Below are 272,774 nucleotides of genomic sequence, written 5' to 3'. Positions count from 1 at the left end.
CCCTCTTGCTCCGGAAAACAAGCTTGCCGTCTTAGCAAAGCAGCCAGGAGCCCCCCTGTACTTCTGAACGGTTTCAAAGAAAACCAGCCTCAAACCAGGAAAGACAATAACTGAGGAGACAAAGGCAGGACTGCAAATGGTTTTTCTTAACCGGGTCAGTGGCGGGCAGCTTGGTTATCAGCCAAGCCTGATAACCAACCTACCAAGGTTGGTATAAGCCAACCTTACTCATCTGCAGGGAAGTCCTGGGTCCTAGGTACCCCCCATCCCAGCTCTATCTGCTCCCAACGACCTTTTCTTCCCCAGCAGAGATTTTTTTCCCTGGAAGGTGCAGATTATCTTCAACAAAGTGGACATCTCCTACCACCAGACTTCTGGTGTATGCTGGCATCCCTCCCCCAAGAAATCACCTAGTCAAGATTGGTGTGAAAGGACCAAGAAAGGATCCTGCTTCTTGTCTTTGGGATAGTAAAACATTTTGGCCCTGTTCTGCTCCAGACACCCATGGCATCTGCACTCTTCCAGCAGGGCAGAGAAAACAGGGAGACTTACCATTGCACATTTTTCTAGTGGCATCTGCCAGACACTTCCCTGCAGAGCATGAGAAGGTTCAGTATTTGTCAGGGTTCAATTGCAAGTATGCCAAAAAAGGGACTGGGAAAAGCGGTCTCCTTCCATGCCGTATTCTGTTGCTCTGCCAGGGAAAATTTCATTGTGGGGTCTAGCAGTGACCCCATGGTGATTGATAGGACAAGGTGCAAGGGACTGGTCACCTGGTCAGTCCCTGTGCACAAACAGGCAGCAGTAGGAAAGATCCCGAACACATTCAAGTAAGTGAAAGGTCAGATAGGCATACGCCTACATATGAAGGCAGTAATTGACCCTAGGAATTGTAACCAGGGAAAAAAAGAGGTGAAATGGAAATTAGAAAGATAGAGGCAAGTGCCCGCAGCACTCAGGGGACCATGCAAACACAGAAGAGTGGTTTTATATTGCACTTGCATTCAAAGGGATAACCACAGGTGGATAAATTGATGCAGGTCTGATATTAAATGACATAGAGGCCTGTATGGGGATATAGGAGACAAAAAAAGATTGGCATCCATTATCCTTTCAGCAGTACAGTCATGCTGATCAAACAAAATTCCTTGCTTTATAAGGGTACATTTGATTTACTGCTTCGTGACATTGAGAGGATTAAAACTGGTTAACTGATAGACTTTAGAAAGTCATTGTAGGGGCATATCATTACCAGCTCAGTGTCCTGAGATTGCCTGCAAAGTTTTCACGTGGTAGATGTGGTGGGTGGTGAATAATGAGTGTAAAAGCAGCCTGTCTCACTCTGTCCTTGGTGTTAATGGGCCTAAATGCAACATCGTGCACTAGGGAAGAAAACTGAAGATCACACTTATGAAATGCTGGACTGCCCCTTCGGAGAGGGGCTCCTGGGTGATGATATGTAGCAGCTCCATCAGCAGCCTCCCAGGCTAACCCATGGTCAGGGTGCAAACCAGGTCCTCCGCTCCATAGGCAGAGGGATCGCAGCTGGAGGCAGCACTGCTTCCCTCCAGCATCATGTGGGAGAGCATCCATGGGGCAGTCCCGGGGGGGCTCAGTTCAAGATTCAGCCACCCAAAGGCAGGTGTCTACCTGTGGGTGGGGTGTGCAGTCACTGAGGGTACCCGAGACATCCTAAAGCATCCTGCCTGCCCTCGCTGATCCCTAAAGGTCTTTCATACCTCCCATGTCATCCCTGCCAGCCACACATCTCGGCCCTCCTGGAGCCTCTCAGATGGCACCAATGTCCGCATTTAGGCAACTGAGTCAAGCCATCCGATATGAGAGAGACAGACCCGCGTCTGGATATCTAAATGTGTTGCCATTATCTCAAATCGAAGCCACTCACTGTGCCCAGTCCCGGCAGCAAAGAGTTGAAATGGTGTTGACAACGTGGGAGCAGTTCAGAAGACAGCCCAAGGGCAGACTAGAGGCTTAAAAGCCTGCCCTGGAGCAAGACACTGGAGAAAGCTGTCCTATTCAGTGCTACCGAGAGAAAGCTGAGGAGCGACTAGATAACCACCCTGACCAAGTGCTGCTGTAATCAACCGATGGGGAAAAAAAAGGCATAAAATCTTACAGCTTTGAACAGTAACCAGAACATGGGTTTCAGAAAGGAAATAATTGTCATCAGTGGTAATTATGCACTGAACCAGCTTTCCTGGGGACACGGTAGATTCCTCAATTCCCAGTCATGATTTCAAGACTTCATGTGACAGTTTTATTCAGTCACATTATGATTTGCTCAGCAGTTACTGGCAAGTTTCGCTGAGGGTAAAAGGATTAGGACAGATTATTTTATTAGTCCTTTTGTCTGGCATTCATCAAGATGCTCTTTCATTGCACAGCAAGCTCAAGGGCACACCAGGAGCTTAGTTCCCCCCAGCTGTGCCTGTTGGCACACCCAACTGAAGAAAGGGAGGAAAAAAATCTTCAAGATAAAGTTTTAACAATGAAAACATCAATAAATCAATCACTGACATTTTATTTCAGCAGAACAAGCTGGTTTCATGTAACTTCAGCAGAAAAAAAAATAAAACAGGAGACAATTCTTAGCCAACAGAGACCCACTGTACCTGCTCTACCACATATTGCCACATCTCCCATTTGGGGGTTCAGTGACCTCTAACATTTTCAGTGAAGCTGAGACACAAATAATTCCTTTAAAGGATACAGCATTTCCCATACTCTCTTCCTTCTAAAACCCTTAAACAGATCCACTCTCTCCTCCTTTCCCACACCAGTCCTTGGGGAAGAAGAGGGATTATTTTGTTTTGTTAACAAATACGTTTCTGGAGCTGAATTACTACTGGTGAGTAGTAGTTGGGAGGAGTTGGGAAAGCTTCCACTATGTAAGCATCCTAGATCAATCACATGGATACAGCAAGGCATTATATGACCATTCTTTGCCTACACTGCATTACAGAATTGCACCTCCTCTACAGTTTTCTACAATAGTTGCCTTCCCTGGCTGTCCCCATCTCTTCTCTATTTTTTTCTGCTGTTTTTCAGTGTTAGTTTTAAGTTCCCATCTATTCCCTTTTCTCCAGTGCTGCCACGTGAATTCCTCCCTCCACAAGGCAACTTGCACCCTCTTCCCTCTGGGATCCTGCCCCCTCCTCACCTTGGTCCTGGGGCTCACGTCTGAGCTGGTCCCGCTGAGCACCAGGGTCCCTCAGCTGCTTCCAGCCTCATTTTCCACAATTGCCCCAGATTCAGAGCCCAGTGCCTCAGCTCCCATTCCATCACAGATCCCAGCTCAAAAGCAGCTTTGAAAAGTGGCATGTAACCCATGCATGACACATCCCTTCCCTGGCCATAATCCTGACAGACCAGGTACGCAACCCTTATCATAAGACCTGATGTCTCCAGCTCCATACAGTCAGGACACAGGTACATGACAGCCTGGGCTTGAAGTGGTTTCCTAAGGTCACAGTCAAGAAAAGGGATGAGACTGCTCCACAACTACTAGCCTGTCTATCATCTCTTCTCTGCAGAGCTCAGAAATGTTCAGCTGCAAAGCTAATAAGCACAGGCACAGACCTCAGAGCAGCAATGCTGCACGGGGAAGAGGAGAGAGGGTGCAGAGGATCTGCGCTGTTTGGACTTCGTAATCCAGTCTAATAAAGCCATAATACTTCTTGGCAATCTCTGAGCATTGTCTGGAGGGGGAACAAGACTTCACATGGGTTAGCAGACCAGACATGCACGAGGTGGGGAGCGGGAGTAGAAGAGACCAGAGCACAGGGATCAGACACTTTGCCAGAGGGCAGCAAGGACAGGCAGCAATCACAGCCCCGGGTCTCAGCTCAGGGCTCTGGGGAGTCCAGGGTAATGTCCTGGGGGATGCACGGATGAAGGCATTTTAGTCTTCCAGGTCCCAGACACCACGTGCAGTAACTGCTCTTTTAGCAAGCAAAACAACCCAGAAATGTTTCTCCTGGTTCAGATCATCCATTTTTAAACTCAGCCACCTGGACACGGTATAAAAAGCCAGAAATGAAAGAGCAGCATAAGACAGAGGGCTGGAACACCTCTCCGATGAGGAAAGGCTGAGGGAGTTGGGGTTGTTCAGCCTGGAGAAGAGAAGGCTCCAGGAAGACCTTATAGCAGCCTTTCAGTATATAAAGGGGACTTGGGAGAAAGATGGAGAGAGACTTTTTACCAGGGCCTGTAGTGAGAGGACAAGGGGCAATGGTTTTGAACTGGAAGAGGGTAGGTTTAGATTGGACAAAAGGAAGAAATTCTTTACGATGAGTGTGGTGAGACATTTGAATGGGTTGCCCAGAGAGGTTGTGGATGCCCCATCCCTGGAAGTGTTCAAGGCCAGGCTGGATGGGGCTCTGAGCAACCTGATCTAGTAGAAGGTGTCCCTGCCCGTGGCAGGAGGGTTGGACTAGATGATCTTTAAAGGTCCCTTCCAATCCAAACCATTCTATGATTTTATGGCAGACACAAGTGTTCCCCAGGAGGTTTCCAGCACTCCTGCAGGGACATGTGTGTGGGAAGAGCGGTCCCCCCGTGCCTGTCCTTGGAGCGGGGACCCACCAGGCAGGACGGGAGAGGGAGTTTGCCGGCTTCCGACCGTATTCACCGTGGAGAAGGCGCCCAGGGAGGCTGTCACCCCTCACCCCTCCGTGGCAGCCTGGTGTCTGGGACATGGCTGCCCACGCAGGAGGGGGTGGGTGGGTCACGCGTGGCCCTGGGAGGAGACAGGTAAACACTCCCTGCACGTCCCCGCGTCGTCCAGGAGAGGATGCTGCAGACCCCTCGGAGTCCCCGCAGGCATCAGCAGCGCCAACATCAGCATCAGGCTTGAATATCTCTGCTGCAGCCCCGCTGCCGAGGACACAGAGTCTCAAGAAGCAGAGACGGTATTTTGCTTATCACTCCAAGCCCCTCCTAAGCAGCAGAAAAGCTCTCCAGAGCTCAGTGTCAGTGGCTTTGCAGGCTGCTTGCAGCTGCCTCGGACCACCGCTGGTGGATGAACATATGCGTGCGTACACACAGACAGCTCCAGTGAAGATTTACACAGCCCATGGCAGGGTTTTGTAAGGGCTGTTGTCCAGTTACATAGTACAGAGAGAAAGGAAAAGCAAATAATTAAAAATCCTTCATCCCCTAGAGACAAAAAAAAAAAAAAAATTTTTGCCCAGGGTTATAAGAGTTCCTCTCCTTTCTTCTGGTCTCCCTGAAATTCATGCACCCTAGTCCCTTTTTATAGAAATAATACTAAAATGGCCCAAGCTCCTGCCAGCAGCTGCCCTGGCCCTGAGCAGAACGCACTCTCCCCATCTTGTGCTGGCAATTATTAAAACATTTTGCAAAGGAAATACTCGAGATGGAGATAAGCGCTGGGTTAAATTCACAGACCCCTACACTCAGGTCTCCATTCTCCATGTCACCTCCTCCCCTTTCCCCAGCTGATGGGCCAAAGGGGTGCAAGCTGCAGCCTTGCTAGCCAAGTTGAGTTGACTTCAGCCACACCAGCTGTGAGCAGGCACTATACGGCTGCTCCTGTTGCAGCCCTTCCTTCCCCTCTGGAACATCAGAATACTAATATATATTACAACATGGTAGTCTGGAGTTTCTCAGCTGATTCCTTCACAGGTAACATCATTTGCAGCTGCTGGGAGAGAGGAAATATTTCAGATCACAGTAAGACACCAAACAGAATTCTCTACTGACAGCTCTGCCTTTTCCACCTCCTGCAAGACCAGCCTGTCTCCTGTGTCTTCACAGAGGACCACTGCTAGGGTTTTGCTCTTCTGACCATGTTTTGAGTCCTTTCCTGCAGTCCTAACCCTTATTTTCCTCAACCAAATCATGGCCTGCAATACTGCAGACGGGTGCTTGCCGGGGCACCTAGGAGAGCGTCTGCCAGCAGGTTCTGGGAGAGGCTATGGGACAGGGTGACATGTGGGAGCAGGGCTGGGGATCAGTAGCTTCATTACCAAGCAATTCCCTGTTATCACACTTATTGCTATGATGTGGGAGGTAATAAGATGGTGAAGAAAAGCAAGAAACTGGTAATACAGCTAAAATATCCCAGGAGCCAAAGCTCAGCCACTTCCCTTGTAGGGCTGAACCACCAGGGAGAAGGGTCCTGCATCAGCGAGGCCGGAGCGAGCGTGGGGATGCACACCCTTCACAGCTCCTGGAGGTCGGATACAGGGCATGGGACTGCTGAGGGTGAGGGTCCCTCCATCCCACCCCTGCCCTGGGCCTGCCATGATGCTGTACCTCAGCACAAGCACTCGCCACCCACTCTGAGCCTGGGTATATCTTGTATATTCGAAGCCATTCACTTGGCACATGTGGAGAACAAGGCGCTGGTCGTGCGCTGTGTGTCCCATCACACTGCTTCTACAAAACACCTTTTGATACCCTGTAAATAATCTATAGCAATAACCTCACAGCCCAGGGAAAGATGTGCCGTGGGAAGAAAGCAGAAGGAATTAAGGCCATCACCAGTTTCCCAGGTCCCTGCCATCACAAGGAATTAGTTAACCATCGAACAAATGCATATTCACACAGGCGTTTAAATGCTGAGAGGAATGGTCCTCGCCAGATGAGAGCAAAGAGCAGGCCCTTCTTGTCTCCCACAGTAGTGCTAGTGATTAGGGAAAATATACATTAACTTCTGGCCGAGCATTTCCTGCTCCCACCACTGCTGGGAGGAAAACATGCCTTTTCCTAATGTGCTCACGCTGCTTTCATATGGAAGCTCTAATAAAAACACAATGTCAGTCCAGTGTGTCCTTTCTTGCAATGCTAGAGGGGAATCAGCTTTTCTTGTCCAACTATTTGGCGACTCAGACGTCTGCGCTCTGCTCCTGGAAGCAGAGCTTGGGGTTGTGCCGGTGGCAGCAGCTCTTTGACGATACACATCTGCACAGCAGCCTGCACCGGTGGGCTTTCAGAGGTGGCTCACGTCAGCTGGCAGCAGTCTGCTGCTGAGTCTCTTCTCAGCCTATATTTGTCAGTTGGCTCAACATTAAAAAAGACATCTTCAATTTGCATCACCCAAAATTGCATCAAGCCAGCATCTTCTCCAGTGCGTTACCTCCAGGGGAAGTCAGGGATCGTGAGGAACATAGTCCATAATTTTGGAGGGCCCACAACTGCTTCATTTTTCAAGTCAGTCCAACTGGCTGCAGCCACAAATCATGCAAAGTTTTGTTAAATCAGGAAGAAAGCTGTATTGAGCTTGCCTGGCAAGCACAGGGGGAGCAACCACAGCTCAGAAGTTTATTACCTTTCTCAGTGGTGCTAAGCTGGCCCTGCTCCCATTTACCACAGAGAGAGGTGAACAGCTATCTGCCTCTGATGAGGCAGAACAGCAATATAGCAAACCCAGACATATTTAGCAGCTGGGCATTTATACAAGTACCTGACGATGTAAAGAGTAACCACCATCCTGCTCTCACATCAAAAAAAGCATTTGGCTGCCTGCCTTGACCGTGGTCCAGGCCTCGAGGAGCACAGCACAGCCATTGACACCTCCCTCCACCAGCTGTTACTCAGCCTCCAGAGTCAGCTGGGGCTTTTGATTCTAATTTCATGGGGTGAGCCCAGATTTCAGCAGGCAACTTGCAGTCCCCCTGCAAGCTACAGCTCGGCAAGTTAAGGTGAGAGCCGGGAACAAAGCATCACTAACTTCCAGAGGCAATGAGGTGAATGTGGTCGTGTCTAGAAAATGCTGCAAAGCATTTTCAGGGCTCTTTGAAAAGCCTCCCACAGTAGCAGAACCTCAAACCGATGGGGGATAAAAAAAACCCTTGGTACAGCACAGCGTCCAAGGGCAGGAGAGCAAAGAAACCTCCCCCGTCAGGTATTCCTGAGATGGTTTTTACTCTTTGTCCTCTTCTACCTCTGTGAAGTGGCAGGAGTGCCATAAACCCACTAAGGACTTAGCTGCCACTATCGCTGCTACGTGGGGGTGTTACACCCAGCCCAGTGGGATTCTGGAGAACCAACATCTCCTAGCGGGTATCTCAGTCCCTTATTCCTCATGAGAGCTCCTGCAGGCTCACCTATGTGCTTGCAGAGACGTGAGGGACATCGTGCCCCTGCAAAAGCCAGGCAGCGCCGGTGCAAGCGCTCGGCCAAACACTGGCCTCTCACCTCTGGTTTCACGGAGATGGCTTTATTTGAACAAGGACCTCTGGACTCAGCTAGAGCCTGCTCGCAACCCCTGGAAAGCCTTTCACAGCTGTTGTGAGATGTGAGTACATTACCCACCGGGCTATTAGTTACTCTGTGCCAGCTAAATTTAGGGCAGGGGCTAAAATCAGCCCTGGCTGTTGCTGCTGAGGCAGGAGGAGACACGTCCCCACTGCATCGGGCATACAGCGATGCTCTGCTTGCACAGAGCGTGTGTGTGCACACAACAAAACCCACGCTGGGAGCAGCTGCTTCTGAAGTCTCAGGCAACGGCATGTCCCGTGAGCAGGGGATTTTGTACCCAGCGCAGAGGTGGTGGCCGTCCCCTCGGGGCGCTGGCACAGCCCTCCAGCTGGCAGAGCTGGTGAAGGACCTTGCAAGCTGAAAGCCTGATCCTCCATCTCCTGCCACTTCCCGGGCTGCAGTCACAGCATCCTCGAGGGGTTACAAGAAGCACAGGGGGGGACAGCCTTCAAAACTGGGTGGCCACAGCCAAACCACCCAAAAAAAAGCAGTCAGCAGTGGTGTTAACTCCCAGGGGACCAAGACCTGGCAGGGAGGGCAGAGTCATGCAAAACGAAATGAGGTGCTGCTGAGCTGGGCATCCCTCTCCATCCCTTCTTTGGAGCTCCTGGGTCGGATCCAGGCTCTGTGTCAGGGACAGTGCTGGGCAACAGCCACCCTGGGTACCACCAGTGACATGTCCTGGTGGTAAATACAGGGTTTCCCAGACATGCACTGCTGTTACAATCAGGTGTTCACGCTTCCTCGGTGCCTGACATTGGCTGAAGCAGTAGCTGATTTCCACGTACATCTGTATTTCAAACTGTGTAGTGTCAGAGATGAAAGCACTGATGGCTGCACCCCTGGGGTCTACTCCTGACTCCAAAAAGTAACACACTTTAGATGTTCACTGTTTAAGAGGTGCTCATAAAAGTCACCATATACTGAGGTGACAGAAAACAGTGATTTCTGTCACCAAATTGGACAAACGTTTCCCTGTTCTGTGTTATCTCCTTTTCACAGGCTTCCAGCAGTGACATTTTATGAGCATATTTTTAGATAGCTTCTTCTCACTGTTTGCTCAAGCCAGTTCAATCTGTTGTAACATTGTACAGCCGGTTATGGTTGATTTACATTTAGCATTGTAGAAAAAAAGACTCTTGACAGTTTGGGTTTAGAGAGAGAAAAAACATGGTGAACTTGGAGGTTTTTTGTTAGGTTTTTTTGGACCTAAAGCCAAATTAGCCTCTAGGCAGTGAGCTAGAAAAAATCAAGTTTCTTATCCAGAAAAGCTCACTGGTCTCTATTAAGCATTAAATGGATATGTTTTATTCACCAGGGGGAGGGTGGAGGGTCTTCCACTCACAGTCCTTTCAAGATGATTATTCTTCTACTTAAAATGCCTTCAGAAGTCTGCTTTTGAGTCTAATCCATGTTAAACGAGCTGGGGAAAAGCTTTGTCTGGTGAGCTAACAGAAGCCTCGTTTCAAACTTAAATGACCTCTTTATGGGAAGTTCTTCTGGAAACAGTGTAAAAACAAACTCTGGAGGAAAAAAAAGAAAGAAAGAGAAGAAGAAATCATATCCTCCTTCTTCCCAAAGCAGATCTCTGCTGCTACGGTTACCCTCCATGTTGTGAAGAGTCCTTCTTTGTAATCCCCCTTAGCTCGGACCATGTGCAAATCCCAAGTCTACGTGCATTTATTAGCAGACTCAGGTCTTTAAGGGTTAAAAGGTTCATTTATGATAAGATGAAAATTAAGTACACTGAGACTCCAAGAGAGCAACAACTTTCTTACAGATGCCTGTACCCAATATTCAAAACTAAAAGGAATAATCCATCATACAACTTTTCTAAAAGACCAGACTTTTCCTTTTGTTTTCCCATTTTTTAAAAAAAGCTAGATGCAAAGCAGTAGAAATCTTCAGTAAGATGCCTGTCAATACCAGCTTGTGTTTGTAGCACAATGTAGATTCCTATGACATTTTTTCAGTATGATTAAAAAGGGTTTAAAATAAAGCCTATGAAATAGCCATGTCTGAAATTCATATAGAAATCTGAATACTACAAAAAAGCTAAAGAAAGCAATGTAGTTAAGTAACAAATCAAAGCACTGAGAAGTTCTCATGTCTCTCCAGATGATATACATTTATTTCTCCTTTATAAAAGGTTATTGAATCTAACCTTAAAAAGGGCTTTGTTCCCCTGATATCTTAAAATGACAATTTAAGGATACACCTGTAACAGCAGCACACTCTAAACGTCATTGCATCATTCTTGTAGCTAATAAAATCACGGTAACTTTCGTGTAATATTAAAGCAGTCATTGTTAATGGATTACAGGATTTGTAAGCAATCCTGCTGCAGAGGCACCCAAAGCACTGCAGGAATGCGGTGCCCAGCATGGCCCTGCGGTCTCGGTCTAGGACTCCTCCATCTCAGGAGGTGGTAGATCATTCAGATTATGGCCTCATTTGGTTTGCTCTTGCAATGGAGAGCTAGAAACACTGCAAAAAGCAGGCAGAGACAGCTGCTGAGGCTATAAGCATATCTCTTAGCCCAAGCATCCAGCTGCTGTGCTGGCGCAGGGCACTCCATGCCAGTCACACCACATAGTAACCCAGGGATGAGAAAATTACTCTCAGATGGGTGGAGGAGGCATCACCACTCGGACACATAGGGATGGACACAAGCGCACAGCAGGGCTCGGTGCTTGGCATATTCTGCCTGTACTTTGGGCAGCATGGTCTAGCACGTGTGCATCCCGCAGGCACCAACGTCAGGGTGTGGACATTTCTCAGATCACTGTGTGACCAAGAGCTGCACAGCTCAAGCCACGTCTTCAGTGGGCACAGCAGGACCCACTCTGCTGCTGTACACGGAGCATGTACCTGAAAGAAAGAAAGATAAATTCGGTCACAGAGCAGGTCAACAGCAGAATGAAGAATAAAACCTGATCTTCTCACCCCAAGGCCAGAGACCTGCCACCAGTGGCTTCCACTGCCTGTTTTCTGTAGACCCCGAGAGTCTTCGTACTGTTTCAACAGGTCTTCAAACGTCAACTAAACCTACTGCCACAACAGGCTGAGGCTCACACCTCTAAGATAAACATCCTTTGGGGACCCCTCAGATCAAAAGGGAGCATGAAGATGTGCTGCATCCCACCAAACAGCTTCTGAATCGCTGCCAAATGTTGTGCAAAGGCTTTTGCTGGTGCTGTGGATTGACTCAGCTAAAAGCAGCATGGCATTAGACTGCCGTATGGGAAATGAGCCACCGTCAGCACAAAGTGAGTCCACGCACAAAATTTTATAGCACACAATTTATTATTTCCATCCTTATTACACCAAGGTGTCAAACGAGATCCTGAAGATGAAACAGCAACAGTTAGCATGCTAATAGCTATACTCATTTTCAGCCCCGCACCCTACTCCACAGCATACAAACCACTCAGACCTGGAAAAAAATTGCAATCTGGCTCAACATTAGCACTTTGCAATTAAATCCTCACCTTTCCATCTCTTGCTTGGAGCACTGTGTTGCTAGAAATAGTGCAGCCCTGCCCTGGCTGCCCACTTTTCTCACATTTTTATTCTTTCAGCAGACTGAGACCACTTGGTTTGTGAGGGCCAGTGATTAATAAATCCTTGCCTTGCTCTATGGGAAGCCATATCATGATAGCACAAAAACCACATTGACGCCGCTCTGTTATACACAGGCTTTGAAAGCTTTGCAGTTAAATCCATTAACCGTGTGCGTTTAGAGAAGACAGAATCACTCTGCCTGTAACTACACCTAAGTGAGAGATTCTGCAGAAATGCTGTGGACATTCACTAACAACCACCGCTCTAGACCTTCGTAAAGCAAGAACTTGCTATCTAGTCATTAATTTGTACAGCACGTGGCCAGCTAAGGGAAGTGAAGGCAGCCCCTTCTACAGCCTTTGTAACTGTGATTTTAAAGGAAGAAAACACAAAACTTTTAATTAAATAAATCTATGCTTACTTCAAAACCAAAACCTACCCACATTATCAGGAGATTTAGCATTAAGTTCTTCTGGGGATGTGGGAAGCATTTATACCAGCCAACGAACCACCTCTGCGCTCTCTGTTTTGCCCTTTGCAGAGCCAAGGTAACCACATCCACGCCAACAGGGGCAGGGAAGCTTAATTAACTGACGGTTACACAACGCTTTTGCAGGGAAACCATGTGTTTACAGTTTCATTTTGTAATAGTTAGTGTCACATACTACAGCAATGTCTCCAGGACTTTAATACCCAATCAGTGTAAGGGGCATTTCACAAAGCTCAGCAAAAAAATCCTTGTTATTAAGCAACCTATTATTCCCACGTAAGTATGCTCTGCTCTTATAGATGCCCTGACATGTCTCAGAAGAAGCAGGTAGTAGGCAAAAGTTTGACTTGCTCATGACTCAGTGACATTAAATCAACTTGCTTTAACTAACTGTCTCTGATGCAGTGAGCACTATTTACCCCACTATTAAAAAAAAAAAAAAAAGATGTTCTACCTTCATTGCAAACAAGCCTGGTTCAGATGGCTATCTGAACACAGGAGTGGAGGAAAGACAAAAGATTTGGTGCCTTCTGGGCTAAAACTGATACATTTTTCGGGACTGGTCAATAGAGACGTCCAAAGCCATGTTGTTCATTGTGAGACCTGAGTTACAACTGCAATTCTCTTTCATTGCAATGCCTCACTGACCCCAGGTCTAGGCATTGGCCTCTCTTGGGCTCAAGGCAACTGATGAAAAGAGCAGATGTGACAACGAGTTTCCATATGGTCTGCTAATGAAGATCACTAGAGGCCTTCAGCAGCTATATCTTTTGATATCTCCTGGACAAAACCATGTTTCCTTTTGATCACTGTCAGATGTCATTTGAGTACTAAACCCTAGAAATACCTGAGGCACTTGACCTCCTTCTTCTGGGAACCTCTCCCCGTGTTTTGGAAACACAGACTTGACTGCAAGCACTACTGAAATGTTGCTGACATTTCCTACCATCCTGGAGCTGGCTAAACAGGGACAAGAGCCCTAGAGGAAGAAAAGGAAGGATTTTTGCAGAGATGATGTCCAGGTGGTATTGTACACGGATTTTTAAAATCAAGGGCATAGAGGGTCATTTAAGGTCATGCCTGGCATCATGGTAATAAACAGTTCAGGCCTCTAGAAAAGCAGAGTAGTGGTAGAAGAAAATCACATGTAAGATTAAAGGTAATGAGTACATAATGTGACAGATCCCATAGTTTTGTCTGAAATTACTTTTCTATGCAGAGCATCTTTGCTCCCTGGGGTCTGCCCCCATACAGTACTCCCATCTCCCCGATTCTTCTGCTCAGGTTTTCAATCTTCAGCCACACATAGGTGACAAATCCACTAAGACTACCATTTACACACATCTATATCTACCCCCAGCTTTCCATCAGCTCCAGAGAAGACTCAGAGGGTCCATCTGTGCTAGTAAACAAAGCTAGATGGGGCTTGTCCATGACCAGAGGCCACCTGACACAGCCTGGCCACCCCTCTACAGCTCCAATCTCTTCACGCTAGTCTCCAGGCTGAGAGGTGTGGGTGTAAAGCGGACCCTCCCAGCGCTGGTGGAGGCCAAGGGAAGGCTGGAGCTGCAGGGAGTGTGGGTACGGGGCTGCCCTGAGCCGAGCACTGGGGGAGGTGTGGATGGGAGGAGGGAGGGTGAGCTGAATGGATGAATTCAGAGGAAACATTTCCCAGATTTTTCCCAAGTCCCAAGACCCATCCCAGAGCACACAGCTGCCTCCACAGCTCAACACCAGGGACACGAGTTTTGCCTGGACTCACCAGGCACTGGTGGGGGGACAGACAGGGATGACGTTCAGGCTTGTCCCCCTGTGCTGAGACAGGCACAGGCTCCCAAGAAGCAGTGGGGCTGCAGCAGAGTGACCTGAAAGACCCCTTCCCCAAAGCCTCCTGGACCCCATGCCCAGGCTGATGGACCTGCACGGGGCTGGTCCAGGCCACGGGTGGGCACTCTGGGGGCCAGGGACGCATAGCAGTGGCCTCCTCCTCCTCTTGCTCCTCCTCCTCCTTCTCCCAACAGGAAGGTCTTTGCCACCAAGACCTGGCAGCTTTGTGTCCTGCAGCTGATACAACACCCTGGCAAACCCAATACAGGGTCACAGGAAGATTTAGGTGGAAAGAGCCTTGTGGTGGTTGCCTGCTCCAGGCCCACGGCTGCCACTGTGCAGGAAATCAGGCTTTGGTGCTCTCCTCCTATTGCCCTCTCACTCCCACTCCAGCCATTTATTTGCCACCCTGACTTACTTGCCCAGTCTTACATCCCAGCAGGCAGCCTGGGCGTGGGGTCCTGTGCTCCTTAGGTACACACTAACCCAGCCGGCTTCGGGGCTGGGGATCACAATCTGCTCCTCGCCTTTCTTCAGCAACACTGCTAGGTCATGGCTTCAGCGTGTCCATGAACACGTCACATGGACATTTTGAGAGAACTAATAACTGGTGGTCACACAAATGAGTATTGGGAATAATCCTGAGCAAAGAACCTGAGGGTTTCAGTAGCCCACTTGTGGGAAAGGTATAAAAGCAAGCATTATCATTTAGTTCAGTTGTTTCCACAGGTCAGAAGCTGGGCCATGTGTTGTTCTTCCTCCCTGCGCAGACAGGCTGCGTGCACATTAGCAAAAATACACCATCCTCCCTGAGGTGGAATTTGATTGCCCAAACATAGGCTGGTGTCAGTGCTCTACTCAGTCACATCCATGACTCTCCTCAGAGGAGCTCAGCAACAGGACAAGAGGCAACAGCCACACACTGGAACAAGGGAAATGAGTTTTTACCATGAAGGTGGTCAAGCACTGGAGCAAGTTTCCCAGAGAGGATGTGGAGTCTCCATCTTTGGAGATACTCAAAACTGGACAAGACCCTGAGCAGCCTGATCTAGCTGGCCCTGCATTGAGCAGAGAGTTGGACTAGAGACCCTTCCAGGTGGGACATCTCTAGGGTGTCTATCCTGGTTTCGGCTGGGATAGAGTTAACTCTCTTCTTAGTAGCTGGTACAGTGCTGTGTTTTGGATTTAGTGTGAGAATGATGTTGATAACACGCTGATGTTTTAGTTGTTGCTAAGTAGCGCTTATCTTAAGCCAAGGACTTTTCAGTTTCCCATGCTCTGCCAGCAAGCAGGTGTGCAAGAAGCTGGGAGGGAGCAGAGCCGGGGCAGCTGACCTGAACTAGCCAAAGGGGTATTCCATACCACAGAATGTCATGCTCAGTAAATAAACTGGGGGGAGTTGGCCAGGAGGGGTGGATTGCTGCTCGGGCATTGGTCAGCGGGTGGTGAGCAATTGCATTGTGCATCACTTGTCTTTTCTTGGGTTTTATTCCTACCTGGAGTCTCTGGCAGAAAGCACCTGGGGAGACCCGAGGTCGACCCTTGGGGTTTTGGACCCAGGGATCACCTTCATGCTTCGCTAAGCGAGCGGGGTTTTTTGAGTATTTGTTCTGTACAGGGACGACTGATACCGGCATGGGTTGGTTCTCTGGTTCAGCTGCAGTGCCTGTCACGGGGGTTGGAGTAACCACAGTGCCTGTCGCTGGGGTTGGAGTGGCTGCCTTTGACTGTACCAGCTACTAAGAAGAAAATTAAGTCTATCCCAGCTGAAACCAGGACAGCATCTAAAATGGTTCTATGCTCCCATGTGGAGATTCAGTTTGCTGGAGCCTCTTGCTCCTCTGTGAGCTGGAAAAGCAAAAATCTTCCTTGCCAGCAGTACCGATTTGCTCATCTCTGTTCCCAGTCAAGCTACTCTGTGTTTCCAGATTTGCCTCTCAGAGAAGATGCAGCCACTGAGTTTACAAGAGCCAAACCCTTGGACCTGTGACCCATATTTTGGGGGAGATCAGGGGAGCAATCCTGGCTCTCCTCCTTCCCTTTTGTAACTTCCCAGCAGCACAGAGGTGAAGGCAATGCCAATCCCTGTGCTCCCAAACCTCAGGCCTGCCTTCTGGAATAGCACAGCTTGACATCATTAACTACACACTGAAAGGTGTATTGTACATTAGCGACATGCTGTACGGGTCAACTTTTTTATAAAGGAAATGCTTTTAAAAACTTCCCTGCCATTAGTCTCTTCAAATGTGAAATACTAAAAATTGTACCAGTTCTTTCAACTAGAAGAATGCGAAGGCTTCCCCTAGAGGTAAAGGCACATGATTTTGCACATTAAAGCCAGGGTAGATGAAAGGAAGGTCTCTTCACAACTGCTACTGCCAGCACAAGTGATCTGATCCCGTTCATACCACCCTTTGCAGATAAAGCCCTGGAAGGTCCTGCCCTGCCTCTTCCTAGGCCACCTGGCTCATGGTCCCTCCTCCACCCCACCCGGGAGATGGATATGCTCTATCATGGACCAGCTTCAGAGATCTTTGTTACAAACCTGCCTCATCTCTGGGGCTCGTTAGGAGACACAGGTTTGCTAGCACCAGGATAGGTGATGCATACCATGAAGGGACCAGGCAGGATCCCGTTACAGCCGCTCAGCAAGTTGTTCCATGGCCTGAGCCATAAAACCTGACATTACCCAAGTGCGTGCTTTTAAACCGGCTCATCTGTAAGACGTGGACTGAGCTCAAGCCTGAAGTGGGCTAAGGGCACAGAGGGACAGTTAGCACGGCCCTGCTGCCAGGGGATAACCCTGTCACCTCCTACAACTCAGATGTGTGTCTGAATACCAGGTCAGTTTTATTGCTTGCTGGTAAGACATTAACCTCGGCTACTTTCTTCCTCTGTGCAAGTTAAACCAGTCCGATTGCATCTATATTTGGTGGTCTCTATCAGGCTTCCCTGCACAAACAGGGCTTGGCCCTGGCTCTGTAGAGCTGAATAGCAGAATATTTATTTAACAACAGCAGTCCCAGTTTGCTGGTGATAAAGGGCGCAGGGCTGGAGGGCAACAAACCTAACAGTGTCTCAGGTCACAGTAGTTTACATTTGCCCTTGATCCCCCATCGCCTCATTTGCCGGGCTCCAGGCTATCAGACTGGGACAGAAAGCAGAGGTGGAGGTGTAAGAGGAGAGACGTGCCTGGTCAGAGACATTTGCAATAGCTCAGCTTGGTGAAGGGGACCAACAGCAATCCCTGATGTCACTGCTGCCTTTTGCTCTCTGGACAAAGCATCACCAGGCTGCAGCACATCTGCGCTGAGCAGGCAGCCGAGGAAGCGCCTCTGCAGCCCGTTGCCTTCTCCCTGGCTGGGACAGGGCAAAAGCCACAGGAGAATTGGGTACTGCCCAGGCAGCAAAGCGGCTTCTGCCATAGGAAGCAAGGCCTGGTGTCACCTGCCTGCTCACCTACACCCTGCCTGGTGTCACCCCAGGCTTGTGCAAGTCTGCTGAGGTCCAAGCCCAGCACATTTGACTCCACTGAAGTCTGGGACATAGTGCCTTGCTTAGCTGAAATCCCGGAGCCTGCCGGACACTGGGGATGTCAGGCTTTCTGAGGTCAGCCAGACTTCATAGATTTCAATCTTGTCCACACTGAGGATGAGAAAAAATCTCACAAAACTGGAACAAGAACAAAGTTTCTGCTGGGAAGGGGAGGTTCATCTCTTGCCGATTAGCTTCAGACACCCACAACATCTCTGCAGAGCTCTTCTGCTTCCCTACACCCTTGTGTTTACCCAACAGAGTTAGAAGCAACCATCTCTAAAGGCCACCCACAAAGTCCTACCTCAAGTACCAGGGCAAAGAGAGGAGAAGGACGTGGCCGGGGAGCCGCAGCAGGAAGCCCAGCAGGGCTCTGCAGAAGGACAGCCCACCCAGGATGGGGCAGGGGTGGAAGGTCCACGGGGCATCCCTGTTTGGAGAGACGGCAGGGTTGGGAGTCATGGTGGGAAGGGCCAGGGGAAGCCAGGCTTGAAACAAGGAAGCTGGGCCAAACTCAAAGGAGCCGAGTGGGGCTAGGGGGGGCATTTGTGCTACCGATGAGGCACGAACACCACGCAGACAGCTTGAATCATCCCCCCACCTTGGTAACTACATCCATACTGTGGTCACTGACTTGAAGTTATAGTCTGAGTTGTAAGTCACTGCTGGGAATGCAGCACTACCAGGTGGACACCAACTCATCTGCACGGTGCTGTGCCTCACCTGCAGGATGCCTGAGAGCATTCCTCCCCTACCACAGGTAACAGTGGGGTTTTGGCCTTTTTCCTCATCTGGCCGTAGTTTGAGCCTCGCACAGGGACTTGACAGAAAGGGCTTGTCTTGTCAGCACGCAAGCTACTCGTACGGGACATACCGTCATACTCCAGCCGTGTCACAGCTGCCTCTCCAGTGCGCAGAGGTGCTCGGGCAGGAGCCAGCTGCAGCTGCTGCTGCTGGTGGAAGCGCTCCCACAGTGCGAGCCCTCCACACTCCCAAAGGAAAGACTGCAGAAAGACAGCGTGGTGAGACACACAAAACGTAACTCTTCGCTGGGCTGGGTCTTTGTTCTCGTGTTTTTGAACAAAGCAGAGCCCTTCCCTTAAAATGTGGGAAGCAGGGAGAAAAAAAGTGTTTACTGACAATGCTTAGGGTGCAGTAAAATCCAAGATGTGTTGAAAGGACACTCCTAAAAAAGATGCTTTTATATTTAAACATCTGTTCTCAGCAGTTTTTTTGCAAATTAGATGAGTCAAACTCCAGCCCTGGGCCAAAGCCCAGCTCTGCTAATTACATAGGGGCAACCTCCATCCCTCCTCTAGCTGTGGTTTCCCCGCTACGTCCTGGCCCTGTTCTGCTGTAGGATGGCTCTTCAGCAAGGGAACCGGTCTCCCCTGCTGTGAAGCACCCCTTCCAGCTCATCTCAGCTGGTGAAAGGGATGCTTAGCATGCAGCAGCACCTTGAGCAGCAACAGAGATGGAGCAGGCTTAGGAACATTAACTCCTAACCATCACCTTCCAACTCAGCCTCTTGGACCTTTCCTCTCTGTGTCTCACTGGCCTCTCTCTTGCAGTTATTTTTCTCTGGACAGCTTGTGGCAGCAAAGCCAGTTCCCTCCTCCCACTCCCCCTTTGGGTCCCCAAGCAGACAACGTTGGCTCTGTGCTCTGTTCTCAAGCCCAGCTTTTTCCATGTGCTGTATTTCACAGCACATCAGGTCAGGACATGGCTCAGACTCACAGGACATGAGGTCTCTGCATCAAAGCAAAGGCCTGAAGAACTGTCAAAATTAGAAATAAATTTTGCAGGAGGTTTTGGATCAGAACTGTAGACAAACCCAAGTGAAGAAGATATCTGGGAAAAGTTTTGGAAAGCCAGGTCACAGAGGCTGGCTCTGCTTTGAGCAATGTACACATTGCCTTTGCTACACACAAGTTAATGCTAGAAAGGCAGATTAATAAATAAACCTGTTCACTGAAGGGTAACGCCAGTCCAGCATTTTTCAGTGGGAAGGATGAAGGTTTTCCTGCTTGCTCCATGGAGACCAAATCTTATTATTTTCTTCTCAGAGCGTGGCAAAAGCTGCCTAAGCTAGTTTGAAATCTAAACAAACTTCTAATGGACATTCACTGGGCTGCTTCTGACAAATCCACAGTAAAAATCTGTACCAAGATCTCCAGGCTCGCTCCAGACTTGCCAGCGTGTCCTCACGGTGCAAGGCAGGAGCATCCAGGTCCTGGCAGTGGTCAGCCAGCGACCGTGCCACGGTGGGGGACAGCCGGGAAGATGCAGCATCTCTCCATGCCTCATCCCAGGGAAGTGGGTACCCCGCAGGGGGACCTTGGGATGCCTGGACAGCACAGGAGAAACCACCCTTTTAGTCAGTGAGCAAGAGGGAGAGATTCATCCTGACTTGATTTATTTTAACTTTGAATTTTAATCCTTTTTGTGGTTAATATAGATGACCACAAAAAACCCCATCGTTTTCCAGAGCTCTTATGCCAAAGGACCGTATCTGTCTCTATTGAAGACTTGCTGAAAATACAGCAAGTATTAGAAAAGAAGACAAAACCTAAACACATGTGGTGTGATATTTATTGTTACAAGATCAGCTCCTTCAATGAACTAACTGCAAATGGCCTAGAAAATTTCTGGTGGGAATAAAAACCTGAAAAAACAGAGCTCCCCAGGTTCTATTTTGGTTATTATATCCGAGGGAGCCTGTTATTTTACCCAGCAAGGAAACTCCTCATATGTTTGCTCTCTGGTGCTCCCGTAATAACTACTGGTAGTGCCGCAGCTGCCCATCAGGCCTTGCCAGGCTGAACAGCAATACAGCCCAGCCACAATACCCCCTCCCAAACGCTGGTGCTGGGACCTTCTCGGGGTGTTGTTCCTGCCAGGGGAACCTGTCTATAGGGCAGAGGGTGTGTTGGTATCTGTCTTCCATCCTCCCCATCCCCTCCTTGCATTAATGCTGCTGAGTGCGACGGATGGGCTGTGCTGGTCCTTGCACCGGCTAAAGCCATGAAGATTTGTCCTGTGGCCAGGGGGTTGCTTCAGGGGTTGGAGCCAGAGAGCAAAGACCTGAGGAAGCCAAAAGCTCAGGCTCTGGATCACAGAGGAACAACAAGCCTCCCAGGCTTCCACAGAAAGAAAGCCTGGGACTATGGGGTCTCACTTTGAGGCTGAGATGAGGTGTGGGATAAGGTCTGTGAGACCATCCCACAGTGACCAGGGGCTGGAGACAAGGCAGGGAACAAGCAACTTGGCTGGAGCTGGCTGCAATTTTTCATGTGCCCTGTCCCTTCACAGATGAAAGACTGTCAGAAGAGAGAAGAGTAACAGTCCTACCTGTAGTCTGGGGATAGGAGGAGACATGGGATGAGACAGAGTTGATCTGGTTTATTCTCATACTCGGGGAATGAGCAATCTGAACATAAGATCTGAAAGTCACATTTTGTCCAGGCAATTGCATGTCTCGACTCCACTTTGGGCTTTGCTCTTGGAAGTCCAGTCAAATACTACAGCAGGACAAATCAGGGTTAGTGGCTTCAATGGATTATAGCAATCTTAAAATAATCCCATGTTTCTCAAATAAACATGATGGTTTGGCAAAGACTTGCATGTTAATATGTATAAGTACGGGGGGGGGGGTATGCATGCGCATATATATATCCATAATTAATTCTTTTATTAGAAGAAATGATTGCCAGGTTTGAAGAGTGCTGTCTAACAGAGGTAGGCAACCTTTCACATACAGCATACATCCTTTTCTTTCCCAGAGCAGAGGCTGAGGGTGCCAGCACAGCAGGAGTCAGAAGAGGCCACCTACCATGTAACTCCAGCATTGCCCTCCAGAAGAGCTCCTGGGCTCCCACAGGACTCGGGAGAAGCCGGGAGCCGGCGCTGTTGGCTCTCTCAACACTGTGCTTTGGATGCGAAGGCTCCTGGCTTCTTGCCAGCCTGGCTGGGTGCCATCCAAAATTGATCCACGTGCCATACTTGGCACTTGCACTACACACTTCCAACCCGTGCTCTTGAAGATCAGCCAGGATATTATCCACTAGCCCTGCTGGGAAATGGTGTTAAAAGCCACCAGTCCATCGTAAAGAGGAATTTGATAGCTGAGTTTCATTAATTTTCCTAAGAAATCATGTGCTTATCAGGCCCTTAGCTTTTGGAAAATCTTCTCTTTAATTCTCAGCAGTTCTAAAGTTTTTGCAGCAGGGAAATTTTGCTGAACGGCCTCAGAGTCCTTCAGTGTCGCTACTTAACCACAGCAGCATTTGGGGTCACCACTGCTCAAACACTTTCCAGGCTCCAGCAGCGAGCTGCTTCAAAACACAAGGCGTTTGGCTCGTTTTGACAGCAAGTTTGTGGAGCCAGCATCACTGTCAAGCAAATCTGAGGGACTGCCCTGGAATGAACTGTTTCCGTGGGGGCAGCCAGGAAACTTTCCAGGAGGCTCCAGTCCTTCAGAGACAGCCCACAGGGCTGGAGGAGGAGGAGGAATTTGCTCACTTCTTGTTGGGAGTGCTCTTGTCCCTGATGCCCGCAGAGCCTTTCCCCTTGGGGAGGGATGTCCCACTCATGGTGAACCTCAACCCGCAGCCCCCCAGGAGCCCACGCTGGGGAGAGCTCAGGAACACTGCCTCTCATAGACCAAGAACACAGGCCAGGAAAAGGCGGCAGAGCCCCGTGTCCCGGTGAGCCCCGAGGAACAGCCCCGCCGCAGCCCACGGGGGCTGACGACACCTCTGCTCCCACCCAGCCCAAAGCCCCAGCTGCCTCCTTCGCTTTCAGAGCTGCTTACATCTTATCCAAAAAGCAATATGACTACAGGAATGTTCTTTCCTGGGATGAAACGATGTAGGTTGGGTTAATTCAAGGAAGCAGCTTGAGTTAAAGCTTGGGACTGAACTGCCTTGGTGTAGTTAGCAGGGCCAAGGTCAAAAGTCCTCTCCTGTCCCTCCCCTCTCCTCCAGCTGGAACAGCCCATCACACCAATGCACATGAGATGTGCCAGTGCCTGGAGCCACACGGCGCATGGGGAGAGATGGGACTGCCTTTAACCGCTCAGTAAATATGACCATGTGGCCACTGAGAGTGCCTTGGCCTCCCTGCCAAGAGGAAGGTCTTCATAAAGCATGTGCTGCCAGGTCAGAGCAGAATGATGGCAGTTCCTCGCCTTGCATCCTTCAGCCATTTCATATGTTGAGCATTTTGTTTGGGGCTATATAATTCCACATTCAGCTCCACTATCTTCTCCTCAACAACCAGGGCGCATCTCTTCTCCTTTCTCCAAGACTTGCCTCAGATCCAAAGTATCTTCTCTGTCACCCCCCCTGCCCTAGAGCCAGGCCCTGCATGTGACACCGCACCCCAAGACTCCCAGCTGATCTCCTCTTCCCGCAGGACATCCTTCATAGAATCATAGAATAGTTTGGGTTGGAAGGGACCTTTAAAGGCCATCTAGTCCAACCCCCCTGCAATGAGCAGGGACATCTTCAACTAGATCAGGTTGCTCAGAGCCCCATCCAACCTGACCTTGACTGCTTCCAGGGATGGGGCATCCACAACCTCTCTGGGTGACCTGTTCCAGTATTTCACCACCCTCATCGTAAAAATTTTCTTCCTTATATCTAGTCTGAATGTACCTTCTTTTAGTTAAAACCATTACTCTTTGTCCTATTGCTACAGGCCCTACTAAAAAGTCCGTCCCCATCTTTCTTATAAGCCCCCATTCTTATAAGCCCATCCTTCTGGCAATGATCTGACTGTTCATTGCCTTCCCTCCTCTAGCCCCTCAGTTACAAACTCTTGGGCTTTAGCTTGGTGGTTTAGGAAGAACCAGCAGAATGAATGATTGGTAGATGCAATCATTGCAATGGGTGATGAGGAGGGGCAAGAGGAGTCACACCTCTGCCCCTCCTGCTTTTATCAGCCTCTGGTTTGGAAGGAGGGGAGCAGCAGCGCTGTGGGACATGCTCTCCCTCCCACCCATGTGCTGCAGATACAGGCTGGAAACCAAACAGCCGCTTTACCCCTCTGCTCTCCTCCCCAGGGGGGAATGACAGCCTTGCCTTTAACAGGTACTTTTTAATTTGAGCGATACCTTCCAGAGTGTCCAACAATTGCAGCAATATTTTATTGTCGGAAGCAAAGACAGAAAGAAGCAGTCAAGGATGGTTAGGGGATCTCTCCACAGGCTCGACAGGCTGCCGGGAAGCAGAGAGTGACTCCATCCATGGGGACAGGCTGAGGAGGTGCCCAGCTGTCCCATTCTTTGCATGGGGGCTTCCCCGAAACTCCACTCCTTTCACTCGTTAGTCCAAGGGCAGAAAATTTCCCTGGCCCAGGAACACTGCCAGAACCGCCACTCAGTGCCCAAAACCTGCCCCAAATGACATCCTCCGGGCTGCGTTATTCTCCAAAGGTCTGCAAGACCCTGCTGAGTGAGGTGTGCTTGGATTTAGCCCAGGATTGCTGTTCCTGCTGCATGGTCCCTGAAGATGACAGTGTTCCCCCCCCCAGCTCCAGGAGATGTATGTAAGGAACGGGAGGCTCAGGAGGCCTGAGATAACAGGCTGGGTTTGAACGTTTTTGAGATAACGGGTTGTTTTTGAAGGTTTTGGAAGGATTAAGTGGAGCGAGGCAGTCTGCCCGCGCTCTGGGCTCAAAAAGCGTGGTTAGAAACGTCTGTGCATCCCTCCCCTGCATCACCGGTTCCTTCCCTTGGCCTTTGGGGCACTTCTGGGTGGGATTCTCCCCCCTAAAAAACGGGTTTGGGAGACCCAGGCCCCGGGCAGCCTCCAAGAACCGCGCCCGCGCCCGCCCCGGCCGGGAGAGGCGGCGGGGCCCGTCAGCGCTTCCCGCCGCCCCCCCGCCGGCACAGCCCCTTGGCTCCGCCACCGGCGCGGCGGCCATGGGCAGCGGCAGCAGCCGGCGGCGGGGCGCGGCGGCGGCGGCGGCGGCGGCGGCGGGGGGGAGCGCAGCGGTGCCCGCGGGCAGAGCGGCGGCGGCGGAGAACCGGGAGCTGCTGGAGACGGTGCTGGCCGAGTGCGAGGAGGCGGCGGCGCTGCCCGCCCCCGCCCGCCGAGCCCCCGCCGCCGGCGGCATCCCCCCGCCCCGGGACGCCGGGCGCTGCGGGGAAGCGGCAGCGGGAGGCGGCGGCGGCGGTGGGCCCCCGCCCCAGCAGGCGGTAAGTGCCCGCCTCGGCCCCGGCCGGGAGCTCGCCACCGGCCGGGCCCTCCCGGCGGCGACCCCGGGACCCCCCCCCCCCCCATCCCCTGGGGGGTCCCCGCTGGACTGGGGAGCCCCGCCACAGCCGACGCTAGCTGCTGCAGCCATGGCTTCCTCAAAATATAAATGGCATTAAATTCTTTTTTATCTTTGCTGGCAAACCATGCTCGATCGCATTTGCTGCTCTCTTTGCCTTTTCTCTCTCTGGTGCAAGGGAAACATCGTCCCGAGAAGCGCCATCCCGTTCTCCAGTTTCCCTGTGCTACTGAAAGTTTCTTTTCCTGCCTTGTGGAAATAGCTCGACTGTATAAAGCTCGTGCTTTTCCCTGGGTCGGGCTTGTAAACAGAAGTTTAAAAATGTGGACATAAAGCTGCCGTTTAATGTTTGCCAATCCGCTGCAATTGCAGTCTGGCTCTTCCTAAAGAAGCATTTCAGTCTCTTTCTGTTTAACAAATAATGGATTTGCCTCTGAGGGAATTGAGATTTATCTTTTCTTTTTTTTTTCCCTATCCAAAAATAACAGCAGCATCTCTATCATCTGGTGATGAGGCCAAAAATCACCGGCTTCTTTCATCTTAGCTTGGCTTTGGTAGTTGCGTGTTGTTTGTTGGATAAACGCTGCTCTCCGCAGATGCACAAAAGTCATCAGACTAAAGTAATAAATTTAAAAATAGAAACGAATATTTAGGACCCAGGAACTTTCTGCCTTGCATGCCTCAGTTTTGCTCTTTAGAAGTGTATCGTTTCTATTGCTGAACTGCATGTCCATGGGGTAAGGATGACTTTAATACAGAATAATTTGGCCATTAGGAAACTTGGCAGGGTTCAGTATGAGAACCCTTTTTTTTAGACAAGTTTTACATAAAAGCCTCAAAGAAAGTAAGATTTGGAAATGGAAAAAAAATAGAGATCTTGTATTGTCATATTTGTTCCTTGCTCTTTTAACTCCAAACCCGCCTGCGGTACGAACTGGAGCTCAGTCCAACACCGCTTTCTCCTCTGAGGGACTCGCATTTATGAGCAATGCTGCTGACTTCTCCCATTCATCTTTACTTACGGGAATAGAGGCTGCTGGTGTCCATTTTCCCTCTGTTTCCACATGTGAATATTGTGGCTGGATCTTTAAAAATAGTAATTATATCAGTTGTGAATTTTCCTGTGCATAAAGTGGTGTTTTAGCTCTATTCTGAAGTGATGTATATTCTGGGTAATTACATACCAGAAAGGCAACGGAGCTGCCCCCATCTTTCTTTAAAAAAATCAGTAGAGAGACAGTATACCATGGCAGTAGATACTAGTGAACTAATGGCGAGGAGGAAACCAGAAAGGCTGAAGAATTTAAGACGTGGCTTCTGGGGTGGTGTAGGGGGGGTCACCGTGCCCAGCTCCCTGCTGCAGACCTCCTCCTCTGGCAAAAATGATGATGAGGAACTCGTAGCATCACCTCGGCCACCCCGGGTTGTGGTCACACCTGGTGCAAACCCAGGGTGGGAACACCGTCAAGCCTTGCAGCACAGAGATGTCCGTGAGGGCCCTCAAAATTCAGCCTGAAGCAGGCATGTGGGGCCTCGGTCGCCCAGTGTGTCCAAGTGGGTGCAGCACACAGCTATGCCACCCGCGAGGCGATGGTGATGCCGAGCATCTTGTGTGTCTCCTCGTCCAGCTGCTGCTGATGCCTCTTGTTTGGGAAGGAAGTTCACATCTCTGGTTGCACTCAAGACAGGTTGTTTGAAAGACAGCAAAGAATTACCAGTGTTTTTCAAAGATATAAAAGACATACAAGAGAAGTCTTAGATATTTTCAGGGCAAACTTGAAGCTCTTCTTGGTAGCACTTTCTTTACCTGAACCTGAGGTGGCCATGGTACAGACAGCAGTCAATGGGCTTACTGTTCTGACTCCTTGAGGCCTAAAAAGTCACTAGCCTAAGAGAAGGAGGGAGGAAACTGTTTGCAGCACCAAGTTTTGATTGTTTACTGGATGCAATTTAGTCTTTTAGGTTGTTGTGCAAACTGCAGTCCCACCCTTCCCATGAGGCTGGTGAAGGAGGTTTCTGGAAAGGGATACCAGCTTCGTTGCGTCACTAGTTCCTTGCTAGAAATTTTGAGGGCAATTTCTCTTGGTCTTGCCAGCTTCTCAACCAGTCATTTACAATTTCCATCTTGTGATGGGAACTTGCTTGCTTTGCCCTGTTCAGCTGTGAAAACTGGAGAATGAGCAAAGAAATTTCAGAGAAGAAAGGATGAGTTGATTCAACAGAGCTAATGGGGAAAAGATGAGGGAGGAGGAGGAAAGGCAATGAGGAGATATTACAGTAGAAAAGTCTGATGAGAAATAGCCCGTGGAGGAGCAGATTCTGGCCAGTGGGAGGAGAGGAGAGGTTTGCCACCAGCCAGAAGAGAGCTGTTGCCTGCAAGCAGGACTCAGCTCTCTGCTGTCATGGTTGGGTTTCTCCTGGGCATGACGTGCATCAACGTTGTGCTGCACACCTGAACCCCGATGCACTTTTTCATCCAGCAGCAAGCTGGCAGCGCTGATGGGCGGTCAGGCCAGGTGGCAAGGGCTGGTGGAGAGGCATGCGGCTGCATTTAAAGGCTTGAGCCACCTCTGTTGCATTCAAATAGTGCTTGGGAGTGAGAAGGGTGAAAGCACATCACAGCAGCAGGCTGGGAACCAAATCCTGATGGGGAACCTGAACCCAACTCAGAGCAGACCCCAACACCTCCTTATCAATCAGCATCAAACGTCCATTTTCAGGTTTGCCCTCAATTCCAGGTGGTTGTACGTGCTTTTTCCTTGTTTCTTTGTGCAAGATAGATAGAAAAAGTATTTGTGGTTTTGCAGGTGCTACCGCAGCACGGAGCAGGGTGGCAGCTTTTGGTGGAAACCAGGGGAGAGGCCACGGCCTCAGGCATTTCCCCACTGGTTTCCTGAAATGGAAGAATCACGCAGACATGTTAGGGTCTTGCTTTTAACAGCTTTTTCCATGGCGCCGTCAATCCTCCTGACTAGAGACGGGATGTGATTACAGTAAGCCGATCACCCCAGCCGCAGCGCGGGAATAACACAGGTAGAGGGTGTATTAACCAACTTCTAGAGGGACTATCATACACTTTCAAAACACACAGGTCTTCAAAGCTTTGCCTGATTTTTTTAAGCCAGATAAATGCACTTTCTGCAGATTGATGTGGCGCAGCGTCATCTCGTGGCTGACTGGTCCCAGCTGCAAACACGTAGGGGTCCTGTGGGGACATTTAGTGTCATGCCCCATTAGTTTATTACAGGAACTCAGATAGGTTTATTTTTCTACTCTTGTTCAGATGTGCTTCCCCCAAACAGAAATGTCATCTTTCTAATTCAGTGCTGTTAGCAATTTATTATTTCAGCATTTTCTTCTTGGTTGTATTAATGGTCAAAAATGCCCTTGAGTCAAGGTGTTCTCCTACAGTTGTGTAGGGAGCCATGCTCCACTGGCCAGGGTGCTTCAGAAAAGGTCTTTTCCAGCTGAACATCTGGGACTCCTTGAACTCCAAACTAGGGAAGCAGCTAAGTGAATAGTCCAAAGTCAGATTATTTCAGATTCTGCAGTTAATGTCCAGGTGTGGATCTGGCGGTTGCTGAGCAAAAGGTCTCCCTCTCTCTCACGTTATGTTCCTTGTCTTTTTAAAAGCACCTGAAACTTCACCGGAGCCCAGCAAGCAGTGAGCCGTGCCGTCCCCTCAGCCAGTGTCACCCTTCCAGCACAGCTGTGTTGCAGCTAGACTTGGAAAACTGCTGACTAGGTATTTTTCCCCCCCCACATCACTTGGCAGAGCATGGGTCACTTTTGCCCTGAAACCATTCCTAATCTAAAAACTAAGCGCAGGGCGTGCGCAGAATAGCTGGGAGCTGGTGTTTTAGTTGGCAGGAGAGTTGAAGCGTGGGAACTCCCCACATTCCTGCCCATTTCCCATCCACCGCCTGTTCCTAATTCCTTCGCTGGCCAGAGGATGTTGCTGCAGACCGGAGCAAGGCTGGGAGTGCTTTGCCTGGGATGCAGCTGGGGCTAGACATCCTGTTTGGTACCTACTGGCACGTTAGGTAAGCTAGATTTTTTTGCCAGCAGTAACTCCGGCTGCGGGTTCATGAGAGGCTGGTTTTGGCAGTGGTGACTGGTTTAGCCACCCACATCATTTGCTGGCGTCGCTGGAGGGTGCTGCCCTTCTGCTGTACCAGCTCAGCCATCTGCGGCCGAGCTGCAAACTGCATCTGCGATGTGCTCTGGCTGACATCGCCTCCCTCCTCTCCAAGGGGGGGGATTTTCATTTCAGCTCAGACCAGTCCCCTGGTCCAGTTCACAGGATGTTTGTGAAGGGGGATTTGGGAGGAGCAGAGGCAGGGAAGGAGGCACTAGCTTACATTCTGCAGAAAAGCCACACTATGAAACCACAGCCCAGCAGACCAGCGCTGGCAGGGGACCACACTGCTCCCCTGTAGGTGTTTTAGGTGGCTCAGCCACTCTCTGGACTCCCTTGTATACGATGGGACCACTCAAGGTCTATATCTCTACTCTATGATATCTCAAGGCTATATCTGTACTGGTAAACTATACCATAGCAGCTGCCTGGCATGGGACCGTGATGGTCTGCCCCACTGCGCTGGCATGGTTTGGGCCAGGACCAACTCGCAGTCTCCCAAATAACACTTGGGCATGGTTCAGGGGCCAGCACAAGGACCATCCCTAAGAGGCAGCTTGAATTTGGCCACTCAGTTTTGGAGATGATGTGATTTTAATAGTCGAGACTGTAGTTGACTGGTTTCAACACAGCTCGGAGGCGGCTCAGAGCCTCCGAAGGTGCACGGCTCCAGATTGCCCTGCGGGTCCCAGGGGAGGGTGTTCTCACCCAGCTCACCCGCAGCTGCCAGAGCTGACAGAGGGAGAAGGGAGGGAGTGGGGGGGTAAGGGCTGGCAGGACTGTGAGGAACACCAGCCGCAGCTTGCACCAGGTTGGGGGGAGTGGGAAGCTGCACCCCGGGGGTGCTGGTTCATGCACACAGTAGAGAGAAATAGCTCCTGCTTCCAGCTCTGTGCTCTGCCTTGCTCCCAGGAGCTGCTGCCCTAACGTAAAGGACAGCTGAACTGTGTGTGCAATGGCGGTCAAAGCACTTCACCTCACATCTCATTACATTAAATTAAACCTGCGTACATGCTGGGTGAGCTTAATATCCAAGCCTTTAAACTTGGAGGAGGTGGCGATGTGGGGCGATGTGGGGCTTTGTAGCACAACGCACTGCAGCACGAGATGCCTACGCTGGGAACAGGATGGAAAACAAGGAGACACGCTGCGGTCTGGATGAGTAATAAAAAGATGACTGCAAGCTGCAGAAAGGAGAAGCTGACTTCATTTATCTCTTAACAGGGCATAGGCTAACCAGGCCAGCAATTACTTATTTAGCTGTAGGATAGGAACCCATAATATTAAAGTGTCGTGACGTGCGCATCATCTTAACCCACATAAAGGGCTAATACTAATTATCTGCTGAACTTGCAACATATACATTACAGCAATCCTGAGCGGGCTGGGTGGGGTCAGTTTTTATTATGTCTCACTGCCTGCGACAGCCGGTGCTCCGCATCCTGCCTGCTGCCCGGCGCATGGTGTCACTCGGGCATCGTGGAGCCACGCGTCGTTCGCCCGGATGAGTTAGGAGCAGCTCCCGAAGCACGGAGGCTCTGGCGGCGGTGGAAAGGCAGAGGCTGGAGGTGCCTTTTGTTTTCACTCGCCACCGTTTTTTCCTCATGCACCAGATTAAATGTTGGTAGAGATCCACCTGTGCCAATGCCGAATTCTCTTGGGAAATAAGCATTGTTGCTGACAGATCCCTTGGAGAAGGTGGGAGCTGATTTTGCACAGAGAAGCAGATTTTGCTAACCAGAGCTGCTCCATCCTGATGACTAATTAATTCTGTCTTCCACCCACACAACACGTACAGCTCGTAATATAGAGGAGTCAGCCACAAGGGAAGAAAAAAAGACAACCTACTGTACAATTCAAACCCCTCCCTAAAATGATCCAAACCCATCCTTTGCCCAGAAGTGTTGGAAGCTGGGTTCTCGCTGTGGGAAGAGCAGCATCAAAGCACTCCTGGAGAACTGTATTCCCTTTGGTGCTGAGGATGAATAATGTTCTTCGCCTGGTGGAAGGAAACCGGGGTGGCAGCAGTAGCCCAGTGAGTGATGGTGATAACAAGGATGAGGGGCTGCATTGTGGGGTGAACTCCTGGGAGAAGTCAGCCCTCGGAGCTCAGCATAGCGTCCTCCTGCCACTTGCTCTTGTCGCTTGTGGGAGATATTGCCAAGAAACAATGCTAAATAACCAGGCGGGAACTCTCTTCCCTCACCATCAACTTTCTCATATAGCCTTGTCTCCGCTTGGCCCCAGGAGCTGTTTCTAGAATGGTTCAGGCTCTTCCAGAGAAAACAAAGTGCCGCCAAAGAGCGGGGGCTCTTCTGAAAGGAAGTGGAGTGCCTTTTGACAGGTATCAAAAGATGTTACAAGTCTTTCACAGAGATTTAGTTCGTAATTTTAAGCAAGCAGCTAGGACATGAAAGACAGTGGATAGCAGACACCTTTCCCAGCTCCAGAAATGGAAGCTACTTAGGGCCCGCCTGGAAGAGGTGTTCACCCAGTGCCATGAGAGGGGTGTCTTTGCTGCAGCCGCCCTCACCTGCTCAAGCATGGGAGCCAAAGGTGACCACAGCAGCACAAAGCCCACCCAAGAAGCAGGGAAGAGCTGAACAGTTTGCTGCCAAGCACCTACCTGCCTAGCAGTGTCTGAGACCGCTGTGTCTAAACCTCAACTCCCGTCCATCCGCATGAGAAGCAGCTAAGGAAGGAGTGTAATGAAAACATCTCCTCTCAAATTAAAAACAGGTGCCATGCAACAACAGCAGACACCCAGGTGGACATTTCTATCCAGGGGATGGCACATACAAGCCTGACCAATACCAACTGATTTAAACCAGCGCAAAACTGTGCATAAAGCCATCATTGCTGTACCGGCGCTGCCTATAGAGGGGTATCTCCCCTCCATAGCTCCCACACTTACCAGCACCAGTCCCGTGCACTGCTGGACCTTGAGGCAGCACAGGTTTGAGCTATTTCAAGAGCAGATACATGATCTTACTGAGGAATCGCTTGATCCCATCCAGCCCTGCGGAAACACTGCACAGCAGATGTATGGGCAATGGCTCTGAACTGCAAGCTTTTCTACACCGCTCCCTGGTTCCTTTGCTTCCCTTTTTTCTTGTACAGAAAAATCTTTTTCTCTTTTCCATGCTGATGGAACTACTTTTCATTTCTGTTTTCTGGAAGCCAAGTCCTCACTTTGGTTCAGTGTGCTACCCATGTAACATCTGTTAGTGTCATCACGAGATTCAGGGTAACTTGTATGAAGGAGGCCCACCAGCTTTAGGACTGCAGCTCAGAAAAAATAATGGCAAGCCAAAATGGGTCTAGTTTTGTGCAAAGCCACAGCCCTTGTCCCTGTCCCCTTCCCTTTCCCCATGAAAGTGCAGTGAAGAAGTAGAAAAAGATGAAAGTTATATTCTTCTCAGTAGCATGTGGCTGCAGCGGCTTCATTTTATTACTGGTCCAGCTGGGGACTCAGACACAGGGTCCCATCATCTTCTCATTTTAAATGCCGTTATGTTTGGCTTTGGTTACCCCCCCTGGTGTCCCATTGGAAACCTGTGGGCTTCCAGCATAGGGAAGGTGGATGTTTCACTCCAGATGGATCATTTCAGGGAAACGGCTTTGTTAGGTGAAAAGAACTGGGTCCGTGTTGCCATAACTTCCTTCCTTAGCAGGTATTTTCATACTGTTACCTGTCAGTCGGCGGGGCAGTGCGTATTCATGGGCAAACTGAGAGGTTTAACGAGTTAACGTTCAGTGATTTCAGTTCTGTAGCCTGCAGCCACCCAGCTGCCCTGAACACTGAAACAGAGCTAGCAGAACGGTGGTTAGTAAAGAGGGCTCTCTCGTATCTGTATTGTCTCCACAGAGGTTGTTTGGGGGTTTAAACCAGGGCAGACATAGCCCACTATAGACGGAGATAGGTTTCATAGAAATAAATAATGGTTTGGGTTGGAAGGGACCTTTGAAGGCCATTCAGTCCAACCCCCCTGCCATGGGCAGGGACATCTTTCACTAGACCAGGTTGCTCAAAGCCCTGTCCAACCTGGCCTTGAATACTTCCAATGATGGGGCATCCACAGCTTCTCTGGTCAACCTGTTCCAGTGTCTCACCACCCTCATCGTAAAGAATTTCTTCCTTACGTCCAATCTAAATCTACCCTCTTTCAGTTTAAAACCGTTGCCCCTAGTCCTGTCACTACAGGTCCTGGTAAAAAGCCTCTCTCCGTCTTTCTTATAAGCCCCCTTTAAGTATTGAAAGGCCACAATAAGGTCTCCCTGGAGCCTTCTCTTGTCCAGGCTGAACAACCCCAGCTCTCTCAGCCTGTCCTCATAGGAGAGGTGCTCCAGCCCTCTGATCATTTTTGTGGCCCTCCTCCAGACCCGCTCCAACAGGCCCATGTCTTTCCTGTGCTGAGGATCCCAGAGCTGGACGCAGTACTCCAGGTGGGGTCTCACGAGGGCGGAACAGAGGAGGAGAATCACCTCCCTTGACTTTAAAGTGTTGTAACTGAAATACGTGACTTCTCTTCTTTCCCAGGCTTTGTCAACCAGAAGCCCACCAGGCCCAGAGAACAACGCCGACCATCAGTGAGTACCCCGCGCTTTTGTTATATCTTCAGGGGGAGAAAGCAGCTGGAACAAAGGGATTATAAAGGGGAAAGCTATTCTTGCATGCCTCCCACTATGCAAAAGAGAGGTGGGAATGGTGTGAAATGGTTTATAGCCCAGAATATTCTGTCCTCTACCTATTTGCCAATTTAAAAAAATCCAGGAGCTATGCTGCCTGAAAAGATCCAGGCTCCAGCTCAAGTACCGTATAGACATTCATTCCTGGTCATGAGCAATGCAGAATTTAGGATGTCCACACGTCAGAGAGGCACCTTGAAGGAGCTTGTGAAAAGCTGGGGAGGATTGCTCCAGTGAGTAGCTCAGGCCCCAGTTCAGCCACAAGTCATCTGTGGGCTCTGCAGCGTGTAGGAAAGGAGAATAACATCTCTTTGCTCCCCAGGAATCATAAGAGAAAACCCATGAGACACTCCTGTGCTACACCAGTTAGAGACATGAGTGTCCCTTTTTTTGGGTGCCAAACAAAAGAAATCTGAAATCTTCCACAAGCAAAAGCTACCAAGCAGACTGCGCCTCCGAGTCTGCCTGCACCAAAAGCAACGGGAACAGTTTGACGCACGTGTTAAAGAAACGCAAATGAAATGGAAAGGCTTGAAAAACCATCTTAAAATATCTCCTTACACTAAAGAGCGACTCTCTTCAACGTCAAGCTCTGTCATCCAGCCCCTCTGCTCCTGCAGCACTCAAGAGCAGTCTAATCTGCAGATCCTGGCCATTGGGCTGTGTGACCTACTAACGCCGAGCAGCGCTGGTGGATGTGACACGAGAGCCCAGGCACCGGCCGCCGTCTTCCCTCCTCCTCTCCCTCCCAGCTGGCAAGTGGGTCACCTGGCAAGGCTGCTGGTTTCAGGAGCACTCGGAAAACATGGCTGCCCTTAGCTTTCCCAACAGTACAGGCGCTCTCGTGGGGACCTTAACCTCTCTTGGGCTCTCCAGCATCCTCAGTGGGCTTTGGGCTACGATGGCAACTGAGCAGTCTCCTCTGGGGGTGCACACCCAGCCCTGCCACTGAGCCCCCAGGCCAAGGCTCCCACTGGCCCCTCACCCCCTGCCAAGGCTTTCCTTCTCCCTCCCTCTTTGACATGCGAAGGGAAGACTTGAGACAGCAGAAACTGGTTTCTGATCTGGGATGATGGAGCAGGAACTTATTTTCATTTAGATAACAATTCCTTTACACCCACTGCAGAGCCCCATAGCGCAGCTCACGTGTGAAGTGCCTGTACCGCTCATGATAACCAGGGCTGCAATTTCTGCTGGCAAGAACTGCATGCAAACATTTTTTTGGAAATGGTCCAGCACCCAGCAAAACTGCATTTTGAAGAAATCAAATCAAATCAAGTCCCAGAAACAGCAGTTAATGTGCGTAGGTGTCTCATCCTTCACATTTCTGCGGCTAGAATTATTCTAGATAAACACTCACATTACAAGCGGCAAAAATCAGCCTTGTCGTGATAGAGTTGCTGACTGAAGAAATTCCCATAAAGCCAATTAAAGAAGAAATAAATGTCAAGCAAGGAGAAGAAAAACTAGATACGGAGACTTAATACTATCTGCCAAGAGATCAGTCACGCGAGATAGATGCTGTAGGTGTGCACCTCCTGTACTGCAAACATGCCTGTGTGACACCATGTAAGCATCTAAACCAGGCCCTAATAAATACCTTTGATGCGCATGGAAACACAGCTGGATGTATTCCTGATCGTGCTGTGTTACCTCTCTTTCCCCCTGCAGTTCTTTTGGGAACTGCTCTCTAGCATCTGGTAGTGTACGGGTGGGATGACACAGCCCGGGAACGCTGTAATGATCTTATAATTGCTGCCAAGGCTCATGTCACTGGCAGAGTTACTGGGGCGTTGTTTTGACCCATTTTTCAGCTCCAAGGTCTTGCAGAAGGCATTGTAATGATTAACCCTGGACTTTCCCATCCTCAGCAAAATGATAAAAAACACTGGCCTAGATTCACCCCAACCTAGTTTTTAGTCACTTAACTCAGGTTTCTGCCTCAGAGCTTGTCACCCTAGCCACTCATCAGGGACATTGTCACCAGAGCCCACGGCAGCTCTCCCCCACACCAGGCAGCTGCCTGACACCAGGGATGCGGCACTGCCAGCCATCCCCACCGCTGCGGAGGTTGGCACACCGTGCCCGGCATCTTGCTCAAAGGTGGTTTTTGCTCACTTTTGGTCTAATTTTGCCCTTTGCATTTCCTTCTCTTCATTACATAGTTCATTGTCTTTCCCTTAAAAAAAATAAACAAATTCCTCCTTCCTTTAATAATCTTTAAACACAGAGAGGCCTTTAGCTGAAGTGGAGCGCACTTCTTGCTTTCCTCTTTCGTAAATTGCTTTGCTCTAGTCCCTTAAATCACTTTTATTGCTGCTTTCTAAACTCCCTCCAAGCTGTTAATAACTTTTTAGTAATGAGATACGCAGAAGTCTGCACAGTAATCTTGATGGAGTTGCATCGGCCTTTCTTTCATTGCTGTCCTGCCATGCTGCGAATTCCCCCCTCATACGCTTTTCAGCTAGCTCTTTCCCTCTCAGCATTGCTCCTTTCCAGGTTTCTCTCTTCCCCCAGAACATCTAGGGTTTGGAAAATTTTCCCCTCAACTTACTGACCTGTTATTTTCCAAATCGGAAAGTCTAACAGCCCTCAGCTGGATTCAACGTGATTGCAAGCCCTGCTCTGCAGCCCTGGCTGTGTGTTGACGAGAGCAGCAAGGGGCCTCCTCTCCTGCTGGAGCAGCTGGAGGAGCGCAGGAGCCGGCTTACGGCCCACCAGCTCCTGTCCTGCCCACGTCCTGCGCGCAGGATTTCCCTGCCACAGCCTCTCACTTAATTCCAGGATGAGCAGAAACAGCTGGCAGTGGAGCTGCACCAACGTGCCTTCAGATCAAGGTTCAGGTTGGGTGGGCCTCTGAAGGTCTCTAAGTAGAGCCTCCTGCTCCAAGATGGATCAGGCCAGACTTCTCAGGGCTTTGTCCCATGCTCCATCCCCACAGGATGGAGCCTGTGCAACCACAGCCTGTTCCTCTGCTTGCTCTCCTCAGGGTGCAGAAGTTTCTCCTTTTATGCAGATTGAACCTCTCATTTTTTAATTTATTTCGTTTTTTCCATATTAAATGATACAGAACTTTGCCACAACAATAGAGAGAGAACATGAGCAGCAACGCGGTTTTACTTTGCTCCTGGAATAAACACAGCCCCCTCTATTCCTCTCAACTCTGGGATGGACATGGCAGAGGCGGGGGAGGAGCTGCTTTTGTTTTTATAAAAGCACATCTGTGTTTCAATGAGTTTGAATTTTACCTGGAGATTTTCTCCCATGCTTGGAGGTCACCATGCAAGCCAAAGCATCAACAATAATTAACAGTGGGAAATTATGTAACCGCTAAGAGAAACAATGACTCTTCTGTGGGCCTGCAAGCAAGCTGCCAAGAGCTCTGCCTCTAATTCATCATGTCATATAAAATTAGTTTAAGGATTGTCACAGTGCAGAGTTTAAATCAATAAATTGTGTCTTTAAGTCAGATTTCTACATGTCCTTTTCCCCATTCTTACAAAGAATTTGCTTTGTAGCTACTGGTGTACGGTTCGAGTTCTTGGACTTTTAGCTTTCCTCGCAGCTCTTATTTACTGCGGTGGAAACCTGATTGCTCACAGTCCACCAGAAGAAGGAAAATGAATAAAAGGACTAAGCAGAAGAGTCCACTTGCTAAAACCAATTTGCTGCCATCTTGCTGCCAGTAGAACTTGCCATCAAGAGCATGGTGCAGCGTAAATAAGTGTAGGACACCCACATGACCCAGCTGCCACGCCAGCTGGTCATCAGGTGGCTCCAGGAAAAACACCAAACTATTTCTGACACGCAGGGGGCACGGCGTTAACACAGCTAGGTCAGAGCAGCAGCCTTTCTGACCTGGACAGATAAGAGCAGAGGAGAGGTTGCATTGCTGCTGTTTGCTCCCCAACAATAGCAGCAGGACACTGGCTGCTGCCTGTTTTGAGGAACGTTACAGATGCTCCCTTGCCCAAGGAGAGCAGTTCTTGGCTGTCAAAGGCAGTTGAGGGTTTATGAAAGCACGTCCTCTATATGATAAAGTTTCCCTAGAAAAGCATTTCAGGGCTCTTCGATTCTGATTCTACATTTACTTACCTGCTTTGGGGCAGCTCCTGTGATTTCATCTAATAAACAGGTCCTCAGTTTTTTCACTAAAGGATGTTAGTGACCAAATTCATCCCAGCTGCAAGACCAAGGATGAAAGAGATCTCATCCTTAGAGAAATGGTAAGTCAATAGATGCTACATAACAAGTCTGGGACAGATTTGGAGCCATGCTATTGGATATGAAAATCTCTCCTCTTTGGCAACCAACCAACCGCCATACAAAACTATTTCTTTCTTGCTTATTTGTTCTCCACCAGTGGATGGCCACAAAGTAAGCCCACCAATATCTCAGTTGACATGGCATGACAGAGCACTTTACAGTTTGGATTTACCAACTAAAGTCTCCACTTAGCTCTGCACCTCACTGTTACCTCCATTTCATGGAGCCACGTGCCACAACTTCCAGAGAAAACTAGCCTGATGGCCCGCGTTGCTCACATCCTAGTTCTCGACAAGGTCAAGGAGGAGCGCTCGCTTGTCAGCTGCTCTCTCCTCTCTTAAGTCCTGGAGGGCAAGATCAAGTAGACCGACCTATTTGGTAGTGCGAGCTACAGTGGTCAAAGCTTGCAGAAGACTTTTCACTGTTCTCCCTCAGGCAGGTAGGGACAGATTTCCCTCGTATCCAACATAAACCACCTCTGATTGATAATACCGATAAAAACCATGCCATTTCCCTTTGAATTGTACATCAGTTCCTACTAGTGGGAGAGTTGTCCTGATGTGAAAACAAATAAAAACTGTAAGAGCAGTTTGAGGTAGCCAAGTTGATATTTTGGTTGCAACTCTCTTACAGATACAAACAAAAAATCCCTTTCTGCGTAAAACCTTAAAACTAGTAACTGGAGTAAAGATTAGGCAGTGCTTTAACTGGGCCTTGAACCTACACTCACCAAAAGGTTCTGGGAGTTTGATCTGGAGCATTGTAAGGACTGTGTTGTAATGAACTCACAGACTAAAACAGATGCCAAGCAATAGCAAATGTCAGCAAGTGATGTGCCTGTGGGGTATGGGAAATAGACATGACAGAGTATCTGTGTCTCAGCGAGCCATGTGCAGTTCGATCTTTCCATTCACAAAAAAATGAAGTAAGGGTCGTCTTGTGTCTTCAGAGCCTGATTCTCTCTCATGACATGAGTAACTCGTTCCCTTCCCCGGCAGGTGCCCACAAAGCAACAGCCAGAAGTCAGCAGGAAAGTCCACAATATCATACGATTACTCGGAGGAGGAGCTCATGGCAAGCATCGAGCGGGAGTACTGCCGCTGAACCCAACCCCGCACCACGAGACCTTCAAGCACATTCCTGGAGGCCCAGCTGGAGCAAAACTGCTGCTGACAAAATAACCCCTTGCACAGCGAGACAGCACGGGAGAGGTGGGTTGCAAAGGGAGGTGAAGCATGAGAGGCAGTGTGGCTGCCTGGGAAGCAAGGAGGAGAAAGCGCTCCTGACCAACTCTGAGCGAGACCGTGAAGATCCTCACCAACTGCCAATTTCTGATCAGTGCTGCTGGAAGAGGGACCAATTCATCTTGCGAATCAATATTTAGAAGCTTATTTCTAAATGGTATTTACAAATGAAGACATACTAGAATTTAAGTGTTATACTAGAATAGAAGTGTTGAGACATGGTGCTTTGAAGGAAGATCTTGTTTTGTCTTAGCAGGGAAAGAAAAATGCAGTAAAATAATTTGATTCAGATCTCACTTAAGGGGTTGTTGCATGAAATGCATGTTCCTGCCACTTAAAACAGGCCAAATTCACTCCTTGCACTGTGCAAGCCTCCGGTCCAGGTCTGAATTTGGCACTGTCTTTTCGAACATGGTCCTCTCCCCAGCATGGGATGTAAGGTGAAAAGGGGAGTGAATCCACCATCCGGTACGTACACAGCATCATCCCAGAGTTCAAATACCACCACTTAGGCAAACAAGGCTCCCGGGAGCCATCAGGGAGCATAGGATTTGTACAATCCCTTTGGGGTGAGATCCCAGCATCAGTGTGGTACCTGGGGCTCTTTGGCATAGATCCTCCAGCAAAAGCAGGAGGCACGTCCCTGGTGCTGCCTCGCTGCGGCCAGCAATCATCCATCTTGAGAGGGACTTGCACGCTATTGCAGAGCAGCTGTTTGCGATCAGTTTTCAGAATTCTCAGTCCTGGCCTTCCTGTTTATTTCTTGTAGGTAACCTAGAAGAAAAATCACTACATTTTACCATCAGCTGACTGCAAATTAAAAGAGAAAGTCGGCTCTCCAAAGAAAACCATATATTTTCAGTGCTCCCTGACAGGGAAGCCTGCTATTTTAGGGTTTCTGCCTTTATTTTACCTGCATCTTAACGTATTATGAGTAGCTGCTTATTATCAGAAGTAGAAAAATACCTTATTTCTGTCTTCAGCTGAAGCATAAAAGACATCAGATGAAATCTTTACATAGACTGTGTAAATGCAAGAGGAAACAGCAGGACACATCTTAAGATGCTGCATTTTAACTTCTTTGTAATTCCTGATATCTGTGAAACAGAAATAAATGCATCTATATTCTTTGTAACCTTCAGTAAAGGTATCAAATGTTGTTTTGAAAAAGGCTCTCCAGCTTACATGGTGAATTGTCTTACGGTACCTGCAGAGACTGAGCAAAATGCATCCTTGGAGGATGGCAGGAGAGATGCCATGAGGCAGACACTAGATTACACCCCTGGCACATGTACTCACGCTCCAGTTGTCTTTCCTGCAGCAGCCTTCAGTGAGGCTGGCCATCGTGCTCTGCCTGAGGGCTCAGGAGCTGCCAGACAGCCCACAGAAGTGGGCAGCAGAAAGGGAGCCAACCCCCCGCAAAACTACGCAAGCTTGGAGGCAAGAGGTCCCAGTGCAGCAGCCAAGGCGCTTTGTTAGGACGAGGGGTAATGGTTTTAAACTGAAGAGGGTACATTTAGATTGGACGTAAGGAAGAAATTGTTTACTGTGAGGATGGTGAGACACTGGAACAGGTTGCCCTGAAACAGGTTGTGGATGCCCCCTCCCTGGAAGTGTTCAAGGCCAGGCTGGATGGGGCTCTGAGCAACCTGATCTAGTGGAAGGTGTCACTGCCCATGGCAGGGGCTTTGGAACTAGGTGATCTTTAAGGTCCCTTCCAACCCAAACCATTCCGTGATTCGATGATTCTGTGATACCTCGGTGGCCCAGAAGTAGTCAGTGTAGAGAGCAGATGTCCTTGCATAGGCTGGGGGGAGTTGGGTAGGTCCTCTGGAGCAAGGGCTCTCCAACCCTCCTGAAAAAAATCCAATTTTGAATGCTAGCACTTCATTTTTTTGGCAGGAACAGTCATTTTTAGACCTACTAATGCTGCTGAGCTGTGGCAGGAACACAGTTTCTGTGCAGTATGTCGAATGTCAGCAGCCAGATCTCCTAGAGCTTGTATTAGTTTTCAGCAGCTCTCAGAGACCTACTGGGGTGAGCAGAATGTGCCTGTGGAGAGCAGGAAAAGCACAGGAGACCTGCTGACTCCAGCACCGTAGCTGACTATGGTACTCCATACCTTGTGTTGATTTAATCGCCGCACTGGTTTAGATTTCCCTTCAATTTGGGTTTTATTCTTTTGGCCAGGACCTTCCCTGTGCTGAGGTCCCCAGAGTCTCTGGCACATGTGGGGAGATGCTTCAAGGAGCTTGGTTGCAGCTCCCCCATCGCGTATTGCCGTCTTTTTCGGTGGCCTCCAGTGACACAGCAAACCAGAAGGAAAGCCACGCTGCTGTCAGATCATGCTGCAACACCGGCAGGCAGGGCACTGTGACAGCTGCCCCTCGCACCAGGCAGAGCGGGCAGCTCAGGCAGGGACCAGGGCTCTGCCTCCCCCCAGGGTCCCTCTGCCTGTGCCCTGCCTCCCCTCCCAGAGTTTCTCTCTCTGAGGCTGCATTTGGTGACTGGCCCAGGTAACAGCTCTACAATGCATTTCAGGCTCTCCTAAAGGAAAGCAACTATTAAAAAAAATCTAAACTGAACATATTTTTGTTAGGCTGCAACAAATCTCTCTTGACCGAACACAGCAAACCACTAAGTTTCTTTACAAAATTAGCTTATCAAATAGCTAAAGGACAAGCACGTTTCTGCACCCAGAATTAAGGTGCAGTGGGTTTCACAGGTAATATTTTCAGCATCACTGAGAGAAAAGGAGGAGCCGCAGGAACACGGGGAAGTCCAGAAGAGAGTGATGCAGCTGGGACAGTCTCTGCATCAGGGAAAGGGTGGAGAAAGAAGTTTTGGGATGCAAAGAGGGGCCTCAAACTATCCCATTGTCTTGCAGACTTTCTCTGTGCTGTGAAATGATGCATGCTCAGTGCTGTGCTCTGACCATAGAGCCAGCCGGCACAGAACAGCTCGCAACCATCTCTCTTATTCTCATATCATGCAGAATGGGGGTGGTGGTACCCAGCCAGCTCTCCAGTCTGCCCAGGAGTTGTCAGGGACTGTTCTCCTCCAACTGCATCAAACCCATGCCAAACAGTGCACCAAAAACGGGAGGGTGGCAGTGGGCTTGGTACCTAGGAAGGCACGATTGCACAGTCTAACTACCTGGTCTCAGTGTAACCCTACTTTTGGTCCATCCTTTGCTCAGGGAAAACAGGACACTAGATCATTGGCAGGTAAATAATCACACTGAAGAAGTACCTGAGCCCATGACTAATTTCAAGGGAAACTTCTTGAATTAATTGTTCTTTAAAAAAAAGGACAATTGCACTACAGAGATCACTTTGTCACATCTCAAGCAGTGAATGCTGACATCCCACCAGCTGAATTACTAGAAAGTTTATTTTTTTTTCATTGTATTCCTCTATACCCATCATCAAATCACAATCGCTTGTAAGGCAAAAAATGGTTTGGCTCACCAGTACTTCTTCCTCTCCCCAAGACAGTTCTGCTGGATTTAAATAGGGTTCTGGAGAGTCTCTGGTTCATCGTTTTAGAAACTACCCTCCTGTCTAATACATGCAGCATAAGACAGGGTAGCTGAGCACAGGTTTTGAGATGACACTATTAATCTCCATTAATAAAACAGCAATAGGCCATGCATATTAACCAAATTACTACATTATTCATTTAACAAAGACAAATGCTACACACTGTGTTTTGCTCCAGTTGACAAGGAGTAAGAGAGCCTCACTGGCCAGCTGGCTGTCTATACATACCTCCTATTACTACTAAGTGAGGCAATACCACAGTTGCTGAGAGGACTGAAAAGGGTCATTTTTTCAGCTAATCATGAAAAATTATTCTTTAGTGCATGAACAGATATTGCCACTTCTGAACTTAGTGACTTCCACGAGTTCTGGAGGTTTCTTACCTGGCTGTGCAACAAGATTCCAGCTAAAAGGTTCTGGTGGTGAAAGCATTAAAGCCATATTTTTTAAATTACTCAACCCAAGATCTCAAAAAACAAAACCAATGAACCTGAAACTACAGAACTGATTTGCACACTTACTCACACTCTGGGTTTCACTCAAATCTGGGTTTTCCATGTGCAAACAAATGCTTTGAATCCTTTTTTCCCCTGTCTTTGTAGATGCCTTTTCTTTCCGGCAGCACTGTAATGGATGCAGAGCTCTGCCTTTTCAATAGCCCAGAAAATGGGCAGAACTCTCCCAAAGAGCAACTAAGTAAACAGATCAGTGATGGAGCAGTTTTAGGAAGTGAGTTGTCTTTTACCTGGTGTGTAGCCATCCAGTGAAATCTCCTACAAGCTTCAGGAATTCAATCAGGAGCTGTAGGTAGACTTGAGTGGGGAAAACAAAGCTGTGACTTGATCTGTGCTTGGGTGAGATGGCTGGAAAGAACGATGAAGAACAGCTAGTCACCATAACTGTAGCTCCTTGGGACAGGAGGTCTTCATAGTCCATCTCTGTCTCTGGGACCCTGAATGCTGGTCCTTTTGCCCAGTGTATGTGAGGATGGCCCCCGTACGTGTGTATCTGCCAGCATCTGATTGCCAAGACCTCTGAGAGCAAAGCAACTAATAGTTCCCTGATGCATCACGCCCAGCGCCCTGCTGTCATCTACTCACCTTCACAATATTAGAGGAGAAAGGAGGGTGTGCCACCTTCACCTCCCCAGGGATGCACTTCCCCAACCTCCTTCCTCTGAGGATCAAACCCCAGCAAGCTTCCAGCCAAACTATTCGCACACACAGATCCTAGGAGCTGAAACGGAGCCACTGCCCCGGACGAGGTGCAGCCCTGGAGCTGCGCCACACGAGCGTGGCAGAGCTCCCCACCGCACTTGGCAGGGGAGGTGCAGCACCAGCTGCCTGGCACAGACTGCATCCACAACAGGGCGGGGGGGTTCCCCCACTCTGGACACAGGACATGGCAATTATTTGCACAGGGTGAAGTGGCTTTATCTGGACAATGATAACCAACAGAAAAGAAATCGCTCTGAACTCGGGAGACACTACAAGGGAGAAAATTAAACCCGAGGTATTCTTCCCATCTAGGAAAAACTCTCCCAGGAAAGGGTATGCTCCAGCTTCTTCAGGTTTTCTGCACGTGTAAGGTGTGCCCGTGGCCTTCTGCACACATCAGGATGTCAAAGTCACCCGATTTCCTCCTTCTACACTCAAGGACTGAAGCAGAAAATGAGGAAGGCTGCATTTGACAGAGGATGAAAGCAATCTGGAAAGAAAATGCCTCAGTGCCAACATACTCGCTGCAGGGAAGGTAATCCCACGGACCACATGGACTGCGAGCAGACGTGGCTGAGGCTTTGCGGCTTCCTCCTGAACGGTCTCGCCGTTTCCTTAGCCTGTAGGTTGCCGGGTTTTGAGTCATGATTTACTCTTTCTGCACGCATGGAAGAAGTTTGCCTTCTCATGGCCGTAGCCTGCCTGCCTCAAGCTGCCTTGCCAGACACGAACGGAAGGTAAACAGGCAGATGGGCTCGCAGATTAAACTTCAAAACCGGTTAGAAGATTTATCCCAGCAGATGAACTCAAGCCAGATGCAACCCTGAGGCAGGATTTGTCTCACAAGAGATGACAGATGAAGTGCCACCTTCATCATTCACAGGATGTTGAGCACAGCTTTCACAGCTGGAAATGGAGAGTTAGCCAGAGCTGTAGCCTAAGCCAGAGGAGCACACAGAGCGTGCCACCCCCCGGCAGCACGGGCCACCTCTGCCCACCCAGCACTGCAGCTTCAGAACGGATTCACGCTTCCAGTATCCTAACCGCAAGCGGATCGGTGCTCATCGGTTTGTGAGCAAGACAAGGCAAGCTGCCACTAAGCTGAAGGTTTGGCTGTATAGCCATACATAGGAAAGCAATGCTGGTCTAACTGCAAAATGTAGCATTAAACCAATGGACACGTTTGAGCGCACATGCATTTTTCTTTAGAAAATTATTAGTTTTCATGGATTTAGAATGGCTACAAGATAGAAAGACTTTGCCCGCACGATGCCTGTGTTAGCACAGGGGTAGCTGGGAAGGCTTCCTCACATGCGAGCTGTTTTCTCTCACAGGATGAAGCTGTTCCAGACTCCAGCCCCATTAGGACGTGTACCAGCTGCACCTCCTGGCTGCACAAAACAGCTCAGACCACAGCTTGGTTCTAAAGAAAAGCAGAAAGATGAGCACAGAACTGTGAAATCCATTGTCATCTTTCACATAAGCAAAGCGAGGGAGACAATATAAAAATCGGCAAAAAAATTACAGGTATTGTTTAGGATACGACTTGATGCTCAGAAAAATCTTCCTTGAAAAATAGCAGTAGGAACAGACAGGTAGGACATCTTCCCCTGGGAGACAAAAGCATTATGGAGACCTGCAGAGCCCAGGGGCTGAAGAGTTTGTGCTACTCTGCCAGAGCATCGATCCCACACTAAAGCCTTCCCTTCCAGTTGCTCTCCTGAGGGGGAAGCAGGACCATCCATGGGATCTTCTCTTGTCATCTTCCGCACACTTGCAAGAATGATGTGCTCTTCTGCGGACAAAGAGTCACTGCTCCCAGTTCGCTCTCCGAGGGCTCTGACTGCAGAGACTGAGTCACCTTGCAGTGAAAGGCCGTGACAGAAAGCCGGTGGCATTACACCCTCTCCTCCCCTTCTCTTCCATTGAAACGTGACCATGCCAGAAATAAACATTGCTGCAGTTTGGGAACTGGTCAGAGGGAAAGAAACAGCAGAGATGCTTAAAAATTTAAAGTAGTTGCTGCTGCTGTCACCGTCGCTGGACACTTCTTTCCCAGCTGAGACCTGGAGGTGACACCCAGCCTGCCAGTGCCACTTCCCCACCAGAGCGCAGGTACACAGGAACGGGAAGAACCAGGGCTAATGCAGCCATCTTTTGAGTCAAATTCTCATCTCTTCTTTATTTCCAGCGTTCATGCCATGCACAGCTTGCAACACTAACAGAGCAGCACTCAGACCATCACCTTGTGTTGATAGCTCCTGGAGGCCACGCTAGGAGAGAGTCACGAACCCCGGGACTCTTGTTTTCAGACAGCATGCAAAAACCCCGAACCCTGGCGGTGGTGTACGCAGCCTACCAAATACACAAGGAGCGTTGTGTAAAATTATAAATGGACAAGCACTGGTCAATTTACAACAGGACCTAAAAATTCCTGCCTTTACAGGTAAGTGAACTAGCAAGCCCCGAAGTCTTCCACCGGCCTAGATATATAACCTAATCCAGATGGATTTACATAGTTCTGGAATGGACGTGTATGAAACCTGAAAATTCACAATTTTTTGATGATTTAAAACCAGTCACATTACATACTTTTTATTTAATAAAAGTTAAAAACAGGTACAAAAATGTGATTCCATTTCTTTAAAATATAGGCTCAAAATAAAAAGACTGAACAATAGAGTTCAGGCGGTAAAGTGCAAAGAGAGCAGTTATCCCAGTCATGCTTAATCCATAAATAACCCTTACACAGCAGGAAGGAACAGAAAGAGCAAACAGAGCCGACGCAGCCACGCCGCGGCTCAGCTATTCATGCACATCCACAAGAGAAAGAGCCGCATGTCCCGGACACGGGTGGCAGGAGGCAGCGCACACCTCACAGGAGCGGGCTGCAAGGAATCGCAGGCCACGTAAACCTAACAAAGAGGGAGACGTCACTTTTCCGCATCATCACACACATACACGATGCTTTTTTAAATTCCACATTCTCCAGTCCATCATTTTCCCCCCATGATGCAACAAACTAACATGACAATTTACTAAATTATGACACAAGTTTCCAAACTGTTTTGCTCAGGTGAACACCATAAATGGTCAGTCTGTAAAAAAAATGAAGTACTAAATTGGCTACTGGACTGAGACAGGATGCTCTTCCCCCCATTAAAAGCATGCTAAAATGGCATCCAAAAGTCAAACTTCTTGTTCTAAGGGACTTCTGCGGGAAGAAGAAGAAAAAAAAAAAAAAGGAGCAGCAATGCCTCTTTCCTCACCACAGGAATTTGGAAAACTGGGTATCAATAGAGAACAGCAACACTACAGGCATCCACTTTACCAGGAAGAGGGGTTTCAACCGAGCCCTTTGGAGAGCACAAAGCGAGGTTTGCATACGCACACACACTCACCAGCTCGTACGCTGCAGTCAGTGGGATTACAGCGTGTGTCGAGTGAACAGGGTGTGGGCATCTTAAAGGTCAGGCACAAAAACTTTAGTACACTTAGCACAATACTCCAATTTAGTGCATTTTGAAAACTTACTACCGTTAATTATAACTATAGACTTAAGTGTAAAAAATGATGACATACTCTGCTTTCAACTGAAATAGGTCTCTGCTGATTTCAGGGGAGTGCTAGCTGAGATCAGCAAGCCTGCACTTACATAGATGAGAACCGTGCTTTGCCCACACTGGGAAGCAAGACCAGGATTTCAGAACAAAGCCGTGCAAGAGAGAGTGCATTCCTAGTTATCCACATTTTACACATCCAGGAAGAATAGTCCTCCTCAGTGCTCAACTAAGCGTCAGCGCAGGAGTGGCTGAAGGGAGAAGAGTCCAGAAGGAATAAACACTACAGAAATCTTTTGTTCGGCAGGTGAGCTGTCTCCCAGCAAAACACCACCTGGTGCTTCACAGCACAACAGCTCTACTGTCAGCTCTGCTACAACACGTATGGACATTCTTCCGCACCACGGAAACTGAGCAGTCCAACTGTGCTACAGGCATTTCGTTTTATTACTCATATGATGCCATTACAACACAGCATTCCTGCAGCCAGTGATTCCACTTCTTAGCCATATTTACACTTGGTGTAAAAGAAAATCCATTCAACAGGGAGAGTATCTCATTTAATAGAAAAGGGTGATTTTATACAAAGTACTGTGGAGAAGTATAAGGCCACATGAAGAGCATCATCAAGTTGACATGGTGGCTATTTCTTAAGTCAAGACACGATTAGTACTTCCTCTGGTGCTTTGATGCAAGCAAATGAAAGCCTTGAACAGTTTCCTGTAAGGTGCACAAGCATCCACGATACATAAAAACCTTAATTTTATATTTCTCCTGTACTTAAAAAAAATATATAACAGAGACCCAGCTAATTATTCACAGGTTATCTTTCCATTTTTGCATTTTTCAGTAGATTTTGATATGCTGGTTTAGTAGGACTGAAAGTAAAGCATAATTTTTAGTGTCAAAGTTTCTAAACAGTTTTGTGTAGTTTGGCTCCTCCAAACTTTGCTCCGGTGGAGTGTGGACTCAGGAATGCCCAGTATGTCAAACTTCTACCAAAAGTCACAATGGCTTTCATTTGCAAAGAGTATGAATTTATAAAGTGTTGAGGATTTCACCACTTGTTTTCTGAAAGAAAGTCATTCTGGTTTGGTTTGTTTTAAAAATGATGACACACTTCGATCTCAAACCTCCAATGTCACCTGCGTAAAGAGGGTGTAACAGCACCAGCCCATTGCAGGATCAGGATCTGCAAGTGTGAAAATCCCAACCACTATGGGTTATCTAATATTATGTGTTTACAAAATGCTCTGAATGCAATTCTTTAGGTTTACTGAAAAGGAGTTTCCAAAACTCTGGGTCTCATCCTGCACACCCCTACTAATGCAGGTCAAGTAATTTGCCTGCATATCAAGACCAAAATGAATAAATACAAAATATATTTGGTATAGAAAATACTAGTATAAAAATTAAAAATCACCCTGTTTTACTGTCCATCAAAATATTAACAGCAAGCATTACTAGTGACTTTTTTAACCTATTGCCAAAATCATTTCCAAAGAGTTCTGCTTTCCTGAAGTGCTGGTGATTGCATTTGCCCAAGTATTGAAAAAAACAAATAGGGAAGGGATGAGGAAAGATACGATAGATTTCTCACACAGCATTATTAACAGAGGACCTAAACTGAAGGAAACTAAAGTATGCACAAACGCAGGGAAAAAAAGCCATTGTCAGTTCTGTTGTAGCCATCAGAGCTCTTCCTGATCTTCAGAAAGTTTGTAGAGAAGGAGCTTTCTCTCACTAGCCCTGACAGACAGACGACGGCATGGGGATGAGCATACTCAGAGCACCGCTGCTTTTCGGTTTCTCTGCTGTGGCAATTCTGTTGAGTTTGCCAACCTCTGTCTGCCAGCTGGGGATCTTCTTTGTGGTCATATGGCGGCGGGTGTGCTTTGTCAAGTGATCGCTGCGCATGAAGCGACGCTCACACACAGGACAAGCAAACTTCTTCTCTCCCGTGTGAGTTCTACGGTGGCGTGACAGTTCATCTGAGCGGGCAAACTTCTTGTCACAGCCTTCCCAGTTGCAGCTGAAAGGCTTTTCTCCTGCAGGACATAAAAGAAGGATAACTTACTTTTGAGAAGCTGTGTTACAGTTTTATCAAAGAACTAACTTAAATCCTGCCTTGCAAAAACTGATGAATTCCACAGAACTGCTCATGTGTGCAGTTAACATTAAGCTCAAGTTGTGTTGCAGAGAAAAATTATAGGTATCGTTTCTGCTTATTCCCTCATACCTCTTTAAATGTTCTTTAATCAAGTCTATTTTTTTCAATTGTCCAAAACCCCAATTTAACGATTCTTCATAAAGCTACCTTATCCGCTGACTGAACTAGAAGCAGCCCCTTGCCCCCATCCCTGTGTGACCACAGCTCTACAGCTGCTGCATGCCATCAGCAAATACTGCGGGCAAACAGGAAGCCTGGAACTGAGCCTCAGAGTCCTGCTGCTCCCGTGATCCAGTCCTATACACAAACACACCGCCCCAGCGAGTACTACCTAGGAATGGCCTGTCCCACCATCCCCATGCAGCTGGAGGCCCAACACACAGCTAGGGGAGTTCTGCACACCCCGGAATGACAGCAGTGAGGCAGGCTGTCCTCGTCAGCTTCTGCTCATCCTGGGTGACTGCTTAGCATCGACCTCTCCTAAACAATGTGATCTAGTGCCTGCAACCCCTGTAAAGCCCAAGATAAACATCTACCACATGACCCAAATTTATGGTAACACTGGAGCAGAACAAAAGTATCCAGCAGAAAGGAAGCCCCACAGAAGCGCTGTTACTATTTCAGATATTGAGAGTAAAGTTCTACGTTTGGTGTATGTGATATCACCTAGCTACTCAGTGTGCAGGCAAAAGGTGGGAAAAGAAAGCTGAACTACTCTGCCTCCTGATCCTGTAACGTGGACTGGCTAGTGAGGGGTCAGTGTGCATCACCTCCCATAGATGTCCTAGTCTTAATCACGATACAGGGACACACACAGCTTCCCTATGGATCAGCAGCAGCATGTGCTCCAAGCGAGACACTTCCTGCTAGTCTATGTTTATCCTGTAGTGCCAGGTTAATTCAGCAGCCTGCAGCACTTTTTCTCAAGCCAGAAGTAGAAGCATCATTCTACCTCTGAGCTCTGATTTACAAGGATTATCAGCTTCATATGGGGTTTAAACTCTTCCCCCAAAGGAACTGTAAAGACAAGCTGGTAAACTAATGCAAATCCTGCCACGGAAGCTGACATCCAATAAACCACAGTGTCTGTGGGGCAAGGGAGGGTGGGGGAAAAAAGCCAAGGAAAAACAAAATTAGACAGACTTTTGAATGAGCTATTCTGTACCTATCTCCCGCTATGCCTATCCCTCAACATCAAAAATAGTCCCTGAGAACTCAAAGTTAGTTTTAACTTAACAGGATCTTGGAGCTAGAAAAAGGATAAGTAAAACACATGTATACTGTCTCCACACTGACCAGATTTTTATGGAGCAAATCAGCTCACATTAATTACAATTAATTTTCATTCACCTTTAAAATTCCCTTTCTGTAACTGAATAAACTGCTACGTTCCTGTAGCAGCTCTACTTCCTAACACAGCAGCCCAAAATCTCAAGGCATTCCCATTTAGCCTAAACAAAACTCTGGAAAAATGTGCAGTTTCTGACTTTCTCTCTTTTCTTTTACTCGTGTAACAATTAAGACCAACTATCTGTACTATGGTTTGCTTACACCAGACCTCTCCATGCCCCAAAAAACCAGACTTACACAATTCATTTCGATCTAGTCCAGATGGCAGAATTCCACTCAAATCTAAACACACACACACACAGACGGCAAAGCTTCACTCCAACTAAAGCATGTGAAATTCAACTAACACTATGGGGTCAGCTGAGGTCTCAGAACAAAGTCTGTCTTGTTTTGCTTGCCCAGGGAGAATGAACATTCCTCCCTTCTCCGAGACGAGCAGAAGTTTCCCAATCACCTGCCTCTTCCCTTTCCCACCCCCTCCCCCCAAAAAACATGCATTTCAGCACCCCAACGCAAGCCAGTGCCAGAGCGACAAAGGACTCGCCCTGTCGTACACACCAGTGTGGGTGCGAAGGTGAGCTTTGAGGTGGGAACTTTTGAAGTAGGTTTTCTTGCACCCAGGGAAGTTGCAAACATAATTCCTCCGTCTAGAAAAGTCCATCTGGGGGGCGCAGCTTTGACCAGAAGCGATGAACACAGGAGCAGGGGCAAGGGGCAGTAACTTGGTGTTCCCAACAGTCATTACTGTTTGCGGGCACTGCGGTGTCTGTGTGACAGCAGTCTGTGGAAGAACCAACATGACGGTCCCCTGAGGCACAGAAGGTCCCATGAGTACAGGCTGAGAGAGCGGGGCTGTCTGCGGTAAAATAGGTTTCATGGGAGTTGAGACTGTTGGAGTTGAAGGCTTGACATAGGCATTGATCATACTGCTTTGTCCATTTAAAGGGATCATTTGACAGAGGACTTGGGGGCTTGAAACAGGGGCAGGTGTCACTGGGGTAGCTTTTTTTTGCAAGTCATTCTCACAATTCTTTGGTAAGTGGGTCTGTGGCGAAACGGGCCGGACTGGTGGTTGTTCTTTATTGGCTGCAGTATCACTGGAGTCATGCGTGTAAGGTTGATGTACCGGAGAGGTCTTGTTAATTAAACCATCCGCAGCACACGTGTCCTGTGGGAGTCTGGAATGTCTTCGGTCATCCACTCCACAGCAGTCTCTGGAAGTGCTGTAGCCTGAAGTTACCTTTGTTTTCTCTTGCACAGCAGGAGTGTGATGGTAAGCAGAACTATCACCTGTGTGACGTATGACGCTTGTTGCCATGGCCCTGCAAGGCTGAGGGGCAAAGGATTCAGACATCACTGGCTTCTGACTGCACTGTCGCTCCATGTTGATAACAGACGGCTTGGTTATGGGAGAGGCACCAGTCGCTGATGTGACTGAGCAGGCAGCTGTATTTGCCATGACAGTCCTTGGTTTGGAATAAGTGACTTGTGAGGAGAGGAGCATAGCAGCTGATATCTCAACAAAGTCAGGGCTGTGCGGAGGGGTCATGCACTGCAAAAAAGAAAACATCGTTACACAGCAGTGTAATTTCATAGCACAGTTTTTCACTACCTTTACTGTGAAAAATAAAATTACACCCCCTCCCCAGAATCTCAGAACCTGCCTCTTAGGACAAACTGATTAAAGCATACATTGCCTCATCTGATGGCCATTCTCAGTACGCTCAAAAGCATATTAATAAAAGGAAGGCAATGAGGCAGCTGTAAACCTGCATAAAACATTGCATGTCTACTCACTGCACTACAAAAAACTCTCTCATTCCTTTCTCTTCAGCAATGGGTGCAGCTGTAAGAGGCTATGAGCGCTCTGCTGTTCACAGAAAACAGACTAGCAACATACAGCGATACTGTACCCTTTCAATTTCAAGCTTCCAGCAAGCCCTAGATCTTTTATCAACGATTACCCCATCAGCTGGTGGCTACTTCTAGATAAAGACAAATGGAACTGCTCCCTCCCTTCTTATTCATCCATTTCTCTCTATGCTCTCTTGCTGCCACCACCCCTCCTTCCTCCTTTACCACTGAAAACTCATGCTTATCTCCTGTGCTGCTCAAGGGACAGCGCCAACACTGAGCGGCAGCAGTATGAGAGAAGTCTGTCAAGCAGCTGCCATACTATCTCAGCCTCTCTCCTCTATTATTCCCCTTTTTCCTGACATAACTGCATACTAGAAGCCTACTGGTTGAAATGGGCCTTAACCATCTGAAACCTGAATGGCACCAAGCCCTTTTTTAATACCTACTTTTGTTGCAACATAAATTGCAATAACAAAAAAAAATTGTGATTCAACCGACATTAGTCAGTCAGAGTAGACCAATGCTCTGGAGAAACAGCAGACTACATGTACAAACACATAGCATAGAGACTAATTAAATTGTCTATTTCATAACAGTAACCTGTACTTTTTCTTATAACGACCAGAGTGAAGCCAAACATCATCAAGAGCCTTTTTCATACAGTGCTTGCAGATCAGTTGGTGCCGAATCACTGGGGCTCACTCTGCCATTCTTACTCAAAGTGCTCCAGGAAACCTACATCAGCCATCCAGACAGCATCCTCAGTGCACCTGTCACATTAAAGAACCTGTCAGCCAGGGCTTTCACATCTAGATTTAACAAGGGATCAAACCCCTACGTTTGCCATTCCAGAGAGAGCAGAAAAACGCAAACTCAACAGGCCCACCTCACTATTCTATGTCCACACACATGGACAGTATGACAGTATGGCGCTGGCCATACTGTAGCTATTCTACACAGGGACACGTGAGCAAGCTATCTTTTCCAGCCAAGTTAAAACACTGCAGAGATGTAACATCCAGATGTCAGGCGTATTTATTTTGCATTCATGTTTTTCTTACCAGTGTAGATAAATAGTCCTTTGGTAATTCAGATGTAGCCTCAGCGTGCATTGTGAAATCACCAGAATCTGAGAAGGGCGTAAGTGGCCTTATCTTTAATATGTCACCTTTCTGAGATCTTTGACCCCAGGAGCTCATACAAACAAGTGCTTCCACAGCTTCAATGTCGTTCTGCTCCAAGGTGCTGCAGGTAGACCTTTCGCTGTCATGACGCTGTCTTTCACGGATAGATTCATAGATGTCCACAATGTCAACCTAAGTGTAACCGGATTACTGGCTATTAGGACAAGTCAGAATACAAAGCCGACACCACCCACATACTGTCTGCTCACGATGAAGGTCATCTGAAACAGATCCCATGCCTGCAGCAAGACTTTTACCAGCCAGCTCAACTCTTACCCTCCCCCCACCAGCTCATCTCCCCACCCCTGTTACTCTTAAAAAAAAAAAAAAAAAAGAAAGAAAGAAGTGAGATTTGCAGGAAAGGAACAGATATCTGTGTACCTCAGATTTCCAGAGTTACTTTCCTGGATTACACTGCTCCGATAAACACAGCCCATGCTTGCATACAAGCAAAAAGAGGAAAAAAATCCTGACATTCAACCTTGTTTAGACAAGGCTGTTTCCTGGACCCAAAAGATGACTGCTATTCAGCACTAATCTCACTCTGGTAACATTTAGAAGATAAACTTCAGCTGACAGTAAGATGTTTTAAGGTATGACCACTGACTCAGAGTACCACACCTTGCAAAAGCATTTTAATCTTATTTTTACCAATAGGGAAGCCAGGGTGGGGGGAAGGAAGGAAGGAAAATAGTCTTCAAAGCGCAGCGGGAATTGTTTGTATTGTACCTTAGAAAGGTATGATAATACATAGGTGCTAGGTATCTCAAAACGCACTATGACTAACATGTAGACAAAAGTAATCATATTGATTTGTTTCCAGTTGCAAGCATAACAGAAAATTTGTGTGTGTGTGTGTGTGCATGCGTATGCATGCATGCAAAACACTTGACTTCTCTACAAAAGGATACCCAAACTTCATAAAGCTCTCACAGTGCTTGGCAGTGACTCCAAAAGCTGCGTTGCTCTGCTGGTTTATCGCTCACGTGCCAGCTCAGTCTCAACTAGGCGTCCAAACTCTTCCAGTCTTTACGCACACCAACTAACTGTGAAGGCTGCGATTCAGAAGCATGGACCAAGATTCTTGAGCCTACTGCTGTTATACAGAGTGCTTACATACTGCAGCAAAAGAGTTTTAACTGAAAAAAGCACCACCACACCGTTAGCATGGCCTAAAGCCCTAGAGGGAACTATACTTGTTGGGTGACATCACTTACACACCTAAGTCAACCAGTTTTGTTACTAAGTAATGTGGAATGTCCCTGGCTCAACAGTGTCACAAAGATGCAAAGCTGTGTGACATTGTCTCCCCTATAGCGACATGCACAGCAAACATATTAAACATAATGGATCCAAAATGCCGGTACTGCACTCACAGAGGACTTTTTGCCTAAAACACGAGGTACCAGGCATGGAGATGTCAAGATTGGGGGACAGGAAGGAGTTAAAGCACTCTAAAGCAATTAACTGCTCCGAGAGAGACTTCTAAGAATTTCCACTGAAAACAATGAGAACGGGAATGAAGGCAGAACGATGTGCCTGCAAGCATGGACCTAGACTGCCTGTCAAACAGGAGCCACACCAGGCAAGGCTCTGCACTAAGCAGCCAGAAAGCCTGTGAGTGTTCCTCAAAGTGTGATTGCAGGCAACCAAGCCAGTAGATTTATTTTTTCCAACCCTACATTTCAGGAGAGCAGTTTTCCCTAATGAAACATGAAAAAATATACCCTGCTTCAAAAAAAAAAAACCTAAAAAAAGCCCTTTCTCAAGGCGAGCGCTGCCACCCAGGCTCTCCCGCTGCCAGGGAAATGGCTAACCGCGCCTGTCCGCCTGTCCTCACATCACCCCGCCGGCTACCGGGGCCGTACGTGCGCGGGCAGCGCGGGCAGCTGGCAGGCAGGCAGGCAGGCACGGTGCGGGCAGCGCGGGCCCCCCACCGCCGGGCAGCGACTCTTCCCGCCCGCAGGGGCCGCGCCACCCCCGCCCGCTCCTCGCCTCACGACGGGTGCCCCGGCCGGGCGGCGCCGCTGAGGGGCGGATGGCGGGAAGGGGAGGAGGGGGGGGAGGAGGAGGAGGAGGGCAGCTCCCGCCCTGCCGCCGCCCCCACACGGCTGCTGCGGGAGGGCCGCCCCCCCCCACCCCACCCGCGCAGGTGACCGCGGCAACACCCGCCCCTGAGGGCTCTGCCCTGGCACGACCGCCCCCCCCCCCGGCGCAACGGCACCGACCGACCACCCCCGCGGCGGGTAACGGTCCCAACCGACCACCCCCCCACCCCCCGGGGTGAGTAACGGTCCCGAGGGGCCGCCGCCCCCGCTGAGGTGGTAACGGTCCCCGCGCCCCTGCCCGCCGCCGAGCACGTGCCCGGGCCGGACCGGCGCCGGCTGCCCCCGGCTCGGGGGGCGCCCATCGCCCCCTTCTCACTCCTCTCTCTCCCTCCCTCCCTCCCTCCCTCCCTCCGCCTGCCCGGTGCTTACCGCAGACGCATCTCCCATCTCCGAGCAGGGCGAGCCGTGCATGGCGCGGCTCCGGCGGGCGGCGGCAGTGTGACCGGGGAGCAGCCGCAGCAGCAGGAGCAGCGCACACACACACAGCAGCAACCGGCGGCACCGCCTCCTTCCCCTCCCCTTCCCCCGCCCGCCGGGAGCCGAGCGGCCCGCGCGCCGGGGGAAGCGCTCCTGAGCGCTCCCTGCGCCAGACAGCGCGGGCGGGGCAGGGGGGCACGCGGGGAGGGGGGGGCCGGCTCCTCGCCAATCACCGCCCGCCGCGGCCCGCGCCCGGCCAATGAGCGGCGGCGGCCGGCGTGATCGCGGCGTGCCGCGGGGCTGCCGGCAGGAAGGGCGGCGCGTGGGCACGTTCGGCGGCGGCCCAGCCGGCGGCGGGCGGGAAGGCAGGGAGGGGGCGGGGCCGAGGGGTGGCAGGGGGAGCGCGCGCTGGAAACTGGGGGAAAGGTCGGGCGGGGGCGGGGCGGCGGCCGGGAATGCCCGTGCGCGCGGGGGTGTGGCGGGGCGCGGCGCGGGGGCGCGGCTCCCCTCCCCCCTCCCCCCGCCTCCGCGGTGCGTGCGGCGCGGCACGCAGGCACCCCTCCCCCCGCCCCGCGCCCAGGTCCCTGGACCCCCTCAGGGCGGCGGGGCCCGGCCCGGCCCAGCCGGGGCAGCGCAGCGGGGCCGCCCGTCCTCGGCGCTGGGGCGGCATTTTGGGGAAAAGTCCCTTTTCCCGCAGATTCCCACCCCACGCCTTCGGTTTTTCCGTCGCGTTCAGCGAGGTCCCGCCGGCGGCGTGTGGCGGGGAAGGGGCCGGGCGCCCGCCCGCCCGCCTGGCCGCGGCGCGGCTCTGCCAGCTGGATCGGCCAGAGGATCCGGCGTTAAACGTAACCCTAGCACACCCCGAAAAAATACTAAGCGTCGTTAGTATGGTGGCTTTGATCCACGGGTTCGTGGCCCCGGCCCTTGCTTGGCCGTGGGCCCGCGGGGCCGCGCCTGGCCAGGGAAGGCCTCCCCTGTGCCAGCCCGGCAGGCATCTTTTAAAAAGTCTTCAAATCACAACAGATTTTTCATTAAAAAACGTGCGTTCTTTGTTTTTTCGCCTTCCAGTCCCCAGCCCCTTGCTTTCTTTTTCTAATGGAAGCTGCAACGTATCGGCCATCCGGTTCCCGGCGGGGTTTGTGGTTTTGCCGGACGCCGCCGAATGCCGGCAGGAGCGGCACCGCTGACCCGGTGCCCGCTGTCTCGGCTGGGCAGCTCGGCTCCTGCAGAGCCTCGACGGGACGGACCTGGCTCCCCCCGAGCCTTAGGCGACCGTTGGCCGTGCGAGCGCTTTCCCGTCCCGGCCCCGGCTGGGTGCCTTGCTGCCAGCTGAAACAAAACGCAGACGGTAATAAGGATTTTTTCCTGCTGGGTTATCTCTGCTTGGGCCTTCCTCGATTTCTCAAGACGTGACATCGTCCTTGTCGATGCAGAGGATGTGGGAGGGATCATCTTGAATCTTTCATCTCCTTTTGCTGTTAGCTTCACTTGACCACTGGGGCTCATTTTTTCCATTACAGCTCTTCTGAATCCTGGTCCTTCCCTGCTGTCACGTAGTTCCTAAAGCTTCACCCTACTGTGCTCATCTCCGGTCTCCATTACTGTACATTTCACGTACTTCAGCTTCCCCAGCACTACTACTTCCCAGCCCATCAAACACCAAATTAAAATGATCTCCCTGGCCCATCCCTCCAGGCATTCCCCTTGCCTCTTTCCATCTCTGCCCAGTGCCTCCCGTATTTAACCTAATCTCTCTTTTTCTCCCGTTGCCAGGCCTCCTGCCACCGTCTCCCCCGCAGGGGGTCCCACAGGGACTGCGGCAGCCGGTGCAGCTACAAGCCCTTCACCCCTGAAGGTCCCACGAGGTTTCCTGCACACCGTTGTTCCTGCCTGCGGCTTGCTGCCTCTGCCCGGCGTCTCGTGCTGTACTTAGGTTGCGAGCAGCTTTCTGTTTGTGTTTGCGTGGTACCTACTGTGCTGGAGCCATAGCCTGTGCGGTAGGGCCCTGTGCCTCATGATAGTAAGAAAAATGCTGATAATTCAAACTGCAAATCCAGCTCTAACATTAAAGAGTTATGTTCGCAAAAGGAAATCGGTTGTGTGACGGGGAATGAAAAGATTTGGGGAAAATGCTGTCAGTGACTAAAAAGCATGATGGGGGGTAGCACAGTGGGGGCACACGGTATGTGCCTCTTCTATAAACCACTAGCTGTTCCTTGTAAGACCAGAGCCACTCATACGGTTCCATTTTGAGGGAAGCCTTTAGGGAACTGTAAAACTAGGAAAATACTGTCCCGTTCTATTTTGCATTTTCTCCAGTTCCGCTGTAGTTGAGAAGCGATTGTGTTTGTCTCTTTGCTGCTTGTTGAAACACATGCAGTTTCTGCTTAAAACGCTTACACACACAGCCTTAGTCATTTACAGCGCAGATTTTTAATTGAGTAATAGCATCTGAAGGCAGCATAGCAACCTTGCCAGTGAAGAAGCAGTCGCAGGGAAGCAGAGTGGATCACTTCTCCCGACTCCCAGCGGGATGTTTTCCTATGTCACGTACCACAGACTCTGCCTACGTGTTCTGAGTCCCCAGGTGGAAATTGCTGGACCGGGGGTCCTTGCTACAGCGCACGGATGCAAGACCAGTTAAAAGAAGTGATGTTGCACGTCTGTACTCTGACTTGTGCCATAGGGAAAATATGTTCGATTGTGTTTCCTTTGCTGAGCTAAAAATGGCTACTAAGGTTTTTAACATAAATCCTCAAAGCTCTTAAGAAAGTCACCTGGTCTGCCTTGTCCTGCTGCTAACAGCTGAGGCAGTCTTAGATGAGGAAGGAGCATCTTCTTCATCCTCGCGTCGGATGTCAGTGGCAGAGCACGGGTCTGAACCCCACGGAGCTCGAGCTCCCAATCCTAACAGCCTAAAGCTTCTCCTCCTCTCCCCCCTCTTACTTCTCCCCCCTTTCTCTTTCCTTTCCCGAGGCTGCACTAAGGTGAATATTAATACAGTTAATATTATCTTGCTTCTTTGTACTTCTGCCTACGCCCACCGACTTCCCTGTGGGTTTCAACCAGCAGCACAGCTTCCTGACCAACGTACGAGCGTGCTCATCGGGATGATCCACACTGGCTGTGGTTTCCCTCCTGAAGCTAGTAATCTGGAACAGGGCCCAAATATCCGCAATACTCCTTTCCGAAGAGCTCGGAGGAGCCTACCCACGTCGGTGGCTGCAGGATGCTGGTGCCCCTGCCTACCTGGCTGTGGCAGTGCGGCCCCCAGCCCCGCAGAGCCATCCTCCGCCAGCCTGCCCCTGCAGTGCTGCTGCTGCTGCTGCTGCTCCGGTGTCCTCCGGATCTGGCTCTCCGAGTACCGTTTGGTTTTATAAAGGCCTATTTAACTCAGACTGTTGGCAAACACTTCAGAGAAAAGCTCTCTTTGTCAGAGATAGACAATGTCTTTGTTCCGATGTAGGAACGAGCAGATGTAAGTTGCTCTGGCGGAGGGTTGAGAAGGCTCCACACGGGTTATCTTATCCTTTCGGCTGGGAAGACAAGAAAAGAATCAAACATTGCGTGTGGGTAGGAGGGAAAATATTTAATACTGTAGACTGAAAACAACAAAAGGGCACACAGGCAGCTCTCCCCCATTCCCTTTTTGCAGATGATTATACAACAAACAATTCAAAAGAGACTAGAGGAAGAATAGTACGGGCTCAGACAGTTTTCCTAATGTTTACCAGCAGTTAAAAATAGACCAAAGCAGTTGTCTGAGGTGCAGCTTTAGAGTTAGTGCAATTTGGCAGCGGCGTCTGGTCTGGCTGAATACAGCAACAGGCTACTGTAGCAAACACATATAGCCTAGCAAATGGGGCAGGATTAAATAAATATAGATAATTACAATCAGAGCTCCCATACAGGAGAAGTGAGAAGATACATTGCAAGAAATGAAAGACTGCGATGCACGCGTAGGATGCGTCTCTGTCGCGTCTCCCTCCTCTGTTGTGCACTTGAAGGACGGAGCAGTCGGAGCTGCTGCAGCCCCGGATTGCCCCAAAACACGCTTGCTGGGCCGGCAGCAGTAGCCAGAGGAGAAACTCCCCACCACGGAGCAAATGAAGCAGCTCTGCCAGGTGGTGCCTGTCACCAGATGATGGAAACGGCTGCAGCAGCCCCCAGGCCGAGGGCAGGAGCGGGACCGGAGGGATTCACCCAGGGAGAATGGCAGAGTTATAGACCTCACTGGGAACAGCAGAGTTATAGAAGGGATTTATAGTCAGAGAGTTATATATAGGATATCTGTGAAGAATAGAGGGGGGAAGGGGATATAAGAGATAACCATGAAGAACAGAGGAGGGAAGGGAAGAAAAAGAGAAGGAAAAAAAGCAGACAGACCAACAAGGAATATTTCTCGCTAGAATAATTTCTGAGTGCAAAAGCGATGATAAATCCAGGGGCTTTTACGCAGACATTGGCCCCGGCTGACAGTGAGGGTCTGCGTGAGCAACGTTTTGATGGATTGCCTCTTTCCTAGCGAGCGAGCGGGTGCAGCCGTACAGACCGTTCAGCCTTTGGCTGCTGTCGCGCCTGTCGCCGTGCCCGGCAGCATCGCGGAGCTGAAGGGACATGCTCCCAACGTGCCGACAGAGGCGAGCGCAGGGCTAGACAGCGCGTAAGAAGGAAAGGGAGGGCAAACGGGCAGTCCCTCCGCACTGTCACGCTGCATGTGAGCCAGCTGCCGAAGGGGAGATCTCATTTATTGCTGCGGGCTATCAAATAGCACAGCAAATCCCCCCCGCTGCTGGGCAAGGAGCCCCAGCCCTCCCCGGCAAACTGTGTACGTGTCTGCTAGCAGGGACAGGCTGTGACACAGCAGCCTTTGCCCAAAGGGAGGATGAAAAACACAGTCCTTGCGTGCCATCCCCAACTGGTGTGAGTCGAAAGTCGACTTCTTACTTGCCTGCATCTTTCGTATTCACTTTCAGAAACAGATTGAGCTTTCAGTACGTGGATAAGGGTCCAACGAGTGGGTAAGCAGCCAGCACGGCACAAGGAAACATAGCCAGGTTACGGCAAAAGGAAAGGGTTTAAGAGAAGAGCCGCACAGACTGTTTCCCACTTTATTTTGGACCCTGGGTGCTTATAGAATAAACACACGCTGCCAATTTTTTTTTTCTCCACTCCCAAAACCATGTTTCTATCTGAAAAAATTCTGACTGCATCAAACGCTTCCTGAGACTTGGCAGTACTACAGAGAGAAATCACCACTCAACCAGATTTTTTCCGAGTACGTGAAACATAATGTTTACTGAATTAAAAAAATTCAATCCACAAATATTGATTACAGGTGAGGACCATCCAAAGATCCACTGTAATAGAAACAATAAAGTAAGTGACAGTAATAAGTATGACACACTAGTGCACCATCTGCTCGCTCGAGTGCACCATCTGGTTTTTCTACTGCTGCTATTCGTGCCCTGATCTTATTTTAGTGGCACCAGAAGATGGATTCAAATACCAGCAAAAATAAAAATGACATGTTATTTATTTATTTGTCTGCTTAAGTGAATGTCTTCATCATTTTCACTGTTCTCTTGACCTCAGTATTACTGTTAGCTAAACCGACGCGTATTTTCTGACACACAGTATATTAAATCATTAGCAATGCTGACAGATGTTCCCCTCTTTTGGTCATCTCATGACTTGCTTGGGCAGGTATCAAGCCTATGTGCAAACAAGTGTTTCATCGATGTGTTCACATTTTGTTAACTGAAGTGTTTTCATGCAGCACTCGGATGCTGGGAAGATGTCCCGCATGACCAGAGACCGACTTCTGGACCGTCGAACATCATTCACGCTCACAGCTGGGGGTGACTGGTACCACAGACTTCCACCGGGCAGGAGTGGCCTCGCACACAGAGTTAGTGATGGTGTCCTCGCAGTCAGACAGAAGGTCCTCCGTACCAACACTGCCATCTCCTCTAGGGCATTGTCCATATGCACCTGAGTACTTGCGCAGCACCGAGCACAGTATGGTGCCAAGCCCAAGGGAGGTCGGGAGCGGGGGGGTGGGAATTTGACTGATCGCAGGCATCCAGCTGTCTCATCATATGTGTTTAGTTATCTCTTTGCTGGCTCTCGGCCAAGGTCCATGTGTGGTCAGAAGAGATGGTCGATGCGGTCTTCCCATGTGGCCGCTGCGGGCAGCTCACTAAGGGTCATCTGTTTTGACACCAAATGGGGTTTCTTTAAGATCCTGGCACTTCTTCCCATTCCTCGCACCGCTTCTGGAATACCCGGCTGATATCAGAGGGGCTTTCTGTATGGCTTAGATGTATGACTTCTGTCCCCTGTCATGTTTGATAACTTGAGGCACTACTGAGCATCTTCAAAGGCTTCTCCCAACACTCCTTTCTGGGAATGGGCCCTTCTTAGGTGCCTGGGAAGGGCCATGACAGCCCAGACCTGGTTGCCCAATGAAAGCTTGCTGCCTCTTGGGCAGACCTTAAAATAAGTGTCCATTTTACTTCTGGGCTAGTGCCTTATCTGTATTTTTTTCTCCCCGACCCCGTGGTGACTCCTGACCTGTGCTTCTTGGGGAATTAATCACTTGAACGTCCCTGGTCCACATTGTCCATCCTGCAGCCTCCCCTGCTCTTCCCTGGACCTGCGTCTCCCACCCTTCCCTTCCCCAGCCCTGCAGAAAGAGCCCCTCCTACCTTCTTGGCCCTCTCCTGGCAAAACTTTAAGGAACATCCACGTAAAAAAATAACTATCATCTTGTGTTGGAGTTAATGACCATCACTGAAAACGAGACAGATGAGGGGGCTGAGGAGGGGCAGGAGACCAGCCAGGGCATCCTTGGACAGAAGTAAGCACAAGAGCTTGTGTGGAGGAGACGGGGACAGATGAGATGGCCACCTTCAAGCGGACGACCTTGGCACCAAACACGCCTTTACTGCTGCCCTCCTGTACGTGGATGTCCTCACAGACACCAAGGCTCAGCCCTGCTTGCCTCTGGACGTTCCCCGGCCAGAGCTGAGGAACCTGGCTGTGGGGCCACCAGCGCAGCGGGAGCATGGTCCTCCCCACCTTGACGCTCACAGGTGCACGGGGTCTGCAGGAGCAGATGAGCAGGAGACAAAAGCTGAGTTACCCTTGCTCTGCGTACTCAGCTTCACTTGCTGCTTCCTGTAACAACATAAATGCCTGAAATAATGTCTGAGTGAACGCCACTGTGAATTTTGCTGTATAAAATCCTCCCCATGACAGCTAGCTGTCACACTACACTGACATCCGAACCGAGATGCGATCGCTAACCCATTGTATTTATAAATAAACTCCTCACCAACCAGTGTGGTTACTGGCTGCAGCATCACCTTCTTCCAGTTTCCATGGACTGCGCTGTGCCCACTCCTGCTCCTCGTCACGGGGTCTCAATCTGCACTCACCTGACACCTCCCTTTGCCTCCCCAAACGCTGCTTGGCGGGCAAAACAGCGGTGCTCTTAAAAACATGTTGTTTCCAGCTGAGTCAGCCCACGCTCCCTCACAGGCGATGGGGTTTCCGTGTCCCTCTCCAATGCCACCTTCCTGCTGGGGGGCCCATGCAGAGCTGCACACCGTGGGACAGATGGCAAACCCAGGGACAAGGACATGTCCCTGTCTCATGGCAGCCAAAGCAAAGGAAGGCAGGAGCTGGGGATGCGATTGCTTGCAGGGGTAATATCCCCCCGCAACGCTTGCACTCAGACTATACAACTAATATTATATGCCCTGAGTGCCCTCTATATACATAATGCTGTATTAACACCGTGCTTTACAATTAACTGTATATATTAAATGGACACAATCAAGTATAGGATTTTACTACTGACAAATACATTTTCCATTAAGAGCTGAATAAATATAAGCCACCTATGTTCTTCTGAGCCTTTTTTTTGTGTGGGGGGGAAAGTCAGTAGCAATTGAGTCGCTTAACAGTTTAAATCCCTGTCCTAGTGTCTGAGGGGGGGGTGTCACCCCAGCGATGTCTGCATCCCATCCCTGCCCCAGCTAAGGAGCTGGAAAACTGAAATTCCTGCTCTTGTGATACTTCCCCAGCAGTATTGCTGGTGACAGACGACTCAATCTCCTCCACCCGCTTGCTCAGAAGCAGAACATACCCTGCTTGCTGCTTGGATAAACTATCCCGCCAGGCTGGGCTGCTGAATATGACTTGATGCTTTTTCTCATAACTGGTGCTTGCTTGGACTTACTTACTTGCTGTTACTCCCCTTGCACAGCGGATATCCTAATGCCCCCCTTCAAAGGCACTTTCCCACTTAGTTTTACACTGTTTACATAAAACGGGCAAGGAGTCCCCATTTTTTTCACAGCATGGGTAAATCCTTATGTCAGCCTTGGTTGTGCGCTTCCCCTCCACTACTGCAGAGCTTCAGGACGTTAAGAAGATGCAGCGAGACGACTAATGTGAAATAAACTCTGGCTCTAATTCTGGGTTGTGGGTCTTCTGGTTCGTAGCTGTGATGTTTCCCCTCCCTGAGTACGGGCAACACTGTTTACACTGAATTTCTTTCCCCTTGGGCATCCTTCCATGGTGCCGACAGAGCAGAGAAATGAGGCGGCACCACGCGTTGCAGAGCTTTTCCAGGGCATGGGTGTTCTCCAGGGATGCCCCCATCTGCACGCCCCACTTCGGGCTGCTTAGGGTGAGCTGCAGCCGTGGGGAGCGAGGTGCAGCAGCCAGGCGCATGCTGCAGGTACTGGGCTACAAACCAGCAAAGCCGGCCTGGGTGCTGCCTCCTTCGGGCTGCATCACTTCACCCAAGTCTTACAGCCAGGATCCACAACTGACCCTCAAGCATTATTTAGGCTCTTTAGGTCCCTCCAACACACCTGATGGGGGGAGAGGCAGGCAACTGTCTAATGCCAAAAAGTCTGCATTTCATACACCAGTTGTCATCCCCAATATCCCCGAGGGTCTGACTTTCCTCCTCTGCTGAGCAGGTGAAATATTTGATGCTTTCCTGCCCTGCTGGACTATTGCAGGGCTTTGCTAGTCAATGTTTTCCCAAGGCTTTCAAGATGAAGGAGCTTCAGCCACCATCTTCCCACTACAGGTTTTCTGTCCCCTCAGCTTTCACATAGTATCTGTCCTGCCCTGTAAAATTTGATTGTGCTTTCCATTAGAAATAACCTACCACTCCCGGGCACAGCAAGACCTCCTCGCTGCTCGGTGGGCATCCCATGCTGCTGGGATGTTGCCCAGGAGGAAGCGCATTGGCTTTGATTGAGTTCCTGGTAATGAAATAAGCCATTTAACATCTGATGGCTTACTCGACTCAAAACAGTTGCTTGGGCTGTTTCAGCTCTGGGATTGCTTTTTTCTCTCCCAGCTTTCTTAGTTTTAATTCAATTTGTGAGTAAAACCCATTTACATCGTATTCAATACCAAGCTCTTTCCTCAGCACTCAGTGCTTCAGCCTAGGAAACGGAAAGCTGGAAAGGGGAGAGGAAAGTAGCATAAGAGACTTGCCCAGAGCAAAGCCCCAAGATCCAGGATCTTCTCACCTCCAGGAGAGCTCGATCTTGCGATCTCTGTGATGCCTGTGACATGGATCCCATCTCTAGTTAAAATCCACCATGGCCAGAGCAGGAAAATGTTAGGTGCACTGGGAGATGGCTAAGCTCTGGGGTGTCAGCAAGGCGTTGCCTGTCACTCGGCTGTGGCTCGGTAAAGACGTACCGATGGGCTGCAGAGGACTTGAGCCTCTGAGGCTGCCAGGACATGCATGGGATGATGCTGCAGGGCTCACAGCACGCTGTCTGGGCATGGAGCTATAACACCAATGCCTAGCATCACCATCCGGCTGCTGGTCCTCTCCTTGCATCCCACGTTCCAGCCTCCCATCTCACCCACAAGGAAGGGTGCACCCCTTCCTTGTCTGACCTCCTGCTTAGGCTCAAGCCTCAGTCCTACCTGCTCTTGCCATCCCATTCTCTGAGTCCCCACTGTCCTCTCTGAGACACTCCGGTACCAGTAGGTACCATTTTATTTTCATATTTATAACAAAATCACCACTTCATCTCTCTGATCTCTTGGTACCATTTCCTCCAGGAGACCCACCACATACCTTCACAAGACAAAAGGCACAAACTGAAACACAGGAGGAGTTTCTGAACACCAGGAAACACTTTTTCACTGTGGGGGTGACCCAGCACTGGCACAGGTTGCCCGGGGTGGTTGTGGAGTCTCCATCCTTGGAGACATTCATGGTCCTGGGCAACTGGCTCTGGGTGGCCCTGCTTAAGCAGGGGTGTTGGACCAGATGACCTCCAGAGGTCCCTTCCAACCTCACCCATGCAGTGACCCTGTGAAGAGCAGCCTGAGGATGAACTTTCACAGTTCTGCTGGATGGGAATGGCCATGGACTGGGGAGAAACACTGCTTTCACCCCAAAACCTTCCCCACGCACCCGCTAATTCCCAACCTTGTGGTCGAACTGAGCCCTGGCCACAGCTCCTTCTGCTCCACAAGCACCATCCCTCCTTCTCTCCCAAGCTGAGTGATTGACCGAAATAAGCTGAGCTGTGAATACCCTGCCTGAATACCTTAACCTGAAGGTTTGTCCTTCCATTTCAGTGTCACAGACAGACTTCCCTGGCTGAGAGCTTATTTTTTCCCCAGCTCTATCAGTCTCAGGCCAGGTCCTGCTCCCTTCACCTGGGCATGAAATCCCAGCGCTGCTGCAGCCAGCGAGGTCCCCACCGGCCAGATTTCCGCCTGCTATCTCTGCACTTCATGGCATTCGCACGGTCTGTCACGCTGTATTACATCCGCCCGAGCGCCATCGTCAGGGAGCTCGAATATGCTTCATAAAAGCCTCGAGATGTACCTTTGGAGCAAAATAACAGCGGGGTAATGGATAGATGTAATGCAGCGTGAAGAAAACCTTGAAGATCAGAGGGAGGGTTTTCAAAGCAGGGCGATGGGGGGAAATTCTGCCAAGAAATTAAATATTGCAAAATATGATGGCATTGAAGAGCATCATTAACCCCAAGCATTTAGGAATTGGAAGATGGACTTGAAGAAAAAAAAAAAGCAAAGGAGAGTGATTTAGAGTCGTAATCATCTTCATTTATCTTCCTCTTGAGGCATTGTGCTGGTTTTGGCTGGGCTAGAGTTAATTTTCTTCATAGTAGCTAGTATGGGGCTATGTTTTGGATTTGTGCTGGAAACAGTGTTGATGTAATACAGAGATGTTTTAATTATTGCTGAGCAGTGCTTACACACAGTCAAGGCCTTTTCTGCTTCTCACCCCACCAGCGAGTAGGCTGGGGGTGCACAAGAAGTTGGGAGGGGACACAGCTGGGACAGCTGACCCCAACTGACCCAAGGGATATGCCATACCATATGGTGTCATGCTCAGCATATAAAGCTGGGGGAAAGAAGAAGGAAGGGGGAGATGTTCGGAATTATGGCGTTTGTCTTCCCAAGTAACGGTTACGCGTGATGGAACCCTGCTTTCCTGGAGATGGCTGAACACCTGCCTGCCGATGGGAAGCGGTGAATGAATTCCTTGTTTTGCTTTCTTGCGTGCACAGCTTTTGCTTTACTTATTAAACTGTCTTTATCTCAACCCATGAGTTTTCTCACTTTTACTCTTCTGATTCTCTCCCCCATCCTGCTGCGGGGGGAGTGAGCGAGCAGCTGTGTGGTGCTTAGTTGCTGGCTGTGGTTAAACCATGACAGTCCTCTTCCAAATTTCCTCTGCAGTCCTGGAGGAGAGCTCAAAATTTTCCTTTGAAAAAGCAACGAAAGTCAGCATAGGGTCCCCAGGGTGCTGCTGGCCATGGATGGGGCAGCACCACGGTCCCCAGCCCCGCAGCACATATGGACAAGCAGGGACAAGCTGTGCCTCCGCAGAGATCGGGTGGATTTGGGCCCATCTCTCACCAAAACCATCGCCCCTGCTGAGCTCTGGGAAGCCCACAGGGATGCAGCATCCCCACAGGCACGGCTCAGGCCCTGCTGAGGCCGGGCTGGGGGTCGCTTACAGGCCACAGGTGAGGTGCCAGCTCATTTGGGAATGGCCACATGGCATGGCAAGGAGTGATTTAAGCAGCAACAGATTTTGTTTTTAGCTTGCCATCGCTGATTTTATAACTGCCTCCTTTTGTCTCATGCATTATCCTGACCTGGGGCTCTGCACCCGGCAAGTCTTGACCAGCCTCTCACCTGCAGCCTGGCCTCTTTTTTAAGCACACACAGCAGAAACAAGTGGGAGAGCAAGGGCTGGTTTAGGGCCCCAACACCCACAGGATGGGGGACCCAGCACTGCTGCCCCCCGAAAGCCCTTGGCCAGCGCTGGCTGACAGGCTCAAAGCAAAGTATTTCGTGAGAAGAGTCACGGAGCAGAGACTGTGACGACATGACCTGCAGAGCTGACCACTGAGCGATCATTTTTACTTTATTTACTTATTAATGTTTATAAAGCTCATGTAATTATTTACTTTAAGAAAAAAAAAACCAAATCAAACAAACCTTATCATGACAGAATTAAAAGTGGCATCAAACCAAGCGCTGGCACCAACCCCGGTGCCGCCGGCACAGCTGCCTGGCAGAGCCAGTGTGAATCCCTGTGCTCCTGCACCCTTGTCCCCAGGCACCCGTCACCCCTCCGAGCAGGGCTGAGCATCGCCCCACGGAGCGGTCCCGATGACGGCAGCTACTCCAGCCAACGTGCTTCTCCAGGCAGGGGACTGGGCTCTGCCCAGGCACGTGCCGATGGTTGGAGCGGGCAAGTTGGTTCAAGCCGGGCTGCCTGGCAGCGGCAGCAGGACTGCACCCTCTTCGCCCCAAGCCATTGAGCCCAGAAACTGCGGGTGCAGACTTGATAGGTTGGCAGGGCCAGCGCTGCCCAGCCAGGGCTCCATCCAGCTCCCCTCACCTGCCAGGCACTTGGGAACCATGGGACTTGATTTTCCTGGTGCCGGGGAACCATGGGACTTGATTTGCCTGCCTTTCCCCACATCACTTTGCCCCCGCTCCAGATTTTGCTCCAATTTACACCATCTTTTCCAGCCTGGTGGGAGCAGCCACCCACACACCATGCTCCATCATCCCTTGCTGTCATCGATCCCTGAGCCCAGGGCTGTCCCCACCCCCAGGTATCAAACCCCCAAGATGTACAAACACTTTTCCACTGTGTTCCCACTCTTCAGAGCTGCCGCCACGCTCAGCCACACACCTTTCCCCTGCCTGGTGCGTGCTTTGCACTGGTCGGAGGTGACCGACCTGCAGGCCAGCAACAGGCTCAAGCTGCCACCTGAGACGACCAGCGCTGCAGCAGGAGCACGTAAGTTCAATGGCATTGACACTGGTCACCAGCTAGTATTTGCACACGCATATGCGGACATCCGCGCTGGAGAGACGGCAAAATAAGAAACGCTTAAGCCAGTGTGCATACCATCCATCCACAAGCTGTGTGCACAGGCAAACAGATCGATGGGGTAACAGAGCATTGCCCTGCGCAAACAATAAACTGCAAGATGCACCAGAACCCCTGCAAATGCCCTGGCTACAGCAGCTACTGAAACTCGTCAAGAAGAAAAGAAAAGCCAAAAATATCCCTTCTGCAGTATTGTGAACTATATAAATGTACCCAGCACTGGTGGTGTGGTAGGGTAGTCCAAGGACAATCAGCAAAACAAGTTATAAGAGCTCATATTTTTTCATTAGACGAATCCATCTACTTGAGGTGTCATCTAAATATTATCTAATATTTAATAATTTAATCATAATACATCAAATCATCTAAAATACCAAACAAACCCAATAGAGGAGGCATGTAAGTTCCATGCTCTTGCAAAGCCTTGAGAAAAAGCTCTTACAATTAATAGACAAAAGATCCATCAAGAAGCTGGAGGCTGCTGCAGAACTCAGCTTTCCCATACAAAATTAAGATCTTTAGTTAAGATCTTAAAAGCTTAACTAAATGTTTGTGATATTAGAGCCCTGAGTCACGCCCCAGGGAAGTAGCACGGATCTCCCTGTAAGGCTGCCTGGCTTCAGAGTTCAAAGCTGCATCTTTGGGAGTTCACCTTTCATCCGCTGATGCTCCGCTGCAGATAAGAGCTGCTTAAAACCAGACTTTCTTTAAATTAACTTGAACAGAAAAAGGCCGACGGGGTGGCAGGAGGAGGAGGGAAGGCTGGCGCAGGCGCACACGCGCACACCACGTAAAGGCTTAGGAAGACGAAGGTATCACACGCCCAGAGGAGAGGGGGGAGCAGCCGTTTCGCAGCCGGCCCTACAGCCGATCCAGCCTCACGCTGAGGCTTGCTGCGAGATGGGCACCACGCTGCAAACCGACTGTACAGGGGCTAAACCCTGCTCAACCCTTCAGCGGGCACTGACTCAGGCGTACATGACACTCAGCATCCCCCAGCACTTTTGCATCACCCAGGGCACACCATGACTTGCCAGGTGACGTCCTGCAACATCTTCCTACGTCCGGGATGCAAACTCCCGTGAGTGCAGCCTGCATGAGAACTAGAAGTAAGTAAATAGTTACCGGCCTTTTTCTAGCCCAGAAATCTGCCACCCATGCTATTCCCCACCAAGCCCCAGGCATGCCAACACAAGCCCAGCGATTGGAAGGTGCTGGCACAGAAGCTGCCCCAGGGCAGCACCCTGCAACTGCTGCAGGGGTTGGGGAGCCAGCTAAAGCAAAAGCTTGTCAAGACATTTTCTGACGGTGAAAAAGAGGAGGTGAACACCTCTCCAGTCACTAGAGCAACAGCGGTGTTAGGATGATTCTGGAGAACTAGCACGGACGTTAACTGAGTGTTTTCATCTCAGGACTAAGTCAATGCCTGCAGCTTCACCAGTGGTCCCCTGCGCCGCCCGGGAAGTGCCAGTTATGACCAGCTCCTCCTGGAAAGACACCCACCACTCCCCGTAGCAATCGTGGGCTGGCAATGACATGAAGCACCTCGGACCTGGCAGCCAGGGACAGCCGCTGGCACCGCTGCGAGCCCACAGCTCCCCCCTCCATGTCTACAGCCATGGGAGACCCCATCCGCTGCTGCACGGGGCGCAGAAGGCGGCAATGCCTCCGATGCTTTTGTTCGACCTCCAGCAGAGACCACCAGGCACCAGTGACCCACTACACATCTGAGCTTACCGATGGTTGTTTGGTTTTGTTTTACTGCCAAAGGAAAGGGTCCTACGGAAACAAAATGCTACGCAGCTTCCCCGCGCTCAAAAGTGAATGACGTCAGCTGAAATCAAGCAGGGAATGAGAACAGGACTAACCATTTCTTATGTGGGAATAACAGCAAGGCTGGCATTGGGATTATTTTCTTCTGCGAAGAAGAGAAACTAGAAAATGATCACTGGGGTTTTGTTTTATAGATCCCCTGTCAAAGGAAAAATAAAGGGGTAAGAGCAGATGCGTTTACTATATAGAAGACTCATCATTAGAAATGAACATATAAAATTTAATAGCTTGGTTTAAAATACATTTTCAATTAAAAAACAGCAGGCAAAACAAAAAAAATCAGTTTCATAAAACATACATGACATTGCTGCTACTGTTAAAAGACCCGTGTCCCAGAATATCTTATAGTGGAAAACAATCGTCAGATTTAGTTCACATACTTCATTAAGCAGTAAAAAGAAATAACATTCCTGTCAATCTTACCTCTATGGAGACTCTAAATCTACTTCCCTGACCCTAGACCGAGTTTCTGTAATAAAACTTCAACTTTCAATAAAAATGTGTAAATATATATACGTATTCTATGTATCAGGTTTTAAAAAAATTCCCTTGCCATAGTAACATTATTCCTGTGACTGATGAAGGGAAGCCCAAGCGGCAGGTTGGTGTTGGCTGGGTACGAGTCCCACGGCTGCTCTGCAGGCGGTGGATTCCTGTACAGGGTGGCATGTATTGGCCAAGTTTCTTCAGCACCATACCGCATGCCAGCTTCTCTCCTTCGGCTTCAAGCCCACGGGCTCCATCCACACGCCCACAGTCACGGATGCACCCATGCGGAGTTTGCTCGACTCCGGCCACAGAGCAAAGAGGGGAGCACGCGGTGCCCAGAGCACTGGCAAGCCTCCGTGGGGCCCGTCAATGGAGGAGGAGGGAGGGGGGAATGGAGCAGTTTATGAACCAGCTCAGGATTGGTCTGAACACAAATCCCAGAATACTATATTTCATATAAATCATTAAAAAAATATGGTGGGGAGGGACTTCAAGTGGTCACCTAGTCTCAGCACCACGGGAGAATCAACTATACCTGTGACAGTCCAGAGATACCTTTGCCCAGCCTGGCTCTGAAGACCTCCGATGCCAAACTCCACCACCTCCCTGGGCAATCTGCTCTTCTCACTAGAGAAAACTGCCTCGACACACAACCTGAATTTCTGCAATTTACGCCCACTACTTCTTGTTGTGCTTGTGATGGACCAGGAGAACGCTTGCACGTGTCGGGACGCTGCTCCCCTCAACCTTCCCTTCTGAAGATGACCCCTCATCAGGCAACTCATCCAGCCCTTCCTCCTCAGAAGCCATGAGCTCTGGCTGAAGGACCAGGCGGTCTGGCCTCTCTGGGACATCTGATAGGACCAGCCTCTGCTGGAAGGGCACAGCGCTCCACCGGAGGCCTCAGCGATGCCAAGTAGAGCAAAAGGCAGGTCTCCTATGTCTTGCAGGCCATGCTCCTGTTTATCAACTCAACATTGCATTTGCCTCCCTCTTCCAAACAGCAGCATGACACAGCTGAACAACATTTGGTTACGATTCGTTAACCGTTAAGTAGAATCGTTAACCATTAAGTAGGATCATATCCTACTTTTCCAGACTATTTCTCCAGCCTATCCAGATTGACCTTCACATCCTAGGTGAGGCACATGCAGCTCTTCCCAGCTTTGTGCCGTCTGAAAACATTATAAACCTCTCTTTCATTATCCAGATCCCTAACAAAAGCACTAAGTGACACTGGACCTGGTACTCGTGCTCATCTGCTCACCCTGTAATGCAGGTTTTTGCCTTAGAGCAAAGTGCTGCTGTTTAAATGTTCCTCTCTCACTTGCTACTAACCAGAGGGTGCCTTTCCTTCATAAGCACATGCACATGATGAGTAAATACTGTACAGTCTACTGCAGAGCAGTATTTTTTGGAGGTGTTTGGTACTCCCAGCTGGGGCTAGGCTCAGGACACCTGCTACCAGCTGCCCGTTTGGTCTCTCCACCTCAGCAGCGGGTCAATGCCTGGCGACATACATACACCAGGAACGCTTAACCTGCTTGCAGCCCCTAGTCCCCACTAATGCTTGGCCTGCTGTGCCAGGATGCCACCTTCCTCTCTCAAAAGCCTTGCCTGTGCACTTCCAGTTGTCGACATCCTAGGACCTTGCAAGCTGGCAAGTTCATCCAGCCCGAGCTGCTGTTACCGGCAGCATCCAGCTGAGCCTTAAGTACACTGCTACAGAAAAAAAGTCCACCCTCCAGGAGACCTTCTTTCTGACCACCAGAGGTGAGATTTCAAGGAAACTGCATCTGCTCACCTCCTCTTGGGACCCAGCTCTCAGATTCAGCCCAGATTACCTCCCAGGGCAGCAGTACGCAGCCGTTTCAGGGCTCAAAGTGGCAGTTTGTAACAGAAGCCAGGACTGCCGTCGCCTGGCTGTGCAAGAGGGTTTAGGAGAGAGCCGGTACCTTTTTCCCTCCACACAGGAAGATCCATGTTGAACAAGCAGGTCTCTTGTGCCTTCTATGAACATACAAACGTGTGCTCACCTTTGGTGCATGTTAAGGGTTTGTCTGTTCTTAAATAGCTATGTTAAATATCTGTTTTTTCTGTATATGGCATCCTTTTAGATGGGCTTCATTGCATATATTCACGGTATATACAGAACACCATATTTTATATATATTATATATCACTTGTATGTACACATTTACAAACCTTCAAAAATATATTGCACTTATATACAATATAGCTTCATCTGATGAGAGTTCACACAGTTACTAAGGCGAGTTCTTCATAAGCAAGGCAGTTTTACATTCCCCCCCAAATGACACAAGAGATTTCCACAGTCTGCCCTGTTCAAGAGTAAACATTATAAAGACTTTTCTCCAACCTGCACGCAATTCCTACTAGTATCAATTAGTAGTTTTGCAACTCTACCTAGCAGAAAACAGCCCAATAAAATGGTATTAGCTGATAACAGGCTCAAACACGGTTACTGAATAGATAAATATTCTCTATCACCACTCTAAAAGGCCACCTTCCAGGAGTTTTCCCCTCCCGTATTTACTAGTGTTTTATACACGCTCTCTATTTAATCGCTGATCTTTGCTCGCTCATTTCAAGTGCAAATAAGGTCATGAGCATTACAACGTTCTTTGGAAAGAACGGAAACAAATGTATTAAGCAAAACTGCTGCTCTGCTCCCCAGAACAAGTCAACACCTGGCTTTCTTCTGGAGAAGGTGATTAGTGTTTTGCCCAACATACTAAATTATGGGAAAATGTTCACTTGAGACCTTTGTTTAAAATCCACAGAGGATCCATGATTTTAGATCTCAGTCAGAGTGAGCTTGTAAGATCCTCCAACTTCTTCAATCTGCAACTGGAAGGTATCTTCATTAGAATAGTGTTTCACGATGTTATCATCCATGTTGACCAGAATTCTGGAAAAATAAAACAAATCAGGGATATATTACAGTTCTAAATGCCAAAGACAGCAAAGGTGCCCTCAAACCTCAGAGAGCCTGGACCATCCTATCTCTGACTCATTGCTTCCTATAGCAGATCTAGCTGTCCTTACCCAAACCTGCCATCAAGGCTTGCAGCTGCGCTTCTAGGATCTGAATGAAAGGGTTAAGTCTGGCTCCTGGACCAGGGAGGGAGAAAGATTTTGGAACTGGCAGAAACCCTTCTGAAGCTGCAAACACTTGGGCAACCTTGGGGCTCTGCACTGGTTTGTTTGACAGTTATAAACAATCAGCACAAAACCCTACAGAGCTTATAAGGAACAAACCGCCGATGCTTGGCCACTTCTTTCATTTGCCAGAAAGGTCAATACCTGTGTGTTTGTGCACACACAAAGCTGTCCTTAGCAGTGGTTTAGCTACCATCAATGCAAAACTTTTCCAGTTATTCTGGTGGGGTAATTCTGCTATGAAAGCACAACCCTTGAAACTACATTCCAAAGGTGATTAAAAGATGTAATTTTCTGGCCAGAGGGGCTTTGGGGAAGGGGCTAACACACCAAAGTGACTTTAGAGAAAAAACAAGAAAATTACTGAGAGATGAAAAGGAAAAACAAAAGCGGACAATGTTGAGGAACTCAATTATTAATGCTACAAAATAAAAAGACAGTGGAGTGTGGCCTCTGTGCAGAATGGGCACTTCACAATAAAGTTCTCTTCAATTTAGCCCACAAAAAGACAACCAGGTTTAGTAATTGTAGCCAAATGCAGACATAGTACAGTTAACCAATGGAACAATTTACCATGGGTTGAAGTAGGTTCTTTGTCACTGGGAGTCTAAACAAACTGAACTCTTCTTCCTCTGACATGATCAACTCTGGTTCAAACAGCAATTAACTCAGAGAGGTTCCATGACTTGTATTTACCCAGGAAGTCAGACTACATATTTCTATAGGACCCTTCCGGTCTTCAGCTCCATGAATGACGTTGGACTGTGCATACGTTGCGTGCGCACACACATATCCGCAAATGGCATTTGCATACGTGCAGTGCATGGAGGAATTATAAAGCAGATTTGCCTACAGGTTTGAAAAAAGGAGTTGATATTCTCAGACAGTTGTTGCATAGGTACCTACTCACCCTTTTTTACATTTTTTGAAGATTTTTCCTATTTTATCAAAAGGAACGTCATACTTGTCAGATATCTAGAACAAAAGAAAGCAAGCATTGGTGAAGCAAGGAGACTGCTGGTATTGTCTTCCACTTACTATTTTACAGAAAGGAACAAAAAAGGTTTGCAGATGAAAACAACTGCTCTGCCCTATAAAGGCAATACTAAATCCTGAACTATAGCATAAGCCTACAGATAAGAACTCCTCCTCCGCAGTCTGCCAACTTCTGTGCAAAAAATTTAATCATGTTCTAAACCTGGCCGCTGACTTCTCATACAGCAACCCCCTGCCCCCACACCAAAAAGCCCACACATTAAAAAAATCACCCCACACCCTGGTTCTCATCCTCTCTTGGTTCTCTGTTCTCTTAGCATACCAAAAACCATTTTTAAATTCAGTGTCAGAGGGATCAAGTGAAAACTAGTCATCACAGCGGCTGGAGCAGGAAGAAAATAGCAACAGAGCGAAGACCTCTGCTGCTAAGGACACGAGCTGATCAGAAATGTCCCCCTTACCCAGCAGGATGACCTCAGTGTGAAACCACAGCTGCTAACCATGGCACTTCACCGTACAAACCTCCACAAAGTCGTAAGGTCAGTAACCCAAGCCTGGTTTACTTTGGCAAATTGCTCTATCACACTGACAACAAGTACCAAACCAATACGCCGTTTCAGATGCAAAAGCACAGGGGGTTTCCTCCAAGCTACAGTTATGAGCTCTTGTTTCCTTGCTTTAAGAAGTCCAAGTGAAACAACAAACGTGCAGCTTCACTTCAGGACCATGGGGTAAGGGACGATGACACCAAGCTGTGTGGTCAACACGCTGGAGGGAAGGGATGCCATCCAGAGGGACCCTGACAGGCTTGAGAGGCAGGCCCATGTGAACCTCATGAAGTTCAACAAGGCCAAGTGCAAGGTTGGGCACACAGGTTGGGGCAATCCCAAGCACAAATACAGGCTGGGTGATGAGTGGATTGAGAGCAGCCCTGCGGAAAAGGACTTGGGGGTATTAGTGGATGGAAAACTGAATATGAGCCAGCAACGAGCACTCACAGCCCAGAAAGCCAATTGCATCCTGGGCTGCATCAAAAGAAGTGTGGCCAGCAGGTCGAGGGAGGTGATTCTTCCCCTCTGCTCCGCTCTCGTGAGACCCCACCTGGAGTACTGTGTTCAGCTCTGGGGCCCCCAACATAAGAAAGACAGGGACCTGCTCAAGCAGGTCCAGAGGAGGGCCACGAAGATGATCAGGGGGGTGGAGCTCCTCCCCTATGAAGACAGGCTGAGAGAGTTGAGGTTGTTCAGCCTAGAGAAAAGGCAGCTCTGGGGAGCCCTTATAGTAGCCTTCCAGTACTTAAAGGGGGCCTACAAGAAAGATGGGGAGGGACTCTTTATCAGGGAGTGTAGTGATAGGACGAGGGGTAATGGCTTTAAACTGAAAGAAGGTAGATTTAGATTAGATGTAAGCAAGAAGTTCTTTACTGTGAGGGTGGTGAGGCACTGGAACAGGTTGTGGATGCCCCCTCCCTGGCAGTGTTCAAGGCCAGGTTGGATGGGGCTTTGAGCAAGCTGGTCTAGTGGAAGGTGTCCCTGCCCATGGCAGGGGGGTTGGAACTAGATGATCTTTAAAGGTCCCTTCCAACCCAAACCATTCTATGATTCTATGACTTCATAGCCTTCAATCCCCCTCCCCATTAGCCCCCACCTCCAGCCTGTCTGCACTGGCAAAGCTCCACAGCCAGGAGTGAGCTTCAGGTTACAGAACCATCTCTGGGTCCCAAAGCTAACAGCAAGACCTGGCTGTACAGCCCCAAAGGCTCCGTCCTCTGAGCATTGACGAGGCATTAGTCACAGAAAGAGACTGCCAGAAATGTCAGTTTTGAGCTCGTGCCAAACATTACACCATTCCTCAGAGATAAGCTCCGTATTTCCTTTGCAGCACTGCAGCAGCAGGGGTAGGCGAAGGCTATTTTGGAAGTCAAGTACCAGAGAGCAGTTTCATACACGTGTGCACAGATACATAAAACTCTTCAAGCACACTCAGAAGCTGGGACTTCGAGCTCTTCGTAATCAGGTTATGAAGGGGGAGGGGAGGCCCCCAAACAAGGCTTTGAAAGGCTGAAATAAACCCAAGCCACTGAACACATGCTGGAAATCACTCCGTCTAATTAAAATACCCTCTATGACATGAGGGACATCCACAGTCGGAGTCTGTTGACTGTTTTTTGACAAAAGTAGGAAAAGACCTACGCAGCTGCTTCTGCAGCTTGGCCAAAGCAGAGCCTGCATAAGAAGCAAGCCTAGAAGGGGCTCTCTCCAGCAGCACCTGTCATTTTGGGACTCTCGGGTATCCAGTCATCAAGCTTGACAAACCTGGATTTTCAGGAAGGCTGATAAACACCTTCTTACCCCCAGACCCCACATATGTGGGGTAAGGTACTTAAACACGAAGCTTTCTGAAGTCCTTTAATAATGAATTAAAGTATTATTTACATTCATTTCTGTGACAGTGAAAGGAAATCAGCCTTACATTTCTTATCCAGAAGAGCAAGAATATGTGGACACAAGCTGCGATTGAGAATCTAGTTCCTGTGACTATCCAGTGTATAAGGACTGGATAGCCAGGGACTATGCTCGCTTTTTCTCAAACTGGAGGCAAGGACTATAAAACAGCCTTATTACTTACCGCTTCCATTAGACCTTTCAGAGATGGTGTCTTTAACATTAGTGCATCAAAGACTTCCTCTGACTCTTTTCGGACATACAGCAACACTGAAAGGCAAATGGGAGAGACGAATTTACTGCATAATTGCTCCTAAAAAACAATCTGTATATGATAGTGGCTAAGTACGGAGTAATATACATTGAGGAACTCATGAAGAGATACACATATGTACATTCAATATACATTGAAGATTGCACCACAAACATGCACAGCTACGTTAGCTCAAAACATACTTTTTGCACACAGAAATACTGCTTGCTCAAACATCTTTATTGTCAAAATACTTTTAAATTATTCTTTATTTGCTCTTTTCTCTATTATTTGGAAAAAGGTTATATTTGCAACACAGAAAGGTGGAACGCAACACACACAGCTTTGAGACTCTTGGGTATCCATATCTCACAGGTCATCTACCATAAGACTTCGCACAATGAAATGATTTGACAGATGCTACCACAGCAGGTGAAGCTATCCTAGCCACCTCCTCATTTTTAAATAACTTATTTGTACAGTCCTCTGCTCCTCCTATGCTGTCTCATCTCTCTTCCTACCCCTTGCCATGTTTCAGTAATACTCATACCACCCAGCTGACACACAATGCAGATTTAGTCTCCTGCTAGGAGGGGAATGAAAGAATAAGAAACCCAATTAGGTAAGCATCCCTAGCATTCTCAAGATAGCAGAGTGTCATTGTATGTAACATCAGCCTCATTAAAAACTGCATTAAGGCTGATGAATAAGAATGAGAGCAAGAAAGCTTGGACTTTAACAGCTTTGCTGTCTTTAATCCATCTTCTAATGACTATGGATTGTTTACAAGGGTTCATCAGCCACAGCTTTGACACACCTGCAACATGGAACTATTACTGGCATATCTAATTGAACAAGGTGAACTCAGGACAGCACAGCACCTTGATGGATTTCCTCTGCTAAAGGCAGGTTAAAAAAAAAAAAAAAAAAAGGACTGCAGATTTAAAAAATGAAGACAGCGCGCACACTCTCAGTTACAGCACAGATCAGACAATACACCAGCCAAAGGAGAGAGAATCCCATGGGTCTCGTTTTATGGCATACAGCAAGAAGAAAAATCAAGTAGTCCAATTTCCTTTTAGAAAATCCATCCTTCCTTACTAGTTTACCCAGACTACAGAAGTGCAGCCCCATTAAGGTCAGACTTGCTAGACTTAACCTTTGCCGCATCACAAGTTTAATCCTCCTCTTTTAATCCTTTAAGCTTCGTCATGGTCCTTCCACACACGACTGTCATCAGGCAGGTAATCCTCTACACCATCTCCAAAGGGACCTCTCATCTCCTTCCACAACACCACAGCAACATCCAATCCCACATCAAATTGCAGAGGTTGACAACAGGTTAAAAATAAGCAGAATATTCTCTCAGTTTGGCTCTCAGCAGTGAACAGCCCATTTTCTGGCACCATGAAAGATTCAACAGTTTTATACCCAGAACTGGTTCTTGGCATTCATTGCTTAAAGTTCTAGAGAAGATTTCCAAAGTATTTTGTAGTGGATTACGTGATGAATTCTCTCCCCAATCCACCAAGAAGATTGGTAAGCTGCTCACCTCCTCCAAGTTTCTTTCATTACAGGTTCAGAGCCAATTAGTGTCTGAGTTGGCAGAAAAACTCAGAAATTCTGACATTGTAAAAGATTTGCAGAGCTGAACTACATTCTGATATACAAACTCTTTCTATTACTACTTAAAGCCAGAAAAAAATCAGGCTAAAGTATATTCCAAAATAAATTAAAACAACTCTTGAACTTCAGATGCATCTCTCTATCATGATGGACAAATACTCCAATAATTCAGTCTCTGAAAGAAGAAAATAATACCTCTTTTTGGCTCTTCTATTCTAGTCATCTTATTCGGAGTAGCAATGAAGTCCTCTTCACCGATATAGGCTCCTCTCTTCAGGTTGGAGCTGTCATTGACAGGGCAAAAACTTAGTAGCGGTACAATTACAGGGACTTAGACCTCTGTCTGAGGGCAAGACTTCAGTAGGCTGAAGTAGCACAGCTCTTACCTTTCACCCTCCAGTTCCTCTGAAGCAACAGGAAGGACCTTTTAAAACAAAGGGGAGATTTTCTTGACATACGCAGAAAAAACACACGCTGAATTAGCTAGCTAGTGAGAACCTTATGTGGTACTCAGTCCTCGGAAAACACTACAAAGGGCTCTGAACACTACAAAACAAAGTTCCATAAGGACAGACCCATTAGCTGGTGTAACATGGTCTTGTCAGCAATGCTCTCCCCATCCCCCTAAGTGCTATCTGTTAATAGTGACTTAGCAATAGCTTTGTTTGCGTTAAAGAGCCACTGGCATGGAACAACAATCCTGCTGCATCCAGCATGAGGAGAGGTCCAACAGCATCAAGTTAAAGGAGAGGGAACCCCTGAGCCCATGGCAAGAGCTGCAAGGGACAGGCAGATGGCTCACCCACCCAACTCGCTCGTAAGCACGTTAGTACAGGACATAGGGGAAAACAAGGCTGTCAACTCGGGAGCCAGCCGTGACTACACTACTAGAAGTAAGATGCTTTGGTCCAAGCAATAAACATTGGCTTCATTTTAATACACAAATAATACTTGCGCTTAGGGTTGTGAAAATTTTACCCAGACCTAGAATTCATTTCTTCTTATCTTTCAACCCTGCATCAAATAACACTTTGGCTCAATCTTCCAAAAGCCAGTAAGCATCATCTTTACCTCTTTTCATTAAAAGAAGTTAAAGGATCTCAAATGAGAGAGACAGGAACATACAAGAGCTAACCAGCTTTCTATCTGGACTGGCATAGAGTCTTCTGACGGAGCTCAGCATGAGAGCCTTCATATGAAAACATGCGGAAGAGTCAGCCTTACAGATACAAGTTCACTCTCCATCCCTGTTAGCAGTTTAGGCAATGCTTTTAAAAGTAAGGTTTAGATTCTGTTAGAGCATGCCAGAACTCCCAGCACAGGAAAGTTCAAGATTTTGAAACTTGGTTGCACTCTGATTTTTTCCCTTTCAGTTTCCTGTCAGTTGGGACTGTCCAGGAACGCTGAGGCAGGGCACTCTGGCAGCAGATCACAGAGCTGACACACTTGCCAGCTCCACAGAATGGCTTTTCACCCTGCAGCAGCCGGCTGGAGAAGCCTGAGGTCTACAGCAGCACATCAGGAACCCAATGGATTTTACAAGAGAAAACCAGCCTGCAGTTCATTCAGTGAACTCTTGGCTGGAGATACTTTGGAAACATCATTTCAGGTTCATGGAATTGGGAGTTCACGGGCAAATAATTTATTCATAAGCCACCCCCACATACCTCCAGCCAATGCAACTAGGAGCAATGTCTCTTGCTCACATGACACTCAGCCTGTATTTGTTTACAGCATCAGTGCAGATAGTCTGGCATTTCATATGTATATACATACACACAGCATCCTAGGCTTTTTGCAAATGCATCCCATAGCCCTCCTCATCCCCACACCCACCGGCTTTACTTACGTGAGCACCACGCTGAAGATTTGCAAAGTGAACATCAGGAATGAAAAGGACTGGCTGAGTGTCTAGATCCATGAAGGGCTTGAAGATGGTGATGTCCGTACGTTTGTGTGAGGGAAGCATTGGCACTTTGACATCAGAAACTGCAGAGACCAAAGAATGGAATAGAGGATAGTGAAGACACTGATGGTGCTGTGGCTTTCCTACATCATTTAAGAGGCACATATGCTGTTGAACAAGGGTACTCTGTAGTCATGGTCAAAGGGAGAAGCTCCTGTGGTAGAGGAGTTTGAAGGTGGGTTGTCTATCTCCCAGATGAGGGCCTGGACCCTGAGGAAACAGCTCATTTCACAGAGGAGTAGGTGTTTGCTCCGTCTCTCCAAGTGAGCTGCTTGACTTTGTTCAGATATTATACTGGGCTGGAGAATGGTCTGGCCACTCACCCCAACAGAGGAACACAGGTCTTCCACGTACCAAGCAAACCATCCAAACAGAGGGCAAAAGCTAGTCCGAGTCCCCTCTTCTCCCTATCCGTTCCCTCAAAAGGTTGCTGGATTTCCCATACCAGGAAGGCAGAAAGAAGACAGAAAGAGACAACCTGCAACCCACATGGTTCCAGTTGGGAGCCTCTCAGAGAGACAGCACTATCACACTATGGTGGTGCTACGAATACTGCTTCTTGCAAGCTGCTACATTTAGAGTTACATTTCGATTCCACAATTTCAAATTTTATATTTTTGTTCATCTCATTGTTCATCCTGGTCACCTCAAGCTGCCAGACCCCAGTTCATTCCCCACCAGGACCAGCACTGTCTCCCAAAGAGCACTTCAGCTCTCACGACACACCAGCTGACGTGACACAAGCCACCAAGTGGACAGACTCCAGCCACAAAGACCCATTTGGGAGAGAGTGAGGCAGGAGGTGCCTTAAACTGCACTTCAGATATGTTCAGGTCAAACTGACCCCAGCTGAAGACTTCCACTCATTTTACCAAGTGGAAACATTCCAATTTTGGGTCAAACCAACTACAAGCAAAACACTTCCCTTCTCATGTCCCCAGTGGAAAAAATACTTTTTTTTTTTCCCCCTTGCAAAACTGATTTTTTAAAGATTGCACAATCCCTGTAGAAAGTAATTTTGTCCAGAAGTCACAACCTATTTCTGCTGTTGATAAGTCCATGCGCACGTGGCATCTGTGATCCTGGAGGTGGGTATAACAGCTTATGGCTTAAAGCAATCAAAAACTTACCACACAGGAACTAAACAGCAACGGACTGTACTTTCCAGGAAAATAAACATCACATCAGACTAAGCCCAAGCCTAGGAAATTCACACTGGAAAGCAGCTTTTGTAAAATCGTAAGATCCTGGAAATCTGTATTGAAACTGTTTGCACTTTCCAGCCATTACACAAAGGGCTACACGCAGTAATCTTTTTGGAGCCGTTGAGGCTACTACATTTGTGAAATGCTAACAGTGTGCTAAACCTACCTTTCACCATGTACTTTGGGAAAACAACAAAAAACCCAGCCCTTTCTGCAACTGCCCTTGAGCAAATGGGTTCCCTCATAGCATAACCTTCTTCTGAAGCTGCTCCAGCAGCCAGTAGCTGCTGCGTCAGGAAAATCCTGCCCAGCAAGCCGTGAGGTGCATGCTTGTTGAACCAGTTGGACTGTTAATAGCACAGCTCTGACAAGCACACCACGAAGAGCCAGGGAGAGCACGCACCTGCCCCGTGCAAAGGAAGAACAGGGAGATACATCTTCCTCTAAGCAGCTCTGTTGGTGAATAACTAGTCATCCAAACACAGGATCTGTTGCAGTCATCTGCAGCAGTTAAAGGAAAGATGCTCAGCTGGAAGAAGCTCCACAGCCTTTACATACTACGGCTGCTGAGGCCTTCACATCCTTCACAACTTCTACTGAAATTATTTACTAAGGACCACTTTGCTCTAGAAGAGTGAGCATAAGGCTGGGAGGCTGGAGGCTCAGTCGCAAGGCTGCCACCACCTTGCTGCACAGCTATAAACACATTTTTAACATAAGTTAAAATCTAAGTTTAGGCTCAAGCTGGAAACACTTGGAACAGCTCCAGTACTTGCTGCCACACAGAGCTGCAGGGGCTCCAGGAGTGCCCAAAAATCACACACTCACCCTCTCATTTCAACTGCTAAAGACCATACCTGATTGAAAACATAGCAGGACCTTGTCTTGGACAGGAAGAACTAGGTAGAAGTGAAGTCCTAAGTGACTCAGTACGTGGCAAAACACAATTAATGGCTCCATCATCAACTGCTTACAGCAAACGCTATTCCACAGGGGATAAAAATTGACTTAGGAGATTTCTACTGCACAAGTTATTTGTAACCAAAATGAGATCTAATATTTAAAATACCGATGGAATAATTTCTACTTACAGGCATTCAACTGAGAGCTGGGGTCAGTGCACTTGCCTTTTCTTTTGCTTTGCTTTCGCTCTTCATCCCTGATCTTCCTTTCTGCTCCCTGCCAGACAAGACATTAAGGGGAAGGGGCGGGGAGAGAGAGACAGAGAAGGTCTTTTTAGTTTTCTGGTTTTTTTCAGCTGCAGAGGCAGGAACACCGATTCTTCCAGAGCTGTGTTTGTGGAGGTCAGCTCCATGGTACCAGAGCCGCAGGTCTGCCAGAGTGTGCCAACTTTGAGATCTGCCCAGTGTTTACTTTCAAGTCCTGTCATCTAATGAAATCCAACAACCATATTCAAGATGCAAACACTTGCTTTTCTTTCAAGTCAGATGGGAATATGATGACAAAAGACACCCACAGCTGTAACAACTGTATGAAGTGTGAGAAAATATATCTGAAGTGTTTAAAACAATAAAAACTTGCGATTTCCCTCTGTTTAAGAGTTCACTAGATCATCATTAAATCCTGATCTATAAAAATCAAGCCACACTTGCATCACCAAGTGCAGGATACCTTCCTGCATGTTGCACATGGAGCCAGCAGCAGTTATACCAGCCTTCACTGACCTCAAGCTGAAGACGTGTGTAATTGTAAAGTAAGCATTACTTCTCTTTTTATTGGGGCCAGGCTATGGGGGAATCCACAGATACCTAACCAGGTTCTTGCCATGGTTCCTGGCCCTCCGAACCAAGCAGCAGTGGGGAGAGAACTATATTTTCTGCAAGGTGCAGGCAGCTATGATGGAGAGAGAGAGAAGGAAGGAAGAAGGTTTGCATTGGAATCGTATTCATTCCTCCAGCTGTGCCCAGACCTGCCATGTGACTGAGAGTTAAGGCAGGGATGTCATGTTGCCAGTTGCATAAGGCGATAAGCCCACAGTAGATCCTGAACACTCAATCCTGGTGCTACCACCAGATCACTGTCCCAATTGGTATACACAAGTTCTACCTGTCTCCCAACACCCTCCTGCAAAGCAGGGTAAGAGGTAACAGTTACCTGGCCACAGGAAGCCATTATTTCTCATTCCCACCCCTGCAAAGCTGCCAAAACACACCCACATCCTTGCACAGTGCTGGAGGAAGACTAGATTAGTTATGGCAAAAAGCATGTGGTGATGGGGTAGGAAACTGTGCCTAACACACAGCATGGGAGAAGGGCAACAGCCCTCCCAACCTCACAGTAAATCAATACCCTATAGACAATGCAATGCCTATGCCTACTAGGTAGCAGTGGGCACATCTGCATTAGCAATAAAAAGGAAAATTAGCCAGATATTTGGTGTGCATTAACACATATCACCTTTTTTCCCCACCTAACAGCATGGACACAAGCAGCTTCAGGCAGCTGCTGTGAAAAAGAGAAAAAATTACTAATGAAGACACAGCCATTGCCAGCTTTGCTTAACCACATAACGCTGATACAACCCACTAGAGTGAAGACATCCCACCTGAATCTCAGCACAGCTGGACCTGCATCCCTCTGCGACTTCCCTTACCAGAATAGTTGCAACATCTCAGCTTGACAGCAGTGTGGTGGGTTGACCCTGGCTGGATGCCAGGTGCCCACCAAAGCCGCTCTATCACTCCCCTCCTCAGCTGGACAGGGGAGAGAAAATATAACAAAAGGCTCATGGGTTGAGATAAGGACAGGGAGATCACCCAGCAATTACTGTCATGGGCAAAACAGACTCGACTTGGGGAAAAAATTAATTAATTACTAATCAATCAGAGTAGGATAATGAGAAATAAAACCAAATCTTAAAAAACACCTTCCCCCCACCCCTTCCTTCTTCCCGGGCTCAACTGTACTCCTGATTTTCTCTACCTCCTCCCCCACAGTGGCTCAGGGGGATGGGGAATGGGGGTTGCGGTCAGTTCATCACACGTTGTTTCTGCCGCTCCTTCTCCCTCAGGGGGAGGACTCCTCACACTTTTCCCCTGCTCCAGCGTGGGGTCCCTCCCACAGGAGACAGTCCTCCATGAACTTCTCCCAACGTGAGTCCTTCCCACGGGCTACAGTTCTTCACAAACTGCTCCAGTGTGGGTCCCTTCCACAGGGTGCAGTCCTTCAGGAACAGACTGCTCCAGCATGGGTCCCCCATGGGGTCACAAGTCCTGCCAGCAAACCTGCTCCAGCGTGGGCTCCTCTCTCCACAGGTCCACAGGTCCTGCCAGGAGCCTGCTCCAGCTCGGGCTTCCCACGGGGTCACAGCCTCTTTCGGGCATCCACCTGCTCCGGCGTGGGGTCCTCCACAGGCTGCAGGTGGATATCTGCTCCACCGTGGACCTCCATGGGCTGCAGGGGGACAGCCTGCCTCACCATGGTCTTCCCCACGGGCTGCAGGGGAATCTCTGCTCCGGTGCCTGGAGCACCTCCTCCCCCTCCTTCTTCACTGACCTTGGTGTCTGCAGAGTTGTTCCCCTCACACATTCTCACTCCTCTCTCTGGCTGCAACTGCTACTCCTCTGTAACTTCTTTTCCCTTTCTTAAATATGCCATCCCAGAGGCACTACCACCGTCGCTCATGGGCTCGGCCTTGGCCAGCAGCGGGTCCAACTTGGAGCAGCTGGCATTAACTTTATCAGACATAGGTGAAGCTTCTGGCAGCTTCTCACAGAAGCAAACCCTGTAGCCCCCCTGCTACCAAAACCTTGCCATGCAAACCCAATACAAGCAGAAAGATCAGATTTGGCTCCAGCCCTGTCTTCTACCTTTGACATGGAAATAATAAAAGTCCTGCTACTCAAACACTGTGCTACAGAGAACAGCACCTGCTTCCTCGTGGAGAACATGCTAATCCATCAAGAGCGCACATTTTGAGAAAACCTCTGCCCTCCCATACTTACAGCCAGAGTTCTGCCTGAAAGTCAACTTGTTCCAGGCTACAGGTGCCCAGGTAAACACATCTCAAATCCCACATAAAAAAAGCAAGCTGTGTCTTGATAACAGGCTTTCCTGTCTTGCCAGCAGAGCTCAGCGATAGCCAGGATCAGATACTTTTGAAGGAAAGACACTGGGAATCCTGTATTCCACAATTATGGAATAAATAAGCTTGTAAGAAAGAGGTTTTCCCAACTTCATCACCGGGAGAACAGCCTACAGTCTGAAAAGCCAGATTTCATACTCTTTTCTTTGTGTTAAAGGCTGTGGGGTTTTTTGTTGTTGTTCTTTCCCTCAAAGTCTCCAGTTGTGTAATGGATTCTTGGGCTGAGAAAGGGAAGCAGCATTTTCGGGAGAGCTGCCATCCCTCCCTCCCGCACAGAAACATGATGTATTTGATAAGCAACAGAGATGCAGGGAGAGGATGTGATGTCAAGTCATGACACACTAGGATCCAGACCCTTCATGACACCGCAGGACTCCCCGCTTCCGTACACAGGCTGCATCAGTCGGATGTGCTCCGAAGATGGAGGGCTGCTCCTTGTCCCCTCTCTGCACACCCTCTCGTGCTGGGTGCAGCTCTGGCACACAGTCCACAAGCTGTTCAAGCTCCTCCTCTGCCCCGTGGCCCCAGCGGCCGAGCTGCCAGCGAATACTGGTGGACAAAAAAATTGGACATGAGCCAGCAGTATGCACTTGCAGCCCAAAACCCAACCATGTCCTGGGTTGCATCAAAAGAAGCATGGCCAGGAGGTCGAAGGAGGCGATTCTGCCACTCTACTCCGTGCTGGTGAGATCCCACCTGAAGTACTGCGTCCGTCTCTGGAGTCCTCAGCCCAGGAAAGACATGGACCTGTGGGTCCAGAGGAGGGCCATGAAAATGAACAGAGGGCTGGAGCACCTCTCCTATGAAGACAGGCTGAGAGAGTTGGGGTCGTTCAGCCTGGAGAAGAGAAGGCTCCAGGGAGACCTTACTGCAGCCTTTCAGTATATAAAGGGGGCTTATGAGAAAGATGGAGAGAGACTTTTTACCAGGACCTGTAGTGACAGGACAAGGGGCAACGGTTTTAAACTGAAAGAAGGTAGGTTTAGATTGGACAAAAGGAGAAGTTTTTTTTATGGTGAGGGTGGTGAGACACTGGAACAGGTTGCCCAGAGAGGTTGTGGATGCCCCATCCCTGGATGTGTTCAAGGTCAGGTTGGACAGGGCTTCGAGCAACCTGATCTAGTGGAAGACATCCCTGCCCACAGCAGGTGGACTGGACTAGATGATCTTTAAAGGTCCCTTCCCACCCAAACCATTCTGTGATCACGCAACAGAAGGAATAGTCTTGGTGTTGCTGCCCATCCACATCAATGCTGCCTCCAGCCACCTTGCACCATCTCTCTACTTCCAACAGCATCTCACTCGCTTGTTCCTACCATCCCATAAAAACCTTCCCACAGCACTGCCCACCACTACAAGAGTAACAGCAGGTCCCGCAGAACAACACTAGCTATAGCCTGTGAAATCTTGTATTTAATCTTCCCCATGTGGATGCTTAGCCGTGGCACCATTTACAGCAGAGAAGGTGGTCTTCCTCTGGGACAGGTCACCCCCATCCCCTGCACAGCCCAAATATCGCTGGGCTAAGCCTGAACAAAGCTTGTGCTGTAACATGCCACAGGATGACACCGTTACGCCCATACTGCTTTACTCAGGTCTTGAAAACACATAGTATTAGATGAAAACTAAATGTCCTGGGCACCTGTGGACCCTCCCTTTCCACAGAGAGAGTGTGAAGGGGAAGACAAATGCATGAAAAAAACTTGGTCTCAGAGGCAGCAGCCAAAAACTAGAAACAAGTATCAGCAGCTTTCCCTTCCACCCCAAGCATGGGAACCCTCCTCCTTCACTCCTTTCCTGTTCAAAGGCCACCACACAACATTAACGAAACTGTTTGACCTTCTGTAGGGTATCTATCAATTTGTACACACAAAAAAGAGACAGCAGAGGACTGCCATGCCAGTGTCGGGGTTCAAAGTCAGTGCAGGCATGCAATGCAAGCACAGCCTTAAAAGACAAAGGAATAGAGGGGACGTACCCAGAGCTGTCCCTGTTAGGCGGCCACAGCATCATCATTTTGTGCTGTTTTTTCCAATGACCTCCACAGTATAGACTTGGCCCTCCACAAAGAAAACATGGATAACAGCACTTCTACAGGTAAGAGCGGCCACATGAGGACAAACACATTAAGGACTGCAATACGCTTGGACGCTATAGCAACGATGGTCCTGTAAACATTCAGGACCAGTCGATTGTTTACCTAAGATTCAAAGCGGGGCAGAAAATGGGTGCTCCTTCTGAAATGCCAATGTTCTTACAGGAGCCTGGAGAAGGTGGCCAGTGTTGGGGTCTATGAGTCAGTATCTGCAGTTGTAAGGACACAGGTCTGCTCACAGGAGCACTTGCCCAGCACCTCAAACAAGCGTTTGAGTACACAGTTTGATTCAATGTGGTGACAAACAATATTCAGCTTGTTGGCCTCTCTCCCCAGCTCTCATTGCCAGGCCCGGCCCAGATCTGAAAGGCAGCAATCTTCAACACCACTTCTATAAATGCAAATCACAGAATCATCAGGCACCAATCTCACACTGGCTGCATGTTCACAGAACGAACGACAGTCAGATTAAATACAGAAAAGTAATCTTTTCTCCTTCCCTCCCTCCCCTTTTAATTCAGGTCCAATTTGCAAAGTATATGGAGGAATAAAGCAGGAGAAAAGGTCAAAATCCCAAAGGAAAATAAAAGATACACTGGCATTACTGTATAATAGATTTGCTGAAATTTATGGTGTAGACTCAAATGGTTTCCTTAAGCTATGTACTGACTACATGTCTGCCCTTTTATTAACTGATTTGTCTTATTAGCAGTGGCACAAGCCCGTCAGTAATTTTGGCACAGTGTCAGTAACTGACTGGACAACTTATGAGTAAAAGATCCCCCCCTTCCCTGCAGCAAGTCTATACTCACTGGTATTGTAGAGAATACAGGTTGATAACACACAAGACTCCCAGATAATCAAAGAGCTTTGGATGACTCCTCACCTGGAGTACTGTGTTCAGCTCTGGGGCCCCCAACATAAGAAAGACAGGGACCTGCTCGAGCAGGTCCAGAGGAGGGCCACGAAGATGATCAGGGGGATGGAGCACCTCCCCTATGAAGACAGGCTGAGAGTTGAGGTTGTTTAGCCTAGAGAAAAGGCGGCTCTGGGGAGCCCTTATAGTAGCCTTCCAGTACTTAAAGGGGGCCTACAAGAAAGATGGGGAGGGACTCTTTATCAGGGAGTGTAGTGATAGGACGAGGGCTAATGGCTTTAAACTGAAAGAGGGTAGATTTAGATTAGATGTAAGCAAGAAGTTCTTCACTGTGAGGGTGGTGAGGCCCTGGAACAGGTTGCCCAGAGAAGCTGTGGGTGCCCCATCCCTGGAAGTGTTCAAGGCCAGGCTGAATGGGGCTCTGAGCAACCCGGTCTACTGGAAGATGTCCCTGTCCATGGCAGGGGGGTTGGAACTAGATGATCTTTAAAGGTCCCTTCCAACCCAAACCATTCTATGATTCTATGACACACTTGCCTCAGTCTCATTTTAGAGGAGGAAAAGGAAAAGAAAAAAAAGGGGGGAAAAAAAAAAAACCAAGGCCTGAAGAAAGCCCATGAGACTTGAGCCTCTTAGGCTTACCAGCAAGCCTTTAAGACAGCTCTGGAGAGCATTCATTAACTCCCTGGTAAATTCTTCGCAGAAATCATCATAACAGGAGCCATCTCAGGAGGCACTTGAAAGGAAGATGACTAAGTAGCTTTACACTGGCAGGCAGCTTCTCCCAACCATGCAGGAAAGCAGAGGAGCCTATTTAAAAGCATAGAGATGGACAATAAAACGTGGCTGGATGGGTCAATGGGATACTACAGCAGAGGCAGACTGTAGAGGGCTCCATATATTTTTGGGAGGTAAGGGGAGCCAGAGCAATGGCACAGGAGATCAATCTTTGCGGCAGTGTCCTGGGGGATGACAAGAAGGCAAGACCACACAGTATGTAACCGGTGCAAACCTAGCCCAGGACTCAAGAGTGGGGGTCACGAGCCCACCTCAGACCTGCAGCTGCACAGAGAGGTATGTGAGATATCACTCGCAGAGAGTCCGTACTATGAAGATGGAGTCTGGATGCAAAGAATGAGAGGCCCTAATAAAGTAGGATGCCAACAAAATAGGAAGTCGGTGTGGTTCACAACAATCAAAAGAAGGACTGGGGAAGTCCAGGCAGCATTTATCCCAGCCTAGAAAGATCTTGGTCGCTCTGGAAATAGCAACATTGCACATTACTTGCTCTGGTCCTTCAAAAGACTGTTCAGACAGGAACAGGTTACAAAGACTGGGAAATGACCTTTCTTTGCAAACTCAGTTAAGCTTTTACAACTGCTTTCAGCTCAGCTCCTGCTATGTTTCTTTCACAGCTTCTGGTGAACAGTGGCTTTGGGAAAGGTGTTAATTCTGTGTGTGCTAAATGCATTAGGCAGAGCAGTCAAATTACAGCACTCGTCCAGCTTGTAAACGGACTTTGTTATACTGCTGTATCTCACAGCAGTACAATGAAAAGAGCAACATTTTCTGTTCACAAGATGTGCAAGTTATTGGGTTTTTTTTATAATGAACGCAGTAAGAACACACGAAGAAATTTAAAAGGACCAACACGACATAGCTTGGGCAAGAAGGCAAGCCTCCACTTTCTCCAATCAACTGCAATGACTTCTCCAACTGAAAGCACTCTGCAGGACTTTCCAGTGTCTGGAGTATCAACAGTCAGTCTTCTGCCACTGACTGACCTTTCTCCAAAGTCAATGCTCAGGAACACTCCTCAGCACTCCAGCATTTTGAGAGCAGCAAATTTATCTGAGGTCATCATAACATCTATGAGCCAAGTAGAAGGGGTTGAAATTTTTTCCTTGCAAAGGCTAAGCACAGATGGGAGTTTTCAGTGAGCCAAAATAGCAAGTGGCAGAATTGGGGGGTGGGGGGGAAGCTGCTAAGCTGTGGAACAGCCTTTCCCAAAGGGTCACTGGCACATTGACCCAACCTTACCTTGTCGCAGAAGACTTTAATCTGGCAGTAGGCTCTGTGGACAGGTTTGTTACTCCTGTTATTATAGCTGTAGGTGTCGATCTGAAGATTCAGGGGCAGGCCTTTAACTCCCTTCTGAGAGGAGAAATCTGTGCTGAGGCAGTTCACAGAAATGAAAACCTGCAGAAGAGGAAAGCAGTGCCTGTCAGTAGTGACACACAGACTCCTGGCTGGCCACTGAGCAAGGGACTACTCGGTGAGTGCTGAGATCCAAATGCTGGTCCTTGCCACTACAAGCAGGACCTTCTTTCTTCTGAGAGGTCAGGTAAAATCCCCAAGAAGCAGTCAACAGTCTTAATTCTTTATATAAGCCATTACAGGGGACACAGCCACTTTGTCCAGAATGAATTTCAACAAACTCTCCAAACTTTATGAAGACTCCACCCATCTTTCCCAGATATTTCCTCCCAAGAGATCTCAAATTTCGTCACCAAACTTTTAGCAACAGGAATCCTCCTACACCCAATCCTCACTGCCCTCACATGGTTGGTAAGAACACAACCATGCTTCGAAAAATTTATGTTACTTTGGGCAAGTTAAAACAAAACTTCCCATGAGTTTTACATAAGCTGCTGTGAGCACAGCTTATGCTTGAAACTACTTGGGGTTTTTTGTTGTTGTTTTTTTGTAAACGATATTAAAAGCTTTTAAAAAATATTAGGCAACATGTCATCTTTAAACACAGGAATAATGCCATTATTTCAGTGAAAGAGTTTCTGGGCTTTACTCTTAAAAAAGATGAACACTATTTTGAATATTCCCCAGTAAGACCTACAACACCCTGTTAATGTTCAGATCAAAAGGGAAAGAGTAATGTTTTAATTGTTCTAATAAAAAAACTGAATTATGGGGAAAACTAATTAAGAGTGATTTTGAACATATCTAATTTCATTTTCACAATTGCCAAAAAAAAAAACCCCACCACCACAAAACCAAACCACAACCAGAGAACAAGTCCAATGCTACTTAACAGAAGGAAGAAATATCCTTGTGTAGATATGAACAGGTAGACCAGAGTACTTTGTATCCAGAACATGGGCTTGCTGTGTGTCAGGCTTTCCTCCAGACACAATCATTATTGGCATGTCTCAGAAGAAGCTGCAATGATTAATTACCAGGAATTTATGAGCTACCAAGACCTGCAATGGCCTCTCTCCTCTCTGCCTCAAGAATAAAGGCTGGGAACCGACTGCTTTAAAAAAATAATCAAAGCCTTGGGAGCGAGAAGCACCTTGCCAGAGATTTTGCAGGAGTACTATTCCCACTACCTGATCGCTTACTTATTGTGCTACTACCACAAAGCACCCATTTGACAGCCTCTGCAGTGAGTTGGTGCCACCTCCCGGAGCCGTCCTGGCGTTGCAAAGTCTCAAGATAGGTTTTGAAAAGCTTATGGGTTCGGGTTGGATTTGTGGTTTTGCACAGTGCTTATCATGGGCTTCTTCGCACAGGTTCTTTACTTTACTATCCTTTACTAGTTTTAACAAAAGAGAAGAAATGGAAATGTAATAACTATCACCAGATTAGGGATATAAGCTTCCCCCCCCCCCCCATATAACACAGTAGTATAAAGAGCTGGGGGGGAGGAGGAGAAAAAAAAAAGAAGAGTATAAGATAAGCGTCTTCTCTCGTAATAACTTCTCTGAATGTTTGAGATTCCCATGCAACTTCTTGCAGCCCCTGTGAGCACCAGCTGCCCCAGAGCAGCGACACAGCTGCCGGCACACCAGCTCGGCAAACAGTCCCCATCCCTTCCCTTGTGCACACACACCATCTCACAGAGCTGGCAACGCCCCTGCCGAATCCCGCTTGTGCAAAGGGACATTGAAATGTGTGGAACAACATCTAACTCACGCCAACATGGCATGCCGGCAGAGCCCCATCCCCAGCCACCCCAACCTGCATTGCTTGTTCTGCGGTGGCCCAAGCCAGGACTGAAGGCGAGACAGTGCTCAATGCCCGCTCACCTTCCAGCCTGTGTCTCAGCATCCCAAACCCGTGTTGCTCCAAGATGACTTTTTTTTGAAAGCATTAAATAAAACTCAAATCACAGCCAGGAAAATTATTTTAAAATAAGCTCTTCTCAATCTTCCCCAGACTAACCCAAATGATGGCTTTGCCAGCTTTTATCCACCCCCCCTTCCCTTCTTGCTACCTTCAGCTTTACAAGGGCATTTTGCTTGCAGCGCTGGCACACCCCGGGGGAAAGCTTCAAGGAGTCTGAAGAGCTGCTTTCACCCACTTCGGAGCTAGATAATCAGATGTATGCACAGCCTGAATAATTGTGTTCCCTGAGCAGGGGTTTTGTTTTTTAAAAACAGCCTCAGCACTGGTGTTTGCATATTTTTACATTTTAATTCTAAATTTATTTACCCATACTGAATATTCACACACAACTCTCACATCTGTGTGAAGAAATGACTGCATTCTTCAAGAAAACATGCCCGGGCAGCCATGCCAGCTGGTCTACCACAGCCTCAAAATCTCTGTGAAATCCCTCGTTTGAGTTTCATACTGCTGGACACCAGCAGACTCAATATGCAGCACTGGCCACCAGTTCCCTAGCAAGTGGTGTCACTTCTTTACCAGACAATTCAGGTCTGTTTTCAGTTTTCATGGCTTACCAGCCATGCAAAGCCCACGCAGCATGCTGGGCTGAAGGTAGAAGCGTTGGTCTCAGCACAATGGACGCGTGCTACGGCAGCAGAGCTGCATGGGTATCCCATGGGACTTTGGGATTGCCTGTCAGATGACACAGACTATCCTCCTACTTTAGAGTCTCCTCATTTGATTAGCTTTCGCTTTAAGCAGCTGACTTCATTTTCATGCCATTTAAGTCTTCGAGACTCTGGGCAGGAGATGACAACTAAAACCTAATCACCTCTCCAAAGCAACAGAGCGCCAGCCTGTCTTCCCCTGTTTGTACAAAGCCATTTCAGTTCAAAAGGATCATCTACTTCTCCCTACCCATCCTGCACCTCCTATTTTTGAGCAACTTCAGGTTGCCTCAAGTTCCACAAAAACAGAGTTTTAGCAAACAGCTTTTCCAGTTTGGGCTAAAACAGTTTCAAGCCAGGTGCTTTTTGTTCAGGAAGATTTGACTTGCGTTTGAAAAGAAATGTAAGGACAAGTGACTGCGCCAGCTACATCCCCACCCCAAAATTGCCAGAAGAAAGAAAAACCTAACCGCAGAAGTTGCTCTGCGTCTTCAGCCTGCTGAGCAAGATTCCTTTTCATGTGTCCAACCTATTTTTCTAAGGGCAGTTCCGCATTCTCAGCTATATTAAGATTTGTTGTTACTTTAAAAAAAAAAAAACATTTTCGTCTCACCTCCCAAGATACAACATAAAGACAGCACTTAAAAATAGAGTATTGTCAAGCCTGAGCACTTACAAACATGAGTCAAGCCCTCAAAAGTTACGCAGATTTTCTTTAAAACTGAGATTTCTAAAAGGATTAGAAACCTGTTCTCAAGTTATTTCACTTGCTTGGCAGTTAAGCCTTTAGTCTAATATTTGAATCATATTTCCAGGCTTTTCTCTCCAACCAAAGCCAGGCTTTTTTTTTTTTATTTATTTTTTCATGCTTTTTTCACTATTATTAATGAAAGCTGAGATTCTCATCGAGATAAATGGCTCCACAACAGCAAAGTTTAAAGATAAAACACCAAACAGCATGAAACCTGTGAGCTGGTACAAGCTGTTAATGCCACACACATCTGGTGACCTACACCCCACCATGCTACAAACCCTCCTCCACCCAACACCAGGTTGGGTTTCCTGCAGCCTTTGTGGCAGATGAGCAGCAGCCCAGCCACACATGACAAAAGACCAAAGGCAGAAGGATTAAAGCACCTCCTCTGGGATCACGTTGGAAGTCAGCGTGGGAAGAAGCCAGACCTCATGACTTCCCAGTCTGCTTAAACCACCCGACCACTCACACCCCTCCTCGCCTAACTCAGGAGAAACACACCGTGCCTATGTTCAAATCTACGAGAAACAATCTTCCATTTTAATAATGCAGAAAAAAAAAAAAATTAATCTGGCAGCTCTGCTGTGTGCCCTCAAGGAAGGGCAGCAGAGACAGCCAAGTTCTTTCCACACAGCACCTTTTTCTAACAAGGTCTGCCTTTCAAACAAACCAGGAAAAACAGGCATAATTAAAGGGCAATCAAAGCGCTGCAGGAACCTCGCTGTCAGCGAGATGAAAGATGCCTTTTTTAAATGAAGGCTTGCATACCCAGATCTCTTCTCCCTGGTTTATCTTGGACACGGTGCTCTTTTGTCACACAAAAAGCACAAGCAATTTTGATTAGTCCAAAGGCTACATATGCAGCAGCTTTAGATTAAATGTCACCTTGTACAGCCTCTTCTGACTCACTGCAAAGCGAAGTTGAAAAGGAAGAATATGTAGGTACACATCAACAATGTGTGGGGTTGCCATAGGTAATGGCAAGCAACTCGGATAGGTATTAGCACACCGTAAGCTCTGGCCAGTCCCCAGCAAACAAAGGCATGGGTAAGACTGTAATGGCCACATAACAGATCTCCCCGCGATGCAGAGTCTTGTACATCCTTCTGGATAAGACCCTACACAGATGGACTTGGGACTATTCCAGTCTGATCACCTTGCTCCACATGGCTTTCATTTCAACAGAAGACAGGTAAATTGAATTCACCTCCTCCTATTTATGCTCCATTATATTTTTGTATCCAGAGGATGAAGACATCACTCCACAATCCAAGTCCATTGGGTATTTCTTTCTCTATTGAGAATTCAGATAAAAACTTCAGCTCTTTTCTAGCATTAGTAGGCAAAAGCCTCTCATTTTAATGCTATATTCAACTTAAAATTGTCAGGATGCTTTTGATTTTGGATTATTGTATTTGTACAGAATACAGAGTTTGGAGCCTACAACACAACCGCCAGGGACGGGTTAAACTGTGATGAGTTTCGTTCCAGGGAATGCAGTTGGATACTGTTTTTCTTGACCTTGGCTAAATAATTTCACTGTTCTGCCCAAGACACAGTAGGCAAAGGGATTCCAATGTGCCCTGGGACCATTTCCCCAACGCAAAGACAGTGTCTCACTGATCACCACGCATCCTACTCGAGATCAGCCTGAGGCCACGCGCAGCCCTTGCACAACAGGACCCATTGGACCTACACCGCATCTCACTTTGCTTTCCTTCAGAGCAGCAAGGCCATTCCTGCAGTCTCTGGCTGGGAAGGGCAGCAGTCACTGCACAGCTGACTTGATCTATGTGTTATTTTCACTTTTTGCAGGGCCTTCACAGACGTGAAGAGAAGCCTTTGAGGCTACAACAGCAGAATAAAAACCAGAGGAACAAATAAGGTAAAGGATCCATCAGACCTTAATAAAAGGACTTGGGTATGGACCAGAGGACACGAACCAACTTCCTCCTCCTCCACCCGCACAGACTCCCTCGGAGAACCAAGACGTGCACCATCCAACACTAGGGAGCAGGAAGCTACACAGCTACCGCCAACACCAAGACACAGCCGCTCCCCACCCCGGCTGCCAGCAGGAATTCTGGGAACGTCAATGCAAAGCCCAGCAGCCGCCAGGTTGCTTGGTCTCACGCAGATGTGTGTGCAATTCAGAAATATGCAGCCATGCGGTCACAGCACTCCTTGCTGGCTAGCTGAAGGAGCAGCCCTAGGCCCAGATTCCACAAACAACTCACTTATCAGCCCTCCACTAAAGAAAAATTACCTAGAAGCTCAAAGGTTGTTATTTCAATGCTGACAGCTGAAAGCGTATGGTTTCTCTAAAGGCTTGGACAAATATAAACATAAAAGGGAAAAATAAAGGGTCTTTTCTAAAGATTTGTTCATATGTCCTTCATCTATGCTGTGAGCTGGCTGGATGCAAATCACCTCCAGCCCAAAAGCCTTACAAATTACACCAGCGCAGCTCCAAGTCATTCCAAGAGGCAGAGCTGTCAGCCTGGGCACTGGGCTATGCTAACATAGCTACGTGGCTTCCAGGGTTGGCGCTGGGTCACAGCCAGGCAGCTTGGAGTACAGGCAGGGCAAGCACAGGTCTGCCTGCACACATCCGCGAAGACATGTCCTAAGAAAGCAGCGCTGGGAAGACTGTTCTGTCTTTAAAAGAAGAAGAAAAAAAAAAAAAAAACCTTGGTACAGATCACCTGAGAGGTGGCTAATCTTACTGCTCTCACATTCATTTCTTCACCTCCCACATGCACCACAGGTTTTGCATCAGCAGGAGGCGAGCCAGGAAAGAGAGATAAAAAAATTGGGCAACTCACGCACCTGTGGGCTCCCCAGCCGCCTCCTGCCTTTGGGATCGGACGCTCCAAATAAGGCTTGTCTGGCAGATGTGCGATAGGGCCGCATCCGTTCCAGCTCCGCTCAGCCAGACCCAGCACAGTCTTGCTCGCAGCCCAGGGAAGTTAGTTTGCATTCAAACCTACCAAGCCCAATTTGGGTGACTGACACAAAACATTGCGGGTCCCACACCATGCCAAGGAATGCCGAGTGGGAAATATGACCCAGCCCCGGATAAGAGAACATCCTCCTAGCAAGTTCACTCCATCAACAAAACGAAAATGAATGGTAATGAAAGGAAAATACATATTCCTGCTCAAAGAGCAATGCTGATTGTTATTCCAACCTGTTCTGAGGCAAGGAAATACAGGAACGTCTCTGCTCGCAACACGTGGGAAACCTGGGGATAGAGGTTCCCAGTCCTACCGATGCTTCCTCCCACCCCACGCTCTGGTGAGATAAAGGTGTGGAGCCAGGTGTCAGCTTTTGCTGGGTTAGTTGGAAAGAAAGTAAAAGCAGCAGTTTGCCAAAAAAATTGGCACTATGTTAAAAACCAAACAAACAAACAACACAACAAAAAACCCAAACAAACAAAAAAACCAACCCACCCACCAAATAACCTCAACAAAACCCCCCAAAACAAACAAGAAAACAACAACAACAAAAAAAACCCAACACAAAACTGAAACAATTACATCTACAAAGGCACAAAAATGGCTGAAAAGGAAGTTTTGCCATCAGGTATGAAAGGAATGGAGAAAAGGAAAAAAGTCACCTCCCAGTTTTCTCTATAGAAGAGCTAACTTCAGGAAGATTTTTCTTCCGGCTTTAGGAAACACATTGTGAGCTCTGAAGTTGGTTGGAAGACCAGATAGACGGTGGAGTTTGGGACACCAAGTTCTGAAGAAAACCTGTGAGTTGAAAACCTGCTTCTAATCTGCAACGCTTAAAATCAAGGGCAACACATGCTTGTTTTTAAGACGGCCCAGGACAGAGTAGGGAGAGGTCTGCATTAAGAGGCAGGTAAGCAATGCTTGCTATGACTTTCCTATGTCACTGCTCCAAAGGCTGTGTGTACTTGTGCCTCAAAGTACATGTGGTCTGCAGCCTTGGCTTCAAACCAATCTCTTTCCTTTAAGTATGTTTGACTCATCACATTTCATAGTTTCATTTCCAACTAGCCAAACCTGTACCTCCTCAGTGCTGCTGAAGGTGGCAACACCTTCTTTAATGAGGCATATGACTGCTGTTTCATTACAATGGCATCCATATAAGTGCATGCAATATTCATCAATCAAAAAAGTTGAAATTCTTCCTACAGTGAACACCAAGTGAGGATTACGCTAGAATAAACTCTTAAAATAAATCAGTGGTGTACACCCCAGCCTTACTTCAAGTTGTAGCAAGAGATCCACCCTCTCCAAAAATTGAGCTCATCTGAACAAAAAATCCTGCCCAAGAACTGCAGTCAACACACTCGAGGATCTGCCAGAAGACCACCCTCGTTGCCCAATCTTCTATTTCAAAAAGCCAACCCAAATTAGCCTCAAATTACTTTAATACAGGACTGTTCCACTTTTCTTGGACAAAAAAACAAAAACAAAAACCAACAGACACACACAGAAAAACCATCAAAACATTAATTGCTCTGTCATTGAGGGTGTCACTTAAGAGATACCACAGCATCTTCCCTTTGGTGGAAAGACAGCAAAAAGCTCTACCACAATATTCTCCAGCTCTAAATGCCCCTGTTACACCCTCACCGTGTATCCCTTTTTAGTAGAAAGGGTCTTTTCACACAGAGCATCTGGCTTACAACGCCCTTTTTTTTTTTTGGAGGGAAGGAGTGGGAGGACAATAGAGCCCTTAATGTGCAGTGACATCATTTTTGGCTCCAGTCCCACCATCCAGCCTAAAGCAAGCCAGACAGAAGACCTCCACAGGGGCCCTTCTCTGGGAGCTGCTGGAAGCAATGCTACATTTCAGAAGCGACCCGTTGGCAAGCGTGGAAGGGGTGCCCCAGCACAACAGCAGGGCCCTTGCACTGTTAGGACTACAAAAATGGGGCAAAGAGGCTCTTGCCATCACCGCGCAGACAACAAGTCACTCTGCTCAGAGACGAGGCCTCAGCCCTCCGCTCCACTGGGCAGGAGCTCAGACAGGATTTGAGCAAAGCAGGATCCAGCAAAGCCAGTTAACCCTGGGGAAACTGATCTGTCCAGATTGTTCAACTGCCACCAACCTGAGAGCAGGCCATGTCCCCAGGCCAAAGTTAAAAGATAGAGAATTTGCTTCACAGCCTAACGGGTAACACAACAGAGGTAACAGGACAATAGCCAACATTATGAAGAGTAGCAGGAAACACTCGAAAGAGATGTGCATTTAACCATGCACATAGTGGCAGTTTTCATTAAAAGACCTCTAATGGGTACCAACCAAGAGAAGGAGAACTGGGCATGCTGTACAGACCTAGGAAGAGATGGTTCCCAGCCTCAAAAACTCATGACCTGAACCTACAAATGCTTCTCCCAATCGACATACAGATGTAAAAAAGGGCTGCAAAGACAGGATTCCTCTTCCCTACTTTCCCTACCTTTAAAATCCCTTGATTTTAAAGATGGCCAAGCCTGCTCAGTCAATGAGGAGGGGCAGGCACCTCCAGCGAAAGCTCCATCCCAGCTCTAGACACTCCATCCCTAATGAAGTCATAGAAGCAAAAGATGACAAGCTTGTGTTCAGACATCTAAAAGCTGTTCACAGGAGAAGAACCCCACCTCGGCTGTCTGCCCAACATGGCAGACGTCTAGGACAGGGTGGGAAACTGTTTGAAGTCTCCACAAGCCTCAGGGTAACTCCAGCATTACCTCTTGCATGCAAGTGAGTGTATCAGCTACACATCTTTGTCAGACTCATCAGACCATGCTTCCACCCAACCAGGATGGCTCCTGACTGAGTAGCTGTGCTGGCTTTCCTAAATATCCAATTCAACAACTCACCAGTTTATCAACTAATTTCCCAGTTCACCATCTCCCCCTCTCTCCTCACAAAGCATGACTGCCTACTCATCCAATTCTTCCCTTCCCCTGATCTGTCAGCTGGTGGGGTCAGAGCCCACCTGTAACATGGACACACCTGGAAGCCCACCAGAATCACCATTTCCCCACTCCACAGTGTCTCCTGTCAATCTTTCTACCCCATCCTCACTCTCCTTCCAGTCTCAGGAGCACCACTTCGGGGCAGACTGTCTTTTCCTCCCCACCCTTGGCTCCCTTCACTGTCTCAGAGCAAGGAGGCTTTGGATCTTGGGTCCTTTTCCAGCTTGAACACACTCAGAGAACAGTTAACCCACCACTATTCCAGAGAGTGGCCACTTCTAGCAGCTCCTGTGATGTCCCAAAGCAACAGAAGAGGGCAGAGAGGAGCTGCCAGAAAGAAGCACACAGCATTTGCTCTGAAACCCATGAATATTATCTGGTCCCAGAGTGGAAAGTGTCTGTCATGCATGAAATAGTCCTGGTTTCTACACACATGGGCTCACAAACAGCACACCAATGCAGTCAGCTGTGTCACAACTCCATCCGTGGAGAGCCTGCCTGCTGCGCCCAGCGTCCAAAGCCCTGGCATTGCCCTCAGCTCTCCCAGCACAACGCAACTGGGAAACACTGGTTGCTGAGGGCATCTCAAACATCCTTTCCATCCCCCAACTCCGCAGCTGCAAAATGCGCACATTTTCCTTGCTACAGAGTGAGCACATGACTCGTATCACCTGAAAACAGTGTTTCTTCACCAGAAAGCTGTATTTTACAAAATCCCTGAAGTGCCCCAAGGGGACTGGCAAAGCACTTTCTGAGGCAGGTGACACCCTCCTGCACGGACAAAGCGGCAGAGGTCCAATATTCCTGTACATCCCCACAATGAGGGCTAGCACAAGAAGGGTAAGTATGTGGTCCCAGAGCTGCTAGGGGCAACTTCTTCTGATAATATGCTATTTCTCCCTTAAATCCGACACACACCCAGAGCCCTGGGTGCCTAAACGAGTAATCACATCAGAAACCCCAGACGCAGAGTCTCATCACCTCCCATTTGACACAGCTGCACAGGACCAAATCATTCCCACAGCAAACTGCGAGCAAGAGCAAGGGAGAAATGGGAGCAGCAGCAATCCCAGCAGAATCATTTGGCTCTGGTCCAGGTAACTCGAGGGCTCAGGAAGCAAGTTTCTAATAACCAAGGCTTTCTAGCTGGTTAAACATATTATCTATGCAACACTACTGCTGTTATTAAATGTAAGACACTGCATTTATTACTGTGGAGGACTTTCTGTAGCATCAGAAACTCAGCTCTCTATTCCCTACTCTCTTCATATACTTCAAGACTATTGGGGGGGGGGGGGGGGGGAGGGAGGATAAAAGAGAGCGAGCATGCAAGGTAAATGAACCATGCAATAAAAATTGTTGAAATTGGCTCAGGCATCTCCTGATAAGATCACAGCAGTTGAGAAAGAACTGCAGCTCTACTGGTAAGAAATCCAACCATTGACAAAATGCATCCACTCGGGGGGAGGGGGGGGAATTAGACACTTAAAACACACAGAGCACTTCTAAAAACGCCAATTCTTTGAACACTGAAGTCCAGAGTATTTTTGTCTTAATAGGATTCTGATCCCAGGAGCCAAGGCTTGCACTCCTGGTATCAACAGTCCTCTCTGCAGGTTCATACAAACCAATACTCAAAGTATATGGATCTCACACACTACGACTGTGAACCCGAAGGTAAATTTGCCTATGTAGCTACAAAACCAGTCTGGGTCACACCTCCCCACACCACCTCATCCCATGAAGTTCAGCTCTGAGCTGAAATATCACCTTGAGGGTCCTTAGACCGTTTCAAGCTGCTATTGGCAATTTCACTATAGACTGAAACTACTCGTTCAGGGGTCTGTAGAGCACCTGGGCAATAACCACCTGCTTCATAGGGCTGGGCTCTGTCACCTGGTGGGAAGGGATGGCTTTCCTTGGGGCAGCCATGGGGTTCTCGGCACCCCCTCTAAGCCCTGCTCCTGGGTTAGCTGCCCGTCCCTACTGCTGTAGGATGGCTCAGCCAGCAGAGAGGCAGCTGCAGAGCTGCGAAGTGCTTCTGACTCCTTGGGGACCTGAAATCATCGCTCTGTCTGCATGATCCATCCCTGTGAGCAAATCCTAAACCCTCAAGAACCTCACAGACACAGATTACCAGAGCTCCTTCAATGGGACAATGTTAGACTGGCTATGGCAGCAGGATACCATTTTGGGAATACTTACTGCCTCCTTTGACAACCCAATCTGTTCACATAGCAAAGTGCTTCATGCTTCAAAAATCACATTAGCCTTTTAGCATCTTCCAGCAGGTAAGGCCCTCCCTGCCACCCCTCTCAACCCAACTGAAGCCAAATCTGGTGAACAGGGAAGCCTGGCACCCAACACCAGCCTCAAAAGTAATGTCACACATGCTGCAAGGCAGAACTTTCTCTCATCAGCAGCACACACAGCTCCTCATTGCTTGCCTGCCAAGCATCCCAAACTTCTCCCACAGAGCTGAAACCCAAAAGCAGCCCCCACACAACACCTCCCTCTCTCTTTTCTCCAAAGCTTTTGTGCTGCACAGAGCAAACCTTGTGGTGACAGCAAGCTCTGTGCAGTGACACCATCCCTTGTGCCTCCTGCATAGTGGTGCGCACAGCTCCCAAGAAGGACCTTTGCATTCTCTGCTGAGAGCTCCTATGTCCCCCAAGCTAGGGCTCTCCCTAGACATGGCAGTCTGCAGCAACCAGTAGTTTTCCCCATGACGCTGGTGGCTAGCACATGACATACTAGCAAAGGAACAGCCAGCCTCCAAAAACTGAAGGAAACCATTCCCAATTTTTAATGAAAACCCAGGAAGTAATGAAACTCTCCAAAGAAACCTCCTGCACTTTGACTCCAGCAACAAACCGGTGGGAAATGCCTTTGGAGCTGAGGTGACTCCACCCCCTGACCTGCTGTCCTGGCACCCAGAAGATGCACAGGCCCTTCTCAAAAGCTGGAGTGGCTTCAAACAGCTGCAGTTAGCTACTAGCTAGGGAAGCTGCCCGTACTTACACACCTACCGTAGTGCCCACAGTTCTGAAAAAAGATCAAACCAGAGTTCACCAGGAGGCTGCTCTAACTTGAAATAGGTCACCGGGTGTTGGGACCCGTGGTTTCAGCAATGCATGCTTTGGGAGCTCAATGGCAGCAGCTACTCCCTCTTCTGCTAAAGGCAAGCCCATTGCCACAGCCTTAACTCCCTCAGAAGCTCCCCCCACCTCCCGCAGGGATCCTCCAAGAGACTCTGCTCCCTGCCAAGCCCAGCTACGCTCCATCACACCTCCCGCACCACTTCATCTGCTCTGGAAACGCTCCGCGCTTCCTTTTGTCAGTACTTGTCTGTCAGGTAGGCAGTTCTGCCAAGAACCTTAAAGCAGTTGCAAAGCTCTCCGCAGTTGCACATGCAAACCCTCTTAAGAAATACCCAGGAGGTTTTGCCTAATGTAAGAGCGTAAACAAACTTGTTACATGCTAATCACCAGGTAGGCCACACACCCTTCCCCTCCCCCAGCCTCTGAATCTGCTAAAAGGACAGGAAATATAACCATGGTCACATACCTTTGCTTCCTCGTTGATGTCCCAAGTGAAGGATATGGCATTGTACGCGATCTCCTCAATGTTACTGATGGTGTTGAAACTCTCCTTGTAGTCAGCTGTTAGAAAGAAGGATGCATGAGGGAGAGGAAGAGGCGATACCATCTGGAGTCCTTAATCACACACAGCAGCCAGAAACTGCAACTCCTCAGCAACCCCTTGGGGGCAAAGGAAGCTGAACTGTACTTACGAATGGATCATTAAAAAGGCTGGAAATGGTTCTCATACAAAAACAAAACAAAAGAACAAACAGGAAGAAGGAGGAAAAGGGACTCCCGGCAGAAATTCCAAACTAGAAACTCCAGTGAGAAAGGCAGACATCCCAAATATCGCATGTCCTGTGCCATAACCTGCTATGTGCGGGAAACTCTACCCTGTATGGCAAGGGCATAAGCTCTCAATAAAACTCCTTCAATAACAACAAAGATTTGCATGCGCGTCTGCTTTAAGTGCCAGTGATTAATCCCTGCTTTTATTCACAGAAGGAAGGGACGAGGTGTACAACCCAGCCTTCAGCCAGAGAAGGCTGCAAGCCAGCCAGCCCCAGCCTTGTCTGGAGGCAAATGGAAATTTGCAGCGTTTTCTTTTTTTACGTGTACCAAAGACCAGTTGTGAGCGAAGCTGTGGGAAGGAGGATCATTAGTGTTGAGGTATTTCTACAAGGATCTTGTCCTTTGAAGAAACACAATATGTAAGAGAGCCACAGAGTCTATAAGCTGCTATTTAGCTACAAGCACCAGGATATGCCAAAGCAACTGTAGTTTGGAGGGGGGTGTTAGATCTCCCAATGCAAAACCCTAAACTCCGCCTGCTCACCAACCAAAATTCTTCAAAAGTCAGCCTCTTTAAGGAGTCCTAAAAATTACAGCATTAGCTCCAAGCAATCAAAAGCTCTCTCTGGGCTTTCAGGAAAGCTATGGATAGCAGAGAGCATGATCCAAAGGGTCCTTAAAATAACAAAGCTTTAGTAGAAAACCAAACCTTGCCAAGGAATTAGGTTTGGAGTTTGACATCAGCAATGAGAGTGTTCCTTACCTATGTCAATGCATCTTTGTTTGGCCGTGTGCTGTCTTGAGTGCCAGTATTTCCAGTGCCTGAGCTGATCTTCCCTTGTTTTGTCTTCAGCAAACACAACCATGATGACACTCTGAAAGGAGAGGGAGTAAGATTAAAACAAACAAACAAAAACCCCAAAAACCCCAACCAAAAAATGCAAACACATAAAAAAGAGAAAAGGCCAGAGAGTACATTTGTTTTGGAAGTTCTCATTGGTACCAGGTTTTCTGCTTTAGGCTTTCCAACTTGACACACTGCAGTATACCTGGCACACCACTGCCAAACAGGAAGGCAGACAGCAGTGTTTTCTGGGTCATAAACGGAGATGAGCACAACTGGTCTCCTAACTGGAGTTCAAGGATCTCATTCCAGGTGTTGCATCACCTTTACACAAGTGCTGACACCACTTCTTAACAGACTGAGCCAGGATGGGTTGGTCTGGAAGTAGGTGGACAGCAAAGGAACGAACATTGACGTAAGAGAGTGGGTAAGCTTGCCTCAGTGCTGATGCTCTGGTTTAGATTACTGCACTTTGGGAGAGTTTAAGGCTACCTTTATACACACCCTCTTTCCCAAGAAACCACAAGAGTTGCCACTCACTCGGACTTTACTGATGGGGTGATGGATTCCTTCACTGCTGCTGACTTCTTTCAGCGTGATCGGGTAAAATTGACCTTTATTCAGGTAAGTCATCGTGCTGTCCCCAGGCTTCTGTCGTAGAGACTTGGAGGCTTCCAGAGTGTATTCAAAGTTATTCCTATGGAGTGAAGAGGGCACTGATTGCTAAGGCATTTTCCTGGAAAGCCGATTAAACGTTATACACTTAATTTGGAGAAATTCCAAAGTCATTAGTTGACTCACTAAGCCATCAACAGGCAAGGAAGTTGGAAAACAGGATGAGCCCCTTTTTCAACAATTTCCTTCATGAATGAACATTTAAGAGAAGTTATTGGCAAGCTAAAGCCCTAGATGCATCAGCAGGCAAGACTGGAACCTCCCTATTCAGGCTGAGAGCAGCAAGCTGCTCCCATGAACAGAAAAGTATCTATTAGCAATTAAATTAAAATTCACAAGCTAATAAGCCATTCAGTGGCCACAGTCTTCTCTTCCCTCTTGGTCAACTGCAGCTAACCAAACAACTAGTTTATTCCCCTCCCTCGGAGTTCAGATGAGTTTCATGCTTCCTATTCTGCCGTAGATTTCCAGCAGGGAGAGAGTAAGGCAAACAGGCCAGGGAAAGGACACAGCTGGAAGCCAGCTCCGAGACCACTGCAGAGCTGACAGACAGCACTGCATCTTCCCACGGGACAGTGAGTTGTTCCAAGGACAGCGACTGAAACGAGGTGGTATTTCCAACCCTGCAGGTAAGTTTTCCTTAAAGTAGTTTTCCTTAAAGATACAGGTAGGATTTTCAACTGTGATATTCAAATGAGCAGGTACTTTTGTGGTTTTGAGATCCACAGCCCCCCCAGTGCCCGATAGAGACTCGGCGCAGAAGGGTATGAGCTGTACTGCTTGCTCGTGGACAGCTGCAAGAGAACAGGAGGATACGGGCAAACAGGGGCCTTAAAGCATTACCCAGAAATGCTGTCAAACACATAGTCTTCTGAATTCATGTTGGCCATCCGGAGATTCAGTTCAGTAGGAAAGAAAACCTGGGGTAGACACAAAACAACACAACAATTAACACAGCAGCAACAAGAAAAGTCAAGATTAAACAGATACTCATTACCACAGAACTTCTGGCAGGCAAATTGAACATCAGATAACAACTGATTTTTGGTCTGTACAAACAGGACACTTGAGCAGGGTTTTAATCCAGAACTTTTGGCTGTCAACTAAACACAACATCTCACAAACCTTCTGAGTCAGCTTAGGGCAACATTTTAAAGCTTTCCCAAATCTCAAAGAAAGGGCATAGCTACACAGTTCCTTGAGGCCTAGCTTAAAAATCAAAACACAGTTACCCTGTTGTTTTCAGTTGATACCATAAAACAAAAACCACGGATTTTCATCCAAGTTTAACTCTCACTCAAGGCCCCTAAATAAACCGACTGTTTTCCACTGACACACACCACGCCTAGAAACTAGCAGTAAGGAGGCTTACAGATACAGTCACTTCACTTCAGTACCTGCGAAGGCACTGCAGAGTTCTGAACTCTTGCAAAACCTAGCCTGGTGCTGTGGATTGAGATAACTATTTCCACACTCTGCAAGCCAAAGGCTCTGTCACTGGTAAGACTAGTCATTTGCTTTTGATAATGATTTCATGTTGTGTAGATTTTATTTCCTAAGTTATACTTATGCACCTTTCTGAGAAAGCCTTTTATTCCTGATTCACCGGACAGATTTCTGGCTCACATAACAAGAACAATTAAAGATGGAACTGGATCTCTCCATCCAGATCAAGAGACACACACGCGCGCACAGTGGCTGCCTCTCTTGGTACCTCTTGCACGCCTTCCTTGAAAGTCTCTGAGAAGGTGGAGTCTGGCGTTCGCCTCTGGGAATTCTGAGGCTGGGTGTTGGAAGTGAACTGGTCGGGGTTGAGGTTCCTGTCGAAGACCACCACCCGCTCGGGGGGCTCGGGGTGGTAGACGCTTGGTGGGATGCCCACTGCAAAGCCATGGGGCTGCGTCTCCGTTTTGATGGAATGGGTGGGCATCGTGGCAATTGAAACAGTGACTGTTGTGTCAGGGGTTGTAAGGTGGCCTCTCTTGTCCATGCCCATCTGGGGCGTGTGTGGAAGGACAATATTGAAAGGCACATTTTTAAGAACCTGGACTCTGTTTTCTCCAGCAGAAATGAGCGACTGTTCTGTCACATTTGGGATGCTGTTCCTTTAAAGGGCAAAGAAAAAAAATCATGCATAATTATACAGCTCATTTTCTCATTAAACAAGAGCTAGAAATATTTCTCAGCCTTTTGGACAAGGACAGCTGACACCAACTCTCCTGCTTGTGCAGGACAGCTCAATCCTAACCTGAAAAGCTGAGAAACTCATTCAGAAAAGAAACTCATCCACTGCTAACAACCTCACCTTGGAGATGAATTACCCTGGAGCAAAGGGTGAGGGTTCACAGCCCAGATCCTCACTGCTTGGAAAACAGCAGTCCAAAACTAAGCACTTCGAGGCCCTTCCCACCCCGCATCAGCACACGCAGGCTCCACGAAACTGCTCTTTGGCAGATGGAGAAGGACTGAGAGCAAGGTTGCTGCTCCTCTGCCTTAGGACTGCGCGCCACCCGGGAAGCACTAATAGGGAAATTACACCCCTCTTTCATGCACAAACCCCGAGAAAATCCACATTGAGACTCCCAGGAGTGGTTTGCATAACTTCCCACTCTCCACCCCACCACACTCATTTCTGCCAGGACAACACTGAGATCTGTGGCTGAGCTGACCTCATAGCTAGTAGCCACTAAGTCAGCCTGCCCTCCCTTTCTCCCTCCCCACAATGTGGTCCTCCCTTTCCTTTGCACCAATTCTGATGCTACCCCGTCCCCTTGGTGAGCCAGTTCAGCTCGTTCCACTGGCAGAAAACTAGCCACTTCTTTTTTTTTCCTGCTAGGTTATGGGTCAGTGGAAGACCAGAGCTGGTATGAGGGGAGCAGTGGGAACACATGGCTGGGAACCAGACTGCTCTTCTCAACAAGAAGTCGTTCAATTGGCTCAGCCAGACCACAAAACCTCACCTCGAGTCCTTAAAGCATTCTAGTCTGTTCAAAGGAAGAGGATGGTAGGAATGGAAGCCTGGCTTGAATGAACCTCACATTCGTAATATTTACTTAATCAGTATCATCTTCTGCTTGGGAGGCACAAGAGAGGGAGGGCAGGAAGAGGAAGAAAGAAAGAAAGGAGTTCCAGAGGATACAAAAGAAGTCCACAAACAATACAAAACCAAAACTAAATCATAAGCACTTTGAAGTCCTTCCCTATCAGCCCATGCACGAAGAAGCAATGCTGCTGGTGCCTGAGAACAAAATCAGCAGTGAGTAACTGAGGCAACTGCATGCAAAAATAAAAGGGTCAAAAAAGACCCCAAAACCCTCCACAGCCTTGGGAAGGGGTGCCTGTGCTACCAGGCTGTGCATAGTGTTAAGGAGAGCACCTTTAGCTACACTGACTGTATGACAGCAGTACATAGAAAGCAGATGGATGGCGATGAGAAGCAGTTTGGGCCTCAGCTCTCCACATCATGGTCGAATCCCCATCCTGTTCCTGGGGCAGTACAGGAATTTGGGGCACGGAGTAAAAGGAAACAATTTCTCTTCCAGCACAACACTACAGTGCAGCAAGTTACTTTCCTTCAGCAGCTTTGGTGGTCTAGGAGGGAAGGGAGATAAGCAGACATGCAATAATAAAAACTAATACCTTTTGCTATGGTCTTGGTCAGGATGTTCTACCTCTGGTTTAGCTGTTGAAGATCTCCTCTCCCTTGGAACCTGGGAAATACAAGACATGCTCTAATTGCTTTCTTCCTCCCATACAAAAAAAAAAAAAAAAGCTCCTCAAAACACAGCCATTTGGTAAAACTAAGAAAGCATCACACTCTGATACCAGTCATTATTAGCATTACAGCTCGACTAGTGTTCGCACAGCTTTGGGATGCCAGGCCCACCCCAGGCGATGCCCCGCGGATCCCTGTGTAGCCGACTCGGCCAGCTGTGCCAGCCCTGGGCTCCTGCCAGCACTAGGCAGTGGGAAAGCTGGTGCAGAAAATCATCAATCCCTGGCTGGAGCACCAGCACCAGGGTGAGCAGGACCAGGAGGAAAGCCCCTGAAGTTTGCACTGGCGGTGCAGGTTTTCTCCTCTGCAGGCTGGCAGGGTTCAGCTTGCTGGATGAGCTCAAGGCTTGTGAAAGGACACTGCTCCACAGCCCGTTCCCTAAGAACATGTGCTCCTTAGGCTGCTTCCTCAAAGACCACTCAAGGCTCTCCTTTCACCTCAGAGACCAGGGGATTCAGGAAGGACCAGGTCCAGTAAGTGTACTGGGATGCTACAACTCATTTTTGTGCATGACCACGTACAACACGCTGGCCCAAAATGTATTAAATCTTTTATAAACAAAAGGTAACCACCAGTGCTCTGGATTTAAGACAGCTCAATATTGCTCTTCGTATTCTATGCCATGGACAGGATTTGCCCTGAAAGCACCACATACCACAATACCAACCACACAAGCCACCTCATCCACACACAGACGCATGCCATTTTACTGGCTGCGCTGCAAGGCCAAGGCATACAGAAGAAGGTGCACTCTTCGACCTGCGGTGGCTCGGTTCACTAGAGCACACAGCCAGCACCCCAGCGACCCAAATGGCTCTTGCCACCACTGACACAAGCCCATGGTGCTCAGGTCCCCTCGACTGCGCAGCAAGTCCACACAAGCTCCTCTGCAAACCCACACATGGTTCCCAGGACTTTTGTCACCCTCAACAAGCCTCCCGAATGAGCAAAACAAACACCTTCTGGTGTAAGGAGGAGTAAACTCCCACCATCTTCCTGCACTGAAGCCTGCTCAGATACTGCCTGGGTTTGCCAGCTTGGGAGCAACACAGGGAACCACCACTTTACTGCTAACTCGAAGACTGATGGCATATCTGCGTGAACAGCATACTTCTCTAAACAGCCCCCGACTAAAACCTAAGTCCTGGCTCTTCCACATAACCTGGAATCTCCAGTAACACCAGAATTGTTGGATTTTCCATGGTAACCAGCAAAATTTGGAGAATCTCTAGCTGGAGACTGCTAGGAAGCCAACACTAACTAGTCACTGAAAAACAAGGGTCTTCCAAGCTGGGTTTGGCTAACACTCCTAAACTCTAGATTTTCATCAAAAATTTGTTTCCCATAAGGCCTTATTAAGCACAGTTGAGCTATCAGGGTAGCCCATTAGTCAAATGGAAGAAAACTCAAGTTGTTTGGTTTTGTTGTTTTGATTTTTTTTTTTTTAATACAAAGGTGATCTCATCAGCTGCCTTTAATATTGCAGAGGGGGCGTATTAGAAATGCCTAGACGTTGTCCCTCTAGCATTACTTCATAACAGCCCTCAATAAATCTTTCAACTTTTAACCACTTTGCTTCACGCAACTGTGCGGCATAGCTGTTCTTCCGCTGATTCTTCTGTACACCCACTGATACCCAAACATAAGAGGAAACCCTGAATTAATGTACAGCAAATCCCTTCTGCTTTGCCAAGCGTGAAGGATCAACATCAACGTCCTCTTTGTAACCTACAGGTTTAGAAATCAAAATTGATTTTGTGGATTAAAATCGTTCTGGTGAAAGTGTTTGGGTTTTTTTCTAAAAGCATAGCAAGCATGGGCACAAAGCAGAAAGCCAGTTTTCTCACTAAACTAGCTGAATAACATCCACATCAGTGAGTTTGTGGCATTTTGTCATGTGTGTGTGGAGTGCTAATCTCCATATTAAGCATTACAAGAATATTTTGATACATAAGACGTTCAACTCTTAAAAGCGCAGACAAGGATTTTGTATGCACAAGGCAACCTCTCCTCATGCTTGAAGAACATACCAAGGCTGGCAATTGCACTCACTACTGTTAAAAGACACTAGCCAAAGTGTCAGGCACATGAGCCAAGTCAGCCTCTTGGCCTCCTTGCATGCTCAGCAAAGAAAAAACAGGCATCTCCACCCGGTGAGCCAGGCCACCATAATGCAAGCGTCCAACACACACAAGACGCCTCCCTGCCCAGAAACACCTGCTGGTCTCCACTGACTTGGACGTGGACCGGAGATAACTACCCTGGCTTAGACTTCTGGTATTTAGGAAAGAAAGCTCAGCAAAATGTATCCCACACAAACCAGAAGGTTATCTGTTTGACCATGTTCAATTCACCTGTGAGCATCTAGGAAGGCACACGTCTCCGAGAAGACCGTGAACACTGGGGAAGACAACCACAGTTGTCAAAGGATTAACAGACTATGGCAGCTGAAGCTCACTGAAGGTTAGAGGGATGCTGACAGCAACTCCTTCAGGGGGACATTTCCGCCCCCAACACCACCAAAAATCTGTACTTATAGCTTAGTATCAGCTGATACTAAGGTAGCACATCAAAGCCCCAGCAAAAGCCAATAGCCCCACCAGAACAGGGATCACATCAGCAAAAGGAGAGAAGCTTCTTTCTCCATGTGTATTTACATTCAGACACAGACATGCTCCGAAGTCTCATTCCTCACGACTATTTCTAGAATACATTGCAGAACCTAGAGTCAACAGGCAAAGTGCTACTGAAGTTCTGACCCATTACGTTAAGATGCAGGGCATCTTATTTTACTGAGCTAAAAATAAACCCATTTTCAGAAAAAGGGACGTGGAATTTTTTTCAATTTACAAACCACATAGTTTAAAGTCCTTGTGAGCTATTCACAGCTTCTGTAAAATCCTCTAGCAAATGATGCCTTTTCCACAGGTGGAACAAGAGCTCCGCTAGCTGTCATAGCATACCCACGCCAATCTACCTTGTAGTAATCATACAGCAGTCCGAGGGCAGCTGCGCTGTCTTCATCACCATTGATGCTCATCATAGCTTTGGTAGCTGCTGTAAGGGGATTTTCAAGAAAGGTTTTCCAGGCCTCATCTTCACTAGTGTAAGGACGTCTCTGGGAGTAGAGAGAGTCATTCTGAAGAACCAACACGGGTCTTTTACTTGAATCATAAAAAAAGAAGAAAGAAAAAAGCCACCTGTTAGAACACATGAAAAACATTCCTAAAGTTCTTCTAAATTAGCTGCCCCAGTTTCACAGGGTTCATATTCTGATTCAGTGCACTGCAAGGATTAGTCAACACAAAAAGCCCAGAAACCTCATTCTGATCTCACTCACGCTCAGTGTAAATCAGGGATTAATTTGACCAAACTCAGCTGGATTACACCAGTCTATATAAAATTGCAAAGCCATTTAAGAGCACAACTGACCTGCTCATGCTCTGAATCCAACCCAGAAAGAGTTACATGCGCTTACTGGCTTACCACCTACAAAACCTCTAGCACATCCTACGTAATACTACCAAGCCGCAACCTGCTCCAGTTCCCATGTGGAACTAGAAAACATGAATTAACAAAACATCTCTTTCCCCCAGAGCTTTCAGAAGGTGTCTTCTCTCAGAGTATATCTGAGAACACCACCTAGAAGCTGCTGTTTAGTTATAGACTACACAGGGAAATTGGTCCAAGGGACCTCAAAATCAATTTGGCAGTGAATTTTTCTGACAAGGGAAGCCAAAAGACTTACTGTCTGGTTACTGTTGAAATAATCTGTGACACTAGTTTGAAACACCCTCAACAGATGACTGGGAAAAAAGAGAAAAACTGGAGTTTTTCCCTTTATGTTGTAGTATACAAAAAAATTTATATTTACTCTGAACATTTTGAGATTGCTGGGAACAAGAAAGCTCCAAGACGACTTGGGCCTTCTGCCCACAAGTGAAAGTGGGACATCTGTAGAAAATGCTGTCCTACCAGCTTAGACAACTTAATATATTTTGGTTCTACTGGTAAAATATACAGTTCATCTTTCACATCAGTTCAAGCTAATGTTGTTTAAATCTGACTTTTAAACCAGTTCAAACAGTTTTCTTTTCACTGCAAGCATAACATTAGTTTACTGCAGATCGGTGGGGACAGAAGAGAGGCTATTTTCTTAAATAATTGCAAACTCGATATTTTTTAATGAATTGGTAATAGTTTAAAATAAATAAATAATTATTAAAAATCCCATATCTCACAAAAAGCAGTTCCCCACCACCATCACACCCCTTCCCCAGCAGATAAGCATTCATCTATTTACCCAGAGACTGAAATATACTACAAATACAAAAAGTTGTGAAATATAAAGTTGTGAAATACTCTAATCACTATAATCAGCTTAACAGTATCCTACATTTATCACCACCTTCCACCAAAAAGATTGCAAAGCACTTCGCAAATTATGCATTCGATCCTTTATCAGTTACACAAGGAGTCTTGCTGAGCTTCAGAGGGACAGCTTGGCTGAGCTGAAGACACTTAAAGCGAGTGGGAGTTTCCAGGACTTGTAAGAGCACTTTGTGGCTATAAATCAGCATTATATAGTTGGAAAAAAGCAAACAACAATGACAAAAAAGACAAGTTCTTGCACCAAGCCCTTTCTTTAGGTCTTCATACATATTTGTGCACACACTGATGCAGATACCAAAATGCAGATACCTCTGGCATCGAGGACATCTACTTTCTGTCACAGTGAGGCGAGCAGCAGAAGACAAAGCAGAATTTTCTTCAGGGACATGGTACAAGCTCCTATTCTTATACAGTGTGAAAAAAGAAACTTCAAATATCCATAGCAAACAGGTAAATCCTCCAGTTAAAGTCACTCGTAAAGAAAAAGGCAACTAAAGTAACCTGGGTGCAGTTCACTTGATCCATCCCTGCCAAGCTGAAGAGCTAAGTCAGCCTTGCTGGAACTCACAAGACCACTAAGCTGATTCCCTCCAGCAACGCAATACTCACATGGAAAGAGAGAACCAAGGGAGAACCAAAAATACTGAGAACTAAAGCAGCCACTAACCAGAACTGTAGCGAATGCAAAAACTACGTATTTTTGTGAGATTTCTTTGTCACTGCAACACCTAAATATAATGCACATTGCCCTACAGGTAACCTACCCCTCTAAAAGCAGCATAGAAAGAATTATCTGCAGAATTATCAAGAGAAGCACAGGGTTTGGCAGTAACTCAATCCCTTAACAGAACCACAGCTTCTTTCAGGAAAATGAGAACATACTAATAAGAGAAGGCAAACATTTATTTTTCCTAAGTTTTAGGTTTCAAGATTACTGGCATGTGGATCTGCTCACAAAGTAGCAGACATGTCCAGCAAGGGCTGGAAATAAGTTTCCTACTGCAGTTTTAATAATTTCTGAATTTTATTTTCTACATGACCGAAGTGGAAGCAGAGGAATATTACAAAAAGCAGATACTCTCTCTTTGCCTGCGAGGATCCCACAGCCCGCAGTGTCCCGTTCAGATCATAGAAACTACTCCTACTTACTTCACTGATCGAAAACCACCCTTTCTCTCCCTCACCGTGCAATTTAACTCGAGACGTTAAGAGATCCTCGGCTGCACTGTGCTTTATACCTGGTCTTGCACAGAGCACACCTTTAACGCTGAGGCAGCAGAGAGGATTTCTTTCGCCGGCTTCTACATGCCAGAAAAGTGAAGTGTGCATACCTGAATTGCTATGGCCTCATCTATTAAGTGTCATTGGAGGTAAAAATACATAGGAATAATCCTAATCACAGGGTGAAGTTAGTGAGCTGCTGCGTTAGAGTCCTCGTTCTAGAAAGTAGTATATTAAAAAAAAACTTTGGTAAAAATCCTACACTTTCCCTAGAAAATGAGTGTATTTGAGTCACCAATCATTCAAAATCCAGTAATTTCATAATCGGTTCTTCAAATCACCTCAGAGTGAACCCCTTTTCTATTCACTCACAGTGTCCACAGCCACTGTCTCCAGACGGACACGGTGACAAGTTTACACATAAACCCAAGTCGTTAAACACGGCAAGGATCCGTTTGAAGAAGACGTCTCGGCATTCAACACCATGAAGTTATAGAAAACACACCTTAAGCTCAGTTTTAGCTCTTTTAACAGCCGGTTTCCCGCAGTACGAGGCAGCTCCAGCTGAGCTCACCGAGAGCCCCACTTGGCCGCCACGGCGGCTCGCTGCCGGCACGGGTGGGCCCGCCGGAGGGGCATGGGTGTGCGCCGGCCGACCCCCTTACCTGCCGAAATCCACCTTGCCGGAGGGGTGCGCCTCGTAGAAGTCCATGGGGGCCGCTCCCGCCGCCGGGCAGCGGCGCGGGGCTCCGGCGGGGGGGACAGCCCGCCGCTGCGGCTCCGCCCGCCTCCCTCAGCCCCGGGAGAGGGGCAGCCCGGCGCTGCGGCGGCGCCCGCTCCTCCCGACGGCGCGGCCCGCTCGCCGCCGCCGCCCGCATTTAAGGCGCGGCGGGGCGGGGGGCGGACGGCGGCGGCGCTGACCCACGCCTCACTGCAGGTGTCGGGTTTCAAAGCCGGCCCTGCCTCGCCGCTCGCCTCGCGGGGCGGGGTGGCCGCCGGGGTCGCCCCGCTGCGCCGCCGGGGTCGCCCCGGGGCTCACCGCCCCCCCCCCCCCCCCGCCATTTCGCACCGCCCCGCCGCAGCCTCCGGTTACTCCTCTGAGAAGATGGAGGGAGACGGGCCCCCGGGGACAGCGGCTCCCCCCGGCCCGGCCCCACAGGAGAGCGGGCCCCGGGCGGCGAGCCCCTCTCACCGCAGCCCCCCGGAGGGGCGGCAGCACCGGTCGGACCGGACCCAGTTCTTCCCTCCCTCCCCCCCTCCTTCCCCGCCCGGCTCACTCACTTGTCGTAGTCTTGTGTCATGTCTGGCGGAGGCAATGGGCGGCAGAACTGGCCCGGCTGGTCGGGAGGGCGAGGCGGGGGCGAGCGGAGAGAGCAGCGCGCAGCCCGCCGCACCGACGGGTTTTGTCGGCTTTTCTCGCCCGCTCAGGTGGCTCTCGCAGCCGCAGGTGGACGGGCGCCGCGCGACGCCTCCCATTGGCTGCCGCGGAACGCGGGGCGGAGCCGCCGCGCCCCCATTGGGCGGCCGGGCGGGGAGGGGCGGTGCCGGCCCCCGTGCGGGGCTCCGCGGGGGCCGGGGGGCTGAGGCGCCCCGTGGGGCGCGAGTCGAGCCGAACCAAGGCGGGCCGGGCGCCGGGCACCGGGTACCGGCCGCGGCCCCTTCGTTACAGCTGCGGGGGACGGCGCAAGTAAGGGACAAGTAAAACTTCGCGGGGAAGGTGCTCCCCCGCGGTTGGGGGCCTCCCCGGGGCCCGGCGGCCCCCCCCCCCATCGGCAGCGCACCCCGCTGTCAAAGGCAGCTTTCCTGAGGAAAAAACACCCTTTTCCCCCCCGTTTCACCTCTCCCCCTGCACGTACAGCGTTCAAGAGGGCTAAGGCGCTGGCACCGCAGCTGCACCGGGGTCCCCAGCACTCTTCGCCCGGTCGCCGTGCACGAGGGCTCCCCGAGCGGACCGACCCGCTCCGCCCTGAGGCCCAGGGCCGCGTTAGAGAGGGTATCACCTCACGGGACCCCAGCCCTGGGCTAGGACTCACGGTAGGGTACACGGGAATCACCCTGGGATCTTTTTCGCACTAAAAATGGGTTTCCCTTCTCCCTCTCCCATCCCATACAACCTTATTTCTTTTTCCTGTACTAAACCCATTTTTAGGAAAGTCTAAAAACGACACAAGGCACGTTAATTTGCACGAGCGCTGCGCCGACTGCTGAAGTACAGAGGATCCTAGGGTCATTATGTGCCTCACACATGAACCCGGGTTTGGATAGCAAGGGAGGTTTACGATGGAGTTACTGCTAGAAATGCATTTAAATCCTCTGGTATAGCAACAGCAGCAACATTACAAATACATTGGATATATCCAAAGTGGCGTGCATGAATTTAAATCAGAAAGATCTTAAGTTTCTCCTTGAGAAATAAGGGTGGGAGGTTGCTTGTTTAAGTAACAAGTTAAATCAAACCCATATAGCAACAATGCTCTCTATCATATGTCAAGATGCTTCAGATAGTTACTGTAATTTAAAAGTATGCACACTAATAAGAGGTCCCTCCTTCTAGGTCAAAATCTCTTCCCTATTTGCACAGGATATACTCCAATGCCAAATTATAGAAGGACAATTCAAGCAGCCAACTGAAGGAAATACGAAACTAAAGGGAACAAACTTTCACTAAGGGTCTAATCCTGGAAGTTGCTTAATATCCTCTGACTGGATTACAACTAGCGTTCTAGAAACAAAATGCTTTGTTTGGATCTGCAAACATTGCCACTAGGATGGCAAAAGATAAATATCATTACTGAAGTAGGATCTTGCTCTACAAAGTGAAATGAACCGAAGGAAATTGTTCTTTATGACATGCAATAAGAGGTATTCTATATTTTTAATCCATTTTAAAAATCTAATTTGAAATTACATAGCAGAAAATTTCTTATCTGCTCTCACATATGAAAAAAATACTGTAATCCAATTAAGATGTCAGAAAGTTACATTTTTCCAAACGAGTATAACTTGCTTTGTTTCCAATACAAATTACAAAACCAGCTCAAATTCGCAAGTACTAGGAAGGACTGCTAACTTTCTCAGGTGTTATTCACTCCTCACACTCTCTGCTTCTGTTCATGCATACTTTTCATTAACAATAAAATACAATACTACCCTGTAGCTGTAAGTGACCCAGATGCAGTACATGATGAAGTTCAGTCACATGTTTACATTGCACCTGAATTGCTGAAATCTTAGTAATGTGCCATGCTTGGTATTTCTACTTAACTAGAATTTACCATGATTTTATTCCAAATAAATCAAAGCTGTTGCCTCTGCAAAAGGGATGGCTTTTCTTAACAGTCTGATCTGCCAATGAAAACTTAGTTATCGACAGAGCAATCACTTCCACATTCAGGAGACAATGATAGAAACATCGGATTGTGACACCGCTGACTAATCTGCTGGTCACAATCTAGACTCTGTAACACCACTTGTAGGTGTATTTCTGTGATGTCACTAACTGGGTTGCATCATCGCTGAATAAAATCAGGCAAGAAGCACAAAGGGATTTAGCAGAGCTTTGGTTTGGGCACAAAGCCATGCCAGCCTGATGCGGCAGCACTCTGGCAGGACTTCCCTTGCCCTGCGCTGACTGGCATTTGCTCCAACTTCTTCCCTCACTCAGCCCTTTCACCTCGATCTCGCTGCTCTCCTCCACCTCTCATGCCCTTCCCTTTACCTTTCCCTCTGCCTCGGTCCTGCCTTCAGCGTTCTTCTTCACGTATTTGTTTCCTTTTAAATGAATCCCACTCGAAACACGCAAGGAACCCCACTGAACTCAGGCGCCAGTTGCAACCATCTGGCTGAGCCCTGTCTCAACATGCTTGCACCTCTTCCTAGTCTGTCTTTTGACATCGCTATCTAGAGAAACTGGGAATTATTCTGGACAAGGATTAGCTACTGTTATGACTTAACTAACAAATAAGGTTTTAAAATCTCATACCTGATAATTATCATCTACACGCACTGGCCATTCACACCCGTGTAATAAACAAGTTGCATCAAGTTTGTAACAGTACTTTTGATTTCACAAAACACGGCAGGGAGTGAAAACAAGATACTTTCTACTTAATCTGAACCCCTAAGATGCGAGGGCCAGGCTGCAGAGCTGGCTGTAAAGAGCAGCGAATCTTCTGTAGTCTCCATTACGCAGCACACCAGGCAAGCTTTTCTTTTCTGCGACAGGCATGTGGTCACTAACGACAGACCCAGAAAAGTAAGCCCGAAGCTGATCACTGACCCCCACGGAATAAGCTAAAAGCATCAAAGGGCTGAAAAAAAAGAGAAAAGCCCAGGCAGAGGTTCATGAACTCACTAGGAAGTGAGGTGAAAGCAGGCACAGTGGAAAGAAATAGAAAGACAAATGACAGTGGAAGAGGAAGCTGGAAATGCCTTGTAGGAAAGAGAAGATGGAAAAAGCTGGGGGGAAAAAAGGGTAAAGAAATAACTGAAAGCACAATGTGTGAAATACAGAACAGGGAAATTAAAGAAACAGTTTGCTTTTCACTTCAGTCATATCCCTATATGCAATCTTGCAGGCATTCCTTAAAGATTCCCCTTTTGATTCTGTATTTAGATACAGCATAAAGATAACGTAGACACTGTTGAGAGCATACAGACTATTCAGGGACAGGAGATGCAGCTTCATCAGCCTGACTGAGGACACTCTGAAATTATTACAACGTAAATTAATCAATTTTGCAGCAGCCTATATAGTAAAAAAAAGTCAACCTGAAGACTAGAATTTTATCGATGATAAAATCTTTAGCATGTTATCCAGTCTCACTGAACATTTATCATCTCTGCTCAATATTGCGCTGCTTCTGGGTTTGACTTCTGTGTACATAGGTCCTGCTGCACAGGCCAACAGTCGTGTAGCAAGAGAACATGTGCCGCTCTTTCACTGCATACTGTTCTCTGCCTGATCCACTTTGTTCTGCAGCACGGAAACCACCCAGCTGCCCGGTTAGGAGTTACAAAGGCCACAGATCTCAGCTCAGTAAACAAAAATGTTTTGTCACAATTTTATATTGACACAGCATGACTTATTGTGCGGATGAGATCCAGGGCCAGGTGGATTCCTTCACATCCTAGCGTCAGAGCAAGTTGCAAGCAGTGGTCATGGGGAGCCCTGCTGCACCGCGTCGTGGGACCACGGTCAAAGTCCTGCTCAGAAGCACAGGAACCAGCCTGCCTGCAGACATGAAGCCTGCCTAGCTTGTGAGGAGCTGACGGCTCACCAGGAACTCACTAGCTCTGCAGTCTGATATCCTGACGTTGAGAGCTGGGGCACTTGGATATAGTTTTAGGACAGTCTTCTCTTCCCTGGGCCTGTAAAGAGGTGGCGTCTTCACCCTTCTCTCTTGCAGCAGCCTCTACCCCACACCCCTCAGGCAGCCCTGTCAGAGGCATGCAATGCTCGATCAGACAGCCATTGCAGGTGTCCTCCATGAAAACGCAGCACAGAAGCATCCTAGGATCCAGACCAAGCTATCAGATCACAACACAGACACTAAACGCACTTGGTGGCGTTCTCACGAGGCAATGGCAGGGTCTGCAGCCGATGAGCAAAGCCACTACTAGGACAACAGGGCAGTCTATGAGCAGGCACAGAATACTTCTACAATACAGAGTAGCCATGTGAGATTATCAGAGGAATGTGCTTGTATTTTCTTTTAAAACTACCTGATGTACTGTCGGAGGCAGAACGTAGGTGCTGAGGATTGGGGAGGAGTGTTCTGGCTCTGGAAATGCTGCCATTAGCAGTTGTACACGGGCAGCTATAACCTCACGTGAGGACACAAGCATTCATCATCTCCTGTTCTGCCAGTCCTTACTCACTCTTGTTCACCGTTTCAGCAGCATCCTAGCACAAGCAGCAGTGAGGAAAGCTCTTTCACGTACACCTGTTTCCACATCTTGGCATCCCCTTTATGTTCTCCCTCATCTAATCTGGCCAGGAACAAAGGAGCTTCACCTGTGAGGAGCAACGAGACCAGTAACTGTGGAGGAGATACTGGAAAGCAAGCGTTCTACATTTAGTGCAAGGACAAACACAGCAAGAGACACTGCTTTGACCAATCTACATACTAACAATGCTCAGCCAGGAAATATGTATGACAGTATGTGCCAGGAAAACCATTTCATTTTGGATCAAAATAGGAGATTCATTAAACGGACTTATCCTGACTCTTCTCTGCCTTACTCAACCTGACATGGGGAAAGGACAGGTGAAACGGGGAGCAGACACCTTAATCAGGGACTTAACATTTTCAGACTTTACCTCTCCCAAAAGCCCTGTGGATCCTGGCTCTTTTGCTCCCGGCCCTGCAAAATGATCCTCTTGACAACTTACCATAAGTACCCTGAAATCATTTTTCAGGACCATCAGCAGAAGTCTTGTTTGTCCGTAAAGGCAGAAAATTCATTTTGAGGAAGGGACTTTTGAGCTTTGCAAGAAGTTATGAGAAAGCAAGTTATTCATTGCATTGCCTGCAACATTGCATGAAGCCTTCTCAAATCTTCCAAACATGATTGTTTCAGGGGTCATGCTAAAAATGGGTTAGGAAAGATGTAATTACAGTGAAGCCCATACAACACACTATGGCCAATAAATTAGACTAGCACTGCATGCAGGCATTGGGCTTTGCTGATTCTCATTCTCTGGTTAAATCAGGTTCAGGGCCCTCACTCTGCATAAGAGCTTAAAGTCAAACACCTCTCCTTCATGTCTGGAAAAAGGTAAAAACTTTAAAAAAAAAAAAATTATTTGACTAAGTTGATATTGAGAATGCAGACATGCTGAAGTAGTGAAAAACGAATAAGGTAAAATACCAATTCTGCTGAAGGCTGTACCTTTCAAAAGAAAATGAGACATCTGTCATATTTCTCCCCGAAACAACAGAAAGGTTGCATTATTTAGGAGAATTCATAAAGCAAGGTTACTTTTGCACTCTTAAAGACAGAAAAAAACAGCATGTGTAAAATATAACACACAAACTACGAAAAAGCCTAAATTCACTTCAGAATGCACATCGAGGTCTCAGAATAACTGATTTGCTACTAAGTTAATAATTATTTAACTATTCTAAGTCTTCTCAACATATACTGTTTTAAAAGTTTAATCTAAAAAAACCACTTGCCTTTATCTATATACTTAAGAACTCTCATTCAACTTTTAGAGTAAGAAACAAAACAAACCGAGTCTCTTTACTTAAAATTTCCAGGGGAAGAAATACAAAAAAGTAGCTATCAGAAAGCTGAGCTTTATCCAGACGTTTTCAGCAAATAGTTACAGAAAGGAGCTGTAACTTAAAAGTAGATGGAAGAGGTGGTTGGAACTGCTGGGTTGCGGCAGACACCCTCCCCTTCAGCTATCTGCCGGTAGCTGTCTGTTCAACCAGCCCAGCTCCACCTCAGAGTTATATTAACTGGACTCAAAGTAGTTGTCCCAAGAGAGTTCAACTACACTTCACTGAAGATAAGGCACTCTTGTGGCTCATCAGCTTCTTAAACATTGTTACTCCAACATAAGTGTTGATTGATTAAACTGGATAGAACTAACATTAAGTATTTTAGGGGCACACCCTTTACTTTTAAATCTGACTCTTAACCTATGTGTCCAGAAGGCACATGGCTCTTGATGATTAACTGCAAGCTTTATTCCAGTTTATTAAAGTACAGCCTTAATTTATTCTAACATCTAAGGGAGCTTTGTTACGTTGGTAACAATGTAACAATGAGCACAGTATTTTTAATTTATGAAGCTCAGATTTTACTAGTACAGTAGTTTTAAAAGAAAGGGATACCTATAATTAAGTGCATAAGTCTCTCAAATAAAGACTTCTGAATTAAATGAATCCTTTGTGTATAATAAGGTGTCTTTTAGATAGTTAATTCAAAACTTTAACAGATATTATAGTAAAAAGAATGAGACACTTTCAGTTGCTTGAGCAAGCACTGTTGAAAACAGTGACAATATGTATTACACTTCAACAGATTTTTAACTGATACAAATACTCATCTAGAACAAGAACAATGAATAATTTGACCAAATATTTACAAACTCTAGTAATTCACTCAGGTGAGGTCAAACATAATAGATAATGGCTAATTCTAAAACACAAACACCAAACACAAGAGGAGATTCAAACTGGTATATTCTGAGTCCATTAATGTAAACATCAGTTCAAGACACATCTTGTCAGAAGTCTGAGGTATCTCGCGCAACGTGGCAATACATTTAGGCATACTAAACTGTACCCATTTATGAAATCTCTAACACATACAAGTAACAACTCAGTCTGCTCTCCTCTTCCCCCATCAAGCACAGTTTAGCTCTGTATGACTAAAACGATGTCTTCTCATCCGCATGTTACAATCACTTTATAGGACCATTGCTCTAAATCCCTGTTCTGCAATAACTACTTAAAATAGCTGAAAAAGTAAAAACTTTCACCCAAACTATGTCTTTTCTGTCTGTCCTGGTTTCGGCTGGGATAGAGTTAATTTTCTTCCTAGTAGCTGGTATAGTGTTATGTTTTGGATTTAGTAGGAGAATAATGTTGATAACACACTGATGTTTTTAGTTGTTGCTAAGTAGTGTTTATACTAAGTCAAGGATTTTTCAGCTTCTCATACCCAGCCAGCAAGAAGGCTGGAGGGGCACAAGAAGCTGGGAGGGGACACAGCCAGGACAGCTGACCCAAACTGGCCAAAGGAATATTCCATACCATATGACATCATGCCCAGCATATAAACTGGGGGCGTTGGCCAGGAGGGGCGGATCGCTGCTCAGGAACTAACTGGGCATCGGTCGGCAAGTGGTGAGTAACTGCATTGTGCATTACTTGTTTTGTATATTCTAATTCTTTTAGTATTATTATTGTCATTTTATTATTATTATCATTATTTTCCTTCCTTTCTGTCCTGTTAAACTGTCTTTATCTCAACCCACGAGTTTTACTTTTTTTCGATTCTCTCCCCCATTGCACTGGGTGGGGGGACTGAGCAAGCGGCTGCGTGGTGCTTAGTTGCCAGCTGGGGTTAAACCACGACACTGTCACCTTAAATCATGACACCAAGCTTAATTACCTCCTGCCTCTACTGAGCCAGCAAAGCCTCCTGGTTTGCCAGTATTTCCAAGTAACTATTACAACTTACCTTTAATAGTTCTGTCTGCTCTACCCGTGCTTGAAATACTACTTTATCACTTTGCTCCAGACAGGTAGGGCAGCACATCTCCTCTCCTATCATTCGCCTGTTCCCAACTTTTAGACAACGGCTTCATGGATTGAACTGCAACAGATTTTAAACCCTTCCATCATACTCAAAGTCTACTCGCTGAACTGATTACCTTCCCAGATTACATCTCACTGAAGCCCTTGCTCAGGAAGGAAGCTACTACTCTTTGTAAAGTCTGCAGGCACCATTTTTCTTGTCTATAATAATGCTTAGAAACAGCTGTTGATTTTGGTTTTGATCAAATAGATTTGGCAACTTCTGTACTCCATACTGATGGTCGGAGTTGCTGAATTTTATTTCATTCGACTGAAAGCAGCATTATTCATCTGGGTATCTACTCAATACCTCTGTTCAACATTATGTATATGTTATGGTGTCTTTAATGTAGTGGCAGCACCCAACTTCATTTACACGTTGTCTGGGACAGTTTAAAAACACAGTGCGTAAATAAGATTGTGCATGAGAAACTGGTAGAGTGGCTGAGGCACAAGCTGCTGGATTATGAAGCGGTCAGGAGAAATTCAAACAACAGTAGCCTTGCAAGAGAAGAATGACAGGAGGACCTGGCAGTTACCGGTGCACAAGAAATAGGATGGGCAGTTCCAGATATAAAAGCAGCTGCAAAATCTGTGAAGCCTGGAGTGGAACACGGACCTGAAAGGTGTTAGCTTGAATGAGAGGCTCAGGCATAACAAGAGACTGGGAGATATACAGGATGCAAGGAAATGCAGAAAACAGTGCCAGAGTTGCTCCAGAACACCCTGTTTAGAAGCAACGACTAAAAACCTCACTGCAGTGAAAACATCAACCAACTACTCCTTTTATTTGTTAACACACTATTTCAAAACAAAGTAAACGTTACTTTCTAGAAATGTATTTGCTGTCATACAACAGTAGGTAAAAAACCAGATAATACTTTAATTGCAAAATCTCATGATGTAATCAGATGCTAACGTGCTGTCCAGTACACTCAAAGTATGTACAATTATTCCCCCAAAAATGGTAATTTCATAGCTTCCTGTTGGCTCTGATGCAAAGTGAGGAAATAAATTGTGATAAACTGTTTCCTTGGTAACTTTCCCAGCTGGAAACCAGTGACTTAAATTATAGATAAAATGACACTGCAACTGAAGTACAGCAGTAGATCTCAGCACTACTACCTTAACAAAAAATTTCCAGGCAGGCAAAAGGATCAGTGTAAGTTTAGGTGTAATACCATGGTTTGGGATCCAACCAACTAATTTACATGGTTTTAGTACTGTTATTTTTAGACCTTTTTACTTCCTTAGACCTGTCTTGTATTTTGGCTTTTTACAGAGTTTTTTATTAAAAAGTTTGTGTTCTATCACACACACCTCGTCATGGATATAAGAGGGCTGTATCCTCAGAAGAAAGGAGAATAACCTTAGTACAAAATGGTAACTCTGGGGAAAGTCCACTTCTCTGTAATGAGCCAGATGACCACACAATCTGAAAAGAAAGGGGGAAAAAAAAAAAGCCCTAAATTACAAGCATATTTAGTTAGTATTTAGCTAGCATTTATATGTTTAATTGTAATTAGAGGAAAACTCTACATTTTACCAACAGCATAAATCACAATTCTGGTCTACAATGTCGATTCTTTGAAGGGATCCACTCCTGCAAAACCTTGAAGTAGAGGACCGGACCAAGACATGTTCAGAGATGGTGCAGACGCAGTAAGAAGGAAAAGCCTGTATAGCTTCTTGCACTATGAATCAGGATCATACTCAACCAGGCAACGAATATGTTCTTTGCCTTTCAGGACTAAACAGAGCCAGTGTTCATTCTGCCAGCTTTTACCAAATGTAGCAAACTGTGAAAATGGCTACCTTACCCTATTTTTATAATTTCTAAGACTATCCAATGCAGACACCCCAGGCTCTTTTCTCTATTCTTTGCCCACGCTCTCCGTAGGGTCCCCTCTCCTCTTCCTGACTCTATGCCATGGGATTATAACCCATCCATTTCTTGTCTATTGCCTTTGTGTGCTAAATATAAATTACCTGTCTAGAAACAAGAGAGAAAAGCTAACTTCCAAGTCAATGGAGTAACAAAGGAAACACTGAGGCAAACATTGACCAGGTCGACAGAAAGTAATCAGTGCTATAGCAGCCTTCTACTTAATTATTTTGCAGCTTTCACGGTGAAAATGTTAATGCAAATGATGAGGTGATTTTACTGATGAAGTATATAATGAAAATAGCAGACTGGACTTGCTGGTAAAAAGTGTCAGACTGAACGGATAACAGAGGACAGACTGCAGAGAAGCTCTGTAAACATTAAGTTCAGCAACTTAGGTTGGAAAAATACCCTCTTCTGGGTTAGCCTCACATTTGTTTTTATTAAAAGTGGCAAGTTTAAAATAGTATAAAATCCAGCTGTTTCAATTTTTAAAAAGGTCTTTTACATTGATATGGGGATTCAGGTGCTATTCACCATGTAAGTCCTATGCATCTTCTAGCTTACTAGGTACTGCCCTGGGATGTGGAGAAGCAGAGCTCAAAATTTCCCCTCTGATTCAGAGCAGCGGCCTTAAATATTCACCAGAACAAGGACTGGAATCTGTCTGTCCCAATTTACAGGCAAGTGTGCTAATTACTAGACTATAGAGTCATTTGCTCGCTCCCTCTGGCCCAACAATCATTTACATTTTACCTCAAACTGGAGGAACAGACGGACCCGTCCTGGAGTGCCATGCAAGCCACACTTCGGGGAGCCGAGTCTTTGTTTAAAGCCTCCCAAAGTCTGGCAGATTGGAAATCTGAAACTAGGTCTCTCGCGCCGTACATCCCATCCTGTGCCCTATCTCATGTTCCCCGAAAGCTGCCAGACTTCTTAAAAAAACTAAATTAAATCAGACATTTCAGCAGCGTCAGAATGAACTCGCTGACCCCACAACGCAATGTGTTGGCTAAATTCAAACTTCATTGAGAAATGTTGGTTGAACCAAATCTGCATTTTTTGGCTAATATGAATTAAGACATTTTGCTACATCCTAGTCAACCCTGAGATTCGGCAATTACAGCTCTTATGGCAATTTAGGTGTCAAATCTCAGTTTTCATTGGGAGGGCAGGGGAGTGATACTGTATATTCTGAGGCAAACGCATAATTACATCAATATTGTAACTCCAGTTAATCAAATAGGTGCTTTACACTTTTCACAAGAGTACCTAAACACACACATATTTTTGCCCCATTTTGTGCTATTTATCCTAAAGGCAACTCTGAAGAGCTAAAAAAAAATTCCAGGTGATTTTAAATTTAGATGTAATAAGGGAAATCCATTTTTCTCAACATTTTTCACACACTGTAATACCTCATCATATATAGAATCATAGAATCATTTCGGTTGAAAAAGACCTTTAAGATCGAGTCCAACTGTAAAACTCCTATCACCTAAAGACTTCTATACCAAATCAATTTAGAATCCAGTTTAAAAGTGGAATTTTTAAAATAAAAGAAAATGTAAAAGCATTTCACCAACTATTTGACTGATCTCAGCTTTGCCCACACTGAAATCATACTTTAGTCCTAGGATTAAAGCATTCCAGTAGTCCCAGTTAGACCATGCCGATTTTTAGAGAAATAGAATTTGTAAGTTTGTTTTTAGTTCTATTACACATACACACACTTGCATAGGATAAACCCTCATATCTGAAGTAGATGTTGTTTTCCAAAGTTAAGTAAGTGTCAGATGTATAATTAACTACTTGCATTGCAAATGATATAATGGGAAATTTAACCGGTAAGAATTTAAATTCAAATCTTGTTTCATGAAGGCTATGACAGTTTGCCATTAACATTTTAATATATTACATATGAAAATGCAGGCTTAAAAACAGACTTTGCATGAAAGATTATTCACACAAACATACACCGAAATATCCACTCATTCAGTGTGTACATAAGATTTACGCAAATTTGTGGTAAAAGGATTATTACCTCTCCTCCCTTCAAAAAAAAGGGTTCTTATTCATACAAAAGAATGAATCCATACAACCAAAGCTCTTGTAATATAACACTGTGTTTACATTATTCCAACCCATTTCTGTCACGGTGGATATGTGAAAGGTAATGTGAAAAGGAAAATAAAGATAAGCAAATAAATCCACTGAAAGACAGAAACGACTGCATACATGTAAAAAGCCAGTTATTTTCAAGAGGGATATTTAATGTTTTAAAAATCAGGAACGTATCACTAAGACTCTGTAGGAGTTATTGCTCTCTTGAGCATGCCATTTAGAAGTATATACCAGATAAAGATTTAAGATGTTATTCAATGCACTAATGAAATCTCATTTCACATTAATGTAACCCAACCTCCTTTCCAAAAAACACCCTCCAATTGCACACATGAGGAATTCAGGAGAATCCAAGCCATCTGCAAAGTTCATCTTTTTCACTGATACTCACCGGTACATTCCTCTTCTGGATTAGGGTTTCATGATACAACCAATGCCAAAACCAAAATCTGGCTATGATCCAGAAGCCGTAGCTACACTACCCAGGGAGTTTACGAGAAACACTATTTTAGGTATTTCCTATTCCTTGGAGTAAATGCTGCCGAACTCCTACACTCCCCTCAGCAGGTCTTCTGCTCTCTGTCTCTGGCCATGGTGCTCTGCCAGCACCCACCAAGTAGAAAACTCACCAATTTTTGCAGAATTTGACACAAGAGGAGAAGGTATTAAAGGAAGAGTGAGAAGTTTGACACAAACCAGGCACATATTTAAATATCCATATAACTTTGTACACGGCTGGATTACCTGGGCTATCATTCTCCTTGCTATTTAGGTCCTTTAAAGAAAATAATTTTACTAACAAATAGCATGACTGTTTTGATATACCCTTAATTGAAAAAAAAAAAAATTCCCTTTCACTTGTGAAGGCAGGATTTGGGAACAGTTCTCTAGTAAAGACAGACACTAAACTTCCTTAAGAGCACAAAATGTTTTCTTTTCCCATATTTCTTCTTTTACTTTTCCAGTGAAAGAAATTTCTTCTTTTACTTTTCTGCTTGCAAAAAATACAACTGTTGATTGCTGATATGCTTAGATGAAATAGTGGTAAAGTCCTTTTCACTCATAATTATTTTTTTTTAAATATGTTCTGGAGGCCTTAATTGCCTGCTTATTTGAACTCTGACTGCTAATTTTAACTTTAATTTTGATGAAGGCCACCACAAAAGCAGTATAGTGATTTAGAAAATTAATTTCCTATGCTTTTTGGGGGCAGGGGAGAGAGGAATGGAACCGTTTTCCCATTCTCTGGAGAGCTGTGGCACAAGTTTTTCCTAAAATACTATGAAGAAGGAAGTGAAGTGAGTATTTGTACCTAGCTGCTACTCTCGCCACGTGACTCTATTTGTTGATTTTGTCTCATCGCCTCTCTTCTCAAAAGCTCACTTTGATCACTCTTCATATTACAATTTGTCTACTCCCAATCCAAGACTAACTATTCTGCACACGCCCCTTTCTACAAATGATTTTAACAATATGTGGACACATAGCTGTGTACACACCCCATATTTGTCATTTGTAAAAATATATATATGGCACTTTACTTTCAGGAGAACTTTCCAAAAGGTATTTAACAAAAATTTGAATACTTACTTCTCAGTACATAGTTTAACTGTACACAGCCAATAGTCAGGGTTCATGGCTGTAAGTAAACCACATTTTTCTTGCAAAATTCCCTTCAGGCTATGCCCGTGAAAACAACTCCCATCTGTGTTTTCTTCAGACCAACTTAACTGAAAACTTGAAGGATTTGGCTTTTCAGCAGGTCGCACTGAACCAGACAGCTTGCCAAACTGATTTTGTAAGTTCACAACCATTTCTGTACAAATAGAAACAAAAAATACCAAGTCAAAAGTATTAAGTATTAGAATACTGTGTAGAGGCGATTAATACAGGAAGAAAATAGGGTATTTATGCCTTTTTTTTTTTTTTAATTTCTTTTTTTCTTTAAACCTCTGTGTGGAATACTGAGAAACCTTGAAGGTCTGTATGTTCTCTCCCCCATTCCATTTAAAATTCAACTCTGTCACATGTTTTAGGGAAAGATTTTGAAATATAATTCAAAATGCCATGTCTTTCATACCTAATGATATTAATACTGAGGCACTCCAAAAGCATTCCCCCAAGTAAAACCTGTAAAATCCATTTGATACTGCTGGTATTTTTATGCTGATAAAAAACCCACATGCCAGGATGCCTTTTGCTATATTTACCTGGTTGTATGCTATCTCTCAGACTGGCTAAGATTTTTTGAGTAGTTTCCTGTGTATCAGAATTAAGGAAGCCTGGTTTCATACGCATACGGATTTAAGGTTAAGCTTTTCATGGTGCAAATTTTAACTGGGAAAAAAAAACAACAAAAAACACCACTCCACCTTTCTCCACTGCTAGTGAAAGAATGACAAACTTTTGCAAGTTACTGAGGCTGAGAAGGCAAAGAAGGTATGATGATAGATCAGCACACACAATAAGACCGCATAAGCCTTGTTTCCCTAGGATTAAAAGCAGGTTAAAAACCACTGTTGTTGGAGCTTCAACTTCTTCTTATGACCTGAATCTGAATAAATTCATTCATAAACTGGGAAAAAAGCAAAAAAGACATCCTGAAGTAATCCAAGGACTGGGAAGGTTATCTTTCAAGAGGACACTAAAATCTACCATCAAAAACAAAGGCTGAGGAAGGTTTCTGAAAACCTTTATCTGGCACATAAGTGTTCTAGAGCACTCTTTGTCTCTACTACTTTAAATTTCTTTTAAGATGAATCTTGCCCAGTTACAATGGCATTATGTGATATTCCTGCTTGCAACAGCCAGTGGTACAGTTCCGTAATCTAAGTGGTCCTCTTCTACCTCAAAGAGAAGCAGAGCCAGAAGAGGAATCTAGAGTGCCACAGAAATGATGAACAATGAATCATTACTCACTTTTTCTTATAAAGGCAGGAATTAAAGGGCATCTGAGCAAATGATCAGCTTGAAATAAATAAACCTAAACATATTTTTCCACGGAACATGACTTGACTGCAGGATCACCCCTACCGAATTTTGCAGAGTAAGAACATTCAAAAAACCCCAATTGCACTCTTGAAAGAGAAATCCAACATGAGTTATTCAAACCAAACAGGATTATACAACTTGTTTAGAAGTCCCTGAACCAGTCACTTCCAGAAACTGGAAGAATATATAAAGGAAAAAATATCACTTGCCACACTTAACATCTCTCTCCAAATATCTGCTGCTTACTAGATACTATTAAATGTAGAATGAAGAACTTCAGATCTGATTTGGTTGAACAAAATTCTCGTTTTCTGTATTTCCACAGATAAGCGGGGTTTTGGTTGTTCTGTTTGCTTTTATGTCAACGTAAACCCCATTAAATTCTTATAAGTACTTCTAGAGCTACTAAAATAAAGTAGATGTACCTGCATTCTGACCACGTATAGCTAGCTATTCAAGTCAAGTCATGTTCAGACAAGCCTTCCTCACTTTCTATAGAAGACTGCAAGAAGGAGTGGGAGAGAAGAGGGACGTGCAAGGTCTACCAAAGGACATACTGGGATATCCATACCAAAGGATATGAGAAAGTAAAGGAGAAAAGGGACAGGAAAGCTATAGAAGACCAACAACAATTCATGAAGATCACAGTTATATAAAGGCAGCTGACAAACAAGTGAAGATGAGGACAGAGTACTCATTCTGAGATGTGGTTCAGTAGGTCATTAGGAAGACCGGCAAAGGCAGTTTCAGTTAAGCATGAGGAAAATGTCTGTTTGAAGAATTCCAGCCACGGGTTGTAAAATTGTACTACATTAATTGTACCCAGAGATGAAAGAGAAAAGAGAAAGTATTTTAAGATTTAAATGTTATCACAGTCAGGGCTGCAGATTTTCTATTATGGGAAAAGTTGGAGCAGATTTCTGCGTTGCTGGGAAGAAGCAAAGTTTACTCACGTCTTCTCTTAAGAACTTTAGATTTCTTCTTGGCTGAATAAAACAGTGGCTTTTCACATCTCCACAGATATCTACCAGTAAAAGACATAAGAATTGTCAAGAAAAAGAAAGCTGGAGCAAACAAGTAAAAGAATAGTAATTTCTTACAAATACTGCTAGAGCTATTAAATTAAAATAAAAATAATCTAATGGTTAGTGCTATTAAAAACCACTGCCCCCCAACACATCCAGGAAGTCTTTTTTCAGAGTAGGCAAACCGAGGCATGTAAGCCTAGATTTACTGTAATCAGTTAATTGTTCAGCAGTATAAGCTACTTGTCACAGAAAGTGAGCATTTAATTAATATGCTGGATAAACATTATGAGTGTAAATAGAAAATTAAGATGGGGATTTCATCGCTCTATTCACCCAAGCTTGATGGATGGAAATGTGGAGCAAATTCCTAACCTTTTTAATTTCTGTGAGGGTCAGGATTTCATGTAAAACTGTCTACCTTAAAAAAGAAAGAGTACTTAAAACCCTCTTACTTGGCTCTTTCTTCATCCAATTTCTTTTGCTCCACATCCAAGGAACATTTTATCACCTTGTACCACTTTTTGAACTCAAAATATGGACCACCTGAACAAAACATACACATTTTAGGTTGGGAAGAAGTGAAAGAAATGTGTAGTACACAGAAGGTGGTCTCCACACAGTTAGAGCCTGTGTCTTCCACCTGTATACAAACCTATCCTGAATTCTATGTGCTTAAAGAAAACATACTTGATCTAACAATTCTGTAAGAAAGAGAAATGCAGAAATGCAGTGAAAGAACAGCATGTCATAGGAAGTGCAAAGAAGCCCCTTAGCTTAGAATAGTTTTCACAGATTTAGCTCAATTCAAACCTTTTCCCTCCTTTCTGAAAGTTAAGCCTAGGAACTACCTCCTCTTTACCAAATGAACTAGATCTCCACAGCGTGAAGTGGCCTTCACCTGTTTGAAAGCTGACTTCAAGGGATTAATGAAACTATACATCACGCTTAGGTTTAAACAAGTAAGATCTAAACAAGCTCAGATGTAAAATTTCAAACAGTTTCATCAACTCCCCACTGTCTATCCTACTACCCATGAAACCTTACAGGCCTGGAAAGATAAACTAGACAATTGTATTCACTTCGTATCAGCCCCCCATGTTTTTGAGCACAGGAACTTCACTGGCTGATATGTGAACAAATATTTACCAGCACATGCAAAAACGTTAAGGCATATGGCATTCTAGCAGCACATTTATCATCGATGCTCCAAAGAGGCACGGGACTGAAGTAGACCAACTGGGTACAGTAAGTATAAGAATTCCAAATAGAACTATGGTGTAGATTTATATATTTAAAATATAATCAACTCTTATTACCCGTGGGTGGATTATCTGCATTGTGAATTAACCAGGCTTTGCATTTCCCCATCACCCCAGCTGCACCGCATGCAATGCTTGCATCATGCTTAGCTTTGCCAGCTAGCTGTTTAAACTGTTTTGAAGGTGAATATACTGTTCTTATAATCAAGCTTATATACGTTTTGTATTATCTGCATTTTTGCTATTCAGGTTATCCTGCCACAGGATGTCTTAGATGCTAGAAATATAGATGGACTCAAAAAGCAACAGACAAATGAAGGAAAGAAAGACCCTTCAGTAGTTCTTAAAATTCAAAGGTGTGGATACAATGTCTTTTATGAACTCCTTATACCCAGAGGTTTAAGTAAGTACTCCTAAACTGCTGGGAGGGCGGGGGGGGGAGGAGGGAAATTTTTATTAAACTTCATATGAATTATTAAGCATCTGTCACAAGCAAAACCATTGTCAGAGACATGATGCTACACTATAATAACCATTTACCTGGCCAATACTGCTAGTCTGATGTTCATATAGCTGAGCTGACCGGAAAATACACAGCTCTGTGACACACACATATATATATACACATCTCAATCACATTTTATTTGAACATAAACCATATTGTGTATGTGTGCAGTTCATAGAACATACACACACAAACACACTAGGTCAGTACCACTATCTACTCTACAGCTTCCAGTCTGTCTTGAAAAACTGTAGGAGCTGAAATACTATTTTTTTTAATTAAAAAAAGACTAGAGAAAGGATAGTTAAATTGAGAATGGAGTCAACATGAATTGGATCTTTAAAACTCAGTGTTAACCATTATTCATTTCAGCATGCTAACTTTGGGAAAATGCCAGAGGCAGTTTTGAGCTCTGGCACTAATCAGTGCTCTAACAGAAATTCTCACATCAGCTCCTCTGTGCAGCTGCTCACTATCACCCCAACATTTTAAGGATAGGGACAACATAACAGAACATACGGATCATTTTGCACCAGCAGATTTTAAAGTAAAAAAGTAGGCAAGGAATGAGCTGTTAATTCCCAACGGCAGTGAGACTTGTTAATAAGGGAGAAACCCCATTAAGACATTAATGGCTTTGAGCCTCAGCTTGTAAGCAGTTGCACAACTTCTACTCTTGTCACTATTATGTACTTCAAGTTTTCAAGGGAAATGAAAAGGAAAAAAAAAAGATCCAAAATAAGTTTGTGTATCCACTTGAAAATGAGAATTACCAGGTTTAATTAACAGTGATGACTATCTCTAGATACAGCAGTAATTGTGCTCATGCATGGCTAACACCGATTTTATTATTGACTTAAATTCTTAAAAAGTAACAGAAGGGTCAAAATGGACCCAAAACTGGATGGAAGGCTTAAAAGATAAACCACTGTAACATATCTTCGATCTTATCTTCAACTATGATCTGGATCGGGCCATGGAACATCTTCCTGAAGACTTCTAATCTTTGATTTGGTCTTTTTGCCCTCAAAGAACCATGTTCACACCATTATCTTCTCTATCTTAATTGCTGCCAGCTTTTCCACACTCTCTCAGAATTATTTGGACTAAGAAAATAGATTACATCTGAAATATGTTACACACTAAGACATTTTATTTAACAAGACTAAACAAGTTTGGATTTTATCATAAACATGGTTTGATGCCCCTAATAAGTATCTGCTATTTACGATCAAAGTGCGTTCTCTCTTTACTGCGTATCCATTCATCTTCACCTAGCATGCATAAAATTCTAAAACAAGAGGCAAACATGCACAAGGAGAAGCAGAAAGGTACCTAGCAAAATGTGTACCAAATTCCCCTATCCAGTACAGTAAGAATTATGCAGGTAAACTGAGACGATTTTACGTGAACAGTATCTACTGTTTTCTTTGAATAAAGATTTGCCCTAAAAGAATAAATGACAAAAACACATTTTAATGATCAATAAGACAAGTCTTTCTAAGCCTCATTACAAAGTTATTTCATTTCTACTAGAATATTTATGTACCTTCTTTGTTATTTTTATTTCTTTCTTCAGCAAAGTCTGAAAGTAACCTAAAAAAAAAAAAACAAAACAACCAAACAGGCTATTTTGTAGATCCAAATACTGCATTTTTCACTTGAAGTTCAAATAAAACTGACAAAAATTACACCCTAATTTTATTCCAACTTTCAGATTAAAACTGTTGATTTTTAAAAATAAGTAATATTTAATGACTAAAATGCCTTCAGGTGTGTTTTATGCTACTGAACTTAATCGAAATTCAAATACTATAAATTTAATATTACTAAAGAAAGAATGATCCAAGACAATCATTTGCACTATTTGAAATTTGGGCTTTGCTACAGATTTGCCTGTACACTTACCATTCATAGTGATCATCTAATAAAAACAATAATTTGAGCACAACTACAATAACTGCTGCAGCAAGAACATCGTATTTCACTTTTCTTGTTGACTTATTTCCAGGCACAAGAGTCAGGAAATCCACTTCTCCAATACAGATCTTTTTCACCACTCGACAAGTCCAATTATGCAATTCATCTGATTAATGTAAATAAAAATATAAAATGAGTATGTTGAGACAAGCTAGAAGTACTTTTACAGTGCATATATGTTGGTCATTTGAGGAAAACAATGCTTAGGTCTTTTAGGACCATTAGACAGCAATTTTTTTCAGGCTGAGAAGTATTTTTGGGTATTTTTAAAAATACTAGGCAACCTTCACTGTGCTTACATGGAAAACAGTTGTGACTTAGTATTCACATGGGGGGGGGGGGAAATCACATTTTTAATAGTGTTTTGATGTTACTCGAATGATGTTGTTAGATCATCCTGAACATTGTTGTGGGAAAGCCTATCTTAAATCTACATAAATATAGTTTCAAAAAACCCCAAAAGCCAAAAACTTGTCACAAACTTTTTTCCTGCATGTTCACTAAATACCCATGCAAGGACGGATTCAGTACAGCAAAGAGGAATAGGGGCTAGTTTTAAAGAAGCTAGTTGGGTATGAACAGCAGCCTAATCACGGCAGGGCAGCGCTTGCTGCTACCTGGACAAAACCCGGCTGAGGTACAGACAATCCCAGCCTAGGTTAAAACTGGCTTTACGCTGTAAAGCCTAATCACACCTGCTAGCGCAGGTTATGTCAAAAAGATACAACTACAGCTCCGAAAGCAGCAGTATGATATCTATACAGTCTCTCATTACTCTATGCTTATTTTTCACAGATACAAATCCCCCAAATTTCTCACCTTTCCTGTTCAGCAAGAAATACAGGAGTTGATTACATCACCATCAGATTCCACAAAGGTTAGCAATGTATGACTAAGTACAACCTTAATCCAGCTATACTTTATACTCTCTTGCTGCTTATGAAGAGTTCAGTAGGAACTCATTTTTAATCCTCTCGTACATAACAGTAAAAGTTCAACAAAATCTGGAAACCAAATTTTCTTATAAATACTGCCAGTATATTTTCTTTTATTTCAGATACTTAAAATGGCCTTTTCATTAGTATTTACCGTCCTAAGAAACACTGCCAAATTCATTGCTTAATTTATTTTTTAGGAGTTGTTAGACAACAACAGTAGTCCTTTTTCAATTTGTAAAAAAATGCTTCTACGTGACAAAAAGCTTAGTTGCAAGGAAAAGTAAAGGACAATATATTCTTCTACAGTAATTTTCAAAGAGTACTTAGCTTTGTAGTTCTCTGTAATAAATCTGAAAATGCCAAATTTCTAGCTTTTTCTTTGATTCAATTGATACTTCAAAATCTGAAAAATAAGGTGATCCTCTATAGGATCACAACACTGGTGTAAAACTACAAAATCCGAATTTCTACTCTGGAATTTGAGCCCTAAATCTGTTGGTTATCTTCTCTTCATTCAACTGTGAGTAAACAGAAAAGCCAAGTAGCTTTATTCAACATAACTAATTGCAAAATAAGACAATAAAAACCCCCAAACTATTAATTGTTGGAATGCTTTGAGGAAAAAAAAAAAAAATTAGTTTACAGGCTATTTGTCTGTATAATTCATCTTCAGTGACAGTGGTATTTCATAGAAAGTATGGTAGCCCAACAGACAGTTCACATACTAGGACTTACTAGTCTTTCTTTGGCAATTCAATATTCAAGACTTAATTTTAGGATAAACAAAAATATTCAATATTTATGCAATATGCGATTTCAAAACTAAATCAGAAATCAAGTGAGACAGCAGCTGATTTGTCACACAGCATCGCTTGTTAATATTAAAATTAATGCTAATATACAATATTATAGAATATACAGTCAATATTATATATGAGACAATTCCAGTGCTAAGCAATCAGGTCCCAACTTCATTAATCATTTAGCTAAAGTTAATAAATCACGCGAATTCAACTAGTGCCTCTTAGTTCACATGGATACTGAAAGATTTGAAATGAAGTATGCACTCCACAGCCTTAGAGAGCCAGCACCAGAGTGCCCCTGCATATCTGGGCCTATAATACATACTCTAAATGTTTGATGAAGGTGCTTTCTATAGAAATTATCTTTCAGTTCAAGCTTAAATGGGTATAAATTAGAAGGAAAGGAGCAGGCACTTTTAAAGTAGTAATTCAAGTCTTTTTGCTAGAGTTTAATAAACCAAAGAAAAATTTTATCAGTTCAGGTTTGGGAAAATATTTACCAGGTAAATTAGCTTCCATCAAGTACTTCATGCACAACATGTCTGGATGAAGAAAGCAGCTGTCTGTTATATCTGGAAATCGAGGCAGGTCTAAAAACGCTGCAAGCTCAAGCATTTTGTTGTAGACTTCTTCATATACAGGCCACGACTGAAAGACAGGGTTACAGGGTGTTATACATTTGCTCTATTACCATATCTGTTAATGATTTTAAATTAGATACCAATGTTAAATTCTGTATTATTTAATATAGAATTATTTATACAGACTCTTTTAGCACTCTCTATGACTAAACACACATGCAAGAATGGAGCCAGACTGCAGTACTGCAAGGAGAAACGTGCTAGTTTTAAAGCCCATGAAATACATAAGGAACAAATAGAAAGTTGCTTTAGACCTGCAACCAACCCACTACCTTTTTTGTGAAGTGATCAGTATGTCTCCAGATGCTCCAAAATTGAAAGAGCGTTGGAAAAAAAACCAATACAGGTACAATTGACGGTGAACTCTCTAAAGAGCTAAGAGATCACAGAACCACAGAAGGGTGGAGGTTGGCAGGGACTGCTTGAGATCATCGGGTCCAAGCCCCTGCTTGGGTCAGCTACAGCAGGCTGCCCAGGACCATGTCCAGTCGGATTTTTAATATCTCCGTAGATGGCAGCTCCACACGGTCTGTGGGAAATCTGCTCCAGTGTTTTACCGCCCTCACTGTACAAAATAAAAAAGGTTTTGTTTTTCCTTATGCTTAAATGGAATTTCTTGTATTTCAATTTGTGCCCATTTCCCCTCATCCTGTCACTGGATACCACTACGGAGGATCTGGTTTTCCTCCTTTGCACCGTCCTGCAGGTATCACATCATACCCGCCCTGAGTCTTCTCCTCTCCATCTCCAGGCTGAACAGTCTCAGCTCTCTCAGCCTCCCCTCATTTATCAGATGCTCCACTCCGTCATTTTCATGGCCCTTTACTGGACTCACTCCACTATGTCCATATCTCCTTTGTACTGGGGAGCCCAGAACTGGACCCAGCACTCCAGATGTGAGGGATTTTGTGCTGGTGTCTGCAGTTATTCCACAATGCGTATTTATGTATTTATCACATTTATCAACAAGAATGTGATCAATATGAGGCTGACAGGCTTTTAGTTCCCCAGATCCTCCTTCCTGCCCTTCCTGAAGACAGGGGTGATGTTTGCTTTCTTCCAGTCCTCAAGAAACTCCCCTAGTCACCATGACTTTTAAAAAATTATTGACAGCAGCCTTGCAATGACACCAGCCAGCTCCCTCAGCACTTGTGGCAGCATCCCATCATGGCCCATGAACCTTCATACGTCCAGTTTGTTTATATATTCCCTACCCTGCCCCTTCTCCACCAAGGGTAAGTCTGCCTTCCCCTAGCCTTTCCCACTGGTTTCAAGGACCTGGGATTGCTGCAGGCCGCTCTTATCAGCAAAGACTGAGGCAAAAAAAAGCATTCTTCTTCAAAGACCTCCTCCTTGGTCTTTGTGACCATGTCCCCATTCCCATTCAGCAGCAGGCCCACATTCTCTACAACCTTTCCACAGAATCTTTAATACAATTTCATTTAAAAAAAATATTTAATTCCATACTTGTGTATTTATTCATTAAAATAGATCTGCAATTCTCTTTTCAAAACTATTGACTGCATGAAGAAAGTTCTCCCAATTTCTACTAAGGTTTTCCTGCCAGAGGAGAATAAAACTTACAGACAGATTTTGACATGCTTATTCATAATGAACTCAGTAGGACCTGAAGTTTGCATAAGTATGGACTGTAAGATTTGACCCTCATTTCTTAATACCTGAAGTGTTTCATTAAACATTCTTAATTCTCTGTATTTTAAATGATTACTTGAATTTATCTCTTAAAGCGATAACTTTCAGTTGTTCAGGCTACTTTACCATTTTAAACGTATTAAAAGCAATGCTTTTTCTGCTTTAGTTGGTGGTTCTAATTCAGCAGAGCACTTTGTCATGTATTCATGTTTTAATCAAGTCAATTTGTGCATAAGGTACGTTCCTTTAATAGGAATTTAGCAGGGGTTTACACTTTGTGCACAGGTTCAAAACTTTCCTGAACAAGAGTGAATTCAGGCTTCTGGTTTTTTTATAGACCAGATTAAAAACAGGGCAATCATGTTTACAGCAAGAAGACTGAAATAATGTGTTTTTATTCAATCATTTGGTTTCATCTACTTTAATATAAGCTACATAGCCAATGCTCAAATTTTATTGTTTTGAATGATTGCCAACATTTCCTTTTCTTTTTTTAAATGATCTCCCCTCAGACCGCAGTTCAGACTTGCTTGAACACATGCTTAAGCAAATGAATAGTTCTGCTGTCACTTACTATTACACATGCAACTTTTTGTAACAGTTAGGAAGTTGTATCATGTTCATTATATTTTCTAAACAGTGTTAAAAATTGGCTTAGACTGCTACAGGACTATCTTGAGAAACAAGAAAAACACGCATTACCAGACTTCTAGAGAAGACCAGGCTCACAGTACTTTCCATTCCTCTTAAAAAGCAGTGCTAAATTGAATACCAAAACAATCTTGGAACAAAACCTGAATCATATGTAACTTCTCTTGAGCGTATTTGGAGAAAAATTAAAGTCCCAGATAATTCAAATAAAAGCCTTACATAAATACTACTCCTAATTAGATATAAAGGAAATATGTTTTTCCCTTTAATGAAAAGCAGTTGAATTAGTAGCTTCTTAATAATATATCACAGATGAAAATAAATTAAGACACTGGGAATTCAGTCATTTGAAGCATTCCCATTCTCAAACATTAAACTATCACCAGCGAAGTTATCTGAACAGTCTAATTTAACACAGAGGTACTTTAAGGAATATAGCTCTTAATTGGAGGACTCAAGGTAGACACCTATATCACCTTATACCTGAGCTTCTCTCACTGTATCAGGTTAAGGAGACAGCTTTCCTATTCTAGGTACTAGTGAATCACCCCTTCCTCCTCATGCCAACACTGACTTTTGTTTCAAAGCTTTTGTTTCCAATTTAGAGAAGGCAATTCAGTTCTTTTTCAAAATGGCTAGAAAACACTCTGCTTTGCAATGGCAACTGATGCTTGCTTTTTTTTCTGAAGACCAAACACAAGTGGTATAAAAACCACAAATAAAAATTAATACCGAGAGCCATCACTTGGCTTATTTTAAAAAGAGTGTTAACAGACAAAAACTGTTCTTAGTTGATGTGTGTTCATAAAGAGATGTAAACACAATTGGGATGTGCAGATGTAGGAAGGGCATACTAATCCACCATAAAGATCAACCAAATCAATTGCTACTTTCCAGGGCTTAACCCCTAAGCTCAAAAACATTCACTGTAGTACTTATGTTTCTACAACACAGCGCTGAGTCATGACGATGCAAGTTGAACCGAACACCACGCTTCCAGGAGTACGCAGTAATCTCTTGAACTGTAAACTGCAAGCATAAGCTGGATCCAACACAAGATCACATCTCAGTAAGACACATTATAGCAAAGGGCTGCAGGCTGAAAGGTTAAGGACGGAGGAGACTGTAGACTTACTTCAGAAATCAAGCACTGATAATTTTCACCAGTCACTACATACCCTGTTCATACTCTGTTTAACTCTGAAAGAGCTGTGAGTTCATACAGCAAATCTCTTATTCTGCAAAGTTTGGTACATACTACGAGGGTTAAAACAGAAAGAACACCCAAATTCCAACATAGCAAATGTTAGGACAATATTAAGAAAAAGCAAGATACAGCAAACAAGCAGCCTCAAAATTAATAAAAGTTATCACCTTCTACCTAGCTATGTATCTGCCAGAAGAACCTGATAAAACAAGTTGCACTGAAAGACAACCAGCAAATCAACTAGAAAAGCAAGATCCAGAGCTGGGGCCTCCCTCCTTCAGGTGAAAAAACTCTGCCTCCAGCACCCCAAGGGAGGAGTACTTGGACAAGAGAGGACAGTGTTAGATCATACGCCACACGCTCTCCAAGTATAACTTTCACTTATCCAATCATAAATTAAAAAATTTTGCGTTATCATATTTTCAAGTTGTATTTCTGTGCTAAATATTAGGACAACTCCCCTGTCCATCAGCACGTGGAGTTACTGAGCTCTCAACCTTGTTTCGAGAACCTGGAAAACACTCCACATACAAAACTCAGTTACAACCCCTTGAGGGCACTTAATAATTTCAGGAAGACTGACAGAAAATCCTTTTAAAGTTATGCCACCTGCTAGCCTTTTCAGGTGTTTCGCAAGCTGGGGTTTCTTCAAGACTGATCAACAACACTGACAGAGTCCATAACTTGTCTAGATTGGGTACAGAGTTTACTGAGAACTTTTCTTAACAGCTTGGTCTTTAAAATCTTTGTATCTTATTCCCACATGTGACAAATAAGGTTGCTTCAGGTCTTCTCCAGAAAGCAGTACAGAAGATTAGTCCTACTTGAGAATACTTTTTTCTCCCCCCCTGCCACTGACTTCAGCTGAGCATAGGAGAACAAAATACACACTGTTGAGTCGGTGAAGAAGTGTCTAGAACAAGATTTTCATGATGATAAATATTCATTAGACTATTTAAATCGGTTGCCTTTATCTTTCAAAGTTACATGGAATTTGTCACCTGTATTAGAAAAGAACAAGCTGGTTTTCAGAAGCAGATCAGCCAAACTATTAGCATGATAATCAGATCACAGTAACAGGTAATTGTTTTGGGTAAGCGAAGATTGCAGCCTCTCCTACTTGTTTGGACAATATCAGAATGTTGCTGATCAACAAGTAGAAAACAGTATGCATTGGCTGGCTTTCTAGATTAATTTGCAGGCTCCATAGCTTCTTGTTTTAAATGTGGTCTGACTCTCTTCTTAGATGATGTATAGGCCGTTTCCTTCTGCTCTATCAGGACAACATCCCAGCAGGCATTACTTACATATTCACAGTTCAGTTTATTTTATTGTGATAATGTTCTATCCTTTCTGGAAAGAACTAATTATAGAGTTGTTTTAAATTCTCCCTTTTATATTTTTCCCCTTCCATCCTCCTCTCCTGTTCAGTACTTTTTTTGCAGCACAGTTCCCTTCCTCGTCATCCTTCTACCTGTGAACTTCCATCCTGGGAACCCTTTCTTCCCATGCCCGCACATTCTCTAAGGCTCTACCTTCACCTGTGCTGCTCATGTTCAGCAGTGGACATCCTTCCCAAGTGATTCTTTTAATGCCCATTTAATACTGGAATCTAATAAGGTCCAACTTCATTTTTGCATTATCGGCTTTTTGTAGGTCTCTGGGAATCTCTGACATTTAGAGTTTGGATATGCTTACAATTATCTAAAAAACAGCAAGGCTTCATCATTTTTAAGATGACAAATTCAACCTAGACCAAGTTTGAAAAAGAGTGTACCAAACTTCTCAGTAAATGGACTAAGAAAGCAATTTAACTTGAAGGTTTGGAAAACATCAAGTTATGAGGATTGAAGAAGGGGTTTTTGCAACACAATTCAGAATTTTGGTTCAATCTTTGCGTAAAGTAAGGCATGTCCAGAAAACAAAAGGTATTTATTGTAAAAGTAATAAACCAAATGGATGCCCTCATGTGTGTAAACATCCTTGAACGCAGCCTGCATTGAAGCGCGCATTCCCAGGAACCCAAGCTAGCTTTAAATTTACGTAAGGTAAAATTAGGTACCAACAACAAGCACAGCAGTTGAGTGCTCTATGGAGCCTGGTTCACCTCACTTTGCTTCTGCTGCTCAACTGGTTCAGATATACCTGGTCGTCTGCAGCATAAGCCTGATGTGGGACGATGCCAGCCACAGTGCACGCAGGTTACATAAAAGAATTGACAGTAAAGACAATAACTGTATCAGCTGTGAAATTTACACCCAAATTAGTATTTAAAACTGAATGAAATGACCTTGTAAACCAATCGTTACGTACTAGATCCTTAATGTGGTCAGCAAGCCTAAACTCCTAGATTACTAAAGTTGGGGGGGGGGTTTCATGGTTTTTGTGTACTCTTACAGTACTACCGATCTGGCTACCTCCCATACAAACACACACCAACAAATCTTGCTGATGCATATTTTTTAAACGACATTTTTCTTCCCCCTTGCCTAACCTCTATCCACCTCTCAGGGACCATCACCATCCCACCTGGAACAGCAGCAAACCAATGCAACAGCCATCACACACAAATTAAATGTGCTTTAACACTGTGTATTACTATGAATACAAACTTTAAAAAATAAGCAACATTCACTAAAACTTTTTTGCCATCTAACCTAGCTGGAAAAAAACTAATGTAGTGAACTCTGTTGCACAGTCAGATTCTGTGTAGTCTCTTCATGAACGCCTTCTTTGCCAGAGCACAGGGTACACAGAAAAGACATACGCAATGTTTAAAGGGAATCTTTAAAGGCCCCTTCCAACCCAAACCGTTCTATGATTCTATGACATTGTAAGCACTGTTACCACTGCTGTATAGAAACGTCCCAGACTTGTGAATTGCTGGCGAGTGTGAAAGTATACTGGGGAGAACCACTGCACCCGGCTCCTACATCCTTTCCTAGGTCACTATCAGAAACAAGAGACCAGATTCAATGAGCCTTGAGTCTGACTCGGTGCCATCATTTTTATGTGGACTAAATGAGCGGATACATTTCTTCAAACTCTTATTTCCATGAATCACATACAGATGCTGATGTAACAGCAAGAGGGTGTGCCTGGAATTATTAAAAGGGAACCAAATGACAAGAACAAAAAAGACGGGTGAAACTGCTACAACTCCATTTAGACAACTGCTAAGAAATACGCAGCTCGTGAGACTCCTTCTACTAGAAAAGACATAAAGAGACCAAGCACACAATTAAAGTTGCTGCTTTACAAGCCTGCCATCGAGCAGAAAGGACAACTGAAAGTTTAAGACAGGAAAACTAAATCAATCTGTGCACCTTGAAGACAGGCAAACAGGTTGCCCAAGTTATCTGCCTGGCAACAAATGCACAGAGGAAAAATAAAAAAAAAGTCAAGATACCATTTGAAAGCACAGAAGTCACACTGGCAGCCTCTCTCTTGCTCTCTCCTTTGATAACTGTTTCAGCTGAAACAGCTACTACATCTTAAAATCCCAAATTACTTCTGATCATTGTTGCAGAGGAAGTGAGAAGGATCTTTGTATAGAAAAAGATTAATGTTGGAAGACTCAATAAACAATGTTTATGCATTTTTGAGAGAAAAAAAATCTAGGTGTGCTAGAATATGAGACTGCATTAAATTGACACAGGCAGTTTTTACTGAAGAATTCAAGATGGCACGTGGATGAGCCAGCAACCCACACACACAAGAAAAAGTTAACTGAACATTCAGTAGATGTACTCCTTTACCGGGGGGGGGGGGGGGCGACACGGGACAGGACACAAAAATATAAGAGATTTTTGTTGGATGCATAGCAGACCTTTTAATAGGCTACTTTCAGAGGAAGACATCTTTTTCATTACATGATTCCTGGCTAAAGTGGTTTTTGAACAAATGAGTTTCAATATTATTAAACCAACAGAGACATGTGCTTGAGTGTTAGCCTGTTCATGCTTACAAGCTAGCTCTGACAAATATCACTTTTCTAAACAACGTAGTCTTTCTACAAATGGAGAGAGTAATCCAATAAGGAGCTGAACTGTCATAATGTATTGAAATTTAAGAGTTTGAAAACAAATTTTATTGAATTTCATAAATATTTTTGGTAAGTTTGTTTTCTTTCTTCATTAAGTAATGCTTAAAGACAGGTATGGACAAGCTAGAGTTTCTGTTACACAACAGCAAGCTCCCATGATAAACTTGATTACAATAACCCTTTCAGCAGTGAACTTCCTCCTCAGCTTTTTTTTTTCTTTCAAATAGAAGCCTCAGCCTTGCTTCTTTTCATTCTGCACTACTTTCTATCCTGAACAAGTACTGCATGCACCTGTTAAAATGCACAAAAAATACAGAGTTAGACAGAAAAAAAAAATCCCACAGATAGAAAGACACCCACTCCCAACAAAACTAAGATTACAAGGTATCTCAAAACACCAGCAGACCAAAGCAGGAATCGCTGCTTGTTTTGGAAAGTAAAAGCAGCATAGCTGATTAGCAGAATGTGTATGGCTAGAATTTTATATCTCTTAGAAGATTTTTTTAAAATAAACAAGAATGACCAGCTTCTGTCTTAATTTGAATTCTTTAAATAGTTACCACTAAAAAAAATTAAAATAAAAAAAATCATATGGCAATTAAGCTCATTCAACTTTTAGTCAGGAAAAGAGGCCCTTACGCATCAGATCTTGAATGTTTTGAGAAAAGGACCTCAGCAAACAGAGGAACGTGTCTAAAAGCCAGTCTGTTGGATAAACTTTCCAGGGAAGCAGAAAGCCACTGTCATTCCAGTCTGAACACTGGGAGAAAACAGAGCAAACATTTTGACCTGCATTCATGAGTTTATTAATAGATACAGTCAGGAATTACTTTTTGAATCAGACCCAAACTAAAATATAAATATGCAATCCACCAAAACCTGGAGCGTGAGACAGTCCAAATGGCAGCAGTTTCCTATGAGCTGCGTGATGGCTTGAAGCCATGGGTATTAGCCAGTAGCAGATTATTAAGTGATATGAAATCCTTTTGAAAGGCCAGCGTGAAAAAAAAAAAAAAAAAAAAAAGAAATACGGGTACAACTTTACAGGATTTAGGAAATCTTCAGGTTTCCTCATGATGGTGCCACAAATTCACCCCGTTGCCTCAGGCAGGTCTCTTTGTCCCAGTTTTCTACCTTGTGATAGAGCAGCACAACACCACCCCTGAGAGTCCAGCCCCGGAGGAACAGCCACCAGGTAGCTGAAGGCACCGTCGCGTGACAAGGGGTAATGATCAGCATCAAAAGAAGAGAAAGAACCAAATATTCTGCAACTGTGCTGGCTTCACATGGCATGCACTAATGCAGGCTTAAACTCTCACATTAAATGAAGAAAAGGCAAAGATATATGCAGCAGCTCACTACTTTCCACTTGCTAAACTGAGACGCTATCTTGGTTCAGAAACAATATGAGATTAAATGATTAATGACTACACCCTAGCGCACTTATACATTAGTCTCAGCTAAAAGCAAATTCATTCCAGTAATTCCTAAATTCCATATGCTTAACTTTAAAACCTTAATCGCTATTCAAAGACATGAAAAGAAGATAGCATTAGCTTAATCTATTCACAAATCCAAGACCTGTGCTTACTTTTAGGGCCAAAAGAGAATTGCACAGAACTGAAGGCTGTTTAGAAATATTAGGAGTAAAGTGCAAAAACCCTTAAGCTGCCATCTCTGCCATTCCAGGATGGCTCCCCCATGACCTAGAATTTATTTACTCTTACAGGGCTTTTCATGTTTCTCCTCTTGCCACATTTCTAGGTCAGACTTCTTGTAAGCGTTCCCTCTTCCTCCTCGTGTTGGGATCATCCCTACTACTGAACAGTAAGAAATTTTACATTGTGAGTTTTTAAAAAAGCAATTCCTTTAGTTCCTCCACCAAAACAAACCAAAGGTTCACTAGAAAAATACAAGCATACAAAATCTTTTTTCAAAAAGCAAAGTTTTTGCTTAAGAAAACTGTGTCATTTTCATTGCTTGGATTCTTTGCCATAGGCTAGAGATAACCCTTTTAAGCAATGATTTTGCATACTTTTACCATTTAATCATTCCTCAACATTTTTCAAGTTGAATAAGAAACATCCCCAGATCTCTAAATCTGAAACTTTAAAGGACGGTATTTAGTTCATCTAACTTAAAGGCTTGAACTATAACTTTAAAAAGAGTTGTTGTGAGATAACTAGTTAATGAAAAATGAAGTTTTACGATCTTAAAAGAAGTCTCCCCAGAACACAAAAACCACAAACTGAAACCCTATCTGAAATCCCAGAACAAAAGAAGTGGCTGTACCACATCAATCCAAAAAGATCTATTTAGCCTTGCATCCAGCAGCAAGCACGAGAGATGTGCAGGGAGGAATTTATGAACAAGCGAGCCACAACGATACTGCCAAATGTCTGTCCAGCTTCACACCATTTGTGGCTGAGTCAGCAGCGAGATCTCTGCATTTTTTAGTTCCAGGTCCCTTTTCCTTCATGGCATTTGTCCAGTCATTATCTGGCCCTTTTAACATCCAGAACATCCTAACGCAAGGAGTTTCACCAATTACCCACAAAATGTATGAAGACGCATTTCCTGCTGTTTGATTCTGAACCTGCAGACCAGCAACCTTTTCTGACACCTCCCAGTCCTTGTATTGGAAGAGACATTGAACAGTTGCCTCCTAAATATGTTCTACAAACTATCGCCACATCTTCCTCTTAGTCACCTCTTCTTTAGGTTGAAAGGTAAGTAGATAATATTAATTGTTTCTTGTAGGAAAATTGTCCCTACATTTCATGATCCTTCTTGTGACTCTCTGTACCTCTTAGTTCTTCTGCAACTTTGAGAAGAGGGAGGGTAAGAAAAGCAAAAAACCCAGCCAGAATTCCATATAGTATTTAAGATATGGGTGCATGATAGATTTATACATTAACATAAAGTTGTTTTGAACTCTATTCCTTTATTACAAGTCAGGAGTTACTAGAAAATAATTCCAATGTAGCCGGGCTACAACAACTGCATGTTCAAAAACAGCATCATGAAGGGAGTACAGAAACCTGTATAATTAAGATCACACAGATACTTAAACTAAGGCTGGTACATGAACATAATAGCATTGATAACACCAGCTTTCAGAGAACGCTATAAATTGTATTCTTTAAAAAATAAAATAACTTCCTATTTAACAAACATAATAGCATGGACAAATCTATTGATTGACATGTACTTCATGGGTGTGCTTCGACACAAAACAGACATTGGTGGAAAAAAAGTATATCTGTGCGTTTTAATAGCAGCTCATGGGTCAATTAATTATGATTTTTTTTTTTTAAAGAAAACCAAAAACTAACATGTAATGCTTACCTACTGTAATGATGCCATACCAAAAACTCAAAACTTGCATTGTATCTGTCTTTTAAGGTCTTCTCCTTCCCACTCAGTTTTTCTTTGCTTACTACTATTTTCTCCAAATAGACTCAAGATATTTTTTTAAGTCAACTGTTGGAAAGGAAGAAAATTTGAGAAATTTCAAGCTGTTTCTGCTCCATCTGTATTCTCATAACTGTGAAGCTCAGAGATTATATATTTCAGTAGATGCACAATGGGGAAGGTTTGCCTTTTTTTGTTCTCCCCCCCATAAATCTGATCAAGAGGGTAGCATTTTTTTCAAGACTTGTTCCAAACTGCTTATAACATAGATTAAGAATTTTATCAAGAAAAAAAGAGAACAAAAGTGAAAAAACAAGACTGAAGAGAATGATGAAGACTAAACAACTTGTAGGTATACTTTGGTTTACACTGGGATTTTTTGTTTAAAATTATCATTCTTCTTTAAAAATTACTTCTGCAAGGGTAGGTAGTCTTTACTTGCATCAATGATATGCACTTTACTTTTTCCTACAAGGTTTACTCATCAAAAATGGTCAGCAGACAATTTTATTTTAAAAACCATCTTCAGACTAGAAAGTGATTTAACATATCAGCATTCAAAACAGTAATGTCAGTTTAGAGAACGCATTGTTGTCACCTATCAAATTAGCAATACCAAAGCAGTCACCAAATGGTATAAATCATTTCCACAGTAAGAATTTCAGTACAGCGACCTCATGCAATATTCACAATACAAAAATATACAGAGGAATTTCACTCCTCCTTAGACAATGGGACAAAAAACATAAAGCCCTAGAACAGTGATTCACTTCATCCGCCCCTCCTAGAAGAGTACTATAATTAGGAGACTAAATCCACACCCACAACTAAAGAAGCACGAGCACTTAAGAAATACTGTCAAGTTTATAAACTTCTATTCACATACCCAAACTCTGTAATGAAGCAAATGCTAATCCTTCGGCTTTTAAACTGATGAAATTATAGTACCATAAATAGCATCTTTGATATAAAACAATCACAAAGAATGAAATATCATTTGCTGTATAAAAGCACTCAGCCACATTGCATCCAATTTAGGGTACAAATCAAGGAATGATACCAGCAAACCTGAGGGAGGCATTAGCCTGAAGAGCAGGACAAATACCTATATTTTTAGCGACACTGGAAACAGTCATCATGAGATTTCTAAGGATCTTCAGTGGTCAATATTACAGCTTCATATAGGCTTATGCCATATAAGCTTAGAGTTTACCCAGAATATCTGGCCACCGGCTCTACGTTTGGAGAAAGGCAGGTATGAGCAGCATGCTCTACAGCCATTCCTAAGTAACGTCGTCCTCACAGACATCGTGCTCTTCCCTGAGCACCTCATGGTTTGAGTATAGACCTCACTCTTCCCTGTGCAGCAATAAAGTTCACCGATCATCTATTTTATTGTGTGAGAAGACACTCATTTTTTCTGTATTCGAAAGAATGATGAAAAAGTACTTAGGTTTTGTTCTCGGTGCAAGGTGGGAAGAATTACCACCGTGAGTGAAAGCAGCATGCAAACTCTACGAGCTTGCCCAGCCCTCCACGAAAAGAACAGAGCGTAGGCAAGAAGAGTGAAGCACCAATACTCTAGTAACAGTCCCTCTGCTAATCGCCATCTATCCTTCTTCAGTATCTACATTTAAGTTATCTAATGAAAATGCTCTCAGTAAGTGAGAGAGGTAGCTACTTTTCAAAGCTTCCCAAGGAAGATCCTATCTGTCTAAGTTTAGGAACTTCAAACACAGTAAAATACTTTATCAATTTGTGATATGCTCCTGACTGCAGGAAACAAAACAGAAGCAGCTCAAAGTGTCTAACAAGAAAATGCAAACAAGTGTTTCCAATGTGACTAAGCCAAGCAACACAGCTGAGCAATAGATACAGAAGTGATAGACAGTTTCCATGTGTTATTCAGTACTGTAAATTCAAAGAACTGGTTTTCAAGAAACCTGTAATACTGATGCTGCTTCTGGTCAGAACATAGCCAAATTATTCAACCAATGCTAGCAGCATAAATGATATGAACCCCCTCACACTTTATAACAAGCTGGCAGAAATGATTAGAAATTAATGAGGACTGAACGACAAATTAATTCTAAAATTGAGCCATTAGCCTCAAAAGCTGAAGACTACAACCAAGTCCTAGTTTTGGTTGTATACAGCAGGTAATCGTCAAAATATTGAGCAATCGTCTTTTCTTAATCCATGAGAAACCCTCCAATTTTATGTTTTCCTCCAGGCTACCTGACAGTTCTTCTGCCCCCACCATTCACAGGGAAATCAAAATCAGGAGGCGTCTTAAACGACTTAAACTTGTCAGCTAAATTTACAAAACAAAATGGCTTTTACTATGCTTGAACAATGCTGAATTGATTCAAATACATTTTTGTGGCATATGCCCATTTAATTCAAACCAGTTTTTACCGAGCAACTGAGTTGTTAGATGGTCACAAGGCACAAAATGTTTATACAGCACAAGTATTAATAACCGTAGTCCAATTGTAATGTTGCCTGTAACGAGGAGAATCAGAAAGAGGGACTAAATCTGAGGTTCGATATCTTTAACCTTCTTGCTATAGTAAAACTCAGCAACACTTAACCATATTGTAACATAAATGATTAATATTACATCATCATTTTGAACCTGGAAGACAAGTCCTGCACTGGGCAGTACTGCACAAGGATACAAGTCCCGAGTTTAAACCTTGTTCTCAAGTAGGATAGTAAACAATACAAAAATGTGTAGCTCCTAGATATTGAAGCACACACTTCAGACCTCTCCAAATACAGTCCTGGTAGGTCACTGTGTAGTGACCAGACAGGCCTGTCATATCCCTCTTTTTATTGTGGGATAATGGGATAAAGGGAAAACCACAAAAAAAAATCCCCCTTTTGAAGCAGAGGGGCGATTTGACTGCATAGTGCTCAGGGACAACCTCCTGGATAAAAAAAGGCAAGAAACAGCACTATAGATATTCCGCAATGAAACAAGAGGTAAAGGCGACTAAGCCGTAAGCAGCAGGGAAACTGAAAAAAACCCCAAACCTTGAATTTCAATGCCACAGGTAAATGGGTAAGTCATGAAACAAATATGAAGAAAAAGCAGGATTGTTCTGTAACTGGAAAAAGAATACGAATTCATCTTGTTAAAATCATATGTAAGGAAGAGAAAAATTATGTCTGCAAAAAGGCAAACCAGTATCTGATAAAACAGAGTATTTTACAAAGGAGAGGCCCAGATAATTTACACACAAGAAGCTTCACGGAAATAACTGAGGAGCTCTCTGAAACACAAATGTTGTTTTTTAAATAATCTTAAGAAATTCTAAACATCAAAGGACTCTCCACATTAATATGCAGTATTTTAAAAAATGTAAAAGGGAGATTCAGGAACTCTAGAATTATTAGCTTGGCACAGATCCTGAACAAAATAATACAATGGCAATGGGAAAAATGGAAGCTAAAAATATCCTGTCAGTCAAGCAACCTTCATAAGGTCAGGAGAGGAGACAGCCAACTGAAGCTCCAGCTCCCACAAGGAGCTGCTCTGAAAAACCTTTTTCCTTCTTTATGGGATAGCTAAAGGGGACCCAAATCAAAATTACCACAAAGTCTCACTGGAAGACCATAACTCATAATTGTACTCAAAACTCAAGAGCTGCTCTGCTGGAAAGCAAAGTGTGCAGAACAAAGGAGCAAAACAGAAGCATCCTTGAGAGCAGAGGAGTATCTTGGCAAATTCATCTCAGAAATTGGATCTCTCAAATCCTCAGCAGAAGTGCGATTTGATTGAAGCTGACACAGAAAGATGGGTGGCAGAAGGATTAGTGGCAGGGAAATATGGATACAAAAGTGCTGCCAAGAATAAAATCAAGCAAAATTAAAAAAAAAAAAAAAGTAAAGAAAGAAACAGAAGAGAATAACAAAAAGAAAATACAAGCTATAGAATACTGTAAAAGAAGAAACCAAAGAATTGGAAAGTTTCCAGACAGCACAGAGAAGACTGATCATCTCTCAATGTTTAAAGCAAGCCTTTCATTCCCAAATAAAAGAGGAAAGAAATTTAATAATCCAAGCTGGGGAGGGGGGGTGTGTGTGAATGCATGCGTGCAAGGTATATACTCCTCCAACTCAAATAAAATCAAATAAATCTAAAGCGTCATACAGAATAAAACACTCCGCACTGAAGTGGCACATTCTCAAAAGAGCTGAAGTCTTCCTGTCTACTTTATAAATACATTATGGTACCTACTTCAACACCTATCACAGGTTACTTTAAGGAAAAGGAAGACCTTGGATGAATTAGACCTTTTCTTAGAGCAGCAAATATTTCTTTTCAAATTCTTCCTTTTCCCATCAAAGCCAACATCAGTTCATAATGGAGCATGAATTAAAATTCTTATTAAACTGCACACAATGGAGAGCTGCCCAGAGCTACTGGCCTAATCTGACACAGACAAAAATAGACACAATTTTAATGTAGAATGATAAGCTATTAAGCCTGAAAGAAAAAAAGATATCTGGGAGAAGAAAGAAACAAGAAGCCTTTCAGTTAGGTGGGAGAAAGGGGAGAAAATCCTGACATGTGCTTTTGAGTTTCATGATGCTTCTCCTCTTGTCCACCACACGGATTTCTGAAAAGCACAGTATATTGCTGCCACTTTACCAGGATGCATTCAAGAATTCTCCACAGGCTACGGAAAGAGGCTACAGGTAAAAAGGCTATAGGTAAGGAAGATGCTAACATCCCTCTCAGCTGGAAGTTTAGAAAGCATTTCTGTATCATGGAAAAAATCTGAAGAGTAACACTAGGAGTTATTCAAGAATCAAGACATCTAGGGATGGAAATAGCTGAATTATATAGAGCAGAATTCAAACTAAATAGTGCTTCTGTTAACATGGCTAAGTTGGAGGTAGGATGTGTAAAAGAAAACAAAAATAACAATGTATACTAAGACAACCAAAAAGTAACCTGGATATTAATTTTCTCACGTTGCAAAGTCAAAGCTGTCTAAATACAATTCTTGTTATAGGCAGCAATACTCAGTGATTATATTTAAAAAAGAAAAAAACAAAACCACAGAGGAAGACAGAAAGGAATGGAATTAAATCATAAAACAAAAAAGGAAGCATTTTTAAGATATAGGTTCCTAGAGAGCAAGGTATATCAACAACACCCTGTCAGTACTGAAGCATTCAGTGGCCTTGTAAAAGACAGAAGGTTTCAGACAGACTTAGAATTGTTCAGCTACTAACACCTAAGATTAAAAAAAAAAAGAAAAAAGAGAAAGGCTTATATAGAGAAGCCATTCCATGACCACACTCCAGGGCAGAAGAAGTAGCAAGGATAATTCGGTAAATACCCATTCCTTTTGTCTTCGAGGGCAGGTTGGTGGACAATTCCAAACAGAATTCATCTAACACCCACCAAGCTCAACTTTCTCCTAGCCCCCCCATCCCCGAGAAAAAAAAAAAGATTCTTAATAACTTCAGGAAGAAAGGAGTTATTTTAAAGTTGGAGGAGAGATAGAGAGAAGGGAACTTCACTGAGGTCACACATCAGGCTCCTCGCCAAGTCCAGATACTCGTGCATCAAAAAGATGACCATTCCCAAAGCTCTTCAGAACAGCAGGATCTGAAAGATATTTATGAGACTACACCTATCCTGTTCCACACAGCACATACTCCAAAGTGACGCGCTTGTTATCTTCAATACTTGAGTAAATCATGTTGCCCAACAGCCATGGGAGTGACCTGCTTGCCTATATATACATGTACATTTAAGTTTGTGTGTGTGTATTAAGAATGTGAGAATCAAAAACAAAAATTATTTTTTGACATAAAAAAAATCAATCTACAATGCATTAAGGGTAAAATACACTAAAAAGTAATGAGTTTTATAAAAAGTAATGAAAGCTAAAGGTAAACTTGAGACAGCAAAGCAGAACCAACTTTAAAGCACAAACAAAATAACTACATAAAAGATAATCGAGTATACAGTCCTGAGTCAAAAATGTAAGGAAAAACAGATCTATGGCAAGGACAAGTTGTTGCTAGCTCAAGAGAAAAGGGATGCTTTAATCAATTTTGTATGAGGATAAAGACAAATCCCTAAAAGCGCAATAAAGGATGCCTATCTTAAGGATGTATCCCTACTTCAAGCAGAAGTGGAAGAGGGAATGTGTGTGTCACTCCACTGGAGGACAGATACTATCAATAAAAACAAAACAAGCTGAAAGCAAATTAGCCACGGAACTTTATATATACTACTACTAATTTACAAATTCATTTTAACTCCTACACTAGCAGGCTTTTAAAGAAATATATATCCTGTGCATTAAAAAGGAAACAAAGATGACTTCCACCTAAAAGAGAAAAGATGACTGCGCTCATCAAAGACATACTGGCTACTGGCACAAGCCTCAAGATCAGCAGGGATTTACTGTAGTTAAACAAACTGCAAATAGCAAGAAAAAAAACTTGATCTCCTGCATAGAACAAAAACCAAAACTTAAGTATCTTATTCTTTCTTGATGCATAAAAAAAGGTTTTAATCAAATGGAATACGAACACTTGTTTTAGAAAAAGAAAATTTTGCAGAGTAAGATGAAAATTTGCTTTTCTCTTCTTGTATTGGGAACTTGGAACTTCTGAACTAAGAACTAAGCAGGAGCACCCTGCTACTGCTGCTGTTTGCCCTGTGAACCCTCTGATCGTGCATTTAAGTAAAACTCATTCACCAAAGGCTAACTTCTAACATACACGTGACTTTAATAAAGGAAGGGACAAACAGGATGACTACTCAAGTGAAGGCTTAGAGAAGAGACTTGGAGCAATGGAAAGATCAACACATATGGAAGATAACTTATTTTACAGAAAGATCTTTTATAAGGTACTTTTATCCTTCATAAAATACTTGTGAGGTAGTACTTATCTCCAGCTAGAACCTGACACATGTCTAACAGTTATGCATCATAATAAAGATGATACAGAGAGGCGGAGGCTCCTTTTCTCTTTATTTATGAGGCAGTCACACCCAGAGCTCCCAGACTTCTGGACAGAGGTGTCCAGAAATGATAACCTTTGTGGCAGGTATTTTAAATAAAGTTCAGTTTGGGCAGAATGAAGAATTATGCCCTTCTAATTAGCTGTTTCATTACTAAAATATGAAGGGCTTATCTGCCACCTACACTGAAAATGTGAAATAGAATACAAGGCATACTATACCATTTGAATCATAGCATGCTTGAGGTTGGAAGGGACCTCTGGAGATCATCGAGTTCAACGCCTCTGCTCAAAGCAGGGTCAACTACAGCAAGTTGCTCAGGATTGTGTCCAGTCAGCTTTTGTGCATCTCCAGAGATGCAGACTCCACAGCGGTTCAGGGCCGTCTGTTCCAGCATTTGATCACCCTTATGGTAAAAAAGTTTTACGTTTAAATGGAATTTCCTGTATTTCAGTTTGTGCCCGTTGACTCCTGTCCCTCCACTGCGCGCACCACCAAGAAGAGAGCCTGACTCCATCCCCACTCCTTCCTGTCAGGTGTATATACACATTACTGAAATCCCCCCCAGCCTTCTCTTCTCAGTGATAAAAATCCCAGCTCTCTCAGCCTCTCCTTGTATGACAGATGCTGCAGTCACCTCTAATTGCTAAATTGTAGGCAGGACAGGGAAAAATTGTCAGTGATATGGACTCCATTCCTGTATTACACAGCACAGAAGGTCATCAGCTGGAAAGCCTGAGACTAGTCACATTCCTTGCATATGAAATACTACTACTAAATGACGAGGCATAAAAAAAACCCTTGTGCATGTACACATACACACATCACTACATAGAAAGATAGAAAGTAGATGTGACTCACCTTGTAATAATTGTTGCATTTATTTTTTTAAAGCTATAACAACTTCAACCTTGTACAAATTCAGCATATTTTAGGTATCTGAGAAATTGTTACCGAAAAAAAACTTTAAGCCACTGAGAATGGTTTTATACAAGATGAGCCTTATCAAGTGTCATGGTTCAACCCCAGTCAGCAACTCAGCACCACGCAGCCGTTTCCCCCTCACCCTCCCAGTGGGGTGAGGAGGAGGAAAGGAAAGGAAAAAAAAAGTAAAACTTGTGGGTTGAGATAAGAACAGTTTAATAACTAAAGTAAAATATTATACTAACAATAGTAATAATGAAATATTATAATAATAGTAATGAAAAGGAATATAACAAAAAAAGAGGGGGGGGGGGGGAAAAACCACTGATGCACAATGCAATTGCTCACCACCCACTGACCGATGCCCAGTTAGTTCCCGAGCCGCAATCCGCGCCTCCCGGCCAACTCCCCCCAGTTTATATACTGGGCATGACGTTCCATGGTATGGAATATCCCTTTGGCTAGTTCAGGTCAGCTGCCCCGGCTCTGCTCCCTCCCAGCTTCTTGCCCACCTGCTTGCTGGCAGAGCATGGGAAACTGAAAAGTCCTTGGCTTAAGATAAGCGCTACTTAGCAACATCTAAAACATCAGAGTGTTATCAACATCATTCTCACACTAAATCCAAAACACAGCACTGTACCAGCTACTAAAAAGAAAGTTAACTCTGTCCCAGCCGAAACCAGGACATCAAGTTAGGCTTCATCAGTACTTAACTGATAAAATGTTGCTTAGTATGACTTCAAATCCCTCAAGGTACTACGACATAACTACTTCTTAATTCAAATTTGGTCTGCAGGGAATTAGCACATGACAATTAAATGCACTAAAAATCTGCTCAAAATAAGAGAGACATATTGAATAGTCCTGTCAGTTATCAAGATTTTTGAACATGTTTGCAGCTTACATTCACCAGACTTGAAGCATAACAAATAATGGCATTAGAGCATCTTACCTGTCTGGTTATTAACAGTCATAATCCCATAAAGGTTTTCAAGGTAATTGTCTATAGAATATTATATACAGAACACCAAGGAGAAAAGAATGCAGGCTGTATTTTCAGGATAGAGTATTACACAATCTGACTTCCTGCTCCAGGACAATAACCTCACCTCTTGAATTTCTCAAAACTCAGATGTCAAAACTAGATACAGTAAGCTATTGGTAATCTCAGTGCTGCAATGAGCAGCAAGATCAGTTCTGAAACATAAGATGTAGGAAACAGCTGGTAAGGTTTTTGCAATTATCAGCCCAATGATGTAGTCAAAAATGTTAAAACTAAATAAACCGGAGGATGCATTACTAAAGGAATGTTGAAGGCAAAGTAGGGAGCAGATATTCCTAGAAAGAGGAAGCCACAATAATACTGGAGTGGCTAGAAAACAAACTGTACAGTAAGCTCACAGAATTTTACCTATGTATCTCAATGAAAACAAAGTTAAGAGATTACTTGATTAGTATGTATATCTACTTATACTTTGGAAGTGAGGGGTGCAGGTGTCAGTATCACAGACAAGCAAGATGGAAGTCAGAAGTTACACAGATTCAGCTTTTAGATCAGCAATTTCCTGTAAGCTAAATAGCAGACCACAGCAGATACAGATGCATCATAAGCAATATTAAGACAAAAAAAAAAAAAAAAAAAATCAGATTTGGGTTTTTTTCCTGGTTTGTGAAAAAAGGAAAGTGCATATATGCTATACAAGTGTTTAAGACAGAGGGTGAAGTGGCTAGACTTCCACTTCTATATAAAGGTGGAACGAGATTAAATTGACCAATTTGTGGCTCTCAAGTCATGAAGTCCTGCTCCCACATCAGGAGATGCTACAATCCATAGTGGAAGTGTGCTTATGGAGGGACAGTAGAATAATCCAAACCGACAGCTCTGGGAGAAAGTAAGCTAATAGGGACTGATGACATCAACTTCAGGACTGGCATCAGATCATCCTGCATGCCAGAAACAGCTCTATCCCAAAAAAAAGCAGTAGGATCCTCCAAGGGCAATTGTCATCTCCTCTCTGCAAACCAGATCTCTCACTTCGAGGCATGGTACAAGTTTTACAGCTGTGATTCATACGAAAACTTTATCTGTGTGATTTGTAGGATTGGGGCGGGGGGGAAGTATTTTATTTAGTCAGGCCAGAATACAAGTTCTATTTTGAGAGACAAAAACACCTGTAAAGGATAGAGGCAAAGAAGGACAGAGAGACTGAGAATTAAAAGAGTTTTAAAAAAAAAGTTTACACCCACATTTCAACCTAATGTATCTTTTCTATTAAGGAAAGGTCTAAGACAGAGAAAGAAATCAAGAGGTTTTATATTAAATTTAGGTCCTGATTTTTAAAAGTTGAGGTCATAATTATTATTTATCCAGACAGCATAGCAGTGGTATTAAAAAAAAAAAAAAAAAAAAGCTACAGATTAGCTTCTGAACAACTCACGACCCGCTGAATATAAGCTACATATTGGAGAACGGTAACATTACTTGCAACATCATCACTGAAGGCTTTGGGCTACAAACACCTTATAGCAGACCAAAACCTAGCTCTTCCTGTTAGCAGAATTGCTGCTTTCTGCTCTTAAAAGCTAAGATTTTATTTGCACGCTTCAAAAATCCATAATAAACTGTTTTTCTGCAACACAAATGCCAGTGGGCAATCGTTACCACAATACATAATAACCTTAAATAAGGGAAATTTACATTTTACTCAAGACTGTCCATCACTATTCAGCTTCTAGAAGGGCCATAACCCCTTATGTAGATTTTAGGTTTGATATATCTCAACCAGTACAGCAAGAAACAGAACAAGAGATAGCATCTAAACCATATTTTATGAAAAGAATATGGAATTACAAGCAAATTCAAGAGATACTTTAAATAAGCACCAAAAAGGATAATATATTGCCCTTAGACGTGAAGCCAAATCCTATTTCTGAGTGTTCCAAGAGCAGTTCTGAATACCTTTTTCTCCACAAGTACTTATTGATTTCGTTTTAACTTAGGTAATCAGCTTAATAAGACTGGTTAAAGATTAAAGCACTCCGAGTCACAGAGTGCACTGGTTTCTGCACAGGATCCAATAATGCAAAATATGAACTCTACAACGTAAGAATAGATTTAATCAATTTATTAGTACAGTGACCAAAAAAATTAAAATACCACAAGATACCTAGGTTTTGGTCATTTTTTTTTAATCTTTCCCTTTAAGAAAAAATTACCTCTACACAAAAGATCTTAAGATCAAGTCCACATAATTTCATCTTCTCTGGAAAATGCTGAAAAACATTCAAATATGGAATATGACCTTCAACAACAAACCTGCATAAAAAAAAATGAAGACCAAATCAAAATAGTATTTAGTATGACAAATGCATATGTTTATTCTAAAATTAATATACAAATCAACTTCTGATTTGAACTAACATCAGTATTATACTGCCTAAGCAATTCTATCTGAAGTCACACACCCCTAAATGCTCCATAGGACAAAAACCAGTTCAACCATTTAACCTTTAAGTTCAAGCTCAGATATGATGGACAAATGATAATGTTATCGCAGTAAGCTTACAATCAACACGCTTATATGGAGTTTATTCTGCACGTTCTTCAGCTACTGCATTTCCGAAACTGCTTTAAGCCCCCTTGGAATGGTATGGAATTTTTTTTTCAAAATTCTAAAGCTTTAAGTAGATTTTACTTTTAAAACACACTTTCTGCTGGAGGAGTTTGAGTCAGGTAATGTGGTAGGGAGGAAAGTCACAGAATGATGAGCAGATACACAGACCTGAAGCCCCATTAATTAGATCTGAATTCTGATTTTTTTTTTAAAAAGTATTATTTGGGTATGAATAGAAATTATTTTGTATACTAATAAATACAAAATAATTTAATTTTTATTTGCACCCAAATAATGCATTTTTTGTTAAAAACTGGCTTTGGTAAGTGGTTGACAGTATTATTTGGGATTTTTCTTAACTTTTTCATATATATATATACACATATATATAAAAGATGGGACCTAACAACAGATACCAATAAAAAGCCACCACCATACCAAACCCCTGCTTTTACCTAGCATCTTAGCTGACATTCACACCAGGCAAAGCAAGCACTGAACAAGTATGGATCCTCAAAAGGGAACAGACACTACTCTCATTCCAGATTAAAGCGTATTAGTGGTCTCCCACAGGACTAAGCTAGAACTGCGTTCCTGTCTCCTCTTCCCCAAAACAATTTTGTTAAAAGAGTACATTAAACTTGAATAAGTTAACATTTCAAACAGAGAATACCCTGTTCTTTAAATAATACTAGATTTGAAAACAATTTTCTCTCCTGCAAGCTGTGTTATCTGCAGTCTCTCTCTGATCTTGCTACATAGATGAGTAACTTCTTGGTCTACAAACTCTGCAAGTCCCTCCTGGGTTCCTACAGTGGTTGTAAGGCTGGGCTCTGCATCTGCTCCCAATGCCAGGCAGTACCTAAACACTTCAGTGCCAGCTGGATCCAATCCCACAAGCTGAAACACCAAATTCCTCATAAAGCACAGCAATCTGCCACTTTCATTCAAAATGCGTCTGGAGGACCAAAAAAAAAAAAACCAAAAAAAAAACCCCCAAAAAAACCCAAGGCAGAACAATGTCTTCACAGACAGAGCAGCCACTGTTGAGGAGGATTCACCTCCCTCCTGAGCCTATGGCAATTCACAAGCTCACCTTCCCTCTCCCAGTCCAGTGCCCTAATCACCACTTGTTGCATGTTATGTAGTGTATACCATTGAAGTTGACAAAAATTCTATTTAAACGCTAGTTACGGCAAAGTTTACAGTTACATCCTAATTTTTTTTAAACATTCTTAACTGAATTTTCAGTTTAATCAAAAAATTGAATTCAAATCGGGATTAAAATGAAAAGTGCATTTCTTAATCAAAACTCTCAGTTGGCATTCACCCACCATTTATGATTTCTGAAAAATAACAGCAATCTGAAAAATCACATTGACCAATGCTTTTTATTCTGAAGCTCTGCATATTAGTCTCTTAAATGAAGAGGTAAAAGTCGCTGCACAATCCTTTCTAATTAAATTGTGTGATGTACATTTTGCTAATGAAATTTCAGTAGCTTTCCTCAACCAGAGTAAACAGCATTTCCCCCTCCCGAGTGGAGATGTGCACTGGTCCGCATACTCGGTGAGGTTATCATCCAAACCCAGCACTATTTGCTTGTCCTTGCCACCCTGCCTGATCTGCTGAGCAGCTTGCACAACAGCTCCTTAGCTCATTTTAGTCAAGGTCAGCTACACTAAATTGAAGAACTTAAACTTGAGTGATGGTCTCACAAAATGGATTGAGCCAACCTAAAAGCTCAACATAACTAGTCCTACTTCCCTCCTCCTGGTCTGGCTGTGCGCTCCTGTTGTTCATCATCCTCTTCCACAAGTGTAACTCATAACAGCAGCAGAGGACTACTTGTTACCCTACTGCCAGAAAGAAGAGTTTCTTTCCCATCATCTAACAAACTGAGGAGGCCCACAGATGGCTCCAACAAGCGCAAGAGTTGGCAGAGGGAAGGGGATGCATCACACAGGCAGGAGGACAGAAGAAAGGGAAGCAAGACCTTCCTCCTTCAGCAGCAGCGACCCATTACTGGCTCAACTGGTGATAAGCTTTGGCTGACACGTGTTAAGGCACAATCACACAATTAGCAGTCAGATCTGAAGAGCTGGTACCAAGACACCGAGAGCAGCAACCTCCTGAGCCAGCACAGCAGCAGCTGGAAGAGGACAAACAATCAGGACCTTCCTTCGGGTGTGGTGTAGTGGTGATTGCAGCCAAACCACCCTAACAGCTTGCTGCCTCTGAAATGGGAAATCCCACCCTCCCTTCAGTCCTCTGCCACACGCTCCTCCCTGCTGACAAAAGCACTTGTGTGACTTCTCAGACAGAGGATTAGATCGAGAACTAGTCTTTTGTTTTCCAGGGTTTGATTTCAACCAGCCAGATTTCCAGACTCAGCTGACTGCAGGAACATTATGGCCAGCACAAGGCGGAAAGGGACTGCGATGAAGCGAATTAACCTGCGCTCAAATGTCCGGTGAAACCTTCTTTTGCAAAATTGTTTTTCTGCAGATCTACTTCTTTCAACTAATACACCATAAACTGGATGAATGCTAGTACCCAGTGCAAGAGAAAAGGCAGAAATGTTTATGTAGGGCCACAGCAACAGAAACTTGTATCAGCTTAAACAGATGCAAGAACCACATCCTTACACTGCAAGAGACAAGCAATGTCCATCAAAATGGCTTTTAAAAAAGACAGGAAGTTTTCACTAATTTGGCTGTACCAAGTCAAAGCATTGCAACTGTTTAAAGAGTAATGACATCTTTCCTAGCTTGAAATTACTGTCTCCATACAAAAGAATGCTCTTCTCTCTCAGGTTAAGAGTTAGTTTTATGTTCTAAAAATACATGAAACAGCGTAAATACCCTGTTATGAATACAATGTGCTGATGATTCAGGTTTTTAACACTTACTCCAAAAGCCCAGATTTGGAATAGCACTTCAGAACAGTTTCTTCTGTCTGCTGCTCTTCCAAACCTTTCATTTAATAGACATGATCAAAACACTTGTAAGACTATGTTGTATCAGTGAAATGCTTGAAAACTTGACTGGTAGATACAGCACATGGTCCATGTTCTTTTAATTACAGCAGCAGCATACATTAGTAAGGTCCAAGAATGAAAAAAAATCTTAGGTCCTCTGCATGCTACGAGGAAATGATGCATCTGTTAAAGCCACACAGTAATGCCACAAACTGATTACAAGTTTGGTCTTGCCAGCACAGCTAAGTATAACCTCATTTCAAAGGCATTAGTTCTCACAATCTCAAAGTCTAGCATCTTGAAACTTTTTCCAAAGCCAACAATTTTATTCATTATTTAGATAAATAATATACAGGATATGGAGTATTGTGAGACTATTCACAATGGAAAAGGATTTAATGTGTTGCATAGACTTGAGTAGAAGGTTGTTAAAAATGTTATTTTTAAACAAAATGTCCCTGTCAGAGGAGGTAATTGTAGTGTTTTTCTGCTAAGTGTGTCAAGTAGCAAGGAGGAGTATATTTTTGGTGTTGTAAATCCTTTAAAAGCTGGCAGATTGCCCTACCATGGTGCCTAAGCATGTATCATAAGGGAGGAGTGGTAGTCAGCTGACTTCAGGGTAGGGAGAAAACCAAACTGAGGAAAAAACAAGGCAGAACTTTAAGCACAACTGTAATTCAGCTGGTTTAAATAAAACAATTTGCCTATAAAGATTTAAAAGGTAATGCTGAATACTTAATGTTTTCTCTGCATAGTTTTCATCTCTAGTCTGTCGCTATTTTGATCTGTGTATCTTAATGCATGCAAAAATGTGAACATTGTCTGATTTTTTAAACTTAAATATTCAGAAGTTAGAAAAGAAGTCATTTATGGTAGTTCATGCAATTTAAAGTTCTTTCCCCTTCTTCATCAAACTTGTGAAAGGCAAAGACCTTAAGGGTAGGGAGGGAAGCATGATAATGTAATTACAGTCTTATGTAACTATCGTATCATGGTAAAACTTTGCAATACAAATGACATTCTTTTAAGCATCACTTTCTGCATTTAATTCAGTTCATATGTTCAGTGCATTTAAAGTCACTGAATCATTCCGATTTAGCCACTTTTAAAAGTATTATACTCATAAACTGTATCTAATTACATACCTTTTCATTCAAATAACCTTATTTCAATTTCCAATTATTAGTTTCTGACTATGCCTTTCTGTGCTATATTTGGTACTTGATTTTTTTTCTCTCCTCTTCCAGCTTTTTTTACTGTTTTCATGTTTCCTCTAAATCCTTTCAAGCAAGTGTGCTCAGATCTTAAGGATCTCAGTACAAAGGATGTTCTCCAGGTTCTGAATCATTTTCATGGATCTTTTCTGCAGCCCCCAGTTTTTAAAGTGCCAAATAAAACAATATACCATTAATATGCAAACAACACAATCTACCTTTCCTCTTAACAGTTGACTTTGACAGTTGGGGGTTTTTTTTTGTTGTTGTTTGGTTGTTTTTTTCCAAACCACACCATCATACTAAGACAGGAACTTGTGAGGATGGATTTGCCTCATATGACCCCACATGCTTTCCAGAGACAGTTTCCAAGATACAGTAACCAAGAACAGATACTTAATTATTCATTTTTCTCTCCAAACAGGATGGGCTAAGCAATAATTCTTTACTGTGAACCATTTGCTCCATCCCGGTAATTGCAATTTCTTACTTGGATTTTTGCCATATACAAACGTTATCAGACAGGATTTATATATTTATTTTCTAATCATTGACAAAAATACAGAGTATGCTACGGTAGTTCTGAGTCCTACAGAATTTCCGTAGGAAGACAGTAGTCAGTAATAAATCTTGTTATTGAAAACTAGTTTTGAGTTCTACTGTTTCTTAATCTATTCAATAAATACTTCTGTATTGCAGCATGCTAGTTTGAATTCTGAATACTGTGGCATTTTGCTGAACATTTTACAAGCATCTTTTATGCAACAGCATATCCAGTTATGCAAATATGCAACGGTTTGTGCAATTCTGATCTATGAAGGCAACAGCCACCCCCTAAAGTTAAATCAAAGGGTTAAACATTGTTTTGCATAGAAATAAATTAGCTAGTATTAACTGCTGTACTTTGAGACATACAAACCTCCCCTTTTTTAAAAGTACTTGCAAAAGAGCCTTCTTCAATAGCCATCCTTTTGGAAGGCTTGTACAAATCTAGAAAAGTGCAGGTGGAAGTTGGCACTCCAGGGGGAGAAAGGCCACGATGGAAGATCAGGCTTTAGGGTAAACTTCCCTTGCATTCATCACACTTTCAGCAGCAATACTAGTTATATGCACCACAGGTGGGGGATGATGTACTCACTGCCTTGCCTTTTAGCTCACAGGTTACATATTTGAAAAATAAAAATTAAAGAACTGAAATCTACTGTATCAACTGAATTTTGAATCAGTTTTTCCTTTATTTGGTCCAAGTTTCCAATTTGATTTGCCAACGTACAGTTACTTGAGTCTTTCTGTTCCTTAAATTTTGGCAAAGTAACATTTTTTCACCATCTTTTTAAAAATACCCAATATTTCAACACTTGTTAAGAAGGAGTATCAGTATACAAAAGGTCTTCCAATGAAAATCTAAGAATTCCTGAATTTAAACTATTTGGGCCTGATTTAAAATATTTATTGCTAACAAGAACAGTTGATGAATTATTTTTCATTCCTTAAGTAATAACGAATGTGTTCATAGCCTTGTTGTAGGGGGGAGAAGGGAACTGCATTGTCAGCAATAGTTTGACGGTCTCCATTTAGCATCAAACCTTATTATTAGAACATTTTATTTCTACTATATTAAAAGCTGTATTATTCTGAACACTGATAATTACAGATACAAAGATATGAAAACAAAAAAGGACTTCCTATATTAATTTCTGTGCCCAACTCCATTGCATGAAGCTACTTAGCTACCTTTCAGATCACTATATACTGCTGGTATCATTCGTATGATGACACTGATGTAAGTCCCGGAGAATGTTTACTCTTTTAATTCTGGCATGCTGACAGCAGCAAATGCAGCAAAAGTGTGACCATGCACACCTCCGGTGAATCTTAAGAAATTTTGAAGGAGAAGGATAAAAAGCTTCTTTAGCTCCAAAACCTTCTCCCTTACAGGTCTTTGAGATTCATTGCAATCAACAGAGGAGAACGTTCTCCAAAAGCTGCTGCACGAATTGTTATGTCAAAGAAAAGATAAGACAACTAAATACAGAGAACTTCCCACTATTACCGAGCAAATTAGTAAGAGGGCAATAGTACAGATCTAATTTTTTTTAAAATTATTATTTATAAAACTAACAAATATTTCACTAGAGACTATTCATACCTTAAGAGATCAGATAACGTCATTGGTTCTCTCAACCAGAGTAATGCCATGTAACAAAATGAAAGGGTCATTGGCATCGTCATCCTCAGTTTCTCCTTTTGGTTCTTCATTAAATACAAGCTACCATCTACTGATCCGGAGCACACAGAGGTGCTTTCTTGGGTTTATGTTAAAACAGAAAAAAAAAAAAAAAAAAAAAAAAAAGAGTAATTGATATGATATACACACGATCCATGGTAGACAGAAAACAAGATAAAGGAACATACAAGGACCCTTGTTCAGCAACTAGTATCATTTTGAAATCATTACTTTGAGTAGTTTGGTAGTTTGTGTACTTTTCTACTAAACAGCTTAACTCTAATTTATTCATCTACCACGATATGAGATGACAGGTAACCTGTTTCATAAACTGCTACTTCACTTGACTCAGACACTGGATCATATGAAGAGACAAAACTCCCTCTGGTACCCACCAAAACAGACCTTTTGTTGGGAACTACACTTAAATCTGGAGTTCTAGAAGGACATTAACTCCTATACAACATATAACTAGCAGTACTTAGGAGCTGGAAATACTATTTTCCATTTGAGAGATAAGGGAACAGTGGGGAAACAAGGGAAAATTCGATGTACTTAAGTCAATGCCTCAGAGTTGGGGATTAAAACACCATTTTAAACTTCAGCACAGTCAGGACTTTAACAAGAAAATGATTTACATTGCAGAAATTTTACTGAGGTTAAGGTGTGTATCCACCTGCCGTGATCTCTAGATCTCTGCAGAAACGTAGGTATTCTTTTAAAAAAACGTATCTAAATTCAATGAAGAAGAAACACCTTTAGAACAAAATACAGCAAATGGTGAAGGGGGGGGACGACGATGACAACAAACAACCAAACCTCCCTACTTCCTTACTGAGATGAATCACTAAAAACTAAGAGAAGCAGCAATGAGAAATTTAGTTTAGTAGAGTGATTTATGAGTCAGGAACCTTTTCAGCAGTGAAACCTGGGAGTTCAGGGAAGGAGGAACTAAAAAGAAAAGCCTCTCTTCCCTACATCATGACCCACCCAGGACAAACAAAAATGCATTTAAAGCACACCAGCACAAAATATCAGCATCGATTCCGTAGAGATTTTCTCACTGTGTTTCCCCACAGACTGTTCACCTGTTCAGACAGGAACAGCGAGGGCTGGATCCACAGCTCCCCAGCTGGGAGCTGCAGGGCCATGGCAAACAGCCTGCAAAAAACAGTTTAAAACTTCAGAGAGCTTGGCAGCTCCGTGGTTATGCTGGCAGGTGACAGCCAAGCCTGTAAGGTGACAGCGGTCAGCGGTAGAGGTCCAGCGCCCGCTGACAGGCGGTGTGAAGACAGGCCCCGCAGATATCGGGCTCCTGAGCCAGAACTGGTCTGTGATTGCCACCTACCGGCTCCTAAAACGGCGGCCAGCAGCACTATGGATCCAGCAGCAGGTTAAAAGAACCGGCTCAAACATACACCTCCTACAGACTAAGACAAAGTCTAGATGAGAGCATCCTACGAGGTCTATCATGTATAGGTGCGTCAGAGAACAAAAGCAGGAACATCAGTTAATCCTTTTAGTCAACAGTTTCACCTTTTACATGGATACTTGTGCTTAAAGGCAGCTTCACAACTGAAGCTTCATTATTAATTTCACATTCAACACAATTTAAAATAATCCTCATTATATTTGTGGCCTTAATGATGGCACACAATTTCCTTTTATTTCTTCCAGCTTATGCAAGGCATGACAACACACAGTTACACACATCTAATAATTTAAGAGTTTAATAGGCTTCTTTAGCAATATCTCAGCGCTATACTCAGTGGAATTTGCTATTAAACCTACACAAAAATAACAAAAAAAAATGCTTGCCGGTTGGACAAGCCTCTTAGGAAAAAAAGGGCGTTGAGTTTTCCAGTCTGTAGCAGTAACAGCTCAGTAAAAATGGCACAGAAAAGGAAACGTATGACTCTTCACAAGAATTTACAATTGACTAGAACGCATTTAGTATTACTTGTGTTAAATTTGAATATACAAAGCAATTTCTATGTTTGTTTGACTTCACCAAAATGTACTTTTAGTGTCACTGAACTCTTAATTCATTTCAAGTGCTTTTACTGAAATCGGTATGACTACTTAAAGCCAAATTCAATCTCTGAAAAAACAGACCAAGAACACGTTAAATTATGGCCTATCTTAAGACTATCTAGCTGTTCTAAAACTCTAAGAAACATAATTATAAAAGGCACAAGTACCAAGGAAGAAAGGAGTTCCTCTAGACATCAAAAAGGGGAAGAAAATTTAATGGAATATTTTCACTAGAAATTTTTCACTCAATTCTTTCCTCTTCATGTAATATATATTTGTGTAACACCCAAGATCTTCTACGTGTACAAATATACAGTGACTCTTTACCTGAAAATTTTGTCATTTTAATATATAAGGATAATAGGTACTCACGTTATATTCACAAAAATTTGTGTCACCATTTTTGCACCTTTTCCCTCTCTCTAATTCTGTTTGGATTTTTAAAAATTTCTTAATTTTTTAAATTGCTGCAGATCAAGTTTCTCATTCTGTTACCATTTCTGGACTTTACGAAATAAAGAGAAAAACATGAAAGAACAAGATTGCATTCCTCTGAGGGCAGACAGGCAATATCATAGAAGAACAGAAATGGGACATAAAGAGGGTAGTACATAACGGGAAAAAGAAACACTGAAACAGACAAAGAAGGAAAAGGCAAGCAAAGAATAAAGCAAAAAAGAAAAACCATGAGAAGTTTAAAATGCAAGCAAAAGTTCTCAAATGTGCCTTGAAATGTATTTCTAATATCAGACTTTGCAGCATTGCCTGGCATTGCACTTGCCCAGTAGCACCAAACACTCCAATTTTCTATAACATTTTAATTAAAATGTTTAGCATTCTGTAAATATTTTCAAGTTGATATTGTGAACAGAAAGGAGAAACTGATGGAATGCTAAAAGATTTTTGATAGAAGGGGTTATAGGAAAAGCAGTAAAAAGAATGCAGAGACAAAAGATAAAGAAGTACCAAAAATACTGTAAGGGAAAAAATTAGAAAGCTAACTATATCTATGGGATAGAAAAAAAAAACCCAAACCTCTCCCCCCCTCAAAAGAACTCGCTCATGATTTTTAACATCAAAGTCACGACTGACAGCTCTGCTATCAGCTAAACAAGTGCTTATTCTTTAAAGCTGCTGTGTTTGTGAACATCTAGCTTTGCATATATAATAGCAATTTTTTCCCACTCCAAACAGGAGGCATGGAGCAAACTCATTATAAAACAGAACTTCCTCTTGCATTTCCCATTGTCTTTCCAGGTCCTGTTCAACTTTCATCTCCTTGGGTGGGGGTTGGGGGGGAAAGTCTTCTATTTCTGGTAGAATATAAAGTACTCTAGTGGCGAACAGGACTGAAAACCTTAAACTTTCCAACCAGCTCCTCCAATTCATTGTACATGAATACACTTTATATATATTTATTTATATTAAAAAACTATACAAAAATGGTTTCCAGGTAGTTCAGTTCATTGCTCCTACCTGAGACCTTGCTAGTTGATGAGGCAAAGCTGCAATCAGTCTGTAGATCCCCCTCACTTTCAGAGAGGGACAACAAGTGCAGAAGGCTAGATTTCTCCGGTTCACTGTCCACATCAGTACTGCTATCGCAGACCTGTTTTTTGTAAATAAGTCATGGTATTATCTACTGTTAGTTACTGTTTCAATCTGAAGAAATCAAATAAAGCATGATAGATGCAAGATCAATAGTAAATGAAGTTTAAACCCAAATTGTTCACATTTCTACTTTCCCTATGAATCACCAGTGCGTAAAGAAACCCTGCAAAAAAGTATTTTTAAAGGATTTCTCAAGATAAAAACACTTCTAGTGATTACATTTCAATCTGCTACCATTAGTTGGCAGACCAGAAAGTTGGCAATACACAGAATCAAAGCTTGATGAAATAAGTAACTTCAAGAGAGCAGGCACAAAAGGATGGTAGCTGATGATGCATTTTGTATTGTAATTTCTGCTCTATCTACTGACTATCTATGCCAGACAAAGCAATATTTTTAAACAAGCAGTTTTCCATTTTCGGAGAAGTATTTGTCTCTTGAAATAGGAAAAAAACCCGAACAACAAAATGGACATGTGGAACCCTGTTTAGAAGACATCCTTCATACTGCAGTGACATTAACACAAACTAGATACGTAGCTTGAACAAAGGTTTCTGTTGTTGCTTTTTAAAAGACACCCAACATCTCATCATGGGATTTGAGCTTTTCACTTACTGATAACGCTTTGACAGTTTCCTCAGCTGGTCTGTTGCAATACGCCTGTTTGCTCTTCTGAAGGTAACACCTCCAAAAATTGTACAGAATTTCATCCTGATAAATACAAATGGATAGTGATTAGTACAAAGTTTACAAGATCATTAATTGCTGAGAGAACAGAGCGTAATTTCTAACTCAGGAATCTGAACAATGTTCCAGCTCTAATTTTATTAACTGTGATTTATAAACTATGTTTTAAAATTACCGGAGAAGCTAAGTTTGTTTTCATATGCTCAATGTTGCTCAATGTTTTTAAACAGGGAGTTGTTCGATTCACTTTAAAAATTACAATCTTTTAAAATAACACCTCCTGTAACACACACACAGAGCATGTACAGCTCACACTGACATCTACATACCTTCATTTGTGAACATACTCCCAATGCTTCTAAAGCTTCAGCTTGTTTCTTGAGTACAAGCTGAAAGCCTTCACAAACATACCATTCACAGCCTCCATCTAAGTAAAAAAGAAAAAGTATGGGGTTTTTGTTTGTACTGTTTTGGGGATTTTTTAACTTTATGCACACTTATTTCCACTTAATATTCTGTTCTCTTGGTATCAGGACAGAGACATGCCTCTCTATTTAATAATTTCAGATCCTAGAGCACAGACCAGCTACACTGAATACTCCATTAACTTATATTTATTCACACTCTCAATCAAGAAGAAAAGCTACTAAACAAGCACTGCTCTCCACACATTTCCCAAGAATAATAGATTTCACTATAACTTCTAGTGTGGCATTTGTAATCGAGTGGAGAGTTGTTAAGTGACCAGTTTTAAAATAACTGAGAACCTGTCATTAAAAAATGAAATATGATCATTTCTTTCCCATCCCTGGCACAGGCAACTGGAACACATTACGGTGGTGAGTCAGGCAAAAAACAACCAATATCACCACGTTCTTCACCATTCTCTCCCACAGAATCATACACATTTAAATGAAAGAAACTTTCTCATATATTCTGAGCTTCTAGCAAATCTCAGCACAACATGAATTTCATAAGGAACAGGCCTGCTCCAATCTATTCACTATTCCCTCAAACTGCATTACATTTACTATTCACCCTCACCTCTCTACATTTACAACTCCTTTTCTACAGGCTTTTGGTTTTAGAAATTTTCTCTGCATTTCTCAACTTCCTTTTCATTCCCTCCACACCTGTTCTTCATTATTTTTCCTTCCAATCACACCTTGCATCTCACCATCTTAGAAGTTATCTGCCCAAAGCTTCTGCCCCGCTTCAATGATGTTGGCTTTAACTGTTAACCACAGATACAGCTTACTCCTATAAATGCACGAAAATAAGCTGCCATAGTATAATGTAACTGCACTCACAGAAGGGACTGTGTGAAGCTAAGGATTTCTTTCTTAAGAAGCCTGCGGGATGGCTAATGACCTTCCTAACAGGAGAAACAGAAAGCATGAAGTGGTACACAGCTCAGACTTTAGGAGCAATACAGGATAAAGACAAGTGGAAGTGTTAAGGTTGTTCCCCTTTTCACACCTCCCTTCATTTCCACACAATTGTTCTTTTCAAAGGAATGTAGTAATCCACTGCCACCGCAGTGGAGCTGAGATAGGTCAGCGTATCAGAGACAAAGATAACCCTATGCTTCATTTGGCATTGTAATGCATTTTTGCCTTTTGAAGATGGCCACAACAGTAAAACATCTATCCAGCCATCACAGTATACATACATAGCTCCAGCAGCAGCCTTACCATAACAACCTTATGGCATATATCATCATACGTAATGACTACTATTCTTCTGAATCATGAAATTAAAAGTATAGAAGTGACTCTGGATGAAAGATGTAATATTGGTTTAGCTACTGTAACTGTATGAAATCTGTTCCATGTAGGTTTGTGTGTAGGTTACAGGGCCAAGTACCTGTAACACAAGCCAGACTGGCATTCTAAGAGCTGGACCACCGTCACATCTCACTTACGAAGACAGACAACTTTTCTGGTTTTGTGATAGCCATCACAAGGAAGGAACAAAGGGATCATCACATCCGAATGCATGCCACCAGTATCTTCAGTGAGTACTGGCTTCCACAAATCAAAGTGGCAATAAGTAACACATAGTTCTGTTCAATCCAAAAAAAACCCACCACCAGGCTCACAGATGTAACCTGTGGCTCAGGAAGTCACCAAAAGTGACCGCTGAAGGTTGTGACAGCATCTGGGGGGTGTATTTTGTTCCCGTTCTTACAGTCTTTCCTAGCTATCTACTTTTGGTCACCATCAAAGACATAATGGGCTAGGTGAACCCTGGCTGAACAGCCACTCTTATGCAAAATACAGAGAGAAACTCATACATACCAGTTTTTTCCTGCTTTCTTAAACCTTTGGAGATTGTCTGGATTCTTGCATTAGAAATAAAATCAGTGTTTACAACTTCTCTAGTTCTCTGCAAAACAGGAATATATCTTAGCAAGACAAAAAGCCAGGCCTAACTTGCAGAGATTGCCCCATCATAAAACATAATGGAGGAACTTGTTCAAATTTCCTAAACTAAAGGGAGAGAGAACACTCTGAACTTTTCATTCAGAAATTGCAAAAATAGAGAATTACTATCCTGGACATACAGGTGACGTGCATCAGGGTTTGCCTACACTGGTACCGTACTAAAGTGCAGCAATACCCAGGCAATACTTCTAAGGCATCTAGACAGCATGCCGGCGCTACAGCAACACAGCATCTTAAGATGGCTCTTTTAAATTCTGTGATTTCAAGGAACACTAGTTTTAAACAGTGTCAAGTAAAGCATGAAAAAGGAAGAATCACAATACTGCCTTCAACTCCTAATGCCAAGGAGAAAAATCTAACATTTTCTTAATATAAAACCAAGAAGCAATCAAAATAAACCTTTTCCAAGGCCAGTAGCTTAGCTTTTTACCTCAGTAACATTGTGGCAAGATCGGCAATAAAATCTGCCTCCATCAGTGATACCCCAGTTTACTTCTGAACATTGGGCACAGCGTTCATTAAAATCTCTCTAAAAGGAAAAAAAAACAACGGAGTTTCACATGTCTTCAAGTAAAACAAATGGCACTATTACTTAGCTACTGCACAGCTTTTGAGATTATTCATAGAGGAGAACATTTATGCCCTTTATGTTAGCTCTGGTTGATAACAAGTAATCATAGCATTTGCTATCAGTCATAGATAACTGTGAACAAATACTTTTAGCTGGCAAGCATCAGCTCTTGTGTATGTGAACATTAGAACAAGAGGAATAATAAACCACACCTAGCGTGCACACGACGTGGCTTGGAAAAAAACACCCATCAGAAATGGAAGCAGAGACAAAAAGTAGAGAGCGGGAGACGAAAGAAAAAATAAATTTCTAGAACTGTGAAGAAACATATGCAGCGGAAGAAAGCCTGCACAAGTCGGTGAAGAAACGTGCCGGGAGAAAGGCAGACTTCCCGGAGAAACCGGAGGAGAAGGAAGGAGAAAAGAGGGAAAAGAACAGATTTTTTAAAAGCGTTTTTCAGAAGCACCCCACACGAGCGTGCTGGGGACGGGCGCGGGGGACGGCGGGCGGCAGACCCGCGGCCCCTCACCGGCCCCCGGCCGGGACAAAGCACCGCCACCGCCGGCTGCCGCGCACCGACCCCGCGGCCGCCACGCCGAGGGGTCCGGGCAGGGCCTCGCCCGCCGCCCCCGGGCCTGGGCCTCGGCCGTGCCCGGCGGGCGGGGCGGGACCGGGCCGGGCCGGGCCGGGCCGGGGCAGGCAGCGCCCAGCGGCGCCTCCGCTCTCCCGCCGGAGCCGCCGAGCGCCGCCGGACCCCCCCCACCCCGCAGCCCGCAGCCGCTGAACGCCCGGCGGGGAAGCGCCTCCCACGCGGCCGCAGCCGCCGCGCTCCGCCAGCTCCCTCCGGCCCAGCGAAACCAGCCGCCCCCACCGTTCCCTGCGCCGCGGAGCCGCCCGGCCCCCACCGTGGCCTCCTCGTCCATGCCGGCAGCCGCCCCGGGGCCCACACCGTGGCAACCGCGCCGAGCGCCGGCACTGCGGGCCGGCCTGGAAACGGCAGCCCTGGCACTTGCGTTCCGGGCCCGCCGCGGGGGCCGGGCACCCCCGGCCTGGCTGCTGCGGGCGGCCTCTCGGTTGTCGAGCCTGCCGCCGGCGGGGGGCTCGCCATCTCCCGCCCGCTCCTCCCGTCTCCCCGCGCCGGAGAGCCCTCGGCGGGGTGGCTGGAAGGCGCTGAGGGACCTCTGCTCCCCGGTGCTGCTGGGGGTGGCGATGGGGGGGCTGCGTGACTCGGCGCTGCTCCCGCCGTGGTGGCCCACACGGGCCCCTGGGGGACAGCAGGGCACCGAGGGGACGTGCGGCCCTTCCCTGCTGAGGGAGTGTGGGCGCTTCCCCGCTGAGGGGACATGGGTGCTTCACTTCAGAGGGGACTTCGGGCGCATCCCCGCCGCGGTGTCCCGGGGACCCGAGGGGACACATGCCCCTCCAGCCCCAGCCCACCGCCATGCCTCTGCGCTGAGCCTCTGCGTCCTCACCCGTGTGTCGCCCTGGCTGGGCGCACATGGCGGGTGACCACTGAGGCCGTGCAGAAGCTGTTGGAAGGGAGACTGCTGCTGCCTGTACAAAAGGAGGCCGCAAGAACTCATTTAACTATGTAAAGTGCTTAGAGATCCTTGAACGAGGGAAACTATGATTTGAAATTCGCTTTCAATTAAAAAAAACAACACCCAAACCTCCAGATCTTGATGTAGGTCTCTAATTTCTTGCACGCTAATAATAACGTTTAAAGATGTCTAAACACTGAGATCTGTTATTGCAATGAATTTGCCCACAAAATTGGAGAACAGGTTTAGGCCCCTTCTTAAAAAAAAAAAAAAAAAAGGTCCACTAAGTGAAAGCATGGGAAAAAATTAAAGCTAAAATATACATAGAAAGAGGTGAGGCTGCCTTGACAGCTGTGGTTACATTGATGTTGGAGGATATGTACAGAGCTAGAGGGGAACTGTTCATGTTCAAGAAAAAAGCTATTACTCATACCAACTGTGATCTTTTTTCAGTGTGGGATGAACATTTGTAACACCCATTAAAGAGAATTACGCATGTAATTCTTGACATGTTAAGAAGGTGATTGTCAGCCTCACAGAAATGTAGCTAATACTTTGATGAAACAGATCCTACTTGTGATTTTAATTTCCATGTTTTTTGTTTGTGGAAATACTGTTCTGGGAAAGCAAGGCCATTTTGTGTGACAGAAAGAGTTTGATCTTTTTCTAATGAATTTCTAAGATGAAATACTACCTTGAAAAAAATCAGAGTAGCTGTATCTGTGACAAAACAGCAAGAGTTGTGTTCCAGTTCAGAAGATAAGGCATTGCTCCTGCTGAGAGCAGTGCTCGTGTGTGACTCGACGCTGTGAGCAGGCAGTGGGCCTGCTCAGTGGATTTAACTAAATTGAAGAACTTGTTTAAATTAAGCGTGGAAGTGACTGCTTTGATGAGGCAGGACCTCGGAGATAGGACTTCTGTTTTCTAATTACAGCTGGTCAAAAAAAAATGTTAAAGCATAATCACAGGACTCTGCCAAGTTGTCAAAACCAGAACACTTCATATTCAATGGCAGCAGTTGAAGATAAGCACGACAAGAAGAAAAGTGTGGGTGACTGCACGGGGAACTATATTGGTGTAATTCTGGGCATACTGGTGTAACGTGCCAGTAAAGTTTTTGAACAGGCAAACACTTACTTTCTGCTTTTGGGCAACCCACACTGCTATTCTGAGCTGCATTTTCCATGCGGGTGAAACAGAGGTATGAAAAGCTGCCGAACTTTGGAAGGGAAGTTGTACAAAGACTAATACTGATATTACTAGTTACTTATTAGTATCCAGGCTCTACATAAATGCAAAGCTTCTATTGGTATTTCTTAAGACCATCAAGTAATTAGTGCAGACTAGTAATCTAGTAGCAAAAAATCAAAGCATAATAGGGGTAGCAAGTCTTACATCTATTTCTTAAATATTTTTTCAAATGACATGTATAAAACCGGTCTGTCAGCATATAAAATTATGTGTAACCTTTGTCCCTAATTACAAGTTACCCAAGCATACTGATAGGAGTATGATAATTTCAAAGCCAGGAGACAGACTGTCTTCCTGCTTCAGCTCACTTTTCTAATTAAGATCATTATGCATAGTAGTCAGATTGATTCGAGGCTTAGATAAATAATACGTCCTGTTGTTTCCATTGATTTGAATTTTTAATGAACTGAGTTCCATTGCTGATATCACATTTCTGGCTCTTGACTGCAGACTTTCTACATGTGAAAACGTAAAAACTACATATTGGACTGAAAGACATGTCCCTTGGCCTATCCTTCAGGATATTGCTCATGAAATTGTGCTGGCTCCAGGATACGAACTTCTGTAGCAGAGATTCTCTTTACCCATTGTCAGACACCTACTACAAAGAGTTAGAGCAGAAAAGCAACCTCAACTGCTCCAAAGATTGTGCAGATGAACACAGGGCAGATCTACCAGATTCAAGTTTATAGAAAATATACGTAGTTATTAGCACCCACAATTTCATTTTTGCACCATCTCTCCATGGAAGAACTCATGTTGAAAGACAGACAGAAAACAAAAGGGCAATTAGGAAAACAAGAAGCAGATGGCTTCATTCTAACTGATCTCTAGAAGAGACCACACTATAGAAAGGGTCAAGGGGAAAAGCTGTGCCAAGCAGAAGTGCGGTGGAGGCAAAGGCACAGAGAGACAGTTGTGCAAGGAGCCGGCAGGAGAAGGGACAAAGGTGGGAACAGCAGCGAAGCGTAGGGGTTGCAGCAAGCTCGGCAGGGGAGGGTAACCAGGGAGGGGCTGAGCTCGGCAGAGCTTTGAAGGAAGCGACAAGAAGAATGAATTTAACGTTACAGCTTAGACACACCCAGCATTGCCTTGTGATAGCTAGTGTTTACTACACAGCTTCAGCTCTCAGATTTTATTTTTTAAATACATTTCTAGCCCTGCTGTGGACAACCTGAAAATATGACCTCAAACATCCCAAACAACAGAAAGCAGATAACTTTTTTCCCCAAAGTTTACTCAGGTTTTCTTAAGCTGTTCTTAGGATATGAGCAGCATGAAGTTGAATTTTTGACTACCAAAAGCAGCAATACTGCACCCAGGAGGGAGGGCAGACTTAATCAGTCTTACGCACCAAGTTTGGGGTTCGCACCATCAGCTTCTGCTTTGCACGTGTGCTGCAGCCCAGCCTGTCTCACACAGGTACATCGCAGTGCCACAGTCTGGTTCCAGTTTCGCCTGTGACTCTCCATGCCACAGAGAGCTGGTAATCATCTGTGATGATCACCCAGCCAGGGGTGTTTGGAGACACAGACCACAGGGGAGGACCTCACATTCAGATGAGCTGCTCTAGAAGGTAAAACTCTTTGGGTTCAACCTCCTTGTGTGATCTGAAGCCATGCTAACGTGGTCAGCAACAAAGTGATTTGGGAGGTCTGCCTGGGGATGCTGAAGACCTGGCTGGAGTCAAGTAAAGATCTCATTGTGGGTCCTACCCTTCAAAGGCAGATCTCTTTCCTGAGGAGCACCAAGCTGCTATCTCTGTCCATACTAGCAGAGGTTACATCCGTCACTACCTGTTGACTATGTTAACCTGATCCTACAGAGATACAGAGTAGGGGAAGGACACTTCTAGGAGAGAAGGCGATCTTAGGAGGCACAAAGGAACAGAGCAGGCAGTGGGTGTTTGAATGTCTCATTTCACATTCCAGACATGTATAATGCCTTTATTTTCTCCTTTGTCAGATTTTATTGAGCAGCTAACATGAAACATTCCTTCAAATTCTAATACTTTAATAGTGTCAGACTTTGTCTAGTTTCCAGCTTTACTGAAAGAAAAATACACAGCATACTAAAGGGGATCTTGGGTTCCACTGTAGCGTTGTGCGTCCGTAGAGCCCTGAAGATCAATTCTCGGATGTGTTTAATCCACAAACGCAGTGGTATTTTTGAAGGAATCGAGAGCCACCTTGTGGAGCTGGGATTCACGAAGGGGCTCCAAATAATACTGCTGGGAACAGCTACTCACTGCTAGGAATTCAGATCCAACGGGATCCTGGAGATTGTTAATCTGGTAAACATGCACATGTCTGCGCATATTCAGTGAGTGCACAGTGCATCACACAGCTCCTCTGCTGACTAAAACTGGGCAGCAAAGAAATATACTTGTGGGCAGTGGCAGGCAGGAATGTAAGACTGTCAGAAAAATGCAGAAAGCAGCAGAATTAGGGAAGCAAAGTAATGTACTCATTCTGTCCTACACAGCCTTGGGGGGGAGGGGGGGTGTTCATGGGGCATTTTTCACAATATAATTAATTAAGTCCTCAAAAGTGCTGATAAGTTTTGGAATCATTATGTGTAGATTTCTGTCACAGGTTTATTTTCTCCTGCAGTCATTCATTAACATCGAGAATTAGGATTGCCAGAGCCCAAATACTGGCCCATGCTCCATAACCAGAGAAATAGCAAAGGTGGGATCACTGATGGACATAATCCATAACTGGAAGTATTCACTAGTCATTGTTCCTGCATAGAAGTAAAGAGTAGTCTTGGTTCTGAGGTTGCAATAGGGGCTATAAAATGGTTCATTTACCATTTCTCTCCCATCATTTCTCATGATGAACTCTGAGCTGCTTGTCAGTACCAATATGTGGATACCAGCACATGGTCTTAGCAAAAAAAGGGGTGTTTGGTTTTTTTCAGTACCTTTATGCTGCAGCAACTTTATCTTTAGCACTTACTGTCATTAGATGATGTCTTAAAAATGTATTTTATATAAGCACAAATTTTAAATAGTCTGAGTGGTAGACCTTAAATATCTAAAGAAACTCACACCAGAAAGAAGGGACTGTGATGCTGGAGCCATTCTCCAGGTGCTAGAGAAGCCATTGCTGAGGTAAATGGTTGGTAATCCGCTGGTAATCAGTCTGGTTATTGAATCGTGACACAGCCGAGTCCAGAGCAGGACTTGAACACTGAGCAGTCTTACATGCTTCTACCCATCTTCTAGTGAGCTAAGTTTCAGCTCCAGAAGCTTTTTTAATTAATTACACACTAGCAGAGCTCTAAGTTAAACTAAATTTCAAAAAAGATACCACTTTCAAAGTCCTTGTTAGCCAGTCATTAATATCCCAAAGCATGCTACAAAGGAAGTAGCATGTGAAAGCAACCTGAGAAGTCATTCTTTTTAGGCCAAGTCTTAACAGACAAGCCTAGCATATCCTTTATGCTTAGTAGAGTTTAGTTTTCCTTTTTGTTCAAACATGGTTTTGGTAAACAGGAGATATCTATTGGTATCCTTAATGGTTGCTTCAGACTGGTTTAATTTTTTCCCCAGTAATTTAAATGTAACCACATACAAGATGACATGTGGTAGTAGGAGAAAATTCATAAAAAGACACAACAAGGCAACGGCAAGGAGCCAACAACTTCTATTCTGGTTTCAAAAATATGAAAATCTCAAAAAAACCTGCACCTTTTCCTATCATGCTTCATTCCATCATGATTCCAAGAGGCCATGGTGCATGGATCCGTAGAGCACGGGGAGCAGGTTTCCAAGGTTTGTTCCAAAAGAACCATGATAGCTGATTCCACATTAGAATACATAGAGGTGAAGGAAAGCCAAATCTAAAAGAAACAGAAATGAGTAGAATGCAAACCCCTATTTTCAGAACGTTCCCAAGCTTTGGACTCAAATCTGCACTTCCCAAGTCAAGAGGAGATCACAGCAGGATTCAGGAGAATCCAGAAGAACCAGTAGGATCACCCTAGCCAGGGTGCTGTACTCTTCAAAACTGACGTGTGTGTTCAAGGTTACAAGGGATGTTTGATAAATGCCGTTCTAAACTAGACATGGTCCTGGCAACGTGAATGTTCTGCAAAGAAAATTAAACCGAAAATAGTATTTAATATACCCTTAAAATAATGAAAAAATTCTCTTTCTCGGTTTCTATTCCCCACCCACAATACACAGCTTTTACGATAGTTTTTATTGTAAATACTTAGGCAGGATTGTGGAGTTTAAAAGGAGAGTTTAGAAACATATATTTTCTAACTACAACATTAAAAAAAATTGCAATTAAATTGCTAGGATCCCCTGCAGTTCATTAACTATTTTTTAAAGGAGGGGCTATAAAAAGTAGTTGTGATTGTTATTATAATAATAAAAATGAAAATATAGTAAAATAGAGGCATAGGTTTGCTTTGACTTACAGTCTAATTTCCCCAATGGCTTTTGCCCTCCTTTTCTCACCATCTATTTTTCTGTCCTTTCATTTTTCTGTCCTTTCGTTCTGAAGAAAGAAAAGGTCACCATCCCTATTCAAAACTTGATTAAGCCTGTAAGTTACAGCATGCTATGGGACCTAGATAGCTTCACACCAGCGCGAATGTATTGTGCCTCAGCAAGGTTCAGTGCTGTTTTGAGCTCACCTGTGCACTGAGGCATTTGTGGTGGTGGTGTTGCTAAGTAGACCATAATGACAAGGGGACAGAGCCATGACGGTTCCTTGTTGTCTCAACCCTACATAATATCCTTAAAAGAACTTATTTCTGTAGATACACAGAAAGGTCGCAGAGGAAAGCTTTGCTCCTGCAATGCTGAAGACTGCACGCGTCTTCATTTCAGGTATCAGTTATACAATGAGGACATCAAAAGTGCAGAAAGGCTCTGGCCAGGACTGAGGTGCACCTGAGACTCTGTGAGGACCTGTTTGAGTATAGCAAATTGAATTGCAGCCCTGTTTTAGCAGTACAGTTCTAGCAAATTTTTGGCTTAAGAGGATGCATTTAACAGTGACAAAGGGATCGAGCATTATAATCAGGAGAAAAATGCTGAAACCAATTTTTAAGAGCTTTTGTGCAATGAGGATGAGAAGAGGAAAGCTAGGGATGAGTCATGCTTTTTTCAGCTTACTGATATGTTTCATCTTAAGACTTTTTAAACCATGTAGTCTCTACTTGAGGACAGTGATTTAATTATGATTGAATATTGTCCATCTGGTGGCCTTTTAAGGGCATCAAAAGTACTCATTGTGTTCCTGCACCAGTTGTTTTCCTGGTTTTAAACAGAATTCATTAAAGTATAAGCTTCAAGATCCCATCCAAAGCCCGTTAAAGACAGTGGAAAATTTTTTCCTCATCTCAGTGGATTTTTGATCATGCCCTCTTGGACACTGACTTGGGCTAGGTGTATGTGTGCATACTGTAGCAATTATCACAGAAGAATGTATTTAGCCTTAGCTCACCCTTGGGAAACAGAAGTATCGCTGTCACCACTTGCAGATGGATCTGTAGATCTGCACACCACGAGTTCTCTTAGTCAGATCAGCGCATAATCCTGCAGCACGTAATTCTGGAGCGATAGCTTACTATTGCATCAGAGATTTCTTTCCCTGCCGTGTCTTTGTTATTTATTTATTTATACCTTCTTTTCTATTGCTGGCATGTGAAGAACTTATAAGTAATTGATCTTCTTACAGCCGCCACTTCTTGGGTCAGTCTGCACACAGAAAACGTTTCGCATTGGCTATAGAGGTTTAAAAAAATAGTAACTCTCTTTCCCTATCCGTGCTGCCTACCTAGAGCACCTCTTCAAATGAGCTCTCCTCGGAAGTGACTTTGAAACTGGGAAGGTGGGATGCAAATCCCCGACGCATGGAGCGCTCTGGGAATCCCACCCTCGCCCCGAGGAAAATCCAGCACATACCTGTGTAATAAAGTCACCTTCACTTAGTGGTCTGATCACACTCTGAAGGTAGTGTGTGAAATCATGTGGCCTCACAGAGTAGGGATTTGGGGCTTGATTTTACTCAGGGATTTTTTTCGATGGTAGCCAAATAGACGCTTGCTTTCTCACATGAATATAATGTGTGGTAAAAAGGCCACGTGCCCAAATTACTGGTGCTTTCACAATCTTTGTTCCATTTCTTCTGTTTAGCCACGCACATAAGACACTACGTGGTAATTCAAGAGTATGCCCAAGATAGGGAAGGGATAATTTACTGATTTAAAAATTCTAATGTACTCTAAGTATCCTTCACAATCGTCAGAAAGGAAGAAAAAGGAGATCTGAAAGTCAGACCAGGCATCTTATTTTCATCTTATCCCTGTCCATACAACAAGGGCAAGCAAACCCAAACAAAGGCATAAACAGCATACACCCATCCCCAGAATTGCTCACACCATTTAGGCAATTTAGAGCAGTAAACAAAGATAAGCGATCTGCATAGAAGCAGCTTTAGGTGACCACAAATGGATACCGCTGTTTAATTCAACCCTCTCTCACCTAAACAAGTTTGTTTTCTCAGCGGTGTTTATTTGTACTAGGGAGTGCTAGGGAAAAAATTCCATCCTCCTCCAGATTATCTGCCTCAATGTTGTGAAAATTCAGTATTTCCCCAGCCTGAGAATATATTCCTCCTACAGACACGCTCTGTATTTTGCGGTCTTGCCAACATTTGTTGGTTGGTTGGTTGTTTTTTTCCCTGTAACTCGTAGCATTTTGCTGGGACTGGACCTGGTCTCCTAAATGGGAGAAGCCCTACAAAGTTCAGTCTGGAAGGGAAACCCCATCTGATGAGTGTTTCTGTCTGAAGAGGCAGGGAAGTGGGGAAAGGAGAGAGAAGGTAGAAGTAGATATGTGAAGGTTTGAAAAAATAAATTGGTGGATGGTGGCAGGGGAATGTTTTTCCCCTTTTTCTGATGCTGAAAAATGGAAATGTTGAGGAAAAACTTAAGATAAACTTTTGTGTGAAATATTTTTTTAAATCCACAGTGAAATAATTGCTAGGCTAAAAAGTTGAAAATTGCATACACTTCGAGTTGTCAAAATGTTTTTCTGTAGCTCATATACATTTCAGTATTTTCCACTTTCCTGTGAAAACAAGCAGTATTAGGCAATGGCACATCCCTTGTCATACTGCTGGCCTCAATACTGGAGGCCATGCTTACTCTCAGTCCTTACTGAGCCGTAACTTGGTTAACCTCTCAGGTACGGGAATTCAGTAGCAAGAGCCCATCCGTTCCGGGTTGCCTTCATCTGTCTTCCTTCTTGTCTTTCTGTGCAACACCAGACCTGGGAAGGTGGAATAAAGGAGCCCGCGGTGTTTTCCCCTCTGAAGTTTCATGGACTCCCTGAGTAGGCAGAGGAGTGCACCTGGGGCTGGATGGGTGTGCGGAGGAGGGCTGGTATACGGGCTGGGAATGGAAAGGGGAAACAGATGTACGATGAGAACTTCTGCGTCAGGGACTACATTCCAGAAATGGGGGGGGATACCACAGTTCTCCCCTGTCTACACCCAAGGACAAGAAAGTCTCAGAAATATCAAGAGACAGATCAAAATCCACAAATTCTCCTCCAAAGAAATTGGGGCTAGTTGCCTGATATTTAGGGCTTGGCGCATGAGCTTTGAACTTGCAGGGTGACGGTCCTTGAGATATCTCAAGGTTTGGCAAGGTAGCGAGAAATTGTCTGTATTTGCCTCTCTACTGCACCCCAGTGCATTCTTTTGCCTGGCAAACAAAAGGCCTGCACATACAAGGCAAATACATGAAATTGGTGCAGAATTAACATCTGAAGTGAAAATTTGTCCACTTTCCATCCTTATTCATTCACAAACCCATGAGAAAAAACAACACATGGTTTATTAGTTAACTTTGTGATTTCTAAACTTGCAGGAAAGTTCTTTCAACAAGATTATATAATAAAGTATGTTAAAATAATCCATTCACAAAGGAAACCTGAAATAACTTTGAAGAACAGGCTGACACCAACAGAAAGTACTTGTATGTGACCCTTAGCTTCAAAAGAGTTACGAAGGTGCTGGCAAAGGCACAGAGATTATCTCCACCCACGCAGGAAAACATACATGGCTGAGTAGCTCTGTAGCAGCGCACAGGAAAGCAAAACAGTCTAGCCCAGAATTATCCTTGTGAAGGAAAAAGTGCACTCTGCGGGGTAGCAGAGAGTTTCCAACCTGGCAGACAGATCAGAGACCTCCAGTCAGGTCTGAATGCTCCATCCTTGCGTCTCCATCACTCTTTGGATGGGGTGTAACCATCAAGAGAATGGCTAAAACATATACACATTCTGGCTATAAAAAAAGATGGAAAATATGATCCAGGTTTTTACAGCTTCCCCTGATGTCAGCGGTCTGGGTGTCCCACGCAGATGCTGATCAGCTGCTGCAGAACACACACCAACGTCTGGGGAGATGCTGCTGGGGTGTGCCGGGCTGGCAAAGCTGTGACGTTGCTGCTCCCTGGGTTTGCCAGGCGCTTTCCAGAAAATGCTGTTGTGCACTCCTTGTTCCAAAGACTTCATCATTAAGGAAGCTAAAGTGATACGTGAGGAGACTGAGGAGAAGCAAAATTAACTATTTATATATATATATGTATATTTAATATGTAGCTGCAATTCTCACAGCTCTCCACTCAACCATCACTTTCTGGGAATGTCTTTTATTAAGAAGCAGGGCTTGAGGATGGATTAACACACAGCTTAAATATTCTCCGGGCCTAACTCAGAAAAGTATCGTGAAGAACATTCCCACTAGAACCAGAAAATACAGAACATTTTCCTAAGTCTTTGTCTGAGGCAGAAAGATACAGAAAAATTCAAGTTTGCTACTTCTTTTTGCAACTGTCTATTCATAAATCACATAAGTGATGATCACTGAACCCCAGGGTCTGTCACTTTCTTGCTGTCTGGGATGCTTATCATCAGGAGAGCGTGAGGTTCATTAGAGATGCATTCGCTGTGGTCAGTGATCGGGCAGGAACCTGTCGTTTGTGGCATGCATATGCCAAACTGGGTCCTCTTTCCTGTTCACCTTCCCTGCCCTCCTCAGAGAAGGGTGTTCACTCTGGTTGTCTCCTAGTCGCTCTTATCAGTAGCCTTTTAACCCCAAAGACACAAAGTGAAGCACCTGAAGGAGACAATTTCTTAAGTCTCAGGATTTTCACTATAGGACCCTTTGGGAACATCTGACAACCCTTTGCAAAGTTTTGTATTTACTCTGATCTCTTGCCTTCTTTTCCCCAATATTGCTGCATGGAAAAGCCATCCGTGGCTAAGAAGCAGACAGCCACCAGCGTCCTAGTACTGGGGAAGACCTGGTGGCGTGCTCTGGCGTGGATGGCAGGAGGCTGCTGAGGCAGGAAACCATCTGGCCGGCTGCATTCAGGTGTCAGGTGTGTTTTTAGGATCTCACTGATATGGCTCCATCCAAATTCACTTGTACTTGGGTTTCTGCGGTGTAGGCTCTTGGTGTTGCCAATAGCACCCTCGCTCAGAAAGTGCACCTCAGTCCTCTCATTTCAGCTTATCAGGAATGTCTATGATAAAGTCAAGCTCCTAATTTCGATCATTTGGATCATATTTGGGTTAGATGCCTAAAGAAGGCAGTGTGATAAACATGCCTTCCTCCCAAAGTGATAGGAGCTGCTTAAACAATATACCCATATTTCCATAATTGCATGCCTTCATGCTTATACTGAAGGGCGTCTGATAGTTTAAAAAATAATATATTTCTCAGTTCCCTGTCTGAGAAAGTGCAATATATTTTCATATCTGTTCCCCTTTCCTTTTCTAAGCACCCTTAATGCCAGCTAGAGGAGACCGGGGTTTTGTGGAGGTTTGCTACAGCACAGAGTATTGCTGCAGTAGCTCCCTGTCTGCCTTGCTGCAGTGACTGCTGTCAAACCTGCCCGGAGGAAACCCCATTCCTCCCTTCCTATCCCCTACACTCGTAGTTTCTCTTCACATATTACAGTTTCTAAAGTGTCAGTATGGATACACACTGTACACTTTTAAACCACTTTTCAACGCCTCTCAAGAAAAAACAACCAGGAAGCTTTCTATGCCGTGACAGAAGTTTGGTTTGGCTGCTGTATTGCGCTGAGGCTGGTATCATTGTGTTGTCTTGTTTAACACAGATTGCTTTCCAATACAGTTTATAGTTCTACACATTTATATGCTTGATTGCCAAATTAGAAACAAGTAAATATGGGGAAACAAATACAAACAGTGCGAAGGAGTTTTCAGGCTTTCAAATGGTTTGCACAAGTCGTGCAGCTGTGCCCAGCCCTGGAGCGGAGCTGCAAGGCTGGCTGTTGGCCATCAGCTGCTGCAGAGCCGTCAATACAACTGGTGTTTTCTGGGTCCTTTATAAACAACAGCTACGGGAAGTTTGGTGATGACATTCTCGAAGCAAAAGCTTAATAGAGATCAGAGGGCTTGCCTTAAAAAAAAAAAAGAAAAAAGAAGAATAACTAATTCAGAGAATGGGAAGCAGTAAAGAAGTGTCTATATGTGTGCACCTACTTCTAGTTTCACTGCTACAAGCAAAATAAGATGCATAAATCATTCTCTCCATGCTGGAAAAAAGGTGCAGCCCCAGGACTAATAGCGGTGGTGGAACCTATGACTTCAGCATTTTAGCACTATGTAGAAACACACATCCTGCTAAAATATTGACGGGAGTGGCTAAGCCATGTGCATACAACAGCTCCTACAGTTACTGCTGCTCATGGACCTGTGTCATCTCGTGTGGATCCAGTCTGTAGACAGGCACCTTTGTGTTATGGTGAGACAGTGAATTAGGTAGAAAATCGTGCTGTCTCGTTAAGGCAAGATTCCAGCATCTCAGCTGGGGAATATCGGATGGTGGGCAGAAGTAGCATTTAGAGAAGCTGTGTAAGGTTTGCATCAGGAGGAGAGCTTCAGTTCTTCACAGCTTCCTTTGGTTGATTGAGGTGGTAAGGATGGCAAACAAACCAGACTGCTTGGAACAGGATACAGTTCCTTTCCAGCTCTTGCTAAAGTCCTTTCCAGCGTCTTAGCTTACTGGAATGGAAAAGGCCATGTCTTTCTTTCTGCTAGAGAGTCACCTCCTCAGAGAGAGCCCAGGACACTGCCTTTTGGGGGTTATTCTTAAAAGAGAACCTCTTCTGGAGATGGGAGCTGCACCTGCAAGAGAGACGCAGGTTGAGGTCTCCTAACACACTTCTCCATATAAAATGACACCATGCTACTTCCAAGCAATACAAATAAAGATGCTTATGGCATATTGTTTTTAGAAATACACTTTTTCCATTTCAAATTGTACACCTAAGAGATCACAAAGTACTAATGCATTCGTCAAAGCTTTTGCATAATAATTCTGCTTTTTAACCTGAGGCAGTTAAACCATCTAATAAACAAAATCTTGCACTTCCAATAAATGTATGTATGTGGATGCCTCCCAGTAAGAAATTTTGGAATCACATTAATATCATACATTGCATTATACAGGTTAATTTATCCTTAAATAGACCATTAAATATATCTTGGTTTTAAATGACATCATTCATACCCACTGAACTTCTGCTGATAAACCATATATAGCAGAAACAGCTGCATAAATATTTATTAATTGAGCCCCTAAGCAAATGGCTACAGTAATAAATCATTTGTCATGTGTCCAAATAATAAAATTGGGCTGAATTCCTAACTGATGCAATGCCACCATCTTCAAAACACCATTTAGCTCGTTGTCCTTAGATAATTTGTTACCCGCACTTGACAAAACATTTTAAAATTCTCTTGAGGTGTATGTACAGCTTTACATCCCAGTTCTGGAAAATCTTATGGCTTGTCCTTAACAAAGACCTTTCTGTAGGAATAAGGGTTTCAAATTATGTCTTTCTAAGCATTCACTTATTTCAGCTTTCTGGTATATAAACAGCTCAGGGGCCTACTGGAGTGCAGGTAGCTATCCCAATCACTGATGAATGAAGTATGAATGGAAATGTAATCCTCTACTGTCATCTTGATTTTTTTCTTTATTTGAATCCCAATATTGCTTTCACACCAGTGTCCTGTTAAACGTATCATTGATTTATCTGGATTGTACTACAGAGACTGACAGTAGATAATTCATCACACATTTTAAATACTGTGGGCTTGTGTCCGCTACTTCAATGCTGAGCTATAAGCAGCCACTTCTTTAATATATTTGGATTCCCAGAGGTTTTATCAGTCTGGGATTTCCACTTCCAGTTTTATTGATTTGCTTTGCAAGTTTGGAAGTGTTAGGATTTTTGACGGTTTCCAGTTTACACATAGTTTTCTTGAGGCAATTATCAAGGAGGGGCCACGGTCATTCTTGTAGGGAAAAAACCTTTGCCAAACTGGGTAGATTTGGAGGACTTCTTTCCAAGCAGGGCTCAGAGAGAGAAAGAAAGGGTATTTTTCTCACATCTGGCCAGAATTACAAACTGTTACTGTTTGAGCAGATTTGATAATCCTGTTATCAATCTGGGAGCTCAGTGTGATTTAGCTGCCAGTGGGCACCCGGACAAGCGTGCCCAGCATCCCGACAGCCAGCCCTGGGGGGTCCCTGGGGGAGGTTTGCCTGGCGCAGTCCTGAACATGGCTCTTCTCCAGGCTTGCGCCCGTCTCCCGTGGATGTTCAGCCTCTGCTGACGGCTGGGTCCAGATGCGATAAATCTCACAGAGCAGGGAACTGCACCAGCCATGAGTCACACAGGGAGCTATGGGCTACACAGCCTCCACATTTATTTCGTATTTCTGAATTTACTGCTTGTAAAACTGCAACGGAGGAGCCCAGACAGAAAGCTCTGGTCCAGTAGCACCAATCTGGATTAACCCCCTGTTGTGGTTTGACCCCAGCCAGCAACTCAGCACCACGCAGCCGCTCCCCCTGCCCCTTCCCAGTGGGGTGGGGAGGAGGATCGGGGAAAAAAGTAAAACTCACGGGTTGAGATAAGAGCAGTTTAATGACTAAAGTAAAATAAAATATAATACTAACTAATAATAATATAATAATAATAATTGTAATGAAAAGGAATATAACAAAAAAAAAAGAGAAATAAAAGCCAAGAAAAGACAAGTGATGCACAATGCCGTTGCTCACCACCCGCTGACCGATGCCTGAGCAGCGATCCGCCCCTCCTGGCCAACTCCCCCCTGTTTATATACTGAGCATGATGTTCCATGGTATGGAATACCCCTTTGGCTAGTTCAGGTCAGCTGCCCCGGCTCTGCTCCCTCCCAGCTTCTTGCACACCTGCTTGCTGGCAGAGCATGGGAAACTGCAAAAACTCCTTAACTTGGGATAAGCGCTACTTAGCAACAACTAAAACATCAGCGTGTTATCAACATTATTCTCACACTAAATCCAAAACCCAGCACTGTACCAGCTGCTAAGAAGAAAATTAACTCTATCCCAGCCAAATCCAGGACACCCCCAATCAGGCCCTAAATCCAGGCTTGCAGAGGCTGCTCTTTTGTATGTCTTCCAGGGATTTTTTTCTTTCTGGTCAGCTTTCCCTGAACCCAGGAGGAGCAGAATTGCCTTAAATGTGTGGTATGATTGACTGCAGGAGCTGCCTCGGTGGCTGTGCTTTAGTTTTCAATAATGCCATTCTCAAGGCTTCTTCTGGAATTTGGGTAGTTTATCTATTGATCCAATGAATTGCTGCCTTTGCCAGCTATTTGTCATCTCTCGCTACCATTTGAAATATAGGAATACATTTTAGAAAGGGGGCTCGTTTTATTTTTATTTTTGGCAGCTTAGTGAAGTCTTTTATTCCAGTAGCAACATGGAGCTGTGCATGATATGTTACAGCTACCTCTAAGCTTTAAGACTGGGGATGTAAAGATGTTCTTGGCTCAGCATACAGTATCACCACATATGGAAAACATAAATGGTCACAAAAGCTTCTTGATTTAAAAGGTGGGATTTATTTTCTTTTTACTAAAGCTCTCTAATTTCCTGAGTGTCATATGTTTGCTGTGATGAGCCCTGCTTTGCTTCTTATTGCAATGGAGAAAGCCATGGCTGGGGATTGAAATTCTTAGGTCAATAAAAGGGTTTTCATGGTGGGATTTGTCATAGCAGGTTGAATAGTGCAGCATAAAGGTGAAGACTCATTTATAGCTGTGGAAAATAGATCCCTTTCTTTGCTCCAAAGCTTTGTGCTTAGAACGACTAAAATTTTCCCTGGCTTTACACACTGTGCAATCCTGATAACTGTTCTGTCATTAATATTATTTTGGACAAGTTTTACATATAGAAATAATTGTTTCATTTTATTTTTGTCCTTAGCGTGTTGGCTCAGTACTATGGACAGGACTACATTTTCGTACGTGGATAATTCATGAACTCAGTGGCTTCCGTCCCCTTTTTTCACTGTGAAGCTTCCGAATTTCTTGCTAAGAATTTCAGTGCTTACCTAACAAAGCTTATGCCAGGATTCAACAGCTCGTATAATCTGCAAGATCCCATCAAAACTCATTAAAGCATGATGCTATTAAAGCCAGTTAGCAGATACATATATGCCCGAACCTACAGCTGCCTGGCTTTTGCTGCAGCGCCTTTCCAGTATGCTCTCACATTTGGGCAGTGGAAGTGACAAGGAAGGGGCTCCATTTTTTTCTGTCCCACCTGGCAGGATCCACCTGAAACGACATCTCCTGAGGCGTAGAGGGGCTCTGACCTAGGGAACACAAAAAAGGAAAGGATCTTTGGCTTTTTTCAACGTCGCCAGGTCGAAAGAGATTTTTCAGAAGTCTAAGAGAGGCCTCACATTAACTGCTGGACTCCTGTTGGAGGTGTCCCATATGGAAAAGAAAGACGTCTTCCAAAAGTTCCTTTAAAAACCTTTACAATGTAAAATATTAGGTAACCTAAGTATATGCTAATGGTCTCCTCATTAACACTGTTCTTGCAATATGTAATATATTAGGTGTAGCTGATGTGAAAAGGCAAGGCCTGCACCGGGTCTAAGTAAACCACTGAAGATGTGAGGATTTTAGTTGTCTGAGAATCAAACCATTCTAAAAAATTTATGCAGTCTTTTATAGTATATATTTTAATCTGTAATCTTTTATAGTACAGCTAAATCATTACTAATATTCAGATTTTTTATGAAATCCCTAATGAAAAGTAAAATATGTATAAGCAAAACATATATATACACCATAAAATGCTGCACTTCAGCCAAGAGCAATACCCTAGAAATGTTTTTTGTCTCTGTATATGCGTCAAGGTTAAGAGTTGCCATGCAAGGTGGCTGTTTAAGAAGCATGACTATAAAAAACTCCTCAAGTCTATGGAGGACAATATGTTTAGCGCACGAAAATAAATACTCATGTAAAATTGATTGGGAAAAAAATTAAAATAGGATAATTATAGTTATAAATCCACTGGAACAGTGAGATGTGAACAGCACGGTTTGATTAGATGATTTGCAAGTTGATTAGTGATCCTTATCTTTTCCTCCAGCATTTAATTGCCCCTGTTGGTCTTACTTGGCCTGATGAGTGATCGCAAGGCAGAATTTATCACCTAATCACGCGGGCAGGCGCTCGGAGGGAAAACCGTATCACCGCAGTGGAAATCCAGACTCTTCTCAAAGCTCCCTTTACATGGGATTTTCACCATGCCAGGGGGATTTGGTCCAGGATGGCTTTATTTCCCAAGACTCTCTGGTATATGCCGAACAGTTTTTCCATCTTCTCAGTCTAGTAGCTGTGGCTGACTTACAGTCAGCAAATTATTGCTTTCCATTGGAGGGTCCTGGAGGTTTGCTCCTCGTGCATAAACCTGCTCCTGGAAACTAAATTTTTTGTGCAGTAGTGCCCAGGCCTTTCCTCTGGGTAGCTCCCAAATCTTTGCTGATGGCAGAGGAGGGTGATGCACCCCACTTTTTCCTGCAACCTGAACTGACCTCCCAGCACCCAGTGGGCCTTATTGCATGGGGATGAGGAAGGCTGGTGGCACCCCCATTTTGCATCCTCTTTCCCTTGGTTTTCTTAGGAAAAAACAATAAACCAAGGGAAAGAGGATGCAAAATAAAAACCCTAATTTGTCATGCTCTGGAGTTATTTTCACCCTCTTCTATCAACAGAAATGACCCTAATGGCAAGGGGAGTCACTGTTTCCATACCTGAGCGTGAACCGTGAAGACCTGTACAGCGTGCATATGTGTATGTGTTTACACTCACTTCTAACAGGCAGATGGATGACTCCTGCTAATCACGGCAGGCACAAGAAAATAATATTTCACTTAAGCTTTCTAACTGAATATGGGTACTACAGCCACACAGTCCAGCAGCTGGGTGATGCTACCGAAACACATTTTGTCTCCTAGCAACAGCTTGGGCTTGGGTGACAAATGCACAGAGTGGAAAAATAAAACAAAACTGAGAGCAGAAAGAGAGATTTTTGCTGGAATTTCACATCAGTGTTATACACACATCTGAGGGGAAAATTCAAACGTCAACAAAATAGCAAATAGGAAATTTAGGCTTAACTACAGCCATCAATAATGTCCAGCAGTTATTGGTAAGTTACAGTCTTGTGTTGCATTTCTGCATGTCAGCTCAGAGGCAGAATGATCCCTCTGGAGACAACTGCCTGGGATGTATTTGAGAGCATCTGTGCTGTGTGTCCGACCCACCTCCTTGGACTTCCAGCTGAGTCCAGCACCTTCATCTTTGCAATCCAGTGATCAATAGGGGTCACTGATTGCATAAAAATATGACCCCAAACCTTGGGACTTCTGGTGATGTAACTCACCAGTGTTTGCAGAGTGTTCGGCAGCTATTCATGGCATGAATCAGTGCAATCATACTTACCTAGTAAGCATTATTGTAGGAAGGCCTCCACCCACAGCAACACTTTGCTGGGGCTGAGCTCACCACCACCACCAGTTTCAAAAGGCAGACTGCAAAAGCATTTCAAAGACAGGGTTGAGACACTCGGTCCTTCCAAAAATAATTGAAACTTTAGGTGTCTGACTTTTATAGCCTTGCTTACCTCCCATGAACTGCTTCAAGCAAAAGTCAGCAGCACCACACAGGACAAAATACAGTGTAAAGGAGGGCTTTCATGCAAAATGTTTTTCGGGGAGGTTCATCTAACCTAACTGTAGACATTCAAACTTTGTTGTCTAAGTTTAAGGTAAGTCCCATACACAGGTCATTCATCTCATTTTAAAATAGGAAGTCACGGTGTCCTACTTCTTTCCACTGACTATAAAGGAAACCTAAGGTTGCAAACAACAAGTTTACCTTTTTCTTCACCATAGTTACCTGGCTTAAAGGTACCAGTGGTCAGCTAATCCTCTCAGGTCTTTTGCCTGTCAACAAATTAATTCCAAGCTTATAGCAAAACCAAAAAAAAAAAAATTTAATGCATGACTCTGTCCTTAAAAGTCCATCCTTTTCTTATTCTTGTAATCCTCAAAGCCCTTCAGGTTTTTCTGAACTGTATTCTGATTCTTCTGTCTTTGTCAGTGATGAATGTCATTAGCATTGGCATGCTTTTTATGTCAAGCTCACTAAACAGAAATAGTAAGTTGATTCCAAGATCAGTTTTTTTAGTAGCTCCCTAAAGAGTTGTCTTCTACCCCAACAATTTATTTAGGTACCATTTCCATTTTAGCCAATTCTTCACCTGCCTTGGGTATGTTCCTCATGTAGTTGTTTCTAAAGTGACATCATATGAAATACTTTACTGAAAACAAGACGAGAAAAAATTTGGAGATTTTCCCTGCTAAGAATCAGTTAAGCTTATCAGAGGAAGATAGCAGGGTAGTGTTGTGTGACCTGCCTTGGATTAAGCTGTGCTAAACTATACTCCCTTTTGTCTACCTCTGCTGACTGTTGAAATCAAACTAACAGTTGGTGTTTAGCTAGATCAAAATTTTCATGCTTTCTAAAATATAGAAGCTACTTTTGTTCTTCTCCCAGCATCCATTCCTGAGTTAACATATCAATTTACTAGTTTTGGCAGGTTCCTGTGTTGGTTCTTTCAGGGTTTTGGATAGAGATGGGACTGCCACCTTCATCTGAAAATATTAAGCCCTTAGATTTTTCTTTCTGCTCCAGATGCTCTCTCATTCCCATGAGTCACACCATCTTTGCCCCACATGCCACAGTGCTTACTAAAAACTGAAGCAAAGTTTTAATTTCATTTTTGGCCCATGCTTAGCTTATCTTTAACCCCCACCCCCAATTTTTACTGCATAGCAGCCTCAAATTCCTCTTTTTTGCTCTCTATTTGTTTATATGACTAAAGAACATTTTACAACGTGTTTTTAATTTCCTTTGCAAGGTGTAACACAGCCCAGCTTTTGGCAGATCTCACTTTCTCCCCACACTTTCTGACCTGCAAGATGCAATTTTCCATGTTAGTCAGCCCCTTTTTTTCCATTTCTTGCAGGCCCTTTGCCTACTCCTTGTATCCTTTTCAAGGTGGATTGTCATCAGTTGGGTCTGGAGTTCTTCTCCGTGAGTTTTTTCTCCTTACCGAAATGCAGACTCAATTATATACCTTTGACTTCAGGAATCTTCTTTGCAGTCAAGTCTCCAAGTTCCTCAGTTCAGTTGACTTCACTGCTCTGAGATTAAAAAAAGCCAAACATGAGAACCCAGAAAAACACAGATTTGTTTATCTTTCCATTCAGTTTAATCAAAGTCCTCTATGATCTGCTTGATCAGGGCTATTTTCTACAGCCACCTCTTCTGTAACATCCTCACTATGTCTAAATTAGCACTACCTCCTGCAGGCTCAATAAATATCTTGTTGAAAAAAAATCTGTCAGCAGTCCAGATTCAGGAACATCTGAGCTCTGTCATCACCCATAGCCTCAGTTTTATTACTGATATCATTCTGCTCTGATCTATCTCTAGGAACAGGAGGTCTCCCATAGGTCCTGTTGACTGTCTAATGCTATTCCACTGTTCCATAGCCACAGTCAGATTTTATCTAGAGGATCTTCAGTGGATCTATGCTACTGCTGTAATAACATGTAGTTTTACAGTGCTTTTCAAGAAGGCAATGGACCTTGATTAATTTTATTGTCTCATGCTTTTCCTTCTTTATACACTACCACATGAGTAGCGTGCAGTGCTTCTCTGTCACCCCTACCTCCATGTCCATTTGTCCTAAATACTGCCTTCCTCTTGATGCCTGCACTCCAGTCAGAAGGGACATCTCGCCATGTTTCTGTCAGCCTTGTAAATGCCTGGTTGTAGGTCCTACACCAGAAGATTTGGCTCCTGCATCTCGCTGCGCAGGCTCGTTACGCAGTGTCCAAGCAATCAGCTCTTGCGCCCCAACCTCTCTCAACTTCCTAGCAAGCGAAGTTGTTCCACTGCCTTTTGCTTACCTGGCCACCCATCTTGTGAATATAACTTTGTGTTTTCTCCTTGCTTTGCAGATTCCTATCTAGGCTATGCTGGTTTTTTCCTTCTTCCTCACTTATTCTATTTTGCGTTTCCTACATATTAACCTAGGGTGAGATAACTTGAGTCTGTTCCAACCTTAACCCCAGCACTTTGATACTCCATATACAAATGCAGTTCAGCCACTGAAGACAATTTTCCTCCTGTGAAAGCTTTCCAGTAATTGAATGTGCTGAAACCATCCTTTCTAGCTCTGTCCTTGAGCTATTTGTTGGGTTTGTTAGTTTGACGTGCTTTTGCCTTTTCTTGCTAGGAACTCTGAGACTTGAACTGCAGATCCCTTAAGCCTTCACCTCGTTAGCAGGCAGAAGAAGTCACTTCACAAAAAACATCACTGGCTGATTTTTTTCCCCCCTAGTCTTCTCTTGTAGTATAAAGAGATCTAAAAATGCACATATGTATAATTTTCACTAGAGCAGCAAACAAATAAAAACAAGATTCAAAGAAAAGTTGCAAATTAAAACCAATCTCTGTTATTCTTAAAAATATTTTTTTCTGTATTTCTGAAGCTTTGCACATGCAATCCTATGTAGCTGCTTTGTGTTACTGATAACTTCCCATCTGACATGCTGCATCAAAGGAGTTGTTCCCTTGTACAGTTGTTAATGTGAAATATACTCTTAAAATGTTAAAGACATGAAACTTATACTTTAAATGTCTGCCTACAATGGCATGTGCTTCATTAAATATATATTTGGAAATGAGGCGGTTGCTCTAAATGAGTATATATTGTCAAATATTTAAGATAGAATCAATACAGTCAGTCTTCCTAAGTTTCATATTAAGCAATAAAAAATATTAAATGAACAGTTTGTAGTACAGTTTCCTACACAAGGCTTTCCAAGAGTCAGCACTTAGTGCCTTCTTTGATACACGTACATTAACTTAATATGTATGCTTTGCCTAAGAACATGAATAAGTCATTCCTTTTTATGTTTTCATTTGCATGTTTAATTTGAGTATGGGAATCAGTGGAAACACACTTAAATGCTTATGCTAGTTTATTCACTTTGTTTTGAAAATTGGTGCGTGTAGCATGGGCGAGAAAGAAGTAAACTAGGTAAAAGCAGAGTTGATGGGAAAGTAGGTTATAATTTACTCACACGTTGTCCATGTAGTGGACAAGCAGTCAAATCTGCAGGGAAGTCAGTATTTTCTAATGCATTTGAATGGGATTTAAATATAATGTCAAAGTGATCAGAACCAGTTTCTACAAAAACATAATTAACTAAATTTCCTAAATTATATAGTTCCTGGCCCAGCCCTGCTGTAAGGACTGTCATGCCTGCTTCCACCCAAGTTCAGAGAAATCACACCATTTGTGGAGGCAGAACTGAGGCTTTTGTGAGCATCTGTGAGCATTCTGACTTTCAATTACAAGATCATGATTTTTTTTTTCCCCCAAAATTCTCTGGAAGTGCCCACTCTGCAGGAACTTCAGGATTTCTTTAAAAACTAATTGAAGAAGCCACAGAATTTTTATAGTAATTTCTGTAGAACATTTCTGGAGTTGGTATTTTGAACATATGTTATAACAGGTTGTGTTAGAAGAAGGATATTACTTCCTATTAAATTATAAAACATGATCAGAAGCCATAAGGAAGACCTGTCTTTTTTTATGATACCAAGGAAGGTTTGTGGGTGGGCAGATTATGGGAAAAGGAAGGGAGGGGGTGCTATTATTTCTGTAGCAGCACCCCAGGGATGTTTTAATGATTTTTTCCTGACGAGCTTCACAGAGCTCTTACAAGAGATGTGATGCTGTGCTGCTGAGGTCCCCACATGAAGGTGTCCTAGTAAAGGATGCAGTCTGGCAAAGAGGAGATTCGTGTGCCGGGGGCTCCTGAGCATGCTGCAGTGTCACTGAGCCCAGCAAGGCATCTTGTGGCTCTGCCCTTCTTAGAGGGGGAGAGCTGGGGCTCACAGCCTCCCCCTGAAAAAAGAGAGATCCCCCCACTGCCCCACTCCTTTCCTGTACAGGCTACGAGTGACGGGGACCCCCTGTGCCGTCCCATCCCTCCTTTGCCCTTGTGGGAGCTAGAGGTCTTTGTGCTGACCCCAGCCCCACAACGATTCCTCCTTGCTCTGTAGCCTGAGATGTCTTTGGTTTTGGTCATTCCCTTCTCCCCCTCCTCACCCAGGGGACCTGGGCTTCCTCTTCACTTCACACCCCCCATCACGCTCCTCCCTGCCCCTCTCTTCCTGCAAGGGATCGAGCTCCCCCTGAGCACTCCCTGCCCAGCTCCTCTGCCTCTCCTGCCCCCCTGCCCAGCACATGCCCCAAAACTCTTCTGTCCAAAATGAGACCTTTAGCGGCTACCATCACCCTCAGTCTGCAGGAAGCCAACGTCTTGCCCAGAATAAAATTATCAGTGAACTCTCGCATTCAGATTTTCAGTGGATTTCTCTTTTGTGGGCCCTGAATGGGGGATACAGTCTTCAGCCCGAAAATCCTCACTGGACCCAAGAAGGATCCTTCAGAATTTGAGCTACTTTGTTTGTTGCTTTTAGCTACTTTGCAAAGAAATGCCCCAGAGATCTGACATCCCCAGGCCTACATCTCAGCAAGCTTTTTCTACAGCAGCCAGAGAAGCCACCCCACGTACCATGGGGTACCAGGTAACTTCTTGCCTGAGCCAAAGAGGTGATGAACAACAGGGAAGGGACAAAGTTAGGGAAGACCAGAAGGTCTCACAATTACTCAGTTTTAGGCTATGTACTTCCAGACGGTTTTACACATTTGTTTCATACCTGTTTGACAGTTAAAATGGACTCACACTTTGTAGACATGCTGAAGAAGTGAATGTTGAGCAGAGATGTAAATGCCACATAGGAGAAGGCTTCCTTTGGATCTTCTGTCTTTCTTGTTTAATCAATGAGTTCAGTGACATAGAACTAGTTATGTACCACCAAATATGTTGGTCTTCAGGTTTTTAAGTTTCTTCTCTTTTTTATAATGAAACAGTCCAAAAGGCTTATATTTTGCCTATTACATTTAACAGCATGGCACAATTTCTTTATGACTTTGGGAAAATCTATAAAAGCTTGGGCATTTTTGTTCTGCTGGACACATGATCCCAATTATTGAAAAGCAAAGGATGATTTACTGCATAAAATTGAACTTTCTCCTCTTTTGGAAGTGAATGCTTTTGCCATTACACTAGTTAAAACTAATTTGCTGAAGAGACAATTGCAGAATCCCAGCTCACCTGCTTTCTGCTACTTATTAAATAACATTTCACACTGCAGAAGAACTCAGACTGGGTCTTGTCTTTCTTTTTTCCCCATAAATAAACATACAAAAATAAAGAAACAAGATCAACAATATTTTTACTGGAGACCAAACTGTGAAATAACACATAACAAATCACATTTTCCGATAAAGTACAAAATGCCTGGAACACAATTCAGTCTAAAGTAAGCAGCTGGAGGTCATGTTTTACGGCACTGGAAGACATCATTATAAATTTAACAGTGGGTCACTGGTATGAGGGACTAAGTGAGCGCCGCATATAGACATGTGCCAGTTGCAGAGGAATTACTTTTACATATTGCAGAACTGCTCTGCCCCTCCTGTTGGTAACCTCCCAGGTCGCTGGCTGTCTGCAGCCCAGCTGCAGGTCACCCCAAAATGCCAAGAAATGGTGTGGAGCAGCTCCACACCCCCTGTGGAGGGACTTCTCTGCCTCTTGGACCTGCAAATGTTCTCAAGTCTGTATGTGCTTCAGCAGCTACACAACACAACCAAATATCAAGTGTTTCACAGTCCATCTCAGGACTTGGTTACTGCTCAAAATTCAACTCATGTGTTGGACGGTGAGAAATCTGTCACTGGTGAGCAGGGACTGTGCTCTTGTTGCTCGTCTGTTAACGCATCCAGGTACCTACAGTCCCTCCCAGACTGCTTTACCTTCTGACAATATAGAAAGAGTTATTTCTCACCCCCAATTCTACACGCTTCGGCGTGCAAAAGCCAGTGGAAGCATTGGCATTTATAAACTAGGGTAGGATGCATTTTGCTTGTTTTTAACCAGCTAAAATTGCGAAAGGAAATTCCTCCCCTTGCTTAGATGGTGTTTTAAGACAGGGCGAATGCTCCCTCTGGAGGTGCTTGTCTCTGCAGTGCGCACAGAGGCAGCCCGGGGCACGCATGCTCTGCCGCTTGCAGAAGTCACCAGAAATTCCCTGAAATTACCAGAAATTCTCTAAGCAGGGAAGATGACCAGGAGAGGAGGGGAAAGGCTGGGGTTTCTAAACCCACCAGCCAGTTTTGGTCACAAAATAATACAGTGGCAGAGACCTCAAAGTCCCTACTACAAGTCCCTACTTGTAGTCCTTTGGCATGGGAAGAAGATATGGGAGGTGGTTGCAATCAGAGGGCACGGAGATTAAAGACCTGAAGCTGCGGGAAGTGGGGTTTCACCTGCGCTGTTGCTCGCTGAACATCTTTCGAAGACAACGCCAACCCACGTGTGCTTCAGCCAGTTTGAGTGCCCGTACTTCGCCCTGTGTATCACACCATCTGCCCAGCAGCCTTTGTGCTGGATACAGCGAATTACAGCACATCTGTCCCGATTTTGGCATGAATCAACCCATCTTGCTACAGGCGCACAGGAAAACACAGTCCCAGGTGTATGGAAAATCAGCCCTGTTCATTTTTGCACCATCTGAGGTGAAAAGCTTGGCTGAAAAGCCAGGCCAAATTTAGCCCAATGTTAATACGGGACAGAAAGATCATAAGTACATCGGGCATGTCTGTATCTGTACTTGTGTGGCCAGACACTTCATAACCAAGAAAGTATATGTCGTGCCGAGTGGATTTGAAAGAGAAACTTATCCTAACAAACCCAGCATTTAAAGACAGAGAGAAATAAATAAGATGAAAGTGTGTTTCTACCCACTACAGCTCTGTTGTGGTTTACAAAATTAGCCTAAAGCACTTTCTAAAATGATTTTCAACACTCCTGAACACTTGCAAATTATTTGTTTGGTTTGGTTTGGGGTTGTTTGGGTTTTTTAATTTAGAGTAAAAAAATACATCCTTTCTCCTGGATTTTCTGAAATATAAAAACAAGAGCTACGATGCATCTTTCTGCTTAGTAGTGCATGACATTGTGGACTACAGTTCTCCCTCTTCCTAAACGCTGCCTGTTGTTTCACTGAGGGATGATGGAGACCAACTAGCCCATGCAGTGTCACTCTTCAGGTTATCCAGAGATGTTGTGGCAGCATCTAGCGCAATAGCAAAGTAAAATCATGGCTATTTCCTATGTAAATTCTCTACCTCTAGAGAAGAAAGATAAAACCTGTGTAAAACTGCCTTTGGTTTACTATAAATCACTGTGGTGGTTGGGATTACACAGAAAAGACAGTGCATTATTTTTGGCTACTCTTTTATCACAACTTTGTCTGCTTGCAGATTATGGGGACTGGCCTTTCCCTTATCTGTGCTCTTTTTTAGCTGTGTGTGTAGCCATCACCCACAGTGCCTCAATACTGCTCTGACAGAGACAGAGCAGGACAGAGCTCATAATTAAAACTGGAAACCATTACATCTGTAAAAGGATTGATAATAAACATTCTAGTGACCACGTTGGTTCTCTTAATCCATCATCAGCAAGAGTATTTGTTTATTTATGTTACATAAGTATGCATTATTGTTTATTATTATATTATTATCAATATTATTAATAATATTATCATACTTATGTTATATATTTCTATATTTGCTCCTTTGGGGGAATTGAAAAGGTCTGTGTTAAAGATGCATCAAAGCAGGCAGCGGGGCCAGGAGCAAACAGCAACCTGAAAGTCTCTGCGGACCGGTCCAAGGAAATCAAAACACCTCCAGCGCACAGCTCGTGCCCTTGCACAAGTGCTTTGCCACCACCTCAGACAAAGCAGCCTCAGAGAGTCACCGACCAAGGGAGCAATGTGAGAAAGCTCTGGGTCAGAAACACCACTGAAGCTGAAAACTCAGGGCCTTATTCTCATGTCTGGCCAATTCACGTTTGTCCCAGAAGTGGAAGGGAAATGCGTCAGTCACTTTTGGGATGGGGGATTTGGGCAGAGGGATGCTAAGGCTGGTTTTAGCGTGGGTTTTATTATTGACTTGGAGATGGCTGGGTGCTCAGCGCTGGTTTTTGTGCAGACCAGCCCATGCCAGGCTCCCCCCGCAGCTACTCCATGCCAGCAGTTAGCCCCCTACCTGGGGTTCACACCATCCGCTCTTAGTTTTTGTTATTCCCAGCATAAGGATATTTGTCAGGAGTTAAGTTGGTCTTTTTATAGTCAGACCTGGAGTTTCCATGGTGAAATTAGCCAACAGGAGTTTCCTCTGTAAAGCAAAGCATATCCTTTACTGGCAAAAACACATTACTCCCTTGGTTGTGAGGAAGTGTTATTGTCTGAGATCTATTCTGGTTTTTAAGGGCTCCGTATCCTCAAAGAAATATTTTTAACCTGAAAGGAATATTTATACTGTCCAGTGAGAGCAGTTCACCGGGTTATTTTTAGTTCTGCTTGTGTGTTTGCTTTATCTGTGCATCACTTTTTCCCTATTGATCTTTTTTTACAATCGTTTAATAGAAAATGAAAGCAAAGGTAATAGATTAAAGTAATTCCTGGAATTAATCCACTGATGGGACCAAAGTAACACCAGAGATTAATTTGATCTGCCACAGTCAATGTGTATCCTAACCAACAGGAATGTTTTTGATACAATATTTTCTAAAAATTTCGGAAGCCTTTGAAGATGCCCAGAGCCAGCGCGTGGGCTGGACCTTGGCTCTTAGTATCAGGCATTAAGCAGAAAACCACCTCTTGTCCTTCTGATACTTGATGTGCCAGGCTAGAAAATGAAAAATCATCTTATTTTAAACTAGGCACCTTGAAGCAAGAATTAATAAAAAGCTGTTTATGAAACCATATGCAAAAGCTCTGGTGTTGGCACAGAGCTCAGTTCGTGGGCTAACCCTGATCTTACCCACGGTGAATGAGGACCAGCTCCATTAAAACCCACAGGGTTACGACACTGTAAGCCTGGTGTGAGGCCACAGTCACAACCAAAAGGCATCAGGGGATTCTACATGTAATAAGTTAAAGAAATTTGTTTATTTTTTTCCCTTAGGCCTGATTATCTTAATAAATTGGCATTTTGCTGATGCTGAGTATCTAAGGCCATGCTTTTTTTCACCGCCTGCTGAAGTCAGCATGACTGAAATGCCCGTATTTTGGTGTTTTGCAGAATCAGGGCCTTACAGTGCTTATCAGCTCCAGCATCCTCATCTTTCTTTCCTTGATGCTTCCCCGAGGGAGCGAAGTGACTGTGATGGATGTATTTTACATTGCTAACAGTCAGTTAGAGCTGCCTGCTACCCCCTGACAGAAGAGCTCTTGATTCTGCTGCAGAACAATGAGAATTAATGATTCATCTGCTAATTATGCTTTTGTTGTATACGTTTGTGCTTATTTTCTGCAGAAACTGAGCACCCTTGACTCTTAGTGATGGCAAGGCATGAAGCACCCTTGAAAATCAGAGGACTGAATGATGTATAAGCACGGGCATGAAAACATGTGGAGCCGTGGCACGTTGATCTCATCTGCGTTGCTGAGGTCACCAGGGCAGATCTGCCTTCTACAAAGGGAGGTTTGCTTCTGGCAGTTCAGAAATATCGCTCTAAAATACATCCATGATTGTGACAAATGTTGGTGCAAAGCAGTTCTTTGACATGTTTATTTAAACATAAATATGAAGGGAAAGTTTAGATAAAATCATTCAGATTGGAAATTCCAAACATTCTGTTCAAAACATATGGATCATAAATCTTATATCCTTTTCACTAAAACAAAAATGCATGTGCTATAGAATATGATCTTGAATTTGTGTATCTACGTTAATCAAAAAGTTTGGGCTAAAAAGCATCAAAACCCAACTTTTCATCAAACACAAGAGATAAATATTTGTAGAGGCATCGAGATGCTTCCAGAAAGAGAGATGGTGCACAACTCCCCTGTGGTAAGCTTTGGAAATAGGCTCCAACCTTACCTAATACTGTAAACCCAAACACCAAATCCAAACCAGGATGCCAGATTTTGGGTTTGATTTGAACTCGGAGGCTTAATGTCCTGATTCCCATGTGCAATATTAATGATGGTAACGAGCAGTGGGATGGTTTTATTGTCACTTTAGGGTCTTTTATGGGACTTCAGGGTCACCTCGCTCCCAGGAGACAAAATTATGAGTAACAGCAGGTCATTCCAAATAAGCACCATACGAAAACCTTAATGATGCCATGCATTTTGCTTAACTTTTTGTTAGTTTTACATATATTCCAGAGTCTGTGGCATGTAAGGGCATGAAGAGGAAAGGCATGGTGTTGGAGAGTGCCAGCAGCAGCGCTCCCAGCCCTCCGCTGTCCCTCACTGTCTGTGGCCTGCAGTAATTCATTTAACCTCTCTGTTTCAGCTTCTTCAGAATAATTATGCTTAGCCCACAGGGGTGTTGAAACAGATTAATTAGCTAAGGTTTGTAGAGACCTTTGAAGATGTCAAGCACTGTAAGTGCTGCTTGTTATGAATGTCTATTATTGCACACTGTATGCACGGTGGGATTATGGAGTATTTGATACTGTTCAATTGAAGAGGAAAAAGAAACAAAGAACATCCTTAGGGAGCCTGACCGGTGTGTATTTCTAAACACAGTTCTTTCTCCATCTCAATGTTATATTCCATTTAAATACCTTTCTCAGGGCCCTAATGATTTGCTGTGAAGTTATCAGATATCCCTATGCAAACTTCTAAGAAAAGGTATAATTAGTAATTTAATATTTCCATTAGTTCCTTGGCTTCATAACTGCAGTGGCTACAGCTGCCAAAACCATAGTAACTTTTAGCCAAAATCAGTTAGTTTTGACTTTCAGCTGTATTGGTTTCTTATATCCAGCTGTTGGTGTGGCCACGCAGGTGGTAGTCCCCGGATGAAATAGGAATATACCCCAGCAGGGTTCAGAGCTCAGCTCAGGGCTTTGCATTTGAATATGTTTAGCCTCACAGCATCCTCGGGATAAAAGAAAGTGCAGTTATCATTAACCAAATAAATGGGTTTGCCCGCAACATACCACCACTACAGATAAAAGTGGTAGAAATTGAGTTTCGTGACTTCAGTCTGTTTGAAAGTCACCTGACTTCTTCAGTAGTGATGGCAACGTACAATTTCCTTCCTCTCTGATCAGCATAATTTGGAAATCCCTATAAGTCTCCCTCTCTTCCCTCTGGCTATTAAGCAAACCATCCCCAAGCACAACAGTCTCTCTCTGAATGCAGAGATTCCCTTCCCGCTGAACAATTTCACCATTCACTCTTTTTCTAACACCTTTTAGAAATGAAGCAGAACAGACCGAAAAGTGTTCCCACCCCAAAACATGCACCATTTTCCATGTAATAGCTCAGCCTTCTTTCACTCATTGTGTGAAAAAGGTTAACTCATTGGTAATCATTGTGAAATATTATTTATAGTATTTGTGAATTGTTATTTATGATTATGCATCCTAAAGTACTGTAATATTATAAATATTTGTTAGCAATTTATTTATGACTGGTATAAACAGAGTAAATGCAAATTGTCTCAAGCTATTATAAACCTGGTGTCTGATGACACTGTAACAGAGACAAAACTTGAAGATTTCCTATCCCCCACAGGGTGATGTCTAATCTTGGTTATACAGTGTCTAATCTGATGTCAGCTCACTCTTATTGAAATCATAACAAGATCCTCCACATTACTGCTCTCCCACTGCAGATCAAGGGCAATAGGGTCCACCGTCTTCACTCACATCTTGCTGAGAACCATTCCTTCTGTGTGATCTTCATGTGCGCCACTTGGATAAATTACACTTTTTAATTTGTCGTGATGCCTCTTGTGGGAATTTGGCCATATCTTCTCCGTTTCCTCTCCTTGGCTTGCAGAAAAACTCAGTTTGTGTCTTCTGCTGCATCAGGAATATTTTTAGCACTTAAAAACTAGGCCTGAGATGGCTGATCTGGCGGCACAGTGGCTGATTTTCCCTCTGGGCAGCTTCTCCCTGCCAAAAGGATGCTTCCAAATGGGGAAGCTCTCTCAAATAACACTGTCCCCCCTGTGCGACCTTCCCATCCCTGGTAAGTCTGATGGGAGCACGTTTCAACAAAACAGTAGGTTACAGGCTGGGGACCTCGGAGGACATCTGGGTTGTGGCTGAAGGTGTATTTCTGCCAAACCCAAGAGTCCCCAGCTTTTACCTCCAGCGTCTGACAGTGGGTTGGTGGGAGCTGGGCGAGGAGCATCCCTTGCTGGGAAGAAATTTTTTATGATGAGGGTGGTGAAACACTGGAACACAGGTTGCCTAGAGAGGTGGTAGATGCCCCATCCCTGGAAACTTTCAAGGTCAGGTTAAATGTGACTCTGAGCAACCTGATCTAGTGGAAGATGTCCCTGCTTATTGCAGGGGGGTTGGACTAGACGGCCTTTAAAGGTCCCTTCCAACCCAGACCATTCTGGGATTCTATGATTCTATGACCTGCTCCCTGATGCAAGCTGAAATGGTGAAACCACCATCTCATCAGAAACAAGGCTGTGGAAGTTCACACACTATTAACGAGGGGGGAAATGTTCTGCTTGAATGAAGATGATTTTCTGTGCCAAAACCCCACGTACTCATAAGCTTTTCCCATCCATTCAGCTTTTTTTTTCTTTCTCCGTGCATTTCTGCACCAGGTGGTGCCCAAACTTGAGAAGGCTGGATGGTTCAGACAGGCTGCCTTTCCAACAAGGAAATTGCTATTCACAGTAAAACCAGTTAACGAAGCTGAAATATTCCAATTTGCTGGCACGCTGCAAGCTGCAGATCCCACGCAGAAAGATGCCCGTGATCTCCGTCCTATAGTCCATGTCCTGCCAGAAAGGGCAGGCGCACAAGAGCATATTGATCCTCAAGACACAACTCAGCTACAAACTGACTTTACTCTTACTGCATCTCTTCAGTGCATTCACAGTTTAACTCCCTAGGGGCCAGAGAGGAAAAGATATGTGAGTGTTGCTGAGTGTAATTTTACTTATCCCAACTACAAATTATTTATAAAGCACAAAGATAATTTTATTACTCCTCTCTTCCTTCTTTGTGGCTCTCAGCCTCTCAGAGAGTTGTTTTGTTAAGATGAATCCTTTCTGTTTGTCTCCAGAGGAGTCGGGTGCACAAATAAATAAGCCACTATGAAAAACACACATATAGTAGAAATTAGAGAGGAAATTACTGTCTTGCAGCACACTGCCTCTCTCCCTTCCAGAGCTGGATTCTTCTCTAGATTCTGGTTTAGTGCTCCCCCATCCAGTTTTAAATGTCCCGAGTGACAACATTTCTGCTTTTCCCCCTGAGATATGACTATATGAAAGCAGTCTCATTCCCTAAATAGGGAATCAACCCAGCTCACTTTTAAAATCTGCCTAATTCCAATATTTCCACTGGAACACAGGATACAAGACTGAAAAAAAGGCCTTTTGGCTCCTTAAGTCGGTTCTGCTGAAAACAACGATTCATCCATATATTTTTAAAGCTCTGTACTGGTTTTGGCTGGGATAGAGTTAATTTTCTTCATAGTTGCTAGTATGGGGCTATGTTTTGGATTTGTGCTGGAAACAGTGTTAATGTAATACAGAGATGTTTTAATTATTGCTGAGCAGTGCTTACACAGAGTCAAGGCCTTTGCTGCTTCTCACCCCACCCCACCAGCGAGTAGGCTGGGGGTGCACAAGAAGTTGGGAGGGGACACAGCTGGGACAGCTGACCCCAACTGACCCAAGGGATATGCCATACCATCTGATGTCATGCTCAGCATCTAAAGCTGGGGGAAGAAGAAGGAAGGGGGGGATGATCGGAGTGATGTCTTCCCAAGTAACAGTTACGCGTGATGGAGCCCTGCTTTCCTGGAGATGGCTGAACACCTGCCTGCCGATGGGAAGTGGTGAATGAATTCCTTGTTTTGCTTTGCTTGTGTGCACAGCTTTTGCTTTACTTATTAAACTGTCTTTATCTCAACCCACAAGTTTTCTCACTTCTACACTTCTGATTCTCTCCCCCATCCCACCAGGGGGGAGTGAGCGAGCGGCTGTGTGGTGCTTAGTGGCTGGCTGGGGTCAAAGCACGACAGTCCTTTTTGGCACCCAATATGGGGCTCAAAGGGTTCGAGATAATGACAGATTTTATTGGAATGCGCCAGATCGAATTTATAGCTGTTATTGCTGTTTAGCTATTAATTGGCAGGCTCCTGTGCTTGCCATGGGGCTTGCTTGCCTTACTGTATATTAGAGTCTCGTGCTCGTTAGTGGCTGCTTTTTGCTTTCGCTGCGTGCTGTGCTGCTGTAGTGTTTATCATCTTACTCTGCTCTGCCTGGGAACATTTTGATAACAGCAGTGGTGATGCGCCTGCGCTGGCAGATGGCCAGGGCATCGCTGCTGTTTCTGTGCTGCTGTACTGGACAGGCTGGAACTCCAGTGTGAACTCGAGTCGGGGGGACTGTGACCTGTGGATGAGTCCACGTGGGAGCAGGATACCTCGAAGCATCTGTGGCCGTGGATAAGCCCATGCCAGAGCAGGTACACCTTGAAGCATCTGCAGCCACGGTTATGTCTGCGCTGCAGCAGATATACCTCTTAAGAGATTGTGGCCCAAGGATAAGTCCACGCTGGAGAAGGTACACCTCAAAGCATCTGTGACTGTGGATAAGTCCATGCTGCAGCAGGTACACCTTGAAGCATCAGTGGCTGTGCATGAGGTCATGCTGGAGCATGTCAAAGCATGTGGCCATGGATAAGCCCATGACAGAGCAGGTACACCCCTGGAGGGACTGCAGCCATGGGTAAAGCCATGTTGGAGCAGGTTTACTTCTGAAGGGACTGTGGCTGTGGGTAAGGCCATGCTGGAGCAGGTATATCTCTGAAGGCATTGTGGCCCATGGAGAAGGCCACGCTGGAACAGGTGCACCTCAAAGCGACTGCGGCTGTGGATAAGTCTGTGCCGCAGCAGGTATAGCCCTGGAGAGACTGTGGCTCATAGATAAGGCTCCACTTGGAGCAGGTACATCCCGAAGAGACTGCAGTCTGTGGATAAGTCCAAGCTGGAGCAGGGGCAAGGGGAGGAGTTCATTGCAATGTTAAACCCTATGGCCTGGCCCAAAGGGACCAGGGGTGGAGATTGTAATGGAAATACCTTTAAATTGTTGTAACCTGGGATTTGAGTTGCATGTTATGGGAATTACTACAGCAGGAACCTCTTGTTGCTAGCCAGGCTAGGAGCAAGGGGAGGAGTTGTTAAACCCTATAACCTGGCCCAAGTGGACCAGAGGTGGAGGTTGTAATGGATATACCTTTAAATTGTTGTAATCCATGATTTGAGTTGCACGTTATAGGAACTACTATAGCAGGAACCACCTGAACCAATGGAGGACAAGCCTTACAAGAAGCGATGCAAGTGCAGCAGTGACCTGACCTGAGCTGGCTTTGGTGCCCAATAACTCCACACAGCACACCACCTCTCCTGTCCTGAGTGACCACCATAACAGATGGAGCCCGAAGTTATGGACTAAATGAACTCAGTGGACATTTTGTGGACATTTGTGGACATTTTATGGGCATTTTATGGACATTTTACAGAGGTGTTCCAAAGACTAAGGGAATGATATCTGTGTGTTATATCAAAGGATGGGGGGGGGGGGTGGTTAATGAAATTGTATTGGATAGTGTGGTACCTGAGCATGACATAAATGGTATGGAATAAGAGGTGGAGAATGTGCTGGTTTTGGCTGGGATAGAGTTAATTTTCTTCATAGTGGCTAGTATGGGGCTATGTTTTGGATTTGTGCTGGAAACAGTGTTGATAATTCAGGGATGTTTTCATTATTGCTGAGCAGTGCTTACACAGAGTCGAGGCCTTTTCTGCTTCTCACCCCACCCCACCAGCGAGTAGGCTGGGGGTGCACAAGAAGTTGGGAGGGGACACAGCCGGGACAGCTGACCCCAACTGACCCAAGGGATATCCCATACCCTATGATGTCATGCTCAGCATCTAAAGCTGGGGGAAGAAGAAGGAAGGGGGGGATGATCGGAGTGATGGCATTTGTCTTCCCAAGTAACGGTTACGCGTGATGGAGCCCTGCTTTCCTGGAGATGGCTGAACACCTGCCTGCCGATGGGAAGTAGTGAATGAATTCCTTGTTTTGCTTTGCTTGCGTGCACAGCTTTTGCTTTACTTATTAAACTGTCTTTATGTCAGCCCACGAGTTTTTTCATTTTTACCCTTCCAATTCTCTCCCCCATCCCACCAGGGGCAAGTGAGCGAGCGGCTGTGTGGTCCTTAGTTGCCAGCTGGGGTTAAACCATGACAAGCTCCATCTTAAAACTAGTCACCTTTTGTGTCCCCCTCCCTTCCCAAAGGTTTCTGATAAAAATGGTTTCATTGCTAGAACTACGCAGTGGGGTTTTGTATCTTAATTAAAGTTATCATTGGTGTGAAGAGTCCTAAAAGATTTTACTCTGAAATCTCTAGTGTGGGTCAAAGTTTGTGTGAACTGTTGGTGATTTAAATTTATTGTTCAGGAGGTACACCGAAGGTGTGTTTTGGTATGACAGCATCTGGTGTATAAGGAAACACACAGCACCCATATCCCCCCACTTTTTCCTTATGGCAGGACCCACGCAATGGTGACAGTATAGGATGGATGTGGAAAGTTCTCATCACGCATTTCATGGGAGTGAAAAAAATGTGTTCCTTCTGCCTCTTTCCCACCTTCTTCAAGTCAGTGACATTGAAAAGGGGAAGAGAAAATAACCAAGCACAAGCTAAGGGAAAGAAGAAGAGGTTTTAGATGGAAAAGCAACTGAAGTCCTCCTGCGTTCTCTCCTCTCCTTGCTCTTGCCCTGTTAGCTGAAGGCTTACCATCTTTTTATCCGATCTCAACCACTGAGCTGGATGTGCTCTGAGTTGCATGACAGAGTTACTCGTATGGCTGGTGCCTCTCAGTCACTGTGTCTCTTGAAGCTACAGAAAAGCAGCAATAGCATTTGCCCTCCTTGCAGGGAGCTGAGCTCTCGAAAAATGGGGCTGGTAGAGGACTGTGAGCAGCAAAAGGTAGAAGATAGTTTCAGCAGGAAAACAAACTATTTGAATGTGTGTAGGCCTAAATTAAGGTTTCAAGATAAGCTGATGAGATTGTTATGGTGATGAATTATTTAGAATTTGCATATAAATGTTTTTGCATATAAACAATAACACTTTATGTATTCAAATGTGTGATTTATAGATTTAGATACTGTGTACTACGTAGACTTCTTGCAAATTTTCACTGAAAGCAAAAATCAGGCTTCTGGTGTGCTACCCTTTCTTCAATACCCCCTGCTACTTGGATGAGCATCCACCTGCACTTCTAAGTTATCAAGGGGAACGTAGCTAATCATCAGTTTTTCTGCGCAGTGAAGATCACAAAGTCACAAGCCCCTTAGAAATTACAAGATGTGCTGCAATGAGTTGAAACCTGTGGGAAAGCGATTAATAACTGACCGGCAGATTTGATGAAGACAACTTGTACCTGATGAGGTAATGAATGGCCACAGATGAGTTATCTTGGAGGAAGGACTCCTCTTCCTTGGCAGCGGTGGAAGCGGTTCATACACCAGCTGACAGACCTTCATCCCAGAGAGGCCAGCAGTGTCAAATCCTCCTCAAGCCATGGCAGCTGTCCCCTTGTTAGACAGACCACCAACTGGGAGATTTGGACTGGACAGAAGGAAACCTCTTTTACCAGGAGGGTAGCACAAAGCTGGGACAGGCATCCAGACAGGGATGAGTCTCTATCCTTGGAGGTTTCCAGCTCAGCTAGGGAAGGTGGTGGCTGCCTTGCTGTACCATTTTGAGCAGCAGGTTGGAGTAGAGACCCCCCCCACCAACCCACCTTTCCATGATACAGTAATTCTGCAAAATCACAAGAGTTAGGGGACGTCTTTAGGAAACCCCAGGTCAGTTCAAACCAAGGTTTTCCTGAAGCAACTGCAGAAACTAAAGTTTGAGGCTCATGACCCCAAATCTCCAGATCAAACCACAGAAGCAGACAACCTTAGCTGGCTTTCCAGCCAGTGCATCCAGCTCCGGAGAAGGAGCCCTGACAAGCAGGTGCCACAAAGTGGCAGATGGGTCTTGGTCCAGAGACCTTCTCTTGCAACCCTTCCTTGAGGAAGAGGAAATGGTAGATAACATGGGAGACCACCTCTCCAGGGTCCCTTGGCTGTACATCCCCAGCCAACCTTCGGTCCCCTGCAGCATCAGAATTTCCTAACTATATTCTCCGTTGCTTTGTAATCTTCGAAGCAGACAGTGTTCCCCTTGGAACAGGACCTGATTTCTTTACATCAAGGGCCGGGCAACAAAGGCTGTGCTTGGACAAAGCCCTTGCAGAAGGCAAGAGCCATACTAAGGGCTTGTCCGTGTGCAAAGGTTGGAGCATTTTCTTTACTGAATAGTCAAATCAAAATAATACTGAAAGGCTCTGTGAGCATGCAGTCAAATACAAACCCTGAAAGGAGGATTTTGATTATGAAATCAGTACCTAAGTGTGGGAAGGGAGAAGCCATCATCTTAATTTTCCTCTTAACCTTCTCCTAAAACATTTTGTTCCCTTTCTGTTTTCTCCTTCTGTTCCACTTAAGCAGTGTTTAACATCATTTACACTCTGTGTGCTGTTTAGCTACGTCTGTCCTCACCTTCACACAAGGGTGTACTTCCTGCTGAACTTATATCCACTATTCCTATTACGAAAACATGCTTGAGCCCAGTGCTGAAAGTTGCTGAACATCTTGCCAGTGCTGCACAGCCTCAGCTTTCATTTACTTCAGGATAAGTGGCTGACACACTGCACATCGCAGGATGTTCTCCTGCTGGGTCTATGCAAAGAAGAGCTCGCGTAATTATTAAAATCTTAATTTCAGCTGTCAGTAATAATTTCAGTTCTGCCTGTCAAAGAGGGTTGGAGCCACATGTCTGACAGCAGGCTTTGGGCCCTGGATACCTTAGCATGTAAAGTCATCCGATGCACAAAACCAGCATTTTACAATTCCGGTGCTTTAAAAACAGCCTTTCCTGACTACAAACATGGCATCTGGCCACTCATTCATTGCCTGGATTTAACGGCAACTTCAGACTGCGGTCAAACTGCACATTTGAGAACAATGCTAGTCATCTCCAAGGAGTAGGTGCTGCAGCACAGAGAGGTAGGAGATGCTCTTCTCCTTGTACTTCGTGCCCAAAGCCTCTGCCTGTCCTTCCCGTGCGCCCTTTCCCTTTGTGCTCTTCTCCTTCCAAAATGCGTATAGTTGGCCACTGAAGAACAAGAAGAGATCTATATATTTAATATTCAGGAGCAAGCAGTCCACAGCCATTGCCTGTTGGGGATCCAGACCCTTCCATAGTGATGGCCAAGGCAGTGTGGGGAAGTGCATCTGAGATTCAATACTGAAAACCCTCAGGACCACCGATGAGATAGATGATAGGTGCTTGTGCTGATGGGCTACAGAGGTGCTGATGGGAAACAAAGAGGTCCTATTGCCTTCTGGAAGAGAATGGCAGCAATTTCCTCATATTTGATAGCTGTCCAAGTGCATAGATCAAAAGAGGCATTTTTAAATCATCTTACCTGTTTTAAAAAATGTGGGTAAGTCCAGGCCTTCTTCAACTAATCTCATTTTGATCAGTCCTTCATCTTTGTTTTAAAGATAATAGCCTAAATTTCTCAAGCACATAGTCTTGCCAGTTGCTGCTTGCTACAAAGTCCCTGTTTCCATAAGAAAATATTTTTATTATGCTGAAATCTAAATTACATTTCAGCCTCGCAGTTAGTTGTCTCTACTGGTGTAGCTACATATTTTACATTTTTTTTAACTGAGATCATTTCACTAATACCTGTGGTCCTACGTTACAGCACAGCCCACAGGTGGTTGCGTCAGTGGGGAAATGCCAGTGCTGAGGGGCTAGCAGTGGGCTGGGAGAGCAATGGGAGCTCTGCATGCCAGCTTGGCCAGTACCAAAATGTTTATGCAACCACATGGTGATTTCAATATGCAGATAGACTGATAGATGTATTCTCTATATACTTACAATTATCTTGCATTGAAGTAAATATAAATTTGTGTACCACTTAAAGCTACATGATTGTGTTATGTTTGATTATATAAAAGACATCATGGTTTTTACTTCTGTTCATTACAATATTGAATTCAAGCAGCAGAAGCACCATTTGTGATGGGGGGACTTTGTTCCTTCCTAACGTCCCCCTGGCTGAGCCAGCAGCCTCTATACACTGATAAAGAACCCTATATAACTCTGCATAAAGCAGTTTTCAGTTTCACAGAAATGTATCAATCTAGAATTCAACAGTGTGTAACCTAATCTTTTATTATTATTTACATTTTTATAGCACACATATAAAGATAATATGCATTGAGGTATTCAGGGTGAATAATACACTTTAAAACCTTAGTGAAAAAAACACCACAAAACAGTCTGGTTAGCAGATACTAGCTAGGCATTCAAAGCTTAATTATATTCTTAGTCAATTCTGATTTACATTTAAATTACAAATTACGTTTTGCTGGCATTAATTTACAATGCTAGTTAAAAAATACATATTCCATGGTACATGAATAATAATTCAAAGCAGTCAGATCTTGTCAGATTGCTATGATCTCTTGATAGTGGGTGCTGAATATTAATATTTCTAGAAAGTTTTCTCCATTTGAATACAACATTTCTTAATGTATAAGCCTTGCACATTTGAATTCAGCCAACCATCCGTTGTGCAGCCAGTTGCCATAGGATTTGCAGAATGAGCTGCCTGCACATGCATTTTTTAGAAGACTGCAGCATAGCTCTGGGGAAAAATGCTCTAAGCCCATGTACACTCACTACTGGGCCAGAACAAGGAGCTTTCTATGAACCGCTTCACCCTGTGACCATGTTAAATGTCAAGAACTGAGTAGCATCCATTGACATCAGTGTGTGGCTGGGAGGTTTTCGAGGAAGGCTTGAAAGTGAGCAGGAGAGTTCATCTGGGCCCCAGAGCAGGATGATCTCGTCTCTGCTTCCCAGGATGAAGCTTTTGCTTCCATGGAGCTGTCCCAAGCGTTTGCACTCTTCCACCCATAGCTCATGGTCTCCTGTTGACTACAGGTGTGTGTTTACAGCGCTCACGGAGCACATTTTGCTCCGATGGGCAATTGTTTCCGTACATCTCAGAGAAACTGAGTTTTTTAAATCACCTTTCATTGATCCCATTCCAGTGTGGCGACAGTTATCTTCCTTTGGGTAAAAAACCAAAACTGGACACTTGCTTCTTACTCCAAATTCGCTTGCTGTAGGTATGTGCTACTATGGCTGTGCTGTCCAAAGGCCAACTCTGGTGATTACATTGCGCATAGCTAGGACTGTTCTCATTATTTCACCTGCAGATGATACCCTTTAGCTCATGAGACTAAGCGTGGCTTAAGTCAGTTGGAACAGGAGGTAGGCAGGGTTGTACAGCATTAAATTCCAGTTTAAGAAAATTTCAGTCTTAAAATTCAGAAACATTGAAGAGACGTCCTTGGTAAAAAAATCCATGCTCTTCTGTAAGAGAAAATGGAACAAGGTTGTGAAAACAAAGCACCAAATAAAGCAGAAACATAGTCACTCTCACTTACTCACAAACAGTGGTAATGACAAATGACTAATAGGCATGACTGTTCATAAAGCTGAATTTATCTTTAATTTCCTCTCTCAAAAACTTCTTAGGAGCATGAGCAATATTATTTCAACTTTATTTTCCCGGAAAGCTGCTTTTTTGATGGGAAAGGAGTTGCCTTGTAAATGCTGCAACAAATTCACCTGGATTGTATCACGCTCAGGTTATTTCATTTCAGCTTCTTGAGACAATTTGCTGTACAAAGGACTCATTCACAATGTCTACTTTTAAAACTTCAAGGAAAAAGTTCAAAACAGAGGGCTTGGCTACTTTTAAAATCCTTTTCCATCCCAGTATAACTGAGGGAGTAAAATAAGTGTTAGCAGCTTTACAGAGATAAACTAACTAACTTCAACAACACATCTTGGAGGAAGTTTGCCAAGAAACTGGCTTCAAAATAAAGCTCCAAAATAAATGATAGAAACAGAGGGAGTCGGGATTAACCTTCGTTCAGAAAGGTTTTATTTCTTGTTGCTCCTTAGGACAGGGACCTGCCAGGCAGGATGCTCCAGTGCATTGAAATCCATGTCCCTCGCAGGGCAGGGAGCAGCTCCAGGAGGAGGGCAAGCACACCGTTTCAGTCTTGCTTTTGCACAGCTGGCAAAACCTTTCCAGTAAAAATTGTGTTGGGCAGCAAAAGGGTATGATTCAGGAAAAACAAGGAGTATAACTTTGGATATACAAGGTATTGTACCATGAATTCACTAAGATGTTTAAATTGGTTAAATGAGATATCTATATAAATCTTTATTTTTCTATTAAGCAACCACTTTTCCAGTAAAAAATTAACAATTCTCTCTGCAGAATAAGTTATATTGACTTTCAAAGGATATGAATTACATTCCCATGAGCACAATAAACTTTGCAGATGTATTTCTCAAAATAAAATTACTTTTTCAAGCCTTTTGCAGCTTGTTAAAGCCCTGTTACTAATGGGATAATGTATATGATCACCACCCCATGTTCCAGGATGGATGAAGGAGGAACTTCTCATTTTGGTCCCTTTATGGTAACTAGTAATCCTTTAGCTTCAGTCTTGCTGTTCAGTCCTGTGAGGCAGGAGGAGGATCTAAGGTTACTCATCTATCACTAATGCAATTGTGCAAATGGTCGTAGCATGCCACACGATACTAATGTGAAGTTGGGGAAGCTATGGATTAGTGGCAGCGTTGTCACTGCTGATGCCAGCACTTCGTTGCCTGGGAATGGGCAGAGAACAGCCCCCACACTCCCTCCTTGTTGTTGCTCCCTGAGGAGCATGGGGGGAGCTTGAGGTCTGGCCTTGCTGCTCCACTTCGGTGCCTCCAGGCTGTCCTCTACCCTGTCCTGCGTAGGCAGGGAGCACCCCCTGGCTCCATCCCTCGCCCTAACCCTGTGTGAGCCCCAGCACCCACAGCCAGCCCAGGCAGCACAGGAGCAGAGATGTCGTCCTTCCTCACACGTGCTCGCAGCCACTCCTTTCCACGTCTGTGCCTCTGCAAACGTCAAGTGTTGACACTTGGTGTGAGTGCCATGAGGATTAACCACTGTCCTGGTTTCGGCTGGGACAGAGTTAACTCTCTTCTTAGTAGCTGGTACAGTGCTGGGTTTTGGATTTAGTGTGAGAATAATGTTGATAACACTCTGATGTTTTAGTTGTTGCTAAGTAGCGCTTATCTTAAGCCAAGGACTTTTCAGTTTCCCATGCTCTGCCAGCAAGCAGGTGTGCAAGAAGCTGGGAGGGAGCCGAGCCGGGGCAGCTGACCCGAACTAGCCAAAGGGGTATTCCATACCATGGAACGTCATGCCCAGTATATAAACAGGGGGGAGTTGGCCGGGAGGGCGGATCGCAGCTCAGGCATCGGTCAGCGGGTGGTGAGCAATTGCATTGTGCATCACTGGAAGTTTTTTTCCTTCCCCCCCTCCTTTTTTTTTGTTATATTCCTTTTCATTATTATTATTATTATTATTATTATATTTCATCATTATTATTATTGTTAGTATTATATTTTACTTTAGTTATTAAACTGTTCTTATCTCAACCCACGAGTTCTGCCTTCTTTCCCGATTCTCCTTCCCATCCCACCAGGAGTTGGGGGGGAGACGGGGAGTGAGGGAGCAGCTGTGTGGTGCTTGGCTGCTGACTGAGGTTAAACCACGACAACCACTTACACCTCCATAACATCTGAAGCTGTCACAAGGGCCATACAGATGTCGATAGAGGATCCATAGGTGTGAACCTCTGCACATTGCAGTTCAGCTGTGTCTCATAGGTCCGGACCCAGCAAACTTCACTACTTCTTCGGCCACAACCCAGGCAGGGACAGAAACATGGCAGAATCTCCTCAGGCTTGGACAGGTTGGGGGGACACTAATTTACAGCTTCATTTTTTCAGATAGAGCACCTTCTTGTAGAGAGATGGTCCCACCATGTCCCTAAACATCAACTGTACATGGGCTGTTGTGCTTTAACCCCAGCCAGCCACTAAGCACCACCCAGCCGCTTGCTCACTCCCCCCCGGTGGGATGGGGGAGAGAACTGGAAGGGTAAAAATGAAAAAACTCGTGGGTTGACATAAAGACAGTTTAAAAAGTAAAGCAAAAGCTGTGCACGCAAGCAAAGCAAAACAAGGAATTCATTCACTACTTCCCATCGGCAGGCAGGTGTTCAGCCATCTCAGGAAAGCAGGGCTCCATCACGCGTAACCGTTACTTGGGAAGACAAATGCCATCACTCCGATCATCCCCCCCTTCCTTCTTCTTCCCCCAGCTTTAGATGCTGAGCATGACATCATAGGGTATGGGATATCCCTTGGGTCAGTTGGGGTCAGCTGTCCCGGCTGTGTCCCCTCCCAACTTCTTGCGCACCCCCAGCCTACTCGCTGGTGGGGTGGGGTGAGAAGCAGAAAAGGCCTTGACTCTGTGTAAGCGCTGCTCAGCAATAATGAAAACATCCCTGAATTATCAACACTGTTTCCAGCACAAATCCAAAACATAGCCCCATACTAGCAACTATGAAGAAAATTAACTCTATCCCAGCCAAAGCCAGCACAGCTGTCCACTGAGCAAGACACCTGCACTTTATGAGCTACGTCGTCATATTCGCCTTTTATGGTTTCCACCATGTGAAATTACCCTTTTTGGGTAACAGGGAAGACCCTAAGTTGAATATTTGCTTGTGTGTTTTCTGAGCTTGGAACTGTATGGAAGAGGAGAGAAACCATCCCACCAACTACCTCCCCACTGACATCTTCCCGTGGGCCTCTCCTGGCGGCATGGGAGACCAACAAGCAGCTCCTGGAAGCTCAATCAGCTCATGTGCTTAGATCCGCTGCAGCAGCGGCTTCAGTAAGGCGTGTGCATTCATTTTTAAATGTCATTTTTATTCTTCCTATCAGTTGTGCTTTTATTTACCTTTCAATTTGTAGACTTCTTCACTACTCTCTATCATCATCACCTGGATGCTGGCCTTTAGACGTGTGCCACTTCTGAACTGTGTGCTCGCGGTTGTAGTGTTTTAGCACAGAAAAGGCTTTTTAATGACAAAAATGCATCACATTTGACACCACCTCATTTGCTCACCTCCTGGCTAGCCCACGTCCGGCATAGCTGGTATCCCGCGATCCCCCCCGTCTCCGTCCTATTCCCTCGGAGGTGTTTTTTTCAGTGTGCACCTGTCTCCAAAGCAACTAACCACTTTTGCTGGGAGCAAAGCTGCCGTTCGCTGCCGCCTACACATGATACCTCCCATCACGGCTGTTCTTCATCGCCATAGAAACCGCCCTCCCTCTGTGGTCCCATCCCGGCTGACCTGGTATTTGCTTTATCAATCTGTACGGTTTATTCCCAGTGCCGATGCCGATGCTAATAATAGAAACACCTTGTAGGTTATATCCCACGCCAGGACAAAGTGACTTCTTTTTTACGTGCGTGCAAGTGTGGAGGGGATGGGTTTGGTTTTGTTTCCATCAATTCTAGCAACAAAAAAAAGTAATTTTGTATCTTGCCATCACTTGCCTGAAAAATATTTGTTTCACATTTGGTTCTAACAGCTTAATCCCTCAGGTAAAGACAAGGAACAGAGGTGACAGCTGAAGATTATATTGCTTTTTCTTTCTCCCTCTCTAATTCCCTTCAAAGCAAGTTAGTTCCTGGGACAGGATAATATTACTTTTCAAAACCTCTCAAGGTTTCCAGGAGCCTGAGAATGACCCCATTAACCACTCCAGAGTGCGCTTCCCACCAGCATCCCCAGCTGAGCAGCACGGGTTTGTTTTGTCTGCTGGAGACCTGGAGGAGATCTGGCATGTGCCAGGACTCTCCCCTCACCTCCGAACCCTGGGACAACGTCAAATTTGGGCCAGAGCCTCCCCACGTGGAAGGCAAGAGAGTATGCAGGCAGGTGAGAGTCTCTATCAGACCTACTTCGTTCCAAATTTCGGAAAGTGAAAATGGAGCGTCCTCTTTATTCTTCGCAAGGTTTTACACTCTTGAGTGGCACCTACTCAGTATCTAGCCACTTAGGTGCAAAATGTGGTGGCTGTAATTGCACGTCAGACATTGAAGTCAAATGAATTTATGAAAATTTCATCCCAGCTCTGTCTTCTGTTTCTTCCTGGTATATTACTTGGGTTTATATGACAGACAGATGGGAAAATAAAGGAAACAAGGAGACAATATTGGTTATAGAGCCTTTTTAGCATGCACTGCTTTCTCCCTAGGAAAGTATCTTTACAGCGTAATCACATCACCTCTCAATCTCTCTTTTTATCATAAACTAAAGAGACTGAACTGCTTATGGGTAAGGACTTTTTTCCAAGCCTTCAAAACGGTTTTCTGGCTCTTCTCTTCACCCCTTCTGAATTTTGAGGATCAATTTCAGCCTTTCAGCCTGAGGGTCCTTGGCTTTAGATTTTCTTTCACATCCTGTCCCAGTTTGCTAAAGCTCAGTCCAAAGGTTCCCACTTTTTCCATGTTGTCTCTGAGATGAAAAGCCTCTCATGATGATGGGTGAAATTACAGGGCACTGCTTTCCTTTGGAGTGACCGTGCTGATCTTCACTCTTCACCTGGTGTGAATCAATCCTCCAGGAGCCCTCTTCGTTGAGTGTTCTCCAGCATGATTTGTGTTCACTTACTGCAGCTGCATCTCAGCAGCCTCTGCACCTCAAGGGAGGGACGCAAATCCTTGGCAGGAGGTTTCAGGAATCCTGTTCTGCTGCTGCTGCATTAAATGGTGTCCCACCCCATACGGAACCAAACTTTCTCATGTAAATACTCACACACATGGGTTTATTATCCGTTTTCTGCAGGCATTTTTCTCTCACACTGAAATGATCACAGGAGCGATGAACAAAATGGCAGGGACTCCAGCCAAACCCATGTCTCTCTTTAATTCCAACGGGTAGTAAGAGAAATGCTTGGCAGTATTCAGCCAGCTCTATTTTTAATATCGTGTTTACATGTGTAATGACCATGTGCACATAATAGCTGTCCCCCTCCCTGCTCCACCCAGCACTTTCCAGTATTGCTCACTATAGCTTCAAGCAGACATGCCTTATGGCCATTCCCGAATTTGCGATGGCATAATCCAGGGAAAGCACCTCGGCCATTACACATGCAAATGCGCTAACTATCAAGAATATTATTTTAATAGATTTTTCGCAGATAGCTTCTCCTGTTTGTCCCACTCACCATCCCAGAGACCCATTCAGACTGGGATGCAGGGAAGGGGAGACACCAAGAGGGAGGTGGGGATCCAGCAGTCAGCGTGTTTTACTGCCGCCGGTGCTCCGCAAGCCCATCGCAGCTTGGAGCTTCACAGGCAGGCAGGAAAAACAAGGCAGTCACCCGGCCACCGCTGGCAGGTGGCTTTGCTGTGAGATAAAACACTTGGAATCACGGCTGGCGGGACCGAACTGGAGCACAAGGGGCCCGAGTGCTTTAGATCATTGTTGGTCAAAACTCCCCTTGATTTCTGGCTGCCTGGAGCGGTGGGCGGCAGTCAGCAGCAGCGGCCAGCTCGTACGGCCAGCCTCCCGTCCCAGCTATTTCCAGTTCTGCAGTCATCTTTTCAGACCTGCTCCTGCAGCGATCTTGCAGATGCGGCTTTCAGCACGAACACAATACAAGCTCCCTTAGCAGCAGCAGCAAATTATACATGAGCGATTGTCAAAACCGTGGGGTCCTGTGCAGTACAGAGCTTGCACTCAAAAGCAGCCGGAACTTAATGAAAAGCAGGATTTAGCATCGCTAAGGACATCTGTAGCAACAACAATTTCCAAACCTGTAGCTTCAAACTTTGCTGGTAACATTATTCGTTAAGCTGTGGTCAGTGCAGGAAATCAATTTTGGACATCTTAATAGAAGCAACCATTTACTGTGCTTACTTCTTAACAAGGTCTCCTGGGTTCAAGTGTATAAAGAGTGGCCACTTGGCTCCCCATGGCAGCAAGGGTAGCATGGTGCCCATCCTGCTGCAAAGAGCAGGGCCCCATCCCCCTGGAAAAAATCAGGATCTGCCTTTATTTTGGTTGTTGCTACCAGGGCTGGAGAAGCTGAGGGTCCAACAGTGCCGCTGAGCTGGGCTGCAGAGGTGGGAAAGGCAGCAGGGACACACACCCCACTGTCTGGGCACATTGCATGGAGCCACTGAGTACGGGACCTCTGACCTGCATGTGACCCATACCAATCCTGCCTGGCACTTGCACATATAAACACCCCATTTAAAATATAAAGTCATCCATTTTTACTCCAAAAGAAGCACGTCCTTTGCTGTAACCCATGCTGCTACCCATGTAGCCATGAACACACAGCACTCCAATGCTGCGTTATTCTGTGGCAAGCTAAGCTGTTAGGCCTAAAATCAGTTTTAAGCTCTCAATGCATCATTCGTGTCCTTATGTATTATTAACCTGTGCTCTAATTGCCAATGCACCAGGCTGAAAGTGAGTAGGAGTTGGTGAGAACCTACAGCCAACATTTGTATTTATTTTTCCCACAAGAGTGGAAATGTCCCAGCCATTCTCCTGAATTAAAAATTGGTTTTGTGTTTCTTGCTGAGCTGGGATAATATGATGGAAGGACGAAGCAGTGGAATAGAAAACACCAAACTGTTAGCTGGTAGCCGTAGGAGAGTTTCTTCGTTATCTTGTTGTGCGGTGCCTGGCTGTGAGGACTGCTGGCCTGTAGGCACGATGGCAATGCAGATCAGCCTGAGCATCACGGTGATGGGAAATGGCACGGGAGGAAGGAGAACAAGCAAACAGCTAAAGTGACCACACTCGTTCTGTTCGCCATGGCCACGGGCTGCTGTCCTCCACCTGCTGGCCATGCATTTATAATGTGATTGCTCTGGGATGTGATTTCTTTAGGGAATGAATTCCAATTTCCGTAACAGATTTAGCCCTTGAGAAGCGTGATGCTTGTCTACAGCACTCTATAAATAATAGCTGTCTCACTGACCAGTTACGCTACACACAGCCCTATTTTGTCACCAGATGGCTGATGGAGACGATGATCCTATTTTTATCTGTTCTGCATTGCCCATGAAAAGCTTGTTGTTTACCCCATACTCCTCTTTCCGAGTACTTCTTTGCAAAAGGAGACATTCTGCGAGTGAGATCGTTCATCGTGACCATTGTTAATGGAGAGGAGCAGAGGGTTTCCCGGTCTTTCTGGAAGCAAATGGAAAGAAAGATGGCATGGCAACTATCTGCTACCAAACCACTGCTCATGAGCACTTCCAAAGAGCTGCCTCACTAGAGCGAGACCTGAACTGTCAAGTGCCAAGAGGTATTGCTGACGCCATGATTTTCTAGAAATTTTTGCAGTTAACTTCTGTTGTCATGTTGCTAAAGGTATTCAGGAACATTTTTATATGGCCTAACCTGTTATTATGCTCCCAGGGCAGGGTACAGGAAATGAAGATGGCAATTACCACTATTTAATTTCACTGTCCATTAGATAAGCCTTTTCTTGCCATGCACAAAAAGGCTTCATCCAAGATGAATCCCTGCTCTACATCTCCATGGAAGTGTGAAAGTGGCCAACAGCTTGACTAGCTCCAGCCACGCATCCTGATGTCTGCAGGTGGACCCCACCAAACAACCTCAAGCTGCGCTACCTGCTCCTCGGCAATGCAAATCTCCTTCCTCCTCGTATCAGCTCATCCCTCGCCTCTGCACACAGGTGGAGTGAGACTTTGGGGGTTCAAGCAGAGCAGACGTAGGGTAGAGCGACTGACCCCAGAGGTTTCACCTTTTTGAGGAGGTCAACAGTAGACGTCTCTTCACCCAAGAGGGTTTGTCCTTGGACGGCACCAGCAGAACTTGTGCTGGAGTGCTGCAGTGTTTCACACTGGGAAAAGAAGTGGCTTTTTTTTTTTTTTTTCCCAAACAGACAAATAGCCTTAGGAAAAAGCAGCAACTCAAAGCATGCTCATTCCTCCCCCTACAATTTTAAAATAATAACAAGGCTGCATTTTTGTGGGCAAAGAACAAGAGGTGCCTCAATGCAAAGAGCATGGAAGATGAGCGTGAGTCAGGAGACCTGGGTCAGATCCTTTGATGTGCTGCACTCCAGAGGGGCCGGGAGAGCTCAGCAGCTTTCCATGTTCCCCCAACTGCAGTGCCACCAGGGCCTGCCCGACTCTCTGAGCAGAGGGGGAAGCTGGGGAAAGCACGAGATGCTTTTTGGGTGGAGGAAGTCTAGTAACCTGTGGAATTACGAACAGCTTTGTGCTACCCAAGCCACAAAGCAGACTCGGAGGGGTCCAAAGAAACGTAACCCTAAATCTTTTCCCAATTATTAAACTGGAAGCTTCCTCTTCACATATTCATATAAGGCAAGATGCACGTCCCCTGATTTCAGCTGTCAAAAATGTGGGTACCTCATCTAAATACTTTTGGAGAGGGAGAAACAGGATGAAGACTTTAGCTATGATTTAAGAATATAAATTAACGTGTGGACACTGTGGATTGTGAGGGTTTGGGTCTGCTGCCATGACCCATGTGGAGCAGGGAGGTTAATGTGCATCTGGGACAACCGTATCATTTCGAACCAATGTACTGTTGGCCAAAATGGGCACTGCCAAAGCAGTGCTGCCGTAAGTTTTTAAGAATTTTTTTTTTTTGCTTATTGCACTAAAAATTTTGAAAGAAAATCCTGACTTTGCTCTTTGAGAGAGGCTCTTAGAGAATCAGATTTTGCTCTCTCTTCTGTGGGCTTTACCATGCAAACTTTCTAACTGAAAGGACCATTTATGAAGAAAGGCAACAGAACTGTGCTTTTCATTTAGACGGAGACGAGGCGTCCTCTACATTGTAAGGGAAATATCATTTGCAGCCCAATGAAAGTATCTCTTTGTAAACCTTCAGAGCCAAAACCAATTAAATTAAAAACTTACATCCCTGAATATAAAGTCCTAAAACACTTTCTTAAGTAATAAAACCTCTAAACCAAAACAGATTTGAAAGATGCATCCTGTTAACCGTTGTAACATCCCTAGATGAAAGGCTGCTGCTTTTTTTCCCCATACGTTTTCTCTTGTGTCAGATTAAGCATTTCGCAACAATTTAAAATATAATTAAAATTCAGAGTCCTCAGGATGGAATAATTATAAGTACTTATTGTGAAAATGGGCGTGGAAAAAATCTTATGACTTGTTCTTAATAATCCAACTCACACTTCATTACAGTACCTGCAATACTTAATTTGTGAAACCAGTGTAATTGTATTTGCAATATCTGTGCTATCATGATGGTGTGAGGAAAACAAGCAGCCTGCGAGCACGCTGGACGAGGAGCACGCTGCCCAGCCTCCTGGCCCAACTGCAGTGAAATTGCCAGCAAAGCAAAATAAATTGCTTTTGCTTTGCAGGAACAACACTCTGATCTCACCCTCCAAATAGAGAATTTCCTGCTCCTGCTGCTCTGACTCAGCAGCTTGCTCAGAGCAACAGGAAGAAAACAAAGAGGAAGAGGTCAGGGAGGAAGGCAGAGGTGGGAGGCCGGCGCTCTCCCATCCTCTCCTGCCGGTCCTCCTGCCGCGGCCTCGCACGTCCCACTGCTCTGGCGCTCAGAGCTGGACCTGGGTCACGGTGCTGGAGTCCATCCATAACCCTGGTGTGGTTTCCCCACGCAGCCACAACACTCCCTGCCTCCTGCCTCTCCCCAGGTCCACCCCGCAGAGTCTTTACTGGAAGGGTCCCTACGACACCAAAATATTTGGGTGTGGATGGAAGGATCCTACGTGATTTTACCAACTGGTAAGCACCATCCACAACCATAGAAGTAAAAGACACTAGGAATTCAGCATGGCTCCTGTAGGCCCATCTCCTTCCCACTGACACACTAAACCTCCTCATTAAGATACATAAAAGGATGGCACTAGAGGCATGGAGGGTGTGCTGGTTTTGGCTGAGATAGAGTTAATTTTCTATGAAGAAAATTAACTCTATCCCAGTCAAAACCAGCACAGAGGGGAAGAGGAATGGTGAGCCCTGGGTATTCCCTTCCCTTTGCATCCAGAACAGCTATGCAAGCCCAGCCTGCAAATAGCAAGGCAATGAATCACCCCGCTACACTGGATGTGGCTCTCTTATCGCTTTTATGCTGATGCCATGGATGCTAGTGAGGTTCCTCCTGATTTACAGCAGCCTGAGATGAACAGGAGCATGCAAGGCTCATGAAGCAGAGCTGTGCAATTGCAGTGAAGCCTACTGAAAAGCAAGACATGGAGGTGAAGATGTGACTGGGAACAGCGTAGCAGAGCCCTCAAGATCTCAGTTGGCGTTGGACAGAAGCTGGACTAGAACAAACAAGTCTGAGCAAAGATCACGTGCTGTTATATTGCTCACTTAAATGCTGATTAAATATTACCTTTTCAATTTGTATTTGTCTAGGGAACCAAATGACTATACTGCTGGTGGTATTCAAAGACTACCTGCAGATTGCTCTGCAGCTTGTGATGCTGAGCTTCTCCACGGTGGTATGCTGGCACTCAGTACAAGCAAAGCAGTAGTGGTAGGTCCCACACCGAAACCTTCCCAGCTGAGCATTTCACGTGGATAGTTATTTATGGAGTGACTCACGAAAAACAAATAAGGAGGGAAGGGAATTAAATGTTCTCAGGTTTTCTGCAATTGAGTCAGTAACCCACAGGGCGAGAAATCCAGGCACCAGGCTCCGGCACTCTCCAGTGAAGGCAGGGCTGTCCCCGCAGGCAGGCGGTGTGAGGCTGGTTTGCCCCACAGATCCAGTATTGAGTGGACTACACAGATGGATATCCTAAAATAGCAGTCCCAGCTTTTTCCCCTGAGCCCCTAGAAATACTGTCTCTGTGCTGGTACATTAACTAGGGCCAGGGCCCCAGCCCAAATACTGGCAGGCAGGTGTCCACACACTGGCGTGCTCGTGGCCAGGAGCCATGGTCCCTTGGAGGCAGCCTGGAAGGGACACCTTGTCCTCGAGATGTGAACTCTGCCCCCAAGCCAGAGACCCCTTTGGTGCAGGGTGGTGGCGAGGATGGAGGCTTTCACAGAGCTGGGACAGGATGCAGCGCCACGTGCACCCCTGAATTCAGCCTGGGAGCCACCTCCCCTTCTCCGGGGGAGGCAGCGGTACCCCACGAGGTACCACTCGGGGGGCTTCTGGGGCTGCTGGGGTTTGCTTATGGCAGAGCCCCATGGGTGACTCCAGCAGCTGGCCCCAGCGCTCACCTACAACCCCTGCACAGCCCTCATCTGTAGCAGCTGTCGGCTGCAGCCAAAAAGTATCCATCATTAGAAAAACCAATTCTATGTATATTTAACTACCTAGGTAGATTATGTGAGTCAGTATGACGGCATCGTTAACCCACAAGGTCATCATCTAGTGCACCTACCCCTATCTACCTTCTCCCTCCCAGTCCTGGACTTTGCTCTCGGGAAGTTCTGTGCCTAATACAGGGTGTTTGCCCATGCAATAAGGAAATAGCATTACAATTTTGTTTTCCTTCTTTTCCTTTGTTTAGCAGCCCCATGTTGGTTGGGTTGACAACAGGTTGATTGTACCTGATGTAAAATTTCCAGAAGTTTCATTCTGCTCTGCAGTGCATGTGTGTAGGAGATCTGAATTGTGTTCAGTACTCACTTACATGAGTACTGGGATAATAACCCAGTGGATCTCGCTGCTTAAACTATGGAAATGGAAAAAACCTCTTTCTGCATGTGTATGGCCATTTTCTGTCATGCCTAGATCCAGCTGTACACAATCCAAATATATTCTGTTATTAAAATCACTTTGCCTGATAATGTATTTGTAGACTTAACACTTGTACCCAGTGCAGAACTGAGCAGCCTGCTTTATTTCACAGGCAGGGTTTTTGGCAGAAGTTTGGCAGCTGCCTCCAGCTGTGGAGCTCTTTCTCTCACCAGGTGCAGATGGCAGCAAATCTCCTTCCTCCGAGCTAAAATGCAAATTCCAGCCCTTTCCAAGCTAGCCCGCTGGAGAGTAACCGCTCTCTTTTGTAATAAAACTTGAATATGCTGTCAGGCACATCCTCAGGAAAGGGCAGAGGGAAGGAAGGAGGGAGAGACAGAGATGCATCCATCCTGTAGCAGATAGGGCAAGGGAGAAAACTTGGGCACTGGTATAGATGGATTTAAAAAAATGCAGTTAAGCAGGGATCATGGGGTTTGCAACAGTTAGATTAAAGAGGCATTGAACATACTTTAAAAGGATGCTGCTGATATGCAATGCTTTCATTTTCTGATTTAAATATCACTGTAGCAGCAAGCAAACTCTGCAAACACCTTCTAAGCAGCTGGGAGAGGGGTGCAGGGTACGGGATGCACATGGGCCATCGCGGGGTCCAGATGGAAGGAGCAAGCTGGGGAGCACGTTGCTGAAATCTGTGGAGATTCAGAGACAACTTCTATCAATAGCCCTATCATCAATATCCATGTTTGCATCAGGAAAGGAGCAGGCAGGAATGCACAGGCTTAACTGTATTTTCCTACATGTTGCTTATTTGGGAGAAAAAACCATGACCCACCATACTAACATGGGCCCTTTTCTCCACTGCCATCACGCACACAGATACACTGTTTGCTAATTGCAGATCGCTCACAAACACGGGGCACTAAATTTAGGTTGAAGTGGTGTTTCTTTGTTTGAAAACAAAACAAAGCAAAATAATTACAGGAGTCTTGCAAGTGAATACAACAAAAAGTCAAAACAGAAGCAAAATATCACTTTTCATTTCTAGAGCTCAAGCATCTCTGCAAAGCTGTGTCAGGGTTGGTGCCTCCTCCTTGCTGAAAGGAAAACAAAGCACTCTGATCCACTCAAGAGCCCCTGGCAGAATTAGGAAAACCTTCTGGGTTTCTTGCCTCTGCAGAGCCCATTGGAAAGATCTGAGATGGGGAAGTCATTTTGAGACAGATTTTCTTCTCAACATCGTGCAATATGAAATACAATTCTTGATTTGCTTGAACGCTCTCCATGCCAACGTTAAAGCAGACAGAGCCAGATCGGACCCTCAGATCCAACACCAAAAATCCATGACAGGGAAGGCCCATGCGATACATCCCTCAAGCCCGCACCAGCCCTGCCACGCTGGTTCTCACCTACTACCAAGACATGTTTTTTCCAGTTTCCACGTGGAGCTGGTGGGGATGCTGTGCAACACCCCGAGCTTTCCAGCAACCACAGCAAAAGTCAACCATAACAGCACTCTAGATGCTGAGATTTTGGTAAACTGCTTCACCCTTGAAACCAAATTGTACCCCCCAAATACATCGAAAGCCCAAATCTTTCTCATCTTCTCCCCGTAAACACAAAGGGGAGCACTGCTTTGGGGGATGCAGAAAATGAGCACCCGCTACCACTCTGGCTGCTTCCCATGTGCTCCTCATGCGTGTCCGCGTGTCCCTCACCTTCAACAGCAACTAAAGTGCTACCAGGGAAAGAAGCCAGCTGAGAAAGGCGTATTGGGAAGCTCACAGCAAACTCCTGCTAACAACAGCTGTGTGGCAACAAAAGGCTGCAGAACGACAAGTGCGTTTTAAGAAACAAGGGCAACATCGTTAAAACTATTCCTTGTCCTCAAGTGACCAACTAAACCGTTGGGTGACTGTTAGGAGTGCAGATGGGAGCTTGCATATTCAGCATGAAGTGGCTACTCGGTGTTTCTGCAGAATAATGCAGCTGGAAAAATTTTTGTCCGCAGTCCCGGCCGGCCAGAAATGTGCAGGGGAGGCATGACCTGGTGTGACCGGAGCTGGATGCCTAGGAACAGCACCACCAGCCAGGGAAGCGGAGCAGCTGGCTCTGGGAATGCTGGATCTGGGTTAAAACTCGGCAAAATTGGGTCCAGCCGCAAGGACTTGCTCCTGCAGGGACCTGAGGTCGGGGTGCTCCCGGTGTGCAGGCCTGTCGTGGTTTAACCCCAGCCAGCAACTCAGCACCACGCAGCCGCTTCCCCCTGCCCCCTCCCAGTGGGATGGGGAGGCAGAAAAAAAAAAAAGTAAAACTCGTGGGTTGACATAAGAACAGTTTAATAACTAAAGTAAAATAAAATACACTACTAAGAATAATAATAATAATATAATGATAATAATAATTGTAATGAAAAGGAATATAACAAAAAAAGAAATAATACCCAAGGAAGGACAAGTGGTGCACAATGCAATTGCTCACCACCTGTTAACCAATGCCCCAGCAGCAATCCACTCCTCCCAGCCAACTCCCCCCTGTTTATATCCTGGGCATGACGTTCCACGGTATGGAATACCCCTTTGGCTAGTTCAGGTCAGCTGCCCCGGCTCTGCTCCCTCCCAGCTTCTTGCACACCTGCTTGCTGGCAGAGCACGGGAAACTGAAAAGTCCTTGGCTGAAGATAAGCGCTACTTAGCAACATCTAAAACATCAGCATGTTATCAACATTATTCTCACACTAAATCCAAAACACAGCACTGTACCAGCTACTAAAAGAAAATTAACTCTGTCCCAGCCAAAATCAGGACAAGGCCTTTTCCCTGGGAGCTCGGGGGTAGCAGCTCTAGGGAAACGAAGGTACGACCCCCCTCACACCACCCCACTGCCGGAGATTTAGGAAATAATACCAGGTATGGGGAGCATCCCACTGAACACAGCGCGTTGGCAGTGCTGGGTACCAGATCCTGCTCGGGATCCTCAGCTGATGCTCGATGAACCGAAGTGGTGCTCACAGCACAGGTGCAAGGCTGAGGGCTGCAGATCAGGATTTGCTCTGGTCCAGCCTGTAACGGAGTCTACTTTGTACAGAGCAAAACACTTGTGTTCCTCCATAGCCTCCTCAGTCCAGGATCAGACACTCCAGGTTCAACCCTGGAGTTCCTCATTTTGCTTGCGGACTATTTTTGGTCTGCTCTGGTTTTAAGTCTTCTAAAAATGTCTTCACTTACACATGCCTTTTAAACATATTTATTTCCTCTATTTTCTTATCAGCTACCAGGAGGCTATATTTAAACCTCGGATATGGCATTAGCTCTTTGGCAATATTTAAATTCTTATGGGACGCGTGTGGTCTGGAAAATGAAAAATTAGGTTAATTGTTTGACCAATTCAATAAAGCACAGCAGCATCTCTGCCATCTAAACTCAGACCTGCGTTATCTGACAGGGAGGGTTGTTTTTGTTTGTGTCACCTAGACAACTCTCCCTCAAACATCACCGACTTAGCCATTTGACATCAGTGCAGGTGCTATCTCCATGATTCCCCTATTTACGTGTCACCACCCTCTTGATCTCAAGGGCAGGAGCTGGCAGGCTGCCTGCTGCCATCAGTAGGTACTCCTGTGCCGCAGGCGTGACTCCCAGTCCTTAAACGTCACCTCTGAGTCAGCAGTGACCCCACGATTAGTGCTTGGGAAAGAAGCACGTTGCACCATTCACTTCACATCAGTGGTTCCCAGATGACTCACAAGCGGCATGAGCCGGCACAGCTCGGTTAGAGACTTTTGGGGAGCAGTAGGGCCCTGCCCTCTCCTGCACACCCTGCTCCCATGCCCAGCTACATAGGTTGTGCAGAGCAAGAGTTAAAGACAACCCTGAGCAGTGTAGGTCAGTCAGCAGTCCCCAGGCAGCCGTCCAGGGTCCCACGGGAAGGCTGAGCCTGGGATCTCCATGATGGGAGCCCCTCCGACACGTGGCTCTCTTCGATGGGAAGGGGTCTCTATCAATTTTTCAAGTTTTACAAAAAAAGTCTAGTCGCCTTCCAAGTCCAAGGGGAGAAAGCTCCTTGAATGAAGGGAAGGAAAGGTAAAAAAAAGCTCATGGTAGCAAAAATTATGAAGAAGACGGACCGAGGGCGATGCACAGGATGCAGGCAGGGGATTCAGACAGGCCAGTGCATGGGCAACAGGATGCCTGCCGTCGAAATGGCAGCACATGCACCTGCACACCTCCCCTGTAGCAAGAGAAACATAAACCAAAATGTAAAAGAAGAAACAACAAAAAAAGATGCCTTGCCCTCGAACAGCAGTGCTGGGCTTCTCTCTGATGGACACAAGCCCAGTGCATTGCTTCTGGCTGAACGACTTGGTGTATAACCCTCCGAATAAAGCGGCCCCGTCGCTCGCTGGGAGCTGCAAACTGTCCAGCACTGGCTTGTTTAACCAATGGTAGGATTTTCAGTTTCTAATTATAACTTCGTTAACTAAGAAGAGCAAATAATACTTAGGCACAGTCTATAACTCCTGGGGTTAATAGGGAATTTGCAGACCTGGCATCTAGGCATTGCTGACCTCCTGTTGGAGGAGGGGATCCACTGAGGAATTACCTTGCTAAGGCATCGATTACAGGGTCAGCACAATGATTTATTACCATTTTTTTTCTACTCCTGATGTGCTCAACAGTGATTTGATACATACCTGGGGTAAGAAACCTTAATGCAGGCTACAGGAATAGCTCCAGACCTAGCTGGCTGGAGATAGCTTATCATTTGAACCCTCTGTTGTATATAAGAGTTTCTTAGCCACTTGCAATAAACTCTTTCTCCAACAATCTCTCTGGTTCACAGACCTTTTGTTTTGCAGCTTTGTTGTAGCACCAGTTAGCAGCTCCTGCCTGTTTATTTTTCTGCTCATTCCCAAAAACGACACGCAGTCGATGCTGTGGGGAGGAAGCACCCAGAGATCGCTCTGCTCCTCTCTTCCTCTCCATGATCCTGAGCCTGCCTGTCGGGATGCAGACTTGGCGCAGCCTCTGCCGCCAGTGAATTTTACAGCACAGCAACTTGAACTGCCTGGACAACTGACCTGTTGTGTTTTCTATCCCTCAAAACTCCTGTGCTCCTCAAACTACGGGACATAGTTTGCTGGGAAGCACCAGCAGGAGCCCACCTGGAGGTTGTCCTTGAACTCTTCATCATAGGAAGAACACGATCCCTACTGCCTCTTGGGTACCAAGGGCTGCAAAGTCGTATGTGATACGGATGGGGAGTGGTTTTTCACACACTGAGACCCCGAGGGAAATCTCCACTCAGTCCTCTGCCTCGGGGCACTGATGATATCCTCCTCTCCTGTCAGTGCCCTGCTATTCCTGCGAGGAAGACTCATGGCTGTTACTCTATAAAACTCCAGCCTGGCAAGCCAGCAGCAGCCGTGTCTGTCAGCTCCGGCAGCCCCCCATGCTGCAGCCGTACATCCAGCTGTGCTCATAGCCGAGCTCGCTTGGAGCTCTCTCCTAATTCAAAGCTGCTCATCGCGGCGTGGGCGTTGTTCTGCACTTGCAGGGATTTTATTTTGTTTCCCAGGGCTCAGGGGAGCCCTAAGGATTGGCATTTTACTCAGTACATTGTGCTGCTACCAGCCAGTCGGGCTTTGACAGACAAGCACTGGCAAATCTTGCACTGCTGCTGCAAGACCTGCTCCTGTTCTTCTCCGTTATTATTACAGTAAATAACCAGAGACACCCTAGTTTCTCTTAAGCAGATTTAGGCTACAGCTTCTCAGCCTTTTGTCCTGATAGGCCTTGCCGATTGGTAGCCAGCAGCTGGCGGCAGGTTGAGTTGCCCTTTAATTTGGCTGGAGATGCGGTTGGGCAACGTGAGTTTTGGAGGCCCTCAGAGGCTGAGCACAACTCGACACAACTAATACCTTCCAGCACCTGGCAGGCTAGGCCATGGGCATCCCAAAAGGCCCAGAGCAAAGCTGGCTGGCATGTATCCCCACTGCAGTGCGTGGGCAGGGGCTTTGACCTCCTCCCAGGGATGCTTGGCTGAAGGAGGGCACCTACAACGTGGACTGAGCTGTTTCCCAATGAAAGTAGAGCAGCACCAACCTGTCAAAAGGCCACTTGAAGCTATTTATGAAAGTGTTCAGTGAAAGAAATGTATGGTTAAAGAACCTGCCTTAATGAGCAATGGAAACTGTCTGCATGGCGATAAGGGAAGCAAACTCCATTAACGTTTTGCTTGCTGGGGATGTGCCAGGATGCAGGACCCTCCCGTCTGGAGCAGGGCTTTCCTGCCCAGGAATTCAATCCTCCCCATGCCATGGGGCTCCTTGCTAGGGTGAGGGCTGCCCAAATTGGGCCCGCCAGGCTCTGGGCAAGAGCCTCCGAGGGTTTGTTCACTGGTAAGGCACGCGTAGGCTGTCTGGCAGTGCTTTAGCCACGTGTTGCGCTGCAGCAGGTAACACAGAGCTGATGTGCTGGAATTGCAGTGCCCTGGGAGGCTTAGGAAAAACCCTCCCTCCCATTCCAGCAATGGGATCTGGGAGAAAAGATAGTGCTGTGTGGGCTCTCCATCCACTCCACATCAAATACTCTCAAAACCTCCTTTTGCACATCCCCATCCTTCCACGTCCATCCTCCACTGCAACCCACCAGCCACCAACCTTTGTCACAAGTGGACTCTTGCTTTCTTTTCTTCTTTTTCAGTGTGAAGCTGGCAACACCCTGTTGCTGTCTGAAAGGCAAACGGTGACTCCCAGCCCTTCCCACCTCTGCATCCAGGAGAGAACTGCCCTCCCTTGCCATAGCGCTCTGCAAACAAACCATGTGAGAAGGGGAGAGAGCCCGCCGTCCTATCGACCTGATCTCCTCCCAGGAGATTTAAGGCACCCAGCATTTTATAAAAATGGGCATTTTTATCAGCAAATTGGGTTGTCCTGGAAGCAACTCTTTTCACCTACATCTTAGCTCTCACTACATCAGCAAAGCCCCTGAGACGCAAAATCATCATAAACTGCACCAAGCTTCATGGTGCCCTGGGCCATCACCTTCCCAGCCTGTGCTGCACCAGAGCCACAGCCGCCGCTTTCCTTTCCCCTTCCACCTTCTTGGTTTTCAGTCTGCCACCAGTCCTGCACTTGGTTTTCAGACAACCAGAGACTTTCCCTGGGTGAATGGGAGAGAAAGGCACCTCTGGCCTCAGAAGCAGGGAGCCTTGGTAAGATGTATAAATCAGGGGAGAGGGGAACAGGCGAATTCACACTGGGTCTGTTATCACTCTGACCACATTCTCGCTGGGGAAGGTAACACGTGCAAGTACCCACAGCCCAAAGGATGCTGTACCGTAAGACAGCTAGATTCATGTGTGGGGAGAAGAGGTGTCAGAGAACGGTTGAGGCAGCCTGACACGTCCAGCTAAGGCCATCCGAAAGGCTGACATTTTATTTCATTTTTATATTTATGTGTTATTGCTTGCCTTTATTTCTCTGGTGCCAGTTGAAATCAAAACGCCATTTATTTCCTATGGAATTAGCACTCATTATAGCACTGACACCACCACAGCGGCAAGCATCTGGCCAAGAAGGGTTTTTGCTGAGGGATGCTGTCCTAATGTGCTGCCCTGGCAGGGACAAGTCTCCTGGACGGAGAAAACCAAGGGAGCATTTGCTTTGTGCTGCAGAGATGTCCCGGGCACAGGGAAACGTGGGTGAGTGTGCGCATCTTCTGCTTACATGTTGCCTTCCTGCAGCTCCTCAGGAGAGAGGAAGGTAGAAGGCAAAGGCTCTTCTGCATTTACGTTCTCAGTTATCGAGGGAGACAGAGCACCTTTGATCCCAAAGCTCCATGGCTGTCGCTTCACACCTCCTGGTGCTCGCTGACAAGGCTGGGAGAGACAGATCCGTCCTGCTCCAGAGACCGGGGAGGGGGAAGGAAGCGTCTGCTCCCTCCCGGCCACTGCACCACAGCTCCTCTGGTGCTCGGAAAGTACCGGGGACTGCGCTTGGGAAGCGCCTGTTGAGTCCCACATCTTCCTTGCCTCTTGGTTAAGACTGTGATGGGGGAATTAAATGAGGCAAGGGATCCTCTAAAGTGTTTGTGTTGCATTTTGTCCTTATGTATATTATGAATCACATGTTTTGTGACAGGAGTTAGCATGCCAGATTGCTTTTCCAAATAATTATGCATGATACGCTCCTTCAGCCAGCCCTCCAGTGACTCACCAGCAGGTAAAGCTTTGAACAGGGGAAAAAAAAAATCCTCCAGCACGTTTCCATGGGCTCTGTGCAGCCACCAAACAAACATCAAATCTAGCCTCTTTGTACTGCTGTCTGGCTGCTGAATCCCACGTCAGACACAATGAAAGGAGTTTTGTGCAGAAGAAAGCCTGCAGAAGATGGTCTGCTTTGGAGGGAAGCAGGGATTTCAGTCGTTTTGGTGTTGTCTCCCATTCCTTGCTTTGCTTTGTTGTTCTGAGCCACCAGGTCTACCACAACGACCCACTGACTGAGAGAAAGAAAATAATCTTCTTTGCGGTGGGGCAAAATTTACAGCTGGCTTTGTGGTGTAATGTCATGTACCAGGGATGGCCCTGCCAACAAAGAGCATCAGAAATGGCGAATCACTTCACCTGTGTCCCTCCCCACCTGTGACTGAGGGGCTGGGAAGACTGAGACCCCAGTGAGCACTGGGGGAGTCCCAGCTGTGCTGCTGGAGCCAAGAGCTGGGCGCACGCATGGCCGTGTTTGCAAAGCAAAAGTCATGCGTAGCAGGGGAGTTCACACCCAGGCAGCCGTCTTTTTTTTCAGAGTATGGTTTGGGGGCAGCAGGTTTAAAGTTTAATTAAGCAGTGCCTCAGAGAGGAAAGTACCACCTAGAAACTTGCCGTCAGAGGTGGTTTCATGGGAGCCCGAGCACATGGTCTCTTTTTAAGCATCTTTATTTTTGCACAGCTAATGGACACGATACTTCACAGAAAAGCAGATTACCACCGGGAGGGATTGCAATATAAACCATTTGCGGTGGCTGCTGGCAGCAGTGCTGCAAAAGGGGGTGGCAGAGGCTCAGGCACCCAGAGCCAGCAGGTCACATCCTGCCTTGGGGTCATGGAGCCTGCTGGCCTCTCCATCCCACCCTAACTCTCGCGGGGCTGATGCCACCACGGGGTGAGTTGGGGCCATCAAGCCCCAGCCCCTACAGCCACCACATGCCAGAAACATCCCCTGTCCGCCCTGTGTCCCCATTGCCCACCAGACCCCAGCTGGCTTTGGTAGCACCTCCCAGATGCCGAGTGCTGGAGAAAGTGGCCACCAGGTCCAGCGGCTGGACCAGGAGGACCTGAAGGTAGAGTGGCAGATTTCCACAGGAAACCAGAGCAACAAATTGTTAGGAAAGCAAACGAGCCAAAGCAAGTCCTTCTCCTTCATTCAGTAACGGTCCACAGGCACAGAATGACGATGGGGCCAAATCTCTCCAAGTTTTTTGGGTGCATACATCCCTTTTCTTATTAATGGGAGCAAAGTGTCTGATGGCTTTGAAAATCTGGGCTATGGTACATCTGGTTACAAGACCCCATTCACTCAATCGCCAGGAAAATCTAGTGCAGAGACCCAAATGTGGGAGGATCAGGATCAAATTGAGAGACAGGAGACTTTGGGAAAATGCAGGACTTGGAAGAAAAAAAAAACCTGTTTAATTCATATTTTTCCTGATATGGAAAACTGGATACTTGGAGAAGAAATGTAGGAGAAACATTCTTGTAAATTAATTTTGCTCAGAGTGAACAGTGAAGCAAGGTTAGAGAGATGTTTAACATGACATTACTTCTGCTATTCTCAGCTCTTCAAAATGCTTTCTATAACTAAAGTATTTGAAATGACGGTCTTTTATTTAAAAAAAGAATGGTATTAAGCAATTAAAATGCTTACAAAGTCTACGCTTCAACACTGTGGGCCTAATTTAACACTGGTCTTGACTGCATTGTTGTGTTAGCTACCTTGCAGAGACTATGGACAGAGAGAACAAATGTTCATTTTTCAAGCCTTTGCTCTATTCTGTTAAGTCACTGTTGATGTCCCATTGCTGAGTCGTAGGATACAGCCTTCTTTCTTGTTTAAAAGACAGCTAGATGGCTGCTTTTAATTTTCAGCATTTTATTTTTCCTCAAGTTAGAAATGTATTAGTGGGCAACACAGGCATAAGTACTTCGTGTAGTAATGACCTCTCTCATCATTTGAAAGTAAAAAATTGGTACTCTGCTTTGTAAATGTATCCATCAGCTCCTTCACTGTGCTAACTGCATAAAACATTTTTCACCCTTAAATAATTAAAAAAGGAATCATTCTGATAAGTGGTATAACTACTGAAATTATTTGCATTTTCCCAAATTTGGTGGGGTTTTGGAAAAACATTTTTTCCCCTTAAGCCTTCAAAACTTCCAGAAATTTTCCATCTCTAGGCAGAGCAAGATTTCCCTGTCAGACCCCCGGCATCACATATTTATGACACCTGCCAGATGTGATGTCTTTAGCACCAATGGCCCCAAACCAGCCCTGCTCATGAAGCCGGGTGAGTATTTCATCCACTTGCCTTCCCCCAGCATCTCCATGGCCTTGCCGTTCCCCTGCCCACATCACCACCACCACCTCCCTCCATCCCTGGGCGCTTTGGGAAGGGGTTTGGTGTCAGCGCAGGGTGCTGGCTGCCCTCCTCTCCCATGAAATCCAACTGGAAAGCAGGATCCTCAGCCCTGCTGAGAAATGCCATGTTGCGTGGGAGGGTTAAAAGGGGCTCGCTCCCTCCGAGCGACTGTACTGCAGGCTTTTTGGATAAAAAACAGTCGCCCTGTGGAGCTATTTTCAAAATTTTCGTAGAAGAGACCGTATTGCAGTGAATGCCGTGCCTTCCCCCAAAAAGGATGGGAAAGTCATCCTTGTTTCCATGGATACTATGTAACAGAACTGAAAATGAAGCTGAAGCCGTACTTTCTGATATGGCTCCCCAAGCCTCCCCTGTGTCCTCGTGCACAAGGAAGGGACAAACAGCCCCTGTGGCACAAGGGGTCCCACGCCACAGCCTCGGCGCCAATGTCTAGCCTTGGAGGATCACCATGAAAAAATCCACGTTTGTGGCTGAGCAGGACTGGAAACTTTGTCGAGGCACCTGCTCCTCATCACAAGGAAACCCCGAGGGCCAGGGAGGCTGAGCAGCACAGGGCTCTGCTTTCTCCCCTCCCGATTAAATCTGGCCGAGTACGTGTTTTATATATGACCTTGACAAGCTGTTTGATCAAATAGACTTTTATTTCATCTATCCATAAATGTCAGTATTATGTGGCATATTGAAGAAAAAACCACAATAAACATAAAACAATAGATAAGAATTTGTGGGCATCGCATAACTAGGGATGCTCCCTCTGTTGCCAGTGACATAAATCTCTGGCCGTTAGGCTTTGTGCAATTCATCACGGTGACACCAGCTGTGGTGAATCGCATCTCCTGTTACATTGCTGTAGGCATGACCACGTGCCTTTGCTTTGCATCCCCGGTGCTGCTGCTGTAGCGGGCAGGAGGAAATCAAACTGGCCCCAAAGCACTTGTGAGTGCTGTGCAGCTCAGCTCTGAGCTTCTCCTTCTACCAGAGATGCAAAAATCAGGCTCCTTGCCCACTGGAAAAGGCCAGCGTCCAGCATTCTCCACTTTACACACCCTTGCACTTGGTCACTTGCAGTTCCCAAGCACCACCCGCACTTTTAAGAAGCCATGCTCTGCTCTGTTGTTCTGTGCCGGACTGTTTGCTGCTCTCTTTCTCCTTCAAGAAGATGCAGAGCATCAAGAAGATGCTCCACCTGTGTTGCTCCAACCTTGATGCTGATGGGTACAGTGAAGAGAAGGTTGGCTGGTTTATGCTTCAGGGTCCTTATGCAGACTCCATCCCAGAGATATTTCTTGCAGCAGTGTTACAAACCATTTCCCGAACAGGCATGCCTCACTATTCATCAACACGTCTCTTGCGGAGCCATTCAGAGAACTGGAGAAATCCAGGTTTCCATTGTGCCTGCTGCTGGCCAGCACAGAGCTAAACCTGCTGTCGCCCTGCTCTGAACACATGCTGGCCAACGCCACTGTCTTCCCAGTACTGCTGTGCCCTATCTTGGTCATCTGTGATTTTATTTGCAAAATAAAATGAGAAAAGAAGGGGTATATTAATGTTAAAAAAGATGTGAATATTGATTCTACAAGAGCACTTCAATAGTCCTTAGAAGCAGCTGTTTTGTTGGAAGGAGCTTTGATTATTCCAGTGGATGGGAAGAAGCTTTGCGAGGAGCTAGTAAGACCTGGTGGAGCTTGAGCCCTGGTTCAAGCCAGGGTTTCTGCTCCAAGTCTGGCAGCTCGCCCTAGGGCTCTGCGGTCTCAGTGCTTCAGTCTGGAGGTCCCTTGGGAAATGGGAAGCCCAGCAAGGACCAGACCCGCAATGCAACCACCACACCGCTGCTTTACCCCAGCGGAGGACCTGGACTTGCAGGAAATGAAAACATTTAATGAGCAGAATCCAGCACGAGGGAGGGAAACAGAGAGTTAACTGAATATTCAGGATAGCATCAATGTAAAGTGTGACTTGCTGAGATTTTCTTTCAATATTATCTACTGTCATTTAGTAATTGTATGTACACACACGCACGCATGAAATACAAAGTGGTGGGATGCAAAGTTTTCCTGGCATGGGCTTCAACAGATGCATTACGCGTGGAGGGAAGAGGCACAAGTAAGCTGTTTGGATCATCCCTCACGAGTGCCAGTAAAATCTTTATATCATGCCATTAAGCATTCACGATGCACCATCTGGACTGCAGAAAAGCTAATTTTGGAATATTTTAAACACAGCAGTTTATAAACTCTGGTGCATTAGTTACCTAGTTACCTGGAGGGCAGTTTTGCAGGATTCAGAGAGAAACGGTAAAAGGCACATGGGTGGAGCGCTGCAAAATGAACTGCATCCGCAACCGTGCGGTTTCCAAGTCCTCCATCCTGGGCTCGTGCAAAGCCCCTAAGGGCTCTGTCGTGCACTGGAAAGCTGCAGATTGTCCCATTCCCAGTGGATAAGCGCTCCTTTTCTAGCCAAATGCTGGAATTCTTTTTTTTTTTTTTTTTTACATTTTGCTGATGTTGGCCAAATCTCCCTGACCTGGAGCGGTGAAGACAGAGGGCAGCAACTCCTGAACCCTGAATGGCAGAGGGAGGAGGAGGAGGAGGAAGCAGCCAGCAGGTGGATGGGGTTGTCTATGCAATCGGTGGCTCTTTGAACTGGTTTGGGGCTTGGCAGGCTCCGGTGAGTTGCTGGCTGCAGGCCAGCGCTGTGGTCGGGGTTATTTATTCCTCCCCTGCCTTCGCAGTTGATCCTAATCACCGTGCGTGCAGCCTGCGCCGCCCCACGCAGGCACTGTGGTTCGTCCTCAGCCAACACTCAGGGCTGGAAGGAGACTTTCCAGACAGGTGAGCAGCCCATGTAAATTGGATATATTCTTCAGAAAACAAGCATTTTCCTTTTTTCCCTCTGAGCATGAGGGAGCACTACAAGAAGCCCCATCACTCTACTTCCCTCCGTGCCTGCAGGCAGGACCCCTCCAGCCCCTGCTCTGCTTTTGTAATCAGAAAAGCTCTTGTTAATCCTCCTGATTTATCTCTGCTCCAGCCAGGTAGCCTAATACCTTCATTAGGTCCTTGTCTGCAGCTGGTTTTAATACCTAAAGGCATTTGGCTATTCTTTCTGCTGGCTTGGACCCATCGCTACCTTAATGAGACCTGCAATTTTATGGACCCTTCCCCTCCCAGTGATGGCCATTAATACCTGCAGAGTTATAACGGTGCACACACGCGCTCACACATCTTTTGGGGAAAACAAACCCTGAAAGTATGGAATGCGCATATAAAATTGCCATGCCTCTGGAGAAAAAGTGTTTATTTTCACATATTAAATGGGTTTACTAACCAATAACGTTTTGAAGAATAGTTTCTTTTATTTATTTTTGGCAAAGTTTTCTACATATTTTCATAGAAGTAGAAATATTTTAATGAAGTAGAAATAGTTGTCCAGCTAAAATGTTACGCCGTTCTCTTTTCCTAGCCTCTTTGCAACAGTGTATTTGCCTTTCTTACACTTCATACCTAAGGAAGCTCAAATCTGGCTTTAGCTGAGGAAGGCTTGGGGTTTTTATCCAGCCCTGAGCTGTTATAGAATCATAGAATCATAGAATGGTTTGGGTTGGAAGGGACCTTAAAGATCATCTAGTTCCAACCCCCCTGCCATGGGCAGGGACACCTTCCACTAGACCAGCTTGCTCAAAGCCCCATCCAACCTGGCCTTGAACACTGCCAGGGATGGGGCATCCGCAGCTTCTCTGGGCAACCTGTTCCAGTGCCTCACCACCCTCACAGTGAAGAACTTCTTGCTTACATCTAATCTAAATCTACCTTCTTTCAGTTTAAAGCCATTAGCCCTCGTCCTATCACTACACTCCCTGATAAAGAGTCCCTCCCCATCTTTCTTGTAGGCCCCCTTTAAGTACTGGAAGGCTACTATAAGGGCTCCCCAGAGCCGCCTTTTCTCTAGGCTAAACAACCTCAACTCTCAGCCTGTCTTCATAGGGGAGGTGCTCCATCCCCCTGATCATCTTCGTGGCCCTCCTCTGGACCTGCTCGAGCAGGTCCCTGTCTTTCTTATGTTGGGGGCCCCAGAGCTGAACGCAGTACTCCAGGTGGGGTCTCAGGAGAGCAGAGTAGAGGGGGACAATCACCTCCCTCGACCTGCTGGCCACACTTCTTTTGATGCAGCCCAGGAAACAGGCTGTTGTTTTATGCTGACTTCTCCTTGGAAAGGCTCAGCACCTCCCCTCCACCTCAGAGACTTGTTTCATTTTATAGGACTAGAAAAACATCACAAGGTGCTCAGCTGCTCTCAGTGCTGCAGGACGTGTCTTCCTTGGCACACTGGCATGAGGACACGAGGAAGGTTTCGCCCTCCATGCTGGTGCAGAGGGCAAGTACATGGAGGGGAACACCCCGTCGATGAGCTGGGGGGGTCTGGGTTCCGGGGCAGCATCCTGCACACCCACATAGCACAGCCTACCCATGTCCCTGGCTTTCGAGGTGGTACCTGCCATACCAAAAGCTGGGATGCTACAGTGAGATGAGTCCCTTGAGTGCGTACATGTGGGTAAATATAAAAATAAACTGTCAGGAAAGATGGTTGCCCAAGGTGTATAAGGAAGCAGCAATTAGAAGCAATAAACTGTCTCTTATTAGATCTGCTCCCATCCTAGAGTTATGATTAAATCATGGATAAGTCAAAACCACCTCCTCATGAGATGTAATGTCAGGCTTCGTCTGTGGATTCATTTTTTGCCTGCACAGGCACTGATCCCCTTGGCTGGGTCCACAGTGTTGGAAAAGGATGCGCGGCACCCTGGTTCGGGCACGGACAGGTCCATGTCCAGGCTGGAAAGAGCTGGGCACAAGTCCTGTAGTGAGGGCTGGTTGGGAACACCATGAGAGACTTCCAGTTCAACAAGCCAGAAATTTCATGGCAGCATCCAGGGTTTGAGCAACCACCCCAGACTGTGAGATGCTCTTCAAGAAAGGAGGTGCAGCTTTATCATTTTAATGATGACAAAGATATCCCCCACTTTGCTCTTCCCTAAACCCTCATAGGTCCCCCCAGCTCTTTTCTGCCTGCCCCAAAACACACTGATGCACCCACTCACTCCCTACCCTGCACAAGTCACAGCCTGGCAGGTGCACCTCTGTGATTCCAGATCTGAACATTTTTATGGGTCTTCCTGGTGCTTCCCCTGCTTTTCCCTGCCTCTTGGAAATTGTGGAAGGGGAAGAAGAAGCAAGAAACTTTCAATTAGCATTGCTAAAAAAATACCCTAACAAGGATCATCAGCTGGAGAATGAGATCCTTCCTGCACCAGTAGCTGCAGGCTACTGGGGAGAGCAATCTTTGTATCAGTCTTCTCAATGGTAAATGATGCCAGTCCTTGGCTGGTGTGGGCCAAGGTGCAGGGTCTCCCCTGCCCTGAGACTTGCTGGAGCCTGTGGCCATGGGATGCCCTGTGGGCTCTTGTCCCCCAAGCCTGACAGCTGCAAAAACCATCCAGCAGATGATAACCACACAAGAAGAAGCAGGGAGAGATCACTCAGAAGGTTTGCCCAAAAGGGAAGCTGCGAGGGAGCGTAGGGAGGGTTTTTCTAACCAGCCTTGGTGCGTTCTTTCCTGCACTGGCAAAAGATGGGAGAAAAATTCTCTTTCTCACTGTTTCAAGAAGTTCTACTTTTAGTTATTTTGTGATGGTCCTCCTCCCATCCAAACTCCATCTTTTGTTGAGACAAGGTAGGTATAAATAGCTTTTTTGCAGCTGAGGCTTTCCAGTGACACCCAGGGATGGTCTAACCTTGCCCAGCCTGAGAAGAGCAGATCTGGGCTTGTCTACATGAGGAACTCCACTGCCCTAACCACATCAAGTGCGCTGAAAAGCATTCATCCTCCAAGCATGGACATGCTTCCTCCAGTGCAAAGGCGCTCAAATACCAGGATAAGATACAGAAAGGGGCATAGCTACACTGAAATAAATTACATCTGTGTTTTATGCCTTGGGTGGGTGGAGGAGCGCTCAGCTTCTGTGATAGCTGGAAAAACTTGCAGGTACAAAGTGGAACAGAGACCCGGACTAGTTCACGGTGAGATCCCCATGCACTGGCATCCCTTAGCTCGCCTCTGCCTTTGAACCACTGCCAGTGGTGGGAGACACAAAGCCACTGTGCCTGCGCTCAGACTGCACTGTGTCCTGGGAAGGGGAGGCTGCATTTCACATTCACCTTGCTCCGGTGACAGCCCTCCTCTGCTTTCATCACCTGGGACCACAGGTATGGGGGAAGCAGATGACATAGGCCTTCAGGGTCAAGTAAATGGCTTAGGAGATGCTGGAGCAGCAGCTGACCAAGGCTGCAAGGTTCAGAGAGTGACCTTGCAAACCGAGGCATGGAGATGGGTCAAAATTTCCAGTACAGAAAGTGCTTCCTCAGTTTGTGGTTTGGTTTTTTTTTTCTGGATGTGTAAATTCTGCCTAAGGAATGTGGAAGGTCTAGGGCAGAGCATTAGCACGTTGTCAGCCTAATCACACAATAAAACCTGCCACAGCGCAGCCAGAATAACCATTTATGGAGTGAACCGATGCTGAAAAAAAGTGTTGTTTACAGCTTAGCGTCTCCTCTGTCTGAAAATCACCCGAAGAGAGGAAGGAACTGGGAGAGGATTCATTTGGTGATTTAATGTTTAAATAAGAGCGTGAAATGGGTATTTCTGTCTCCACTCAAGAGGACTCAGGATTTGATTCCTCCAACTCCCTGCAGCCACTGCTGGGGGATGAGCACATAGGCTGCACCGTGCCCCAGGTGTCCCCTGAAATGGGTGCCAGCAGATAGGAAAAAACCCATGGGAATGGGGTGCCGTCACACTTATAGTAGTGGAGAGGGGGAGAGGGAACACCACATTTTTAATGAATTATTTCAGCAGGACTGTTTTATTAGCATCCTGTTGATGGCTTTAGGAAGAGCGGGCACTGTGGAAGGAGTAGATCCCAATTTTTATCTCCATTTCCAGCCCTCTGTAAATGCATGGACTCCTGGTCTGGGGTAGGGTGGTGGCAGGGTCACACCCACGCGGCCGTACAGCTCCAGTGGCAGCAACATGCCACCAGCCTGGATTTTACCTGGATTTTACCTGGATTTTATAGGTGGCAGTCTGAGCCACCTATAATTTAATCCCTGCAAAATCATGAGCTAAATCAATAGTCAAAGAAACCATCTCCTGTTTATTCTGGTTAGTTGAAAAAAATTTGTACCTTCTTCCAATTACTAAAGCTAACGATATTTAGCTCCTATATGAAGAAACATTCCCCATTTCCCAAATAAATTGCACGTTCGGGCTAATTAACCCTCGCATCGCCTTTGCAAGGTAAATAATTATGATCACTGCAGAGTAACAGGGAGCACTTAAAGGCAAAAAAAATTATAATTAGGAATCACAGTTGTTGAATAAGACTGTTGGGGCTCCCCATGCCACTCGCAGCACTGTGCCCTTCCTGGAAAAGTCCCGTATAGGTGCCCAATTCCGCTATACATGTATCTGCCCAAGCGCAAATGCTTGTTCCTCAGCAGGCTATTTACATTTAACGTGCTTGTGTGCATCCTCGAGGCTGCATCTACACCAGGACCCTGGCAGCCCCGTGGATCGGTGGCCCCAGGAGGAATTAGGACTATTGCGAAAGGCGGGGAGGACCATGCCTCCCCGTAGCGCAGCAGTGCCCCAAAACGTTCGGCCCTGCTGAGTCCGACTTTTACCTGCCCAGCCGCTGCCCAGCAGCCTGCACAATACAAAACGAAATTTTTGCTCTGATTAGTGTATGTTTTTCACTCCTTTTAGACTGATGAAAACAGTCACTTGATAAATCTGGCCCCGGATTTATCTGCTTTCCTATTTATTGTGCAGACTGCTGTGTCACTTCCCTTCCATGTTACGGTGGCTGGAATATATTATTTTAAAAGTATTTTTCCTTAAAGTGCTATTTTCAATGACACAGGCAAGAGCAAGAGCAGGTGTGGTCTCAGGAGCTTTCAGCCAGTGTCTGCTCTAACATATGGCACGGCTGCCAAAATGCCACCTTCTGATCTGGAACCATTACGGTCACTCAGGCAATTTCACCTAAGAAATGTGATAAGGTTGTTATGGACAGAGTACAGCCTGTATCTATCTACCATCTCCTATTCCCCATATCGGTGCCACCAGACATGTGAGTCCGTTTTCTCCATCCTGCTAGCTCCTGGCACATACATGGCATGTTGCAAAGACTGCTGCTCGCCAAAGGAGGTGGCAGCAAATGGACATAGGATGTCATCAGCCATCACTTTCTGTCCTCCCTGCTGCTCTCCTCCTCGCCCTCCCTTTATACCTCCAGCACCAGGCTGGAGGATGTCCACAGCCTTTGGCAGCAGGGGAGAGTTATTCTGGGCACCTCCTGACACCATTTTCTACAAAGATCAGTACCAACATCGAAACCTGCTCACTTTTTTCCCATCTTCCTCAGAACAGAGCAGGGTTACTCAAATAAGCTCATTCCAAAAGTCTGCGGAAGGGCAATACTAGCATCATATACATGAAGAAACGCATCGCTGTATGGGAAAGTACCAACATAATGATGGAAGCCTTTTGAGCTGCCCCACAGAATTCTTCAGTAGGGATTTTTAGGTTTTGCTAACTTTCTAAAGACTTTCCTACGGGGGACATCAGCAGGGTGTGTTGCTGGATTGGTATGCCAGTATGTAACAAAAATAATGAGAAGCAATTCAACACAACCGACACAGGACTGAGTGCAGAACTGGGCATGATCCAGACCTCCATACTGGGACAGCATGGCTGTGCTGGAGCAGCAGTGGCACCTGAGTGAGGCAAGAACATATCCAGGGCAGCACGGGTCAGGAAGAGGTTAAACAATGTCTGGGAGGAGATGACCTGAAGACTGGAGGACATGGTTGTTGCTCTGGGGCATGGGCAGGAGCACTTCCAGCAGAAGCGCTTTAGTGTGGTAGGAGACAGGAGCAGACCGAGATCTCCCTCCACTTCTGCTGAGGAAAGGTTAAGGCAGGCACCAAACAGAAGAGATTCAGTTAATTAATTCCAAAAAGTTAATTAACACTATGGCTTCATTGGAGCTTTCTGGGAGCACCAAAGCAGCCACATGCTCCCTGCCATGCCACCATTCTTCCTTGGCAAGATGGCCTTTGCTAGCAACAGCAGACTTCATGTCCACCAATGGCTTTGTCCTCAGAGATGCTTCCTGAGCTCAGAAAAGCATTGTCTGACATGGGCTGCAGGAGGGGATCTCCCAGACTGTGGATGCTGCATTGAGCTGTAGGCACAAGCCTTCCCCAACCAGTCATGTGTGGACTTCCAGCGAGAGCCCACAATGTCGTCTCTCCGATGAGTGAGATAGACAGTTCTGCACATGATAGCTTTCAAAAGCACCGTGCACATCTGATTGCAAGGACTAGCCTGAGAGGAGCTCTGGAGAGGGTGATTTATGAAACCCCCACAGGGACAGAGAGTATTTGGGAAACAGAAAGCTAAAAGCCATTATCTGTATGCCTAATGCCTTTTCTTAGGAGGCAGTTTCCCTTCTTCCGATGCTATTAGCTTCCAGGTAACACTGGGAGGATGAGACCCCTTTTCACGTGGGGTAATTAATCAGAATACCCAAATAAGCATGTGAAGGCACACAAAGCATGAGAAAAAATAACCCCTCCTGCACACATATCCCTGCTTTCTCCTTGCCCAGGAGGAAATGCCACCTTGGATCAGAGGGCTGATAATGAGAAGTCTTTTCTTCATGAGTAAACTAATTTTTTTTCTGCTTCTGTTTTTGTCTGTAATGCTACCTTTGCATTAACGCAGAAACTACCTTTGCTAGCCTTTTGCTGGCAAGAGATAAGATAAAATGTATAGGAACACCCTAGAACTTGCAGGTTTGGGGGGAGAAGTGATATTTGAGTTAAAATTAATAAAGATGAGTAAGTGACCAAAAGGAGCAACCCGCATTGTGGCAGCTGTTAGGTGGAGGATTTTAAGCCATGACTGTTCTCTCAACAGCATTCATCTCTTCAGCCTTTGGTCTCCCCAATGAGTTCACCAGCAGTGAAATTTTCTTAGGACACCCAACCCCAACACAGTGTATGTAGTCAGAGGAAAAGCAGCTCTCCTTCAAAAGACCTAAATGTTTTGCTCTGGGGTTTCCACAAGTGATTTTCTGTGGCTGTATTCACGTGTCCTCTGCAGGCTCTGCAGTTCACCCACGGGGAAGTGTTTGCAGTGGTGAGATGTCCAGGCTCGGTCCTGCACCGTCCCTACCCCAGGGCATGGTGCTCGACCGCAGGTTGTGCTGCACATGGCTGTGCCCAGAAGTATCTGCTTTTGGTCCCAGGCAACAAATCCTAAAGTGCAAGTAACCCCTGTGAGACAAATAAAAACTGGTTGCAGGAAGACAGATAATTCACTAACCAGCGCGGTAGTGGTTTTACATTAATAAGTAATAGCACATTAGCTGGTGGAGGAACTCTCTTCTACTTTAATGGAATAATATTGGTGTTTTAATAGGTAGAAAGCCCCACTTAACCCAGGGAGGCTGCAGATGGAGGCTCCAGCTCCTTGCTTTCCCTCGGCTCAGAAGTTGCTTCTCCCTGAGCTCAGTGGGAAGATATCACGATGGCATGAAAACACAAACACTGCTGAGATGGCACCCAGGAACTTGCACATCCTTTTGGCTACCCCGTAGCTGTAGTTTATTGAAAGACAGAGTGGCACTGTGCATGCTGGGGCAAGGGGATGCCAAAACCTCACCTGCACACTTTAGGCTGTAATTGGAAAAGTGTGAGGAAACTGCATGCTAGCATCATCTGACATCAGCAGCCCTGGCTAGAAAGCTGGATTTGACATGTAGCCTTGCCAAAGTACTTGCAAGCACCGTTTGGCATCATCACAAGCAGCGCTGAACATTTCTATGGGACACGTGGCCAAAATTATAAATGGAAGGAGTTTTCCACAGCACATTAGCTGGGATGGACAAAACCCCCGTGTAGCCCAGCTGCCAACACCACTCTGGGGTTTGTGTTTATGCCTACATCAGTGGCACCCAATGGGACACGTGTGAGGACACACGCCGAACACCAACCTCATCATCTCAGCCCACAGAAACCACTAATAAAATAAAATACATTTAAAAAGGCTATCTGGGCCCTAATTTCTAAGAGGAAAAATGCCCCTTTTCAAGCTAAAGGGCTTGAAAAATGAGGGTGGATTTATCAAGGAATTCCTTTTCCATGAGGCTCCGAGGATAATAATAATGATCTTAATTCTTAATTCATGTTTTAATAATCACTATTTAATGATCACTGGGAGCAAAAGGCTAACTGTAAATCATATGAATTGTGGCTGACAAGTTATGGTATGCGGCTGAATGATCTGGTTGCACTGAGTTGCACTATTTCTTGGGAGAGCAGTAAATACTAACACAAAAACCTGGTAGTTTAGTTCAATTTTATGTCTCAGACCAGACCACTAATTTTGATATCTACATTTATAAAGATTGTATCCCCTAAATCAAAGATCTAAAAATAAAGAGAAGACTAATGGAAATTTAGTAAAACCAAGACTTTCAGGGGAAATTACTTTTTTGAATGCTAAAATGTGTTATTGATGTTTCACCCACTGCTGGAAGAAGCTATGAAGGGGAGGCAGGAAGGAGCTGCTCCTTCCCCAGCTTACCCCCACGGCGTAACCGGGGTTTGCCAACGACAGACCTCACTTACACAGACACACTTTTGCAATTCATATAATGCACAATGGCAAAGAAAAAATGCACAGCTGCTTGGTAAGCTGAGATTTATCCTCCCCTTTTAACATTTCATGTTAGCTCACAGGTATAGCAGCACTCGTGCGGTCACTGGGCTGTGCAGTGCAGGGAGGACGGGCAGAGCCTTCTGAGGATAAATATTATTAAAAATACATCATCTGACCTGCAATCTCTGCATCCAGAACTGAATCCAAACTTACCAAAAGTTCAAGGATGCTCAGATCAGAGGTTTTGGTTCAGGCACGTCTCTGGAGACCTTAGAAACCCATTTACTCTGCAAAGAGAAAAACAGGAAGCAGAGACCATGTCAGCCCCCGGGGCCTTTCCTCCAGCTGAGCTGGCATGGTCCGGGAGAGATTATTTCAGTTGCAGGCACAAACAGTAGGAACTTTCCTCTGCTGTTTAGCTACGGCTTCGTCCGTGGAGTATTAACCCCCTGACAGGAGGCAGCGCCTGCTTGCAGGCTGCTTGTGAGCCGAGCTGATGGAAACTGAGGGGCTGGATCAATGGTGTCTCGGGCTCATTGGCACTCGGAGGTAGCTTGCTTGGAGCATCCTTTCTGTGCTGAGGTTATCACCTGTGTTAAGCAAACGACTGAATGGTTTTTAAGAGGAGAAGTGAGTCTTGGTGTGCCCTATCGCTGGCTCTTGTGTCTTGGCTTCCAAGTGGCTTTCATGTTCAGGTGGTTGGGGTTTATCAGCAGGAAAACTCACAAAATAGGACAGCAAAGTGCTTTTCAAAAGTGAATTTGTAAAATCCATACGTTTGTCAAAATTGCGTGTGAAGTCTAGAAACCACAGCACACAACTTGTGTAGCTAATCAGCAAAGCTGTAATTGCAAACCCTTGCATCAGGCAGCTGAGTCACGAGATAAAGTGGGAGAATTGGGGATGAACAGCAAGAAAATCCACATTCTTGGCTTGGAGAGACGCAGAGCATTTCTGGTTCCCTCCCTGGCTGCTGACAAGGCTTCGCAAGTAAATAATCACCGTGAATAATCTATGCGTTTCATGTACACTACTCACGTAGAGTAGTTTTAATGTGGAGAGGGTTTAAGAGATTTTGAGAAAAACTGCCCAGAGCAGTTTCAAACAATTGCTAGGTATTAATGTCACATTTGCAAGCCCTAGTGTTTCCCTGATTTTAACAGAACAACGTTTTCTGGTTATTAAGGATTTATCTTCTTGCTGTAGCTGTAAAAATACCAGAGACAGACGCTAAATTGCAGGTAAATATGCTGCTATGCTAGGGAATGGCCTTGTACCAGACATAATTAAGGCAAACACTTTGGAAAGCCAGGAGGCTAAAAATTTGTCATTCATTCAATCTGCTTAACAAGGGTTGGTGAATACAATTAGGGAAAATCAGAGCTGATTCATGGGCTATATACTGGCCAGAAGAGAAGTAAATACATGCTGAATACATTTTATAATAAGTAGTTCAACCAAGTCTAATTTCAGAATTGTTCACACCACGATGGTGTGCTTTTAGTCTTGCTCTGCTTTTGAGATGTCAGACAGAGGATTTAGTTCTTCTCCCACCCTCTCCAAATAATACGCCAGGCACTGCTCATAACACATCTGCTACATTTCCAGTGTGAACATCCCCACATATGCAGAGCCCTGTGTGTCTTACGGTTTCACAATATCAGAATTACATGTTTCCAAGAACCCTTTTTCAAACATGCAATTTGAAGCAATGGTTTTAACCATTATTCTGTGTGTCTGAGCTGGTTGGTGGCCTGTGCTCTCCTGACAAACGGGGAGACAACCTACTCAAAGAAAATGAAAACCTTGGTAGGGAAAGGAAGTAAAATCCTCTTTAAGGAACTTCAGAGAGCTTAGTGGATGAGGGAGAGGCTGTGGATGTTGTCTACCTAGACTTTAGTAAAGCCTTTGACACCATTTCCCACAGCATTCTTGTGGAGAAACTGGCTGCTCATGGCTTGGACAGGCATACTCTTCACTGGGTTAAAAACTGGCTGGATGGCCTAGCCCAAAGAGTTGTGGTGAATGGAGTTAAATCCAGTTGGTGACCGGTCACAAGTGGTGTTCCCCAGGGCTCAGTATTGGGGCCAGTTCTGTTTAACATCTTTATCAGTGATCTGGATGAGGGGATCAAGTGCACCCTCAGTAAGTTTGCAGACAACACCAAGTTGGGCGGGAGTGTTGACCTGCTTGAGGGCAGGAAGGCTCTACAGAGGGATCTGGACAGGCTGGATCGATGGGCCCAGGCCAACTGTATGAGGTTCAACAAGGCCAAGTGCAGGGTTCTGCCCTTGGGTCACAACAACCCCATGCAACGCTACAGGCCTGGGGAAGAGCGACTGGAAAGCTGCCTGGTGGAAAAGGACCTGGGGGTGTTGGTCGACAGCCGGCTGAATGTGAGCCAGCTGTGTGCCCAGGTGGCCAAGAAGGCCAATAGAGTCCTGGTTTGTATCAAAAATAGTGTGGCCAGCAGGACTAGGGAAGTGATCGTCCCCCTGTACTCGGCGCTGGTGAGGCCGCACCTCGCATACTGTGTTCAGTTTTGGGCCCCTCGCTACAAGAAAGACATTGAGGTGCTGGAGTGTGCCCAAAGAAGGGCAACGAAGCTGGTGAAGGGTCTAGAGCACAAGTCTTATGAGGACCGGCTGAGGGAACTGGGGTTGTTTAGTCTACAGAAAAGGAGGCTCAGGGGAGGCCTTATCGCTCTCTACAGCTACCTGAAAGGAGGTTGTAGCAAGGTGGGTGTCAGTCTCTTCTCCCAAGTAACAAGTGATAGGACAAGAGGAAACAGCCTCAAGTTGCGCCAGGGGAGGTTTACATTGGATATTAGGAAAAATTTCTTCACCAGAAGGGTTATCAAGCACTGCAACAGTCTGCCCAGGGAAGTGGCTGAGTCACCATCCCTGGAGGTATTTAAAAGCCGTGTAGATGTGGCGCTTAGGGACATGGTTTAGTGGTGGACTTGGCATTGTTAGGTTTACAGTTGGACTCGATGATCTTAAAGGTCTTTTCCAACCTAAATGATTCTATGATTCTATGAGAGATTTCCCAGGGTAAGTCCAGAATAACTTTGGGCTGTGATTCGGTAAGCAGTGTAAGACAAGCACGGATTTAACTCTCATTTGTGTCTTCGTTAGCACTGCTATGCTGAATCAGTGTAATTAAGGATTGTAGCCCCTCCAAAAGGCTTTTTTATGGATCACCTGGCTTTATGGCATGAGGCAGAGAGCACCTCTCTCCGATGCTCTCCAGAAACCAGTGAGAGAGCAGTCTGGGCTAAATGCAGCAATAAACCACCCCACAACAAGTCAAAATTGCAAGTTTAGAGAAGTTTGGCTAACGGCCTTTGAGACACAGCTTCCACAGCACCTTCTGCCTTTTTCAATATGAAAGGCCTCTTCTGTCTTCTGCTAGCAATGCTTGAGTCTGTGATGCAGCTGTGCTAGGAAAGTCAAAGGAAGGTGTCTATCACGACTGAGACGAGCAATGGGCAGCACTAGAGAGGAGCTCAGCCTGCTCTGACCCCCATCACCTCTACCACGTGCACAAGCATGTGCACATACACTCCCGTGCCCCAGGCAAGGGGTGGTATCATGAGACATGAGTGCAAAGCAAGCAGTGCAGCCACCTCCTGGAGAACATTAGGTCCCAAAGGGCTGTCCTGTGTTCCCCACCAAAACAAACCTTGCTGTGATTCTCTGATGTTTCACATGAGACAAGTTTGCATCATGGCCTCTACCTCATGGTGGGTATTCACACCCTTTTGGCTGCATTTATTTTTCAAGGTATCAAAGCTAGCAAAAACATGTAGAACTGATAGTCACCAGGAAGATCCCAACAGATCACAGCTGTCAGTGCATGAGGTTTTAAGGCAGACTAACCCAGATCAGTGGTATCTCCTCTGCAAACCATCCTACCCCAGAATTTTTATCTGGGAATGTGGCCTCACCCCTTTCAGGCTTATTTGCCAGGAATTCCTGAGAAAGGGTTGTGCTGCTGCAACATGCCTGGAAAATCCCATATTTGTTCACATTAGGAAATCAATCACTAAAGTATGGAAAAGTGAGCCCAGGCTAGAAGTGATTCTATAGTATGCTTAACTTTTTTTTTTGGAGAAGCAGCACAGCAGGGTCTTTACTTGACCCTTCCATCCCACACCTCAAGAATTTCTGATTATGGAACAGTTCTTTTTTTCATTTTACAGGGGTTTTAAGCTGCAGACGTCTTTCATTACTGAATGGACTGTGGTCTCCCGCAGGGCCTGGATCCAAGATCTTTCCAGAGCAATTATGGAGACCTTGCAATAGGGCTGTCAGCAGACTAATAGCCCAGACAAACTTTCCAATACAGACTTTCAGACTGGCTTCCTGGGGAATATCCTAGGCTAGCTTTCACTGTCACTTTATAGACATGTTCTTTCTAATTTTTCCTCGTTGCACTCTAATTGTTTGTGAACAGTTGGATTTAACGTCACAGTAAAAGCTGAGACCTGTGTATGGTGTCCTCAGCTTCAGCAGATTACCTTGATTTTCACCACGGAAAGATCTGCCTTTGATCAGTGGGCTGTTGCAGTCCCTGTTTGCTGCCTGAGAAGTGATTTGCCCTTACCTGTGCTCTCTGACCTATGACTTCAAGGTCCTGGGAGCTTATGGGTGGAGGTTACCTTAATATCCACAGACATCCAGATAATTTCTGCATGAAGATCCCAATTCATGTTTGTTCTTAAAAATGCAACGTGTGAATTTGATGAAACGTCACAGGTTTAAACCAGTATAAACCTACTGAAATCAATGAGGCTATCTGGATTCACAGCATGAGGGCTGGCTCCATCCTTGCTTGGTCTACAAAACTTCCCTGTTCAAGCAATGGGGCTTATTTGGTTTTACTGTCTTGGAGCTAAACTTATTTAATATATTAAGGAATTACCTTGGCGTGAAATGCAGGAGTGAGCTAATGACATTACAGACAAGGCAGTGCCAGCCCAGTGGAGGAACAGGCTGTCCTACGGGAGTCCAAAGTGGACCAGGCTCAAGGAAGGACTCTGGGGATGATTGGGGGAAAGCCTAGCTGACATGAGGAAAATAAGCTTGATTTAGCCTAGTAAATTGGGAGGAGTGGGGATGGTAGTGATCTCCATTAGTGCAGCAAACATTAGGGACAAGGATGATGATTAAGCTAGGGGATGGCAGGGCTGGTGTCAGCTGTTGCATTGCAAGAGCAAATGGGCTGCTCTGCTCAGGAACGGCTTTGGACTGAAAATGAAAAGTTGATTCTGGCCTGTTAGAGCAGAGAAGGTCTGGAAAGGCTCCCCAGGGGAGCAGAGTGGGGAAAAAACGCCTGTGAGTTTGAAGACGGGATTGGATTTGACTGTGAGAGGGTGGGAGGGAGATGGTGAGTGGCAGTGAGGTCCCTGCCCATCCTCTGCGTCTCACATGCCCCCTTGCATCCACCATCAGGGACTGCTCTACCCACAGGGAGCTCACAGCCCTTTCCACATAGCGTTCAACTCTGCTAACAAAAATCTGGTCCATTCTGCTGTTGGTTTGGCATTTAAACAGCAGCCACCATTCACCCACCAGCCACGGGGCTGCACTGAGGAACCGCATCTCGAGGCGTGCAGCACAGACTGGGTTCAGACCAGTAGCACTGGAGTGAGGGGCTGTGTTGTGATGCCAGTTCCCTGGATTATCCAGATCCCACAAATCCACCTCCTTGTTCATTAGGGTGGACCTAGGCTGGTGCAGCTTTTGCATGAACAATCTCTTTTTTTCCTCTAGGTATACTGCCTTTTCATTTATTACTATTAATTAATTAAAAGTCTGAAGCTATGTATTAAACAGCTGTGCATCTAACTGAGCCAGCAACAACAGATTATTTTTATTTTTTTCTTTCTTTGAATGAGAAAAGCCTCTTGTCAGGCCCTCCTAAAGCGTAGGGAAGATAAGCTAAATAAAAGTTAAATCAATGTCAAGAAAACAAGCCTACAGATAATGGAGTTCACAAAGAGGTCCTGAGGAGAGAGCAGCACTTGTCTCATGGGTCAGGTAGAGCTTGTGTTTCAACATTAAACTCTTAGCTGTATCAAAACCAACCCTCATTTCCACTGAAGTCATTACTAGCTATTCCTAATTGATAAATACCGTATTAAAATGGGATGCTATTAAAATTATCGGCAGCAAAGCTCAAAGCACACAGATTTTCACTCAACAAATGCCTGGAAATATTTAGTATGTGTTTTTCTCTACTTATAAAATTTGGATGTGTTACAAAGCATGTTTACACTTAATATGACACCAGTATCATCTGATACAGTCCTTCTCTAAGTGGATGTTTGCAATAGACTGGGCAATCACTATGAGACATTAGATGAGCAATAGCTGCCCATAAGCAACTACACAGTGTAAATCCAGCGGGCTGGGCTGAACAGACTACTGTGGACTGATGGATGAGGTACCTGTGCCATGTTCTTACTAGCAGTATTACCAAGCATTATGTGGGCATATCAAGGAGAAAAAAGGCTTGTTTCAACCTGGTTTGTAAGTACAAAAGCAAGTGGAATTGCTTTAAATTTGGTCCTGATGTAGGAAATCTGGTTTGTAACTGAAAACAAGTGAGCTCAGAGATGCTGAACAGTACAGTGATGCTCCTGGTGTATCACTGACATTAGCCAGGATGAGGAGGAGCATTGAGGCAACCTGGAGAAGGCTCTGTTTCCTTCTGAGCCTAATTATTTGGAGTCAGCTGAGACAGGAGCTCCTCCTGGCCTCTCATGCTTTCCCTCCCTACAGTACATGGGACATGCCAGGTTCCAGCCTGGCCAAAAATGTCATGGCCCCAACTCATGTATCCTGCCATTTGTATAAGTTGGACCATGCTGTTGTGGCACATGAAGCTGTGACTCCCCGGGAGCTCCTCCCAGGCCCTGGGAGGATGCTGGAGGGAGGCTGGCATATACCCTGGTCCCTGGTAGGATGCTGGAGGGAGGCTGGCATGTACCCTGGTCCCTGGAGGATGCTGGAGGGAGGCTGGCATGTACCCTGGTCCCTGGGAGGATGCTGGAGGGAGGCTGGCATGGTCCACAAGCCAGCCGACTCCCTGCAGGCCAGCAGCTGCATGAGGGTTTTAGGTGGGGAGTCTTGCAGGGAAAGACAGGTGCTGCTTTCTCTTGTCTGAAGATCTTCTCCTTCCTTCCTCTCTCCCTTCCTGAAACAGACAAAAGTAGGTAAAATGCCAGGGCCAGTTCTCTGCATGGGGGATCATTTCTGACTCGCTTCTGCTTCCAAACTCCTGTGTAAGTGACAGTCCTGGGTATTATTAGACTTTGTTTCGTATAGGGTAATTTAACTGCTAACTTTTTAATGTGAAGATCTTGTTATCCTGTTCTACAGAAAAAGTCTGGATTTTAAAGAGATCCATTTCTCTCCTTAACAACCACACCCAACAGTTAAGGTTTTGCTTTAAACATGCTAGGGGTTAATCATTAGGATAATATTTCTGTTATGCCCAGCCGCACTTACAGAGTCACAGAGGATGAAGAAGCCCTTCAGCAGCAACGCCACTGTAGGAAAACTAAAGAACAAATGCTTGTTACCGGCATTATCCAAAGAGTAACACAGACCAGAATATCCTGAGTTTGGTATAATCAGCCTAAACACAAGAGAGTGATTAGTGAGAACTACAAGAATCTGAACACAAATGCATGTTAATCAACTTGCCTTAAAAAACATGTAAGGAAACAGAAATTAACTCTGGGGAATAAATTCCTTCCTCTGGGTCACTTTGAATTTCCTGTGGACCAAGAGATGAATGTGGCCAGGGTATTTTTCAAAGGCCAGATTAACATGGACTCCAAAAATACAAACACAAATCTGGTGGCATTCAGTGCAGATGAGAAACCTGCTTGATGAATAAAGAGGAGAAGAAACTCACAGATGAAACCCAACGTCTTCCTCAGATGGACGATGCTCTCGGCGCAGCAGCGTGTGCCTGTTTTCTGGCACTGTTATTTTTGGACACAGCTGCCCTTCTCCCCTGGAACTGACTCACCTCTGCAGGAAAGCCTCTTCCCCCCCGTGCAGTCGTCTGTGTTTTCCTTCCACTGCTCCTGATTTCCTTCTAGGGGTTTGCATCAAACCTCTCACACAAACAGTTTTAGAGCATGACCACTGCGACTGTTTTTACAGGGAGAAACCTGAGCCAAAGAAAACAATAAATGCTTGAACTCTGTCCCGTTAATCAGATTTCAAAGCATGATTATAATGAATCTCATAAACCCCAACAAATTAATTCCTCTTATCCTCACTTTGCATACATGGAAGATCAGGCATAGACAATTCAAATTATTTCCCAAAATTCCTGCTGTGTGGCAGGGCCAGGAACAGATTTTAGATCTAGAGGTTCATAGGCAGCCCAAGCTGGAAAAGATGAGTTTTCAACCAACATCAGAGCAGAAGCTGGTCTGAGATGTCCCTTCTCAGGGACATTACTTAGATTGTACCAGGAGATAAAGCAGGGCAGGAGCCCCCTGAGCACAGAGGAGACACAAACCTTTCTCTTAGAAACACCGTAGATACCCTTTTTCCAGTGAAAAACTGTTCTTTCAAGTAGAAAACGAAACCTGGTGATTCATGAAGCAAGCAGGCACAATGTTGCACAGCCCAGTGGGATGGGGCATCCCTAAAGCAGGAGCCGTTCTGAAGCTCCAGGGACCTTTTGCAGAAGATCCTTGTGGTGAATCTTTCTTTCAAATTCCCACATAAATTTGTCTTAAAAGTAACAGACAACTGAAAAAAAGCAAGCATCTTAGTAATAATTCTAAGTCTTCAAAAAATAAGGGGAGAGTGAAAGTGTCTCATTAGAGCTCGGCAGCCTGGTTGACCTGTGGGCGCCCAGGGGTGTGTGTCTGGTGGCAAACCCTGCTGGGAATGTGAGATGCGGTCGTGCCACGTCCTGGATTTTTTTTTGTTTGACTTTGTCTCTTTGCCTTCCTGTTGAGCTAACATCCTCTCAGGTGATGCACGAACTTCTTGTACCTTGCAAAGGTTTACAGTGAACTGCCTTTTGATAAATGTTTCATTTTAGCAGATCCATCTCCCCCAGCCCTGGGCACACTATAGCATCCAAGAGGAAGGCCAAGTGCTCAGCATCGTTCCTCCTTGAGCAGCACCACCAAGTATCAGCCTACTGTGGCCAGAAAAGCCTTCCTTATTTGATCAGAAAACCATCACATCAATGAAAACTACAATTTCCTCGCTAAAATTCAGATATGAAATTTGCATGTAAACGAGGCCTTGCAGGGTCATCTCATGCTCTGATCACATTTCTCTGCCCACACTTTCTAGTCTGAAGTTTTTCATGGCTTAACTATGTCAATGTTTGGAGCAGTCACAGTTTGTATCTGTGTTTTAGAATAAATAGGAGGTGAGAAGACTTGAGCAGCAGCGAGGTTGCCATAGCAATTGTTTGTTGGAGAAGAGAAATTGCAACAACAAAACCCTGGAGAACATGTCACTGTGCCTCTACCTTTTGCATCACACCCGCCTGGACTTCAGAGAGGACAGGTCGCATGGGAGAAGAGAGCACCCTTGGCCTCCCTGCTGCTCTTCAGCAGGCGTTTTGGGGAAGCTGCCTGGGGGCACTGCCGAGGCAGCAAACTCATCGGTTCAGCCTGAAGTTTCGCCGATTGACACACATGGGAACTTTGCACACACATTAAATCACGCATGAGTCATCAAGTGATCCCATCATTATATCAGTGCAAGTGCTTACTTATAAATTATAGATGAATCATAAGGCATTAGTTTGGCTCTTTAAACCATGGAGTATCAATCATATGTTTTGTCTCAGATTAAAGCCTGCAATCACTTTGAAAACAAGCTGATCTCTGGTGTGGGAAGGTTATCTGCAGGGTGCTCTTGTGCTATTCAGCTGAACGTTGAGGGGCCACTACTCAGAGAAGTTGCTAAATGGAAAATAAATCCATGTGCAATTTGGGAGATTTACTTTCACTTACATGAGAATATCTCTGAGAACCAAACAGCAGATACATCAGCACAGCGATACTTATACCGCTGTTATCTGAGCAATGCAAAGATAAGTTGACAGCATTTGTAGAGAGTTTTTCACTTGTAGCTTTACATTTGATGCTTTATGTATTTCATTTGCTTACACCTGGCACCAGCCTTTAATGGCTGACATGCATTATTATTCCCATCTTACAAAGGGAGAGACAGGGACAGAATGCAAATGGGGGCCAAGGTGAGATAGACACAGCAGAGCTGGAAATAGATCTTGTTTCCAGGCTCTGTTCAACACAGACCTTGCCTAATAGTATAAACTCACGGTCGTTTTGCTGCCATTACAGCAGATGCTGCTGGCATCTCCTAGATGTGAGGGTCACACCATGTCTGAGCATCAGCGTTTCAGTGACAACATTCAGAGTCACCCATGGGACATTTATATTTGCATGTCAACATCACTGGCCCAGGAAATAATGTTTGCATAAATAATAGTTTAAAAATGCTGCCTGGAAAATCTTAACCACCATAGGACACCCTTCTCTAAATCCAACAGCAAAGTGACCATTGTGCCTTAGGAAGAGGGATGGGGTGGCAGAGCATCATCTCACCAGTCACCGGACCAGCAGCCGGCTGCACTGGGTGTCAAACAGCACTTGCAGAATGGCTCTGCCCTTCTCACCCACAGGCAGGACAGCTCAGACCAGCACGGCGCTTCTAGAGGGAGGATTTAAAAGGTCACCTCATGACCATGTCTGTGCTAGACTATATTGAAGCATGAATGCCTAAGCTGTACTCACAAAATATACATGGGTGATGGCATATCCAAAACAGGTCTGATATTACCTTCTTGGGCGTAGTTGGCCCCAAATGATCTTTTCTCTTGAAATATTTGCCAGCATTTTGTCACACAGAGTTGATCCTGTCTTGGAGCAGGAGGGTGGACCAGAAAGCATCCCGAGATCCCTTCAAGCTCTATTTTCTTGCGGTCCTTGCTCTGAATAAAATCAAATCTGTAGCATCATTTTTGATCCCTGCTTTGAACTATTAGAGCTTATGAAGCAGAACAAACTGCTCTGATACTTCTTCAAAGCAGGGAATTGCCAGAGATCCAGTTGTGTGAGGTATTCACCAAAAGCTGTGGAAGAACACCAAAACTGCTTTCCTACAACAAACCAATGAGCCACGCAATCTAGAAGCTGGTGTCCGACAGCGGTCAGTTATGCCAAAGTCAGAGGGAGATGCAAAGTAGCAGTTGGCGTAAATTCATTCCCAGCATATCACACAGTGTTGACGATGAGTTAATATCATTTACTTTCAGGAAAAAAAGGCAGCTGTAGGATAATTCACACCCACTTGCCCTATAGCTTTGCACTGAACATAGCTTCCTCAGAACTGCCTGGTATTGGTAGTTGCTGAGCAAATTTTTCATGCACAAACATCTTCTTGCTGTTTAAAATAAAAACCAGCTTGTCATAAAGAAATGAAAATCTGGGACCTTTAAGATACTCCCAAGGCAGTTTCCAAGACAGGATATGAAAAGCTAAGGCTGCACTTAAGAGCCTGCATTAACTGAATGCTTGTGTTAGTGAAGGTTAGAGAGGGAATAGCCACCTTGCCCTCAGAAAAGACAGGAGAAAGTTTTGAGGTGGGAATTTGTTTCATCTGCTTGGACCAGCTCATGAGAAAACCGCCCCATGCTGGGGAGTGCTTAGCCCTGGCGCTTTCCCAGAGGCTGCTCCTTGGCACAGTATCTGTGTTGTTCTCACTGTAGGGAAAAACAGTTCACCCACTCACTGATACAAACCTTCATGGTTACCAGGTGCACCAAGAAGTGAAGGTCAGTGCAATAAATCCTACACATTTGCCACCATTTGGAAACAAAACACCTCAGTCTGCAGAGCACATTTCTGCACAGTCTTCTTTCTGCAGCTTGAAAACATTATGTATGCTTCACATCTTGCTACCTCGATACCGTAACAGTGTCATCAGACGAAGCTACCTCCCTTGAATAATGTACTGAATACCAAGGAACACAAACCATCCTACATGAGGAAATTTAGTTTGCTTTAAACGAGCTCAGCTACCAAATCCTAATTCTTTTTGCTATAGACATGTTCGATAAAAAATATTTATATAATGTTATCCTTTGGAGAGTTTGAACTGCAGGTTCGGCTTTCTCGCTGACTGTGCTTCAACACACAAATGAAAGCTTTTTATTTTTCTACGTTCCTGCTTTTTAGCTTGGTCAAAGATCACTGCACTTGCCTGACAGCAGAGCACATCTTCTGAAGCCCAAGTCAGAGCCCACGTGTACTGGATCTCTGTCGGAGCTTGCACTGAACAACGTGGTTTCAGAGCTGTAAATCCTGACTTGGTATTAGCCAAGCACCATTTCTAAAGCAGATCTCAAAAGCAGTTTCCAAATCCTCTGTGCCAAGGAGCTACTACTGTCTTATGAAAAACGTTACCAAGCAGAGACAGGTCTGCTTATGGGTCAGTTCCCTCCTCTTGTTTTATTGCAAATATTTACCTGAAAATAAGATGCTTTGTTCAGGAAAGACCATCTATTTCTCTGTGCACTCCTCCACTAAAATCCAGGTTGTCTCAGTATCATATGCAGAATTAGTAGGCTACATTAAGGAGATTAGAAAAAATACCTCATTTTTTGGACGTCTTCAGTACAACAAGCCAAGCGTGGGGAGAAGCATAAGTTCATACTGTCTCAGCAGGGCTATTTTCTACTGGAAAGCTTTTCAATTTGTCAGCAGTAGATTATGAATTTCATTTCATTTCTTAGCATCCCTCTTCAAGGTTATACTTCCACTGTGACTCTTAAAAGTTAAATTTTTTCCCTACCCCTGGCAGAAGGACTACCAGTGACCGAAACAATCTCCTGACCAGGTCCAGCTCTCTCCCAGAGAGCAACCAAGCAGCACTGGAGAGAGAAACTAGGACAAAATCTGTGCAACGTGTGGTCTGTGAGGCGACTTGCTCGGCCCCGCAGCTGCTGAGGGGGAGTGGGAGCCGCGCAGCCCCTCCAGAGGCCATGAGGAGCAGCCAAGTGGCCCATCAGGCTGCGGGGACCCGAAGTCAGGCTCTTGGCCGGTGACAATGTACGTACCATTTGGCTGGCCAAGCGGCACATATGTACTGCTGGCCAGTGGCCAAGCTGTCTCCGTTTTGTTTTGCCCAGCCCAAGGGACAAGCAAGTGGGAAGCTGAATGTTGTCTTGGCTGGAGAGTGATGGAGGGTGGCTGTTGCAGTCACGGGGGAGTCAGGGACATGGAGGGCTCCAGGGATGCAAATTCAGGGTCAAGCAGGAGATGTGGGAGGTGTTGCAGTGTAGAAGTCTTTAAGGCATTACAGATGGCAGAGGTAAGGAACGAGGAGGGACCTGGGATCTCATGGAGAAGAGGGAAGGGAAATTGAGGGGTAAATATCATGGGTGCAGTGAGTTGTGGCCCAGTAGTGATGTTTGGTGGTCTTTAAAAGCCAACGTGCCCACGTGAGCTGAGTTGCTCTGGGCTGCCTCTCTCCAGGCTTCAGGAAACCAGCTTTACCTCAGGGAGCACCTTCGCTGTTTGCATTTGTAAACACCAGACCCACTAAACAGCAGGGTGCGGATCAGCGCAGCCTGCACAGCTTACTTGTATCCTGTTCAGGCTGGGCAGCATTTATGCTTTCCATTTTTTTTTTCTTAATGAGTTTTCTGTTCCTCATGGTTGCAGGCAGAATTTCCCAAATTTGGATTGGGTATCACAAGGCCCATCCAATGGCACCAAGGTGCCATTCTGTAGCACCTTCCTTAGCTTTGACTGTGCTTGGGCTCCAGGTCTGGAGCAGAAAGCCCCTGGCTCCATCGAGACTCGACACGGCCATACGTGCCCACCAGATCAGACTGCTGGAGCAGAGGCTTAACTATTAGATCACAGTCTCAGTGAAGCTAAGCAATAACCCAATACTCACCACAGGAACAGAAGTCCTACAGATTATCACCTGTATTGGGTTTCCGTGGCAAGGTTTTGGTAGCAGGGGGGCTACAGGGTTGCTTCTGTGAGAAGCTGCCAGAAGCTTCCCCTCTGTCTGATAAAGTCAATGCCAGCCAGCTCCAAGATGGACCCGCCGCTGGCCAAGGCCGAGCCATCAGCAACAGTGGTAGTGCCTCTGGGATAACATATTTAAGAAAGGGAAAAGAAGTTACAGAGGAGTAGCAGTTGCAGCCAGAGAGAGCGGAGTGAGAATATGTGAGAGGAACAACTCTGCAGACACCAAGGTCAGTGAAGAAGGAGGGGGAGGAGGTGCTCCAGGCGCCGGAGCAGAGATTCCCCTGCAGCCTGTGGGGAAGACCATGGTGAGGCAGGCTGTCCCCCTGCAGCCCATGGAGGTTAACGGTGGAGCAGATATCCACCTGCAGCCCATGGAGGACCCCACGCCGGAGCAGGTGGGTGCCTGAAGGAGGCTGTGACCCCGTGGGAAGCCCGAGCTGGAGCAGGCTCCTGGCAGGACCTGTGGCCCCATGGAGAGAGGAGCCCATGCTGGAGCAGGTTTGCTGCAGGGCTTGTGACCCCATGGGGACCCATGCTGGAGCAGTCTGTTCCTGAAGGACTGCACCCTGTGGAAGGGACCCACGCTGGAGCAGTTCGTGAAGAACTGTAGCCCGTGGGAAGGACTCACGTTGGGAGATGTTCGTGGAGGACTGTCCTCCCGTGGGAGGGACCCCACGCTGGAGCAGGGGAGAGTGTGAGGAGTCCTCCCCCTGAGGAGGAAGGAGCGGCAGAAACAACGTGTGATGAACTGACTGCAACCCCCATTCCCCATTCCTCTGCGCCGCTGGCGGGGAGGAGGTAGAGAATTGGCAAGTAAAGTTAAGCCCGGGAAGAAGGGAGGGGTGGGGAGAAGGTGTTTTTTAAGATTTGGTTTTATTTCTCATTATCCTACTCTGATTTGATTGGTAATGAATTACATTAATTTTTTCCCTAAGTCAAGTCTGTTTTGCCCGCGACGGTAATTGCTGAGTGATCTCCCTGTCCTTATCTCGACCCACAAGTCTTTCGTTATATTTTCTCTCCCCTGTCCAGCTGAGGAGGGGAGTGATAGAGCGGCTTTGGTGGGCACCTGGCATCCAGCCAGGGTCAACCCACCACATCACCAAATGAAACAGTATTCAGTGCATTATTATATTCTTTAAAATAACATCTTTATTACAGGAAAAATATTATGACCACTTTCTCTTAGCAATGATTGCTTTATTTCTGTATTAGTGCTCATTAGCAAATTTCTTATATCAGAATATGATGCTGGCTGGAACATAAAGTGTCGTATAGGCAAATAGGATTTCATAAGCCAGTATGATTCATTACCACCACCAGATAATGGATTTACCTATTCAAAGACCTCTGAACTGTTCACTATTCACTGAAGGTGAACTATTATGTTTATTAACAAGAGGTATTTGTATGAGACAGGTTCTCCACGTTCTCAAGAGGGCATAAAGGCACTACAGTGTGCATCAACCTGTGTAAAGAAAATTAGACACTTCAAGAGAAAATTAAAGGACTTTTAACCTCTCTAATTTTGGCTCTGAAGGGAAACACAGTGAAAACTTGCTTTTCTATGTACTGCCACTAGAAAGTCCAGAGGGGAACTTGCACCAACACACAGGATCCTGGGATGGGAGTGGTCCTGGGCAGATGCATGCTCTTCACTCAGCCCCAAGCAGCCGTGGAGAGAAAAAAACAGGAGCCTTGGTAATAAGTGCTTCTACGACTGTGAGTTAATGTTGCCTCACATCATTGCTGGCACATGTCAGCAAGGGCATGGGTGCAGGTGGCACTGCCTGTTTCCTTTGCTCTTCTGGAAGCACCTCCAAGCTCCCCACAGCAGACCCATAACCCAGCACCATTTTCAACCTCTCCTGATGAAATTTTCCCCTTCTCATTGCAAAAGCAGTGTGGTGTGCAGCACTGCCAGCACTGGGAACATCATTGTCCAGGGATTTCCCAGGCATCTGGCCCACCGTTGGTCAAATGCATACTCGGGAATCAGCCTGCAAGAGTTTAATGTACATTCAAATCTTCTGCCAGGTGGCCTTAGATTAGAATAGGTCTTGAAGAGTGGGGCCAGAAGAGCTGCAACAAGCAGCCACAAACATCTCATGGTTATCCCTTTTTGTTCAAACAGTTAAATGCCAAATCTCTTGAGGTCTCTGGCTTCCTACACTTTGCTATTTCATGCCATGGTGATGTTCTGCTACAGGAAGCATGGCCTGTCTAATGCATGAGTAATATCCCATGTAGCTGACCTATTTGTGTTCTCCTGTGGAGAGCAGACAAGGTGCATTTTGTCTCATGCTCACTAACAATCCTCACTCTCCCTGGGTAAGTCTGCAAGCTAGTCTCCTTATAAACTTCCTGAGAAGGAAGGACCTTGCATGAGCAAATCACCATTAAAAGACAGAAAAAACAAGGTAGGAGTATGCAGGCAGTATTCTCGGACATAGATGATTACCAGTGAAGTCCCACAGCGATCCATTCCAGAGCTTAGATCATAGAATCATATGGATCACATGACAACATCTTCATATATGGTCTGGAAAAGGGAGGAACAGAGATTGCTGGTGATATGAACCGATTCAGAGCAATAATATCAAAAGCTGACTGCACAGAGTTGTAGGACAATCTTGCTATAGTAAGTGGCTGGATGATAAACAGCCTGGTGAAATGTGATACTGATAAATGTGGAATAATGCATACTGGAAAGACAATTGTAACTCCATGTATGCAGTGATGGGCTCTGACCTGGTTGTTACCACTCAAGAAAGAGATCTTAGCTAGGTCTGTTAAACTGTCTACTCAAAGTTCAGGAGCAGCTTTAGAAGGCTAATTTTAATATTAGGAAATGTTAGAAAAGAAATCAAGAACAAAGCAGAAATCATAATGGTGGTGTGCCTTACCATACGTGTCTACAGTGCAGAGTGTTGGCATGTCTTTCCAAAATGATATAGCAGTAGTAGAAAAAGCACAAAGACAGGAGGCAAGGGTGATCTTCCTATATAGGGAACAACCGGAGACGTAAGGAATCTTCAGCCTAAGGAGGAGATGACCATGAGAAATATATATTAGGGTTTATAAAATCATGAGGCACATAGGGAAGGTTAATAGGGAATAATTATTCAATTTCTCATAATAAAAAAAGGTAGGGGACCTCGCCTAAAACTTTCTAGTGGCAGGTGTGAAAACAAAGAGGTGTACACAGTGCGTTGTTCAACCGGGGAACTCACTGACACATGATATTGGTGGATGTCATAACTCTATGGGTTCAGACAGTGAATAGAAAAATTGATGAAAGAGAGAACATATGATTATCAATCACAAAGATATCATACGTGGCTCAGGAGTTCCTTGGCAAAGCCTCCTGGGGAAGTTCTCCTACACTTTTCATACTTCTGTGCCCTTCCCTAAGCATCCACTACCACACACCTTATTTTTTCTGTGCTTTAACTGCATCATAGTTCTAAATATCATTCTGCAGTCCTGTCAGAGGTGCGAGGATGTGGCAATGAAACCTAGTAGAAATGTAAGTCAAGCTCACAGGGGACTAAATGACACCAGGGTGTGCTAATCCAGGTCACAGAAGGCACAGGTGCTTCTTAAAACAGAGGATTTCTATGGCAACAGTGAAAAATTATGATCTTCTTGCTTGTCTTGACATCTTTTGATCTGCAGCAGCCTATAGCCTGCACAATGTTTATCTCTGCTTCTGGACATGGGCAGAGGCAACCTGCTGACCAACCAACCATCCAGTCTCAGCAGTGCAGAGTTGGTCCTAATGCTTTCTGGCTGGCAGGGATCTTAATAAAAAAGCTTGTAGTGTGTAGTGTCTGTACTGTGTTTAATGCAGTGGAAGATTAAGTGAACAAAATCATACAAAAAAGAACAGTATAGGTTATTAATTGAGAAGATAATAATAACAAGACAAGATTTGTTTGTTATATGTTGGAAAACAAAAAAATGGTCTTTTTTTGGTACTTGAACTTGTGAAGAACTTCGCAGCTTTCTCCTGTACATCTGTCCTGGCTTCGGCTGGGACAGAGTTAACTCTCTTCTTAGTAGCTGGTACAGTGCTGTGTTTTGGATTTAGTGTGAGAATAATGTTGATAACACTCCGATGTTTTAGTTGTTGCTAAGTAGCGCTTATCCTAAGGAGTTTTTGCAGTTTCCCATGCTCTGCCAGCAAGCAGGTGTGCAAGAAGCTGGGAGGGAGCAGAGCCGGGGCAGCTGACCCGAACTAGCCAAAGGGGTATTCCATACCATGGAACGTCATGCCCAGTATATAAACTGGGGGGAGTTGGCCAGGAGGTACGGATTGCGGCTCGGGAACTAACTGGGCATCGGTCAGCGGGTGGTGAGCAATTGCATTGTGCATCACTTGTTTTTTTCTTCCCCCCCCCTTTCCTTTTTTTGTTATATTCCTTTTCATTACTATTATTATTATTATAGTTCATTATTACTATTGCTAGTATTATATTTTACTTTAGTTATTAAACTGTTCTTATCTCAATCCACGAGTTTTACTTCTTTTTTCCCTTTCTTCCTCCTCACCCCACTGGGAGGGGGAAGGGGGAAGCGGCTGCGTGGTGCTGAGTTGCTGGCTGGGGTTAAACCACAACAGCCTCCCTTCTCACTCTCGGCCAAATTGCCATATGCCAGCCTCTGGGCGCTTGGGGATAACCAGCAAAATCCCCGCTGAGGGCTACTGTGCAAGACCTTTTCATAGGCTTCCTTTATGTTGTGATGCCCAGATTGGTGCAGAAGTGAGCTACGAGCCACAGTTCCTGGGATGGGTCTCGGCCA

The 272,774-nt window shown here is 45.3% G+C and overlaps 3 protein-coding genes across 6 annotated transcripts; all 3 read right to left on the bottom strand.

Annotated features, from left to right (window-relative positions):
• Positions 1-46,657: 46,657 nt before the first annotated feature.
• KLF11 (KLF transcription factor 11) lies at positions 46,658-56,721 on the bottom strand. The gene is made up of 4 exons (XM_050894909.1): positions 56,635-56,721; positions 54,035-54,289; positions 51,675-52,668; positions 46,658-49,644 (listed from the first exon to the last, which is right to left on the bottom strand). Exons 1-4 carry the CDS (start codon positions 56,674-56,676, stop codon positions 49,340-49,342), a joined length of 1,596 nt encoding a protein of 531 aa, XP_050750866.1. The 5' UTR covers positions 56,677-56,721; the 3' UTR covers positions 46,658-49,339.
• A 15,443-nt stretch (positions 56,722-72,164) lies between these two features.
• On the bottom strand, positions 72,165-118,810 carry GRHL1 (grainyhead like transcription factor 1). Of its 4 annotated transcripts, none has more exons than XM_050894904.1 (16): positions 118,751-118,810; positions 114,834-115,020; positions 111,721-111,791; positions 109,796-110,186; positions 108,925-109,001; positions 107,947-108,103; positions 107,326-107,437; positions 106,255-106,349; positions 93,239-93,397; positions 85,213-85,300; positions 82,800-82,939; positions 81,337-81,374; positions 81,146-81,255; positions 79,256-79,341; positions 76,542-76,606; positions 72,165-75,380 (listed from the first exon to the last, which is right to left on the bottom strand). In XM_050894904.1, exons 1-16 carry the CDS (start codon positions 118,768-118,770, stop codon positions 75,266-75,268), a joined length of 1,911 nt encoding a protein of 636 aa, XP_050750861.1. In that variant the 5' UTR covers positions 118,771-118,810; the 3' UTR covers positions 72,165-75,265. The 4 variants fall into 4 exon arrangements, with proteins under 4 accessions (XP_050750861.1, XP_050750862.1, XP_050750863.1 ...); XM_050894905.1 differs by having other exon boundaries at positions 81,146-81,234; XM_050894906.1 differs by having other exon boundaries at positions 85,249-85,300.
• An 8,762-nt stretch (positions 118,811-127,572) lies between these two features.
• TAF1B (TATA-box binding protein associated factor, RNA polymerase I subunit B) lies at positions 127,573-178,192 on the bottom strand. The gene is given in 16 exon segments (XM_050894908.1): positions 127,573-128,050; positions 128,053-128,221; positions 132,386-132,611; positions 134,740-134,810; positions 135,267-135,357; positions 138,128-138,174; positions 138,487-138,664; positions 140,800-140,947; positions 163,051-163,150; positions 169,792-169,948; positions 173,380-173,512; positions 174,130-174,225; positions 174,531-174,628; positions 176,502-176,589; positions 177,079-177,177; positions 178,125-178,192. Coding segments are annotated over 16 exon segments (1,776 nt in total). The 5' UTR covers positions 178,143-178,192; the 3' UTR covers positions 127,573-127,993.
• Positions 178,193-272,774: the final 94,582 nt, after the last annotated feature.

This window comes from Gymnogyps californianus, chromosome 3, assembly GCF_018139145.2.
Source record: "Gymnogyps californianus isolate 813 chromosome 3, ASM1813914v2, whole genome shotgun sequence".
NCBI lineage: Eukaryota > Metazoa > Chordata > Aves > Accipitriformes > Cathartidae > Gymnogyps > Gymnogyps californianus.
This window is presented reverse-complemented; position numbering and strand designations above follow the sequence as displayed.

Excerpts from the sequence above, each read along its gene's own strand:
- KLF11 (XM_050894909.1), bottom strand. The coding sequence starts at position 56,676 with ATGCACGGCTCGCCCTGCTCGGAGATGGGAGATGCGTCTGCG. Across the intron at positions 54,290-56,634 it reads AGATGGGAGATGCGTCTGCG|GTTGACATTGTGGACATCTA; the intron begins GTAAGCACCGGG and ends GGTTACACTTAG. Across the intron at positions 52,669-54,034 it reads AGGACTATTTATCTACACTG|TGCATGACCCCTCCGCACAG; the intron begins GTAAGAAAAACA and ends TCTTTTTTGCAG.
- GRHL1 (XM_050894904.1), bottom strand. The coding sequence starts at position 118,770 with ATGACACAAGACTACGACAA. Across the intron at positions 109,002-109,795 it reads TCAAGGAAGGCGTGCAAGAG|GTTTTCTTTCCTACTGAACT; the intron begins GTACCAAGAGAG and ends TGTCTACCCCAG. Across the intron at positions 85,301-93,238 it reads TTAAAGTCTTCTGCGACAAG|GGAGCAGAAAGGAAGATCAG; the intron begins GTAAGGTTGGGT and ends CTTGTCTGGCAG.